The 238,685-nt window shown below is 37.7% G+C and overlaps 8 protein-coding genes and 1 long non-coding RNA gene across 21 annotated transcripts; 4 read left to right on the top strand and 5 right to left on the bottom strand.

Moving 5' to 3' along the window:
• The first annotated feature begins 560 nt into the window (after positions 1 to 560).
• LOC101735725 (myotubularin-related protein 5) lies at positions 561 to 76,867 on the top strand. Of its 2 annotated transcripts, none has more exons than XM_038015237.2 (40): positions 561 to 1,072; positions 7,224 to 7,309; positions 8,310 to 8,465; positions 25,453 to 25,569; positions 25,988 to 26,207; positions 26,792 to 27,033; positions 27,858 to 28,108; positions 28,591 to 28,782; positions 28,878 to 28,986; positions 29,515 to 29,651; positions 30,632 to 30,743; positions 31,451 to 31,635; positions 49,314 to 49,449; positions 49,912 to 50,033; positions 50,542 to 50,639; positions 51,031 to 51,196; positions 51,628 to 51,733; positions 52,831 to 52,965; positions 53,115 to 53,283; positions 53,897 to 54,039; positions 54,585 to 54,742; positions 55,941 to 56,095; positions 56,385 to 56,550; positions 57,351 to 57,482; positions 57,958 to 58,063; positions 58,241 to 58,392; positions 58,837 to 58,985; positions 59,467 to 59,665; positions 60,236 to 60,371; positions 61,021 to 61,203; positions 61,629 to 61,799; positions 62,450 to 62,599; positions 67,574 to 67,725; positions 68,368 to 68,515; positions 69,113 to 69,310; positions 69,727 to 69,856; positions 70,539 to 70,665; positions 70,985 to 71,064; positions 71,940 to 72,022; positions 74,092 to 76,867. In XM_038015237.2, the coding sequence occupies exons 1-40, from the start codon at positions 1,018 to 1,020 to the stop codon at positions 74,182 to 74,184; spliced, it is 5,805 nt and encodes a 1,934-aa protein (XP_037871165.1). In that variant the 5' UTR covers positions 561 to 1,017; the 3' UTR covers positions 74,185 to 76,867. The 2 variants fall into 2 exon arrangements, with proteins under 2 accessions (XP_037871165.1, XP_037871164.1); XM_038015236.2 differs by having other exon boundaries at positions 7,218 to 7,309.
• Positions 9,675 to 11,588, top strand: LOC134200104 (uncharacterized). Its single transcript, XR_009974865.1, has 2 exons — positions 9,675 to 11,109; positions 11,406 to 11,588. It is a non-coding gene; the product is annotated as an uncharacterized LOC134200104 (long non-coding RNA).
• On the bottom strand, positions 32,198 to 36,042 carry LOC119629459 (uncharacterized). Of its 2 annotated transcripts, none has more exons than XM_062672076.1 (3): positions 35,773 to 36,042; positions 34,790 to 34,945; positions 32,198 to 34,289 (listed from the first exon to the last, which is right to left on the bottom strand). In XM_062672076.1, the coding sequence occupies exons 1-3, from the start codon at positions 35,842 to 35,844 to the stop codon at positions 34,194 to 34,196; spliced, it is 324 nt and encodes a 107-aa protein (XP_062528060.1). In that variant the 5' UTR covers positions 35,845 to 36,042; the 3' UTR covers positions 32,198 to 34,193. The 2 variants fall into 2 exon arrangements, with proteins under 2 accessions (XP_062528060.1, XP_037871168.1); XM_038015240.2 differs by having other exon boundaries at positions 32,198 to 32,690.
• LOC105842488 (uncharacterized) lies at positions 62,619 to 64,864 on the top strand. Its single transcript, XM_038015239.2, has 5 exons — positions 62,619 to 63,555; positions 63,656 to 63,788; positions 63,914 to 64,096; positions 64,168 to 64,225; positions 64,384 to 64,864. Exons 1-5 carry the CDS (start codon positions 63,506 to 63,508, stop codon positions 64,734 to 64,736), a joined length of 777 nt encoding a protein of 258 aa, XP_037871167.1. The 5' UTR covers positions 62,619 to 63,505; the 3' UTR covers positions 64,737 to 64,864.
• Positions 64,738 to 67,210, bottom strand: LOC119629458 (putative nuclease HARBI1). Of its 2 annotated transcripts, XM_038015238.2 has the most exons (6): positions 66,688 to 67,210; positions 66,428 to 66,599; positions 66,070 to 66,260; positions 65,568 to 65,703; positions 65,346 to 65,487; positions 64,738 to 65,265 (listed from the first exon to the last, which is right to left on the bottom strand). In XM_038015238.2, the coding sequence occupies exons 1-6, from the start codon at positions 66,780 to 66,782 to the stop codon at positions 64,862 to 64,864; spliced, it is 1,140 nt and encodes a 379-aa protein (XP_037871166.1). In that variant the 5' UTR covers positions 66,783 to 67,210; the 3' UTR covers positions 64,738 to 64,861. The 2 variants fall into 2 exon arrangements, 1 of the variants encoding a protein (XP_037871166.1); XR_005245432.2 differs by lacking the exon at positions 65,568 to 65,703 and having other exon boundaries at positions 66,688 to 66,836.
• A 751-nt stretch (positions 76,868 to 77,618) lies between the features above and the next one.
• LOC101742433 (protein kinase C and casein kinase substrate in neurons protein 1) lies at positions 77,619 to 181,901 on the bottom strand. Of its 8 annotated transcripts, none has more exons than XM_004922611.5 (12): positions 181,623 to 181,901; positions 167,511 to 167,595; positions 137,882 to 138,126; positions 133,336 to 133,484; positions 115,867 to 116,055; positions 90,494 to 90,630; positions 88,124 to 88,213; positions 87,663 to 87,783; positions 83,919 to 84,020; positions 82,568 to 82,719; positions 80,915 to 81,111; positions 77,619 to 79,545 (listed from the first exon to the last, which is right to left on the bottom strand). In XM_004922611.5, the coding sequence occupies exons 3-12, from the start codon at positions 138,096 to 138,098 to the stop codon at positions 79,433 to 79,435; spliced, it is 1,467 nt and encodes a 488-aa protein (XP_004922668.1). In that variant the 5' UTR covers positions 138,099 to 138,126; positions 167,511 to 167,595; positions 181,623 to 181,901; the 3' UTR covers positions 77,619 to 79,432. The 8 variants fall into 8 exon arrangements, with proteins under 8 accessions (XP_004922668.1, XP_021207780.1, XP_062528055.1 ...); XM_021352105.3 differs by lacking the exons at positions 167,511 to 167,595; positions 181,623 to 181,901 and adding exons at positions 149,195 to 149,506; positions 150,582 to 150,654; XM_062672071.1 differs by lacking the exons at positions 167,511 to 167,595; positions 181,623 to 181,901 and adding exons at positions 149,195 to 150,044; positions 150,582 to 150,638.
• Positions 181,902 to 190,045: 8,144 nt separating this feature from the next.
• On the bottom strand, positions 190,046 to 223,242 carry LOC101735586 (bridge-like lipid transfer protein family member 3B). The gene is made up of 21 exons (XM_038015303.2): positions 223,092 to 223,242; positions 222,647 to 222,773; positions 221,908 to 222,013; positions 221,018 to 221,132; positions 219,015 to 219,106; positions 217,764 to 217,899; positions 216,632 to 216,825; positions 213,306 to 213,420; positions 212,398 to 212,532; positions 211,432 to 211,601; positions 210,733 to 210,908; positions 209,376 to 209,512; positions 208,427 to 208,567; positions 206,515 to 206,686; positions 205,867 to 205,981; positions 204,767 to 204,901; positions 200,914 to 201,048; positions 200,101 to 200,244; positions 199,299 to 199,609; positions 197,946 to 198,057; positions 190,046 to 196,090 (listed from the first exon to the last, which is right to left on the bottom strand). The coding sequence occupies exons 2-21, from the start codon at positions 222,709 to 222,711 to the stop codon at positions 196,061 to 196,063; spliced, it is 2,736 nt and encodes a 911-aa protein (XP_037871231.2). The 5' UTR covers positions 222,712 to 222,773; positions 223,092 to 223,242; the 3' UTR covers positions 190,046 to 196,060.
• A 428-nt stretch (positions 223,243 to 223,670) lies between these two features.
• Positions 223,671 to 228,898, bottom strand: LOC134200103 (bridge-like lipid transfer protein family member 3B). Its single transcript, XM_062672069.1, has 7 exons — positions 228,712 to 228,898; positions 228,169 to 228,370; positions 226,902 to 227,012; positions 226,234 to 226,311; positions 225,506 to 225,610; positions 224,813 to 224,939; positions 223,671 to 223,870 (listed from the first exon to the last, which is right to left on the bottom strand). Exons 1-7 carry the CDS (start codon positions 228,753 to 228,755, stop codon positions 223,686 to 223,688), a joined length of 852 nt encoding a protein of 283 aa, XP_062528053.1. The 5' UTR covers positions 228,756 to 228,898; the 3' UTR covers positions 223,671 to 223,685.
• Positions 228,899 to 229,065: 167 nt separating this feature from the next.
• Positions 229,066 to 232,842, top strand: LOC101742085 (uncharacterized). Of its 3 annotated transcripts, none has more exons than XM_004922609.5 (4): positions 229,066 to 229,482; positions 230,034 to 230,500; positions 231,360 to 231,582; positions 232,684 to 232,842. In XM_004922609.5, exons 2-4 carry the CDS (start codon positions 230,061 to 230,063, stop codon positions 232,738 to 232,740), a joined length of 720 nt encoding a protein of 239 aa, XP_004922666.1. In that variant the 5' UTR covers positions 229,066 to 229,482; positions 230,034 to 230,060; the 3' UTR covers positions 232,741 to 232,842. The 3 variants fall into 3 exon arrangements, with proteins under 3 accessions (XP_004922666.1, XP_004922665.1, XP_021207778.1); XM_004922608.5 differs by having other exon boundaries at positions 229,073 to 229,482; positions 230,037 to 230,500; XM_021352103.3 differs by having other exon boundaries at positions 229,481 to 229,668.
• Positions 232,843 to 238,685: the final 5,843 nt, after the last annotated feature.

Below are 238,685 nucleotides of genomic sequence, written 5' to 3'. Positions count from 1 at the left end.
GATGCTTGTAAGATCATCATCATCATAGCTCAATAATAATGTTCTCTTAGTAACAGTTTGAAATCCGGGAAATTTCATATGTATGTAGGGGTAAATGTATTGAAGAAGCTAGTGGTGGATTCTGAGGTTCTTCCAAAAAGTCTGTAACGTTGCAGTAAATTCCCAACATTTTGCTGGAACATTTACTTCATTTCAACTTATCCCTTTTCATATTTTAATTTGATTTATCTCAGTATAAGACATTTTCTTCAAAGATTTTGTAAGTACTACTTTGGCAACAATGTTATCACAAGAAGCCAACTGCCATACAAAAAAGAATATTACGTAAAAATTGCCATACTAAAAAATCATGGACTCACTAATTCGTAACTTTTAAATTGAGTCTTTTGCTTCAATCTTAAAGTAACTTTTCAATTGTATACGCATTGCTGCTTTTGAACGACGATAAAAGCTTGTGCATTCACGCATGTAATAAAGACTATTTTTTAGCGTTTTTTTTTCACAAGTATAACATTTTTTAAAGCAGCAGCACTGACTACGCTAAAATGACAAATGTTGTTATTACTATCAATCAGAAATGTCCGTCGGTCGTTCGGTCGTATGAGTGATAGTCTTCATTGAATGTCATGATTTATTGCGAAACCCGCTATAACTCCTGATCAAAATCAAGAGTATACTTTAATAGCAAAGATATCGATTACTCTGTTTTCTTTTTTAAATGTTATAATTGTGAAAACCGGTTTGAGTTGATGTCATCGGACAACTAACCTCCGCGTTCGGACTATCTCTTATCTTTATTTTAGTTTTCGAATTTCTTGCTACAGTGATAAACAAAGCAGGTGTTTACGTGATTTGCCCTGAATTAAATTAAGCGCGGAAATAGTGTTTACGTTTAGAATGTACCTGAAGAAAATGTGTAATGAAACGGATTTTTGTTTAAAATGTAGATAAACTGTTGTAATTTGATTAAAAAGTGAATTTGTGGTGTTTGTGCGCGAATGTTGTCGTAGGATTGCCATGTCCAGGCTCGTCGACTACTTTGTTATAGTGGGATTCGACCACGAAAAAGAAAGTGAGTATACTATGTACTGCCTTCAGTATTATTCGATTCACAATCAGGCTAATGTAATTTACATATGAACGCGTGAAACTTACCTACCTATTTTTTGTAACAAATTTGACAACATTTTCTTAGCCAGTCTTACGTCAGTTATGAATTTTTATAAAATTTTAATAAATAAATATATGTATATTTATTTAGTAGGATTACTTACAGGATTGTAATGTCAACAGAAATTCTGAGAGGATTTTTTTTAACACATTAATAAACCAATATTTTCGTCATTATGAGTTTTTTTAAATGACTAAACTGATTCATAACTAATCTCAACTAAGTTCCCAAGCAACAGATATATGTTTAAATTTAATTTTCAAATAAAAATGTTTTTAGTTTGTAGCTACAAATGTATGTTAAATCAAAAACAAATGCATATACTAAATTTAGAAGTATACAGTTCTAAAATTGAAATGCTAGTGGTTGAGCAATTGGTCATAGTCACCCATACATCTTTCATACAAACTAAAAAGTGATATTAGTAGTAGGGCATTGAGTCATACAGTCCATTGATCTATCTTAATGGTGGTGGTTCATTATCTTTCCTTTAATAGTTTGTTAAAAAGTTCTATTTTATTTATATACTATGCAAAGTTGCCTCCGTTACTTGCCTGCTGATTCAGTAATTATGATAACCTCATATAGTATGGAGAGGTAACATAGGAGAGATATAAATTTCCTCTAAAAGCTATCAAATGATCAATATATAATGTTTTTACTACATTGGACACTAATCTACAAATAAATAATTTGTAGAAGATGGCCGAACACTTTTTTAAATTGTAGATAGTTATGACCTTCTTTTGTTATTTTAGGAAAGGCTGTTCTAGCGTAACTCCTTTAGAATGCATGTAGACGGTTTTGTTCGTACACATTCAATTGTTACTGCAGTGCTTTTTAAAAAACGTTATTGTATGATGGCTTAACGTGTAATTGGTGTAAATCTAATCTTTACTTGGCCAGAGCATGTCAGTTGTATCATTATGTGGAAATCCAACACATTCCACATGTGTCTTGCATGCATTGCAGGATATTGTCTGTTGTATGTGATTCTGTGAGTAAAATATGACAATATGTTTTTATCAGCTATATGGAATGTAATTCATGTGTGTTTAATACTCATAAAAAAAAGATAAAAAAGGAAAATGCTACAAAAGGAATTATCATCACTGCTATTTAATATGTTGAATCTGTTGTTGAAACTTAGCTTCTATGAATTAGTTTCAATTCATTTAGCCTTGAACAATACAATGTGTCTTGTTTAATAAACAAGATTTTATTGCTGCAAAAATTATTTGTAATGTAGAATTAGCTATGGAGTGGAATGGAGTAAGTAACTCTTGCTGCTATAGTATTATGTCCACTTTTGATTCCTGGTCCGATTAAATACCATTAACATCATTAAGCAAGTTTTTTGCTACTGTTATTTTGGGGCATTTATTCTTGGGTTTACAACCAGAAAATAATGATCTAGGTATTTGATTTCTGTTTTCTTGATAGGCATCCAACATTTGTAGCTTGTTGACAAGTGTACGGAGGAGAGAATTTAACTAAAAGAGTTTTCTGTCACTGAAGACCGATCATCCTGTCTACCTGATTATAAAATTTTACGGTTGATCACAGAAATTACATGTGAAAATCTTGCTTGAAAGAAAATGATTCTCTCAAATACATAACATTTCCTTTTTTGGATTGTCTATTTGAAATTGGTGCGATAGCTTTGTGCCTTTGGTATCCAAAGTTTTACAAATTTTAAACAGTAGCAAATATTCTGTTATTCCTAGTTACTATCTGCTATTATAATTATTTATGTATGAATCAAGTCTCTTCTAAATAAAACAGAAATAGTTGTTTTTGGACCTTAAATGAAAATATCTAAACATATAATTCGTGGTACTCTATCTTTTTATTATATTTCCTGTAGTTCATTTTCATGTTTTATGTTCATGTCATTCAATTGAAGAAGAGCCGAATTTTTTTTGTTCATTACAAGTTTTACTTCAATAAAAAGAGTTTAACTTATTAAAAAAGAACGAAGAGTTTTCCATTTCGTTATAGAACTTAAATTTCTCTCATGTATCGACAATCTTCGCATTAAAACCACAGAGAGATTAATTTGAATAGATTTCGTCCAAAATTAGTCTTGGTAACGAACTGGTCGGTAATTGATGTGATTGACCTATTTCGTCCCTCTGCGTTATCCGCGATTAAAATAGGGACCGCCCTTCGTAAACAACGGGCTTGTATCTACACGTCGGTCAGGTTTTCATGAATAAATATTTTGAAAATCGCCTATCATAAACGGCCTTATGAAGCTAGATCATGCTGTAAATAAGCGTAGTATTATCGAGTATTGTGAACCCGCACGGGCGGGCTTATTGTTTTTATCACTATGAAACCTATTTCTGTCCAAAGCAATTATGCATTCCAGTTTGAAGGTTTGAAGACAGCCGTTTTTCAATGTAACTGAAATTTCGATCTCCCGTCACAAGGTGAGAAAGCTGTGTTGTCTATGGGTTCTGGTAGCCACTTAACATATAAAGATCCCTCAGTTACTCCACCCAACTGATGCAATCACGAGCTCTGATTGGAGCTACTAAAAATACGTGATTGTCATTAGAATCAGGTATTTTTAGCAGTTATAACATGAATAATAAAATTGTTAATTTCAATGGACTGCTGAATTTTAAGAAATCCTTTATTTTAATTAAACTGACAATAGTTTGAAGGTCCTAGCGCAGCATCCTACCAGCTCCATCTTGACCCTTGTTGCTAACCTCAAATGTTTGTATGAAAAATATAAAAGTATAAAAATACCATACATACATACGATCGCTAAGTTTGTCAATAAAAGTCGTAATAGTTCTTTACGATTAGTCTTGTTTATCAATCTGCCACTGAATCTTCGAACTTGACAATAGATCCTATAAGTCGTTGTAACTAACCTTCAACAAAAAAGCATTGTTCATTTCCTTATTTTTGCTTGATGCAATCCAAATCCCACGTTTCATTCAATGTTGTGTTTTTTTTTTGTATAGGTTTCGAATCGACCGCATTACTGACATCATTCAATATTACGTCATGTATGCAATTGAGTGATTAGTGCAATTTGTGAGACGCTTTTTTCATGGAATACTCTTATATCATTGTCAAAATTAGCATTCGAATCACGATAGATGGTGGTAGGACCTCTTGTGAGTCCGCACGGGTAGGTACCACCAACTCGCCTTTTTCTGCCGTGAAGCAGTAATGCGTTTCGGTTTGAAGGGTGGGACAGCCGTTATAACTATACTTGAGACCATAGAACTATATCTCAGGGTGGGTGGCGCATTTACGTCGTAGATGTCTATGGGCTCCAGTAACCACTTAACACCAGGTGGGCTGCGAGCTCGTCCACCCACCTAAAAAAAAAAAAAAGATTGTGGACATTGCGCCAAGTTGACATGGGCTCATACCAAACATGTTTGTTTTGGTTTGCGCCTTCATTATCCTTTTAATGCCAATGGGTTACGGAGTACTCTAAATGCCAGTCGTAAATAACATTGAAGGAAACAAGGTACATAATATTATTTATTTTATGTGGTCTCAATCTTCGTGACTGGTCAATGGATCGACGATTGCAATCGTATATATTAATGATTTAAATACAGACGATTCATCGCTCAAGCATCTTGACCGCGTCCCTTGAATCCTGATATTACGCTAAGTTAAGAAGTATACGTGCTCGTGGCCAAACGCCATGTGGACCTATTTCCTGTTCGATATTTAGCAGCTACTGTGTTTTAGTTGGTCAAAGATTGTGCTTAAAGACACACATGCTTGTGTTTCACAGTAAGCTTTTTTAAAACGTAGCGCCTCAGGAGATGGACTTACTCGATCCTTTTGAAGTAACGTTGGGTGTTGCAGCAAATTCTGGTATATGTAAGGAAGTCAGTGCTGTACGTCTCAAATCGAGATCCTATCTCCTCTAAAGAAGGAGGAAATTTCAGTTACGTTTGCAGGTTCGATAAGAGACTTTCGTTAAATAGCCAAATAGGAGCATCAAGGTTGGCGAGAGATTAAAATTTTACCCTTATAGAGAGTCACGATAGTTGGTTGCTGTCCATGGCGGCAAAGGGTAAATGTTGCTAGTCTAGTCTCCTACAGAGAACAAAATTCTTAATGCATTGGCCATAGTACAATAGACAAGGTTGGCCTAATCAAACTTTTAACCGACGTTTAATCAATATCGGTACTATTTTGTTTATTGTCCAAACGAACAATCAGAAGCAATAAATAAAGTTATTTGCAATAAAACTAAATTTAATGGAACTAAATACAAAAATGCTAAAACTTGTTTGTTGTAATATTTAATATGCTACGTCCGTGTTATGTCACTCTTCGGTAATATTATATAAGCGATTTATAGATACTAGAGGTCCCGCAGTAGTCGAAATTCTACTATAGTTAATTGGAATTGTAAGTTTGTACACTATTATGATTGTATTTTATACTTCTATAATCACAAATTTCGCCAAGACTACACTATAAAACATATTAACAAAGACAAACAATATTTAATCTATTCTCAATTTGACCACAAACGTCAAGAACCAAGTGTATAATCTATGTCAAGAACAAAAGTTTGACAATAAATAGTATGCATTCGTGTGTGCGTCAAATACATGGTATGTAGTGTGTGTAATGTTTTCTTTATTGATTTAATGTATCCTTTGTGCATTATTTTAAAAAAATATTAGCATTGTGCACTTCTTCTCTATATTCTCTATAACTGTGGAAAATTTCATACTTCTCCGTCTGCGCAATTTTCGTAAAAATGGATACAAAGTTTTTACTTCACGTATTAATATAGTAGATATTACGATAGAGGGTTACTTGGATTGCCTTTTAAACCAGTAAGAGCACAAGGCCCCTCTGATGGCTAGGGGTGACCGTCGCTAATGGGCATCAGCAATGTCGAATGCTGTCTACCGATTACGAATTTTGCACTTGTAAAAATTAAGTTCATGATTTTGTAGTATGTGTCGTTTTTTAACTAGACCGTTAATGTTTAAAATAATCAAAATTCCAGCACGGGTCGGAACGTGACCGGGAATATGCATGGTTGTGTCCTCGAATCAGGCCGTCTCTACTGAATACGCAATGAGAGGATGTTTTGTTTTTAACTTTACCTTTTTAATTATGAAAAGAAAAAAAATACTGTTAATAATGGTAAACTCGGTTATTTTTCGCCGATAAGATATCCTATATTAATTTTGTATTTTTTTTTATTGCTTAGATGGGTGGACGAGCTCACAGCTCACCTGGTGTTAAGTGGTTACTGGAGCCCATAGACATTTACAACGTAAATGCGCCACCCACCTTGAGATATAAATTGTAAGGTCTCAGTATAGTTACAACGGCTACCTCACCCTTCAAGCCGAAACGTATTACTGCTTCACGGCAGAAATAGGCGCGGTGGTGGTACCTACCCGTGCGGACTCACATGAGGTCCTACCACCAGTAACATACTTGTCGTCTCTGTTTTCATAGCAAAACCATTCGCCATCGGTGACGGTTGATTTTCACCAAGTTCCTCCAACTTTTATTTTTAACACCAATGTCACCAAATGCCACTTTAGTTGCATTCCTAGTCTCTAGAATTAATTCCTCTCTGTTGTGCTTATTCAGTGCTCTGACTTATCCTTCATCTAGCCAAGTTAATAAAATAGTGCTCGGTAATACAGTGACATGGCACTACATATGTCCAAGGGTGAGAATCTCTTTGGATTATATGTATATACACATATTAGTATGCTTTTGATCACATTAAAATTAAATGTTAAATTAATACCGGTGGCAGGGCGCCTTATTAGAGTGGTAGGGCGTATTATGAGATGGCACGGGTGGTATCACAACCCTGCCTATTTCTGCCATGAAGCAAGCAGTATTGCGCAAAAAGTTGAGATTTTGAACTCATGTCTCAAGGTGGGTGGAGGCATTTACGTAGTTGATGTCTATGTACTCCGGTGATCACTTAACACCAGGTTAGCCATGAGCTATTTCACCCACCGTTAACAAAAAAAGTTAGGAACAGTAAATAAAGTTTATTTTCCGTATATTGTTCCAGGAGGCGGCCTGAACAGCGGCGTTGTCCTCCAGCGATTTCCCGAAACAAACTGGGACGACGTACCATTTCACGACGGCATAGGATGGGTAAATATTTAATGAAATAAAATAATAAAACAAAATTTATTAATTCAGCCATCAAACGGGATATGAATGGGCCCCTAGCCACAAGCAGTAGCTGTTAAAACTATGCACAGTTGTTTGCAGCTTAGTGTACAGGTAGCGTGTAATTCGTATCAACAAATAGGTTTGTATTTCATGCTACATTTTCCATAAGCCGCAGCAATACAGCGGTTAATCATAAGCTCTTAAAAATTAAAAGAAAAATAACGAGGCTTGGCAGCACCTGCGGAGGGATGTGCATACCAGCATCAGACCGACCAATCGTTATCTGAGCTTAGAATAACAACAATAACTGCAACAACAACAATAAAAACAATGAAATACATATATTAAATTATAAAAAATTACAATTGCAATGCACAATTACAGCACGGAATAGTTAAAATTGATATTTTCGAATTTAATTTGCATATTCAGAAGATAATTAAGAAGATAAGATTTAAATTTGCTTTAAAAGAACTTGGTGTTCTCTGGTGCCGGATAGGTGGAGGAATGTTGTTCGAACATTTAGAGGCCAAGTAACGGAAGCTACCTCCAAACGCAGCAGAGCAGTGTCTAGGAGTCGCTAACACTTGCGAGCGTTGACGCGATTGCCTATCGCCATCTCCTAAATAATTAAGCTTAAGATGCAAATAATTCGGTATTTACTGGTGGTAGGACATCTTGAGTCCGCGCGGGCACCGCCCTGCCTATTTCTGCCGTGAAGCAGTAATGCGTTTCGGTTTGAAGGGTGGGGCAGCCGTTGTAACTGTACTTGAGACCTTTTAGAACTTCTGTCTCAAGGTGTGTGGCGCATTTACGTTGTAGATGTCTATGGGCTCCAGTAACCACTTAATATCAGGTGGGCTGTGAGCTCGTCCACCCATATAAGCAATAAAAAAAAATTGCAATTGCTCTTGAACAAAATTTTTTATTTTATTTTAGTTCGTTTTTTTTAATTTTAAATTCGTTTTCTTTCGACTAGTTTTGTCAGCCGCAAGGATGGGCTCTATCGACGGAACGAACGGAGCCGCGGTTCTACGTGTCTGTGCTGACGGACGTGGACGCGAACCGTCATTACTGCGCTTGTTTGTGCTTCAACGAAACTGTTGCCATCACGCCAACGAAACCCGCAGACGAGGTAAGTGACGTAGCGTCCTTTTGTGGTAGAGAAGCTTTAACAAATAGTCTCTTTCTATACGTTCAATGATAATCAAAGAGGAACGTTTCACTACTAATAATTTCATCATCATCATAATCGGTTGCTCTTGGCAGAGCAATCGTGGTCATGTGGAATTCTTACTTATTAAAGCCTTGACAGATGTTTTCCATATTTTGCGAATCGAGGACTGGCGCGTAATATAAATAGTTTTAAAACAAAAAAATACTCTTAAATATAAAACCAAACTAACAATTCATGATTTCTGATTTATCCAGTGGATAATTAGAACGAAAGAAGAAGTGCGTAATTAGAACGAAAAAAAATTCTTGTATTGTCATCGGTCCTTGATGCGTGTGCGAATTTAAAAGTTAATCGCACGTCTTGAACTCTTGAAGTCTTGAAGTACAATCCAAGCTAATAAAAGCGTATTAAGTAAGGATTCAGCATAATATTCTATCAGTCCACAGACGCTGCTAGACACAGACCTCCCCTAAGCTTCGCCACAAAGATTGGCATAATCAAAAAAGTATAATAAATAATGTAAAATTTTCAAACTAAAATGATACCTGCATAGCGGTGTTACAGAAAAAATTAAGATTAACGAAGTCCTATGTCATAATTAAGGATCCTTGAACGTTGACCTAACTGCGTAGATGTCATGATTACAGTCATTCAATGGCACAGTGACATTATCGCTAACGCTTTTTGCTTCCGTTGTTGTATCTGAACGCGTGGAAGTCCTTTGTGATGTCAAGGATACATCTCATGTGTGAAGTACCTACCTCCTATGTCCTACAATAAACAGCATCAATATAAAGTTTTTTTTTGAAACTCGGGAAATCCGGTTACTCTCCTCTGTTACTATTGATGGATGTATGTTTTGTTTATTTCTACCTAACCACTGGTAGCCTATAGGGCTATTCCAGCTACTCCCGGACGGGTGCTTATATAAAAAATACTATTTTGTATAATAAAAGTACCTACTGGCTTGCCGCGTATCGTACGTTGCTAGTAATATTATTTATGACAGAAAGATTCCTTTGGAATGACATAAACAGCATTTCAACGATTCTAGAATGTTCTAAATTCACTTCTTTTCAATTTTACTTTCATTCAATTCATTCTTTTTATGGAAAAAAAAACATTAAAACGGTCCGGATTGGTACAAGCTTTTCAAAAAAGTTTCTGTTTTAAGTCGTAAGAATTTACGTAGGTATATAAAGAGAAGATACATAACGTGGTGCATTTCACTGCCTTTAGCTGAGATATTGTTCTTTTGTTATGGATACAGAAATGCACACGGGACAAGGAATCATCCAGACCTCGATGCCCAATAACTTTAATAAAGATAAGTTACAGTAATCAACCAAAAATAACGATATAGGCAGGTACAAAATACGATAATTGCGTTTTATTTTAAATTTAAATCCGGAAGATCGTTAGCGTGCCAGTATTTGAAACTGTTTAACATTAAGATATATTCGTATGAAAACAGATTGAATCAAACAAAGACAGGAAACACACCATAAAATAAACTTAGACGCATACAAAGAAAGCGCGCATTCTTAAAAAAAAATTACAACATGGTAGCAAAGAGGTTCATAATTATTTACCATCACTCAGCGTTATCGATAAAACCTATTAAATTGTTTTGGAATTTGAATAAAGATATGAGAGAAAAATATAAACGGAACTAACTTAAATCGGGCTAAGTATTGTAAAGCAAAATGTTTAATTAAATTGTCAAGTTTCGATTTAGGAGAATAAGTGGATATTAGAAGTCGGTTCTTTTTTAAAGTTCAAAAAATCTTGGATTTTACTGGCGTGGCGTTGGGGCGCTATACATATTGATGCTATAGTGTTCAAATAAGAGGTTTCATTTCGATAAATAAAGAACATTTTTGTTTAATTAAATCAATTGGATTAATTGTGAAGAGGAAGGGATTTCATTAACAGAATGGAAAACGATGTCAACTAATATTTCTCGGTAGGCCGTCAGTCTCAATGTTCGTAGCTTCAATATATTTATTATTAGGCAAACTTATCTGGAAAAATTCATCAAAACGATTTAGGTACTTGTCAAATATCTTGTTTTTTGAAAGCTACCGCTACACGTGGTACCCGACATAAATAGGCAGATCGGCGATCCTTGCAGGCTCACAATATACCTTACTACGAATAACACACCAGTTAGGTAAGAAAACCACGCGAGCCGTCTAATAATTATAAAAAAAAAACGATACATATTAATTTAAATACTTTGCAAACTCTAAATCACGATTCTCTACAGCAACTCAATAATGACAAAACAACTAACAAGATCTCCGTGTTTTGTTCGAGAGTAAAATTCGCATGCCTCTCAAGAGTCGAAACGATTATAATTTATCACAAACCGTAACATTCAATGACATTAAGCTTCGATCAACAATAGTAACTAGATTTCGGGTCGGCGCAAAAATCCGTCTCGTTAAATAACAGCGCACTTGAAATGTGAGCTCTTATTTTGTTTAGTTCACTCCAGACACAGCCAATGTCAACCCGTCTCACAATGCCGCAGTGTGTATTCAAAAATTGCAAAAAATGCCCGAAAAAGCAATTTAACGGCCGGAGTATCTTACTTTCGGTAAGTACATGAAGTATACGTTATATTTTAAGCTTTAAACTAATAAATAATATTAAATTTTAAACAAAATTACCGATTTTTAACCACCGCTACAAATGTTGGCCAAGGCTCGCCAACACTTGGACAAAATTTTTGTTTAACAGAAAAGTAAATGCATGGAGTAGATTTGTGTTGTAATAATTTTTAAAAATTTGTTAGCAGTACTTCAAAATTGGTTAGTTAAAATTGGTTAATTCTGCTTTTGTGTCTGTTTGTTGGATTCTCATTGGATACTTAGCTTTCCTTTTTTAGTTTAGCTTTCCTAGCAATCACGTGTGCAGAATGGATCTCGAGTGTCGCCAGAGAAAGAAGAGATTACTTTTATAAGCCAGCTAAGAACTCCACTCATTGACACTGGACATCTTTGCCTTCCGTGTTCACGGCTACTGAAACGTGGCCGAAGCATTGTAATAAAAATATCGCGCTTAAAACCGTTTAAACGTTGTTTTATCATATGTACTAGTCGCGAAAACATAAAAATATACTATAAAAATATCTATTACACAAAACGTAACGCTAATAAAATAATAAGTAATGTATAGATACCAACAAACATAAATCCTCAAAACATAAAAAGTAAACAACTAAACACCTTTTTCACTGGTGGTAGGACCTCTTGGGAGTCCGCACGGGTAGGTACCACTACCCCGCCTATTTCCGCCGTGAAGCAGTAATGCGTTTCGGTTCGAATGGTGGGGTAGCCGTTGTAACTATACTGAGATCTTAGAACTTATATCTCGAGGTGAGTGGCGCATTTACGTTGTAGATGTCTATGGGCTCCAGTAACCACTTAACACCAGGTGGGCTGTTAGCTCGTCCATCCATATAATCAATAAAAAAAAAAACTTACTTTTATTCATATAATAAATTATTTTAGTGTTCAACGCGACTCCGTTACCTCCTGTAGTAAATAGAAATAGAAATTTCAAGCAAAAATAAATAAAACAAAACGATGTTAGTTCTCAAAGCTATAACGGAAAAAATTACTTTATTTGTTGCGTCATAAGGTTCATTTAACATTAAAGGTTGTTTAACATATGCCTTTTCGTTTGTAAGTGACAGGAGTAATTTATTGCTTTGTGACGAATGATCGTAAGTATTAGATAATGTTTTGGAGATTTGGAACTTTATTACTAGGTGGCATAGTTGTAATTAGTTTGAACTTAAAACTGTTTCAAAACTTTTTTCTCCGTTTGTTGTAAACCAACGTAGATATGTATGTGTATATTCACGCGGACAGTTTTTGCTTCGATTTTGTACGTGTCCCTTTATCTAGTTACTATTGTTGATCGAAGACATTAAGTAATACGAGTGACAACGGTTTCGTTTCACCGACCACGCTCTGTGGTTAACCTAGCTATGTCATTACAGATTCAGTAAATGATTCTAAGAGAAAAACACTAGTGGTACACACATGAAAGAACTGTCCAGGTAATACCTATAGATTTAAGGCCCCGCGATGACAGTTCTGCAAAACAGTTTTGAAATAAAGCAATTATAAACAAATAACTTCAGTCTTTGACACGTATGATATGTCTATATATGAGTCGTCTATTATCAAAGGTGGCAATCTGTGCATTTGGACAAAAAATGTTATTGATATGTCAATACAGATTGATTTGAATATAATCGTCTCCTTCAAAGAATACGGTTCAAAACCTGCATTAAATAAAGGTTAATACTTAACCTGTTATTTATCTAAGATGTCGTTCAGAAGAGTTTTGTGACTGCCAATGGAATACAAAGTCAATAATTCGTTTTTCTGATTTACCAATAATTGTTCAAAAGTCACATTGCCGGCTTTGATAATAGTCGACTCATATTAATACCTGAAGCAAAAACTTTGTATCCCTTTTTACGAAAATTGCGCGGACGGAGGAGTATGAAATTTTCCACACTTATAGAGAATATAGAGAAGAAGTGCACAACCCTAATATTTTTTTAAATTATGCATTATTAAAACATTAAATTAATAAAAATAAAAACATCACACACTCTACCATATATTTGACACACACGTATATACTCTTACATACACACATACTATTTGTTTACTGTCAAACTTTTGTTATTGCTTAGAGTCTGTGGTCAAATTGAGAATAGGTTACTTAATATTGTTTATCTTTAATTTTATTTGTATATGTAGTCTTGGCGAAATCTGTGATTATAGAAATATAGTAAATAGTCTTTGTCTCGTTGGCGATAGAACCATAATAATGTTCGAACTTAAAATTTCAATTAATTATAGTCGAATTTCGACTACTGCGGGACCATTAGTTCAAGTTAATCAGACATCTTGAAGTTGGTGAAAATTACGTCGGAAGATTCCCTAACATAGATAAATAGATATAGATCAACACAATAAAAACTTGTTTGAATACGTACATAGTTCTAAGCATAATATCAAATTGAAATGATTTAAATTAAAAAGAAAAAACAAATTGAACAGAAATAAGAGTCTGAATTCCATTCGAAGAATCGAGGAAGTGATAGAACTAATAGTGGATCTTATCAAAATAGAAATACAAATATAGGTTAAGTCGGTTCAGGGATTATAACCGTTTATAGCCCTTTCATCGGCTACTCTAAATAGTTTTGCTTACGGACGGTTAGTCGTAAAAATGTCTTATATTTAGACTTTCTTGCTATTCATAAGAATAGAATCTCGGTATTGCCGCTTCATAATTTAAAATTATGTGTAGGTTTAACGTACAATGGGAAGCTTATTATTCCAAAGGTTTTATCATGAGAAGACCATTTTACGTATTACTTGGGTGCCATCCCTATCGGTTCATCCCAAAAAGCTGTACTAATTTTATTGTATGTATTTATGTAATGTATTTTAGGTTATATTACGTAAATTTTCATTCCTTCACTACTTTCAGTATTACAATTTATTTGAAATTGAACCATTGTAGAAATAACAGGCCCATTCTTATTGGTCTTGCTGAAATAATGTTTAGCGACTTTTTTACCATAATCCGGTTTGTATTCCTAGTTGGAGTCAGAGTTTTTGTTAAAGGTCTTAGGAATTTATGGTTTGGACCTACTCATTCATGTCCAGTACATTTTGTATTTCCAGTAGCCAGTAGGAAAAATTCCTGATTAGGGCCGCCATGTATATCTAACGCTTGATTGTCAATTTCGTGCCCAGAGACTTTTATTGATATGTCATGGATTATTATTTACTTTATTAATGTCGCTCACCTGTCCTGGTGAAACTGGAAAGGTCTCCGGGCCACCAGTAATCCTTCAATCATAAAAAAAACATTATTAATAAACTGGTTTTTCATTCTTTGAAATATCTGGTATAAATTGACACATTCACTAGCTATCCACCTTGCGACAAATGTAAACAATTGACGGCACACAGCAAATCTCTTCAAATATAAAGCCGAATTCCCGGCACCATTTTCAATGAAGCGAATATCCATTTTGCAAATCCGATAGGAGGACGTGGTTTTGCGGTAGCACTACGCGTGGCATAATTAAAATTAGCATTCTTCATTAATTCACATTTCGTAATATTTGTGAATGTAGTTAGCGTGTCTATACCCGTCGTGTAAGTCCCAATGGTTCCAGTTTAACGACTGTTTCTCTTTTCAAACCGGAAGGCATTACTGCTTCGCAGCAGGCAGTGTGTTGGTTCCTATCCATGAGGACTCATAAGATATTTTACCATAAATAATATAAATTTATTACCTGTTGTATATACCATATACATACTTTACAGGAAAATAGTTCGGGAAAACGTAACCTACGTTTATTTTCCCTTGTTGTTTAATATGAATACTATATCTACTTAAGAGACAAACCACGGCTAAGTAAATTTAGTAAAACAAATGGGAAAATAAAATTTTAATAATTTTCATGGTTATTCTGTAGAAGGCCAAGCATTTTGACACACCAATCCAAGTATGATGAAAAGTTTTAGTACTTACAAATTTTTACAAATTTACGCGAAAGAAGCATGTCTGTTGTTACAAAGTTTTGTTATCAGCTAAAAAAATCTGACGTTGCGTCGAAATTCATCCTACAAACAGGTGAGAGGGAAGCAACAGAATATCTTGATAGCTTTCGGTCACGCTTAATGCACGTGTATGCAGGGAACGTCGTTACATGTGCATTTACAATACTGCCTGGTATTGGGGCGGAAACCACTAATCAAATCAAGCAGGTGCACTTGGGGATAGAAGGGAAACTGTTTTTGTCCGGTCGTTATTGTGGGACGAGTGTGTGTGAATTTCGATTTGACATCCACATACACATTTTATCTCTGTTAACTTTCACAAAAATACCCAATAATTTTTACACGAACAAGAATTCTCGTTAAGATCAATGGGTCCTTTAAAAATACAACATAATATGGAATGGTAATGTTACACACAAAAGCTTTCGTTCACAGAAATGTAATAAAACCTTTTTTCGTTTTAGCGTTACGCTCGCAAAGGTCGAATTCAGAGTACAAATCGACCAATGAAGTTGAGTTTCCGAAAATCGATGTCCCCGTAATATATAGTGTTAAATGTAATATGTTGGAGGTGAATTCGTGAGCGAATAAGAAACACGGTACGACCCTATACTTAAATGTTCACAGTTATAGAAAGTCAACGTGACTGCGAATTGTGATGTGGTATTTATCATTTCATTTATATCAAGGACGGATTTAAGGATATGGCCTTATACAGAAGAAATAAATAGAAGGTCTGCCAAATGGTGTACAATTAGTTCGCCAATCATGATGTACCATATAATATGAAGTAATGTCATTTTAAATTTTAAGACAAGGTTGCCTAAATTTGGGCTAAGTAAATTTGGGAATGATTTGGCGTTAGTATTGAATTTGAGTTTAAATAATGGGCTTTATTCTATCCTTTGATATAAGGAGGTACCCGAAGAATGTTTTGCCCAATAGGGGACCTTCGACGTCATTATTTAAGATTGGTACTGGTAGTCCCTATTGAGATGGGATGGCAGATATGAGCTCAGCTTCCCGTTTGCTTCGAATGCTGCTACGCAGCAGAAATAAACAAGACTGATACGGAACGATCCCTGAGGCCCCATTGCTTTAATACAAATACGTGACTGGCCATCTCGTTGAGCTAGTTAGTCTTGCGTTTGTACAGTGAGTTTGTATAACATAGACTTCAATCCTTGTTTGTAAACAAGCTTAGTCGCTAGGCGATTATGCAGGCAAATAGACTTCATTAATTTCGAGTGAGCGGAGCGTGTCGCCGGTCCTCATTCGCTGAGGAAATACGACTTGATCGATAGCATTTGAATGACGTCATCAGTGCCTTCTAATTGCCACTTGTGGTTAGTTTATGTTAAGAATTACAACAGCTAAGATTGACGATTGACCCATGTTACTGTATAATATGTTAGTTATATGTGACTTTTTTCATAATAAATGGCATTTTCGGATTATCCTCCTATATTTTGTTTACCGGAAAACGTACGAGACACAAAGTATACCCAAACTCTGATTACTTAACATGTTTCGACAAGGAAAGTGATCAAAATGAGAAAAAGAAAAACTGCTTTCAATGACACAAGTGATCATGGAAGAGTGTTTGAGGAGACACACGCAGATGACATTATTGAAGGACTGGAAACAGGAATGATTCGCAAGGAATTATAGATTTAAAAATCGTATATTTTCACAATACAAAACCGCGTATAGAGCTTAATTAGGTATATGTAATTCTGTTTGAGAAATATTTTTTTTTTTTTTTTTTTTTATTGCTTAGCTGTGTGGACGAGCTCACAGCCCACCTGATGTTAAGTGGTTACTGGAGCCCATAGACATCTACAACGTAAATGCGCCACACACCTTGAGATATAGTTCTAAGGTCTCAGTATAGTCACAACGGCTGCCCCACCCTTCAAACCGAAACGCATTACTGCTTCACGGCAGAAATAGGCGGGGCGGTGGTACCTACCCGTGCGGACTCACAAGAGGTCCTACCACCAGTAATTACGCAAATTATAATTTTGCGGGTTTCATTTTTATTACACGATGTTATTCCTTCACCGTGGAAGTCAATGGTGAACATTTGTTGAGTACGTATTTCATAAGAAAAATTGGTACCCGCCTGCGGGATTCGAACACCGGTGCATCGCTTCAACACGAATGCACCGGACGTCTTATCCGTTAGGCCACGACGACTTCAAATATTCGGTACGAGCGGGATATTTGTATCAGTAACTGTACATTTTGTACGAACATTTAACGTTACGCCTCGAGGATATGTCGATCTCAACCATCAAATGAACAGGGCCTCAATAGAACAGTCCAATTAAATCTATGAGCAAAAACATTAAGTTCATTACCCGTTCGTTTATGAACGAGGTGAACTTAGTATCTTCGTACTGGGAATTTTTTTGTTTGGTTTATTTTCAAATCTGTTTACGTTGTAAGCTAAGTCTATTTTACACGTGGCGATTGCATTATAATTATTATGTTCGCTTTAGTATTTTATCATATTGGTTGAAGTAGTTTTTTGGGGAGGTCCTTGAACTTCAGAATCTATCACATATCGTTGAGTTATTTATAAGATTTAAAAAAAATATATAATTAAAGTAAAACCTAGAGAAAAATATATATTATTATTAAAGTAAAACCCATAGTAGGTAGTTCATCGCATCACTTCTAATTTCTCAAGAATTTTTGCCATCTACATAGGTTTTTTAAATTTATTTTCGTTTTTAAGTTTGACCAATTAAAATATATTTGTAACTAATATGTAGTTAGTAAAAAAAAAATCTATAAACACCATTTAATTTCTGAAACAAAGTCGTATGTCGTCTAATGTACTAAATGGATCTAAAAAGGTTGGATTTTAAAATGGAATATAAGAATGTGCAAAATAAGAAATTAATTCGTCTGATTTGATCTTTGTGGCGAGGCTTGGGAGAGGCCTCTATATGTAGCAGTGGACGTCTGTGGGCTGAATAGATCTGTAATTATTTGTATACATAAATTCCCGTGAAACTTTGTTGATTGTTGGAAACGATGGATAGGTTACACATGCTAAACAGTTAATGCTGCTCATAGATTCTATACCGTGTTTACATAGACAAAATAGTGAAGATCCAATTGTAAAACCAAAACGGATGTCCTTCCCTTCAAACTTGAGGCAAAATTCACTTTCGGCAAACGCAGGAAGGAAAGTGTAGTCTACCCGGTTGAGCTTGTACTGTACTCTACCACGAATGCGTTCGAATTTGAAAGATAGGATATCCGTTATCCGTTCGTTGATATGACAGATGTGAATCACATATTACAGTAACCACTGGTGGAAAATATATGCAATAATTAAAAAGTTCGAATACCTACTTAAAGTAATTTAAAACGGATATAAAAGTATATTTACGGCCACGATATTAAAACCGTTGCAGAAAAGTCCATACCATCTCTATATCCGTATATAAAGTTTTATATAAGGAGATCGTTGTTTTGAAATTTTCACTAACAACTCTGTCTCGGACCCACAAGGCCGACGACCTCATCTCGACGAAACTAACCACACTACGTGTTTCTCTGTAACAGATGCGTCGACACATTTATCGTTATGCACACAACCGAACATCGAACTATTAAACATTTACAAGCAACACCAGTCCAGATGTTAGCCGGATATGCTGCAGAGGCGAGACACAACTAAAATAAATAAAAATATTTTGTCCGACTATTTTCATTTTATAATTCAATTTGCGAAATAACATTATATAATTTACTAGCGACCCGCCCTCGCTTCGCTTCCGAAACTGTAATTTATTATTGATTTCTCCACTATTTAATGGATGGTATTATACATATGAACCTTCTTCTTCAATCACTCTATCTATTAAAAAAAACCGCATCAAAGTCCGTTGCGTAGTTTTAAAGATTTAAGCATACATAGGGATATAGGGACAGAGAAAGCGACTTTATTTTATACTATGTAGTGATATTGAACCCTCAGATGGCATGACAGACGTGGTAGATAGTGTATGTGAAGTGTTGTAAAATTAAACCACCCGAAAAGTTTCAATTAGCATATTTACGCAGCACAAGAAGCACAGCCACAAAAAGGGCGAAGAGAGTGAAGATATATTTCGATGATACAAAGCGACAATAAATAAAATAAAAAATACTTTATATATTTTAATTATTATTCTAAACAAAAGCTATGATAAAAGCCCAAGTGTGTCGCATTAACTCGACCAGTTAACTGATGATGTAGTAATAAAAGCTGCTACAAATGGAAGATCTCAACCGAGCGGGAGAAATTGCTCGGTTGACTTTCCGAATCTTATTGTTCGGACCTTCTTCTATATATCCAAACTTAATTTGAAATTGTCGTTAGCGAGATGCAAGGATCTGTCAAATATTTTATGTCCTAGCCTAGCTAACCGCTACGTATGGACACTTCCGCAACTTTAAATATCTTGTAAGTCGGATTATCTGTTGTCATTGTAAGTCTTCAATGTTCACATTAAGTAATTATTGAAAATATTATATCTTTATTGTTGGTAGGTATTTATGTTCTTGAATGTATTGGGTTGCTTCTGTTGTCTTATTTGAAATTCTTATTTACACATACTATGTAAATGTATAAAATTTGATATGTATGTAAGTATGTGTATGGATGTTCTTTATAGACTCTGAAACGATTGGTTTTTTTTCCTACCTATGCTTGATAGCCTTAAGATGCTATTTCAGCTTCGCCCTAACGCGTGTGTAGGTGATCTCACGGGGCTCAAACCGGAGTGTTGCTAACACTGACTCTAGCAAGAGCAGTGCTTCGCAGAATCTACCACCGGATCGGAAACGTGACCCACTGAGAAGATCCGGCGAGAAACTCAGTGGGCTGTGTCTGTGGGTTAATTCGCTCGTCGCGCCCTTCGTCGCCAGCGACGGGTTCGACGAGAACGGTGACCGGTGCTTGTGGTGCCTAAAAACCCCGTTAATGGATCAGGAGGATCCGTAATGACGTCCTTTGGGCGACGTCGACGGCTTACCATTCGGTCTACAGGATCGGGTATGTAGTTTCCAGCGGCCACGACAAGACGGTTCTCATGTCGTGCCGCCTTCTCAAAGTGGCGCAGCGATGCCGACTGTAGATACTTACTGACAGAGTCGAGATCCAGGTCATCGTGGAGATCCACGTTCCTCAGGAACCATGGTGCTCCGACGGCTATCTGCAGAATCGGGATTGAATAACCTGAAGGGGCTTCAAGTTAGTGCGGGCCGCGTGAGCGAACACTACGCTTGTATCCGTCATGAGGGGCGTATGCAAGTTTTGTAGAGAGTTAAAACGATTCGACCGATTACGATGAAATAAATGTTCAGGAAATACTCAAAAGTGGCCTAGCGCGTGCTTTTAGTTTAGTAGCGATCGGATCAAAATTAAGTCAAAGATACGACCAGCAAACCTGGCCGAATTTGATTAGTAAGTCATAAAATTTGAATGTGTGCCTTCCACCTACATGTACGTTTTAGTCAGTAGGGGGGAGAGATGTATCATATCATATCATCATCATCATATCAATATGTATCATAAATTGGCTTATAAACCCTACCGGACAAACACTTAAGATAATTGGATGAATTATGACCAGAAATATACAACAAAAATACGCCTCAAATTGTCATTTTTATCAAGTTAATCATTTTACTTGACTATGATACTGTTATTATATTGTACTTACATATTTAATTATATAAATTACTTCAAAAGGTCTCATCACTTCCATTGACATAAACTGAAAATGGCCTTAAAAGCTAATGCTGATTAAACCTAATTAAACTTTGGGATTGTCCCGCGTTCCTTAACGAAGGGAACTAAAAATAGACTAGGTCGTCTGTCGGCCTAATTGGTGAGACTATAAACCAGTACCTAACACATTATTTTCATTAAAAAAATGTTTTATTGATAGACTAAGTCTATAAGATATTTTTTCTTGATCTGCAGACACTGCAGAAAAAATGCTGTTTCTTTTTGTGCCACGGTATGTATATTGCGTGCCACAGTAGTGTATTCCGAAAGTAAAATGAAGAAATGCTAAAGTTTATAAACTTACCGTCTCTATGAATTTTCTAACTTAGTAAATCAGCGAAATGTTTTGAAAAAATTGCTGTGCTGACGCATTGTATTCTTTTGTAACATTTGAGACATCGCCTAATCGGGAGTATAAGGATGGACTATAGTATTGGATGTCTGGTGAAATAGCAAACCATGAAACTCAATGTAGAGTTGCTTTTAGTTCGCAGCACTAAAAACTACTGATAAAATTAAAGTACGTAATACCTATACAATATGTTGTTGATTCTCGGTATTAAAGGTATCGATAACATAATATTATAATCCTGTAAAAGTACAGATAACCTTTATACCGATATCATACATACACCTATCTCATGTCAGCTTCGGGTAATTTTGAATCCGCCCAACGGTCAAATTGATAAATCTCAAAATAATCGTCCGTAACGAATTGTAAAGGCTCTGAGACGAGTAGGTATTCTATAAACTTTGTGTTCGTATTACGGCACCGTTTTACCCGAACCTGCTAAAATACCGCGAGATTGTGGAAATATCTTCCTCTTGCGAAGATACTATGGTGGATTATTTGTCGATATTATCTCAATTAAATACTTAATTCCTTCAGACGAATATTTAATATCGTTTACGTCTATTACATTTTTTTGTTCAGCAAATGTTCTATTTTAATCTCTTTGTAGGTGTAGCTATATCTAGCTGACCAATGATGCTTATTAGATTTGAGCGCCATTAGAAGTGAGAAATGATTCCTCTGGTTTTATTAAAAAACAAAAACATTAACATTAAGCTTGAAAATGTCCTATATGTAGATCGATTTCACCAGTGAGATCTTAATTTAATTTTACGGAGGGAAATATATATTTGCTTCGGAATGTCTATATTAGGTGCGCCAAAAAAAGAATATTTCTTATAACAAAAACAATTAGCCAGTATCTCATTGTTGAAATCTCTTTTCCCAAAACTGTATTCTTTGCAATGCTCTCTATTCTACTACTTGTAAATTATGCAGCCGAAATGATTATCTTGTGCAGAAATAACTATGCAGGTATTGCATAATGAATCGTTGCTACAGTTGACAAGGTCTCAAATGTTTTGCACAAATAGATGACATATGATTTGAGCATCATTTTTGTTGTAGCGGACAGTTTGCAGTTTGTTTTTCTAATCCATTCAAAATTTCGAGATGTACTAACAATCAGATTTCCTTATGTTTGTCATTATAAGTTTTCATCATTTGGCATATTACGATTCAGTTCAGATGTTGGGCGATAACTGGGGCTTGTTGATGGTGCATGGTGATGGTTACGCCATGATGCGTTCCGGTTTGAAGGGTTGAATAGTGCATTGTTGCAATGCGATTCAGCCTTCAACTTCATGTGTCCAAGTGGGCAGCGGAATTCACGTTATGGTGTCTGTAGGTACCTGATTGGCCGTCTCGTCTGCCCATTGACATTAACAAATGTCCAGAAAGTACTCAAACTTGGTTAATGTTTCGTTGTCGCATTGACTAATTTTGCTAAATAACACTTCAAATTTTAGAAAAAAAAAAACAAATAAAATTGGTTTCGGACGTACCACTCCATAACTCGTTATTATGCTAATAGCTGTCGCGTTGTTAAGGAAGACACAAAAAAAAGTCTACCAAAAATTATTTTGCAACAAAACGTGTGTAAAATTATGAGTTTCACTCTATAATAATGTTATTTCTCGAGCTGTGTGGCAAGCGATTGGTAATTAGCGCCGAATTGCACGTACCAGCTTAATGTATTATTCATCAAATTATGGACGATAATATCAAACAAAATGTACAAGTCGGAGTTTCGTTTTTATAAAACAAAACAGTGGATGACGTTCTTTTAACATATCATCTTTTCGCGTAGATCGGTGAATGAGCTCACGGCTTACCCGGTGTTAAGTGGTTACCGTAAATCCAATGACATTGTAAGGCGAATGTAGTCACCGACCTACACAGAGAGACATAAAGTGTAAGTCTTAATTGTGGAGTTTAACTGCTATTTCATTCCCCAAACTACTATTTCACGGCTGAAATAAACAAGTTGATGGTATATACCTGTATGTACTCATTAAACGCTCTACCACCATTATGTTATATTAGTAGTATAGAATAATAGCTGCTCTAACTAAAAACCTCAGCAATGAGGAAACGACAGAGAAGAAGAAGAAGAACTAAAAACCGGAACGCATCTAGATTTACGGAAATGTTTAATTAATTTGACGAGGAAAGGGATATCCGTGAAAGACGTCAATACATGTATACATATTACAGATCGATTACCTTTGTTACAAAATAATCGTTTATGTTTTATGACGTTAGTGCTATCTATGTTTTTCTCTACCCTGATATTGTAAATGTTTATTTCAAGGCCTCGTGACGAAAGAAGAAACTTTCCAAAGTCCAATTAAATTTCACGCAAAAGTGAAAATAAACCATTACGAGATAATAACGCAACTCTTGTACAAGAATTACCTACATTATATGTGTGTACAAAGAATAAAGGACAATTATTTCTGTTTAGTCCCAAATCTTTAAAAGAAAAAAGGAATAATCCCCCAAATCTATATGTATAAAAATGAATTGTTGTTCGTTAGTCTCGTTAAAACGTTAAAACGTAAAAACTTTAAAAGGTAGTTAAATATGAAAATGCTCGTAATTAAATAAAAAAACAATTTTCGTCGGGCGGATTCTTTTTGTTTGTTTTATGTTTATTTTATACAAAAGCTTAGGTCTTTTATCTATCGATTGAGGCACTACGAAGTCTGCCGGGTCAGCTAGTAATACAATATATTACTATCTTTCGTACAAGCTAAACACACAAAAGTCTTACTAAAATTTACTTTGTTATTTATATGATTATGAGGTTGGTTTTCTAAATGCGGAAGTTAAAGATCCCCCGGGTATATTCTTCGTCGATGACCCGGCCCGATCCAACGCGTATGATGTTCAAATTTCGAATAAGCATTACAAAATTACAATACACTATTTTTCGGTTAATGAATATGTACTTGCAAAACGAAAAACGTTCTTTATTATTAATTAAAATTCAAAAGGATTAACGGTGTTTTGTATAATTTAATATTCGGTTATTATGTCAACGTTTACATGCAGGCGCACGTGTTCAAACAATTTATATTGTAAGTACAGAAACTACTAAAAACGTGCGGACATATTTCATTACTTTTCAATAACGATAATCAAACAGAATTCGAAGATTATCGTGAAATATGGCGTTTAATATAAAATTATAAAATTAATATAATATTAACAGGCGTCAACAATGGATTGAATTAAAATATTGTTTTATTAGTCTACGTTTTGAAATAGTATATTCGTTTTTGATGTAATTGTTTCCCGAGTCATCAGCAGCAATTGTTTTAATTAATACATTGCATAGAAGCGTTCAACCGCGGGCACCACAATTTTACGTCGGTAATGTAAAACGTTTTTCCCGCTGCGTATTTTAGTATGGAAAAATAAATAAATTTGAAATTTGTTGCCGCTTTAGAGGTAGACTCAACGTAAACCTAATAACGATGTCATTTCCTAAGACGCCGCCGGAAGCTACCTTGCCTCGGTATTTCTATAAGTCGGATTTTATAGCTGGGAAGATATCATAATACGTAACGTAAACGTTCGTCGTCAGATTTCATATAAAACCTTTTCTCTAATGTACTTATTTATAGTAAACTAGCGACCCGCCCTCGCTTCGCTTCTGAAACTGTAATTTATTATTGATTTCTCCACTATTTAATGGATGTTATTATACATATAAACCTTCCTCTTCAATCACTCTATCTATTATTAAAAAAACCGCATCAAAATCCGTTGCGTAGTTTTAAAGATTAAGCATACATACAGGGATATAGGGATAACGAAAACGACTTTGTTTTATACTATGTAGTGGTTGGGCAGTAAAAGAAAAATAATGTAAACATTACTAAGGTACTAGGGCTTTTTATTTAATTAAAACTATAATTCAATTACTTGTTATATATGTATGCATAGTTAGTAATTCTAATCTATGATAGTAAAATATTTAAACGATAAAAATATACTGGTAATTTATAAGTAGAGAGTGTTGATCTGATACGCATATGTTTCTCAGTATCCTGCCGCAAACAGCAGCGGTGAGCTTAGTTTAAAGCTTAGGTATCTCGTCCTATATTCTCAACATTTTTCTTTTTTTGCCTAATTGATAATTTATTAATCAATTAATGAATATATTATGTTTTGTTCCAGGACGAAGAGTCCCTAGATTCCTCAAGACCCGTAGCAAACATCACACATCACAGCATTATGTACGCGCCGAAATGTCTTGTTATAGTTTCACGTCAGGACTACATAGATACCTTCAGGGTAAGTGACATAGATTACTATAACTTGCGCTCGCATTTTGACACTATTTATTATTCGCTCAATTTGTAAGTGTGATCAACGAATTATACTAATACTATTCTGACATAATATATTATGTTTAATTTTAAAAGGATTTCAAGATGAAATCACTGATGCAGATTTAGCCAATGACAACGGCCCACTCACTAATACAATAAATGTGTCAAGTGGAATCCTTGTTTAATATAGCCTTGACAGCTGTTCTCCATAATTCGCGAACTGAGGCTTTCCACACGCACTCGTTAAGTGGGTATTCGGTAAGGTTTTTCACTTGATCAGTCCAGCGCATGGGGCTTCGTCCACGAGGTCTTTTACCGTTGACCCTACCCTGAACAACAAGTTCCTATTTAGAATTACATATATTTTTATTTATTTTCAGAACTGCTTAGGCATAATATACACTGTCTGGGTAGAGAATCTGGGCGTGCCTCTCGAGACGCTTGTCGGTAATCTGGTGGGTGGCGTGTTAGTACCTGAACCAGGGGGACCGCAGGTGCGCTTCAGTATCGGTGCCGGGGACCGACAGGCTCTACAGCCGCCCGCTGCACCGCCCATGCCGGTTACACACACCTCCGTTTACATGCTGCTTCGGCTGTTAGGCAAGTTCATTTTACTCTTTTAATTGGTAAGGCTTATTGTGTGCTCACACGGGTAGGTACCACCGCCTTGCCTATTTCTGATGTGAAGTAATAATACGTTTGAAGGGTGAGGGAACCTTTGTGCTGTATATCTGGTCATCGTTCTCGTCTAACCCGTCGCATGCGACGAAGAGCTCGACGAGTAAATTAACCCCCAGACACAGGCCACTGAGTTTCTCGCCGGATCTTCTCAGTGGGTCGCGTTTGCGATCCGGTGGTAGATTCTGCGAAGCACGGCTCTTGCTAGGGTTCGTGTTAGCAACGTCGTCAGGTTTGAGCCCCGTGAGCTCACCTACTAGTTAAGGTTACGCTGTAATAGCCTCCCAAGGCTCTCAGCTTAGGTAAGAAAAATATAAGAAAAAAAAGCCGTAAAAATGGGGACATTAGAACTCAGATGTCAAGGTGGCATTTACTTTGTTGATGTCTATGACCTCCGGTAACCACTCAAAACTAGGTGGGCCATGAGTTCGTCCACTCATCTAAGCGATAAATAAATATGTAATCCAGTATTTTAGTTATAATTTAGCAGTACTGTCCTATTTCAGGTATACACAACGCAGTGACGCTGTGGTGTGCAGTAATGAGCGAGCACAAGGTGTTGCTCGTGTCGCTGGCGGCGGCCCGGCTCGCCGGCGTGTGTCGGGCGCTGGCGGCCCTCATGTTCCCGTTCCGATACGCGCACGTGTACATACCGCTGCTGCCCGCCGGCCTGGCCGAAGTCCTGGCGACGCCGACGCCCTTCCTCATTGGCGTACATTCTAATTTAAAAGAGGATGTTTCCGAATTGGTAAGTTCTTGTATAAATTATCAGTCTGTCTAAAAACTTTAACAGATCGGAAATATAAAAAAAAAAAATGTTGCCTAGATGGGTGGACGAACTAACAGCCCACCTGGTGTTCAGTGGTTACTGGAGCCCATAGACATCTACAACGTAAATGCGCCACCCAACTTGAGATATAAGTTCTAAGAGTTACAACGGTTCTAAGTTACAACAGCTGCCCTACCCTTCAGACTGAAACGCAAGAATTCACTATCGAAGAATTGTATTTAGGTGTTCCTTGACTATTATATACATGTTTATCTGTATGTTAAGCTTGTATGTGTTAGGACTTTTTTGATCAGAATTTTTATTATCAAGTTAATGTTTAAAATTCACATAAAAAAACTTCATTTATTGTAATGGGTAAATTTTCATATCAATACATATCAAGTAAATTTTAATTTTTTCAAATAATTTACATAACTTGGAAAGCACTATTCTTCTTGGTCGGACACTCTTGTCAGAGTGGTCGTGGTTGCGTTGACGATGTATATGCAGAAGTACTTGTAAGGTCGCCCGTGTTCCCGAGGATTGCCCACCTGGCGATCCAGAACGCTTAAAAGCTTTTCGAGTATATTGGACCATGGTGGAGTTAGTTGCCTTCTTTATTAGGTCAGTTCAACGGGTTGGTGATCGATCCCGTGATCTCTTTCTTGCCTTCCGCCCGGCTTTGGACTACCAGTCTCTCCATCGAGTCCTTTTCTGGAGATGTTACCAAAGAACTTTAAAACTCTGTTGGAAAGCACTATTGCCTTTAGGAAATTATTAATTTCGTAACTGTTCTATTTCAGCTAGACGTCATAGTAGCGGACTTAGACGTCGGCTCTCTCCACATTCCAGCGGGTGTGAACATTCCACGACCGGAAGGCAAGCTGTTGTCGTCGCTGCAGAACGCGTTAGCTCTGGTGTTGCAGCCGGAACTGCGTTCGGCGGATTCGGCCTTCGCCCCGCCGCCGCCCTCCGCCTCGCCGCCGCACATGCTAGACAAGGAAATCAGGGCGGTGTTCATGAGGACCTTGGCGAAACTGTTACAAGGCTACAGGTACATAATCTATCCCTAATCCGACTAGTTTTCGTTGGCACAACACTATTCATTTCGTGTTTAGATTACCGGTGGTGGGGCTCAATGTGAACGGAAGGTGGTCATGCGTTCAGGTCTGAAGGATGTGATAGCTGAAACATACAATTGAAAATTGAACCTATCATTAAGACAGCCTTACTGTCATATCAAATGGAACTACTTAATAAAAAATCGCTGTGCCCCTGGCATTGATGGTGTCCATGCTTGACATGCAATGTAACACCCATTTTATAATAATTCCAGTAATTTTCAATTGCTAATTAACACTAAAATATATCTCAAAAGTTAATATTTTAAATTTTACACGGCTTTAGAAAATAATCAATTTTTTTCATTTCCTGAAAATTTTACATTTTCAGAGATGTGCGCTTTTCGAAATTGCATATTCAAATAATTCTAAGAGTATCCTGTTGTTGTTATCGATTGGTGTGTGTCGGTTACAGACACTGCCTGACGCTGGTCCGCATCCACCCGGCCCCGGTGCTGACGTTCCACAAGCTGGGGTTCGTGGGGGCGCGCGGGCTGGCGCAGTGCGAGTTCACGGCGCGACTGCTCGACTCCATGTTCTTCTCCGGACTCGTAGCTGAACGAGGCCCTCCATGGAGACCGGTCGACCTCTTCGACGACTTGCTACAGTAAGTCGTGCACGATATCGTAGACTGGGCGGAATCGGCGACCCTAACCAAATCCAACACAAATTTTCAATGGGCCAACTTTTCCTCGTTCTTAGAAATCTCCCGGAACAACTAAGACTAGAATCTCTGAATCCCGAATTGGAACTACAACATATACAGGATCTCGCGATGCAGTTACATCTCAACGAAAATCCTAATCCGCAGGTACCATACGTCATATTATTTAAACAATCAAATCTGAATTTTTCATAAATCTCTTAACACAGTCAAGGTAATTAAGAACATATTTGCTTGAACGACCCTGACTGCTATTAATGTATCATAAAATAATTAAGCATAATATGACGCTTCAAACAAAACAGCGTGTGCGTGAACACGTGTAAAAAGTGAAACTGATGCGGATAATTAAACGAATAATGAATTCGCATGCACAATCATGCGCAACTAGTTACGTGTGAGTAGCAGACAATTACTGGTGGTAGGTGAATCCGCACGGGTAGGTACCACCACCCTGCCCATTTCTGCCGTGAAGCAGTAATGCGTTTCGGTTTGAAGAGCGGGGTAGCCGTTGCAACTATACTGAGACCTTGGAACTTATATCTCAAGGTGGGTGGCGCATTTACGTTGTAGATGTCTATGGGCTCCAGTAACCACTTAACACCAGGTGGGCTGTGAGCTCGTCCCCCAATCTAAGCAGTAAAAAAAATAATTATACATTGCGTTGTTGTGCAGCCGTTTCAGCAAAGAATACTCCGTCCGCCAGAGGGCGCGTCCTCCCGCATCCACCAGCCCCCCCTCCCCGCCATCGACGCGCGGAAGGTGCGTGACGTCATGGACGAGGTCTCGGCCAGAAGTGCCAATAATCCCAAGTGAGATTTATTTTGTAAATACAAAAGGCATAAAAATAACAAAAAAAAAATTTAATATAATATGCGATGACTTTCTTGTAACTGTTACTATTATTTTGTTTTTATACGAATGTTTGGTTAGTAAACTAATCACAGATATCTAGTCCAAACCTTGAAATCTCCAAAAAGCGTGCGTAGCAGATATTGATTCGATGACGAATAAAATAATTGCGTCGACAAATTAAAAGGTAACCAATCAAGATTTGGTCACGCATACGAATCCCTATTCAAGTAAACAAAAGAGTACTGCTTTATATTTATTAACAAGTGAATTATGATTTGTTGTGGTTTACATTTAAAATAATTTGAAGTTCCTCCTCCTCCTTGAGTCGTTCTCCTCATTATTGAGGGTCGTGACTCCCTCACTGCATCAATGTCTCTTGAAGTATCTGTTGAATTTACTCGTGCGTTATAGGATGGGGCCTAAAACATACTCAGAAATGCCAACAATAGCTGTAATGTCCCATCTTATTCGAACAACCAAACGGATTGGTACCGAACGAATAAATACAGTCTTTTATATTCATACTAGCTTTTGCCCGCGACTCCGTCTGCGTGGAATAGTTACTTTGGCATAACGCTAAATTTTACCCCCACTTCATTTACGTAGAAAGTGAAGATATTTTTGAATGATAGAATGTTAAGGAGCTAATTAAACCCCCTTTTCGAAACATTATTTATTGGTGCTCCACTTGGATGGGTCTTACCGTGATATTATATAGCCTATAGCCTTCCTCGATAAATGGGCTATCTAATACTTAAATAATTTTTCAAATCGGACCAGTAATTTCTGAGATTAGCACGTTCAAACAAACAAACTCACTCTTCTCTTTATAATATTTGTATAGATTAGTAAACCCTGTCATTCCAAATAAATTCGTAAACAATGGCTTAGTAAACTTCTGTATTAATTTTAAATGTGTACCCATTTTTTATATCAGGTTAACAGCACTCCGGCCGCCTCAGCCCAGGATAGTTTCGCTGTCAGCCCCTCCGACGGGAGCCGTGGAGCACAACCAGCTGCCGCCCACTAATTCGGCCAGGAGACTCGAGGTGCATAGTTTATCCAATCGCTTGAACTTTTTTTTTAAATAACATTTGTGGGACAGTAACAGCGCGAGTAGTCTTTCCAAAAGCCGAATACATAACCTGTTGTATGTCGATGAATATGATGGACCATGTAGATCCAGTTGTTGTTGCGATGCGATTTGGAGGGTTGATGACGACGTATATTGAAGTGAAACTTCTTTCAACAAGGTTGCGTTTAACGTTACCATACTAGAAAGAGACAGAGCGAGAGTGAACGCGTGGCACTCAAACGTATGTGCGTAGTATAGCTGTTACAGGCCAGCGCGAGCGTTAGCAAGACTAGCGTCCAATATTTTAATGAAGTATTTAAAAAAAAATATATATTTTATTTTTCTATTTATAATTTAAAATACATATAATATAAATGTTGAAAATGTCGCATCTCTTATACACAGCATTCCCTATAACAAGAGCAATCTGATTTAATGATGAAAAACGAAGAAAACCACAATACTACTACTACATCAAAAAAGAAGTTTCACTTCATTCACGTGTACCAAGCTGTACGCGCACCGTTTTTTTTGTATTGCATATATTATTTGCTGGAGACTCAAATAAATAAACGCCAAATGACTTGCGTGTTGTGTGTGTTTATTTGTCGATAATTTTGGGAAATTTTTAAGTACAAAAAGCTTGAGTTGCAACGGGCTGATAGGTGTGGTCGGATGCAGGTGCTGAGCGCGTGCGTGGCGGCCATATTCGAGTGCCGGTACGCAGATGGGCGCAAGTCGGTGGCGGGCGTGGTGCGCGCGCTGCGTGCGCCGGCCGCGCGCGCTGCGCTCGTGCGGGACCTCGCCGCCCGCCTGCCCACCAACAAGCACCTGCTGCACCACCACCAGTTCGAGCTCGTCGTCAGGTACGCGCACACGCGACGCAACGACTAGCTAATATTCACACATATGCTTATATTTTGAGAATATATTTATACGTATAAATAAAATTGGAGTGTCTGTTTGTATTATTGAAATAACCGCTTTTTACTACATGCATATGAATATATACATACACCAAAATAACATTTTTTACAATTTTTGTCTGTCTGTCTGTTTGTTCCGGCTAATCCCTGGAACGGCTGGACCGATTTTACAGACTTTCACTGATAGATAGCTGATGATATAAGGAGTAACTTAGGCTACTTTTTTAAGACTAGCTTCGCCCCGCGGCGTCGCCCGCGGTACGACAATAAACGCGGGTAGGTAACATCGCGGGACTCGGCTATCAATAATAAAATTTAATGTTTCCGAAGCGAAGCGAGGGCGGGTCGCTATCAATAATAAAATTTAATATTTCCGAAGCGAAATTGTATTAAAATATTGGGTCGCTAGTCATGAATATATTTTGAGAGTATATCAGAAGAAGCGTGAAAGTGGCACCGGTTAATTAAAAAATTACAGATAGGACGGTTAGCGTGGTATAGACATGTTGTGCGTAGAGAGGAAATGCATGTGACTAGGAAATGTATGGAAATGGTAGTACAAGGTAGAGGGGGAAGAGGTCGACCGAAGAAGACATGGATGGAGGGTGTGAATGACGATATGAGAGAAAGAGGAGTGAGTGTTGAGATGACGGCTGATAGAAGAGAACGGTAGAAATATATTGCTGTGCCGACCCTACCTAGTGGGATAAGGTGGAGAAAAATAAGAAGGGTCAGCATTTTTTTACATATAATTTTAATTTTCACGTAAAATACACCAAAAGCAACAACGAAAGATAAAAATAATGCATCTATATAAAATTTTATTAATCATCATCAGAGCCGAATCTATCGAATTCCAGGTTCATTTTGAGACCGCCTAATCTGTTTTCGGTCGTCCGGTTCGTGACGTACGTCATAGCTAAAAACATACCGTACACGCCCGTCTTCTCTAACTCGCTATAGTCGAACACGAAATCCTTGATAATGTACGAACCCTGAAAACAAACGGTGCCCTGATTAACTTCAGGCCTTTCTTATTCTTCTTATTATATCTTATATTTTGTTTCTGGTACCGATATATCACGGATGATATTAGTACAACCAAGAAACTGTTCAATGTGGACACAACGATATTTTAATATTAAAAAAGCAACAGTCGCGTTATCTATTGACTGACTTGGTGGCGAATTAGTTAGCGCCCCTGACTGTCGCGGCGAGGGTCGTGGGTTCGATTTCCACATCGGGAAAACATTTGTTTGATGAATTTTTGAAGTTATATGAAGTTAGTTAGTTAGTTATAGAAGTTATATGGCGCGTTATGAAAAATTGATGAGAGTGAAATTTTACGATGCGCGCGCACCGTGACACAAAATTAACAGAATGAAGTTGCCCACTAAATTGCTCATTGCAATACGACCGACGTAACTTGGCGAGTCTGAATATAGCCGCAGGTGAACTTTCCGAACCGTACCGAGAATTACCGAATTTATACGATGTCAAGAAAAGGGATGTCCAATATGCGTATTTGAGGATGTTGTTTAATCGATTTTTTTTCAAATTGATTAATATTAAAAAAAATAATGAAATAAATTTAATAAAAATAAAGTATAACTTCTTACGCGCGTACATAAGTACACGCACCCTTTTTTTTTGTTAGCTCTTTGTATTTGTGTTTAATGTCTGTACATGCATTTATTTAAACACATTTATCTAAGTATATACATATATCAGTCTTTGGTCCCCATAGTACAGAGAATCCTAGTTTTACGATTGTGTGTAATTAATCCTCTATTTATTTGTTTTGTTTATTTGTTCTTACCAACTCGGTTCATTTGCTCTTTCTCTGGGTGTTTATTATCTATATATGTATATATTTAAACGTATGTAAGATCGTATGTCAGTTTCTGGTACCCATCATAAAACAGGGTATCCTAATTTAGGGCCGGTTGATAGTTCGTTATTTGTTTGTTGTGCATTATTTATATCTCCCTCTATCATCAATGATGCCAGTCATGAAAGTTTTTAATAATGCACATATGTAATAAGAAACCAATAAAAAGAGTAGTAGTGCTTACTTAAATTAACATTACACAACATTGACTAAATGTTATAGCACACTATAAGAGCTTCTAGTAGTGAGTAAGGAACAATTGAAATCGATAACCAATTACAATAATTACGAAATGGAATTTGAATAATGAAAAATGATACTTTCCGGCTTAGGAATGAACTCCCCTCCACGTGTTTTTCTGAGCGCTATGACATGTCCTTCTTCAAACGAGGCTTGCGGAGAGTACTTAATGGTAGGCAGCGGCTTGGCTCTGTCTCTAGCATTGCTGACGTCCATGAGCGACGGTGACCACTTACCAAGGTGGACCGTATGCTCGTCTGCCTACAAAGGCAATGAAATAAAAAATGATATCATGAAGGTACTTTCGGTATGGGACAGTCTGGTGGGTCGATTTCGGCCAACGTTAACGCTTTTTCAAAGTTATCCTTCATCTTCTCTTTGAGTAAACAACATAACATTCGTATTCCATCTTCATGTACGGCTTATAACCGCCGTCAACTTTTTTTTCTACATCTATGTAAAGCTGAAATTAAACGATTCTCAAAATAAGATCCGGAAGAAGTTCCGGTCATATTTGAAGAGCAAATATTAATCTATACTTAATATTATAAAGCTGAAGAGTTTGTTTGTTTGTTTGAACGCGCTAATCTCAGGAAGTACTGGTCCGATTTGAAAAATTATTTCAGTGTTAAATAGCCCATTTATTGAGGAAGGCTATAAGTTATATAACATCACGGTAAGACCAATACAAGGGGAGCCACCAATAAATAATGCTTCAAAATAGGGTTTTAAATAGCTCTTCTATAATTAAAAAATATTTTCATTTTCTACGTAAATGAAGTGGTAGGTAAAATTTAGCGTTATGCTAAAGTAACTATTCCACGCGGACGGAGTCGCGCGCAAAAACTAGTGAGTAATATAAATTAATTAAAATCTCGAAGTTCGTTAACCACATGCCAAATTTGAGAAGGATCTCACATTAACAACATAAACATTTTGTTTTCAATAAATATTCACGCCTACCCCGTAACTGTTGTCGATGTCAAATTCTAGATCCAGTTCGCAACGAAAGCAGTCGTGGGTTCTATTTAACTTGTTCCTGCGGCATTTAGGTCTGAACATGTATTGTTCGTTATCAGGAAGATCCTCAATGTTGTGCACCATCCATTTTCCGGTACCCTGTATGTATTAAGGCATATTATTGTCAATGTTCATTAATGGATCATGAGATCCTAAGTCTATTGAAACAATAATAATGAAAACACAATTTCAGTAAATTTTTTATGTTTCATTTCTAAATATTTGATTCGGAAACGTGGAGACACGTGAAATCAAATGGGAGATAAAATGGTTAGCACAATGCAGGGTAGCCATCTATAAGATGTATACAAGTTATGACGTCACAATATAAATGTAAATTTCTGAATGTTATCAGTGGTGTATTTAGTAGACACGTGAAATCAAATGAAATATAAAAAGGGTTAGCACAATGTAGGGTTGCCATCCATAAGATGTATACAAGTTACGACGTCACAATAGTAATGTAAATTTCTGAATGTTATCAGTAGTGTATTTAGTAAGTCTAAAATAGCTCCGTCTTTAGTGGATATTGTTGGGGCCGTGTGATTTTTCTCAATCGTGTCATTCTTGACAGAGTGGTTGTGATCGTCATGTAGTGTTGGAGGGGGCAGACTCGATCCGTCTCAGGATGTCCCCATCTCTGCTTGCTTAAGGCCATTCTGCTGCATTCATTTAGGAGACCTCCCGCTGTAGTTTTAATTTGGTCGGTCCACCGCATTGATGACCGTACAAGACCGCGCGGGAGCGCGGTCTTGTACCGTCCACCCTTCCCTACACAAGGATGCCTTCTATGGACAACCGCTCGTCATCTCATCACGAAACGTGTCCGAAGGCCATGTGATATTATAACCGCTTTAATGAGACTTAGATTCTAATTTTGAAAAGTATAAGTTTTTTTTTCTTCGTGTTTATTGAAATTGACTTACAATAGCTTCGCCGAAGCAAGTCACTAATGCAAAACTGGCGGCTAAAATTGAAGCGTATAAAAATAATATCATGTTTAATACAATAAAACAGTGTACTCGCGACTTTCAACGTGGAATATATTTCCACTGACACACGTTTCTCGTTTATATCGCAAATGTGACTGGAATATCGTGTTAACTACAACACGATAGCGATCTATTTCTGTTATCAACGTAATCGAACACGGCAAACCAACGAAGCGTGGATTTCAAATAGGTTTAACTTAACTAACCAGCATAGCTGAAGGGTCTCCTATTATTAGTTGTCGTTACGAGCTCTATAAAGATTTTCAAATACCGTCTAGAAATCCTCGTCAAATTAGTGAAACGAGTTTGGTTCGCTTTCGTTTTTGGACCATGGAAACGTGCTTGCTTGCGTGCTGCAAAAACGAGCGTAGCTGTTCTCCGATACTAGTCAGCCGTCTTTACTATCGTCCTTGTCGTTAGGTTTAAGCCCCGCGAGCTCATCTACTAGTTAAGGTTACGCTGAAATAGCCTCTCAAGGCTATCAGCTTAGGCAGGAAAAAAAAAACTATCTTCCGCGAGTTTTTCTGTGCCATTGCACATAATAATTCAAAGTATGGTTCAAAAAATGAAACCTTAGCATCATCATCATCAACAGCCCACAGTCGTCCACTGCTGGACATAGGCCTCTCCCAATCCACACCACTGAGCCTGGTCTACGGCTCTCCTCATCCACTTCTTGCTGGCCACCGTTCGAAGGTCATCGCACCACCTAGCCATCATTTAATTTCGTGATACCGTTTTTAAAAATCATTTTATAAATAAAAATTATGAAGATACAAATGTAATAAAAAATGTATCGCGTGGCAGTTTATCATGCTAAGGCATCTGTGCCCAAAGACAATGTCACATTCTCTAAGTTTAGAAAACATTTGGGTATGGTTATAATAATACCACGACAAAAATGATAGACAAGAGTACTGAATTACTGAGCCCTATCGCGCCGAATTACAGAAAATTGTCGCTGGCTGTGAAGTTTAATAACATCTTATTGAATGCAGCTTCTACATCCTTGACCACTCGACATTTAATTTGGGCCTGACCCATATTTTTTTATTGCTTATGTGTGGCTTATGTGAGCTTACAGCCCACCTGGTGTTAAGTGATTACTGGAGCCCATAGACATCTATGACGTAAAAGCGCCACCCACCTTGAGATATAAGTTCTAAAATCTCAGTATAGTTACAACGGCTGGCCTACCCTTCAAACCGAAACGCATTAACGACTTCACGGCAGAAATAGGCAGGGCGGTGGTACCTACCCGCGCGAACTCACAAGAGGTTGATTATATTAATTATCATAAATAAAAGGAGCATTAAATTAAATTTACGATACAATTATTGAGCACGGAATAAGAACGTTTATAAAAACGGTATTACGTTACACTCAAATTATGCAGAAGAAAAGTTGATGTTTCTTATTTTATAGGGAATCCAAGTTTTTTTTTTAATGTATGTACTACTTATTCTCTTAACCGGTTGGAATTTCCACGTAAAGGTTATGGCTTTCTCTGTGGTTAAAAATCACTGTAGTTCAAATAATAACAAATGCAAAACCAAAGGACAAAGAAATGTACACTTGCGATTTATACCTAACTTAGTTTCCACTAACACTCGTACTCGTTCATTAGAAATTTTGGCACCACCAAACTGCCTACATAGAGCTCCCCCACTCATAAAAAAAACAATTTAACTGGTTTTTTTTAATAAACTACTACTAATTGAATAACAACTGTCTGATGAACTCATCTTTGTTTAATACTTCACTATTAAATTTTATTGCCTTTTGTTTATTTCACTTTTACACTAAACACAATATTGCAAATTACCCGAGCACACACAATGGCGGAGAATTTTATGTGTGTGAGAGCAGACGTAGACACTAACGCACATGCGCACTTGTCAGTACCCAGGGAGGAAAAGTTAGACTTTCTTCCCTGTACAGCGGGACGAAAATCGAACTTTCGGCGTAGGTAGGAGAAAAAATATTTATAGAATTAATAAATGGAACAGTCTAGCCATTATTATTTTTACTCGTATAGTTTTTGTATGCGAATTTTTAGAAGTTCTACGTTTAGGTCAGACCTTTGTTTTTTATTGTGGCTGTTGTGTAAAATATCTACTGCAGCCTTAAATGACGTGGGTAATCAAGAGAAAAACAAATTTATATTATATACACAAATGGAGGTAAATGGTAAATAAATAAATTGGTATAACATAAACTAAGGTAACAACGATGTCTTTATTGGAAATTATTTCTCTAAATTCAACAATAGCAGATGACAATTCCATTGTCTTCCGAACACCATTGTGAAAAAATTTATCATTAATAACTAATTGCTATGTTACAAAAATAAATTCACATAAATATAACAAAAAAGTTAGAAAAACTGTGCCCTAAAAATAAATGTAGAACTTCAATAATTATTTAGTTTTATGCTTTAGTTATTCGTCTTCGTCGTCTTCGCATTTGTTGAATTCTGAATTGAGGATTATACAGCCAAGGACCTCGGTGTCGGGTTTGTTTAAGGCCTTGCCGACTAACTCGACTCGGGCCATGAATCTCCCGTAAATCGAGTTATTTGGAAGCTCGTCGTAGTCTATGACGAAGTCTTTTATTTCGTAGCTACCCTGTATGAAATTTTTTTATATATAATTAAAATACTAACTTTTCCTCGTGATAATGGAGGCAAATCAGCTTTGACTTTTGAGGATGCATCATCTTTTTTTTTATTGGTTAGGTGGGTGGACGAGCTCACCTGGTTTTAAGTTACTGGAGCCCATAGACATCTACAATGTAAATGCGCCACCCACGTTGAGATATAATTTAAGTTCTAAGGTCTCAGTGTAGTTGCAACGGCTGCCTCACCCTTCAAACCGAGACGCATTACTGCTGCACGGCAGAAATAGGCGGGGTGGTGGTAACTACCCCTGCGGACTCACAAGAGGTCCTACCACCAGTAAATAATCTCACTATCAGTTGTATTTGTCTTCAAGATACGTTCTAAAGATAGATTTGAGAGCAGAAATAGATTCGATCTAACTTGTTAATTGAAGGAGCTTCATCAAATTTTGTTTAAAGATTTTAGAATTGTTTTTTAAAAAGGTACGAGCGTACGTACTCGTCTCGAATAATGCGATTATGATTTTATTCAAGTTCTTATACTGTACCAAATTTTTGTTAATTAATAAGTGCATAATACGCGTTGTCGAATCATCTCAAGGACGAGGCATTACCCGGATAATCGTATAGATTTTTTTTATTGCTTAGATGGATGGAAGAGCCCACAGCCCACCTGGTGTTAAGTGGTTACTGGAGCCCATAGACATCTACAACGTAAATGCGCCACCCACCTTGAGATATAAGTTCTAAGGTCTCAAGTTTAGTTACATCGTATAGATATAACAATAACACAATAGTAAGGACGTGAAGTAGCATCGAAGCTGTAAAATTAGTATTTTAATGAATTATTTACTTAGTGGAAAGGGCGTGGAAAGCTAATTGTTAGCTAACACGGGTGGGTATCACCATGTAACGCGTCTTTATCATTTAATACGTCTTAATTTAACAAGGTCATACAGGATTCTGCCTATCCCTCGGTTTCATTTCCGTAGCACCGGATCAATTATTATATAACGCACCGAATAAACGCGGTTATGTTTTGATGTATGTCGCTAATTGTAAGAAAAACCATCAATTTATAATTAGTCGCACAACCCTCTTGCCTCGTCATTTCCACAGAGTGCCAATTACAACAATACCAAATTTCACACAGTCATAGTTGGATTAATAATTTAGGAACTCTCATAGGGCAATCATACATACAAACATAGATTTTTATTATATAGGATTTTATAGATATAGGCAGTAAGGATGTCAGAAAAATCCATTAAAAATTTCTTCTGTTTACCGTTATACAATACCTGTTTTATAGGACAGTCAGGCGGGTCGATGCCGGCCAATGTGAGTCCTCTCTCTAAGTTATCCTTGGCGTATTTCCTTGCGAAGCAACATAGGCAGTCATCCTGTAAAACCTGTATCTGCTTGCAGCCCCCGTCCACGTATTTGCAGATATCTATGTTGATCTATAAGAAAAGGCTCGTTTCTTGTAACTTGTTATTTTTATTGCTTGGATGGGTTGACGAGCTGACAGCCCGCCTGGTGTTAAGTGGTTACTGGAGCCCATAGAGATCTACAACGTAAATGCGCCACCCACCTTGAGATATAAGTTTTAAGATCTGAAGTATAGTTACAACGGCTGCCCCACCCTTAAAACCGAAACGCATTACTGCTTCATGGCAGAAATAGGCAGGGTGGTCGTACCTGCCCGCGTGGAGTTACAAGAGGTCCTACCATCAGTAAAAACTATTTTATAGATATAAACATTTATTTATATCTATAAAAAATCTAGACTTGACACGTGATCCTTTAATCCGTTAACACTAACAGCTACGACTTACCCCAAACTCATCGTCCAGAGCTTGATTAAGGACCATGCTGCCATGGAATCCATCATGAGTTCGATTCACCTTTTTCTTTGCTATCTCGAAATTTATTGGATAAGTTTCGTCCTCGGGACATTTCTCTACGCTTATGATAAGCCATCTTCCGGGACCCTATAAAATCGAATTAAATAAGCAGGGGTAAATCTGAATAATCTTAGTTAGATTGTTTACGTGATATCCGCTTTTGCACCAATGTGTGTCCGAAGTGTGTGTGTCCTGTAAGGGGAAACTGTACAAAAATTATTTTTCTTACGATGTATTCATCGGCAGCACTTAAAGCCAAGATCCCGCTCAAAATCCAAAACCAAATCATATTGGAATACGAACTAAATAGCCTTTGCCCAACGAACAAATTAAAATGTTTAGAAATATTCTGTTATTTTATAACCAATTTCTGATACCGTGTCAAACGGTAATAATGATTTAATCAATTGGCAAATAATGTATTTGTTTGTTAAATTTTAATTATTCGTAAAGTTATTAAAACGTATTTATTAAATAGTTTAGATGAAAAGATTGCATTGTAATGAACAATTATAATTTTCATATTCCAACATTTAATGTGATTTTATGTCCGTTTTGATTTATGTCTTCATTACATGTACACATTTATATGCACACTTCCAGAAGGTATAAACTGCAATTGAGTTCTTAGTATAAAAAGTTTAACGTGCTTGCTTATAGGGATAAGTTTATTCGTTTACAATGTTCATAACAAAGAAATTTCGCCGTTACGTAAGTGAGTCAAAATTTTATACGAACATTTGTCGAACAATTGTTCTATAAGAAAAATTATAGTTCAACAATATTTGGTTAAATTAATCCTTGGTTTATAAATTCAAAGTTTTAAAAGAGAAACACAGATAAAAAAAGAAAAGCAAAAAAATCATTTATTTTTTAGATATCTTGCGCGCACTTGAAGAATTTTAAAGATTGTGTGATTTGATATAGTTAAAATTTTATGGTACGTGCGATGTTCGTAATCATAATTCTTAACTAGAGAGGCTAACCTATGAAGTTTCCATTTTACAATATTGACGATTTGGAACATAATTATGTAATATTATATAAATTCTAGTATTAGTAATAAATTGAAATGAATTTTATTAAAAAAATATGAGTTTCTATTTTGAAATTCAGTCGTTTGTTTATTCATTAGTTCATGCTGAAAATTACTACTAAGGCAAGCTGCGAAGATCAGGTTTCCGAATTGTTTCTGCACGCATCTTTACATAGAGTTATTTATAATATAATTTCAAATATATATTTTTTCGGATTCTAAATTCGATTCGTTATTCATAAACTAAATCAGTTTTTTGTCTTCCAAAAAGTAGTTTTGTCTTCTAAATAAACTACTTTAATTAAAAAAGAAAAACTATATCATGTACATATCGTCAGCCCTTTCCCGTGCATAGGCCGCTCTTTTTTATGCCACAATTAGAGATGAATCGGCTTTATTAGAGCAAACGCGAGTATTAGGTATTTTACGAGATTAGGCTACACCTAATCCCATTTTGTCAATGTGTATAATCCACCCGTTCCATCTAATCTTTATATTCTTAAAACATAAAATCGAATGTTCAGTATACTCTCCCACCTGTTCCTGCGCTATCTCACTCACGTTGCAACGTATCTCACAATCTCTAAATGCCTAATAGCCCGAGAGCCCGTGGGATCTACCTGTATGTATTTGACCAGACCTGAATTTTCGTACATTGAGACCCCTATACCTACCATGCATGAGGTGGGGACTCACTAAGCTCTAAAGTGGTCGACGCGCCGAGCGCTCAGGTAGGACAGGTACCGATTTTGACGGATTTTAAATCCATTTGATCACGTCTGCCGTTTTGAAATTTTGAAAATATATGATTATTATTATCGGAAAATAAGAATGGCAGACCATTATCGCGCATTTTACTTTGTGGCAGACCACTTTGAAAATGCTAAAAAAATAAAATTTTGAAAGTAATTGACCAGATCTGCCATTGATATATATAATAATATATGCTGTTTATTATAGTCTTAAAAACTTATATTGATCACGGCAGACCTCTACATTGCGTACACACATCAACATATAATAAAATCTGAGCTACTACCCGGCCAGATGTATATTATGTTTTCCGTTCACTGTTTTAGAGGAATATAATTTACTTGCGATTTACTTTAGCAATGTATTTACCGAAATTAATATTTTTTTATATTATATATACTAAACTTCATTAGTTAGACAATTAAGAAGTGAATTTTTTATGGAATAATTATAAATAATACGGTACAATGCTGATCAATAGCCTAGCTGTGTTCCGGCGTGTGGGTTGGAGAGCCAGTTCTATCCCTTCCCTTTCCCTTTCCTTGTTGGGGGTAAGTCTTGGTGACGCCTGGAACTTGCGGAGCAGACGTGCGTGCGAACTCACGGGGCGTGAGTGTTTGACGGGGGTATAGGGAGACCCAGTGAAACGGTACCCGCTGCCGCCCGCCGGTCAGTAGGGGACCTGAACCCGGGTGTCTCTACTAAACTCCGCCCCGGGAAGCTGTCCCGCCAACCGGTGTAAAATCCTGTCGTGCGGTCGTCGTGCCGGAGTCGGAGACCGGAGTGGATCCCGGCGATCGCATGCAGAGTGGACTGGGGGCCCTTCCATGCCCTGCGTCGGTCTCTCACGCAATCCGTGGTCGAGCACGTACTATGTTCCGCGCTTCATTCAGGTGTTGCCTCGGTCTCACCTCCAACATCCTACCTCTCCTAATCCTACTCTCCGAAAATTGAACAACTATGAAGTCGACAAAAAAAAAAGAAAAGGGTTTCACAGGCGGTTCCCCATTCCACATATAATGTGGATTTCAGCAATGTCAGGGGCCTACATAGCAACCTTGACGCCGTACACCACCACCTTGAGACGGCGCAGCCTGCCCTGCTTTTTTTAACGGAGACACAGATATCTGCTCCGGATGACACCTCATACCTTGAGTACCCCGGCTACGTATTGGAGCACAACTTCCTGCGTAAAGCCGGGGTGTGCGTATTCGTCCGGGCTGATGTCTGTTGTCGCCGTCTTCGGGGCCTCGAACAACGGGACCTGTCCCTCTTGTGGCTGCGCGTAGATCACGGGGGCCGTAGCCGAATCTACGCGTGCCTGTACAGGTCCCACAGCAGTGATGCAGGTTCAGCTCTGTTTGAGCATGTGCAAGAGGGGACTAACCGCGTGCTTGAGCAGTACCCATCTGCGGAGGTGGTGGTTCTTGGAGACTTTAACGCTCACCACCAAGAGTGGTTGGGGTCCAGAACCACTGACCTCCCGGGTCGGACTGCCTACGATTTCGCCTTGGCCTACGGCTTCTCCCAGCTGGTGACACAGCCCACCCGTGTCCCAGATATCGAGGGGCACGAGCCTTCTTTGTTGGACCTTCTGCTGACCACAGATCCGGCCGGATACAGTGTGGTGGTCGACGCTCCGCTTGGATCGTCTGATCACTGCCTTATTCGTGCTGCCGTACCACTCTCTCGTCCTGATCGTCGAACGACGACCGGGTATCGAAGAGTTTGGCGGTATATGTCAGCAGATTGGGATGGATTGCGTGAATTTTACGCATCCTACCCATGGGGGCGGTTCTGCTTTTCCTCTGCTGATCCTGACGTCTGTGCGGACCGTCTTAAAGACGTGGTGCTCCAGGGGATGGAATTGTTTATTCCCTCCTCTGAAGTGCCCGTTGGGGGTCGCAGCAGACCCTGGTATAACAATGCCAGCAGGGATGCTGCACGCCTCAAGCGGTCCGCATACGTGGCATGGGATAATGCCAGGAGACGTCGGGATCCTAACATCTCAGGGGAAAGGCGGAAATATAACGCCGCTTCCAGGTCCTACAAGAAGGTAATTGCCAAGGCGAAGTCGGAGCACGTTGCTAGAGTTGGCGAGCGATTGAAGAGCTATCCCTCCGGGAGCCGTGCTTTTTGGTCGCTCGCCAAAGCTGCAGAAGGAAACTTTTGCAGGTCTGGTCTCCCACCACTGCGCAAGTCCGATGACAGTCTGGCCCACAGCGCGAAAGAGAAGGCTGACCTTCTGGTCAAACTCTTCGCCTCGAACTCGACTGTGGACGACGGGGGTGCCACACCACCGAACATCCCCCGGTGTGATAGCTCCCTGCCGGATATCTGCTTCACACAGTGTGCAGTCAGGCGGGAGCTCCGACTCCTGGACGTCCATAAGTCGAGTGGGCCAGACGGCATCCCCGCAGTGGTTTTGAAAACGTGCGCCCCTGAGCTGACACCTGCGCTAACGCGTTTGTATCGCCTCTCTTATTGCACTAACAGGGTTCCGTCTTCATGGAAGACCGCCCACGTCCACCCTATCCCCAAGAAGGGTGACCGGTCGGACCCATCGAGCTACAGGCCTATCGCGATAACTTCCTTGCTTTCCAAGGTGATGGAGCGAATTATAAACACACAACTCCTGAAGTATCTTGAGGATCGCCAGCTGATCAGTGACCGACAGTACGGTTTCCGTCACGGTCGCTCAGCTGGCGATCTTCTTGTATACCTTAGTCACAGGTGGGCTGAAGCCTTGGAGAGCAAGGGCGAGGCTCTTGCTGTGAGCCTTGATATCGCGAAGGCCTTCGACAGGGTCTGGCATAGGGCACTTCTATCGAAGTTACCATCTTACGGAATCCCCGAGGGTCTCTGCAAGTGGATCGCTAGCTTTTTGGATGGGCGGAGCATCACGGTCGTTGTAGACGGTGACTGTTCTGATACCATGACCATTAACGCTGGCGTTCCACAAGGTTCGGTGCTCTCCCCCACGCTTTTCATCCTGTATATCAATGACATGCTGTCTATTGATGGCATGCATTGCTATGCAGATGATAGCACGGGGGATGCGCGATATATCGGCCATCAGAGTCTCTCTCGGAGCGTGGTGCAAGAGAGACGATCAAAACTTGTGTCTGAAGTGGAGAACTCTCTGGGGCGAGTCTCCGAATGGGGTGAATTGAACTTGGTTCAATTCAACCCGATAAAGACACAAGTTTGCGCGTTCACTGCGAAGAAGGACCCCTTTGTCATGGCGCCGCAATTCCAAGGAGTATCCCTGCAACCTTCCGAGAGTATCGGGATACTTGGGGTCGACGTTTCGAGCGATGTCCAGTTTCGGAGTCATTTGGAAGGCAAAGCCAAGTTGGCGTCCAAAATGCTGGGAGTCCTTAACAGAGCGAAGCGGTACTTCACGCCTGGACAAAGACTTTTGCTTTATAAAGCACAAGTCCGGCCTCGCATGGAGTACTGCTCCCATCTCTGGGCCGGGGCTCCCAAATACCAGCTTCTTCCATTTGACTCCATACAGAGGAGGGCCGTTCGGATTGTCGATAATCCCATTCTCTCGGATCGTTTGGAGCCTCTGGGTCTGCGGAGGGACTTCGGTTCCCTCTGTATTTTATACCGTATGTTCCATGGGGAGTGCTCTGAGGAATTGTTCGAGATGATACCAACATCTCGTTTTTACCATCGCACCGCCCGCCACCGGAGTAGAGTTCATCCATACTACCTGGAGCCACTGCGGTCATCCACAGTGCGTTTCCAGAGATCTTTTTTGCCACGTACCATCCGGCTATGGAATGAGCTCCCCTCCTCGGTGTTTCCCGAGCGCTATGACATGTCCTTCTTCAAACGAGGCTTGTGGAGAGTATTAAGCGGTAGGCAGCGGCTTGGCTCTGCCCCTGGCATTGCTGAAGTCCATGGGCGACGGTAACCACTCACCATCAGGTGGGCCGTATGCCCGTCTGCCTACAAAGGCAATAAAAAAAAAAAAAAAAAAAAAAAAAAAAAAGATCAAAAAATAATTCAATTCCTCATTTTTATTTCGTCAAGACAAAATTTAAAAGTGTTAAATCAGTTAAAAAAATATATCATGCATGCATTACATATTATATATATCAATCTTCATTCATCATCATCATCATCGGAGTCATCTTTATCGTTAGGCGACTCGTCTTCATCAACCATTGAATCGAATACTGCAAAAATAAAGCATAAATTGTAAAATGAACGTAAATTCATCTGAACATGTTCGAGAAAGAATTGTTATCAACTTACCAGGAACATTGGTGATTAAGTCACTCACAAAATATGGAAGTTGGTCACCTTCGAACCCTTTGAAGGCATATATGTTGTCCTGCTCAATCCAACCATACTCCAATGGGTCTAAAGTTGTGAGTTGCTTTTTGTAAGCATTTCTCCAAATAGAAGAAATATAGTGGGCCCTCAAAAGTTGTTGATAAAGCTCACTCTTATGCGGTGGTATTGAGCTTGCCTCAAATTTTTGAATTTTTGTTCTATAATTTTCATTGATGTCTGAATCTTTATAGTTGCTAACGAATAGCTGGAACCTTCCATCATCTACATAACTAGATTTTTTGGCATTGTATAGCTGGCAAGTTAAATGTTGAATGATAAAAATGAGGAATTGAATTATTTTTTGATCAGCATTATACCGTATTATTTATAATTATTCCATAAAAAATTAACTTCTTAATTGTCTAACTAATGAAGTTTAGTATATATAATATAAAAAAATATTAATTTCGGTAAATACATTGCTAAAGTAAATCGCAAGTACATTATATTCCTCTAAAACAGTGAACGGAAAACATAATATACATCTGGCCGGGTAGTAGCTCAGATTTTATTATATGTTGATGTGTGTACGCAATTTAGAGGTCTGCCGTGATCAATATAAGTTTTTAAGACTATAATAAACAGCATATATTATTATATCAATGGCAGATCTGGTCAATTACTTTCAAAATTTTATTTTTTTAGCATTTTCAAAGTGGTCTGCCACAAAGTAAAATGCGCGATAATGGTCTGCCATTCTTATTTTCCGATAATAGAAATCATATATTTTCAAAATTTCAAAACGGCAGACGTGGTCAAATGGATTTAAAATCCGTCAAAATCGGTACCTGTCCTACCTGAGCGCTCGGCGCGTCGACCACTTTGAGCTTAGTGAGTCCCCACCTCATGCATGGTAGGTATAGGGGTCTCAATGTACGAAAATTCAGGTCTGGTCAAATACATACAGGTAGATCCCACGGGCTCTCGGGCTATAATCCTAATCATTCAAATAACGATCCAACGATCATATTAATCAAATCCTAATAACGAACTCAGAACTTGAGATTAGGAATAGGCAGGTTGAAATTGCTTGCTAAGTAAAGTATTGGTTGTGAATGAGATTAGGAAGATTAGATTAGAAGGATAGGATTAAGTATTTGGATAAGGTATTTCTTGAGATTAGGAACAGGTGGACCTATTAGATTTACCTAATACGACCCATCTCTAGCCACAATGTTCGATCGCCCGCTGTTCTCCTCATCTGTCTCATCTCAATACATGATCGATATAAACTTTAATACCATTGAACCATACTAATCATATCATTGCATTCGTACGAACAAATGAAAAACAAAATAAGTACATAAATACAAATCAGTGTATATACACATTTTGTTGTCATTTGAACTGTTCAAATGTAATATTGAATGATGGACGTTGTATTCGAAAATAAAATATTTTATTATTATTATAATAAAACGTGGCGTGTTAAAAGGTCGTAATGATTGTATCTACACAATAATGGTATTATTGTAAATGTTAATTATCGTTTGAAAACGTACATATATAGAAAAATCTGTCGTAATTATTTTAAGCTTCCGGGCTCTTTATAATAATATAATTTTACAATAAGTAAGCATTTATAAATTTGAGCTAAACTAAAGCAAACAACCATGTATGTAGTTTGAATTACATTATATTGTCACATATGTTTTATAACATATGTACCTAACTGAAGAATAATATTGAATTTATTTGAAGATCTCTTGAAAATTTAGTTAATATAAATCAACGGGTAAAAGTTTTTCGTTAGATTTTAAAATAGACACCACTATATCGTCAAATAGTTTTAAGCTACAATATACCAATGACACCTTGTTTGCCAAAGTAACATAAATAAATACAGTAATCCTCTCTAGAACACTGTAGGTTCGAAACGCAAAAACCAGGAACACATTAATTTAACTTAATTCAACTTAATTTTATAACAACACTATTGGTCTAAAAAATGGTCAAATCTACGCAAAATACTCGCGTTGTATGGGGGAATAATCGTGTTATACGAGGAACTGAAATCGCGTAATATGAAAATGCATTCTAAGAGTACCGTGCTATAAGCGGGATTAGTGTACATCAGAAATTACGAAGCAACAGATTCAACAGCACATATCAAACAAAAAAATCCACACGTAAATAAAAAGCTGAAATTATAACCCTCCTTTGGTATAAGTCGTTTCAATCATAAATGTAAGATGTAAAGTAACATGAATGATAAATTTTTAATAACTGGGTACGAATCACGCACGTTCATCCGACCCCAATTTAGGGTTCCGTGTTTTTTTTTTTTTTAATTGCTTATATCGGTGGACGAGCTCACAGCCCACCTGATGTTAAGTGGTTACTGGAGCCCATAGACATCTACAACGTAAATGTGCCACCCACCTTGAGATATAAGTTGTAAGGTCTCAGTATAGTTACAACGGCTGCCCCCCCCCTTCAAACCGAAACGCATTACTGCTTCACGGCAGAAATAGACAAGGGCGGTGGTACCTACCCGCGCGGACTCACAACAGGTCCTACCACCAGTGACAACAGGTCCTACCACCAGTACATATTTCCACCACCAGTTATGGGTACATACATACATACTTATATACAGAGTACAGAGGCTGACATACATACTTATATACATTTAAATATATACATATATGTATAGATAATTGACACCCAGACGAAACCAAACAAACCTGTTCATCACACGAATGTTTGCCCGATGCGGGTATCGAACCCGCGACCCTCGGCGCAACAGTCAGGGCCGCTAACTACCGCACCACCGAGTCAGTCAAATGACCAGTTGATAAATATTACAGATTAATGAACTGCGCCTTGCAATCGACAACGGCCATAGACGAGCACTCGATAGCGGCGGCCATGTTGCCGCTCGCGACCGCCTACTGCAGGAAACTCTGCACCGGAGTCATTCAGTACGCGTACATGTGCATACAGGTAAAAATAATTTTGATTATTATTATTATTATAGCAATGCTACATTTTACTTACAACGCTGCACTGTGATGCGCTCACACACACAACGATAACCATGAGTACGCATCATCAGCACACTACGACGTCAACGATCACTATATAAGAGGACGCAGCGCGCCTACCCGTGTGGGCTTACAACACGCCACCAGTAAAAATACTTAAATCAAAAATGTCCTTGCTATCCTGAAGAGAATATTTGGTCAAAGCCATAAGATTATTTTATCGTTATCGGGAATTTTTGATAAATTTTTAAGTTTGGAGTTGTTGAAAATTACACTCAAAGTTTCCGTTACATAAATATATACAGGTCAACTTAAGAAAAACTTACTAAAAATTATAGGGTCAATATTTCATAATATCAGATTAAATTCGTTTCTCTGAAATTAATACATTTTGGCTAAATTGTAAATATTTATTAACAAGGAACATCCGGTATGGACGAGTCAACAGTTTTGGGAGGCGGCTTTCTATCAAGACGTGCAGAAGGATATAAAAGCGTTGTACTTACCCAGTCCTACACATCACCCAAGAGTCCCTACTCCAAGGTGAGTTTGTTAGTCTACAAAATATTTTCAAGAAAATAAGTGTAAATTTGAGTAGTTTAATATAGTAGTAGTGTAGGTATACGACGGAGAGAAGATCTTCCACCGAGCGCGTGATATTGCTCGGTGGACTGACGGTCCCAATATTGTTTTTCCGAACTTGTATATATGCAAGCTTATCTTGAAAATGTCGTAAGCGAGATTCAGGCACCTGTCAAATATCTTGCGTTGTATGATGGCTACCGCCACAGTAGTATGATATAAAATTTATTGATCGAAGTATAAAATAGTAAAATAAGTGTAAGTAAGAAATAAGTTTGAAGGGTGGGGCAGCGGTTGTACTGTAAATACTGAGGCCTTAGAACTCATATCTCAAGGTGGGTGGCAGCATTGATGTTGTAGATGTCTATGGGCTCTGGTAACCACTTAACACCGGGTGGGTCGTCCACCCATCTAATCAATAAAAATAATATTACATAGATTATTTTAACGTAGCTTACTGTCATTCTAGGGACGACGAAGATTACATATCTTTACTGAAAGCTCAAGAGCCGAGCGCTTTAGAGATAGCAGCTGAACAGATGAGATTATGGCCGAGTTTGTCACCAGGTAAATTAATTTATACCCTTAAAATATCGTAATGCAAAATTTACGTTTTATTGTAAGTATACTATGTTTTTGTTTTTGAGGTAAGCGATTACCGTCGCTCAAGCACAGTAGGAATCTCAATGACATAGTCAAAATGTTGCCAGCCTCTGAGGACTCCTTTTAAAATATGGTTGGAAGATAGAAATGTCATAGCGCTTGGGGAAAACCGTGATTCACCTCAACTGAATCGCAAGTGACAAAAATCCTTAGAACGTATTGTCACTGAATGTGATTCCAGTGGTGGTGTGAATATATTTCTTTGGGGAAATGTAAAAACGTGTGGACGACGCTAGAAGTATTTCCAAGACAATATAATCGTATTCTGGTAATAACATATTTTTCTTTTTTTCAGAGAAACAAAAAGAACTAATAGCAAGCGAGGAATCGACTTTATACAGTCAAGCGATACACTATGCGAACAGAATGGTTTACTTGTTACTGCCGCTAGAGGGCGCCGGGAGGAGAGCCGATGTCCGAGGCGACGATGTCGACAGAGCCAGCAATAGTATCACCAACAGGTAGAAAATACCTCCAGATTTGATCATCGCTCTCGACGAACCCGTCGCTTGCGACGAAGGGCTCGACAAGTAAATTAACCCACAGACACAGCCCACTGAGTTTCTCGCCGGATCTTTTCAGTGGGTCGCGTTTCCGATCCGGTGGTAGATTCTGCGAAGCACGGCTCTAGCTAGGGTTCGTGTTAGCAACGTCGTCAGCTTTGAGCCCCGTGAGCTCACCTACTAGTTAAGGTTACGCTGAAATAGCCTCTCAAGGCTCTCAGCTTAGGTAGGAAAAAAACCTCCAGATATCTGATCTACAGTGCTAATATGTATGAAAACAATTTATTGCAATTTATAGTTATTGGTACCAATTCTAAGGCGACACAACTATGATTAAAAATGTAGTAGTAAAAATCAATTGCGTGACGTCACAATTTCGTATTTTCTAGTGTCGCAGAATCAGACAGCGTGGACGCCGAATCAGGCTTCGAGGAGGCCGACCCGGGGGAGGCAGGCAATAACGTTATCAAAATGGTCTCGAGATTCGTTGATAAGGTTAATATTAAAAGTATTTCGTATTATTAATTTAACACTGTTACGCGCTGGGGTTCGGTTTAAATAAATGTTCCATCAAAGTACAACTTAAAACTGTATTTATCACTTAGAACATTCACAGGAAACTTTAAAATTATTAATTCACTTCTTCCGCTTCGGTTCAGGTGATCCGTTCGCTGTTTCGCTTCGAGTAGTTGCGATTACTAAGTGACTGCGTGCCATCTCTGCAACGCTTTTATAGTCGATACGACATCTCTAGATTTATTGAGTACATTCTGGTCAATTCGATTAGCTTCGATGTGTGTTTCTACTATTTGACAATAGATAGCGCTGTACCTCTCGATTTTACCAGTACTATCGATATTCGTTCGGCTTTTCGGCGATAGACGGCGTTAATGTACCGGCGTAACAACACTAAGATTGTTGTAATGTTCACATAGAAGCAGAAATAAATTTAAAATTGTTTGGCGGTTTCTTAAAAGTTTCAAACTTCACATTAATAAATAAATCATAAGAGTGAACTGTATCTTTTGTAGCGATGTTTCAATCGCAATACTACATTTTATGTCAATATTGTACCGAGAGAAAAATTAAGAATCGTTAGTGGAGTTGCAAAAATCGGATTATTCTTTTTCTTTATATTTTGGCTCCGGCACGGTTTGTGCATTAGCCAGCGTCAAGTAATAAGATATTTATAATTCGCCGTTTTAATTATTTACCGTTTATGAATAAAAAAAAGGAAGGTAACTCAAATTAAACAACTGAGATGAAATTATATGAGATGAGATGAAATGAGATGAAATATAATCTCAGTAAAATTGTGGTCATTTACTGACACTTTTTCATGGCAGAAATAGGCGGGGTGGTGGTACCTACCCGCGCGGACTCAAGAGGTTCTACCACCAGTCAAGTGTATTGTATCATTCGTAGCGGTGTTTTAATAGCAAAACTACTCATATTGAACAGAGTGAGGAATTAAGAAACGTCAGTGGAGTTGCAAAAATCGAATTATTAACTGCCCTAATATTGATCTAAAGTGAGATCACTGGACTACGCAAACAAAAAAGCAGATTGTAAAATTAGTGTGTTTGCTTCAGGTGTGCACCGAGGGCGGCGTGACGGCGGAGCACGTGCGCTGCCTGCACCAGATGATCCCGGGCGTGGTGCACATGCACCTGGAGACGCTGGACGCCGTGGCGCGCGAGAGCCGCCGCCTGCCCCCCGTGCAGAAGGTAACGCGCCACCAACTACACCAGCGGTCGAGGAACCGGGGTAGGAAGTAGGCTGTGTCTGTGGGTTAATTTACTCGCCGAGCCCTTCGTCGCAAGCGACGGATTCGACGAGAACGATGACCGGGAGAATGATGATGATGATGTTGCAGCCGCGCATCGTGTCTCCGGTACTGGTGGGCGGCGAGGCGGTGTCGGGCCCGGCCCTGCGCGCCTACCTGGTGTGCGACGGCCGGCCCTCCTCGCTGCTGCCGGCGGAGGGCGCGCTCTTCCTCACCAACTACAGACTCATTTTCAAGGGAACGCCCACCGACCCTTTCGGTAACTTGGTCTAGATGTCACTTGGAACTTCGGTTCTCTTTGTGTTGTGTACCGCATGGTCCATGGGGAGTGCTCTGAGGAATTACTTGAGATGATCCATACTACCAGGAGCCCTGCGTTCTCCAGTGATTTTTTGCCACTTACCATCCGGCTTTCGAATGAGCTCTCTTTGTCATGTCATAACATATCCTTCTTTAAACATGGATTATGGAGAGTAATTAACAGTAGACTGCGGATTGGCTCTGCCCTTGGCATTGCTGAAGTCCATGAGCGACGGCGGGCCGTATGCTCGTCTGCCCATAAGGGCAATAAAATAAAAAAGTCACGGGCTACATTTATCTTGCGTCAAATTTATTTGGTAGCATAGAATGTCAGATCAAAAAAGGAATTTAAGCCTTTTAATGCTATTTAGATACATACATATTACAGATTCAATAAAGCGAAAATGTACTATTTTGAAGATTATCGCATGAAGCAAAAAATGTAGCAACAAATTACCAATATTTCCATCGTTTCTTGACTTTAAACATATTAAATTTTTAAGTATTATGTCAACATACTGCTCCACAGACAGGAGGGTCATTCCATCAGTGTAGATAAAATAAATTTTCAGCTTGCGAGCAAACAGTAGTTCGTTCGTTCCCTTTGTGCTCGCTGACGAGGGAGAAGGCGATACGGACGCACTACATACCGCATCTAGAACAATCGCTGCAAGACGGCCTGCAGCTCAGATCCGCAACATTCCAACTCATTAAGGTAATTGTTGTGTAGAAGATATTAATGAAGAGCATTTTTTTATTTATTGCTTATATGAGTGGACGAGCTCACAGCCCCGCTGGTGTTAAGTGGTTACTGAAGCCCATAGATATCTACAACGTAAATGCGCCACACACCTTCACGTATAAGTTCTAAGTTCTCAGTATAGTTACAACGGCTGCCCCACCCTTCAAACCGAAACGCATTACTGCTTCACGAAAGAAATAGGCGGGGCGGTGGTGCCGACCCATGCGGACTCACAAGAGGCCCTACCACCAGTAATTACGCAAATTATAATTTTGCGGGTTTAATTTTTATTACACGATGTTATTCCTTCACCGTGGAAGTCGATCACGAACATTTGTTAAGTACGTATTTCATTAGAAAAATTTGTACTCGCCTGCGGGATTCGAACACCGGTGCATCACTAGATAAGAATGCACCTGACGTTTTATCATTTAGGCCACGACGATTTCAAACGTGTTGCGCCGTAAATACACCCGACCGTACATGCAAACAAAAATCTGTTGTGCCCCATCTATCAGGTAGCTCTAGACGAGGAGGTGAGCAGCGAGCTGACGGAGAGCTTCCGCAAGCAGCTGGCGCGGCTGCGGCACCCGGAGCACCCGCTGCTGCACTTCGCGCTGACGCCGCGCCCCGTGCCGCCGCCCGCGCACCACCAAGCCAAGCACAACACTTTAAAGTTAGTTGTTTCTCGAAACCTCCCTCGTTACAAGCCTGAATATATATAACCGACGGTATATACAAATCTACATCATTATTATAAACATGCTTGTTTTGCAAACGTTACATTATCAATACTAATCTCACCGCCAAGCCAAAAATAATACTTTAAAGTTAGTCGTTTCGAAACCTCCCTCGTTACAAGCCTGAATATATATAAGCGACGGTCTAACACACTTCAAACATTATTCAATTGCTTTTTTAAATGTTTGTCTTATGACTAAGATCATATTATTATCAATTGATTACATGCTTGTTTTGCAAACGTTACATTATCAATACTAGTGGTCCCTCTGTAGTCGAAATTCGATTATAATTTATTGAAATTATAAGTTTGATCATTATTATGGTTTAAATTGTCAAACACAGATTTCGCTAAGACTACACCATAGACTAATAATATTAAAGACGAACAATATTAATCCATCTCATTATTTTTTTTCATTCTCATTTGACCACAGACTTTCAAAAATAACAAAAGTTTGACAAGACAGAGAGTATATGTGAGTCGTCTATTATCAAAGGTGGCAATCTGTGCATTCGGACAAAAAATTTTTATTGATATGTCAATACAGATTGATTTGAATATAATCGTCTCCTTCAAAGAATACGGTTTAAAACCTGCATAAATAAAGGTTAATAGTTAACCTGTTATTTATCTAAGATGTCGTTCCGAAGAGTTTTGTGTCTGCCGATGGAATACAAAGTCAATAATTCGTTTTTCTGATTTACCAATCATTGTCCAAAAGTCAGATTGCCGCCTTTGATAATAGTCGACTCATGTGTATGTATATAAATGGTAGCGTATGCAATGTTTTCTTTATCGATTTAATGACTTTTTTATGAATAATTAAAAAAAAATGTTAACATTCAGCACTCTTCTGTATTCACTATAACTATGAGAAATTTCATACTCCTCCGTCCGCGCATATTTCCGTAAAAAGGGGTACAAAGTTTCCGCTTCACGTATTAATAAAAACCCCCAAAACCGTGTTTGTTGACTTTGTAAATAATTCAATCACGCCAAAGGAGTATAATTGTTTGAAATAAGTTGAAATTCGAAGATAAGTACACACCATCGAATACTCACTGTATAGTTTGCAGATTAATAATAAAAAATGTAATCGAAAAGTTTAAGTTAAAGCTTTAAAATGCAGAGGTTTCGCGAAGAAGACCTTATTGAAGACAGCAAGGAAGGCCGGCTTGAAACCCAAACCTTCGAAACGGCAGAAGTACGTGTTGCCTTCGGCGGACGCGAGGTCACTCACCTCTCCCCCACTCATGTCTTCGTTATCCGCTGACACTCTATCGTGTAAGTGTATTCAACTCCAAAAGCTAATTTTTAAAAATAACTGGATGTTTGTGTTTTTTTTTTCTTGGATGGTTGGACGAGCTCACAGCCCACCTGGTGTTAAGTGGCTACTGGAGCCATCTTAACACATCTACAACGTAAATGCGCCACCCACCTTGAGATATAAGTTCTAGACATTGCTGCTTCACGGCAGAAATAGGCAGGGTGGTGGTACCTACCCGTGCGGACTCAAAAGAGGTCCTACTACCAGTAGATGGATGGATAATAATTATCTTGCCATTGTCTACAGTGGAAGAGTTAGATCTTGGTAGCAGTGAACCGACGGAAGCTCCCGCAGCCCGGACGCTGGAGAGGGTTCGGGAACGTATCTACGCTAAAGATTGGGCCAGACTGGGGTTGGCCTCACCGCCCTTCAGACTCGCGCATGCTAATGCTGTGTACACTCTTTGTAGAAGGTTAGTGGGAATCTTAGAGTGCTTTTTTCTATTAACTTTAACAATCTCTGAGTTTTCGTATAAGCTATTTGATATTATAGTTCGTCACCTATGCTTCAATACTTTGTAAAGGAACAGAGCGACCTTGAAAAGTTTAAGGTTACGATATTAGTACAATATAAATACAAACGGCAAAAGCGCTGAAGAAACAGTCTTACTGTTTTAACGACACTGGTCAGTCTTACAATGGCGTACAGCTCTCCACGAGTTGGAGGTTGCAGCCTTCAGCCTTCAACAATAGACTAGAAGAATAATCTTTACATAAGCACAAATACATTGTCGTTTATAATTGTATATAAAAAACATGGATTTCTTGGAACTATTCCTGCGCCATCTGTCGTCCGTTGACGGTACTATGACCTATATACCAACCATAACTAAACTAAATGTCTTTAGATCCGGATGAATGATTTAGGAACGCAGACATTTTTTTCATAGAAGACCAACTGACCCGGCAGACTTCGTAGCGCCTCAATCGATAAATAAAATACCTAAACTTTTGTATAAAATAAACTTGAAACAAACAAAAGGAATCCGTCCGATGGGGGACACATCAAAGGAAAAAACAAAATTGTTATTTTCATTTAATTCCGAACATTTCCATATTTATCTACCTTTTAAACCTTCTCTGGACCACGAATAATTCAAGACCAAAATTAGCCAAATCGGTCCAGTCGTTCTCGAGTTTTAGCGAGACTAACGAACAGCAATTAATTTTTTTTTTCATAGAAGATGTATAATAATCGTGAATGATTGTGCAGTTACCCGGCAGTGATCCCGGTCCCGGAGAGCATCGGCGACGAGTCGCTGCGGCGCGTGGCGCGCTGCTACCGACAGGGCCGCCTGCCGCTCGTCACGTGGCGACACCCGCGCACGCACGCGCTGCTCGCCAGGTGCGGGCGCATCCGTAATTCGCTGCTCGTTGCTGTCGGGATTGTTGATTTGACAATCAGATTTATGTTATAACTAGCCTTACCCGTCCGCTTCGATGGGCATTTAAAATTAACATTATTATTTCTCACCCCCCCAAAGATCATCATCATTAACGCCCCCGCAACTAGTGTAGGGAGTCCAACACTCATAATATAAATATTAGCGTATCCATTAAGTACAAGTATTTTCTACATGGATACCAAGTTTCAAGTCAATCGGATGCGTGGTTCAGTAGTATAACGAAACATCCGTAAAAACCACTGTAGATTTATATATTAGTATAGAAGAAAGAATTAAACTACATATAAATACAGTAATCACTTAAAATCCTAGACTTTTTAATGCAATAGTAATTTTTTTATTGAATAATAATTGAATTTTCGTGACTTCAATTCGATTATAAAACTATGGTCTAATTGTGTAATTGATTGTCAGGTCTTCGGCGTCACATCACAAAGGAGTGATGGGTATGCTGAAGGCTACCCATCAAACCCAGGGTACCACCCAAAGTGGAACGGAGACTACATCCAGCTTAGAACAGGTCTAGATCTAATCCATATTTACGATTTAATCTAGCGTTTTTTATTTTCATTATACTATTTTCAATGTTTCGAATACTTTACAGTTTTCGTCCTTATATACTGTATACAAAACGTAATCTACCCTCATATAAGTAATTTAACTAAGGTATATTCTATTAACGTTTTGTGTTTGACAGGAGCGGTACATAGCAACCCTAGTGGCGTGCACTCCGGCGTCGCGAGGCGACCTCGAGGACTCCAGCCTGAGCTTAGACTCGCTCCTGTTGTGCTGCGATGAACAGCAGCCTACCCACACGCCTTTGTTGACCAAGGCCGCCGGGACGCTGAGGTACTTGGACTTAACAAATATGACACAGGCTCTTTATTTATAATTGACCCGGTGGCTCAGTAGGTAGCGCACTGTAACTGTAACTGTGAGCCGAGGGTCATACAATATTTCCTCTATTTATTTTTTCTTATCGTATTGAATGTTTTAACCTTATTTGAAAGGGCACAGAAAAGAACGTATTACTTTTGTATAAGTTAAAGAAATTCCCAAACTTTGTTGTGCCTAATTTGGTTTGGTTGGAAATATTTACTATTCGTATGGTCATCGGCTAATGCCAGCCCGCGGTTGCTTGTAGTTTATTTTTGAATGCTTAAAATTGAAAAGAAACACCTCATAAATCTCAGAAAATCGAAAACACAGTAAAATGGTATTTGAAACAGACTTGTAGATAAAGGTAGGGTTTACAAGCAATGAACTCATAGAGCGGTGTGTGCATGTTTGTAGCGTGCTACGTAACAGCGGAGGGAAGGGCGGCGGCACCAGCGGAGGCCGAGCCTTCGGTCGCTGGGGCTCGCTCAAGGACCGGAGACAACCCTCGCACCTCGAGCTGTACGCGCCCAGACAGAGACTCTCCACGGCGGACCTCGACTCCAGTGAGTATACCGTGCTCTAGGAACGTCAAGCGGGCTTGTTTAGTGCTTGAAGTCCTCGTGGCCTAAAGGATAACACGTCCGGTGCATTCGTATGTAGCGATGCAACGGTGTTCGAATCCCGCGGGGGGGGGGGGGGGTACCAGTTTTTCTAATGAAATACGTACTTAACAATTGTTCACGATTGACTTCCATGATGAAGGAATAACATTATGTAATAAAAATGAAACCCGCAAAATTATAATTTTCGTAATCACTGGTGGTCGGACTTCTTGTCAGTCCGCACGGGTAAATACCACCACCTAGCCTATTTCTGCCGTGAAGCAGTAATGCGTTTCGGTTTGAAGGGTGGGGCAGCCGTTGTAACTATACTGAGAGCTCAGAACTTATATCTCAAGGTGGGTGGCGCATTTGCATTGTAGATGTCTATGGGCTATGAGCTCGCAACCCAATTAAGCAATAAAAAAAGTGTTTGCGTGCGTAGTGTCGGCCGAGGGCGGCGTGACGCGGCGCGCGGCGCTGTACGTGGTGGGCGAGAAGGGGGCGGGCGCGGGGTGCGCGGCGGGCGCGGAGGCGGTGCCGGCCGACTACCCGGAGACGCGACACACGCGGCACGCCTTCAAGAAGCTCATGCGGTGCGCCGTGCCCTCCGCGCCCGCACTCGACCCCACCACCTTCCTCAGGTATTGTATTTTTTTTTTTTTGTATTTAAATAAATGGCCTGGATTCTAGTCTTTTAAGCCAAATCTTTAAAATCGCGGTGGTAGCATTGAATACAATTCACATTACGTGTATATTTCGAAGCACCACAATAAAATAAATAAAACTCTTTTATTTGAAGACACCATAGTGTGTTAGTATTACAAAAAACTTAAGAACTATGTTAGTATTTAAATAAATCTGTCAACTGCGTCCCAGGGTCAGGCCATCCAGTCTTTCTGCTAAAAGCCTCAAGACGTTGTTGGTGCTTCCACCTATTCTTCGAATAATGAATACCACCTTTTTACGAATTATCGCGAAATAGTTATCAGTGTGTGCATCGGCGAACATGCCTGATGCACTACAATACGGTGGAAGTCTCAACAACGCCCTGAAGATATTATTATATTATATTTTCAGGGCCTTATCTGCTTTTTGGGTATGAGTAGCCCAAAGACTGCTTGTGTAAAAGGCAGTAAGCCGAGTAAAAAAATAATGGATAATGCTTTTAAATTTTTTTGAACAATGAAACGGTTATTTTTTTTTCATTATAGACAAGTGGAAGAGTCTGGCTGGTTGTGGCAGCTCCGACAATTGTTTCAACTGTCTGGTGCTGTGGTAGACTTGTTAGATGTGCAAGGTTCATCTGTGCTGTTGTCCCTGGAAGACGGATGGGATGTCACTGCACAGGTACTATATAAAACTTACCGTTATCGGCATTCAGTGATAAATACATGTAAACTTAACGATGAGCTTAAATAAAAAGGTTATATATGGACCGTTTATTTTGAAAGTGGTGTAAGTCCATTTTTGAGGAAAATGAGCTATCACGTAATTCATGCTTAATTTAATGTAAATTTTTTATATATAACTAGTCCGTGTTTAATTTCTCAAAAAAATCCCATGTTTTGTACAACTTAAAATCGGTCGGTAAATGAAATTGCATAATCATCGATTATGAAAGTGGTGTAAGTCCAATTGACAGAGGTAGGTGGCATAGCCAGACCTCATATGATTTTCCTGTATTTTTAAATCAACAAATATAGTAACCTTTAATTTTCTCGAAACAAAAGAAAATGGACTTACACCACTTTCAAAATAAACGGTCCATATCTGTATTCTCTTATATAGTCACATGGTAGATGACTTTTATTACTTATTATAGAATATCATGTTTATTATGGTACTAATCAGACTTGGATAACTTAATACCGTTGTTTTTAATATTTCGAAAACATCCATGAACGTTTACTGCGTTTATATAGTTGTCTGCGGTCGAAAGCGTTCCGTGAAAGTGATGAACAATTTCATTTTTTTAATTAACACTTTTTCGTTTCAGATATCATCGTTAGCTCAGATCTGCCTGGAGCCCTACTACAGGACGCTGGAGGGGTTCCGGATCATCGTCGAGAAGGAGTGGCTGGCCCTGGGGCACAAGTTCCAGCAGCGGTGTAACATCGGAGCCACACCGCAACAAGGCTTCACACCCACATTCCTCATGTTCTTGGATGCCGTACATCAGGTGGGCAGACTGATCCTTAATTATTTGGACTCCTTTGCCTTTTGTAACACGAATAGCTGGAACAGGTTTTTTTTATTGCTTAGCTGGGTGGCCCATAACATCTACAAAGTAAATGCTGCCACCCAGCTTGAGATATGAGTTCTAAGGTCTCAGTATAGTTACAACGGCTGCCCCACCCTTCAAACCGAAACGAATTACTGCTTCCCGCATATTATAATTTTGCGAGTTTTGATTTTTATTCCACAATGTTATTCCTTCACGGTGGAAGTCAATCGTGAACATTTGTTAATTACATATTTTATTAGAATTTGTATCCGCCTGCGGGATTCGAACACCGGTGCATCGCTACATACGAATGCACCGGACGTCTTATCCTTTAGGCCACGACGACTTCGAAAGTAACACGTGCAGTAACTCGTCCGCAGCTACAGAAACAGTTCCCGCTGGCGTTCGAGTTCAACGAGTACTACCTGCGGTTCGTCGCGTACCACAGCGTGTCCTGCCGCTTCCGGACCTTCCTGCTGGACAGCGAGGCGCAGCGCGCGGAGCTCGGCATCACCGCGGCCGACGACAAGCGCGCCGACACCAACCGACTCGTGAGTGCCGCGCATGCACCAACATTACCTTCTCCTTGCCTTCTTCGTGTATAGGCAAAATAAACAGAAACTAAATTTAAATTTGGTAACTCAAGGTTTTTAGTTATCTTTTGATAGTTTAAGGTTTATCTGGTAAGGTAAGTGTTAGATACGAGAGACACGCGAGTGAAACACTGGCTCGCTATTAACACACTGTCCAATACTTGCTGTATAAAGCCCCGTATGCGGAGGCACACGCACACATATTTAACGGTAAAGTAATTGGACTATCATTACCCCGGTAACCATACTCGTACTCGACAAAGAGTTTATTCACGAAGCAGATGCTCTTGAGTTGTCAGGTCTCCTTCGGAGGCGCTCGGGCAGCTGGTAGCAAATCCCACCTCTTCTGGCTGAGCCTTTGCTCACCCACCTGTCCTGGTGAAACTGGAAAGGCCACCAGTAATACTTCAATCCTTAAAAAAAACTATAGTGACAGCGTGCTGCGATCGCCAATCGGCATTTACTGGTGGTATTAACACTGTAACATTTGGTTGCTATTGCATTTCTATATTAAATTACATCCGGCAATGTCTAGTTCGTAGTACGGATTGTGTTTTATGTTATTGCTGTTTTAAGGTTATAATTGTGGTATGTACTGATTGCGGCAGGGCGTGGAGACGGGTGCGGGGGTGGAGGAGGAGGCGGGCGGGGGGCGCGGGCCGCCGCTCGGCCACTCGCTGTTCGACTACATCGACAAGCAGCACCAGAAGTCGCCCGTCTTCTACAACTTCCTCTACACGCCCGACCTTGACAATCCCGTAACTATCTGCTTACTATCTTAAGGGACGCGTCCATTGGCCCGCGTAAGACGCACCGTACGGTAACGGTAGGCAGCGGCTTGTTTTTGCCCCTAGCATTGTTGAAGTCCATGGGCGACGGTAACCACTTACCATCAGGTGGGCCGTATGCTCGTCTGCCTACAAAGGCAATAAAAAATAAATCATTGGTCTCTATATTATCATTTCTTATAAAAATTAAGAATATAAATTAAACTAAGACAATGACATGACTTAAAGGTCTTAGTTGCCAGGTCATAAAACCCTTTAAAAAAAGCAAAATAAAACCCGTTACGCACGATGCGTCCGGCGCGGGCCAATGGACGCGTGCCTTTACTGTGAGTTGCGTAGATAATTATAAATTATTATCAGTAGCCCAAGCACGAAAATTTTACGAATTCGTAACGTTAATGTATCGAGCCCTCGATACATTAACGTTACTCCGCAGCACGAACAACATTTTGCCAACTATCGTAAGCTCGATTCGAATACGTTAGTGACGTCATCCTAACGTAAGTAGGGACGGTCCTTGTGGAATGAAATGATTATCATATGGAATTAATGATTCGTTCGGAAACTTAACCAAGTTGTCATTTTATTTTAAACTTTTGAATTTACGGTTTATTTAATTAAAAAATAATTAACTAGTGCATACAAAGTGAAGTACATATGACGAAAGATATTTAAGAACATGCTATGACATTAAAATCGAAGGAATAAAATAGTGTCTTGGATATCAAAACAAAAAAATTCGGATTCCGAACGTATCCACTTGATATCGGCCAAGGCTAAGTTTGTTTATGTTTGCTTTAGTTCTTGTGAAGAGCGAAAGTGTTTCATTGTTTTTATTAATTTAGTACTTATTTTTCAAGATTTACCTATTTAAATATGAGAACTAGCCACTCACAGTATTTAACAATGGTGGAATTTATGGAAGCGTAAGTACTTATAAAGTTCTAATTTATTAGAAAAGTTTTATTAACTCAAGTGTTTCAGTCAATATTATTTATGTAATGTGCCATACAATTTATATTCCAGAAATGGAGATTTATCAAAACCATCAGGCGGTCCACGAGGTCGCAATTTTATACAGATGAAGTGGAAAGAGTTAACGGGATTACTAAATAGCGATTCTTCTGGAGATCCTAAGAGTGAGGACAAATGGCGTAAGGTATGTCAAGTGTTAACTCAAGGGACGCTATTTTTTTCTGCTGAAGCACTTGACTGAATCTACTAACTTTATTATTAATCTTTCTTGTTTAGAAATTCTAATTTAACGTTTGTTTGTTAATGAAGGTGTGGAGTGATTATAAGAATAATTGCAAGAAAAAGTGTGCTAAAATTAATAGAGCTGCTAGTGGCACTGGTGGCGGACCAGCGCTCCATTTATTATTGACTGACCAAGAACAAAGGGTCATGCAGATAATTGGAGTGCAGGCAGCTACTGGCATGGAGATAAAAGAAGCTGGGTTTCCACAAGTTAGCTATACTTTACATTTCAATTGTGCAATAAATATTGCATGTAGTAAGTAATCTTTTTTTTATTTCAGGAAGAAATTTCAACTGAGAGGCCAAATACTCAAATTATTTTAAAGGAACCGGAAATAGGTTCGTAGCCCTTTTAATTTTTATTTATTGAAGTTCATTGTTTCTTAATACTGTATCTTTATACATAAAATAAGAATGATATCACAGCTATGATATCTATGAACCTAAATGAGACTAATTGTATAAACTGGCTTATTACATATTGGAATAATTTATAGATTGGAATACTCCTAGCACAAGCAGCCAACCAACAGTGGCTCCACCACCACCAACTGAGGCTCCCCCTCCAGTTATTGACGAGGAAGAGGAGTGGAACCCTCCGCCACAGAAAAAAAGAAAGAACAATTTAACAAAAATGTTTTTAGATATAGACCGAAAGGCAAGGGAGTATGCTTCAGAGCGTGATAGGGTATATGAGGAATTAGAAAGAGATCGGTTGAGAGTTAGAGAATTTGAGGTACGTGAAAGAGTAAGACAGAGAGATGAAGAGCTACGGATGCAGGGTCAATGGCTCGAATTTATGAAAGAGGCAATGGAAGCTTTTGTGAGGTTTATGGAGAGAAAGTCTTAAGTTAAGCTTAATTACTATATTTTTTTACCAATTACTTAATTATTTTATTTTATTTTATTTTACCAATTACTTAATTATAATTACCAATTACTATATTTTTACAAAATTAATAAACAAAAGTAAAATTATGTATGAAGTCTATTAATTTTATCCACTAAAATACTTCTTATAGCTCTACCCCTAATTAACCCATCTCCTGTAGTATTCTCTTGAAAAATATGTTCAGAGATTGTCATAGTCAAATTGGGGTTTTCAATCTCTGCTGGTTCTGGTTCAGGTATGTTGAACTCAATGGCTAAGTTGTGCAATACACAGCATGCTGTTATGATTTTTGCACATTTTACTGGAGCATAGTGTAATGTGCGATCCTTACACAAACAACGCCATCGGTTTTTTAGTCGCCCAAAAGTATTTTCAATAGCTACCCTGGTCCTTCCATGAACTGCTGTATATTTATAAGCTGGAGTTCCCTCAACAGCATCTAAAATTGGTGTCATTAACCAGGGTCGCTGTGGATAACCAGAATCACCTGGAAATAATAAAAAAAACCTAGTTAAAATAAATTAAACTTAGTCTGAATATTTGTAAAGGTTATTAATAAAATATTACCTAACAACCACACTTGCTCGTTATTTCGATGTAAGCTCTGCATATAATTGTTGACCACGCTATTTTCCCAAATAAAAGCGTCGTGGGTGGCTCCTCCGTATTTCGCATTTACGTTTAAAATACGACAATCACTATCACAAATCTAAAATTGAAGAAAAATCATTACATCAGTTTAATTTTCTATTTTACTTCATTTGGACACGCCGGCGGAGCTGCGCTTACCATTTGCACATTTAATGAATGGAAATGCTTTCTACTATAATACAAATGTTCGACTTCTTTTTTGGGTGTGAAAATATGGAAATGACATCCATCAATGCATCCTATAACTCCTGGGAAACCATACTTTGCAAAAAATCTGTAAGGTAAAAACAAACAATTGGTACTGGTGGTAGGACCTCTTGTGAGTCCGCACGGGTAGGTACCACCGCCCCGCCTATATTTGCCGTGAAGCAGTAATGCGTTTCGGTTTGAAGGGTGGGGCAGCCGTTGTAACTATACTGAGACCTTAGAACTTATATCTCAAGGTGGGTGGCGCATTTACGTTGTAGATGTCTATGGGCTCCAGTAACCACTTAACAGCAGGTGGTCTGTGAACTCGTCCACCCATCTAAGCAATAAAAAAAATAAAAATAACAATACTACTTTTTAGTCATAAGTTTACGCCAAATCGTGATAATATAAAAATGAATGTTTGTAATAAAATTATATAGTTCACACTTACTTGTTTCTTATTACATCTCTATCAGCTCTGGCATAAGGAAATTTTATGAAAGTATTTAAAATTGCAGGAGTTACAAGAGCATCTGTTACTTCCTTCACACATTTGCTTACAGTCGTTTGGCCCAAATATTTAGCCATTCCCACTAAGCGTTGGTAAGATCCAGTGGCATAAAAAGATAGCGCGCAAAGAACCTGAAATGTTTGAATTTTATGTTACATTTAAGCTTTTCTCACAATAGAGACTTGGCACTGCCCTTAGCATTGCTAACATACATGAGCGAGCGAGCGAGTGAGTTACCACTTACCATCACGTGGGCCGTATGCTCGGCTACCTACTGAGATAATAAAAACAAACTTACCTTAAGTTCCAAACTTATCCTGGAACTTGCTTTTAAAGATGTTTTTTGCTTAAGTTGATTACAAAGAAACTTGAATGATTCTTTATTCAACCGGTATCTATTTTTGAATTCCGCGTCATTTATGTCCACAGGATTATTTTTCTTTCTCAGAGCAACTCTGCGTGTAATTTCTCTATAAGTAATAAAACCAATTGATTCTCAATTAATTTATGTTTAAAAAATATTAGAATATAACACGATTGACTGAAGTAGGTACTTACCTAACTTCTCTTGATGAATATTCTTCATTTTCAAGTAAACTTGCAGCAACAAAATAATATAAAGGACTACGCTCGTACAACGGTGGTCTTTGCATTTTGAGCAATTTATTAAAATTAATTGTATATAAGAACTAACTAAAGTGATAAGAAAACACTATTATTTATAAAAAAATACTTAAAAAATAAAAACATGGAGAAAATTATATTTAAACACGTTACGAAACCTTTCTCACCAACAAATCTTAAGTGAATAAAGTTTCGACAATACTCGATAGTCAGTCGATACCCAGCCTTCGAAATTTACATTACCGTACGTCAAAACAGTGTTCGTGCTCGCAATTATAGCGTTTCATTGTTTATAAGGTTCAAGTATCGTTTACGTGACGATACGATTGCGATACGAAATTTGTTCGTGCTACCAAAATTAGTTCCTTTTACGTACGATAGGGGCGCTGTACAAATCTCATACAAATATAATTCGATAACGTTACGAATACATTTTCGCAAGTTATTCGTGCTAGGGCTACAGGAAACATAAAGCAAAATGTGTTGTCGAAATCTATGAGTACATTACGGTTCTGCATAAAGTAAAGATGATGCAATACTTATATTGAAATTTATAAACTCTTAAGTTACCAATTAGATATTTGAATATTGAGTAAAATCGTTCACTTCACTCAAAATTGTAGAACAATTATTATACCAATCTAATAAAGACTTCAATTTACATAAGGTTTAAGATGGTCAGTAACACCATGGTGTCTATAAGTCGGATAATCGCTTTCCTGATAATAAGCTCTCCTTACAGTGAACACATCAGTAAATTTGGAGAAACATATTAACTCATTTATGAGCCTCTGGAGTGAATTGAAAAATATTTTGTCAGGTCCTTCGTCCTGTTTCGTCTATATGCGCATTTGAAGTATGGGGCTACTACACCAGCGAGGAATTGTCCCACGGAGCTCCCTACGACTTGGAAGTGTTGTCGTCCTGCGAACAGGACGTGAAACAACCGCAGAGGAGGGTCGTCACTGCTGGGTAAATTTTTCACGAAAATTTTATCTCAAGTATTTTTGCTGTAGTTGGTTTTAGCCAATAAATATTATTTCAGCTTTAGCTCGTATATTATTTCAGTTTGCTGATCGTCTGGTTTACGAGAAAAAATATTATTAAAATTATTAATTTCTTAAAGCACCCATAGATTAAAAAAGAAATTGTTTATCACACACACACTGCTAAGTGTGAACTGGCGCAACCGATTGGAACTGTCCATCAATAAACTAGTTCTTCGTTGAAGCTTATAAAGTGCCGACAGTACTTGTTTCTATTCTATGACACTGCGGTATTCGAAGCGGTTACAATTCATTGCTCCTACAAATTAACATCTTTGTTAATCTCATTAAAATGATAAAGGTTGACACACATTAACCTTAATTTGCGTCTGACCCATATTATTTATGAATAACCTTAACAAAAACAAACGAAATATAATTCTTTTTATTTTTTTAAAAAGTACATTTTATTATCCGCAACACGCTTCGTCAGATTACAGAAATAAAGTTATCAGCAACATGCTTCGTCAAAAAGTATAACACTTACTTTCAGCTACAAGTGTCGTCATACTTTGTTACTTGTCTTAACAGTTAATGGATCTCGTCTTTAAGAATTTTATTCGCTCAGGTACGACAGTATAAGTCGTTGCATGCCGGACTCGTTTACCGGTCTGCTGGAGAGGATCCGGCAGCTAGAACTGGAGCTGGGTCACCTACCTCAGAAGTGGAAGGTCAGATGGGATCAGCTCGAACTACCCAACACTGTGGAGCTTCAGGTATTTGAATTCTAAACGAACGAACTTACAGCCCAGTCGATGTCAAGCGGTCACTGGAGCCCATAAGCATCATAGCATGTTGATGCTGTCATCAATTTTGAAACATGAAAATTATTTACTGCATGTTAATCCATCATCTTGTTAATTTGTGAGTGATAAGTATTTTAAGAAATAATAATATGTAGTTAGTTTTATAAAAATGCTTTATATATTATGAGAAATGCTTTCAATATGAGAATTCAACATATCGTCTGTGAACCTCTGACACCTTCTAACTAACATTTTAGCCAAAAAATAATTTATTATACATTATCTTTTGACGATGCTTAGAACCAATCGAATGCACTAAAGTCCTAATCGAAATAGTCAATAGCATCGACGATATTCTTTCGGAGAAATATCTCCTAAATTTGGTAGGCCTATATTTGGCGGCTAAATAAACCAGTTTATTGTTTCTCTTGTAAAATTTGTGTAGTCAGATAGGAGGTGTCAGAAGTTCACGAACGATATGCCACTTACCCGACTGGAAGTATTATTTGGCAGTATGTACATATATTTGGTGTTTACATGTAATAAATATATGAAACGTATGTGCAGCGCGCGGGCTCCGTGTGCGGGTCGGCGGCGCGCGCGGCGGCCGCGTGTGCGCACCGGCGGGACACGCTGGAGGTGCTGGTGCGGGGCCGCCTCGCCGCCGCGCCGCCCCCCGACCCCGCGCACCGCTTCCTGCCCGCCGCCGCCGCCGCGCCCGCGCGCTGCGACCACTGCCACCACCTGCTCTGGGGACCGCTCAAGGTGCGCATCCGACCACAACGTACTAACGAACATTACTTATTGTTGAAGATTTTATTTTACTGGTGGTAAGACCTCTTGTGAATCCGCACGGGTAAGTACCACCACCCCGCCTATTTCTGCCGTGAAGCAGTAATGCGTTTCGGTTTGAAGATTGGGGCAGCCGTTGTAACTATACTGAGACCTTGGAACTTATATCTCAAAGTGGATGGCGCATTTACATTGTAGATGTCTATGGGCTCCAGTAACCACTTAACACAAGTAAGTGGCTGTGACCTCGTCCACCAATATAGGCAATAAAAAATAAAAATAACAAAATACCCTATGGGTGATCAATTAGCGAAAGTACATTTAGTTTATTAACATTTAATACTATTAGAACAATTCGTATCAAAACTCATATTATTTGCTGTTTCCAGACGGGCGTTCGTTGCGTGGACTGCGGCGCCGCGTGTCACGAGCGATGCGCGGAGACGTTCGCGCCGCCCTGCACCAAGTACAAGGCGCCCGCGCCCCCCGACCGCGACCTGCGCCCCGCCCTGCACGACAGTACGACACACGCTCATACCCTGCACTCTCTATACATTCAGTGCTAAACAAAGACGCATGCGAAGCACGGCTGTTGCTAGAGCCCCGTGAGCTCATCTACATGTTAGGGCGAAGCTGAAATAGCCTCCCAAACCTCCCATAAGTAGGAAAAAAAATGAAAAAAAAGACGCATCACTGCGAGAAAGAGACAAAGCATTCCTTCCCAATCCCTACTAACTTCAAATGCTTTTATCTCTCAAATTTGTCACAATAATTATGACATATTGAATGTATCTGTTGATTTACCAAAATGAACTGTATTGAACGGTATTAAAGCGCCCGATGCTTAAATCGTAAAGCTGGTATATCTTTGTTTACGTAATACAAATACAGCACGATAGATTACCACATCTCTCAAGATTAGTATTATGGTTTTTTTCTCTACCTATGAGTTGGTAGACTAAGGGCTATTCCAGCTACGCCCGGACGGGTAGGTCATGGGCTCAATCAGAGAGAACTTGTTAACACTAGCTCCAGCAATAGGTGTGCTTCGCTGAATCTACCACCGGATCGGAATCGCCACACTAGATCCGACAAGAAACTCAAATCACTACTCAACACCAGCAAGAACTTGGAAAGAACTAAATGTAAAGTTTATTTTGTTTTTTAAAGCTGACTCTAATAATATGTTTGTCTCGTTCAGGTGTCGGCACGCTACAGTCTTCCTCTCAACAATACTATGAACAGTTCTCGTCGAACGTCGCCGAGAACAGAACGCACGAAGGGCATCTCTACAAGCGAGGCGCTCTACTCAAGGGATGGAAACAAAGGCAAGTTTTTCTCGATAGAGTCAACTAGTATCTTTAACACTATATAGACCGCTTTACCAAGGTCAATTTGAATTCTATCTTTGAATTAAGAGGTTGTTTGTGGCCATTATTTGATTTCATAACCCAGTCTTTGTTCTGTCAAGATAATTAACCCAGCTGTTACAATAGATTTCCTAAAAAGCAGTGCAAGCATTTTTGTTTCATTAAACTTTCAAGAGAGCTCAATTAAGTTATTATGGAGTACTTACAATAAAACTTTTACACTATATGGCTTATAAATAGAACAGTATGACAAATTTTCTGTATTTTAAATGAACAGATGGTTCGTGTTGGACTCGATAAAACATCAGCTACGATACTACGATGCGATGGAAGACTCGCACTGTAAAGGATTCATTGGTAATCTTTATATTTTTACCCTAATTGAATAGAGAGCCGGTCATAAAAGCACAAGCTTTACAAAATTGGCTTCTATGGAACTTCATCACGTGTGACGTCATTTGGGGCTAAAATAAACGATGAGCTAAGCATAGAACAGACAATGTTTAGCAACATATGACCTCATACGTCGTGCTTGATATTTAGCTAGATGTTAAAAAATATATAATTACTAGCGGACCCGGCCACACGTCGCTGTGGCTGTGGCTTAGGTTTTTGTTTCTAAATAACTCGCGGCCGCCTATGCTAATACCAAAAATTGACAACGTAAGAACAATTGGATTTCACTGTATTGCGTTTACTACGAAATAAATTTCACTTATACTTTAGCCTCGGAAACACGTGGTGCTTATGCCATTAAATTGTAGCTTATGTGAAACGTTGGTATTTTTAGCACAGCGCCATCTATGAGATATTAAAGTCACAGTATAACAATTGTCTGTAAAAACTGATTTAAGGCGCCATCTGTTTTAGACTTATGAAACTTACAATTAATAACAAAAATCAACATAAGAAATCATTTTATTGTTAATTAATAAATATTGCGACCATTCATCGAAATAAAAACCATCCTATCTCTCAAGTTGGATCGAACTGCACATGGTGTGCGAATTTTATTATAATCGGTTAAGTGGTTTAGGAGTCCATTGAGGACAAACATTGTGACACGAGATTTATATATATTAAGATAGAATTTCATAAAGGCATATTAAATAAAAATCAGTACGTTTTCATAAAAATAGTAATTGAATGTTCGTTTTAATTTGCCCAAGAATTACTTCATTAAAGCAGCATTATTGAAAATACTTATCAAAAACACAAAATTCACATTGCAGATTTAGCGGAAGTGATAGCAGTGACGCAGGCCACTCCGGCTCCCGGACCGCCCAAGAAATGTGATGACAGATCATTCTTTGACGTGAGTGTGAACTAGAAAATTCAGCTTTATTATTTTGTCAATTTATTTCTAAAATCTTTCTTGATATTTAATAACGTAAGGGAAATTACCTAATGGGGGCTTCGCGGCTTCTTACAAAAAGTTATTTGAATTACTACTACCATTTTGATGACAATTTATTTCACTACAATAAAATTTTTAATACTTCAACTTTCTTAATACTTTAATGGTCACTTTTCATGTAAAAACATGATTTCGGTATCAATTAAAAAAGTTTTGGCTGTATGTACTGTTTTCATTGCCTGTTAATGTAGAAATTATTGGGTTTTTTGGCGGGAACACAAGGAGCGAAGTCATCTCATTTCATTTAATGAACTCTGCTCCGATGGCGGGAGGTGCGATGATAAAAAGGAGATGAGGGAATCATCTCGAATAATTCCTCAGAGCATTCCCCATGGACCATGCGGTATAAAACACAGAGAGAACCGAAGTCCCTCCGTAGACCCAAAGGTTCCAAGCGATCCGCGAGAGCAGGACTATCGACCATCCGAACAGCCCGTTTCTGTATGGAGTCAAATGGAAGTAGCTGGTATTTGGGAGCCCCGGCCCAGAGGTGAGAGCAGTACTCCACGCGAGGTCGGACCTGCGCCTTATAAAGCGCAAGTCTCTGTCCAGGCGTCAAATACCGCTTCGCTCTGTTGAGAACTCCCAACATTTTAGAGGCCAATTTGGCTTTACCTTCCAAATGACTCCGAAACTGGACATCGCTCGAAATATCGACCCCCAGAATCCCGATACTCGCGGAAAGCTGCAGGGATACTCCTTGGAATTCCGGCGCCATGACAAAAGGGTCCTTCTTCGCAGTGAACGCGCAAACCTGTGTCTTCAATGGGTTAAACTGAACTGAATTCAGTTCACCCCACTTGGAGACCCGCCCCAGAGAGTTCTCCACTTCAGACACAAGTTTTAATCGCCTCTCGTGTACAACGCTTCGAGAGAGACTCTGATGGCCGATATATCGCGCATCCCCCGTGCTATCATCCGCATAGCAATGCATGCCATCAATAGACAGCATGTCATTGATATGCAGTATGAAAAGCGTGGGGGAGAGCACCGAACCTTGTGGAACACCAGCGTTGATGGTCATGGTATCGGAGCAGCAGCCGTCGACGACAACTGTGATGCTCCGTCCATCCAAAAAGCTAGCGATCCACTTGCAGAGTCCCTCAGGGATCCCGTATCGGAGCAGAGTTCATCCATATTATCTGGAACCGCTGCGTTCATCGACAGTGCGTTTCCAAAGATCTTTTTTGCCACGTACCATCCGGCTTTGGAATGAACTCCCCTCCACGGTGTTTTCCGAGCGCTATGACATGTCCTTCTTCAAACGAGGCTTGCGGAGAGTACTTTATGGTAGGCAGCGGCTTAGCTCTGCCCCTGGCATTGCTGACGTCCATGAGCGACGGTGACCACTTACCATCAGGTGGGCCGTATGCTCGTCTGCCTACAAAGGCAATAAAAAAAAAAAAAAAAAAAAAATATTTCATGTCAGTTGATTAATGTTCCAAATTAATCACCTTCATTTAATTTCAGTTCATATTATCATTTTTTCATATTAAAAAAATGTGAAAAATTACGCTATATAGTAACATACTTTTGCCAGTTGGAAAAATAGAACTACTAAAATATTAGTTACATTACATTAACACACATTGTCATCACACCAATATTTGGAGTAATAACACCAAATATTGTGTTGCAAATGATGTGACAATAAAAACCAGCAGCGTAACGACAAGTTCTTTTATTTGTGCGAGAATGCAGAAAGCAGCTAGAAATGGCTGGCACGGCTTGTTTTATTAACACTATCCCCCCTTCGTTGGCTTTGGCTGGCGGCGGTGGCGGTGGCTGTGGCGGAAGGGGGCGTGTTAATATGGCTTGGCGGCTTGGCTGGCGGCAGGGCATGACAGCTGACGTCACGTCCGTTACAATTGATTATATTGATGATATTGGAGTAATAGCTCCAAATATTGATAATGATAACAGTGTCAATGTCTAAATTTATTGAATATGTTATCGTTTTGTTCCAGTTACGCACAAGTCGACGAACGTACAATTTCTGCGCGAGCGACGCCAACGCCGCGCAGGAGTGGATCGAGAAGCTACAAGCTTGTCTGCAGTGAACACGTGACGATAGATTATATTTTTAATATATTTTAATTGTCGATCGATACGGACTGGGCTCAATGATAAACTAAATTAAAATAAAAACAACTAAAAGGACAACAAAACTTTATTCTGAATTATTTATATCGATGCGCAACCGTCCTAATATGTTTAATGGAATGTAATAAGGTGTGATGGCGGTCATACGTATAGTTCACGTTATTAAAACTACTGCTATGGTATAATGTCGCGTTTATTTGTTGTCATTATATTATTCCTGATCTTTCGAATTTTCAATAATTTACAGTTTCCCACGTTCAAATGTTTTAAGACGGTGACACTTATAGTTGATGTATGATGATGCGACCCATGGGATACGATAGCATAATTATCGACATAACGCTTTCAACTAGTTTAATCCATCGTTTTATATTGATGTTTAATTTAAATAATTCAATATTTTACAAAGTACATATACATTTAAAATAAGAACTATAAATGTTTAACGTTCGACGGCCATTTCGTGCAATTAAATGTGTCCAAAATGGCGTCTAGGATTTTTCAGTTTAAAAATAAATTAAATATACAATTTCTCGCGATACCATTCCTGCGCTGCGGTCAATCCCGTAAATAAATTTGGCCGAAAAGGTTTGAAGTGCAAACTAACTAAATTTGAAGACATATCCTATTGTAACGAAGAAAAAAAATCCTTTACTGTAGAGACGATAGATGTTTATAAAATTATAAGTTGTTAGAGCGTATTGCGAGACCTGTCCGTTTCTACCTCGTGACCATAATGCGGTTCGCTTTAAAGGTGAGGACAGTCGTTATTGGTAAATAGATAAAACTTTGGTCTCGCGTTTCGAACTAAGCACAGTGTGCTCAGTGCGAGTTTCTTAACGTTCTCGATAGCGTAAAAGTTAAGCCAAATTTGTATGCAGTTGGAACAGCGCCCCTAGTGGCAAACGTACGCAATCGATCGCATTACATACAAATATGAGTTAACTTTTACGCTATCGAGAACGTTAAAAAACTCGCACTAAGCACACTGCTCGCTCAGTCGACTGCACGTCTAGCACCTTACGCCGCAATAAATAAATAAAACTATTGAAATTATATATAGGCTTGAACATAATATATTAATGGATGTTGTAAATGCTTCGTGTATCGTGTGCCGCGACTGACTGTAGTGTTTATGACTGCTTGAACATTTTGCGAGTGTACAGCGCATGTACCAACCAATAACACACTAAAGGAATTGTTAAGGAATTTGTCACAATTATATTTTGACGTCTATTTTATTTTTCAATACATACATAAAACAACATGTTCTAACTTGAACTAGGCCCAGTTGAGATGGGACATTCGTTTGTTACAGATTGTGTTGTAATGTGATTGGTTAAGTTGACAATGCGCTTTGTTATCGATATTTCTGTTCACATCTGTATGTCTGTTTGTGTGTCCCGTACCTGTACGCCGTAGACTGTAGTGACGCTTCAACTACATTATATATATATAGTTAAAGTTCTGTTACGTTTAATGTATTGTAAATAATTTAATTATTGTTATGTAAAGATTTTCCACTTTGTTTTATGATTCTCATTTAATATAATATGTTTCATAGTTGAGTTAGTACGATTTGAAGATTGGTTCTCATCAGCAGATAGAACTGCCTGACCACTTTAATGAATAAACAATTAAAATGTCCTCTAAAATATGTACTTCTTGTTCTGTTATGACGTTATTGTGTTAAATTTATTATTAACGTTTTATATTAAGATGACATTGTGAATCTCATTAGTGAAACCATTTTAGATTATTAGAATGAGCGTGCGACGCGCGAGTGCTAACTCGTCAAGTTACGAACTAAATGAACTTTAATATTGATTTAATAAATAAGAACTTGGCAGATCACAAGAAGCACCCCGAGCCGCCGCTGGAGTTATATACTCATTTGTTCTGTAAATATATTTTTTTTGTTCTGTAGTTAACACCAATATGTTTCGTTTAATTCAGAATTAAACTAACGGAAATTACTTTGTGAATGCTTGTTAAATTGTACGATATGATTCGTCGTTTTTTTAAATTAAATTCTTTAGTTGTTCAGTCTGTTATGTAAATACAAGTTATTTTATATCCTGAGTGTTCTAAAAGTATACTATTATTTGTGTTTTTAACAAAACAAAATAATACAGTGTGATGCAATACATAATTGAAATATTTGTATTTGTAATTCTGCATTTATAAAATATTTTGGGTTTGGATTTCTAAATATGACTATGTTAATTAAATCTTTTATTTTATAGATCCAGTGTTTGTTGTACACTGAAAAAAAGGCTCTCTGTAAATGTAATTTTGTTAAGTTGTTTGGTAAGACATAAACAGATTTTCAGTAAAATTGAAGTATTAAGTGTCACAATGATTTCGAAAAGAATGAAAAGTTTTCCTTTCATTTCATTATACCGATTAACAGCGCAGAGCTCGTAACCATCATCAGTACATATTTTAAAAGTTTTATGATTTTTATGTTATTATATGCAATTCAAATAGGTACATTGAGATTAGTATGAAATTTGGAATCTTATGTTGATTTTTATTGAAATTTTCCAAAATATCGGAAAGTATAAGCTAAATCTGTATTGTGACGAGTGTACGGCACAACGTGCCGAGGCGAATATTTTAATAAATCAGTTTAAAATACTTATCTTTTTCATTTCAGTCAGTGTTTGGTAAATTTTATATTACATAATAATGATATTTAAAACTTCATTATGGTTTAATGTCGAGGTTTATAAAGTCCTTATATTTGAGTCGACTATTATCAAAGCCGGCAATCTGACTTTTGGATAATTATTGGTAAATCAGAAAAACGAATTATTGACTTTGTATTCCATTGGCAGTCACAAAACTCTTCGGAACGACATCTTAGATAAATAACAGGTTAACTATTAACCTTTATTTAATGCAGTTTTTGAACCGTATTCTTTGAAGGAGACGATTATATTCAAATCAATATGTATTGACATATCAATAACATTTTTTTGTCCAAATTCACAGATTGCCACCTTTGATAATAGACGACTCTTTTATTATCTTACTTTTGGAACATTTTACTGTTTTCGTGGTCACGGACACCTGCGGGTTAGTTTTAATAATAATGACGCCTACGACTGCAGAAAATACGCCTTCAAAATATAAAATTGATATCTAATTACAGTGGAATACTTTTAATGATATTCCTAGATGCGTTTTTTAATCGGCATTTAATTTGACATTGGCAACCAATGCAGTCAATTGTTAATTTTCAAGCAATAGCTTAACTTAACGAACATAGTAGTCATTTTCTTAAATATTATTCAAGTTATTAAATATTAAATGACGATGCAATGTGTGGGAGTAGAGGCGGGTAGTTAATTTCGATAATAAAAAAATGAAAATAAAACTCCTCGTATCACATATGTAACAATTTAATTACCAATATTATTAATATATTAACATAAGTGGTCCAGAACCACCTCTCTGATAATAATAATATAATACAAATAATTTTCACAAAAGGTTGCTGAACCTATAACAATGTTATTTAATATAAACAAGTCGCTACTAACGCGATACAAGTAGTCTAGGAGGTGTTCGGATTCAGCCTCGTGACTATGTATGACTCCCCGTCATAATCACATTACAACAATATAACGAGGTACAAAAGGAAAAAGAAAAATAAAGGTAAACATCTTCGTAATATATTAATGATATTTTTTAAAACTAATGACGAGAGGGCGCTTGCGTCGTGCAAAACTTCTTTTCGTAAATGCTCTATTTGGCAATTTCATATTTGCGTCAAATGTAGCCTAAAATGCGGTAGTGGCATATTTAGTTGGGATACAGTGCACATGTCTGCGCTGGTGCGGGAGACGTGGGAGTAGCACCTTAGAATGAGAACCGGCAGCCAAAATGGAAGCTTAAATCGAGCCGTCAAAAACCACTAGGCCAATAATCAGTCATTAATGTTTTATGCGCCCTATCGTAATATTATTAATACTAGAGTTGATTTATATCGATAGCTATCGAGCCACGAATAAAAATTGCTTTAAAACATTTTCCTTTGTTAAAACAACGCATCTTTATAACGTTGCGTCCATAAAAAGCTTTAACTAAAAAAAAAAAACTACGATATATTCCAATCAACACTATCGATATTAACCAAATTTAAATTCTCACATAAATTACACATTATATACAATGGGAAATAAATACTCTATACATTCACGACAAGTATTACATCATTAAAAGCGTGTATGTACACAACCACACCTACAGACAACGACACCCACCGACAGGAGCTTATATCACAAAATATATATATGTATAATCCCATTGCCATCTAAACGTTTGGTTTGCCTATTACGATATATTTATATATTGGCCTACAATTTTTGGCTTAGCTAAATTGAATGTGCCCGACAAAGGCAGTGGTGTCCAACTAGTTATTCTCAAGCTTTGTTCGACAATGTTATTCAGTTAACAAAGTTCATAGAAACAATAATACAATGTCACTAACACAAATAAACATTTTTTTTGGTTTACGTGCAAATTGTAGCTAACAATTTTTATCCAAAAATATACGTTCTAAGTCAATTAATTATTCATAAATCGAAAACGAAGCCGAGTAACCCGCTTCGCTACCTTAAAAAATTATTTCACATATTTCATTTTATACGCATCATCGATTTGAATCTACTCAAACCACATCGATATAACACACTACAAGAATACGGCACGTCACTAAAAATTATTGAAAATTGTATAAATATCCTACAATAGCGAGGAATATCTTGTATTGAAACAATATATTTTTTATCGATTGGTAAATTTTATAGAAATATTTCGCTGCACATTTACATTTCAAATATATCACAAATGGATGATATATGATTCGACGAAGCGTAGAGTCGCTCGTACTAGACTGCTCATACAAATGTCCTCCTGTACTTTAATGACTAATTCGCGACTCGCTAATAAATTAATTATGTACTCGTGTATGTATGTATTCGTGAATCCAAATGTTGCTATGAATAATAATAGACAATACGACGCGCTGTTCTCGATAAATATAAATAAAATTTAATGTAAACGATTCCAATTGAAGATTTTCTCTTAAAAAAAATCTACAAGTAATTCAGTTTACGATGTTGATGAAAATTCTGATATATTTATAATATTTAGATAATATATTCAGTCGTGCTGGGACTCGTGCGGGCGGCGGCGCTAGTGGCCCACGGGCTCCACGTAGTTGGCCGGGTAGAGCCCCACGCGCCCGTCCTTGCGTCCCTTGCACCAGCCCTGCTCGTCTTCATCCTCCAACTTCTCAAACAGGTCTCCTGGAATCGACCAATAATAACGATGTTGAGAGTGTTTTGGTAGAATAATTTAGGGTTGACAACGCGTGTAGCTAAAAGTAAGTGTTGTACTTTTTGACGATGCATGTTGCTGATAACTCTATTTCTGTAATCAGACGGAGCGTGTTGCGGATAATAACATGTACTTTTAGGTTATTAAAATAATATTTTGTGTATTAATAAAAATTAAATGCATTTTAAATTTAGGGTTTTAATCTTTAATTAACTATTTTCTATTATTTTTTCAAGTATATTTGCTGTTCTAGCGATTGTATTGTATCGTGTTTTACAATTAGTACTGTAACATTTGGACATGTCTATTTATATAGTTGAACAAATTTAATAGGTGCATGTCATAGGTGCTCTCTTTCCCTCTCACCACTTTTACTTTTAACAAGTAGCGTGTTTGTAGTCAACGTTTCCACTCCCATTCGATCTACAATTTTATATCCCTTACATAATTAAATATTACTATAGTTATTTTTAACCTTTTGTTACAATTTAACTTATAATCGATTGAAACATTGTCCATGTAAATATAAATAGTACATTGAAACCATTAAAAGACTACATAGCTCGATAGAAATTGACAGACAATAGCACGTTCGTGTCGATGGTTAGGTTGCGATACATGCAAATTATCGGTGCGGTTAGTTCGAGTTTTTTTAACGTTCTCGATAGCGTAAAAGTTATCCCAATTTTGTATGCAGTTCGAACAGCGCCCCTAGCGGCAAACGTAGGCAAACCATCCCATTCTATACAAATTTGAGTTAACTTTTACGCTATCGAGAACGTTAAGAAACTCGCACCAAGCACACAGGTGAGGGGCTTCTGCTCATAGAGTAAGATGGGCCACCAGACGTCACGTATTTCCTGACGAACGAAATGTGGCCGATTGCGTAGTGTTAGTATAAGAACGCATGCCTACCTGCTAGATTGCTTAGACGGCCAATTTTCAGGTATCAGGTAATCGAGGTACTATTACTGGTGGTAGGACCTCTTGTGAGTCCGCGCGGGTGGGTACCACCACTCTGCCTATTTCTGCCGTGCAGCAGTAATGCGTTTCGGTTTGAAGGGTGGGGCAGCCGTTGTAACTATACTGAGACCTTAGAACTTATATCTCAGGGTGGGTGACACATTTACGTTGTAGATGTCTATGGGCTCCAGTAACCGCTTAAAACCAGGTGGGCTGTGAGTTCATCGACCCATCTAAGCAATAAAAATAAAACATAGAATCATTACGAACTTTACGTAAATTTTAAAAGCTGATTTCTAAATTCTGAAATACGATACGTATATGCTTATACGTAAATGTCTGGTGGCCCTGGGATCTTGGAGTATCAGTACTTACCCTGCCGGAAGGAGAGCTCGTCGCTCTCTGCGCCGGTGTAGTCGTAGAGCGCGCGCACGGGCAGGCCGGGCTCGCCGGAGTCCGTGAGCGCGCCCCCCTCCCCGTCCCCGTCCCACTCCTCCTCCTCGAACGGGTTGTCGGCGCCCTCCCGCGCGGGCGACGACTTGTTCGACTTCGGGCCGCCCGCCGTGCCGTTACTGTCAATGTCAATGACAAATGATTATACTTTAACGAAGAGATAATATCGTGACTTGTAAACCTTCTAATAGTAATTAATTTAATATATATAAGTAAATTAATATACAGAAATCGTTAATTTAATTTATATGAGATTAGCATGTAAACAAAATATGTACTAAATGTTATTGTTAAACTTGTTTTTAAATTCTAGCTTGATTCTAGCGGGTTTGATTTTTATTACACGATGTTATTCCTTCACCGTGAAAGTCAATCGTGAACATTTGTTGAGTACATATTTCATAAAAAAAATTGGTACCCGCCTGAGATTTGAACACCGGTGCATCGCTCAACACGTATGTGCACTGGACCTCTTATCCTTTAGGCCACCACGACTACTAATTCTGCCGTGAAGCAGTAATGCGTTTCGGTTTGAAGGGTGGGGCAGTCGCTGTAACTATACTTAAGACCTTAGAATTTATATCTCAAGGTGGATGGCGCATTTACGTTCTAGATGTCTATGGGCTCCAGTAACCACTTAACACCGGGTGGGCTGTAAACTGGTCCACCCATCTGAGCAATAAAAAAAAGATGGAAATGAGACAATGTTGTACATTAATAAATAGTGTCTTCATTAATGATTCCCAACACATTTGAACACAACTAACATGTATTCGCGGCATGAGTTCCCGTGGTCCCCCGGGGGTAGTGCCAGGCGCACCGGGTCCCCGCCGAGCGAGTGCCAGGCGTGGGACACGAGAGACCCACACGCGTATATTTCCAGACGTTCAATACTAGGGAAGGAAGCGCAGGGAAGGTGTTAAGGAAGGAACATAGATAGGGATTAGGTGTGATTGCGATGGATAGGTTCCCGATTGTTGAGGGATTTTAAGGTACTATGGGTGAACCGGCTAATACACATTACAAGTTTATTTATTGGTAATATTTAATTAGCAATTCACTTTATTTTATAATGATCAGTCTCACAACCGTTCCATTATGATTTTTTTATTCTGAAAAAATTAGTACTTATTTTTTATTCTTTACGTATTTATTGTGTAGGAGGGATAAAACTGATAATACCTACAATTTCTATCTTTGATTTTTACATTTATAAAATTAAAATTGATACAAGGATTCTTATTTTTTTAATGTTTTTTTTTCCTGCCTGTTCTAGTAACCTCTAGGGGTTATTCTAGATTCGCCGAGCTTGTAGGGGGCTCAAACCTGACGACGTTGCTAACACGAACCCTAGCAAGAGCAGTGCTTCGCAGAATCTACCACCGGATCGGAAACGCGACCCACTGAGAAGATCCGGCGAGAAACTCAGTGGGCTGTGTCTGAGGGTTAATTTACTAATTATGAGACCGATGACCAGTGCTTAGGGTACCTAAAAACTGGATCGGGAGGATCCGAAATGACGTTTTTTTTTTGTTATAATATTTAGCAAACAATCGACTTGACTGTTGTACTCACGTGACGGCGATGGGGGCGCTGATAGTCTTCTTGTCTATGGTGTTGTTGGCGGTGGTGTTGTTGGAGAGGGGTGGGGCAGCGGGCGCGGGCGCGGGGGGCTCCGAGTGATTGTTACTTTTGTTCGTCTTGTTATTCGTTATTGGCGGTAACTCCTGTTCCCATCACAAACGCATTTTTTTAATACTCATGTGTGCTAAATCTACCTATATGGTCAAGGTAAATGATGAGTATTTACTTTACTAAATGAATTAAGATTAGTTACTAAATTAAATTTTATAATATTTAATTAGTGATTGTTAAATTGTAATAAATTATTATACTCATCATTTAAGGTATTTTTAATAAATATTTCTGATTTTAATAAAAATAATAATTCAAAAGAAAAATTTGAGCGTTTTTTAATTCATTTCTTTTAGTTTGTATTAAGAGAGATTTAATAAAATAATTACATAAATATTATAAAAAATAAATAACTAATACACATATCTGCTGTCAGGGGATGACATGCCAAATGCTTTCTATTCAAAGCAACATCCATCATGCAACATCTATTAAGACAAAATATATTTTATTATGAAAATAAATAAATAAAAAAAGCTTATTTCTAAAGAAGATCGAAATGAGAATGACCTCAACACCAATAGACTACGACTACAGGAAACTAGACCCGATTCTTTCAACAACATGCTTTAGAAAATTATATTAAGGAGAACTATCAACCGATATTAGTTAACTCATATATTCATTCTCATTTAAATCCTACATATTATGTTTGATCGCAGTTTGTATTTAATATTAAAATTTTATTTTTTAATATTATTTTTTTATTAAATACAAACTGCGCTCAAACGTTTTAGGATTAGGACTGTGCACCGACGACGACGCATAAGCACGTGTATTTGTGGGATTTTGTGTTGACACTATATCTAGTGTTGCCAGTTCGGCGAATAGAATATTAAAATCTGGTGTTGCCATTTTTTATAGATCCCTCTTTATTGACACAGTATAGTGTAATTATTTTTTTATTGCTTAGATGGGTGGACGGGCTCAAGCCCAGCTGATGTTAAGTAAATGCGCCACCCACCTTGAGATATAAGTTCTAATTTCTCAGTTACAACGGCTGCCCCGCCCTTCAAACCGAAACGCATTTACTGCTTCAGAAATAGGCGGGGCGGTGGTACCTACCCGTGCGGACTCACAAGAGGTCCTACCACCAGTAATCACAAGAGGTTTATACAAGAGGTGTTCACTGTTTATCAGTCAGTCGGTACATTCGATGGCAGTTAGTTAGTCGCGATTTCGTTAACATGCTTATGCGACGTGTTAGCGACGTAGCGTGTGTGAAACGTACATCCTCGCTGACTGGCCGCTGATTGAGCAACGTAATCGGTCCGGTGGGCAGGCTCTCCTTGGACTTGCCCTTGGCGATGTCCCGGAACTCCTCGGTGTACTCCTGAGTCACCGACACACCCGATCACAAGCGGTCACAGGTATTAACGAAACGAAACTTTGGACTGTTCACTCAATTTATTTAAAGTTTAGTTTCTTGCAGTACGATTCTCGTTAGTTCGTCCAAACTTTCGATTCGTTTTATGCGAACTCAACATAATGTAAAAAAAAAACAAATAAAAATAATAATAAATTAGAAACAATCCACAACACGTCCATCCAAAGCTAGTGAACGTTAATAGTGTAAGCTAAATGAAGAGAAGATTTCTAATAGGTAGAAGAATTCTAATAGGGATCTGTGACTACTAATCATGCGTAGGAACTAACATACCTAACTAAAAGGGTTGAATTTAAAATCATAAAATATTAAATTTTGTTTTAATCAAAGTAAATATTGCAATTTCGAATAATTTTCTATTTAGTAGTTTTATTCATCATTCATCACGGGATCTCTCTCCTAAGCTATCCGTCCGATAGATTTAACGACAAAAATGTAAATGAAAATTGAAAACGTAACGTCGATATGACTAAAAAAGACGAAAAGAAACCCTAACAGTAGCCCTAATTGTGTCTTCGCGTCGCGAATACCGAATGAAAAAATAAGATAACCTTTTCGCGCTCGTTGCAAGCTGATTTTAGATAATTCCAATCCAGAACTGATCTGCCATCGCATACAGGCAACGCACGTGCTTGGACCGGTACTTAATAAGCTTGAGATTTTTTCTTTACTTATTCGCTGGTAACCTAAGAAGTTATTCCAGATATGCGCGGACGGGTAAATGAGCTCACGGGCTCAACCTGAGAAAATCTTCAAACACTAGCCCCAGCAGTGCTTCGCAGAATCTACCACTCCATCGATATTGTGACCCACTGAGAAGATCCGGCGAGAATAATACAAGCAACTCCTTATTCCGAAAAAAAAATGTGCCTTCATTTTTTCTGAATTTAACGCGAGTGAATCCGCGTGTTACGTAAAGTATTATTCTAAAATACATTCAACAAATTTTATCAAAGTTCCAACTGTTTTTTGAACTATGGTTCCACAATGGCGTATTTTCAATGATCGCTATTCTATTCTATTCACCGTAAGTACTACACACAACCGCCTTACTGCCGTGGAACACCTCGGAGGAGGGGTGCTGTGATTTCGCTATGTGTTGCAACTATTGTATATAACGCGCCATCCATCCACGGTGTATACTCTTGTGCCTCCACAAAACCATTTCGTGCGTTTCCAATTCTTAACGTTCGTTTGCGAGTTTTGTGCTATTGCCTCTGACCACCGCTGTACTTACCTAGCCTCTACATTGTTCACATCAACGCACACATTAACAACAATGATCCCGTACGTTTGATTTAAGCTGGTGTGTGCGTGCGGTCGGCGGTGTCGTTTCGTACCATTAGCGGGTTGGTATAGAAGAACGCCGTGGGGCGATACGAGCCGGCTAGGGATGGAGCCACGCGGACGGCGCGCAGACAACGCGTCCACAAGTCGGACGACAGCACGCGTCCTATCGCCGCTGACGCCCGCAACGAGTACACTTCGTAAAACGAGCCTGGCGTGTCCGGTTCGTCCTTATTGCGGAATTACGTTCATGAAACTATACCTTTGGCCTCATACGAATAAGTGCCATATGTATGTACGATGCTTCGTATCTTCGTGACATTGACAGTGATTTTCTCTTTATTAATACATATAATCTTCGAATCGTATTTATAAATGTTATTTGTGTAGTTTTTTTCGTATAGTTTCGTTTTTATTTATAATCCTTTATCTAAATTAGCACTCAAAACCTTCGATAAAATTTAATTCGATTAAATGTGTTTATTAAAATTGAAATACGCCTGCACGAAATTTGAATTTCTCACGATTATTAAAACCGTAGGTATCTTAATTTATATATTATCCACTAAATTGATTATATATTCCTAATGCTTCTTTAATCGTGTTTTTAATTAAATCATTAACGGGTTTTCCTACGCGAGGTGACAGGAAACCAATTCTATCAAAATCAATGCACGAATTTGAACAATTCACCTAGATAACGACGAATGAAAATCTATCTAAATAGAAGTATCTAAAGTTTGGCGTTTGAAAGGCATGCTTTTGTAAAAAATGAATTCTTGTAGACTGTAGTTGTTAAACCAATTTTAACGGTAATATAAAGCCTTCGTCAAACAGAACGCGTACTTAGCGCCGCGTACTTAACGTCGCGCTCTTCAAATTGACTAGATGAGTCTAACGCTTCTTGACGCAACGCATTCGCTAAATCATAGTGCCTTTCGATAGCAGTGTGAAAATTTAAAAGTATTAAGAAATCGAGTGATTCAGATGTGGCATTGTATGTATATGCATGGGTATTTTCTAACTATTTATATAATTTTTTCGGGCATTATCTAGTATTTTAATACACATTCACTCGGACGCTAAAATAAAATTTGTAAAAAATTACAACGCCTTACGTCAAAGCGTCCTAACGCCGCGACATAGCGCTGCGTACTTATAGCGCTGGGGCTCCGTTTGACGGTATGTTACTATATTAGTACAACACATCTCGGCGTCGTAGCGCGGCGTCAGTTTAGCGCTCTGACGCGCGCTAATTACGCGTTCTGTTTGACGAAGGCTTTATTATACTCGTATAATCGGTTTGAGTTGTTGAGTTGTAAAATAAATATTTGTAATAAATGTTTTAAATAGAGTATTTGTATTAAGTATTTCGTATGATTGTTTTATATTTTTTTTATTCTATAATAATAGATTAATAGTACACGCGATAGGAAGTGGTGTCATGGGATTTTTTACTACTAAGTGGTTACATTCCGGATTATTCTCTAGCCCTTCTTTGAACAGTGATCTATCACTGCGTTTCGACAGTTACAAAGGGGGTTCATTTTATAGCTAGAGGAAAAAGTGATATCTGAAAACGAACCCTAGACAATCGTAGTGATTTCATACAAAAATTACGAACTACCTTCCGTTAACTGACGTGTAACTTGATGCATTGGAACTATTTATTACGTTTTTCTGTTTGAGAAATGGCGTAAATCGATTTTCTTTATTATCTCCACGATTGTGATTGTTGAAAAATGTTTTCAATTTATATGTTTGTGAAGCCAATTATAATTTGATTACCTTATTATTCAGAGCAAATTTATGAGACTAGAAATACGCTAATCTACACAACGAGAACTATCACTACCTTTAATATACCATGTTCTGTATTCAATGATAGTGTATTAATAATAGTATCTCAAATGCACTACCTAACTATAAGCATTAACAATTTAGTAAAATGCACTCGACACGGAGGAAACTAGAGCAAATCAGATCAGATCAAAGAGACACAGTTATCCAATGAGGGTAGACAAACATTTTTTAACACTAATAAACACGCTATTTATGAACCAACTTCGAGGATCAAAAAGGAGTGGCTTCTGTATTTATAAAGTATCGTTTTTTTCCCTCCATAATATTAAAATTCTCCTCTATTATTTATTTATTCTTAAATGGCTTTAATTGTTCCGAAATCCTTTAAAAATAATGTGTTATTTTTATTAGATAAAAATCTTTCTGCTGATGACTGTGTCTCAGTGCGGTTAGAGATAACTGATGCAGGCTGAGGATAGTAGCAGATGACGTCCATACCTCGAACTGCGGCCAGGCCATCGCCATATTGACCCCGTGGTTGTTGGCCCACCACTTGAGGTCCTTCTGGCTGTCTGCGTTGTTGATCGTGTGGTGGAACTCTTCGTAGATTTGCGGTAAGCTGAAAACGCATTATCATTTCTCTCTATAGTTTAATACATTTAAGTTTTGACACGTCAATTATATTGCCAGTTATCTCAGTGTACATTTTTGATATACATCTTTATTGTATAAATAGCTGTACTCTCCGTATTTATTGTCATTATTATTAAGGAGTCCAACACTCTTATAAATATTAGCTTATCCATTAAGTACATGTATTTTCTACATGGATACGAAGTTTCAAGTCAATCGAACGCATGGTTCAGTAGTTATAACGGAACATCCGTAAAAACCACTGTAGATTATAGTCGATAGATATAGTCGATATTAGTCTTTACTGTATAAAGAAATATTCTGACCTCGGTTCTTGACTTATGTTGAGGCATTTGTGGAAGCTAAACAGCACATCTTTGAAGAATTTCAATCGCTGCGCTTCCATCTGTTGGCACCTGTAAAAGGATAAAAGAAATGACAACCAATTTTTATTTATTTATCCTTGTAGTTAGACGAGCATACGGCCCGCCTGATGGTGAAGGGTTAGCGTTGTTCATGGACGTCAGCAGGGGCAGACCCAAGTCTGCTGCTTAGCGAGCATACAAATAAAGTTTACAAACTGATAGATTAGCGTTTTACCAAGATTTATAAAGGCGATGATACCTTTAGTAAAATTTTGATTGAGCCTACCACACCTTTCGTGTTAAGGAGTTAACGGAACCAAAAGACGTCACAGCGTCATTGCCGTCACTCACTTAATTTTAATAATTTGTTTTACCTAAGCTGGTAGCATTGAGAGGCTATGCCGGCGTAACCTAAGTGTACGTGAGCTCTCGAGGCTCTAACCTGGGGGCGTTGCTAACAAAGCCCTAGCAAGAGCAGTGCTTCGCAGATTCTACCGGTAAGATCCGGTGAGAAACTCAGTGGGTTCGTCACTCACACTGAAACATGTCGTCGAAGTCTCAATGAAATTGTAGAAAGAGTGTCCTACTCTTCATAAACCAGAGCACAGAGATGCTTTTCGCAGAATGTTGGTGCCTACTCGTGCGGACTTTACAACTTTTTTTTACCTATAGCCTGGTAACATAAGGGGCTATTCCAGCTACGCGAGGGGGGAACACTTCGCAAATTTCAAATGGCGCTCGCAAAATGGCGGCAGCGTTCTGTCTGTATTGTACTATCGCACAACAATTGCCATTAGTCATTTATTACTGCGCGCGTATTTTAAGCACGCAAGAGTAAGTTTATCGTCTGGTCTCCATCCTATCTATTTCTGCCGTAAGCTATAATGCGATTTAAAGGATGGAATTACCATTATACTATTGAGTCTACAACCTCATGTCTCAAGGTTTGCGGTGGCATCCGCGTTTTTTATGAGTGTCTAATACACCGAGTGTAAGATTGGTACCGGACCAATCTTACACTCGGTGAGTTGTGAGTTGGTTCAGCCACATATGTACGTAATGTATCATAAAGCCGCTTTCAGACTACGCTATAATATAATAGCATATAGTATATAGCTCATAGCACACCATACGTTATTATGGACACGTTCACGCTGTACTGTACTATATATTATTGGCTAAGTATACTATATGGCACTAAAAGCAGCTTGAGTCCCGTTGCCGAAATGTGCAATATTGCGAATAAGTAGGATCTCGAACGTATTAATTTTAAGGCGATAATCGCGATACATTTGTCTAAGCATTGTAGACGTTTAGCGACGATACCTGATAACGATGATGACATCAAACCCCGTCCCGACGGCCTCAAGGTAAACATGTAATTACACAATTACAATCACGATCACATCGCGACGTCAAAGTTATGATCGGTTACGAGCAATCAGTGTACTACGTGATGCAAACTAATCGAAATTTAAATTTGTATAACCGAAAATCCTTTGAAGCTATTGAAGATTACCTACACGATTGATGTTTAGTTTTGGCGGTAAATTTAGAAATTATATACAAACGTATGGATGCTAGAAAAAAACAAATATGCGCGAAAAAACCACATGACAGTAGATTTATAGAAGATTAGTTGTATCCGACCGCTTCACTGGGCATTTGAAATTAAATTATTATTTCTCACCCCCACAAAGATTCTCATCATTAACGTCCCCGCAACTGGTGTAGGGAATCCAACACTCATATTAATAATATTAAAACGTGAAGCAAAAACTTTGTATCCCTTTTTACGAAAATTTCGCGGACGGAGGAGTATGAAAATTTCCACACTTATAGAGAATATAGAGAAGAAGTGCAAAATGCTAATATTTTTTTAAAATAATGCATAAAAGATACATTAAATCAATAAAGAAAACATTATACACACTACATACCATGTATTTGACGCACACACGCATGCATACTATTTATTGTCAAACTTTTGTTCTTGACGTCTGTTGTCAAATTGAGAATAGATTAAATATTGTTTGTCTTTATTAATATTTTTTATAGTGTAGCCTTGGCGAAATTTGTGATTATAGAAGTATAAAATACAATCATAACTTACAATTCCAATTAATTATAGTCGAATTTCGACTACTGCGGGACCTCTAGTATTAATAATAGCCTATCCATTAAGTACGTGTATTTTCTACATGGATACCAAGTTTCAAGTCAATCGGATGCATGGTTCAGTAGTTATAACGGAACATCCGTTAAAACCACTTTAGATTTATATATTAGTATAGATCATAAAGACGATTTCATAGACGTGGTATTTCTTACCTATCGAATACTGAAGTCATGTCCTCTATGTATCGAGGGTTGTACGCCGTGATCTCGGCTAGAGCTGTCTGGTATTTTTCTCGGTTCTTTGACACTTCGTCGCGACATTTCGATACACGATCTGCCATTTTCTTGACCTACGAAAAAAAAAAACGTATTTATTTTTGTAAACCCTGAACTTTATCAATAAGAAATATTACATTAATGCTTGCTGTAAAACACGTTAATTCTACGATCAACGGTTTCAAGAAATATGCAACAGATTTCATATGTAGTCTCAGTTAGGAACAATTAGAGCTTATTAATATTGTCGAGAATTATTTACTTTATTATAAATAACATGTAATATACATTAGAGAGGGAACGCTGAAGATATATTTTCTCAACATCTAACGGCATAACGAGACATAACTATAACGAAGTAAACTAGTTAGCAGGTGTAGGGGGCGACGCAAATTGTCGCGTCCGCCGGCGTCGCACAGTCTACACGCCGCGCCGCTGCTATAGACTGACAGGGCTGTGCACGTGATTACTATTTGTCACAGCAATATTAATAAAGTTTTATCTTTAAATTATCCTTATTCTATATACTAAGTTGAAAATATGCCAACTAAAAACGGTATTATATCGTTTAAGAATAATTTTTAAATCCGGTACACGAATCTAAACACTCGGACATACATATAACTCAAACGCCGAATTGAAATTTTATAATAATAATAGCTTGTTGGCCTTGGTAAAAAATAAAAAATATATAACAGAATTTGCAAGAAATTACCATGAGGTTTTTTTATAAATGGCACATACAAAAATCGACAATAGAAACAAATTAAAACTTAAACGAGTGAATATTCTTACATAGCTAATTTTCATCCATTTTAAAATCATAAACCTGTTCTTTCTTATATTTAATATCACAACTAAATTTCAGTATTTTGAATGACATAAATATTATGTAGCTATTCTCGTTCTATTAAAAAAATTGAAGTTTTTTTTTTTTAATTGATTAGACAAGGGACAGCCCTGCATACATATATGTATAAAATTACGCACCACATTTCTAACAGGGTTAGACATTGAATCGTGCACGTATGTGTGTATATAATATACATTTCTCTCAGTATAGAAATGTCAGACAGTAAAATTGAATTATATTTTTATCTGTACTGTATGTTTTATAGGCACTGTATCAGATGCATATATCGAATGGATATTGGTTTTAGGGTTGATATTTTTGAAGAGTTTTTTAAATTCATATTGAATTCATTTTGTGAATTTAAAATTTAAGTAAAACATGAAATATCGATCGAATATTGTATTTTAATTTTACTTCGAATATTATGTTTAATTTACATTATCTTAATTACATATTTTGTATTGAAATACGTGACTAAAGCAAAATCGAAAAGTTGACCATAAAATATCATAAAGAGGTAATACGTCCAATTATTTAATGTTGAGTTAACTTACCGTCATGGCTTTCTGTTAGCAAAAACAAAAATAACAAAAGCATGAGTATCTGTGTCGAATATAATAAATAATAAAATTTAAAAAGAAAGTATTAGTTTCGTTACGTTGGTTCACGTTGCATTTTGAGCTATACGTTCAATGGGTAGTGAGGTTGGGGGTAGGGTAAGTAATAGGACGATAGGATAGATCTAAGGATTTGCTTCAGATAGTCGTTATTATAACCGGGAACAGAATTAATCCCTGTATTAAGAAATTACTGCATTCCATATAATACAATGTATGTCAAGACATCACTTTTGCCATACACTATCCGATATTGAATGATTTTCCCAACTCGATGTGCCTCAAGCGCCATAGACTTGTCCTTTTTCGAACTAGGCTTAAGAAGAATCTTATTTAAAAAAAAAAACTCTTGCAAAATTGGTGATATTTTGAATACCATTTTTTTACAACTTAAAATTATAGGTTTGCTCTTTCACGAGGTTTGACGTAGCCTTCAGTCCTCAATTCCTCCTTCATTCAGACCGCTTTGAACTTTTTAAGATCTTCAGAAATTCAGAAATTTCAGCGTTACCAACTGGTGGATATCATAAAGTTGTCTCGGTAGCGAAACCTATTGTATTTTTATTTTCCAAGTATCGTTTTGCAGCATCAGTTGTAGAATTTGTAGCCTCCAAACAGGCTACAATGTAATTTATGTATTCCCTCAACTATTAGATTATGACTCAAATTTAGACTAAGGGATGATCTATGAATACAATCGCGCTAATCTATGTTTTTCTTCTATGCCTTAAACATTAGACTAAAAAATGAGCTATGAATACAATCATGCTAATGTAGGTTTTTCTATGCCTTAGACTTCATTAAAGCCTTTTATCTATAGTTGTTTATTTATGAGGTTTTTAAGATATAATATAAAAATTTGGAAAGAGAGACTGAAGAAGGGTTATATCACAATTAATCATCACATATTATCACATTCTTTTTAAAATAAACGAAATAGTGTTAGAGTATAATGTTTGTATGAGCTCTTATAATAACAATATAAACCTCTTTGTAATCCGTGATAAAGTGCGTCATTTATCAGTATGAAAAGCGACAGCAACTTGTCTGTGAACCCTGAACAGCGCACAAGTGTCATCAATAACAGCGCCAGTCAGCTCTATTTTTCAAGGATGTTTTTTTTTGTGATAACATTTTACATAAAATTTGTATTCGACAATAACCATAATTCGCCTTAAAAGTGTACAATTTCCAAAAATATTCGAAATTGAGTTAATATGCGGAATGATTTAGTATCATCAGTATTTTTCTCATAAATACTGTCAAAAGAGCGTAGTTCAGCTTTAGTTTTTTTTTAGTTTACCTACGTTTTGAGTTTTTGACTACTATTAACAAAATTAATACATAATTTTATCTTACTTTAAAGGCAGATCTTGTAACTGGTAAAAATTAAAAAATAAATGTTGCAAAGATTATTAATATTAAAAATATCACATGTTTAACCTTTAAAACATTCTCCTGTAAAATTAGTAAGTTTTGAGATTATACAGTTTTAATGCGAGAAGACGAATTGTCTAATTTGGAAAGAGTGAATAATCGAATAATCAAGTTACCTTTTTAACTTATTTCCTGTTTGTACTCAATCAACTCATGAACCGATGTTTGCCATATGAAATAACATAAAACATGGATTTTCATCAAACTTCAAACCCGTAACCGTTTGATGAAATGTATCCACAAATTGTACTAGAAAAATCGATTATAAAAATGTGTGAGAGAAGCTTGTACCTTTTCAGATATGTATATGAGAAGTAAGCTAATATGTGTAATTGTATTCGTTATTTCATTCTCATGTTTTAATAAAAAAAGAAATATGTATTTATGAATTTAGTTAACTAAGACTAGATAAAGTTAACCTTGTCCTTAATGTCGATATTGTTGGTTAATCAACAGCAATACTGACGTCATCACTTTAGAAACACCATAGAAATAGCCACTTCGTCATATATAATTATATGTGAATGTTATATTTATAGTATCTTCTTCGGTTTTCGTCAGTCGTCGCTATAATTAAAAATAATGTTAATATCGCATGTATTATGTAATTTCCTAATGACGAAACGCGTAAGTTCTTTGTCAGCCCTGCTATAATTCTACCCGAGCCACTCGGCGTGATAGGGGCGGATTCAATCATCCGACAAAAGTGCCTCTGCCTACCACTTCATTACCTGCTGCCTTAACATGATTTGAGCCCGGGCGTGCCGTATATAAGAAAATATCCACATAGCTACGTTTATAATGGAACATCAGCCGTTACGTTAACGTTTGACTCAACATAATGACAGTAAATTCGAGACGAAGACGACGTGTCAGTTTGATGTCTTTATCCGTTTAACAAAACTATTATAATATAATTAACAAATCTTCGTTTAAATTTAATTTCGATCGACATCAATTATAAGTCTTAGCAAAAGTAACACGAGAAACTTATCGCCTTGTATAATTTGAACACGCATTAAACATAAACATCCTTCTAACAAACATCTCAATTTTCAAACTCACCGCCTTCATAATTAGTTTATTGGCAAACTAAAATACTTGGAAATTCGTGAGCAAACAAAGCAATCTCTATCAATGACCTCTAAAACTCGTCGTCGTCGTAACGGATCCCTCGAGTAATTTGTGGTCAAAATCGCTCCCGCACGGCTTGTGCCAACAACGCCTTCATCCCAAAAGAATAATAGTATTTAATTTCCTTTTAATCAAAATTATCTGGATGGAGCATTTTATGTTCTATTTTAGACATTTCTTCTTTCAGCAATAAGGATGGAATAAATGAAATCGATACAAGGCGGAAGAAGATGACAGATAATAGACGAATCGGCCAAATATTGGAACAAGCAGTGGCGATGTTTGACAATGGCGATACTGCAAACACAGTTGATTGTTGTAAACAAAGCTGGACCTCAAATTATAAGTAAGCGTCAAAAAATAACATGGAAATTGAAAGATTCTTGACCGATATCAGAAGGAATAGACAACAAATAAATAATAGTTTAAAAAAACTAAAAAACACGCTTTATATAAAATTCAATTAAAAAATAGAAAATAAATTTTAATAAATTTAAATTGAAAATAGTGTAAAAAAATTAATTTTTTATTGTTAAAAAAGCTTCATTTTTTAGTGAATTTCAATTTTTTCAATATTTTTTTAAATATTGAATTTTCATCGGTCCTCGATAAATCTACACAGTTTGAATGAAATCTGGCCGTTTAAAGTGGGTCAAAATCGCGTCTAAAGGAGTCAGTTACAAACATACATACAAGTGAAGCTAATATAAAGCGTGTAAAAATATGTGAAGAATTAGAAATTAAAACAGTTGTTTAGACGTAAATATATTTATATCTCCGTTGTAATGTTTAACATTCTGAAAAGAAAACTAATAACACCCAGCCCAGGGACATTTTATGTTGCACTAGTTCAAACATTTACATTTTAATGTTATATGAAAACCGGTTACAGTTTCGGGAAAAAAAACGGTCTTTCCCCGACCGAACCGTTTTCCGGTAATCAACGTTCAAGATAAATGGAAAATTTTCAACGGTACATGAAATATTTTTTCTGTGTAAATAACATTCCTTAGAACCGGCGTCCGGATACTGAAGTACGGTAATTTGATGTACCGCTAAAAATGGTGGTATTGCAATTTCTCGTGCTTTTTGTCGAATTATGGCGGGTTTTTTTATCAGATTCACCATTGCCTTATTTTCTATGCATTGATTTTATTCTTAAAGCTCAAAACTGTAATCTTGTCCAAGAGAAACGAAACTACGTTAAACACGAACAAAGGCTTAATAAATTGGTTATCCTGCGAAAGAAGGAACAACTTTCTAATCGACATTTGTTTCATTCGGAGTAGGGATGTTGATTACACGTTCTTTACCAAAGATATTTAGAAATTCAAGTTAAAACAGAAAAAAATATTATCACATGGAAGTGGCATTGTGATTAATGTAAATAAATCGTAGAAAGTAAATTCTGGTTTGATGTCAGTTACGCCATTATAGTGTACTGCGTGTGAGAGAGATATAGAGACGTTCTAATCAAAACCAGAAAGAGAGAGAGAGTATACTTTATTGCACTCTAAAATAAAATTAACATTGGAAATCAGTCAACAGGTTCATATACTGTGTACAATAAGAGGTCTTATCGCTAAACGCGATCTAAGACAACCGTTTTCATCTAGAAAAATTCTGAAAAAGTTACGGTAAGTATGTTGCGGTTCCACACCCGGTTGCGGTATAGGTATATTTGTTGGAGTATTTCCACTTTCGGGTAGCGACATGGTAAGCGGGTGGTCTTCGTAAATCAATAAAACCAGAAATGTTAACTCAGAGCGTATATTACGCAGGAGCGTTCTGTCTGATACGGTGACTCGCTCGCTTCCGAGCTAAGGATTGTACAGCAGCTCTTTTTATAGTCAGCCAGTGTGCCGGCAACTCGCGCCATCAAAGGGTGCCGCTGCGGTATGTGATCCAAGCCGCCCGCCGCGAACGTTGAAGTGTGCCGGCGACCCGCACCATCAAAGGGTGCCGCTGCGGTGTGTGTTCCAAGCCGACCGCCACGAACGTTGCAAGTGTACCGGTGACCGGAGCCGTCAAAGGGTGCCGGTGCGCTCTGTGATTCAAGCCGCCTGCCGTTGATCGTTGCAAATATGCCGGTGACCCGAGCCATCAAAGGGTGCCGACGCCCTCTGTGATCCAAGCCGCCTGCCGTCGACCGTTGCAGGTGTGCCGGCGGCGCTCGCTGACAAAGGGTGCGGATGCGCTTTGTGATCTAAGCCGCGCGCCGACACGGCTATTCTGCAATTGACGCGTCTCTGCGGCATTAGTCCTGTAATGATAAATTACTTGAATCTTGGTAGTGGTACTTAAGTTGGGTATCGACACCATACATTGTAACAACTAAGCCTGCACGCTAGTGTTCAAAGTATGGCCTCAACACCATTGATAATTTTGCAACAACCAAGCCTCCACGCTGGTGTTCAAAGTTAGGCCTACACGCCATTACTCATATTGCAACAACCAAGCCTCCACGCTGGTGTTCAAACTTAGGCCTACACGCCATTACTCATATTGCAACAACCAAGCCTCCACGCTGGTGTTCAAACTTAGGCCTACACGCCATTACTCATATTGTAACAACCAAGCCCACGCGCTGGTGTTCAAGGTCTGGCCTACACGGCATCAACAACCAAGCCCAAGTGCTGGTGTTCAGACTTAGGCCTACACGCCATTACTTATATTGCAACAACCAAGCCTACACGCTGGTGTTCAAACTCTGGCCTACACGCCATCAACAACCAAGCCTCCACGCTGGTGTTCAAACTTAGGCCTACACGCCATTACTCATATTGCAACATCCAGGCCTACACGCTGATGTTTAAAGTCTGGCCTATATGGCATCAACAACCAAGCCCAAGCGCTGGTGTTCAGACTTAGGCCTACACGCCATTACTAATATTGCAACAACCAAGCCTACGCGCTCGTGTTCAAAGTCTGGGTTACATGTCATCAATAATATTGGAACAACCAAGCCTCTTCGCTGGCGTTCAAAGTTAGGGATACAAAGAGAAGCCTCATTCCAAAAATTGTATCTCATTGATCTCTTCTAATGGAAATTCATACGCCGACACGGCAATCTCATTCTGTTTTCCATAGTTTGGAGCTGCTTGTAATTTTCATGGGTTACTTTTGGGTCCACGTTCTGTGATTTTCTTGACCTCGTATCGGTCATTAGGAAGGACCTTCTTTATCTCGTAACCCCCGAACTTTTTGACTTACTTTGGTTCCCAACCAGAAGGGTTAAATCGTATTGACCCTAGTCAATTCCTTTCATTTTTGCTTTAGTGCTATCAAATTTAGCTTTAGTTTTCTCTGCCCGTTCGGTCATCCTTTCAGACACTATTTTACAGAAAATTTAGGATTAGCTCTCATTTTCTTCATCAATAATTGAAATTAGCTCCATTCCATAGGTGCTTTCCCAGTTGCTTTGGATAGGTACTGTACAGTTAATAGCAAGTTGTGTTCCCAGTGATCCTGCTGAATATTACTAATGACAGTGAGTCCATCTTTAACGATGCGGAAAATTCTTTTGGCCTGGCCGTTTGATCTATTCGTGTATGCTACGATGTGGTGCAGTTCAATGCCATACTGTTTACAGTATTGTTTATATTAGGACACGAATGCACCATCACCATCAACGATTATCCTCTTGAGAGTTCCAAAAAGAAATACAAGTGTTGCAAGGCCGATTCTTGACTTTTCTTAGTAGCATGCTTTAATAAAACAATTTGGAAAAGGCATCAACCGTACAAAGACGTATTCTTTTTCAGGTCCACTCAATTTCCCAGAGATATCTACGTGAATTGTCTGTGCTGTGCCTGAAGTACTTTTCATAGTTTTACAAACCACGCAATTGTCTATGAAGCTGCGAACTTTTGAGCTCAATTTGTCAGACCAAAAGTGTTCTTTGAGCTTTTCGAGTGCTTTCTCCCAGCCAAAGTGTTTTAAAACTTTGTGGTAATTATTTATGATACTCCATTGGTAGCATTGTGGTACCGCTTTTAGAGTCTTGGTTCTTCCATTCTCCAGCTTAACTTTTTGGCACAAAACTTCGTCTCTGATTAAGTATTCAGTGTTTTTATTACCATTGTTCTTGATATCATTGATTAGGCTACTTAAAAAGGATCTCTGTACTGTTTCATTACTAACCAGTCTTTATCCAAAGTCAAGTTAAGGGTTTTCTGGGTAATATGGTTCTTACTAAAACAATTGACGTGTTTTAGTCTTTCTCTTTTACGATACTCGACATCAAAGTTAACATTTTGCAGAAAAGGCCACCACCGATGCACACGTGGCAGTAGTTCTTGCATATATCGAAAGGTTTTCAAAGCATTGCAGTCTGTGACAACAGTGAGCTTTCTGTCGTATAAAAAGTTACATAAAGGTTTTATGGATCTTACAACAGCCACAGTCTCCAATTCATATGAGTGATAGTTGGATCAGCATCACTTGCATCTGTATGAAGTTCAATTGGTACGCCCTCATTGAACATGGTATGAAGCAGCGCGCAGGTACGGTAATCGATTATGTTTAATCTTGTTGCTTCGTGAGAGGCAGTCCATATCCATTTCGTTCCTGATTTTTTCAATTCCCGTAGTGGTGCCATTCGGCCCAAAGTACTTAGTACAATCTTTGTAAAGTTTCTTCTACCAATCTTCCAAGCATAAGGAGGCTATCCAAGTAAATCCGAGTCGCTTCTTCTATCAGTACTTTTAGTGTATTTCTGGTATACGAACGGGGCATTATGTAGAAGTAGAGTATTTTTATTTCTACTAGTTCATTTTGTAGGGCCGCTGTTCCACAACATTATTTAAATGAAATATTCAGTTCCCCAGAGGTCACTTTGTTTGTCGAAAGCCTTTCTCTGATGATTTCACTGAATCAGATTAATTAATTGTGCGTGAGAGTAAGTCGGGACTGGACAGATTCCTTTCAAACACTTCGATGTATTCTTTCTTTGTCCCGAAAGCCACAATACAGATTTCTATGGCAGAAAAATCTGCCTCGCTCTTCCAATTCGTTTTGTTCAGTCTTTATCATGAAGGCATTAATATGTGCCTTAGTCTCAGTACTCCGTCATAGATTCACTCTTTAATGTGTTGTTCGTCAGCAATTCTTTTAAAACATCTTTCTGTAGTGTGTCGAGTCCCTTTACAGTAGGAACACTCCTTAATGGATGGTACAGGCGAATCTCTTGATGAGAAAGAAGCTCCTGATCCTGATGCTGAAAACGTTCCACGTCGAATTGCATTTTCCGGGCAATATCCAGCAAAATGACCTGTTTTTCCACAAACATGACAAGTCAAGTTGGATCTATCACGATTAAAGTTCAAACGAGGTTGCTTACTGAACTCAGTCGGTTTAGTTGGTATATTCTTTCGTTTGCGAAACGTTTTGGCTATAGCAATTAACTCCGGAACAGTATTTGACTTGCTATTGAGCAGTTCTGTCCGAATCCGTTCATCTCCAATGCTCCCAATGACAAATTCTACTGCATCCTGTTCCGTTGGATGAGGTTTTACTATCCTTTTGAACATACGCCACACGTTTGAAATAAAATCTTGAATGTTTTCTGCCTCGTCAATGGTGTAATTTCTATAACTCAGAATATCTGCAAAGTACCTGGATTCGGGTTCGAAAGTTTGCAACATGTCATCCCGCATTTCCGTCCAGGTTGTTGTCCTTAGGAGGCTACTATCTGCCCATGTCTTTGCACGACCTTTTAATACACTTGCTGCTTTTAATCGTACCTCATGATCTCGAAGTCCATATTCTGCTTGAGTACGTGTAATAAGATCTACCCAATCGTGTACATCGGTACTAGAATCGGGGTCATATGTAGGAAAATAAACGTCGGCAATGCGCACTCGCGTATTTTCTTCTGATTTCATGGTGCCGATCATTTCAGTCAAGGTTACGCGATGATCGTAAGACAGTTGAGTCATCATATCGTTCATCGTGGTTTTAAATGCGTCTGCCATAGCTTGAATTACGTCATTAGGCCGTTGTTCGTCACGTGGTGTTCCCTCTTCTGATGTTGGAGTATTTCCACTTTCGGGTAGCGACATGGTAAGCGGGTGGTCTTCGTAAATCAATAAAACCAGAAATGTTAACTCAGAGCGTATATTACGCAGGAGCGTTCTGTCTGATACGGTGACTCGCTCGCTTCCGAGCTAAGGATTGTACAGCAGCTCTTTTTATAGTCAGCCAGTGTGCCGGCAACTCGCGCCATCAAAGGGTGCCGCTGCGGTATGTGATCCAAGCCGCCCGCCGCGAACGTTGAAGTGTGCCGGCGACCCGCACCATCAAAGGGTGCCGCTGCGGTGTGTGTTCCAAGCCGACCGCCACGAACGTTGCAAGTGTACCGGTGACCGGAGCCGTCAAAGGGTGCCGGTGCGCTCTGTGATTCAAGCCGCCTGCCGTTGATCGTTGCAAATATGCCGGTGACCCGAGCCATCAAAGGGTGCCGACGCCCTCTGTGATCCAAGCCGCCTGCCGTCGACCGTTGCAGGTGTGCCGGCGGCGCTCGCTGACAAAGGGTGCGGATGCGCTTTGTGATCTAAGCCGCGCGCCGACATATTTATTATTTGGTAAGTAATTTTAAAACTAATTTCGAATCTCATTTTACAAAAGTATAATTTTTGTTTTATAATATTAGTGTTTGTTTACTTTAATTAAAACTGTTTTTACGATTATCGAGTCCGTGACCAAATCAGTCGGACCATGAAAACTGTAAAGTTATTGAAACGTCGTTAATAATATAGTGGCGAGATTAAAACCGTAAAAGTAGTTTTAATTATGTTTACCATTTGCGAAAACCAAACAAAATACTATAGTATACTTTACTCTACAGAACCAAACATAGGAAGCGTCCCTATTTGTTTATCACAGTTATAAATTCATGAAACAATCTACCGAGATACTAGATCGACTGTTTTAATTATATTTTCTTAAATTTTATGATCAATTAAAATATAAAAGATGCTCCATTGATAAAATAGAATCTCTTCCAATTACCAAGACAGGTTTTTTAACAAACAATTTTGATTGGTTAAAATAATGTTCTTGATATTTTTGAAGGCGAAAATATACGGTTTTTTAATTTAGGTGTCTTCTTGCTGTCTTTCTAGTGAAATTTCTTTAACGATATTTTTAGGATTTTATTATTAATTACTAATAAACTGCTAATTTTAATTATATTTTTAATTATAATCAATTATCTTCCACAAATCGGAGCGGAATAAATTAAGCAAATGCATTCGTGGCGTAATGCGGGCTGCTTATCTAACACTATACAAGTCGATCTATGTTATGTATGAATTAACTCTCAAAATTCACATAGTATCGAATTGTTGTTAGGTCTCCTTCGGAGGCGCTCGGGCAGTTGTTAGCAAATCCCACCCCTCTTGGCTGAGCCTTTGCTCGCCCACCTGTCCTGGTGAAACTGGAAAGGCCTTCGGGCCACCAGTAAACTTTCAACCATAAAAAAAAAAAAAAGTATCGAATTGTACCGTAAATAGTGTGACGGATTATGATCTCGACGCATATCTTTCAATTAGACGAACGACAAAATCCAGTCTTGCGTTGGACATCTTGACGAGGGACAAAATGAACTTCATGTTCGACCTCTGAGCTTGACAGTTTATTGACCTTTATAAATATAACAACGGGCAGCCGTTGTAACTATACTTGAGACCTAAGAACTTATATCTCAAGGTGGGTGGCGCATTTACGTTGTAGATATCTATGGGCTCCAGTAACCACTTAACATCAGGCGGACTGTGAGCTTGTCCACCCATCTAAGCAATAAAAAATATATATATAAACACAAAAAAAATTGTCACTATTTATTTCGATCAAATTTACTTCATGCTGAAATTATTTTCAATTTAATTGACATATTTCAACGCGAAACATTATTTTAAATCCACGAACACGAAAATTATAGTCTAATTATGAATTTGAAACTAGCCGTAATAGTAATTTTAGTAATTTATTACAAAATACAATATTTAATAATGTAACAGTTTTGAGTATACTGAGTATACAATTTTTATTACTGTAATTTTACATTCAGATTACCGTATAATAAAAAGATTAAAGAAATCGAAATGAAAAATTGCATTCAGAACGACGGTCCAACAACAACTATAATGTGTCGAATTGCTGCAATTACCCGTCGAGTTTCTCCGCGTGCGGTCGTATCAGAATAACACGAGAAAAATAATAATAATATAATAAAAAAAAAACAGTTTCACATAATTACGAGCGTATGTGAATGAGGCATGAGATATCGCAGGTGCCGATGTAGGTTGTCCCAGATGTGTGGAGGTTACATAATGCTCCGGTGTAACGCGACACGGTTCCGATAGCGTGCCGCGTGGACATACTATTATATCGATGAGTTTTTTCCATTAAATGCCAAACGCGTGTTTCGTGAATATGATTTTAGATAAAAATAAAATGGCGGTAGTGCATATTGCGAGCCCGTACTGTTTTCTACTGGTGGTAGGACCTCTTGTGAGTCCGCGCGGGTGGGTACCACCACCCTGTCTATTTCTGCCGTGAAGCAGTAATGCGTTTCGGTTTGAAGGGTGGGGCAGCCGTTGTAACTATACTTGAGACCTTAAAACTTATATCTCAACGTGGGTGGCGCATTTACGTGGTCTATGAGCTCCAGTAACAACTTAACACCAGGTGGACTGTGAGCTCGTCCATCCATCTAAGCAATAAAAAAAAATTAAAAAAGTACGAAAGTATAGTAGCTTGCAACTCCGGCCTAAATTTTCAAGTTTTTCCAAATACATTCTTCTGTAGCCGCCTTACGTCAATTAGACAGTAAACTTCAAGACGACGCTTGAAAGGCAAACGTGACTAAGCGACAATAACTGCTTTGTACATTAATGATAGGCAATAACCATATTCGATGCGCAAAAAATATATATTTCTAGGTCTATTAAAATAATTTCAATCCTACAGATACTAGCTAGATTCTACTACAGCTAGATTCGTTAAAATAAATTTTGTTATCAGGTATTTCAACTTTAAATTAGTCTACTGTAAAGTTCACGCATTGTCGCTTAGTCACGTTTGCCTTTCGAGCGTCGAAGAGCAATAAACATACAATATATAATCTCTCTCAATGTTTCGACATATTATTTACTTTCATTTAAAACAAGCGCGCAAAAAAACGGTAAAATAACTCTTAATCGCTTTAATACACATTACATTTGAATTACAAACATTGAAACCTCAAATTCTATGTAACGGCAGTTGTTTTTACGAGCGGAGTCGAACGTATAGTCACTGTATACACGATAGTATAAGATTACCGCTGACCATTCACAATTGGAGATTTGGTATTTTAATTCGACTACGTGAAAGTTATTGCTTAACTTGACAGGAATGTTTCATACATTTTAGATTATCTATATATACATATATAAAAATGAATTGCTGTTCGCTAAAACTCGAGAACGGCTGGACCGATTTGGCTAATTTTGATCTTGAATTATTTGTAAAAGTCCAGAGAAGGTTTAAAAGGTAAATAAATATGAAAATGCTCGGAATTAAATAAAAATAACAATTTTGTTTTTCCTTTAATGTGTTCCCCGTCGGACGAATTCCTTTTGTTTGTTTTAAGTTTATTTTATACAAAAGTCAGGTCTTTTATTTATCGATTGAGGCACTACGAAGTACCGGGTCAGCTAGTATTATAATAAATTTATAGATGTGTTAATTATCTGTCTATGATAACATTATCTAATGTGAATTGTATTTGAGTTTAATTCACTTTTAAATAATTGAACGTATTAGAAAATTCGAAACCTTTTACTTTTATTAAAAGTGTATAGTATCACATTTTGTCTTTTCTATTCATTCGTAGTCAAAATGAGATCAGGGACCAAGCGTGTTTCGTGTTTTGGTAGATAAAGTTTTTTTTTTTCTCGTTTGTAAATCGATTCAAACCAAATAGTAGTCCAATGCGTAGTTTCTTTTGAGCGTTCAAAATAATTTTAAATTGACACTAAATCTACCCTCCGACTCTCATTATTAATCAAACACTCATAAGAAACTCTTATTTACAAATACATAGTATAATCTCAAGAGAGTCGATTAACTATTAAGTTCGTATTCGTAATAAAGGACCTACGAAAATTTCCAGTAATTCAAAAAATTTCAAACAGGTTTTTTTTTTCTCTTACCTCAGCTGATAGCCTTGAGAGGCTATTTCAGCGTAACCTTAACTAGTAGGTGAGCTCACGGGGCTCAAACCGGAGTGATGCTAGCACTGACCCTAGCAAGAGCAGTGCTTCGCAAAATCTACCACCGGATCGGAAACGCGACCCACTGAGAAGATCCGGCGAGAAACTCAGTGGGCTGTGTCTATGGGTTAATTCGCTCGTCGAGTCCTTCGTCGCAAGCGACGGGTTCGACGAAGACGGTGACCGGGTCAAATAGGAGTCCAACGCTTGAAGAATTCAGAACCGACTAGCTATAGTTTCCCAAAGCATAGCTAACTCTAAATGGCTTAGACACACTTAGTAAGGTCACAAATAATTTATAAAATTACTTTATTATATAGAATGTAAAAGGAGACGTGATGCGGAGCAAAATTGACGATAAGAACCGATAAAACATAATCACACTTTACGATTGTGTCAAACGTGACATCTTTATCATATCGCATTCGTGTTGCGAAGAAAACATTTTTGACGCACTCAACAAATTACAGAAATATCTTCGGAGTACACTTTTTTTTTGATCTTCGTATATTTATTTTTGGCTCTGTATAATTTAATGCAAAACTCTTTCTGAATAAACACGGTTTCTTTGTGTATTGGTTATTTTTAGAAAGATCTTAAAGATGTTAAGATAAAAAAAGTGTAGGAAAATTTTGTTGAATTTAAAATGTTAACATAGTGTTGGCTTTTGTTTCAACGTTGTTTGAAATACATTAACATAAACTTTTATAAGGTATCCGTGTACTTAGTGGAAACAATGCACGAATAAACTAAGAAAATTTTATCTCCCGCCAACTTATAAATATATAAAGGATTTTTTAAGAGACAAGATTGCTCATCATTTGAGTGATATTTTAAATGAATTTACGACTCATACATGATAATTACGATAGTTGCGTTGGGACAAAGGTCCATAAAGGCGCTCTTTAACAGGTTTCATAAAAATTATAACTATAAACTGTAACTGAAATGTTGAAATTATTTATACTTAACTTTGATAATTCTTTTTTAATCTAATCATACTTACATACAAATTTAAACAATAGAATAGATTACAAAAAAATAACAAGAAATTATGTTTCCACAGCGACAGTATTTAATTATAATAGTATCACATTTCCAATATAATAAATTAAAAAAGAAAATAAAATAATTCCAGTGTTCGAGTATAAAAAAAATACAAAATATTTGTCATTCCATTTCATGTTTATTTATTTATTGAATAGATGGATGGACGCGCTCACAGCCCACCTGGTGTTAAGTGGTTACTGGAGGCCACAGACATATACAACTTAAATGCCAACTTAAATCTGAGCAGAAATAGGCAGGGTGGCGGTACCTACCATGCGGACTCAGAAGTCGTCCTACGACCAGTAAAAATTTCCATTACAGCCAGTATAGTAGCCGCGTTCCATCTTATAAAGATCACGAGAGTAAACATGTAACGCAAGGCGCAATTCAATTTATTATTATTATTATTTACATATGTTTCCCCTTTCTCAGTTCAGTCTGTCGACAGAGCCGGTGGAACTGTATATACGGGCTTTTGGCCAAGTAATATACATTAGTTATGAGTTAATAATTATGCTAGTTTTTATTGCGTGTAGTAAGTTTGGTTTTCTTCAAGCTGCATAAACTTTCTCACTATTCTGCATGTATTTAGGATAGCTGCCTTTTGTAGTGAAATAAATATGTTATCTTTTAAATCTAGAAGCTTTAAGCTGTTGTGGATGTGGTTTGGGACAACTCCAGTGGTTGAGATTATTATTGGGACTATGTATGCTTTTTTCTGTTTCCAAATTCTAACTATTTCTTCTTTAAGTTCTGTGTATTTTGTCATCTTTTCTGTAAACGTTTTTTGAATGTTGTGGGTATTCGGGACTGCAATGTCAATAATGTAGGTGACTTTATTGTTTTTATCTTGTAAAGTGATATCCGGTCTATTGTAGTGAATCGTCCTATCGGTAAGAATAGCGCGATCATAATAAAGTTTACAGGAGTCATTTTCAAGAACGGTTTGTGGTTTATAATTGTAGTACGGTGTGTTTATATTTTGTATCAATTTATGTTTGAGAGCCAGTTGTTGATGGATAATATTAGCAAGTTGGTTGTGTCTGTGAGTGTAATCTGTCTGTGTAAGGGTTGAACATGCTCCAGTTATGTGCTGTATTGTTTCTGGCTGGGTGTTGCATTTGCGGCATTTATCGTCTCTAATAGTGGGATCTTTAATAATATATTTTCTGTAATTTTTTGTGTTTATTACTTGGTCCTGTATGGCAATTAAAAATCCTTCCGTTTCGGGGAACAGACTTCCTGTTTTGAGCCACATGTTTGATGCCTTGCTGTCTATGTGAGATTGGCTTAGGTCATGAGGGTGTCGTCCATGTAGCGCTTTTTTCTTCCAGTTTTCTTCCATGTCTTTTTGTGGGTTTCTATTTCTTAGGTTTTCTGTATTATCTATTAGTTCTTTTTGTTTGAGATTTAGCGGTGTGTAGTTGTTATCATTTTGTGCTATGGCTCTGTGAATTTCACTTAAATCTGATTTTATGTAGAAAAATGTTTTTAAGCTGTGTATTTGTTTACGCCATAGATGCCAAATATCTATCATGCCTCTACCCCCGTCTTGTCTTTTAATTGTCAATCTTTCTATTGCAGATTTTGGATGAAGATTATTGTGTTTTGTTAATGTAGTCCTTGTTATGCGTTCTATTTGTTCTATGTCAGTTTTGCTCCATTTTATTATTCCAAATGAGTAGGTTAGAATGGGTATTGCATAGGTGTTCAGTGCTTTTATAAGATGTTTTCCAGATAATTTCGTTTTGCAAATGGCATTGATACGTTTTTTGTACTCTGAAGTTAATGATTGCTTTATTGTTATATGATCGAGTCCTTTGAGCTGCTGAAAGCCCAGATATTTATAAAGGTCACTTGGTTCCATCGCCGTTATTGTGTTTGTGTCATCTATTGTATAATCACCGGGTTGGACTTTTCCTTTTATTATATGTACGGTTTTACATTTATCAAGTCCAAATTGCATACTGATGTCGTTGCTGAATATCGTGGTAGTATCTATTAACTTTTTCATTTCTTTGTCATTTTTTGCGTATAATTTAATGTCGTCCATATAAATCAGGTGTGATATTATTGTTTCGGTGTTATCTTGTTGTTTAATGCGGTATCCCGCCCGGTCATTATGCAATTGATGGGATAGTGGGTTCAAGGCGAGGCAAAACCACAAAGGGCTGAGAGAATCACCTTGGTAAATACCCTTTTTTATGGCTATTTGTCGTGTTGTTACAAAATTAGGAGGGTTTTTTAATTTAAGTGTGGTTTGCCAATGTGTCATGATATTGCGTAGGAAGCTTATTATTATAGGGTTAATTTTGTAGATTTCTAGGACTTGGATCAGCCATGAATGTGGGATGCTATCAAAAGCTTTTTTGTAGTCAATATATGTACAGTGTAAATTTCTATTTTTTGTGGTGGCGTGTTTCATGATGGTTGAGTCTATAATTAGCTGTTCCTTGCAGCCCATGTGGCCTCGTCTACACCCTTTCTGTTCTTCAGCTAAGATATTATTGCGTTCTATATGTGAATTTATTTTCTTTGTAATAATTGTTGTTAAAATTTTGTAAATAGTCGGAAGGCATGTAATTGGTCGATATTGGGATGCTTCTATAGAGAAGTCAACTTTTGGTATCATATAAGTGATTCCTGTCGCTATGAATTCGGGAATACTTTGATTTCCAGAGATAATATCTGTTAGATTTTTGGCTATTGTTTTGTGTAAGCAAATTAGTTTTTTAAACCAAAAATTATGGATTTTATCTATACCTGGGGATTTCCAGTTATGTAGTCTAGCTGTTATAGTAGTTATTTCTTCCTCTGTCACGTCATCAAATTGCATTTCTTCTATTGTATCCCATCTTTCTTTTTCTTCAGTAATCCAATTTGCTTTGTCATTATGTTTTGCACTATTTTCCCATAACCTAGCCCAATACATTTCCAATTGTTCTGCTGTTGGTATATCTATATTACTATTGTCTCGATCAGTTTTCGGCTTTATTAGGTTTCTGTAGAATAGTTTTTCATTTGTTAGAAATATAGTGTTCTCATTCTTTCGTTTCTGTGAGTTGTTATATCTTTTTAGTCTGTGGGCTTTTAGAGCTAATTTTTGTTTCAGTGTGTCTAAAAATTCTTGAGATTTTTTATTGCCATTTTCGTGTGATGTGTGTATTTTAGTGTTTTTAAATATTTGTTCAACGCTTTGGACTACTTTTTTAGATCTATTATTATTTATGTATTGGGTCAGTTTACCAATATCTGCTCTCAATTTTGCTATATCCTTCTCCAATCTTTGTTGCCACGGTGGTTTGAAGTTTTTTTTATGTCTCGCGTTTCCTTCTATTGCTATAATTTTATATTTTAGTTGTTCCGAAATAGTTACGGCGGTGCAATATGTTAATGTATGTACATCTGATAGTTGTGTGTCTGGTGAGATGTAATCTACAAGTATGTCATTATTAAATAGACGTATCAGTTCATTTAGCTTAGAGCTATATTTAAGTTTAGGCAATGGCGGCCTTGCTTTAGGGTCCATGCCTGAGTACATTGTTAAATTCGTTTCAAATTTATCTTTAACTTCTTGTGTCTGTGTTGCCCCTTCTGTGGGGTTAGTATTTAAAATATCGACTTCATTTTCTAACAGCAGAGTTATTGATTCGGTTTGAGTGGATGAATGAGAGGTCTGCGTGCTAGAGATAATATTTGTATGTTGCTGTGTTTTCTTCGTTAAAATAGTTTGTGGAGTAAGTGTCGTATATTCGTGTGAATATGTTTCTGAATTTAATTTTTCATTTTCAACATTATTGGTTTGTTCGTCTTCGAGCTGTTTTCTCACTTCCTCTTTTAGTCGGTCTAGGGTTTCTTGAGATAGTAGTTTATTTCTTTCTATTGCCCTTTTTTGGTCAGATATTCTTTGCTGTGAAATTATTACATTAGGGTATTTTAGTGAAAAATGTTCATGCAGCTTTTTTCTGTAAATAGTCAGATCAGTTTCTAATTTAGTGACGTAGTAGTAGGTGCGCATGATAAATAGGTTTACTTCTCTGCTCCATTTCATGCGCACCCTTGTTTTGCCAGTTTTGGTGGACGCAGGTAAAAAGGCATTCGCCCCCTGCGCAACATCCATAGTCGACGTTGGTGAGCCTCTATGACCCGAGGATGATGGTGATGATTGTACCGAGGGGTTGTATGAACCGGTACTCGGGCTGTAAGGTTCACATGGGCTATTGCTCCTACTTTCTACATCGTGATTTCTGTTGGCGGCTGTAGCATTTTCGGGTTGTAAATCCCCGGCGAGAGCCCGCCTGCTCAACTCTCCGCCGCTGACGGATCCTATGCTGGAACACCCAGCGCCAGCTCCAGGTGTGCCCCGGCGATCGCCCCCGGGAAGCGGCCCTCTCAATTTTCTTTTTAGTCTTGTCTCCATATTAATGGGTTACCTTTACCTTGTTAGCCGCGTAAGTTTCGATAGTACGCGTTTCCGCTCCCCACGTGGACAGATGTTCGCCTCGGACGTAAGGTAGGATTTTAGGGAGCTTATTATTATTATTATTATTATTATTATTATTATTATTATTCAATACAAAGTTACATTATTAATTATTCTTTGTCCTTATTTTTGTTGGGTTTCAGTCACAGTGAAGTCTTTAGAGTGTAACAAACCGCCTCGAGCAATTATCAAATTCAGCACGAACCGATGTTCTACAAAGAGTCGAGGGCATACGGTTGGTCGCACTCCAGACGAGTGAGTACGTTTAAAGTACCAATGGGGCGTTCTCTTTGTAGGAACGACAATCACTTTATGATCTTTTTTTTTTTTTTTATTGCTTCGATGGGTGGACGAGCTCAGAGCCTATTTGGTGTTAGGTGGTTACTGGAGCCCATAGACATCTACGACGTAAATGCGCCACCCACCTTGAGATATAGTTCTAAGGTCTCAAGTATAGTTATAACGGCTGCCCCGCCTTTCAAACCGAAACGCATTACTGCTTCACGGCAGAAATAGGGCAGGGCGGTGGTACCTACCCACGCGGACTCACAGAGTCCTACCACCAGTAATTATGCAAATTATAATTTTGCGGGTTTGATTTTTATTACACGATGTTGTTCCTTCACCGTGGAAGTCAATCGTGAACATTTGTTGAATATGTATTTCATTAGAAAAATTGGTGAAAAATTGGCCTGGGACTCGAACACTGGTGCATCGCTCAACACGAATGCACTGGACGTCTTATCCTTTAGGCCACGACGACTTAGTACTGTTTAGTAAAAGAAGCTTCGTTTATTATGGCAATTGTTATTCTCAAGAATACTCAAAGCTATAATAGGGCAATGCATCCAATTCCGAAAACTCTCATTGCTATTTAACGAACGACAATTTAATTCAATCATTTACATTTTTCAATAATTTCATGACAATGACTTGTTCTGTTTTGTTTTGACATGTCTTGGACAGCAATTAGTTACGGTTGTGGATACATAGAGAAGCTCATACAAATGTATCTGTTTATGAATGGCCTTTTGAGTTGCGGTCACAGTTTGTGTCACGGCTGTACTGACAGAGCACGCGAAGGCAACGCTCAGATCAATACGAACGCTAGCCATTCCAATTGGAATGTAAATAACAAAGTCCGGGAAATGTTTTCTGAACAATTCATTTGCCGTTTCGAAGATCGAGTATTATATCACGTTAATTCGAACGCTTTTAACCTATAAGTTATGCAGCCGGAATGCCGCAAGCGTGATCGAAAAACCGTATAAATGATCTGTCGATTATCAGAAGTTTTCTGCATTTTCAGTCATTTTCGGTTCGGCCTGTGAGATTGGGAGCGTATTTCAACTCTAACTAGACTTCATTACCGTTTTACCGTGTCGCTAATGAAGACGTAGTGTGTTTATTTCCTGATTCGTCCGGCGTTAAACACCTGGACTGTGTAATTAATTGCAAAGGGCGATTTTTATCGAACAGAATTTCTTACATTACACTAGACTTTAATGTTTAGCATCCTCATATATCGTTGCGTTAACACGATTGATTCCGGTCACCGTCCTCGTCGAACCCGTTGCTTGCTACGAAGGGCTCAACGAGCGAATTAACCCATAGGCACAGCCCACTGAGTTTCTTGCCGGATCTTCTCAGTGGGTCGCGTTTCCGATCCGGTGGTAGATTCTGTGAAGCACTGCTCTTGCTAGGGTCAGTGTTAGCATCACTCCGGTTTGAGCCCCGTGAGCTCACCTACTAGTTAAGGTTACGCTGAAATAGCCTCTCAAGGCTACCAGCTTAGGTAGGAGAAAAAAAAACGATTGAAAGATTCAAGGATTGATGTAATGGAATATTGTCCATTTATTTATATCACGTGAGACTGTAGAGGTGTTGACTAAATCAATATTTGAACTACTACAATTATCGTTGTTTGTTGGCTAATTGTTTTTTTAATTTTTTTTTTAATTATCATTGTAGACGTGCATAAGACGCATTTGTTGCTGAGTGGTCATGGACATCTGCAATATCAGAGGAAAAACCACGCCGCTATATACTGACTACTCGCCTGTTCTTGATACAACAAAAGAACAATGAATTTAACAGTTGTGTAGCAAGGTCACAGTAGGTCACCATAGCAATGGTGACCTACTGTGACCTTTCAATATATTCATTTAAATTAAATTATATTTAAATTACATTACACGGTATTACAAAAGTAATTTGTAACTATGCATTTCTCGACGTCAAATTTACGGCATAAAAGAAAAAATTGTACTGTATAATTATCTAGTGTTGTGAATTCCAGTTAGGAGAATTTTAATGTTGACCTTGAACTTTCTTGAGAATGTGCTCTCTGTGATCTTTGTTTAAGATAATATTGTTTGAAATGGTCACAATGTAAGCACGTGAGTGCATGAGCACTAGCGATATCATAGACGTCTCCAATTGTGAAATGTCCCAAACTCGAGACGTAATCAATAGTTTGAATTTCAAAATTATAATTTAATATGACAATGTATGTTATCGTGATATAATAAATTTGAAATAATCATAATCATAAATCATATATTTTTCTTTTATAACCGGTTGTCTGGAAGAGATTGCTAAAGATAACGATACACAGCCAATTGTTCTGTTTCGTTTTATTGCATGTTTTAAATAATTGAAGTTTAGTAAGTCACTGAAAGACGTAAAAATCAAGACGCATAACCTTTATTCGGCTATGGAGATAATTGTTTTGAACAAGATTTAGAGAGTAACTTTAATCCTTGTGACATTAGGGGAAAGTTAAAGAAATTAATTTATCAAACAGTTAAAATACTTATCTTCCGGTAAAAGATCTTTTTGTTTTAAGAGAGGTCACAGAGCTATGAAAATGTGAAACACATTTAGAATATAAAACGGAAATAGCGTGGGTCGACTGTGTCCCATTGAGAAAATCGTTTTGGATAAGATTCCGAAAATATCTTTGAATGCTATGACGTCAATGCTCTACAAAAGGGAAGGGCAGGTCTGTATTAAGACTATATACGTGGGATAACAGTACAAAAAAAAACAAATTTGACAATGACAAAAATATCAATCCAAAAAACTGCAAAGCTGACGAGAAACATAAAACTATTTGTATTTTTACACTTATATTTATTCTCTAAAGCGATATTATAGTATAATAATGTGCTTTTAAGCAGATGTTTGTCTGCTCGTTTGTGTAGTTTCTTTACACCGGCTAAACAAAATTCCACATGTTTTTCAGATGTATTTAGATGAGATTGGATTAACATTTAGTCTTTGTTCCATCGAATTAGATCGACGAATAAATACATTATTCGTATATTAAATTACAGGCTTATTTATTATTATTTTAAAAAATTGCGTACCTGCTTAAATGAGTGTAGCTATTAAGAGCGTAGGTTAAACAGATGCTCCGATCTATTTATTTACGTAGCACGGTTTTGGTGAAAACAATTTTTACACGAGAGGAAAGAAATAAACTTGATTTCGCTCTTCGTGAAATAGTTTCAAGAGTTCAATAGCGATTCGGGAATTTAGTGGAATTTCTTCTAAGAAGAGATAGAAAGATCAGATACGGTTAGTCATTCAAATTTTAACATCAAATATTTAAACAACCGGAATGTGAGTCAGTATTTCAAAACGTAAATAATTTAATGATATGCTCAGATTTCATGTTTATATGGTTCAACAAGATGTGACAAAGTCATTAGCGTATTTTATTTTAAAGAAAACGAATAAATTTAAAAAGCTGTTCTTTAAAGGCATTCATTTATGAACAAACGTGCCTGATAAAATCAGTTAAAACTGTACTGATATTTTCATAATTTTATGAACATATAATTGCAAACAAAACAGTTGAAGTTTCAGTACGTGTAAATAATTAGTGTCATCGATTTAGCCTCCAGCTGGAAACTGTAAAGTCAAAGAACTCTGTAGGGCCAAAGGATCGATAGCAGACGAGACGGTAAATTTCTTACAATATACGTTTCACAAATTATTATGTGTTTAAAAAAGATCAATTTTTTTTTATTTTATTAAGAAAATATTCGGGAACAAACTACATAGGGTCGGGTCTTAGGGCCCCAACTCAAGATTCTCTACATCATGGAAAGTAGACGTTGAAACATACTCATTTACCTGTGTATATTTATTTAGTCATGTATATATAAACTGGGTGTTGTGTAAATTTCATAAGTAGGTACGCGAATTCTGGAAATTCTCTGCGTTTTTTTTTTAAATCATGACACGGAGCTGACCTAAACAGACGATCGCGTCATGAACGCGTTTCTTTGAAACATCGATAAGTCATCAAAACCGTAACTTTCGTTTTCAACATCAGCACTTACTGTCTGTGGAATTCTAAGTAATATTTCTGTTAGTTTTAATTACGTAATACAATTATCTTTATAAGAAGAAGAAGATTGATTACAAAACGAAAACCTTCATCTCTTCAAATCGTAATTGTTCTAAATGTGATTATAAATATTTATGTGATGACTAATTATGAGATGAAATAAGCTATTTTTTATTATTGCTGGAAAATTTTCATAGCTCAAGTAAATGATAAAAACACAAACAATAATTATTATAATGACACGAATGACCGAGACCAATTGTCTGGTTTTAAATGTTTTAATTACATTAATGAAAAAGAAAGTGGATATATATTTTATGTTATTCAATCCGAAGTAGGTATTCATTTTATCTAAGGAGTTTTTTGTCGATATTCGTTCCCTCGCGCATGTTACACATGCAACTTTATCACTCAAATCGAAGCACCGATAACTCAGTCAAGTGATACAAAAATCGATAAGCAAATACATACTTCACATACAAACATCATATACATTCATAGAAAGAATTGATATGGACCATTATTATTGAATTTAATAAGCATTGGGCCAAAATAGCATAAAAATAAATAATCGTTGAAAAAGAAATAAGAAAAAATGACTTTATTGTAAAAAAGCGTGGGGTGCTTTCAGGATATTATCAAATTAACCCTTCTACTCATATCTGTTCATAAAATATTTATAACTCCTGATACCATGCACCCCACGCTTTTTATTATTTATCAAATTTATTAAAATTTATTTTCTATTTTTTAGTTGAATTTTCTATAAAAGCATATTTTGTTAGTTTTTTTAAACTATTATTTATTTTTCATTTTTTAGTTGAATTTCAATTGTTTTTTAAATATTGAATTGCCATCGATCCTTAACAGGTATACCAAATTTCGAGTTAATCCGACGTTTTGAAGTGGGTCAAAATCATGTTCAAAGATTCCGTTACATACTAACACACATATTTTTATTGCTTAGATGTGTGGACGAGCTCACAGCCCACCTGGTGTTAAGTGGTTACTGGAGCCCATAGACATCTACAACGTAAATGCGCCACACACCTTGAGATATAGTTCTAAGGTCTCAGTATAGTCACAAGTCTGAAGCGTATTAAAAATAGGCACCCACTTGATCTGGACTAAAAGAGCTGTCTCCGCTGGCGTTTCTTTCCTGATTCTGCGCTGTTCTTTCTTGTTTGCAAGCCGTGTGGTACTCTAGCCTGGCGCGTTCAACCTTCTGAAGTAATTTCGACCATGGTTTCTGGGCCTTCTTGAATGCTTCATCCATTTCCTTGCGTTCTTTTAGTTGAATCATTGACTGTGGACAAATGAAAAAAAAAATTACGATGTTATGTAATGTACAGATAACACATGGACCACCTGGTTTTAAAAGGTCATTACGGAAGCCCATTGATATAATATTGTCGCCGAAGTCTCAATTATTTTGTCAAAGACGGCTGAGGTACCCTTTGACCGCGACGTATGATTGCTTTGAGACAGAAATGGAATGATTATGTTTTTTTTAAATATTTTCCTGCCTAAGCTGATGGTCTAGAGAGACCATATCAGCGTCACCGGGCTGGTAGGTGAGCTCACGGGCCCAAACCTGACGATGTTGTTAACATGAACCCCAGCAGAGCAAGAGCAGTGCTTCGCAGAACCTACCACCGCATCGGAAACGCGACCTACTGAGAAGATCCGGCGAATGAAACTACAACCAGATCGGAATCGTGAACGTGTATTAACACTAGAACAGAAGTAGCTTCGGATATATGAAGGTAATAAACATTCATAGCGGCGAAATAATTTAATTTTAAAATTGTAATAGTATTGAAATGCAAAAATATATCCATTATATAAAATTCGTGAACACGAACCGATCACGTTAACCGTGGAACGGCAGTATATACTTAGCACATTTCGCGAATTTCTAAACAAGATAAGACACGAATAATCTTGTTTGACTATACTTCAACGGCTAAGAACTTACACGACATTCCATATTCAAAATTCATTATTCCGACATTCCTTCGTTATCGAATGATCATTAGAATACTATGCAAAGCCCAAAAGAGGACTATGACTTGACCTGCTGGAGGAAAACGAATAGAATCTAATTTGGAGATATACTTGACCAGGCCAAGGTACATCCGCGGCTGACAAGCCTTAAATGATGATAATGATGATGACATCATTAAATAACAACAGAAATATAATTGAAGAAAGACGAATAACATAAATAAAATTACTTACCATAATACCATTCATTTATGTAGGTAATTAAATAAAGGTATGTGAAAGTTAATGTATATGGCATATAAAATGAACCAAATAATGTAAAGATATATCTAATGAAGTAACATGTAGTATTTTCCATATAGTTACCATATCAAAAGTATAAGTCGTCTTAGAAATAACACGTTCAAACAGTGTTTAACTTATAACTAGATTCCGATTGAATGATGTCGTTTGCATTGACGTAATATCTATAATACATGCTATGTCACGCCCGCTTGCTTCCCAAGTCATGCATGTTGACTTGTGCAATACTGCATAGTACTATTCATTAGCAGTTTATCTTTTATAATGTGCTAGTTTTTATTCTCCACAGTCCACAGTCTAAATATAAGTAGTAGTGAAATCGTCAACTTTAAGAAAATAATTATTATTGATAAATTTGTCTACGTGAATTTATGATATGTGCGTGTGTGTGTGTGTGTGTAAGTAAATGAAGTTGCATAAACTTCTAGGTCGTTTTTATTGAATGGTCCAAAGTCGGAGTGTGTAACAAGCTTTTTTTTTATGGAAAAAATACACAACCAGACATGATAATATAAATCCTGTATACTTAGAATTAAATCGGTAGGTACGTATGTTATTTCAGATCAGAAACTTTGTAATCCGAGAACGAGATACTCAATAATTCAAATTATCCTAATATTTTGTTCGTTTAAAAACACAACTTAATACATCATCGTGTAGTTGTCTCCGTCTAAAGAATAAAAAATTAGATACTTAATAAAAGTGATTTTATTAATATATTTTCTAACCAGTGGATATTTCCGCTTGTTTTTTATTTTTGTATTAGCACAAAACCGCTATATTAAAAAAAAAACAATAGAACATAAAATTCGTTTCTAAATTTAAATTTTAAATAAATATTAATATTTAAATTCAACTTACAATGCGTTTATATAAATAGTTTACGTTTAATTAAGCACGTACACCAACATTATCAATGATTATCCACAAAATAAAATAATTATGACAAATACTGTAGATACCGTATTACGGCATCGTATAGGAATTCAAGATATATTATTATTCAGGGCACTAATGTTTTGAATTTTTTCGAATAATTTGAATTTTTTTTTACTGCTTAGATGGATGGACGAGCTCACAGCCCACCTGGTGTTAAGTGGTTACTGGAGCCTATAGACATCTACAACGTAAATGGGCCACCCACCTTGAGATATAAGTTCTAAGATCTCAGTATAGTTAAAACGGCTGCCCTACCCTTCAGACCGAAACGCATTACTGCTTCACGGCAGAAATAGGCAGAGCGGTGGTACCTACCCGTGCGGACTCCCAGAGGTCCTACCACCAGTGTGAGATCCTTTACAATTGATTAAGAACAATTAAGATTGATCGTTATTAAAATTATAATTCAAACCATTACAATGGTAACACAAATAAACAAGAAGAGTTATATCTACATCCGGCGTCCCTCAACTCGAGCACAGCTGATGATTATACATATAATATTTTATTGGAAAAACTACAACGAACACTAAGTAATATTATAATCACTGCCCTATGGATAATACTAAATCTAACTGCATCGGGATTAGACGTCTTAGCATCAGGAGCAGGCTTAGGGCCTCCGGTAACCGTACTCTTTGCCGAGTTCGACGTGAAACCTAACCCATACGTTAGCCCGCTGAATTTCTCGCCGAATCTTCTCAGCGGCTCGCCATTCCGATCGGGTAGTAGATTCATTTGCGAAGCAGCTGCCCTCGAGTTGTAAGGTCTCCAGAAGCGCTCAGGCAGCTGTTAGCAAATACCTTCCCTCCTGGCTAAGCCTTTGCTCTCCCACCTGTCCTAGGGAAAGGCCTTAGTGCCACCAGTAATCCTTCATTTATTAAAAAAAAAAAAAAACTAATATGACATAACTAAAACTACTTTTACGGTGTAATCGCAGATTTACATCATCTTTTTATTATTTCTGACGTTTTGAATATTTCAGTTTTCATTATCACAGACTAATGTTTATTGATCGGTAAGGTATATTCGCCAATATTTTACAGCTCATTACGATGGGAGTTTTCAGAAAAAAAAGAAGCCTAATTTTAAGCCGTATTTACGAATCATCTCATCTCATAATAATTAAAAAATATTTTCTAATAGATACAGACGTCGAATTACAACAATGAAGTACATTGTTATAAAATGATAATGATATTATCAGGAAAAAACGCTCACGCGTTGTTTTAGTACCTAAGTAATAATAATATAAGTACGGTGATCTACGTTAAAGAGTTTCGATAACAGAGGACCGACGTTACATCACGATTATATTTATACAACGATACGTAGGTAATGAGACTAAAAGGTGGTTTACAAAAGATTTTAACAGTATAAAATCATGAAGTATTGTTTATGTAAGTACCAAAAAGGACGCTTCTTTAGAATTATATGCTGAGGCTCCCCTTACAAGCGACTTGGAGCTAGTCGTTGCCGTTGGCATTTTCTTAATGCCCTTGTAGACAGACGAGCGCATTATTAATAAGGACGCTTCTTTAGGATTATATGCTGAGGCTCCCCTTACAAGCGACTTGGAGCTAGTCGTTGCCGTTGGCATATTTTTAATGCCCTTGTAGACAGACGAGCGCATTATTAATAAGGACGCTTCTTTAGGATTATATGCTGAGGCTCCCCTTACAAGCGACTTGGAGCTAGTCGTTGCCGTTGGCATATTTTTAATGCCCTTGTAGACAGACGAGCGCATTATTAATAAGGACGCTTCTTTAGGATTATATGCTGAGGCTCCCCTTACAAGCGACTTGGAGCTAGTCGTTGCCGTTGGCATATTTTTAATGCCCTTGTAGACAGACGAGCGCATTATTAATAAGGACGCTTCTTTAGGATTATATGCTGAGGCTCCCCTTACAAGCGACTTGGAGCTAGTCGTTGCCGTTGGCATATTTTTAATGCCCTTGTAGACAGACGAGCGCATTATTAATAAGGACGCTTCTTTAGGATTATATGCTGAGGCTCCCCTTACAAGCGACTTGGAGCTAGTCGTTGCCGTTGGCATATTTTTAATGCCCTTGTAGACAGACGAGCGCATTATTAATAAGGACGCTTCTTTAGGATTATATGCTGAGGCTCCCCTTACAAGCGACTTGGAGCTAGTCGTTGCCGTTGGCATATTTTTAATGCCCTTGTAGACAGACGAGCGCATTATTAATAAGGACGCTTCTTTAGGATTATATGCTGAGGCTCCCCTTACAAGCGACTTGGAGCTAGTCGTTGCCGTTGGCATATTTTTAATGCCCTTGTAGACAGACGAGCGCATTATTGATAACGACGCTTCTTTAGAATTATAGCCCGAGGGTCCCCTTACAAGCAACTTGGAGCTAGTCGATGCCGTTGGCAATTTTTTAAATGCCCTTATAGACAGACGAGCGTACAACATACAAGTGGTTACAATCGCTCATCGACGTCAGCATTGCCAGGGGAAGAGTCAAGCCAGTACCGACAGCTGGTATTAAAATTGTTGCCAAGCTTCATGTTAAATGGGCCGCCTTGATTATTGTGCAAACCAGGTATTTTAAGGTTCTGAGAGCTTTCGATACACAAAGATCTTCTTGTTCCTTCTCTGTTCTTGGAATTTGGTACTTCTCTTGAATTATTAGCTGAAACAGTTCGTATTATTTGATGATCAAACCCTCTAGCTACCATTTTATGTACGGTATTTAAGCCTCAGTGCTTTTTGGCATTCAAGGCAGTTTTTGACCGATCGCTTGCAGATTCGCGAAAGCGCCACGCGTCACTTATTATTCACAATATTGTCATTCTAGACTCTAGGTGATTAGGTCGTAGCCGAGGTGCTTATTCCCAAATAATCTTTGGACAACATAGTTTCTTAGATCAGCTGGTTTTCCTGATTTAAAATTAGGTTCGCGTTGAAACAAACTCTACAGGTTGTTAAAAAATACGGCAAGATCGTTTGTACATCTTATATTGAATAAACTTTTTCTCTTCTTCATTACTGATGTCATTGTATTGTCTCCGCATGAATTAATGCTTGCAATCACTCCTGCAAAGTACTTTCTTCATCCATTCTTCTTCTATTCTTGCAACATAATCGTGTCCATATTTTCAATCCGTTTTTTTTCTGCGTCTTGTAACTTTGTATGCTGCTGTCAATTGATAATTTCGATATATCTTAGATATTACAATCGAGGTTAATCTGATAAGGTTGTCATGCTTATAAATTTGAAACGTGAAATTGAAATATTCCAAAATGTCGGAATAGCGCTGCTCAATGCGTGATCGTCTTTTAGAGTTGTACTCGTTATTATTAAATACTAGCTGACCCGGCAGACTTCGTAGTGCCTCAATCGATAAATAAAAGAAGTAAACTTTTGTATAAAATAAACTTAAAACAAACAAAAGGAATCCGAATACGTCCGACGGGGGACACATCGAAGGAAAAACAAAATTGTTATTTTTATTTAATTCCGAGCATTTTCACATTTATCTACCTTTTAAACCTTCTCTGGACTTCCACAAATAATTCAAGACCAAAATTATCCAAATCGGTCCAGCCGTTCTCGAGTTTTAGCGAGACTAACGAACAGCAATTCATTTTTATATATATAAATTGGGTTTAGTTATCGATGTCTGTGACGGTTAAGTCACTGAATAATTAGCACTTACTTATGTAGCGACATATATGTATATCGCAACATGTTACGTTTAAACTTCGATTAGATATTCCAGATTATCTACATGAAATTGGTATCAGTGCCATTGATATCTGGATTAAACATTTTATGATAAGACATGCCAAGTTATAACGAGCAATATGCCAAACACGCTCATCTGGACACACATACTGGAATGCTATTATATTTTAAATTTGGATTTTCTCTGATTGCGCAAAGGAATGTTTATTATTTTAATTATATATATTTAAGTCTTCTTCATTTTCTATTATCATAGATGAAATGTTAATGAAATTTTCTGTTCAATAAATATATCAAATTAAATACTTTCACATATTAAATTATTAATAGTCAAACGCAAAGCTTCTGCAATTCGTCAAAAGAAACGACATTTGAACAGCATAGTAACAAATTTTAAAAGTTTTGCTAATTATGATGCTAAATCCATACCATATATTTTTTTATTTGAACGCGCGTTTAGCATTGTTTGCATTTCGACGTAAAATACGTTCTGTACACACGACAGCGTTTCCGCATATCTGATGTTACGTTATCGAATATTACGCGCGAATGCTGGAATTCTGTTAATAATGCCAAAACTAGATTGCCAGAATTATCTACGTGATTACGCACTCGGTAAATATAGGTACTCCGGTTGATTACATTGGAAAATTAGTCTCGTTTAACATTTTATAAGCTTTTTTTTGTATTCCACTCCGGTCACCGTCCTCGTCGAACCCGTCGCTTGCAGGGCTCGACTAGCGAATCAATCCATAGACACAGCCCACTGAGTTTCTCGCCGGATCTCCTCAGTGGGCCGCGTTTCCGATCCGGCGGTAGATTCTGCGAAGCACTGCTCTTGCTAGGGCCAGTGTTAGCATCACTCCGGTTTGAGCCCCGTGAGCTCACCTACTAGTTAAGGTTACGCTGAAATAGCCTCTCCAGGCTATCAGCTTAGGTAAGGAAAATAAAAAATAACAACTAACTTAGTCTGCTGTAAATATAGTTTTCTAATAAATTACTTTATGAAGTCACTTTATGAGTAAATTCACATATTCGAGTCGTTACGATCGAGACCACGTTCCTTTGTGGCGTAAAAGTAAAGCCGGCTCGGTAAAGGTCAGCCGGGTTATTTTCACTCTTTCCCTCGGAAACACTTGGACCCGTGCCAGCTACTACTCCGGCAAGAAGTCTTGATAAATAATGTATAAAAAAAAAAAGTAACCAGTACACACGTATATACGTAATTATTTAGTATACAACTCACCGTGAATCGGTAGTTTTATAGGATTTAGTTGTTCAAACGGTCGATGCCCTGTTTTTACGTTCGTTCCAGTAATAAAATAGCGCAGGATGTTTTTCTTTACATAGCCAAATATGTGAAGTGGCTTAAGTGTCGTGGAATGTGTGATCTCAGTACCTTACGGTAATTTCAAATTTGTGTATCGAATACAGACACTATTATAATATACTAGTGGTCCCGCAGTAGTCGAAATTCGACTATAATTAATTGAAATTATAAGTTTCAACATTATTATGGTCCTATTGTTACAGATTTTGCCAAGACTACACTATAGGTAAATATTCGTAATATTAAAGAGCAACAATACTAACCTATTTTCAATTTGACTACAGACTTTAAGCAATAACAAAAGTTTGACAATACTTCAGTGCAATAAACAAAGAGTATAAGTGTGTGTGTCAAATACATGGTAGTGTGTAATGTTTTCTTTATTGATTTAATGTATCTTTTAAGCATAATTTAAAAAAAATATTAGCATTGTGCACTTCTTCTCTATATTCTCTATAAGTGTCGAAAATTTCATACTCCTCCGTCCGCGCAATTTTCGTAAAAAGGGATGCAAAGTTTTTGCTTCACGTATTAATATATAGATACTGTTGCGCATCAAAGTTTCTATATAGTTAGCAAAACTAATCATATTTACCACCGCAATTTAAATGATAACCAATATTTCTATTACTCATTAAACTAATTGATCCAAGGTAAATTATCCCCTTATTCGCTTTATTTCAAGGTCGATTTTAGTCTTCGACATGCGTTAAAGAAACGTTAATTTTAATTGCTAATGATCTTTAAGCTTATCATATTATTATGAATTCAAATATTTTTTTATTAGAATCAAATAAAATTATGTTAATAATTTCAAATGGTAAATCAGGTTTTACTGTAAATCGAGGCACTAATCCAGCGGGTCAGATGGCCTACTAAGCTTATGACATATTAATTATAGCTATACATCAGAATGAATTTATTCAATATTACATATAGATTCAATGGAAAGTTGTGATGTTTTTAATTTGTTGTTTATTTATTGTTATTACTCGATGAACTAACATTCAAATTTGATTTATTTTCAGACAACGAAATGTTTCCATAGTTGTTTTATTGTAGAGGCGCGAATTGATCTAATAGTTTTTTTGCTTTTAGAAATTTGAAGTTTTATTCCACTGCTATATTGCTAGATCAATTGAATGCCTCGTCCAAGGTTCGTTATAATATCCGCAGCTGCACTGCCGCATCTAGTGGAATTCCGCGATCTCTTTAATCACTAGTAGGTATTCGAAACCAATCTGTGGGTTATTGAGTTTTTACAACACGGGTCGGGTTTGTCGATGCCTTCGCGACTTTAGATCTATCGCTTCTGCTTGCTTCTAGAACGAGATGGTACCCTCATGTGCGACGGTTTTCCATTATCACTTTTTCCTTATCCATCCTCGACCTAAAGCCTTCCCCCTAAGTGACCCGGCGTGATTCGACATAATCATCGGTTCCGGTGAGTGATTCGACAATATTTTTTTAAAAAAGTACATACGGCGCCGCGGATCGCGACACGTGTTCGACGGGCACCTCGTGCTGGTTTCCGGAGACCTAGGCTGCCACGAGGGCGCTGGGTTCGCATCGAACAACTAGTTTAGATTTAAACTTTAAAAGTTTTTAATTTAAAATTACCTTCATTAAAAAACTTATTATAGAGTCACCGTCTATGTTAAAAACGAAAGCTTCAAAAACTTTTCACAAACAGAACGACGATTACATATTTAGATATACATACAAATGTATGTCCGTAAGTGTTGGTACAGCCGCTCCGCCTCTGCGGTAAAGCAATCACGCGTACTAATTCGAAGGGTTGAATAATCATTGCGTTGTGGTTGTTGTTTCTATGGGTACAGTGGCCGCTCGGCTTAGTGTGGATTGAATGCCAAATTGTTCTCTTCCCAGTAACGTACAACATTCCATCCAAGGATTATGTCGATGAAATCGTTTGAAAATATTTATTTAAGCCAGAGTAGAATATGTTTAAAAGACAAACGTGTTAATTGTCTCTTATGGCCCTATATTAGTTAATAATTTATGTAATATGGACTTTTAATCGGGAAATACTATGTATATTCGTTCGTATTAAAAAAGAGTGTTATTAATGTATTGACATTATGGACAATGGGTTCGCTTGAACATATTGCTTATCGCGACAGATTTAATATTATATAATACTGAATATAATATACAAAAAATCTTGTTGAAATTTGAACAGGTATTTATTAGTAAAAAAAATCATATTATAGGAAGTGTATAAAAAGCACGAATTATATATCTACGCACTATACTCGCATATACTAGCACGGTACATATCTATCTAATCTAAAATAAACGTTACCTAAAAGAAAAGTCTCCGTGATAATAATTTATCACATCCTACTTATCACATCTAGTGTATACGACGTAGTTGATAAAATTTCAGCATGTCTAATAAACATAGAAAATTAAAATTTGTAGCTTGGCTTGCTTTATTATTTATTTAATACTAGTTGACCCGGCAGACTTCATAGTGCCTCAATCGATAAATAAAAAACCTAAACTTTTGTATAAAATAAACTTTAAACAAACAAAAGGAATCCGTCCGATGGGGGAAACATCATAGGGAAAACAAAATTGTTATTTTTATTTAATTCCGAGCATTTTCATATTTATCTACCTTTTCAACCTTCTCTGGACTTCCACAAATAATTCAAGACAAAAATTAGCCAAATCGGTTCAGCCGCTGTATACATATACATATAGGTTATTATATTCCGTTCAGTCTTTTTTTTTTTAACCGACAAAAAAAATATCAATGTTTTTATTCATTATGAAAAAAAAACATACGTTACGACATAACGGTTTCAATTATTATTTGCTAAGAACAATTCGTAAATGGACGACCCGTACGTGTTTTACTGTTTTTTACCATTTTCATTTGTAATTTATTTACCATTTGCGAGAGGCGTAGGAGGCGCCACCCAATTATAAGGCAATTTTTGTCAACGTAAAAAATTTGAAGTATCTTCAATCTCTATTTTTTAATTACTCACGAAGAGCACAGCTGTGCTCTTCAAAAAGGGTCGATCTACCGACAACGCTGCAAGTATCTCCTTCCGTATTAGGCTTGGTAGCTACATTCCTGCCAGCCAGCCCATACATTGGGTCGCGAAGGTCAAGTATCTCGACAGAAGGATGACATTCCGCACGCACATTAAAACTATCCGGGACCAAGCCGCATTAGCACACGGTCGTCTCTACCCCATGGCCTGCAAGCGAAGTAAATTGTCCCTTCGTAACATAATGACACATTAGAAAAACTGTATACGTTCCGTCATAACCTATGCGAGTGTAATGTTCACTCAGGCGGGCTCCACCCACGGTGGCATGTGAGGAATGTAGATCTTCACAACGACCTCCAACTAGAATCGATACGTAACTATATGAAGTCAGCGTCAGAACGCTTCTTCAAAAAAGCGACGCGACACGATAATATTCTTATCGTGGCCGCCGCTAATTACATATCCGATCCAGACGATGGGGCAAGCAAAGCCGCCGTCACCCATAACCGTTTTGTTCTCGAAGCATTTAGGCTCTTCAATTCTAGCCCATAGAAACAACCAATTGAGCTTCTCGCTGGATCTTCTCAGTGAGTTCGATCCTGATCCGGTTGTAGATTCAGCGAAGTGCTGCTCTTGCTAGTGTCATTGTTAAAAATTCTCTCAGGTTGAGCCCGTGAGTTCACCTACATCGTTCGAGCGTTTTTTTTTTTCTTTTTTATTGCCTTTGTAGGCAGACGGGCATACGGCCCACCTGATGGTGAGTGGTTACCGTCGCCCATGGACTTCAGCAATGCCAGGGGCAGAGCCAAGCCGCTGCCTACCGCTTAATACTCTCCATAAGCCTCGTTTGAAGAAGGACATGTCATAGCGCTCGGGAAACACCGTGGAGGGGAGCTCATTCCATAGCCGGATGGTATGTGGCAAAAAAGATCTCTGGAAACGCACTGTGGATGACCGCAGTGGCTCCAGGTAGTATGGATGAACTCTACTCCGGTGGCGGGCGGTGCGATGGTAAAAACGAGATGCTGGTATCATCTCGAACAATTCCTCAGAGCACTCCCCATGGAACATACGGTACAAAATACAGAGGGAACCGAAGTCCCTCCGCAGACCCAGAGGCTCCAAACGATCCGAGAGAATGGGATTATCGACAATCCGAACGGCCCTCCTCTGTATGGAGTCAAATGGAAGAAGCTGGTATTTGGGAGCCCCGGCCCAGAGATGGGAGCAGTACTCCACGCGAGGCCGGACTTGTGCTTTATAAAGCAAAAGTCTTTGTCCAGGCGTGAAGTACCGCTTCGCTCTGTTGAGGACTCCCAGCATTTTGGACGCCAACTTGGCTTTGCCTTCCAAATGACTCCGAAACTGGACATCGCTCGAAATGTCGACCCCAAGTATCACCACACCGTCGACCACAAGTAGCTGGAATAACCCCTTAGGCTATTAGGGACTATGTAGATACAGAACAGAATAGAATAGAATAGAAGTAAAATACGAGAAAAAGACACAAACTAAAGCTTTATTATAATCGCTTCTTCTTGAGGAGGTCAAAGATTCTCTGGACTTGGTACACGACACTATTCTATTAATACAGTTATATGAATATGACGAGAACTACGTTTAAGGATTGGCTGTTAAGGATATGTTAACTTTGTTGAGTTCTTAGTCTACTTACATACTGACTTTAAAATTTATATAAATAGCGAATATTAATAGAAGTTTACAAATATCAAAATTTCGAATAATTTACTATCTTCGTGGTCGCGGATGACTACAGAATTGCAATAAGAATAGGTGAACAGTAGTTTCAATTTCATTATTTTCAAACCGGTTTTAGTGCACACAAATTACATTCCATACAAGAATGTCTAGAGGAGATCGTTTTCAGCGATAAAGCAGCCCATTGTTACATTCATTTATTGCTTTGGCATTGTTATGTTTCAATGAAAACTATACGGAAAAATGTAGTTTATTCTGAACTTGACATATCTTCGTTTTCAATGTACAAAAAACATAACTTTTCGTTCTTTTATATAATAAGAGTTAAAATGTATTATAGAAAACTCTAAAGGTGCACACAGCAGCGGATATTGGTTTGAAAACCGTTGTTGAATTTTAAACAATGCGAAATCGTCGTAAAAAAATCTCGATTGTGGTCACTACTTAAAAAGAAGTTGGACAAAAAATTACATACTTAATTTTTTCAAAATTACCTGATCAAGTAATAATATAGCTTTTTTTTTCCAGCACACCGTTTTTTACAATATATTCGTATTAATAGTTGAAATTTTCTCCTGTGTAGTGTAGAGTGCCGAACGATACAGACTACAAGGAATAAGGAAGACAAAGAACTCAGCTTATTACTCAGCTTTCATGACTATTAGTAAAGATGCTGACACGGACCGGGAAACGACTCTAGACCATACTGCGTTGCCAGTAGTCACGGTTGCCAACCTAACTAACCATTTTTGAAGGCAACGAGTAGTGTTTGTTTTGCAAACAACAGCAATGTATTGATCAAAAATTATTGGACAATGGATAAACCTCAGTTCACACTTTTGGAAGATTATTTAACATTAAATATTACGAGTAAATAATTTACACTGTACATTATTTATGAAAATTGCAAATTTTTATTATCTTGTCGCAGGTCGGTGAAAATAGAGCGTATTTTATCGTCATAAGAGAGAATCCTTGAAAGCGATGTTCACACTCACGGCTCTCAATTTTGAGGCTTCCGATTTAAGAAATATCGCGGGTCTTCTGAAGTTTTTCTTTCTTTGGCACTCATATTTCCTACCACGCCACGGTAATGACAGCATCCTTAGGCAGTGGCCATCACTTATCATTAAAATCGGTCGTTTGTGTTCTATCGACGACATTGAAACACTATTTGGATATCGGTAACTATTATGTAAATAACATAGAGGAATTCATTATGAAAAAAAATTGAGAAAAAAGTGGAATGGTGGGTGGTGAACTAAGTACAGTGTCTCTAAAAAAACCGTGGGTATTATGATTTTTATACTACTTTTTTTTTTTTTTATTGCCTTTGTAGGCAGACGGGCATGCGGCCCACCTGATGGTGAGTGGTTACCGTCGCCCATGGACTTCAGCAATGCCAGGGGCAGAGCCAAGCCGCTGCCTACTTCGACGATCTTTGCTCATTAACCAGAAGTACGTACTAAATGAAAAGTTTATCAATCATTTAACGTAGACGCGTCTTGACAATCTTAAAACATGAATAATGTACCTACGTCTTGACACTCTAAAAACATGAATAATGTAAATAATCGATGTCATCACTCACCCTTGGCACATTCAATATTAATTTTATGTGATCCATAAAGGAGCGACGCCGTTAATATTTGCATTCGATTAGAGTATTGCGTATTAACATCGAGTCAATTCTATTGGAAGAAAAATTTCAATAACATCGTACACTCGTAAATGCGTTATACCCACCTTATAATATAATTAAATGCTTTTTTATTGTGGTTTAGTAATCAATTCGATGTAAGAAAAAAACATCGGCTTACATTAGCAGATATTGACATATTAAAAGCAGATTTTTTTAACTATGCGTTCATTTTTTAGATCTACCGTACCTTTGTCGTAAAACATTCATATTATTAAAAGTAGCTATAGAAGGGTGGGGACAATGGCTATTAAATTAAATAGAACCTTGAACCGCTAGTTTCAAGATGGGTGACAGCATTCTCATTATGTGGGGATTTGGTAATTTATTTTTATGTGTTACAATATCTCTTCTCACGTAATCAGCTCAACTTAGCAAAACATAACGATTAGTATTTTAATAGTGCGCAACCCTAATTAAAAAAATAAGGATGGCAGAATCATCATAATCAAAACTATTTATTCATCTAGTTCCAAAGTCGAGATAGGTTGAATGCAAATAAAATTTATTATTAGAGTACGTCTTACAGCGACGAAGTTGGGACTTAGGTCACGTTTCCGCCTGTCTACCTGCGATGGACCGTAGTTCGAGACGTGTATTATTCATGAGATACCATGTTTGTGCTGAATATATCGCACGTGTTTCAATTCTATACTGCTTCTGTATATAAATAAACTATAGAGGGTACATACGACATCTTACATTTTTGTCTTCAAGGCCTTTTAGCAGAATCTATCATGGCACTACAAAAAATTATTATAAAAGCATTGCGGATGAAATGTGATTTAAGTTTGAGTTAAAATTACGATACTGTAAAATCTACAGCAAGTATACATTTTAATATTTTAAATAGCAGGACGAGTAATGTGCGATGGATAAGTGTCGAATATCTACTAATTTTCATGGGATGGACAACATAATCCCTGTTCTGGTGAAGTTGGACAGGTCTTTGGGCCGCAAAAAAGGGTATTATTTCGGCAAACAGCGAAAAAGCTATTTACGGACCCTTATATTATAATGAGCATGTTTCAAGAAAATTTACATAGAACGGAGCAAACAGTAGAAACACAGAGAAAACGTCAGAAAAATAATTACGAGAAATTCTATAAAGGTAGCCTCTCATAAAATACTATTAACGGCACCGTAATCACTGTGTTAGACAGATTTTAAACTTTTTTATTAGATGAACTGGCTGACCCGGCAGACTTCGTAGTGCCTCAATCAATAAATAAAAGACCTAAACTTTTGTATAAAATAAACTTAAAACACATCAAAGGTAAAACAAAAGTGTTATTTTTATTTAATTCCGAACATTTTCATTGATTTATCTACCTTTTAAACCTTCTCTGGACTTCCACAAATAATTCAAGACCAAAATTAGCCAAATCGGTCCAGCTGTTTTCGAGTTTTAGCGAGACTAACGAACAGCAATTCATTTTTATATATATAGAAGAAGATAGATAAACGTAAATAGAAACAAATATTTCTGAATTATTCTGCGTAAATTAACTTTGATTAATTTTTTATCGTAATGACGACAATCAAATTTAAACTGCAAATTGGACTACGAAAACGATATTCTGTATAAAGAAGACGTTTCTGGGTAGAGGGCAATTTAATTTGAATACTTCCCCAATTATGTTCTCCGATATTGTTTAATTTTCTATACAGTTTTGGATACTTAGGATAATCGGTCAGGCAGGACGTGCGATCGAATATTGGCGATCACTAACTACTACACAACATAAACTAGTTCCATTTATTTCATGTCTGTAGTAAGCAAATTATCACTATGACATTTTTTTCTTTACACTGTCCCAATCTGTTTTCATGTTATCTTGTTTCTATCAATTTTCACCTATTAAGCAATCTTTAGTTCTTGTTTACAGCGAAAGAGGGAAAACAAATTACATCACGAGAAGGTCTGTTATACAAGACAAAGAAATAATTTCTTTGAGAAAATATTCAAGATATTAAAATTTTATATAAAATAATAAAACTATTTTTTCACGTCACATAGTTAATTAGAAATGTTGCAGTGAATTTATTAATAAGTTCACTCTTTAGTTTATATAATACGTATTTATTCTGTCCAGCGTAATTTTATTATCGTAGTGATTATAATTTTAAATAGTTGTCTTAGAAAGGTATTTTCTCTTTGTGTATCGTATGCATGTAAAGTTCAAATGTTTACATAATGTATTAGAAGAGAGTTTATATTTTCTGTGTATGCCAAAAGTTTGCACAATGAATGAACGTCTGGTTTAAATTTGAATAGCAATTTGTTTGCACTTTAAGCGAACAATAGGTGACCATTAGCAAATAAAAATGCGAATTGTTAAGATAGAAATATGTAGTTGAAATCTTAAAGGAAACGTTTACAATAAAAAAGATTGCATTATCTCTGACCGTTGAAGAAATGTCATTTATATCAATCCATGTGTGCTCATAACAACCAAAAGACGTTAAATGCATACCATAAAAAAAACCTGAAAATATACTTTCGCAATTCAAGTTTTTTATCATTTACCACATCGCATCTATCAGTCTCTCAATATTTGACAGAACATTATATTAACAGTAATTATCGCAGTAAACATTTGGCAACGATCCAAGCGACAGAGCTGTAACCGTATATTGTGATATTCGTTACATTACCGGCCCTGGTACACTCCCTGATAAGTACATTTTACGTATTTTTAGTGACAGCTGCTGATATGTGTGTAACCCATTGAGCGAATCGGCAGTTGTTTAGATGTAAAGTGGGTAAGTGGTAGCTTTGTAGCAAAGCTCGTCTCCTGTGACAGCTAAGCAGCACTATAAGATAGACTTTTGCAATTCAGATATTTACAGATGTACTGAGAATCTCTTTTCTTGTTTCCGTCACGTGGATGGTGGTGTGATTGCCTGCCACATTCTGCCAGAAGGCGTTACAATGCAGTTGAGGGCTTTTTTTTCCTACCTAAGCTGATAGCCTTGAGAGGCTATTTCAGCGTAATCTTAACTAGTAGGTGAGCTCACGGGACTCAAACCTGATGACGTTGCCAACACGAACCCTAGGAAGAGCCGTGCTTCGCAGAATCTATCACTGGATCCGAAACGCGACTCACTGAGAAGATACGGCGAGAAACTCAGTGGGCTCTGTCTGTGGGTTAATTTACTCGTCGAGCCCTTCGTCGCAAGCGACGGGTTCGACGAGAACGATGACCGATGCTTGAGGTCCTAAAAGCACCGTTAGTGGGCCGGGAGGATCCGAAATGAAGTGTTTTGGGCGACGTCGACTGCTTTCCATTCTGTCCGCAGGATAATTGATCTCCTATTGATGATATACCATTTAGGTTCCGGTGGACAATGAGCTCCACACCTACACTAATCAACCCTAATTTGTACTGTGTTTTTTTTCCTCTATGACATTTAGAGCTGACTGTCAATGCAAAAGACATTCGATTAATAATACTACCAGCTAGAGTTTTAAAAATGTTTATTGACAAGATTTTTATTAAAGAACAGCGTTGATGTAAATGAATACCTCGCTGTAAATTTGAGCTAAAATTCATCTGCATTGCGAAATGTAATCTAATCAGACTCTACTAACATACAGTGAAAAGTAAACAAGTTGTACTCATAAATTAAACAAGTATCTTTTTAATACTCGCATATATATTTTTTCCTACTTATTCTAGTGACCTCGAGGGGTCATGCTAGATTCATCGAACGAGGGTTTTTAATTTATGCAGATTTATATGCGCTTGTGGCGCAGTGGCATCATGCATTTCGCTGATTCAACAGGTCAATGATTCGATAATGAAATTCTTAATGTCTTAATTCTATGTACACTATAACTCACCTTATGATAAGTTTCCTTCTGCCAGTTCTTTATCTGTGCCATAACGTCGTTCACCAGCCTATCCCTGACGCTGAGGTGGAGGTCTGAAAGTCGTTCCGCTTCCACCATGCTACCCTTCCAAGCAGCTTCCATTGTGCCGTATTCTGGTCCTGCAGAAAAATTACGTTTTAACAACTGACTCATCATTATTATTATTATTATTAGTATTTTACAAACTAAAAGCTTTTGTCACAATACTATTAACTACACTACGAACTAATAATGAGTTGGGACAGCTTGTGTGTGAACGCATGAAGAAAATTTACACACACACATGATGAGTTCTGGTAATTGTAGCAGAATTTAAATCTCCATAACGTTGTTCGGGAAAACTACTATTAACAATAAAACAGACAGGATCGCGTACATCATGTATGATTGGATTCATCTTACATCCTATCACTAGTAACCAGTCAAATCTTCACAGTCCAAGTTAACGGAAAGTGAACGATGTCGCCCAACTTGAGACGTTAAGGTACAAATATCCATTGAAGTGTAGCGACTGTCCCACCTTTTAAACCTGAATACTTCGTGACCGGATGGTGCTACGTATACTACTTCACGTCACTATAACTACGCCTTAAATTACCAGTTGGAAAATTTCAAGATATAAATTTTACTATTTCATTATTATTTTTACTACTAAATTCTTCATTACTACTACATTTAGTAACCTAAGGGGCTAGCCAAACTAGCCACTGTGGTTATTGTATCACGGGAAGTGGTCGAGTTATGTAAATTGAATCAGGTGTATTCAAAATCGATTCTTAAATTCAGGCGCGTTCAGTCTAAAATATAAAACTTTACTGAAAATTAATGGCTGCTGGAGTAATTAAATGCTGAACGGCCGCACTGGGGACTCCGCAAGTAATTTTCTCTAAAGTTCGTAAATATTACGGAGAGGAGGCGGATAGCGAATCGAAGAAAAATGTAATGTATATATTGTAACATTTTGATGACTTTATTGCAGTTCATTTAGAGACTATTAAACTGCATATTCCAAAACATATAATTATTTTTAAAAAAAAAACATATTTAAATAATGTTAACCTTGTTTCCATCTGAATTAGTAATTAAACTATTTGTTAAATAATTTTTAAATTGAATTGCAAAACCCAGACAAAATAAACTTAGCTTAAGATAAGTTAAACATATAACAATGCTTTTAATTGCCACAAAATTGTAACAGCAAACTATTTACCCTATAAAGCCTCAGAAGATATTTTAAGACCCGCACGGGTAAGTCTATTTCACTCGCAAACAAAAAACAAATCCAAGTACTAGTTTCAAGGCATGACAAGATACTTTATTCTATTGTAATTAAATTTTGACCTTATTTGTGAAGGTGCTTTGCGTGGCGATTCACAATATGGTGGCCATGGGGTATAGTGATTGCTCATCATCTGGCGACGCACCAGCTTGTTTACTTAGACAATTCATAATTTCTGAATCTCCCATGCTAGCGGTGTTTCGGACTAAAACACCCTAACGTGTTCATAATTTTATGCACAATTTCACATGATCACACGTTCTGTCAACTTAATTTTACGCAATCTGACACACTTTTAAACCTCACATTTTCCATTGAAATTTTGTCACCCTTCTTTATTTGCTTTACTAGATTTTCAGTTCCCTTATTCATTAAGTAACCACTAACATTATAAGTATATCATCTCGGGTGCCTGTTTGATATTTGTTTCTGTCAAAAAAAGATAGTTCCGTAACGTATTTCAAATACAAAACAAACCGGTCTCATCAAGAAGCCTGAAGGCCGGGCCATTTTCGCAAGTGATCATTTCATAACCAATTACACTTATACGACTCGTATTCGTATACTGTTACTTAATCCGGTTGAAAAAGGATGACCAATTACCATACCGCCCATTTTAAATTCCGTAAGCACCAATCGGGACACTTTCAGTTTTTTAACTACCAATGCTAAAGCGAAAAACTTGCTTTCAGACACGTACTCATTGCCCGGTTGCCGATATAACGATTCGTAAGACGAATTCGATTCCGTGTATCGAATACGAGACGATCGATTATAGAAAAGTTACGATCCTTGGAATTCTTAATTGACTTTCCATTTCATTGTGACTTTTTATTCAGGATTCGTTTTGTTATGCAACAATTGAAAAATGGTAATTTAAAAAGTGAATGTAACTGATTCCTATTATGAATCTTCCAAAATTAAGCAACTGATGGTTAGACAAAATTGTTATATCTATAATTTCATTACGAAATTGTTGCAGCAACGCTTGGTGCTTCTGCGTTTTGATTAACTGTTTATGTTCCTTCGAAATAGTTTATCAATGGCATGCATAATCACGCGAATTGATTATAATTTTTATCGTTATATTCGATCACAATCGATTCTAAAATCAGCCCGTGAATTGGGTAACCCAGTTAAAGCAAGGTTGCACGTTTATCGCCTTTGGCATCGATTTGAGTTTGTGGTAAAATACAGGTGATAATTGTTGTTTTACAATTTGTCGCGTGTTCACGCAATTATTTACGGCCTAATGTATTGTAATCGTTTCACGGCAAATATTATTGTAGTTAATTTTAATAAGTAATTTGAGACTTGCTCTCACCGCATTACAACTATGGTTGTGCAGTGAGACAAGGCGAGGCGTTTACATCACATATATCCAACAAGACGGTCGTAAATCGTCTAGAGAATGTGTCCAAAAACGGTAAAGTAACGATATCTTACTCATTTAAATGGATGTATTAAATATTTTTGGAGCAGTGATAGTCCAATTGGAATTTGTCATATAATGAAAATTTTAAATGGAAACCTAGCTGATTGATTTTTGCATAAAAAGATTAAGATTAAATTTGAAAAAAAAAAATTAACTTTACTGGTCTAATAGGAATGAGGAAAAAAATTATTAGTATATTTATTGTGTTTTGTAATATTAAAAACAAATTGGTTAACTTTTCCAGTTTTTCGCAACTCTAACGTAGTTTTTTACTTCTTCGCTATGACCGCCGATAGCTTTACGATTATAATCGTAACGGTTCGGGAAATGGAGACGGTATTTGAGATGTCGAGGTATGCGGTCAGGCTGGTCGTGCCACTTCTTGTTGGGAATAAACATACGCTTCCTAGTATTGAACTGGTATTGGTTTGGGATGCGATGGGAAAGTGCTGTAAGTAAATACTAAGACGCGTTTTTTTATATTGACATATTATTCAACGTGTAATAAAAAATAAAAACTTTGATTTGTAGAGCTAAATTAAATCTTCCATTATAACTGTAACGTAGAGGAAGAGGTAGATATAAGAAAAAAATGATGGATTGTGTAAAAGACGATATGTGTAAGAGGGTATGTAATGCCATGCCATAGTACATTTCATACAATTTTTTTTACACATCATATTGAAGTTGATTAAAAGTTAAAATATTCTAAAATTTCAAGAAATAGATTGTTTATTTTATTTTTATATTAAAAACTACGAATATTTTGGTCCTATTTGGAACTGCAATTAATAGTTATGTTACTTATAATAGGTAGCTAATACAAAGAAATGTGGACATATGTTCACATTTGTAGCGGTAGGCAGCGGCTTGGCTCTGCCCCTGGCATTGCTGAAGTCCATGGGCGACGGTAACCACTCACCATCAGGTGGGCCGTATGCTCGTCTGCCTACAAGGGCAATAAAAAAAAATTGTAGCCACTGTACGTAATCATAGGGTATAGGGTATCACATTACAACATTAAAAAAAAAATTATGTAACTTTGAAAAAAAAAAGACCTGGTTTTTTTTTCCATGTGTAGTTATTGATCCGACCATACACCGGTACCGGCTTATCGTTCAATTTTGAGACACGTTGTATAGTCTTCGTTTTTTATAGAAAACGTATAACGATAAAGAGAACACCAAAGAGGAGAAAATCGAAATGTGGAGCGTGAATACTTATATAACAAGTTTCCTTTGATTTGTTTCTTAAAGCATTCATCTTCAATCGATTCTGGCGTACTCAGAGATCCATTTATCAATAAAGCACGGAGTATTCTGTCTATTACAAGTATGAGAATTTCATAACATTCTATTTTTGGTTTTTGTTTAATATTATTGTTCACATTTTTGGTTGTGCAAAGCGATTTTACTGTTTACCACCTGGTCGGCTTTTGTTCTTGTATTCGTTTAAATTGAATATGCAATTTCGAAAAGGGCACATGTCGCATATTTTGTCAAAGACGTTTTTTCATATCTGTACATGTAGTTTTGAGGCTTACCTACACTCATTTTATAATAATTCCAGTAATTTTCAATTGCTAATTAACACTAAAATATATCTCAAAAGTTAATATTTTAAATTTTACACTGCTTTAGAAAATAAACAGTTTTTTTTTCATTTCCTGAACATTTTACATTTTCAGAAATGTGGCCTTTTCGAAATTGCATATTCAATTAAATTTAAGTGTTTTTAGGACTAGAATTTTTTATTGAAATCAACCTGTTTAAGAATTGTATTAGCCACTAACGAATACGTACCCTTTTCGATCAAATCATTCCATTTCTTAGCCCATCCTCTGAGGCTTTTCGCGTACGCTTTCTCGATATCGGCACGCTCTTGGACCAGGGTTTGAAGTTCGCTGCACAGTCGATGTCCATCGTCTACTCTCTTGGTGGTCCTCTTGTAGTTACCAGGCTCCCAGAACGAGTCGGAAGTGGTTGTGAGCAACGCATGCTCGTCGCTGTGGTGCGACATGGCGGTGCGACACTCACACACCGCCCCTCTGGAACAAAAGAGAAGTTTTTTTAACAAATGTTTTTTCTATAAAGATGTAGTTATGTATATAAATGGTACGTATGAACATCTTCTTTTTCTTTTTCTTTTACTAGTCATAAATATTATTAAACGAAACTGTTGTTTTACAAAATATTCTTTAGTTTATTTTCCAAATAAGTGGTTATCGGAATCTATGAACTTTGAGACATGAGGATTGAATCTAAATTGTGTTGTATAACGGCTGTGCTAGCCCTTCAAATGACTGTTTGTGACAAAAAATAAACGGAAATAAAATAGTCCACCTAGTCCAACGATATCGACTGCTACCATAGAGATATGTTTTTCATTAAATTTTATCATCTAATCAATTTACGTCCTTTTTCAACTATTAATATTGTTAGTTTCCTTTAATTCAAAATTTGAATTTAAAAACATCTGACTACCCAGACTAAGTCATGTACATTTAAAAAAAATATTTGAACAAATTCCCGAGGCTTCAAGCAAATGAGTAGGGGGAAAACTCTTTCAAAACACAAATAAAACATCTGTTTTTTCAAATACTAAAAAAGTAAATTTAAAACTAGTTGAAGCTATATAAGACACATTATATTATTATCATTTAAATGGTGAAAAGTAGAATTGAAATCTTAATTACAAAAATTCGATTTTAGTCAATTCACAGAATCAATTATAAATTCGTCAATTCGTAATAATCGATTATCAATAGAAATAGTTTATTATTACACAAATAAACGGATACATGTTTAGATTTAAATTAAGAATTTTTCTTTATTCGGGTATAACACAAATTATAATGATTGAAATGTATTTATGGTGACATTGCAGCCTTCTCAGCTATTGTCCGTTAGACAGGACAATGAATCAGCCGGGTGACACGAGACAAACATTAATTCAATTTTAAATACTAAAATATTATCTACCAACTACCTATGTGTATGCAATGTATACTTATATGTTATAAACGTTAACTGGGTTTACCCAGATAGTACCAGTAATAGTAATATTTTATCTTTACTTATTTTAATAAGTACCTATTATTACCTATTTATATATATACATAACTACATAGGTACCTATTATTTCCTTTCATTTTCCTTTTATTTCACGGTCGATGATTAATTTGATAGGTATTAAAATTAATATATTTTTTATTATCTCATACGAGTGGTGAGGTGGAACACGCTGGTGTTTAGAATAAAGTTGAGAGAGTGCTGTACATGTCACTAAATTTTCCGAATATATGTTTATTATATCATGTGTGATTATTGAAAAAATACGTAGACTATTTCTTCCACGAATACGTACTCAAAAAATGTTCACGATTGACTTCCGCGGTGAAGGAATAACATCGTGTAATAAAAATCAAACCCGCAAATTTTAGTTTGCGTAATTACTGGTGATAGGTAGGACCTCTTGTGAGTCCGCACTGGTAGGTACCACCACCGTGTCTATTTCTGCCGTGAAGCAGTAATGCGTTTCGGTTTGAAGGGTGGGGCAGCCGTTGTAACTATACTTGTAACCTTAGAACTTATATCTCAAGGTGGGTAGCGCATTTACGTCGAAGATGTCTATGGGCTCCAGTAACCACTTAACAACCAGGTGGGCTATGAGCTCGTCCACCTATCTAAGCAATAAAAAAAACCAAGTACATAGTTTAGTTAGTAAATTGGATCATTTCATCATGCAGTTCGGTTCTGGTTTCCCAATCAAAATCAGTATTTTTGGTAAACGTATTTAATTTTGTTGTACTTCGGTGCATAATACTAAACTAAAATCCTATCCTATAAGTTGAATATGTTTGAAATTGAAAATAGTATTAAGACCTCTTTAAGTAAAGTCCTTCACAATTATAAGAGTAAATAAAACAAATACAGAACTTACAAAATTATTTCTATAACGCAGTTATACAAAAATAAATTAACATTTTTGCTTCATCGCATTTATTAATATTGATTTAAAATTATAATTCTACCAGCTATGTTACGAATAAGAATTAAGTAATATTTGTAATAAAAATTCTTAAGCATGATTCAAATGTATAATAATTAAAACAAAGGTGACGAAACCAACGCGCTGTACAAATTTAAATAATGACATTATCGTCTACACGCAGATAATCCCGTGTTGATCCAGTTCATTCAAGGTGAGATTAAAACTTAGGTCTATAGTATTTGACGTCATCGGTATTTCATTCGCACATCGGGTCCAAGCGATATTATGTATAATAAATACATAGTGAAACCGCGGTTCGGAAGGTTAATGATTTAAAAGTAAGTTATTATGACATAATCACGACATTAATGCTTCGTAAAAGGAATTGTATTTTATTTTTTTAATAATAATAACTTAAGCGATTTGAATTTTGAAATTTTACGATATTTTTTCTCAGAAACTTGCACTCTTATTCCGTTTCAATAAAAATCTGAGATTTATTTCAACCAATCCCTATAAACAAGATGAGGATTATGATAAAAAAAGTAGCCAACACTAACTTGAGGCATTATGGTATCTAACATCCAAACGTTTATAATAGTAATTTTAATAGTGAAGCGGCTGTTAAAGTTTCTCTACTTCAAAATATCACGTTTATTATGAATGCGAGTCATCTATACTTCTATACTAATATTATAAAGAGGAAAGATTTGTTTGTTTGTATTGAATAGGCTCCGAAGGCACTGAACGGATTTGAAAAATTCTTTCACTGTTTGGAAGCTACACTATTCCCGAGTGACATAGGCTTTCTTTTTAGAATAAAATCAGGGATCCTTACTAAAACTCCAATAATGTAATCCAAGGTGTAAAAAATTACCTAAAATATTCCATACATCGCGTGCGAAAACTGCAAAAACTATATAGATGTGATAAAATAATGTACTACGACTTTGTAGAATACATTATTATTTACAAAAAGTGTCGCGACAGCACATGTCTAACTATAACAGTTATGCCGCAACAAGTGTTCTTTTATTTAAAAAAATAAAACAACGTCAAATATCGTTGAAATTTTTGTTAAATACTCGAGCGGAGCCGGAGCGGGCCGCTAGTCAATACTATATAGTAGCATACGGGATGTTTACGACGTTGGATCGTCGACTTGTATCGTAGTAAACAAATGAATTTTTAGGACCATGTTAAAAATATATTTTACGAGGCTAACGCTTTTTATGAATGATTTCACAATCGATTCATGAGTAACGATTGAAAGGAATTTGAGAACACATCATACACGCTCTTGTACCGAACTCTGACAATTGTTGTAAGCACGGCTTATCAACTGGCTGGTTGAGGTGAGATATTTACATGTCGTGGATAACGACTTTTAGTAATATTAAGACGGTGGTTTTGATTATTATTTTAAATGATGAAATGTTGTTTTGATAAATATCACAAAACGAAGGGTAGACTCCGTAACGCCACAGTATAAAATGGCGGTACGTGGACAGAGTCGTGGCATTCCGTGTCAGACAGTAATTCCGTCCGTCTCAGTCAGTGAGTCTCTGTCAGTCAGTCAGTCGGTCAGTCGGTCTGTCGGTATATGCAACGAAACTGTCGGTTTACCCTGTCATTGTGAAAGTTGTGTGTGTTGAGTTTCAATAATTATTATTCAAAAGGTTTTATTGACTAAACTGAGTTCAATCGGATACGAGCGATGACGGAACCTACCGCTCAGCCATCCCTGACGTGTGCCGACATCAGAAGTGGGATCAGGACTCTACTCTCACTGGCGTGACGTGTTTGAACATGTTCGAAGTACAGCAAAAAAAAAACATGATGCAGATCAGAATACTAGTAGTGGTACGCCACAAGAGCGTGAATGCAGCATACGTAAGTCATGTAATAACGTCTCTGTTACCTCGATGGAAGATCTGAGCCACGAAGAAATCGTCACATCTTACGTTCTGGCTCATGTTGCCCAGTTTGACCGTCGACTTCATCACATGGCATTTACTAGCGGAAATACAACACGTAACAAGCTATTGCAAGAAATTAAGGCAAGTGCAAATCTCAAGTGAAATTTCGATCGCAATAATGGATCTGTCATGACGAGTGGGTAGTTCCGACAAGAATTATTTTAAGCGGCTGACTTCTGCTAGAGTTACATGGCACTAGTGCAGTAAACCAGGACATGAGACTGTGAATAGTCGCTGAAATTTTTAGAGTCTACTAGATTCAATACCAATAACACTACACGTTCGATGACTTCGGGCTCCAGCAAGCAAGCAAACAAGAAAGCAAGCAAGTTTCCGTGGGGAAGAAAAATTGACACATCTGAAGTCATCGTGACCTGTAAGATAAGACGTCCGGTGCGTTCGTGTCTGGCGATGCGGCGGTGTTCGGGTTCCGCTGGCGGATGCAGGTTTTTCCGGTGAAGTGCGTGCTTGTGCGTGCTTGACAAGTGTTCGCGGTTGGCTTCCTCAGTGTGGGAGTAACATCGTGTAGGAGAGGTGGAACCCGTAAAATTGTAGTTTGCGTGGTGGCTGGTAAGATTTGTTGCAGTAAGAAGTTTGCATGGTGGTAAAATGTCTTGTGAGTCTGCACAGGTAGCCGGAGGTGAGACTTCCGCGGTCGCGGCCCACCCAGTCCGCGAGAACCGGGCAGATCGCCTCGACGGTACGGAGGCCGGCCGACGGGTCCGCCAAACGACGGGACCACGCCTCCAGCACGGACTGCCGAGATTGGAGCCTCCGCGCTCCGGCTGCACTTGCGCTAGGGCGCGCCGCCTCGTAGGAGACTGTGAGGTATCCTTGAATAACTTTGACTGCGATCGCGCGCTGCCGGCGTCGCAGCACGGCGTCGTTCTCGTGGGTAAGGACGTGGCACCAGACGGGTGCTCCGTATAGTGCCATCGACCGCACGGGTACCATCACCCTGCCTATTTCTGCCGTGAAGCAGTGGTGTATTTCGGTTTGAAGGGTGGGGCAGCGGTTGTAACTATACTGAGACCTTAGAACTTCTATCTCAAGGTGTGTGGTGCGTTTACGCTGTGGATGTCTATGGGTTCCAGTAACCACTTAACAAAAGGTGGGCTGTGAGCTCGTCCACACATTAAATCGAAGAGCGTAATCAAACGAAATTAGATACGAAGTTTAAAGGGCCGTTTAAAGTAGTTGAAGTATTGGATGGTGACCGTTACACATTGAAAGCTTTAAATTCAAAACGTACTTACAAATACCCACATGATAGGCTAAGAAAAATGCCAGCATGACACATACCAGTCGAGGTTGATGTAAATGATGATGATGAAGAGCAAGCTTAAATTGTGGTGAAAACTCGAGTAAGGATAGTCTATCGGCCGTATTGTGTTCGACCGTACCAGTAGCTATTACGTAGTCGTAGCCCGGTAGAAATCGGTGTCTCTTGAGGCAACTCAAGTAGTCCGTGGGTGCGCGGTGCGCGTTTGGCTCTGGCGGAGGTCGGGGTCTGTAAAGACCATCGTGTGTAGTCAGCGGGTGATGCACACGGGCGATCCACGCTGTGGATGCGCATCATGAGGGCAATTGCGATTGCTGGTCGGCTGGAGAGCCGTGGCGTTAGATATTTTTACTCGGAAGTTTTCTTTGATCTGAGTTTCTGTAAGCTATGCCTGATTTGTACAGAGTAAATTTGAAGTTTGATGAACGACTGTGGTACGTGCTCTGGCTGCTGAATAGTGAACTTTGTATACCCTATTGTTTGATTTGGTTAAAATGGTATTAAACAGTTTAAAGCTTTGATGACTTTAAAGTTTCCGATAAGTCGTAAAGTGTAGTCAGGAGTGATCGAGCGGAACAAGTGTTCTCGTGGATGTTTTTGATTGTAGGTTAACCATCACACGAGGATATGTACAATCAGGAAGACCATGTCGCAATCAACACGTGATTGCTGCAGCCAATACGAGATATGGGACGCAAGCACAGTCTGTCGGCGCTCGATGGGTCAACTATTCACCGACCGAGCGGAGCGACGTGCCGGTAGCTGCGTAATATCGGTATTTTTGGTAAATAAGAACAATCTGGTGAGTCGTATTATTTTTATTTGGATTCTGGTGCCGAATGCTCTCTTGTCAAGAAATCTATTAGTAGTAGCTTCATAATTCAGCAATTTTATACGATTGTTCTCATAAAAGGTTTCTGTTGTTTTGACTCAAAACTGTACGGAACAAATCCTATGCGATGGTTTATTGCTTACCTATTGTATGTAATGTACTACCTGATAGTTGTTTTAATCGGTTCAGTGAGATTGAGCATTCAACGAAATAGAACTCTTAAATCTAGTGTCCTTATTCGAAGCCCAGACTTGCGTTATTGATGACCAAGATCGCGATGAGCTCATGGAATTGTTCTTGACAAGAAGTGCTAGAAGCCGTACATCTTTTGAAGTGAAAACTTCTTTAGAATCGTTGTGATTTCAAATCGGATGCAACGAAAAAAAAAACGACTGGTAACAAATACAAAAATGTGTAGGATGAAGCCAGCAAAGAATGAGACAGAAATATACAACATACTATTTAATACAGCGCCATCTGTGAGATTTTTAATACTAACGTGTGTATGAAAGCTCTTGTAGTGAATTTTAATTTAGGATTATACGTGAAATTAAAATATGAATTCACAGAGGGCGCTACCTTATAATTATTTACTAATGACAAAATTTTACATTTACTTAAGACGTTTAGGATAATTGTATTTTAATTTTGGAAGGTTTCACTTCTACCACGTGTGAATTGCACACATTTTGTTTTTTTTTAAATTGTTCTACCATAAGAATAACAGAGGCGAGCCCATTCGAATTCTTTATAGTTCGCGTGCCATATCCCAAAAGGTTTTTACTTAAAATGATACTGAAAGTAAGAGATTAACTTTGACGAGACCAGAACATTGGAAATTTAGTAAAATTCGATGTTGAATTTTGTTGAAATGAAGACAGATTGCTTTAACTGGTAATAGAACCTATGATTACATAAGGTTGCCTCTAAGTAGTGCTACTGACGAGACTGATCAGTGAGGTATCTCCATCGATTGGTACAGCGGAGACCTGGGTCTCAATGGAGACTATTGTTGTGTTGGTCTACTAATGACCTTGACTCTATATTGTGAAGTGATGTGTATTGGTTTTATCATTTGTTTTAATGATAATGTGGGTGGCAATGTTACTAGCTGCGCCGGCAGCCAGGCCAGGAGCGTTCTATACGAATTTGTTGACACTAGTGATGTAGAAGATGTAGGATCAAATGACCACGATACAACTGACTGATTAAAGTAAGGATTTTGTTGTCCTATTTTGTGTGATTAGTAAAGAACAGTATTCAGTGTTATTTATGACTGGTAATTGAACACCTCGCTCGATTTAGGTGATATGTTCGTTTTATTGCCGGATGGAGGCATTAGTGTTTTGTGTTGAAGTTGGGTACCGGATGGAGGTCCCACTTATTTGCCGGATGGAGGCAATAAATAGTCAAGAGCTACTCGATGGAGGTGGCACTTGAATTTGGTTATCGTCACTCGATATAGGTGGCATGAGTTACTCTCACTAGATGGAAGTAATTGTAACGATAGTTTGTGGTTGATACATAATACTGATGAAATACTGCTCAGATTGAGTTGTTTTGTAATAACTCGGGTTTCTAATGCTTATTGAGCATTAATGAAATTTTTCAGTTGTATAGTGTATCACTAATAGTTGGGTAATTAAGTTATCTACTCACACAGGTTATCATAGTCTGTTAAAGATCTTGTTGAAAGCTAACGTTATGGTTTGTAATGAAACGAATCCCAATCCTCAATCGTGAATGAATCAGGAGTGGCCGAGACGAAACCTGTTAGATATTGCAGAAGGTTGTTTTCCTTGCAGGAGCGTCACACAGGGACGTGTGACATGTCAGAATGGCCGTGTCGTGGATAACGACATTTAGTTGTCGTGGATAACGACTTTTAGTAATATTAAGACGGTGGTTTTGATTATTATTTTAAATGATGAAATGTTGTTTTGATAAATATCACAAAACGAAGGGTAGACTCCGTAACGCCACAGTATAAAATGGCGGTACGTGGACAGAGTCGTGGCATTCCGTGTCAGACAGTAATTCCGTCCGTCTCAGTCAGTTAGTCTCTGTCAGTCAGTCAGTCGGTCAGTCGGTCTGTCGGTATATGCAACGAAACTGTCGGTTTACCCTGTCATTGTGAAAGTTGTGTGTGTTGAGTTTCAATAATTATTATTCAAAAGGTTTTATTGACTAAACTGAGTTCAATCGGATACGAGCGATGACGGAACCTACCGCTCAGCCATCCCTGACGTGTGCCGACATACATAATAATTTGCGACAAGTTTAATTTAAATTTGTTTGGATTTTGTTTGGAATGACATGTTGTGACACGCCCCTGCTGTTGTAGACCTTCCCACAGACCAGATTCGAAATAGGTTTACGGGACTATAAATTTTAATATGAGTTAATACATAGATTTGCAAACGAATACTGATTTTTTGATTAGGTAATGAGTAAAATACATAATCCCTTTTTCTTATAGACGCTTCTGATCTTAGTTTTTTTTTATTGCCCTTGTAGGCAGACGAGCATACGACCCACCTGATGGGGAGTGGTTACCGTCGCCCATGGACTTCAGCAATGCCAGGGGCAGAGCCAAGCCGCTGCCTAATTAATTGTAATAACGGATTTCCAATTGATAGAAATTCTATTATTCTGTAGAAGCGAAAAAGCAACATCGTCATTGATTTTATATTCTATTATGTTATGTTTTATGTCGTATTTACGACGATACTATTGGTGTTTATGCTGTAGGTATGCGTCATGAATCACATAATTGCTTTAACCAAATTAGCTACTTGTAAATACTCAAGGTATTTCCGTTTTCAACACAAAAACGCTTTTTACTAGATTTGACTGGCAGATGGACGAGTCTTTTGTGTGTTTTATATTTGCTAGCACCCTGTTCAACTTGATACTATATTATGTACACACTGCGTTTCCTTCGTTTTCTCAAAACTCACAATTTTAATTGGCTCTCTTCGTAGGTGATACTGCAGAGATACTAATTCTAGGGTTGTCGTCGGGTCTACGCTATATTTTTCAAGGTATTTCTTTATTATAATATTTTTACTGGTGGTAGGACCTCTTGTGAGTCCGCATTGGTAGGTACCACCGCCCAGCCTATTTCCCCCGTGAAGCAGTAATGCGTTTCGGTTTGAAGGTTGGGGCAACCGTTGTAACTATACTGAGACCTTAGAACTTATATCTCAAGGTGGGTGGCGCGTTTACGTTGTAGATGTCTATGGGCTTCAGTAACCACTTAACACCAGGTGGGCTGTGAGCTCGTCCATCCATCTAAGCAATAAAATAAAATTAAAAATTTATTATTTCAGAAATTTTAATTTATTATTCTAGAAAACATTATTAAATATCAATAACTAGCTTCCCGTTCGGAGTTTCGCCTGCGTGAATCACACTTAACATTGCGTTGTCGGAGACCCGTCCTCAGGGGTGGGATGAAAGGCATATTTTCTTTCCTAGGGTTCAAACTACTTCCGTACCGAATTTCGTCAAAATCTGTTCAGAGATTTGGACGTCATAACGTAACAGAGCTACGTTAGATTATTTGGTATCTGGATTCAATACTCGATTAAACCATAATTTATTATATGAATAAACCCACCCAGAGTTTATTGAGGGTAGGCGTTGCAAGAAACGATCGTTTTGTTGATACATTTTTTATCTTACAGTGATGCACTAGCTGTTTTTGTTTTTCTTCGGAATCGTTCTCGAAGCGACAACTAATGACAAGTGCCATCGTGTAATAATTTACTAACTCCTCCATTGTAACCTTATTCTTAAATAATGATTCAACAATTTGAGTGCGAAACAATGATAACTGTCGCTTGTGACCTTTTTCCCGCAATCAGCCCTTATTTCCAACTAGCGACCCGCCCTTGCTTCGCTTCGGAAACATTAAATTTTATTATTGAATAGCTGAGTCTCGCGATGTTACCCGCGGGGCAAAGCCAGTCTAAAAAAAAAGTAGCCTAAGTTACTCCTTATATCATCAGCTACCTATCAGTGAAAGTCTCTTCAAAATCGGTCCAGCCGTTCCAGAGATTAGCCGGAACAAACAGACAGACAGACAGACAAAAATTGTAAATGTTATTTTGGTGTATGTACCGTATATATATTCATATGAATGTAGTAAAAAGCGGTTATTTCAATATTACAAACAGACACTCCAATTTTATTTATATGTATAGATATGTATAGATTAGTTTAGAATTAGGTGGTTTTATGATTATCGCTAAAATCGAAGGACAACTCAAAACTTAGAAATTACGTTAACGGATTGTCACTTGTATTCTTAGCGCAAATAATAATAACAAAGATTTATAAATATTCGTTTCAAATCGCATGCCTACTTACATCCGTAGCCTTGATCTCGACATTAACTTAACATTCTCATCACGAGGTCTAGCAAAATTACCGTCTAGTGTGATCATCTTAATTACATGTTCATACACGCAGCGACTTCAACAATGTTACGAATCTAAGCTATTTATATTAAATCATTTTATCACGTTTTTAGTCGAGACTTAGGCATGTCAAACAATAAATCTGTTTTTTTTTTTTCATTTTCTAAAACAATTTGATTTATGTTATGTTTAAATTAATAATGAAGTCAATGCAAAAGATGAAATATTAATTTGTAGGATTAAAATGTTTATCAAAAAATTAATGAGAAACGGATGGGGTTCAAATAATAATTTACGAGACAGGAAATGAATGAAAATAAAACTATGAAACGGCCGTCTGGTGTAGTGGTAAGTGACATGGTCACTACACAAGGGGGTCGCGGGTTCGAATACCGCCAAGGGAAGATATTTGTATGATAAATATAAAATGTCTTTTCCAGGGTTATGGATGTATATTAAATATGTGTATGTGTATAATAAAAATCTTACATTTATTTCCGTTATCTGATAGCTGTAACACAAGTTTTTTACGAACTTAACACGGGACCAGTTAACGTGGCGTGATCGTTAGTAAATATAAATATAAAAAACATAGAATATATTACCTTAAACTTCGACAAAAATGATGAAATTTTCCTTTGCACTTCGTCCGTCTGTACTTCACTTTGGTCATATTCGCGCGGATCGTTTATCGATGTTTCTATGAGCGCGCCCGGTGGCACATGAATCACATATGTTCAGAAACCGTCGGATTCCTCCCACGGCCGTCGTCTCAAGTAAACGCGATAACAAGTGGTAAACAAACAACGCACTTCTATTCATAGACATGTATCGCGTGGTTGTAATTTTATTGACTGAGATTTTTTATTGACCATCCGGCTTGCTCAAAGCGCTGCTGCGTGTTCGTTCCTTGATTTCTTAGCAGAATATTAATTCAGATATTGTTCGTAATCGTGATTATGATGCATTATCCAAATGTCATTTTTTATTTATTTTCCTACCTATGCTGATATCCTTGAGAGGCTATTTCAGCTTCTCCTTGATGTGTAGGTGAGCTCACGGGTCTCAAACTGGGAGTGTTGCTAACACTGGCCCTAGCAAGAGTAATGCTTCGCAGAATCTACCACCGGATCGGAAACGCGACCCACTGAGAAGATCCGGCGAGAAATTCAGTGGGCTTAAATGTCATAATGTCACAACGGTTAATTTCCAATCAGCCAAGGTTGAATTGTGACAGGATAAGCAAATTTCGCTACTTATGATGTTAAAAATAATTTGGCATTAAGAATTCCACTAACGCTGTGTCACATTGTGTCGATTAGCATCTTTTCTGTGTTGCAATTGAACACGTAAGGCCCATTAGCGATGTATTATTATAATTCGTATCTGAGGAAATATATGCAGACTTCCAAAATATTCGCAATTCTGTGGTTTCTATTTTAACAACAGAAACGTCTGCAACGATTGATATATTGTTTTACATGTAAATTAGTTTATAAGCTTCTTGTGCTGTCAATTTGAGGGGCACACGAATAAAACAGTACGTGATCACTTGACGACAACTTTGAAAAAGCGTAAATTAAATATATGAACCTATGATATGAGATGAGAGGTTCGTATGATGCTACCATACTTCTGCACTACAAGGTCAATGAATAATACATCACAGTTTATCATCTGTCGTAATCTTTACGACGTAAAACCTGAACAAACTGAAAATTTAGTCGAAAACTAATCTTGGTAAGACTCCTTCAGCCCTTCAACTACAGAATTAAGCATGACACGGGCGAATTAACTAAAAACAAACACATCACAAGACACTATTAGGCTTTGCTGACATATTAAAAAAAAAACACAACTCGAAGCGCAATTCCAATGATAGCCTACATTTTTTTATTTACACAACTTGTAAGAATAAAACGTTAAATATTAAATGACGTGCCAAGAGAACAAATAGAGGACAAAGCGACATTATTGTTACGATAAAACTACCTGAGATTTCACTGTGAAAACGATTGTCTACGAGAAACAAAACACGACTGAACGCGAACACCAAAAATGTCAGAAATTAGTCTAGAATGATACAGGCAAATAAAATGCTGACGTTGAGAACGATCCGATTGAATTTTAGACTTTAATGACATGAGAATTGGTGGAAAATCCAATGTTTTCGATTGTCACAGGCGACCTTGTAGTGTGAGCCGAGTCAAAGGCGTTGGTACCGTGTGTTTCACACAGACTGTATTGTGTCAGCAATTGCGGAATATCAAATGAAAAAACGACCAAGTTATGTATGTGAAACGTTTTGCCAAAATTATGAGATGAAATTATTCTAGACACTAGCAATTAACAGTCTACTAGGGGATTTCATTTTGGACAAATGCATTTTTTTACTAAGTGGTGAATGGTAGCGTTTTGTTTTGTTATTTTATTATGTTCTACACAGTAAATTATTACTATTATTACTGAGATTCTTCTGTTACGGAATTATCGAATACTAAAGTTGTATAACGTTATACGAGAGAATAATGAAATGAATGAATTAAAGAATGCAAGAGTTGACAAAATTTCAAAGATCTAATTATAAACATTTATGAGAATCATACTAAATTACCTGGTTGCTGATAATCATGGACAAGTTACCTACCGCTCAGGCCTCTTATTAAAACTTCTTTAAACTAAACTAACCACAAGCATGTATATATATAATGTATTTATTTATTTATATCAAAATACAGTTTAGCTTCGTAAAACTATAGCACAAATTGAGTTGCTCTTATAAAGAGAAACAACATTTAAAGCTATTGCTTCACCACTATTTTTATATCTATACTAATATTATAAAGAGGAAAGATTTGTTTGTTTGTTTGTTTCGAATAGGCTCCGAAACTACTGGACCGATTTGAAAAATTCTTTTTCCATTAGAAGCCGACATTATCCCTGATGAACATAGGTTACTTTTTTTTATTTTTATTTATTTATTTTTTTGGGTTTCATATGTGTTTTAATGTTTCCGAAGCGAAGCGAGGGCGGGTCGATAGTCTTTTTATATTTTAATATTGCAAAAATGCTTTTTATATGTCTAATGTTCTTTCTAATGCTTTTTATGTTTCAATATTCGAAATTCTATTTATGTCATCTTTATATCATATTAACCTCTTTTAAGATTAATCGTATAGAGGTTACATATATTCACGAATTTTCACGATAGGTGGCCAGTGACATCATTTAAGATGGCAATTGTGTTTCAGTCATGTTCCTCTGCTATCGTAAGCATATAGAAAAGTCTATCTGGTTCTGAATTAGAAGAAACGGACACGACCTCCGCTTCTATAAATATTTTAATACTATTGCTGTCTTTCAATATTTTCTAAAGTCCTCACTAAATTCCTTTCTGAATCCTCACCTCACTATCCTATTAAAATCTTCCCGTCAACACTGGTAGCATTTATAGTATATCCGCTATTTTAATTCAATGGAATTTCAAAACCTCTGAGGGTAGGCGATCACATTTACAATTTGCTATAGATGTCAAGTCAAGTACGTTGCACATTAGCTTTTCCGTTTGAGAAACGTCTACAAAATACAAAAAAATCGAGTAGAGCCGTTTTTAAGTTTAGTATATTTGGATATTTATTGGTTACTTGAGCAATGATGTTGTGCAATGCTTTAACAAAATTTATTTAACTGCACTCAGCGCTCGTGACGAAAACACATAAACATCCATGTGTTAAAGTCATAAAACATATTCTCATGGGCCTCAACTTTCCGATGAACAGTGTTTAGATATACCTTATTCTCTTTCATCTTCAGTTTTGTACTGTGTATGAAAGGGATAGTGCTATGGTCTGAGCTGTTATGGATTGTCTAGAGTGAGCATTAGATTTATGTAATGAAAGCTGTTTGGTATCAGTTGAACTATTATTCCGTCGTGTTGTGAGAATATAATGAACATTTCTTATAGCAACCAATTTATAATTGAAGTAATGTTAACATAACATTTAAACCCGAAGAAACACTAAATAGACAAAATAAAACAAATTATACAACTTCACTCCTCGCTTTCCCGCCAAAAAGTCCGCATTATTCAGTAAATTTAAATTGGCTGTAAGAATGAAAAAAAAACTTTTATTGTTTTTGCTGTTACATACAAAACTATTCAGAAATAATATAAAATCTTGAAACACGCAAATCTCATCGACTATTAACCGATTAGTCAGAAAGAAAATAGTCATAATGAAATCACTTCATGAGTCTTACAAGATGTGTCTAAAGGTTAAATTAGATTATGCAAATTTTTACCGATTTTTAACGATTAACAACAACACTACTGTAAAAAAACAGAATCACATCGTAACACCTTTTTCTTAAATTACATATTTTGCTTGTTTTAAATTAGTTTTACTAAATTCAACTCTGAAATTTGACTGTATTGTACACGTACAGAATATTACACGTATTGATAAATGTGTAAATAGCTTTATAATTCTTTGAAATTTTAGAATCTACAGTTTTTAGTCATGAGTACATGATCTAACAAGGTTATTGCGTAATGAAAAAGATGCAATAAGACTGCTTACGTGTAACATATGCATTTACTGACAGAACCTGCCTAATTCTACCATGAAGCGGTGCGTTTTGGCCGAAATGACCACTTAACAGCAGGTGGGCCGCGAGCTTGTCCATCCATCCATGCAATAAAATAAATAAAAACATGCAACCAGCATCCGATGTTACGCGATTCAATTCTATTTTTTTCCACGTTATTAAAATGGACACGCTCTCAAATTCTCAATTACATATCAGCTCCGTGGGTTGCCGGGTGGTGTGTCCGAAACGGCTGTCTGTGGATATGACATAAAACATGTGGGACGCGAGCCTGCTGCCCGGCTGTCCACACAAAATAACATTTACGTCACACAATTCAAACACAAATCGAACGTCTATATTTTTTTATTTTTTTTATGGTTTAGATGGGTGGACGAGCCGCAGCCCACCTGGTGTTAAGTGGTTACTGGAGCCCATAGACATCTACGACGTAAATGCGCCACCCACCTTGAGATTTAAGTTCTAAGGTCTCATGTATAGGTACAACGGTTGCCCCACCCTTGAAACCGAAATGCATTACTGCTTCACGGCAGAAAGAGGCGGGGTGGTGGTCCTACCACCAGTCAAAAGTAGTAGTACGAACTAATAATTTCAGAATATTTGTAGTTTTGATTAATGAACACGAGAAGCCGGATTTGGTAAAACGATAAAACAAATGCTTGGCCACTAAACAAAGAGCCTACTGTTTAGGTATTAAGCTAATTTGGCTTTGAAGATATATGGTTATCAGAGAGGTATATCTTAAGCGGTCACGCTGGCTGGGTATGAGGCGCTTAGGAAGCTACGGGCCAAGGTTTCGTTAGGAACTTCAAACAGCTAACTTCCACGCATTGTTCTTGACCTCCGACTATATCTCTCTCATTTTATCTGAATTTTTGGGCGCCGCATATATTTATTGATAATCACGCTGCCTATATTTAAATTATGTCTAGATGTCATCTTAGATGATCTGATGTCATCCTTGTGACTGTCACCATCGCAGCAAGGTCAACTAAGCTATCAAAACAGTCGAGCCGAAATCTAAAAATTTCATTACAACGTTTGAAATTATTTATTGACAAAAACCGACAACAGTTTTTACAGTAATTCTTTCCATTTCAAAGACAACTGGGATAATAGTGGTTACAGAATATTGCAACACTCGTCAATAGACTTTATTGATTTTACTGTTTAATATATAATAGGTATATCATAATGAGTCATGTTAATATGTTTAAGTTGAGTAATAATAAGTTTTCATTCAATAAAACGTAATTATGTCACGGTGGAAGCCAAACAAAGTACGCGGCTTAAAGTAATTGAAACTCCGAGATTCGATAGTGAAATTAGAGATCGGAACGGTTACGCCTATGTGGTCACGCTGAAACCGCCGCGCGGATACGCATCGGAAGTAAAGTTGGGAACTACAAAAAAAAAACATTCGACTTCATTGATTGATAAACGATAATGAAATAAATAATTTAATTTTTGGCTAGTGTTCGAATGAAGTTGCTTGATACTGAATAATATCGTATGAGGTTGCATTAGCTTTATAAGATGGAGGGTCGGAGGAGGGCGTTCGTCGAGCTCCGGCCCCTATGAGAAAGCAGTCTCCTCCCGGTGATGGTCACGGGGAGATCGGACGTCGGGTGTAAGAGTGCAGGGGAGTCGTTTAGTGTGGTAGGGCCCTAAAATTCCTTGGGCCCGCGGTCTGCTCCCAACACCTTGCAGACCGTCAAGTCCCACATACCCCGCGCGCCACCTAGACGCGGGAACCTCGCAGGAAGTTCGGCCACTGGCCCGAAAAAAAAAAACTATATAAGATGATGGTGAAAATTTTCTAATAATAAAAAAAAGGATGCAAATTATGATATGATATTAAGGATGGATGACGTCATCGTCATTGCAGCGCGGGCGTACAAGAGATATAGCGAGGTGTATCCGCTACACATCCACTCATCCAGATATTTCCATGTTCAAACTAACTATACATATTGTCATTTACCATAATTTTAAATTTGTATAACAAGGTTTATTTTAAATGGTATTGTTTTATGATTTTGTTCCAAATAAGTCATTATTTCTGGTCCTAAGTGTCTGGTTATTAAAACTAGTGAGCAATGCAGTTAATAACCTACAGCTAATCGTGAAGTATTTTTAAGAGAACTTTGATCTATTTTTATGGCTTATTAAGACGTTTTCTAAACGTCTTTCGTTTGAGACGGCTTTGAATGTGATTAAGTTACTGATAAGTAAGTAACTTAATCAAATTTAAAGTCGCGGTAAGAGCCGGTTAAATCAAAGTATTTGTAATTATTTGTATATTATAGATTACCGCCAAGGTTAAAAAAAGGTAGTGACTTTGTTCTTATTTTAAAATAGCATTCTTCTTGTGGAAAAGTTTGAAGAATATTCACGCCATTATTACAATTATTGTATATTTAAATATTTTTGCAATTATTGTGGTACGTATTAACGAGTTCTAAGGTAGGTCATTGTTAACAAAGCTAATTATATTAATCTCATTGTTTACTTTATGCGAGGTTTACACAGTCTCATAGGTCTCTATATCTACCCATCTCGACCGGGTATCCGTAAATGGATTCCCCAGCGATAAAAAAAAAAAAAGGTCACTATCAAAAATAATATAAATTTATATCAAACAGATTTAAAGTTATGAAAAGAAAGTCTGAAGGTCGTTTTGTTTTTTTTTTCCGGTGGTATTCGCAATTCGTACAATTAATTAAGACAGGTCAGGTCAAACTCTTTTAATTAGCGTCCCGACTAATTGGAAGGTATTGTCATTATACATCAGGATGATCCGCTAATTAGATCGCTGTCGACAATCCTATCAAATGTTTTATGAATCTGGAGGGCTCCAGAAATTTGATACACAGCTAGTATATTTGAACTTAAATATTAATTACTGATTTCAAAAGTCGATTCGTAAATATCTTATTGAATTTTATAATTAAGTAATTTAAAGTTTGAATACTACTCTTAGGCTCTTAGACAACTTGATCAAATCAAATCAAATCAAAAAAAATTTATTCAACATAAATGAAAGTACATACTTGTTGAACGTCAAAAGAACTACCGCCAATTCACAAAAACTAGCCTCCGTCCTGAGAAGAATTGGCAAGAAACTCAGCGGGCATGTCTTTTTTTTTTAAATATCAGTTTTTTTTTTTTAATATTAGGTCATTTATTGCCAATAATGACATTTTGCAGAAAAATTCAAAACTTAGCCATGTCAAACAATATTAAGTACGTTCTGTTGATCCAAACATTTTAATTTTAAATATTATTAATTCGTAGAACCGTCTGCATTAAGTTTTAGTCTATGACGTGGAATGTAGTTCCGACCTGCCTCAAGGAGTGCGAGACGATCGCTCAACTCCTACCGTGTCTCATGCCCTCCCGCTAAGTTCACCTTAATTTATCGTACAATACCTTCTTATGGTATCCATTCGTGTTTGTTAGAAGCTGCAGGGGGGTTCGATCAACGCAATAAAAGCTTCAATGTATAACAAAGTGAATGTGTACTCGGCAGCGGTACTGGTTCTAGTAGATTTATGTTTATTTTTATGTTTCCTTGAAGGCTTTTTCACTTGTAATTTATTGCGACTGTTCCATTCCGATACGTAGCGTTAGGCTTATAAGCAAGACGCGTCGCATACATTTAAATATAATGTAAATGAATTCCATAAAAACATAACAAATTATATGAAACGAGTTTCAATAAAAAGTGAGGTTTATTGGTCCGGTTGTTCGGTTCCCTGGTCTCAGCAACGGAATCCGACCGGTTCTCGAGACCGAAATAAACAACAAGAAATATACTATTATATGAAATTTTCTATTATAAAGATTACCGGTTCCTTAAATGTTACTGGTGGTAGGACCTCTTGTAAATCCGCACGGATAGGTACCACCATCCTGCCTATTTCTGCCGTAAAGCAGTAGGTAATGGGTTTCGGTTTGAAGAGTGAGGCAGCCGTTGTAACTATACTGAGACCTTAGAACTGATATCTCAAGGTGGGTGGCGCATTTACGTTGTAGATGTCTATGGGCTCCAGTAACCACTTAACACCAGGTGGGCTGTGAGATCGTCTACTTATCTAAGCAATAAAAAAAAAATGCCTTCGCGGGCTTAGAGGTATCATGACGTCTCTCACAAAGCGGCAGGATCGGATCTTAGTGCGAAAAGTGCATGTTTTCAGAACATGAAATGCGGCCAAAGTGTATGTATTTTTGCATTTTTATTAGTACAGGTGGCAGACTTAAGATCTCTGCTCATCTTTTAGAGTAGGCTATAAACAGCGTAAGTAAAAAATAAACAAAAGTAATAACGATTATACAACGGTTGCACACTCGATAATCGTTCTTCAAGTGCTACTCGAGGAGCAAGTGTGTAGTGTATATAATGAAATTACTTTTGTGTCGGCGAGACACTTTTGTTCGTGAATAGAATAGGCATTGTTGGGTTAGACGCGTGCGCACTATACTGCCACGCTTATTATCTGCTAACTAGCCTGTACCCGTCCGCTTCGCTGGGCATTTAAAATTAACATTATTATATCTCACCCCCATAGAGATTCTCATGATTAACGTCCCCGCAACTGGTGTAAGGAGTCCAACAATTATATAAATATTACCCCATCCATTAAGTACATGTATTTTCAACATGGATACCAACTGTCAAGTCAATCGGATGGATGATTCAGTAGTTATAACGGAACATCCGTGAAAACAGGATTTATCAGGAGAAAACATTACACATTACTTAACAAATGTTAACGATTCGTTCCACGGTGAAGGAATAACATCGTGTAATAAAAATTAAACCCGGACAATTATAATTTGCGTAGTTACTGGTGTTAGGAGGTCTTGTACTCCCGCACGGGTAGGCGCCATCACCCTGCCTATTTTCTAACGTCAAGCAGTAATGCGTTTCGGTTTGAAGGGTAGGGCAGCCGTTGTACTTACTGTAAAAACTGAGACCTTAGAATTCATATCAATGTGGGTGGCGGCATTTACGTTGTAGATGTTTATGAGCTTCGGTAACCACTGAACATCAGGTGGGCCGTGAGTTCGTCCATCCACGTAAGCAATAAAAAGTATTCATGTATTTGTTGAGGGAAGCAAAAAAATATATATACTTGACAAATTCATTTAGTACTGATTAATGATAGGTACAAAAAGTCTATTTTAGTATAAGACCATTTGTTTTATCAGAACACAGCCAACGTAATGAGTACCCATGTCAACAAATGTTAAAAGAATCGTGTTTTTTTTATTCCCATGTACCTGCTCGCTGTTAGCCTCAGGCGCTATTCCGGCTACTTGCGGACGGGAAAATAGTTCTAGGCTTCTAAGGAGATAGAAATTTTCTGTACAACTCAATTTACAGCTTTGATTGTTAAGGCTATTTTTTTGAGCTCATTTTCTCGTTTGTACTATAAACAACAAATTAGCTCACATTATGTGACTGGTCGATAATTTTTTGGTAAAAAATTTTTGGAGTTTACTCCTTTAGAATCGATTTACATATATAGGCCCGGGGTATGAAAATTATGGGGACCAAAATCGTACTAGCATGTCACACGAAATGCGTTATGCGCCTGATTGGCTCCTGATTGCGTGATGCGTGCGCGCGCCAATCAAAATCGTACTAGCATGTCACACGAAATGCGTTATGCGCCTGATTGGCTCCTGATTGCGTGATGCGTGCGCGCGCCAATCAAAATCGTACTAGCATGTCACACGAAATGCGTTATGCGCCTGATTGGCTCCTGATTGCGTGATGCGTGCGCGCGCCAATCAGGAGCCAACGCGCGGCCGCGTTATTGCAGGTGACGCCGGGCTGCTGCGCCGGCAGTCCGCCACAAAGCCTCGTACTGATCGCGCGTTTCTCTCATTATTGTATTTTCATATATTTGTTAGTCGTTTGTTTTGTGTCTCGTTAATTTGTTAATAATCTGTAGTGTATCGTGTTGTCGTAATATAGAACTATTTCTCGTATTGTTTCGTTTAATTTTTTATATCCAGTAAACTCCAGTCGTGCGTCGGAGCGGACACACACACTTTTTAATATTTTTTTTTTCTTCATTCTATTTTAATTTAAAATAAATTGTATGTTGTAGAGATTAAATCAAATTTCGGCTTGAACTGAAAAGCGGATAGAATCCTGAGAGTAAAGATGCGAAAAAATCTACTTTTTTGGTATATTTTGAGAAATAACCGTTAAAACAATCGTAACAACAATCGCTTAACTTAAATTTCTTCTGAATAATAAAAGCATGATTCATATCCATATCAATATTCGATCAATGTAAAAGTGAATTCCAACAGAAATATGTACTGTGTTACACGGATCATAAAGCGAATTCTGTTTTAGAATTGTTTTATATTCATGTGAAACCTATAGAATACATTCACGTTGAAGTGTTATACAATTAATATTTTATTACTTTGAATTTGATCAGAGATTCAATACACATAGAGGTTTTCGGGGGGTTGAAGACAAGCAATATAAAATACAACGGCTTTATTTCGCCGTAACATATTTGAAAAATAAAATTTTGAATGCATGTGTGTACCCTCTAAGTGTCCATTTGATAGTATTCGATAGTTTTTGCTGGCCGAAAGAAATCTAAGTAATATAATAATATAATCCACACATAATCTTAAGCATTTCACGTGAACAGTAGGGAAAATCGAATTCATAAATAAATGCTCAAATAATCATGTGAAATAACTTTATTCAAATACAATTTTGTTTACTATTCTCTTCGGTTTTAGCGAGTCGTAGTCACAATTGAAAGTTTACTTTTACATCTCAATTTTCTATTTTTTTATTGTCATTATATTATATTATTTTTCAAGTTTTTAAAACTTTACAGTTTTCGTTGTCTCACACACGACTAAGGTGTTATTGGTTAATGAATTTTTATTTCGTTATGACATTTATCTTTCAACGTATACGTAATGTATCTTTGCATGTTAAATAAAAAAACTGCACGATGCCCTTGGTTTTGTACAATGGCGCGTGACTTCTGTCCACAATTAAATAATACTTTAATAGGTGAAAAATTATATTAGACTAATTTAGTTTTTAAGTTCAATTATGGGGGGTTAAGGCACAAAGTGGTCGAAATTTGAATCAAATATTGAGTAGCAAACTTATTGACATTAGAAGAAAAACAACATACCGTAAATGCTTTCAAACAAAAAAGCACAAAAGTTACATCGTTCTATTCCTCTAATAACAAAGCTGATTTTATTCAAATGTTATTGTATGCTTGCGTAATCTCTAGATGCGTATCTTTTGAATGTTATGTTATCTTACATAACGTTCAAAGGTCACGGCCGAAGATCGATTCATTGCATTAAAAACGTTATTAATCAACCATAGCATACAAGTTATTTATGTTTACAGCCCGTAATTGTAACTAGTTATCGTTATAACGATTAGTTCAAAAGCAATATGCGGATTAGTTAAACGAGTATGATTTTGAAAATAATTTCGTGAATCAAGACGATTGTTTAATTGTTCATGTTTTTTTTTGTATAAGGTGATGATGAAGTTTCGCGATTGTTATTTTTACTGTCGGTTGTCGCCGGCGGCTATTCAGGCTTCACCGAAGGTCCAGGCGAGCTCACGAGGTCTTTGTTTCGTTTTTCCGTGTTATTTAATTAGAATGTTCATGGTGGAAAGTGGTAATTATTTTTAGGGACTTACTTTTTCATACAATTATCAATTTGTTTTGTAGGGTTCAGCGTAGGGATAATGGGTCCGAATACTTGAATTAGAATGTATTACGTGGGCGAAAAGGTGTCAAACAATTTACACGAAATTTGTTCCTGAATCAATAAAGTTAGAAAGGCTACCTGTAGCAAGCGAGCAGTACGGAACGTTTCAGAGAGCTGGGCTGAGCTGCCACTTTACATACTGACGACAGCTCGTCATACTCATACTCATTGTACAGTTAAGTAAGGCCCTACCCCTAACGTGTAAAGTAGGAGATTAAGAATCAGGTGACTAGATAAAGCCTATAAATCATAATTTGACGAAGCCGAAATCGTATCTATTGATCTGATTCTGATCACAGTCGAACATAAAACTATCATTAGGTCCTTTAACCCTCTGGAGATTAACTAACTACATTTTTAGGTGGTAACTACACTAATCGATTTCAATATTCTGTCTGAAACAACAACTTACCTATTTAAACGTATTAATGTTCGTCTTAGATTAAAATAATGATAGAATGTAATTTATACCGGTTGGTTTATGAAATAATTCTCGTTTAAGGCAGTGGCGCAATTGCAACTTTCACAACGCACTGGCCAATAGTTTAATTCACTCTTGAACATCGACATTACGAATTGCTCAGCCGACATTTGAACTAACATAATGAATTGGTGTTGACATATTAAACTTTAATATTATTGAGCTTCTTGCTCAGTGTCGTAAAGTTACGGGTTTGAACTGTTGGTACTGGTTACTGGTGGTAGGACCTCTTGTGAGTCCGCACGGGTAGGTACCACCGTCCCGCCTATTTCTGCCGTGAAGCAGTAATGCGTTTCGGTTTGAAGGGTGGGGCAGCCGTTGTGACTATACTGAGACCTTACAACTTATATCTCAAGGTGTGTGGCGCATTTACGTTGTAGATGTCTATGGGCTCCAGTAACCACTTAACACCAGGTGGGCTGTGAGCTCGTCCACACATCTAAGCAATAAAAAAAAAACTGTTAGAAGTTACTGAATTTAACATCGAAAATGTATAAATTTAAGCATTTTAAGTCTATTAAAATTATTTATAGAATAGGTAACGGTTTCACTTAATACGAAGTATCCGGTCCACTTAATGCTCTAGCAATCACTAAATACACTATAAAGCAAATAGTGGATAGTTTTTGATTAATTAAGGCCACATTTTAACGAAAATATCTCTTTAATTAGAACGTTACTCAATTATAAAGACGCGAACACACTGTTTGAATACAAAATGAATTATGTAGGAAAGTCGAATGAGCACGATACGTGACAAACGATGCACACGAGGTGTGTGCACAAGCATTAAATACGTGAGCGTGTGTATACGACGTGGTCACGTAACCGAAACGCACGCTTAACACGTCACATTAGGGCTGATAAAATAACCAGAACGCTTAAACGAGATAGTCAAACTGTAGAATAATAATAACGGGAAGATCGAATGGGAAGGGAATCGGATTATAAGCGTTTCAACGTGAGACGCTATGAGTGGACCTTAAGAATAATTTTGGAACCGCGATTGACCGGTCCGGTTCAAAGTGGACGCACACTCTTATAAAATAACTAACTTTACGAATTGTACGTAGGGGTAGCCGTATTATGTTTTTTTTTATTGCTTAGATGGGTGGACGAGCTCACAGCCCACCTGGTGTTAAGTGGTTACTGGAGTCCATAGACATCTACAACGTAAATGCGCCACCCGCCTTGAGATATAAGTTCTAAGATCTCAGTATAGTTACAACGGCTACGCTACCCTTTAAAAGACCGAAACGCATTACTGCTTCACGGCAGAAATAGGAAGGGCGGTGGTACCTACCCGTGCGGACTCACAAGAGGTCCTACCACCAGTAAGTATTTTAATAAAGCCTAATCGTATATACAGACCGCGCAGCAGATCCCTCGTAATGTGGTCTGACTAAGTTAAGACTGCAACGAATTGCAATTTGCTCGTAAGCACCGGGCATGTGGCGGAAAGCCAGGAGTGGGGGTGAAAAACTCGTCACCAAGCACACGACGACCACGACCACTCTGCCACGAGTCTAGCAACGAAGAAGAAAAGCACTGTATTTGTCTTCGACCTCACATCTGAAACTGGGTTCACGTCAATATTTGAGGATTCTAGTGACCGCCCAACAACAAACAAGTCATGTGCCTGACAATAAGACAGCGAATATAGATATAAAAAGTTCGCAAGTTAGTCGTGGATTCAGTACAATTAAATTTTGCGTTCAATTTTAATGCAAAGTAAAAGAATGCACAAACGTAGTCATTAAATGATGTTGCCAACCCTAATGTTTCAATTTATCTAGTGTGATAATAGTATCGCGTAAAACACTTATTAAACGCTACACGGACCGCAATCTGCAATTGAGTTGTGCGATTGCCAATTGACGCTTGTTGTTTAACAATAAAGCTAATCAACAAATTTTGCATGTTTCAATGAAGTTTATAATACACGATATGATTATATAAAGCGTAACTAATTAATTCGGGTCGTAATTAACAATCACCGAAAATAAAAAATAAGGTTTCATTTTTCAACAAATTCCGAATGTTTAACGTACGAGTATTAATATTCTAAAAAAATAATATTTAATTCATATTATGAAACAACAGTCCTTTGATTGATTCTAACAATATACCGAATTCAAAAGTCTACGCGATAATTAATAACCTCCATTTTACAAACCTTCAAGGTTTATAAAATAAAAATAAAATACTATAATAAGGTTTATAATTAATATGTTTCACTGGCATAAGTGACCAGGATAAACTCATCGATGACTAATTACATTAGCACTCAGTATTCATACGTAGTCGTGATAGTGTCTCACGGCACCTTTTTTTATCGAGCACTAGCAGGTCCGAGTTAAGGTAATAAATATTCTTCTTTTTCGGTTGGATTTTTTTTCAGTTATTTTAGTATTATATTGTCAGTTGGTTTGGTGGGTTTTATAAATCAGGCTATGGACTGATGAGAACATACTTTAAATGACGCATAACTAAAACTAAATGAATAGTTGTAATCTTTTTTCAAGACAAGACCGAAATTATTTGACATAAAGCATGAATCATTCATCAATAATTTGACATAAAGCATCAATCATTTGACATGAAAATAGGTTTGCTTCGATACAAGCAACCCAGATGGTAAAAGAAACAATTAGAGCAGTCAATTTTGCAAAAATGCTCGCAGCTAACTCGTAAATTTGAATGGTAATAATAAAGTTACACACCATAAAAAGTACACGTAAGTTTGGAAGGTACAAACCGTGATAAATTATACGGTTAGTTGGCAACATACATACTTGATGTTCTTATTTTTTGCGTTAATTTAAATTATACAATCCTTTTTAATACTGTAGAAATTTAATTGCAAAGACTGTAAATTATTTAAGCTTTTAAATCATTAAGATTAACTATTAAAAATACACAGATATATATATGATGAATATGTTTTTGTCAAATAATTCTGACCATATTCGCTAAAGCCTCAAGATAAAAAATACATATTTTAAAAAAAACTATTTCTAAACAATCACATTGACAACGTTGTAGTACGTTATTGGCAAGTAAGAAAAACAAAAAAACGATTGTAGTTTGGCAAATATAATAACTACGATTTCTGCAGAATCGTGATCACTGATTAGAGTAAACGAATTGAAAGGCAAAATACCATACAGCATAATCTCTTTCGAACTGTTGATGAATCAAAACAGTCTTGACGACACTTTCATCGCGTTGTCACAGTAAAAATTACGAACAGATTGGTATGCGTGTTATACTCATAATATCGGCTGCGTGTCCTCGCTCTAGAAAAACGGCAGAATCATACTAACGAGGCTCACGATTGCGCAGGTCATTCGTGACTATTTAAGACAAACAGTGTTCTATTATTGTCTACTAATAAAAAAATACAATAACTTTATTTTCACCTCCTCGTACCGATCACAGTTTAAAGAAGACCGACTAATGACTACACAAGTTTCAGGTTAATCCGTCCTCAATCTAAATACAGAATTAGGCCTCTGTAAGCCAAAACGGTTTTAACGCCTCCTAAGTAGGCAATATAGGCGATTTATACACGTTTACTTATAGGTAGTTGGACTGCAAAAGCATTTAGAAGCCCGCAACCGAAATTCCATACAAAACGTTAATGATTCCTAAACTGCTAAAATAATGGTTTATTGTTGAGAAAAATACATTAGCGTCGGTAACGAGAAATCTCTATTGCTTGTTTCCGAATGCGTTTCTAACTTCAAGCCAAGACTAAAGGTGAAACTTTTTATTTTGATTTCACATAACTTTTTTTACTGGTGGTAGGACCTCTTGTGAGTCCGCGCGGGTGGGTACCACCACCCTGCTTAATTCTGCCGTGAAGCAGTAATGCGTTTCGGTTTGAATGATGGGGCAGCCGTTGTAACTATACTTGAGACCTTAGAACTTATATCTCAAGGCGGGTGGCGCATTTACGTTGTAGATGTCTATGGGCTCTAGTAACCACTTAACACCAGGTGGGCTGTGTGTGAAGTATACTCGGTCACATTTGAGAAATATTTAAAGTTTTATAGGAACATATCTACTGACGTTTAATTTCCCGATCACCGTAATTCTAATAACTTCGAGCTCAATTCATTCGATTCAGACTATGGTAGCATGATCCTCATCCCTAAACCACTGACACGAGGTTGACAATATCCGGCACACTTGGCAAGCGTGTCCATCCAAGACGGACACAATGCCGTGCTCGAGATGGCTTTGCGACGTACGCGACTTCAGGTGCAATGGCCCTGTTAATTGAATGATTGCTCTTATCGTATCGGCCAAGCTTAATATTCAATTTAGTTGTTACACATTCACATTTTAGTGCCGGTGTTTGAAATTTGTGATGGATTTCAATCTGTGCAGTAAAATTTTGTATCTGTATTCTAATAGTTGATAAGATGTCCAGTATATCTCCGGTGGTCATGCGATTATGCCGTGGCTTGATCCTCGAACAAGTTACATTTTTCCTTTAAATATGTCGTAGACAACAGGACACCAATTACAAAAAATATTTCAAAAGTAGAAATAATGGTTACGTCATTTATACAGTAAACGTCATTTATTAAACTTGACCAGCAATCCCAATATAATATGATATTATGTTATGTAGCGTATTACCAATACATTTTATATTATTACTGTATTTTAATCTTTGGTTACCTCGTCATATTCTTTGCCTCAAAGTGACGTGCCACGTAATGAAGTTTCGTTCCGCGGAAGAATTTTTAATTGTGCGGTAATTAAAGTCCTTTGAAATTTCTGAATGTTTTTTTGTGATTAAACGTTCACTGGTGGCCCGGGGGCCTTTCCAGTTTCACCAGGACAGGTGGGCGAGCAAACGCTTAGCCAGGAGGGGTGGGATTAGTTAACAACTGCCCGAGCGCCTCCGTAAGAGATCTAACAACTCAGAGAGCACCTGCTTCGCGGATGAATCTACTGTCGAATCGGAATCGCGACCCGTCGAGAAGATCCGGCGAGAAACTCAGCGGGCTGATGCATGGGTTAGGTCGAACTCTTTGTTGAGCTGAAGGCGTCTAATGCAAGTGTTATTAGATCTGATGGATCCATAAGGACGTGGTCTATTAAAACATTGTGAGCACAAACGACTTCTATAATAAATGATGTGTCGCGTTTCGTGAGCCCGCGAGTATTGTTGCCTTGGCTATTTTCTGTCGCTAAGAAGTTATGTATTCCGAAGTTATGTATTCAAACTGGGGTTTTATGACACTTCGATTTTAATTTTACATGCATTTAACTCTAGGAAAACTGTGAGTACGACTGCCCCCCTGTAACGTTAAATACATTTTTCTTATGGACCATTTTGATCGACATATCTTTTCAAACACTTTTGAATGTGTCATTCACAAGTGTCTCTATGATAAAGTTATAAGTGCCAAAATATATTACATGAGCCGAAAGAGGTTATCGATTATTCAACCTTGGTAAATGTTGCAAAGTTGTACATTAACGTTGCAAGCGTTCCAACAGCAACTCACAGACCAGTTGCTTCATTAACCCGCTGTTAATCATTAAGGTTTTTACACTGCGCATAATTTGCAATTACAATTAGTTTTCTTTTATGATAGACGAAACACGCTTCCTGCGTCTGTCTGTCTACCTAGTGATGAAATCATAAATAAAAACAAGGCAAACTACACTAAAAGTACAACATTCGGAAGCTACATTTTATTCCTGGCATATGGGTCGGCCCGGTAGTAAATGATTATCGGTGGACATTACAATATCTTTATCAAATTCGAAAGAAGTCTCACTTGTATTGTGATAAGAGGGTACCTTTAAAGCTTTAACTCACGATTATTTCGCATTTCTCTGATCCTCACAAAAGCCCTACCAGTATTTATGAAAAAATATAAATTTTGGACAGATGTGTATTTGTTACCATAGGATAGGGTATAGTCACATTACTTGTTATAAATAAAGCATCAAACTTTTTAGGCAACAGGCGATTCGTAGGAATGGTATGAACAACATTTAATACCAATACTTACAACTAAGCGAACCGAACAGTGTGGCGATGCCTTTACTCGTTCGAGAATCAACGTCTCATTGACGCACTTTCCAGTTTCTCACGATCTGTGGACAAAAGCAAATGTTTCGTTATGTATTTACAATCACACCCTTTGATAATTAGAAATAATGACCCATATCGTTTTCTTAGGGATTCCAAGAATCGTAGTCAATGGAATGAATGAATAATAAATACCCATCAGGTGGGTAGAAGGCTCGTCTACGGACTATAGCAGTAAGTTTTTACGGTGCAATCCTGTATTAATTTAAATTTAAACTTTCTGAAAAAATAGACTACAAATAGACACGTTAGTCCATTAAACAGAATAATCGTAAAGTAAATATAGTACCTCAGAAATAATAAAATGAAAATAATAAACGCAGCATTGAAATGTAAAGGAAGTTTTAATTATTTAGCAATGGTAGAGGTGTATCAAAATAGTTTTATCTCCTACTTATTTTAATAATTTAATCTTATTCGAGCGTTTGTTATGAAATTACTTTGGTTACGCGTTAAATCTTTCTTTGGATCCTCAATAAGGTGTGCAACATGCCAATATTGGTTGGGAAGTTGGCCTCTGTGTCGTAAGCATTATGAACTACCGTTGCGATATATACGAGTATTATTTCATACTAGTGAGACCCGGCCATGCTCCGCTGTGACTATCACCAGATGTAAGTACAATTATTTGAAATAGCACACGCACGAACTGTGGATTGTACTGTGACCGAAACACCTTTCCTGAACTGTGAATATACCTGGGGTAAATGGTTTAGGCATGTCTAAAATACCAACATACACAGCAAATACAATTTTATTTGTATTAAGTAAAGATTGACATTTGATTACGTTCTAGATTTAAAAAAAAATTAATATTCCTTCTTATTTAAAATCATCATGCCGATAATACGAACTCTCCCGTTCGCGAGAAGCTGGAATAGTCCATTAGGATATCAGCGAATAGGTAGTGGAAAAAACGAACTCATTACATGGTTCACAATTAATAATTGACTGAAGATACAGCATTACTTCTGCTAATGGCTAATCTGGTTATAAGTGGTTGTTATATCAAATTACACATAGTTACGATGTGAATGAGGCAGTGTATCTCTAAACGATGGTCTTACTAGTCTCCGACTCAAACAGAAAAGACAGTTTTTTTTTAATGAATACCCTGATTTTTAATACGCTTTTATTAGCTTCAGACGTATGTATGTTTGTAACGGAATCTTTGAACATGATTTTGACCCCCTTCAAAACGTCAGATTAACTCGAAATTTGGTATACTTATTAAGGAGCGATGACATTTCAATATTTAAAAAAATATTGAAAAAATTTAAATTCAACTAAAAATGAAAAATAAATAATAGTTTAAAAAAAAAACAAAAAAAAACGCTTTTATAGAAAATCCAACTAAAAAATAGACAATAAATTTTAGTAAATTTGAATTAAAAATAGTGTGAGAAAAAATGATTTTATTGTAAAAAAAGCTGGGGTGCTTTTCAGGATATTATTAAAATAACCCTTCTACTCATGTCTGTTCATAAAATATTTATAACTACTTTAACGGTAGGCAGCGGCTTGGCTCTGCCCCTGGCATTGCTGAAGTCCATGGGCGATGGTAACCACTCACCATCAGGTGGGCCGTATGCTCGTCTGCCTACAAGGGCAATAAAAAAAAAAAAAACATAAAATTTATTTTCTATTTTTTAGTTGTATTTTCTATAAAAGCGTGTTTGTTAATTTTTTTAAACTATTATTTATTCAGTATTATAAACTAACGGTGGTTTTGACTGCGTTTCATAAACTCATTTCTCATTAAATATCGCATCAACTACAAAATAATGTATATCATAATTATGTATATTATTAATATTTGCAACGTTGCATCCTCACCCGTAAACCGCGATCAGCTCATTCGGTCCTCGACATCGCCTTGGCTCAGTAATACTCAGACACTGGCCTCTAATACAATTAAGTGAAATGCGGCCGGTTGCGGATTACGTCTATTCTTAGATCACCTTACAATTAGCGTGTGCTTTTTAATAACGTTTTAACTGGTTTTTTTTTGCAGGATTTGCGTTGTTGGAATGATGGATATGACTCGAATTGTTTCCATAAAACTTTAATCTTTTGCTTGTCTTGTTATTTAATATTTTATTCTAACCCTTTTTCTATTACACTATTACATGTACGGATACTGGCATAGCATTCAAAACGATTTCTCTAGGTCGTGAGCGACACATCAGTGATTTCATTTAATTGGATTATCTTATTAGATGAAAGTCCAAACTTGTATTCGTAATTTGAAATAAACATTTCTAGAGTATTCCTCAAAATAGATCTATTCCCTCATATCTCCCCTAATCATTAATCTAGCTACGGTCTAATTTGAAATAGTCGTAAGTCCACACTGACACTCGGCAACAGCAATTCTAAAGCAATGTATTAAAGTACAGTTTTCATTGCAATTTTACGAGAAGGTAAAGCGTCGTCATAAGTGGATGCACAGTCGAGGGTTGGCCAAGGACGTTTATTGTGAAGATCCGGCTCCGATGAGCCACTGGCTGCTTCAAGAGGTACTGTGTGGATGATTACGTGAATATTCTCTATTGTGTTCATTCATTCTGCGTAAATTTTGAAGTATAAGGCAATTTTTAGGCGTATTTATACTTGAGACCTTAGAACTTATATCTCAAGGTGGGTGGTGCATTAACGTTGTGGATGTCTATGGGCTCCAGTAACCACTTAACACCAGGTGGGCTGTGAGCTCGTCCACCCTCTAAGCAAAAAAAAAAGTATAAATGGTGTCAGTAAAAATTTAAGGTGCTAAAAATTTTTGCTAAATATTTTCTTTAAGAGTGGTATCTCGTACAATAAGTTGTACGCGCGGTTATATTGCGTTAAAATTTAAATAATAATTACCATGTTCTCACGACCTCTTTGTCTAAATCCCAATTGGTATAGAAAAAACGTCACTTCACATTACTATAATAAATCGAACCCCAACATCAAAGCCAGCCAGCGATAGCAATATTCAGATGAGTATCACTTTTATATTTGATTGTAGGATTTGAAAAACAAAAATATCCCTATGATAGCTTTTGGATTGTCCAATCGAAGAGATTTACAAACAATTAATTATACATAATTTTTCGTGCGAAATACCGTTACAAATTAAGCACGTAGTTCTTAGCATACCGGTAGCATCATGCAAATTGCTGAGTGCTATTAATTCTTGTAGTAGAAATAACTCGTGTTTACAATCGCGTTTAATATTTAATAGGAAATCGGGCCACTAACGGTTTTCGAAATTGCTGCAAATTCTCGGCTAAGCTTGGTTGCGTGTGACGTCACAAGGGCCAAAAATAAATGACAACCTTATCAAAAAATACATTAAGTATTACACGATTAGTCAGTCATATTTGACACCAAGCGTTGTAATTGGTGTTGAACTTGACGTTAAAAATGATGGATAGATTTTTAGGTTTAAATAGATTTATTTTAATGATTTGGAACACCGATCATTAATATATCACAAAAATCATGATTGAGTGATCGTTTGAAATTAATTATAATCCTTAAAACTACTTTTTGGACTATTTATTGGAGACAATGGTTGTCTATAAAGAAAAGTTTTTTCGGGGATAATTATAGTATTTTTCACATTACGGCCCATAAGTTTTACGAAAAATATGTAGATTCTTTGTAAGTGTCCGTAAGAAACATAAACCACCAAACACTCATTCAGGTTTATAACATTGTTATTAATACTATTGATTCCTCTTCTACAGCTTATGCATGAAGATAATTTAAAGGACTAATATTCATAGCATTGTTATGATGTAATTGAATCTTTAAATAGAGCATGGCAGTCATCTATAATGTGTGAGATATAATAACAATTATAATAACAATATCCAAGAAATCGTATCGTAATTGTTTCGAATGAAACTAAAATAAAAACATACCGATTATCTAACTGAAATGTTACTACAACTTCCTGAGGCAATTCGGAGCAAAGTAATTTCTTTATGTAGTTTAAACCGTGTCTTCGCGTGTCTGGCGCGATGTCCATCGCATGCGGGTCACAACGATTACGAACCGAATTCAGGACAAACCTGTTCACTTCACACATCAGTCATCATTCTAAAGCAATATCGGATATGAAATAAAACTAATCTGACTTGTTCTAAAACAACAGCTATAGTTTGACTGGTGGTAAATAATAACTTTAGCAAATGAACGCTGCAATATAAATACCGTTATCCATGTTTAAATAGCGGCCGTCTGGTGTAGTGGTAAGTGACATGGTCACTACACAAGGGGGTCGCGGGTTCGAATCCCGCCAAGGGAAGATATTTGTATGATAAATATAAATGTCTTTTCCAGGGTTATGGATGTATATTAAATATATGTATGTGTATAATAAAAAATCTTACATTTATATCCGTTATCTGGGACCTGTAACACAAGTTCTTTACGAACTTATCACGGGACCAGTTAACGTGGCGTGATTGTTAGTAAATATTATTATATTATTATTATTTATTTACGTACATCTTCATAGACGCTTCCAAATAGTGATCAGTTTACCACAACGGACCGAAGACATGGGGAGAGAGTTGAGCGCATTAGAAATGCTCGATATATGTAATAGTAGCATAGCAATATTTGCTGTCTCAGTGCCACTAAAAATAAATAGGAATAGGAGGACTTACTACAAACAGCATTTTAAATTATTATCAAGCGTGTTGATTACACAGTGTAGTGGATTTAAGTGGACGGGTCGTCTGGTCTTTAATATAACGAACGTTTTATGAGTGCGTTGCTTCAGTTTTAACTTCTTACACAGTAACAACAAACAATAGCGTTCACTATTTGACTTTCACTGATTCACATTGTACATATATTTCGTAATTTGTCATTTTCTATGTAAGTCAAGATAATAATATTGAAAAGGTATAACAATATTACTAAGTAAAAATATCTATTCTCTCTATTATATCTATCTATCTATCTATTATTGAAATTTCATACCCTATATATAAACAGAAGACTTACATAACGGCCGTCTGGTGTAGTGGTAAGTGACATGGTCACTACACAAAGGGGTCGCGAGTTCGAATCCCGCCAAGGGAGGATATTTGTATGATAAATATAAAAATGTCTTTTCCAGGGTTATGGATGTATATTAAATATGTGTATGTGTATAATAAAAATATTACATTTATTTCCGTTATCTGGTACCTGTAACACAAGTTCTTTACGAACTTACCACGGGACCAGTTAACGTGCCGTGATTGTTAGCAAATATTTATTTATTATTTATTCATAAGAACTAATCAGTCAAGTAGTTTTCGTGACGACTTATCAATAATAAAGTGATCCTTTCCTGGGATGTGCTTAATATTTACTCGTATTAAAAACTTAAGTTGTGAGACAGTTGTAAGCACTTGTGTAGATAGGAAGGACACATTCAATAAAACTAAACGACCTTGCAGTAACAGCCAAACTAAAACGGTTCACAAGCGGATTTAACGCAGCTGGATATCTGTGTCCCATGAGAAGGGCAAGCCCACTCAGCAGATAGCCATCTAATCGGTGGAATGTTGGTAAAAGGCGCCTGATGTTTGTTCACGATAGAGAAATTCGCATTTGTAAAGGTATGTGACCGTCAGTGAAGGCGTGATGGTTTTCTAATTCATTCATATTCAATACTTCTTGTTTAGTGAACGTAAAGGTGTTTCGATTACTCGGGACCTGTTCTCTAAGAAATTGTACAAGATAATCGATTTAACCACCATCGGAGTATAGAATTTGAAGCAGCCGTGATTATCCACTATTTTTTTTTCTTTATTGCTTAGATGGGTGGACGAGCTCACAGCCCACCTGGTGTTAAGTGGTTACTGGGGCCCATAGACATCTACAACGTAAAGGGCCACCCACCTTGAGATATAAGTTCTAAGGTCTCAAGTATAGTTACAACGGCTACCCCACCCTTCAAACCGAAACGCATTACTGCTTCACGGCAGAAATAGGCGGGGTGGTGGTACCTACCCGTGCGGACTCACAAGAGGTCCTACCACCAGTAATTACGCAAATCATAATTTTGCGGATTTGATTTTTATTACACGATGTTATTCCTTCACCATGGAAGTCAATCGTGAACATTTGTTAAGTACGTATTTCATTAGAAAAATTGGTACCCGCCTGCGGGATCCGAACACCGGTGCATCGCTACATACGAATGCACCGGACGTCTTATCCTTTAGGCCACGATGACTTCAAATTGATTTGTTTATGGTTTGCAACCTTGTTCTGTTCCATCAGACTTTTTACCCTTCTGGAGTGTTTTTTGAACATATGGCCTTCCTAAAAAGAGGTATAGAAAATTCTCTAGTGCTAGACATCGGCTTGGCTGCACCTCTAGCTTTCTCAACATCCATATACAATAACAAGGAAGGCTGTATGGTTGTCAGTAGGCAAACAAAAATGGTTTTTATTCAGCCTCTGCATTTTATTACGTTATGATTTTAAACCCGTTAGGCAGGACATTATTACGAAAAAAATACAACGGTACAAGTTTGGTTACAAAATATATTATATATTTTTAAATAAGAATTTCAGTAATGTACCATAATATAATTAATTTATTATCTATGATGTAACATTCCAATATATAATTTACATGTTTTTATGACCATGTTTGACATTGAGTTTTATGTTGAGTATTGGGCATGTTTAAAACTACTTATACTGTTAAATTTTGTGTTTATTATAATCATTTAGCAAATGTTCAAGTTTCGAATACTTTACCGTGACCAAAACATTTTTTTTAAATCTTACACTAAAGTACGTAGGTAGTAAAGACCCCGAATCCTGATCACGCAGGAGCAAGTCACCGTCGTCGCCCTAGACACGTCCTTACGGATCCATCAGATCCAATCACTCTTGCATTAGATACCTTCAGCTCTAACACTAGGAGCAAGCTGAGGAACCCCGGTAACCGTACTCGTCGAATTCGACAAAGAGGTCGACGGGCAACCTAACCCATGCATCAGCCCGCTGAGTTTCTCGCCGGATCTTCTCAGTGGGTCGCGATTCCGATCCGGTAGTAGATTCATTCGCGAAGCAATTGCTCTTGAGTTGTTAGGTCTCCTTCGGAGGCGCTCAGGCAGTTGTTAGCAAATCCCACTCCTCCTGGCTGAGCCTTTGCTCGCCCACCTGTCCTGGTGAAGCTGGAAAGGCCTTCGGGCCACCAGTAATCTTTCAATCATAAAAAAAAGGTAGTAAAGTAGTAGTACTAAAGTAGTAGATTAAGGAATTAAGGATATTAAATTATTAAAGTTTCTTGTTCTTAGGATTTGTGTCACAAGAAACGGTTTTATTTTAAAATAATATTATTGAAACCGACCATAATCCAATTAAAATACCGGAGGCCCACGATTGTTTTTCATAGCACAATCTGAAATGGAAATTATTTTGATGGTCAAAAAGATTATTATTGTTTGGAATTATCTCGGATCGTCGAACACAGATTACGAACGAAACAAGTTTGTGCAGATACTGTTAAAAGCGATTCGCGGAGAGTTGTTTTTATAGTATGCAAGGCTTTGGATTACATCCTTAATGAAAGTCAAGTCGTTTTCAAACCAGTACTTAATGATGTTTATAATAATATAATCTAAAAATTTGAATAAGAATCCGTGATATTTGATAAAAACACGTTTCTTCATATGGGCTAATGAATAAATAAATGAAAATATGTATATACTATCAAAATAGATACATATGTGCTGTATACAAAGCATTTCTAGTATGCCAAAATTATTGTACTTTGTAAGCGTCTTTTACAAAATTTTAAGTACATAATAATGGTTATATCCATTTCTTTATAAAACAGTAAAGAGGAGTGGCCAAAGTTCGAACGCCCCGTAATCTGTAACATAGTACTAGATGACCATGGGATCGATAACTAATCATCATAATTAAAAGTGACAGTGCTGGCGGACTACGCCTATGTAACAGGAAATTTAGAAAACGTTACTAACACAATAAATTACCAATACAATCTTTTATCATTATTAAAGCTGATCTAGACTGGAACATTTCGTAGGACGAGATTTTTGTATGAGGTTTCTACTATTAAATCTATGGAAAAAATGAAACTGCTAAAAATCTGATAATTATGATATTAAGACGTGAGAGAGTACTTGCAAAATTTGCAGTTTGTTTAAGAACAAATATATGTCTAGCGAAATATGTCCTTCTTAGATTTTGTTTCCTGCTCGTATTCAAAAATTGTTGTGTAAATTTTGCTAAACATTTTTCGGATCTCATCAACGTGTTTGCTGCCACCCATCTACAGGCATGAAGCATACCGGATGACTAACTGGCACGATGACAGCTTAGCTACATATAAGTATAGGCAATACCATCTTGCCTATGTTGTAGCTAAACTTACCTTACCCCTGAGGATTTACAATTATGACCAATGATTACGCTAATCTTATTACTACGGAGTTTTCCTTCATCAGGAAACTCTTGATGTTTGTCGTAAAATTTAAACAATAATGGTATAAACGGACCCTAAACACCGCCTCAAGAAAAAATGCGGGGAGGAACTCAGTGATTTGTGTCTATGGGTCAGATTGTATATAGAACTCATCTCATATTCGACGAGTCCGACAAGAACAGCGACTGGTGTTGGTGATCATCATGGTGATAAGTTAACAAGAAATTGTTAAACTAGTTACAATAATCCCTATCGAGCCCACTGAGTTTCTCGCCGGATCTTCTCAGTGGATCGCGTTTCCGATCCGGTGGTAGATACTGCGAAGCACGGCTCTTGCTAGGGTTCGTGTTAGCAACGTCATCAGGTTTGAGCCCCGTGAGCTCACCTACTAGTTAAGGCGACGCTGATATAGCCTCTCAAGACAGCCTTAGGATAGCTTAGGTAGAAAAAAAAATCCTATCGAAACTGAAATCGTAAACGGCAAGGACTATTGCCTAAATAAGACCGGACGCCGGACGGACGAGCGTACGGTCCAATTTCTAAACGTTTCCGGATATAACCGGGGTGGGGTAACGCGGGCGGTCGAGCGTGCTTCCACTGTCATTACCTTCAGTTCGTATTCGCCGGAATTCGTTGTTGTAGCTGCGTTGCGAAAATATATTATATCGACAAGGTTCATGTACATTATGATGTTAGTAAATCAACCATGATGAATTTCAGAATCAGAAATCGACATTAAAATTTTTTTAAACATTATTATGGAAAATTGGTTTTTTGATAAAACCGATGAAAATGTTTCCAAATTGCGTTTGAGGTATTTTTGTAGCAAGATCGGACTTCTTTGCAGTGCGTATGAGACATGATAAGCGTCACAAAGGACCGTTTTTTATAATGACTCATGCCCATAGAAATCTGGATATAGTCACCTCCTGTGTCGAGCGAAAGAACACGGGTATGACTGCACCATCAGAGGACAATCGCATATGGGGCATTTTAAACCACACAACACAGTCAACGTCTTAAATTCGCAAGTTCAAAATGATGTCTTGTCTTTCGCACGACTATCACTTGACGTGTCGATAATTAGGAAGCGTATAGTTAGCTTCGCCTCGAGGCGGCCAGTCATCGACATAAAACGGGCGTATAAAATGAACGAACACAATGAATCAATGACGTTGAAGCTTGAAACAAGACGTCATTAGAATTCCATCGGTCAAAAACGACACTTCAAAAGAGGAATAATAGAATTTAGTTACATAATGTTACTTTTATTTAATTCTTTTTTTTTTCTGTCAGTGATATATTTATTGCGTTTTAGCAGTTTGTTTTAAAAAAAAGATGGGTTTGTGTTTATAAGAAAATGATATCTTAGTGAATGCTTCGAAAAAGAAAACGCCACCTGAATAAAGCCTTAAAAAAAAAACATTTGTTTTGTCGTGAAAATTACTGCGCATTAAAAATATTTATAAAAACGAAGTAAATAACAAAGTAGCCTATCAGGTTTACAAAAACTATGTCAACCTGTATCTTCGACGTCCTTGCTCGAAAACAACGAACGGTCAATAAAATCGCTATGTTCACGACAGGTTTACGTTTCTCTAACAGTTGCTCAATAGGCTACGTGTCTATCTATGTATTAAATAACTTTGGAACGAGAGAACTTATTAAGTTCATGTTGTAAGCAATGTGATGGCAATGATTTGATTTTGTCACGTATAATAAATAGCTCGGTACTCCCAAAAGTGTCGTAGGCGTTATTCATTTATAGCGAATTTAGGTCGGTACCGTTTCGTAAATGAATTAAAAAAACAATTATAGAATCTTTTTGATGTTCGTCGAATTACTTTACTTTTCGTAAGCGTTCAATTAATTAAACATGAAATATTAAAACCATTTCTCTCCTCTCTCGATTGTATTTTCAACTCTGAAATTATAAACGGGAAACATTTAATTTATCCCACAAAGGTTTATTTAGTTATCTTAGAAAATTATGAGAAAGGAAGATTACCATTTTTTATCCGGAAAACCATCGCAAACGAGCTTTGCCTACCCTTATGTAAATTTATTTTTGTGTCGCTGTTTGATTATTGTATTGACCCACAGCAAACAAATAAGTTTTAGGATCACACGATCCTTAATCCTACCAATTCCTTTCTCATTTTATTATTTGTCATCCTTAAGTTCAACAATCTTAAATAGGGTGAACATGAGACAACTGGCTGAACGTAGTAATTTCAAATCAACCTACATTCCTGCAAAATTAACTTGTTCAAAAAGGGCGCGAAGTATCTCAGATTTTCATATATTTTTTTATGCGGTTGTATTCCAATAAATATACTAATTGCAAATTTACATAGTTATTTATGTAGTTATATATCTAAGTAACGGAATATTTCAAAATAATATTGAACTGTTTTAAGACGGGTCGATTAATTTGTAAATATGCATACGTATTAAGGAACGATGACTATGAAATTGTACAACTTTGGCTTAAAATTTTAACGACCATCGTATTTATTTTTATTTTTATTAAAGCGTGTTTTATTTTTGTTTTGCACCGAAAATATACGATATCATTTTTATAATTTGTTTTTTACTTGTCTTTAGGTAATAGGTATATTAATAGAACGGTGTTTTGTTATTAGGTACCTAATATTAAAGTGTACATTACGCATACTAAGCATACAAGTAAGCGAACAAGTGACAGGCAGCCAGCGACCTTGCAAAGTCCGTTCCACGCGAATCGGTCCAATTTCCGATTCCAAAATTCCTGTAATACCTTAATCTCAGATGGATTAATGGCGAAGCTATCGCCTACGGTACGCTGTTGGCATAAATGACCCAACTTATAACAGGGATTCGAGTTTATCGAGAACTGAACATTATGCTTCAATTTAATTTTGCTCGTGATAAAAACTATCTGGTTTGATTTGATTTAATTTTTTTAACTATTTTATTAAAGTTTATTTATCGACTTTATTTGGGAATCCTGAGATAACGAAAAATCTATAGTTTTTCACAGCCAAGGGCAGTCGTTTTTAAGTAAGCAGATAACTTAGGAGTTCTTAAGATCTTATAATTACTACTCAAAGAACACAGGTACTTAAATGACACTGGCCACCTGCAGTAATGTACTATTACCAGTACATTTTATGAATTAGGTTTTGTGCTAGTGCATTTAAACCTCACCAATATGAGGGGCATAATTTTATTAATCATACTTTAATGAATATTAATGAGCAGAGCAATTTTTTTTAAATCATAATTATTGAAATTTCTATGATTATCTCACAATTTCACTTACTTTTTAAGAAGTTGAAAAATAAATAAGTTTATTATTTTAGTAGGCGAAAGGTTTATTTGCGTATTTATATATAGGCAAAGATACATAGTTGTTTTTTTTTATATTAGCAGCATATCCTTCAATATATTTCAAAATGTTTTCTATAGTCATATCTCTAGTAAATTTACGTTATTGTATTATCGCGATCTTATGAATAATTACAAAATTAATAAAACAGTAAAAACAATATCAACGACTTAGACATTTTAAGTTACACGTTTATCTTTAATTTTAGTTGCAATTAATGTTATTGGTATACTCTACTCAGTCATGTTTCCTTAAACTTTTCCAAACCGTAACTAATGCTTGGCTAAACACACAAATTAATATGCAAACATTACAGAGAATTAACATCCAGATGGTTACAAGGTTGCTACTTAAGTAATGTTGCGTTGAGCTCTTTGCAACATGTGATAAGATTTTTTTTTATTTCCCTTTGTATATCCATTATCAATAGGATTCCCACATATTTCTGGAATTTTAAACTTTTGTTAAGTAGGTTACATATTCTTATGTCCTATATGTGTTGGGTTGAATAATTCACATATTCAACACTTTTATTAGCTAAAATTACTAAAATTACACTTAAATATCTTTTTACAATTTCTTAACAATTTTATGCTTTTTTTATTTATTTTCTAGGTTGGCAGACGGGCATATGGCCCACCTGATGATGAATAGTCACCGTCGCTAATGGCAGTCAGCAATACCGGGAGCACAGCTAATCTGTTGCCTTCCTCTAAAATAAGGCTGTTGATTAAATGTTACTAACAGTTATTTTTTCTTGCCACTGCTTACAAGGTACTAATTTTACTTTCCATAGGGTTGATCTCGTACTGGTAAAAAATAGCAGTATATTTAAATTATTATGCACATTCATTTAGAAATGGACATAACAGTATGCTCACCAGGGATCATTTTTATCACACTTGAATAATTTCACATTTATTTTACAAATATGAGATGGTATATGTAGTTATGATAATGCATAAGTTGTATTACTTCAACTGCAACTAACTGCAACTAGCACTTAATAAATAAAAAGTATGGTTTTATTTACAAAACAATTAATCTGCAAACCAAAATTTTATATTTATTGGAAACAATCACAAAAACGATATGTAGTCTTTTTTTATTATAATATTTTTTATTTTATTAATTCAGTACTTAGAGGTATTGATTGTTTGACTTCATTTTTTTAACTATTAAAGTTTATTTATCGACTTTATCTGGGAATCCTGAGATAACAAAAAATCTATAGTTTTTCACAGCCAAGGGCAATCATTTTTAAGTAAGCAATCAACTTAAGAGTTCTTAAGATCTTATAATTACTACTCAAAGAACACAGGTAAGTGACACTGGCCACCTGCAGTAATGTACTAGTACCAGTACATTTTCTTTAATCCTTAGGATCAGTATTCTCAACTTTTTTTATTCAACTGAATTATGTGTTGTTGTGTTGGTAGCCTGCAGATGGATAACATCATACTACCTATTTGTTCTGGGAAGAAATAATGCATTTCAGTTTACTCAGGAGAGAGTTCCTGTGTGCAATATCAATGAGACTGTAATGTTATATTTCAATATGGTTAGCACTATTCATATTCATATAATTTTGAATAAAGACCCAGATTGATTATTTAGAAATTCAATGAGTACAATTGTCTTTCCTGGTGGAAATTAATAAAGCCCATTAACATTGATATGTCTAATATTTTCCAATAAGAACTCTAGACATACACTATTATAGTTTTAGTATTAAACCTAAAGTTATTTCTGTTTAAAAATAACAATGCTTTTTTGAATATAAAAAAAAGAAAATTAAGTGCATTTGTTGTATAACTGTTAGAATATTCCACTATGGAATTTTTATTCATCAGAACTGTAATGGAATGTGAGGTAGCGAGTACGTAAATACCTCTCACTACGGTTTCTCAATTTATATCAAACTTTTCAGTGGGAAATAGAGCATGGAACATTCTTAGACATTGAGATTAGTAACTCCAGTGTTAATGTCAATAGTGTAAAATGAATTTTATTATAAAACTATGATAACATAATTTTGTTCGTGAGGCGCTAAACGTTATCAAAATTCATCGCAATCTACAGTATTTGCCGTTATCTCTGTACAGGTAGTTTTGCAGTAACGTTCAGCTTTCGTGGCATCAAATACCGGTGATTTTCGTCCGATAAAACTAATGTGACTATGAAAAAGTAGTTTATGTACTTACCGATAATTCAGAACGATCAATTAAACCCTGATCAGTAATCCAATATTTTATTTTACACCGATCCTATTACAGCGACACAACAAACATTCTACATCGAACAACACTTACAATTTAGTCACCAATAAATTCACAAATTTGAATATAATGTTTCAATGATAATTATTCAACACTTCAAAGGTAACGAATTTAACTAAATTTGTGAATTAACACAAATTTGGCAAAGCTTTATTCACTCCGCACAACTTGAAACATCGGCCATCACTGAATAAAATGTTGCCAGATTGCTATAGTCGGAAAGTCACACTTTTCTGACGTATGTTGATTTTCTTGCCAATAAAAAAGTAAAAATTGTCTTAATGTATCTTAGGTCTTAGTGGTATGATGTTAGTCTTGAATGATTACAATTTTTTGTCACTTTGGTGTCACTTAATATAGTGTGTAACGAAATTGTTTTTGAAACTGAAGTTGTTTAAACTATTTTTCTATCTTAAACAAAAAACATTTCAGTTATTAAATCAAGCATAAATTTAAATAAATGTGATTTTAAAGTAAATTTAAATTTATAAAACCCAGAATTTTATAGATGAAAGCGACAGTTGCCCCTCTCGAGACTATCATGTTCTTACGTGCGCTGATTTTCATTCAGAGTACATTTTGTACAATTCAAACCGATTGAGGGAGTGCATATAGAGTCCCTTCTTTATTTCGCCTGGTCGTGTTTTATGTAATTAACACCACAGTTGGAACAATATAAATTTTATTGTTGTAGCGGCATAAAGTAATTACATTAAATTAGTTATTTAACTCATTATAAATTATTTTTATGTTTTTCATATTTGGCGGTCAAAAGGTATGGTGGCACAGACTATATTCTGTCTCCCACATCTCGTGCGTTCCGGATTACGCATAATAAAACGCCACACCACCCCCCTACGGAGAAGGAGAATCCGCAGAAAAAGAGAAAAATTATCATAGGTCGAAAGGTTTGGAGAAGTGGACTCTGCGACCTGACCGGGTGGTATATTGAGGTGTATGTGTAGGAGTAGCAGTTAGAGGTGCCGAAGGCACGAGTGGACATGAAGGGACATTAGTAGCATCCGGTTGCGCTGGTTGAGGCACAGAAACCCGCGGTGCTGATGCTGGAACGAGATCTACTAAAGAATGCTCGACGAAAGCTGGCTTAATTCTGTCGACACTGACTGTCACCTGTTTCCCTTTTACATCAATCGACCACGTTTTTCCGTCCTCGGCTCTAGATATAACTCTATGAGGACCAGAGTAAGGTGGTTGCATTGAACGTCTAACCGAATCCTCCCTGAGCATTACATGAGAGGCGGTGGAAAGATTTTTAAATATGAAAGGTGATGGTTTAGTGTGTGAGGAACATGGAGTGGGACGCAATTTAGACATACGCTGTCTTAACTTTACGACAAAATCCGTCGGGTCCTCGAAGCCAGAAGGACCGGGAGGTACTAACAGTTCCCCTGGAAGCGTTAATGTTTCTCCGTAAAGCAATTCCGCTACTGTTGCTTGTAGATCTTCTTTAAAAGCCGAACGCATTCCTAATAAGACCAAAGGTAATGCATTCAACCACGAATCATCATAACACATCAGAGAGGCCTTTAATTGTCTATGCATGCGCTCCACGAGCCCATTGGCACAAGGGTGGTAACTAGTAGTGCGTATACGTTTAGTACCACATAAATTAGTAAGGCGTCTGAAAAGGTCCGACTCGAACTGTCGTCCCTGGTCGGTAGTGATGACAGCAGGTACTCCGAATCGAGCAATCCAACCGGCTACAAAGGTGCTCGCCACTTCTTCTGCTGTTATTCCGTGCATAGGCCAAACTTCGGGCCATCGAGTGTAGCGATCCACAGCAGTCAGGCAGTATTGGAAGTCAGAACAAGATGGAAGAGGGCCTATGATGTCAATATGGACATGCTTCAGTCGAGACGTAGGACTGGAGAAGTGTCCAAGTGGAGATTTTATATGCCGCGTCACCTTACTTCGCTGGCAAGCAACGCAGGTTTGGCACCAATAACGGCAATCTTTGGCAATGCCAGGCCACACGAAACGGTCTGAGATCAATCGAATGGTTGATCTAGTACCAGGATGGCTAAGATTATGTAGCTGAGCAAAAATCTTCTTTCGCATAGGTTCCGATACAAATGGGCGTGGTCGCCCTGTTGACATGTCGCAGACCAAAACAGTGTTTGTGCCAGGAACTACGACGTTCTCTAGTTTTAGAGAAGAATTCGCATCGTTACGATACTTTTTCAATTCGTCGTCAAGTTTTTGGCAAGCGGAGAGAGCAGAATGGTCAGTTTCAAAACTAACAGCTTCGATGCGGGACATGGCGTCCGCCACCGTATTGTCCTCCCCTTTTATATGGACAATGTCCGTGGTAAACTGCGAAATAAAAGACAGTTGATTTAACTGTACCGGAGGAAGCCTTTCGCGACGTTGCGAGAACGCATAAACTAATGGCTTATGGTCCGAATAAATCGTTACGTGCTGTGCGGCTAGGAAGTGTCGATAATGTTGCACACTCTCATATACCGCAAAAAGTTCTCGGTAGTATGCTGGCCACTGGCACTGTCGGGGATTCAGCTTTTTACTAAAGAAACCCAGGGGTTGCCAAGCATCACCGACTTTCTGTTGAAGGCAGGCACCAACGTGAGAACTGGAAGCGTCGGTGAAAAGCCCTAGTTCAGCGTTAGGCAAAGGGTGTGCCAACAGAGCTGCAGATGACAAGCTATCTTTACAGGCATTAAAGCATTCTTCGAGCTCAGGTGTCCAAGTGATCGGTGTGAGACCTTTACCTCCAGTGGCCACGATCGCGTTGACTAGCGGTGCTTGTAACTTGGCCGCATTGCGCAGAAATCGGCGATAATAATTAACCATCCCAATGAAACGACGGAGTCCTTGTACAGTCTGTGGTAGAGGAAAATCTTTTAGAGCTTGAATGCGCTCTGATGGTGGTTGTGTTCCGTCGGCGGATATTCTGTTTCCGAGAAAAGTAACCTCAGGAGCACCAAACACGCATTTTGCTGGATTAATAACGATTCCGTAATCTTCAAATCGCTTGAAAAGAGTACGAAGGTGTGCAGCATGTTGAAGAGCATCACGGGAATACACTAATATGACGTCAACGTACGCAAAGCAAAAATCGAGACCTTGGACAACTTCGTCTATAAATCTTTGAAACGTTTGGCCTGCGTTGCGCAGACCAAAAGTCATGTAATTAAATTCGTAGAGTCCGAAGGGTGTTATGATGGCGGTTTTACAGATATCCTCAGGCGCAACAGGAATTTGCTGATATGCCTTAACGAGGTCGATGGTACTAAATATACTACACCCAGATATGTTATGGCCAACGTCACCGATATGGCGAACTGGGTACCTGTCAGGTATGGTACGTGAATTCAACGCACGATAATCGCCGCAGGGTCGCCAGGTGCCGTCGCGCTTAGGGACCATATGAAGTGGAGAAGACCACGAACTTTTCGAAGGTCTGGCTGTCCCACACTGTACCATATCATCAAAAACCTTTTTGGCCTCTTGAAGTTTTTGAGGTGCCAGACGTCTAGGACGACAAGAGACTGGGGCGCCCTCAGTGGTTAGAATATAATGAACTGTGTTATGCTTCGGCTCACGAATAAGTCCTGGTGGCTTCGTAATGGACGGAAATTCCGCAAGAAGTGCACTAAATTGGGATGACGGAGCGCAGACAACTTTGACGCTGGTCTGGTCTAAAACAGCGACGGCCGCAACGCATGACAACCCGGTAATGCTATCGACGAGTCTCTTGCTGGCACAATCTGGCAACAACCGATAGTGCGCCAGAAAATCGGAGCCGATGATGGCGGTGTTGACGTCAGCGATAATAAATCGCCATTGAAATGTGCGGCGTAGCCCCAAATTAAGCGCCATTTCTATGTGACCAAAAGTGCGTATCTCACTACCATTGGCAGCCGCTAACGTATAGTTTGAACGTGCCGGCTTATTTGCTAACCACTGGTATGGGTAACAGGAGAGGTCGGAGCCTGTGTCTATTAAAAAACGGCGCTTGGTTGCGCTTTCGGTGACAAATAATCGGCGACTCTCCTTTAAGCAGTCAGACGTCGCCATCATTGACTGCTTTTGTCGTTTTCCGAAGATGGCGGCGGCGTCCAGGTACATGGTTGAATACACTTAACAGCTTTAGTATCAAATTTCCTATGGTAAAAGCACATTTGAAGCTTACCAGGCGTTTGTGAGCGTCGTCGCTGGTTTGAGAAATCCCGGGTCCTATTTCTACCGCGCTCTGCAGTAAGCACAGCAAGCTGACGCGTGACCTCATCCAGACGCCGTGTGATATCTTCTAACGAAGGGGGTGAGACAGCAGACGTGCTTGCTGAGAAAACAGCAGATGAATGAGGTGCGACCATACCAGGCGAAACTTCCAAAATTTTGTCCGCTAGCTCAGCGACTTTGTCCAGCGAGAGTTCTGACTGGGCGGCCAAAATTGCTTGGAGATGTTGTGGGAGGCGACGCATCCATAGCTGGCGAAGCAAATTTTCATCTGTGAGGGTTTTTCCTGCCAATGATCTAAGATAACGTAAAAACTGCGAAGGACGGCGGTCACCCAACTCAACATCACTGACAAGTTGCCTGACACGTTGCTCCTCAGACGTGGACAACCTACGGATCAACTCGGATTTGAGGCGACCATATTTGTCCTCAGGTGGTGGTTGGAGAATAATGTCCTCTACCTCCCCAATAACTCGGGTATCTAACTGAGCAATCACGTAGTTAAATTTAGTCAGGTCAGCGGAGATGCCTGAAAACGAGAATTGTGCCTCTACCTGAGCAAACCAAATTGCAGGCCGATCAGGCCAGAAGGGAGGAAGTTTTATGGCTACTCTGCATACTGAGGTAGGTTGAGGAAATAATGGGTCTGTGGGGGGTGGGTCCGTTTTATCGATGCCTTGCATTTTAAGTTTTTGTAATTCAGCCTTTAGGATGGCATTTTGTTGTTGTAACAGTGTATTTTCTTCTCTTACTAATTGTTCGTTTGCCTCCATTACAGAACTTTACGTTTACAATTGTAATAAATAAATAAATAAAACTAAGCACTTACACAATGTAACAACTTAAAAATAATAATAATAAGTAAACAGGAAATTGAAAATTAATGATTATGGTAAAAGATGGCAAAATACTGACAATAAGAGACACAGTAAAACAATGAAATAAAATTATAGTATACAAGAAAATAGAAATTAGTCAAATACAGATGTGATGTATAAGACCTAAAACTGTAATTATTTTGCCTCGTAAAAACAAATATTCCCTTACTACTAATCGTACAATAATACCTTATTATTATTATTAATTACAATGTTATACCATGAATTGGTGGAGCAATGAAGGCCCGTTAACAAAATATGATTAACTATGGTTACAAAAGGAACCTTTAAATTAAATAAAAATTTTGTTTTTCTTGTTTTTTTTATGTCGACAAAGACCAAGCTGTTATATATGCAATTATGTAACAAAATTAAAGTTACAGTATAGGCGGAGAATATGAAGAAGTTTTAAGATTAAAATAAAATAAAAAATATAAAACACTTCACTGAGTTAATCAGAAAACACAAAAAAAAAGAAAATAAGTTCCATGTTGTGGAATGCCGCACCAGGTGTTTAACCGCTTGTACATGATCACTCTGCTGTGCGCGGCGATGCTGCGCCAAGTGTATATGGTTTGTAGACGATCTTGCCTGAATGCTGTGCCAGGTGTATATAGTTTGTACTCGACCTTGTCTGGATGCTGCGCCAGGTGTATATGGTTTCTACTCGATCTCTATTTGTAACGATCGATCACGTCGGGGTCACCAATGAGGGAGTGCATATAGAGTCCCTTCTTTATTTCGCCTGGTCGTGTTTTATGTAATTAACACCACAGTTGGAACAATATAAATTTTATTGTTGTAGCGGCATAAAGTAATTACATTAAATTAGTTATTTAACTCATTATAAATTATTTTTATGTTTTTCATATTTGGCGGTCAAAAGGTATGGTGGCACAGACTATATTCTGTCTCCCACATCTCGTGCGTTCCGGATTACGCATAATAAAACGCCACACGATTATTATTTTACGAACGCATTTTTCTCAATGATATTTTAATATGAGTCAAGTTAGTTATTCTATCAGCTATCTCCGTTTTTGTGGAATATTATTTTGTGTTTTGGTTCATACAAACAATTCATTTTCATGAAATTTAATTTTCTGAACCTGTGTGTAGGTGGACACATAAGATGACTTCTCCACTGGTATTGGCTAGTTGCTAGTGTTCAAGATATTATTACTATAGTTCATATGATTCATCATTACTTAGCGGACAAGAAAGAAGTTATGGTCATTGTGTATATAAAAGGAATAGTTTTAGGGCTATGTAAGTGTAACTAGTTTTTGCTGAGTGATGCTAAGCGTCAAAGCTCGTGAGTTAATTAACTAGACTTGGTCCGTGGAAGGTTTGCCTCAAAGAGATCAACAATTCTTACTCCACTTTGAATAGGACAGTTCAAACTAGATTTAAATTTCAGCTGTAATTTTGCCAAAGTTTATCGTAAGAAGCGGGGGAATTTAAATTTTAGGCAACACTTGTTCATGGCTCTCAATGTACTTTCCGTTTCGCATAGAATTTAAGAAAGAGCCAGTTTTTAATGAAATCTCTTTTTAAGATTATTTATTTTGTTTTAATCATGTTTTAATGCCTTTAATGTTTACTGTTATCTATAATATTATCCAATGAATGTCAAATTGTTGCTTTTTCTATAGCTGATCAAATTTTAGTGATCCCAATGATTGAATAGTTTTAACAAAGTTACAAAAGCATTGAATGCAGCGTAATACTTGATTAATATGTTGAACTTTATGAAACTGTTAGGCTATCTACTGTTACTTCGCCGTCATACATAGCAGTACCATCAACAGCAATTACACGTTCTATCAGAGATTATCCACTAACAAATAAGATAATCAATCCAGTCGCATCCTTGTTGCTTCTCAAAATCTCTTGTTTTTTTCTCACCCTTGATCTGATGGGTTTTACTGCATAGATGGATGAACGAGTTCAAAACTCACCTGGTGTTGAGTGGTTATCGAAGCTCTTAAATATCCAAAACGTAAATGCCATCACGCACCTTCAGATACCTATAAGTTTTAAGTCTCAATTTTAATGTACCAAGACTGCCCGACCCTTTAAACCGAAACGGATTACTTCTTCACGGCAGAAATAGGCAGGATAGTGGTAGCTACCAGTGCGGGATCTCAAGACGTCCTGCCTTCAGTAATTGCTCTAATTATATTTTTTTGGGTTTTATTTTCATTGAACGATTTTATTAATTTATCGTGAAAGTCATTCGTGAACACTTGTTACGTACGCATTTCATTATAAAAATTGATACCAGCCTGCGGGATTCGAACATTGGCATAGTTGCGTCGCTGGATACGATACGAGTGCACTGGGAGTTTTATTCTTTAGGCCGCGATTCTGGTAGATGGTAAGGCGCACAACTAGCACAGCCTTCTAGATTTTTTACAGCAAAGAACTTAGGCGCTCCGGTCTGAAAGGATAGCCGTTTAAATACCACTGAGACTTCTCCATCTCATGTCTTATGGCGTTCAATTTAACAATAAACTTTGGGAATCACATAACACATAAGGAAAAACGATGGTGTTAATATTTTATTACGAGGCCTATAAATTCAAAGGCAGCTAAATCCAATTCTGTCAAATATTGAGGTAAACTACAAAAATCGGCCCTAAACACGTCATTACGAATCCTCCTGATCCATTGAATCATCGAAGTACTGCTCTTGCTAAATAAGTGTAAGCAACACTCCCGGCTTGAGAAACTGAAATAGCTTTGTTCAGGTAGCTACGATATTCTTTATTTTAAAGCAGATTTATAAAGAATGAGAATATTACTAATTATAATCTGAATTTTAAAAGATAAAACTTCGTTTATATTGAATACAGAGTAAAAATTAAATTTTTGAACTGAATTTGCTAGAGATATAGCTAGCTGCATATGTTATAACATGAAAATACTAAAGCAAGTCCAACTAACTAAACAAGATAGCGCCATAGTTAATCCATTTTACTACACTACGGCGTTTAGCTGCCTTTGATTTTATAGGCCTCATATCACAGTCGTGTAAATGTTGAAATAAATAAAAATAATGATTATCGTTGGTTAATTAAAAACTACATTCTATTTTGTATTTAATATAAAAAAAATCACAACTTTGATAAACAAATTGTAAAAATATGTATTTTCTATGCTATCTGCTGTAAAATAAACTTCAATATGAAAATAAATAAATAAACATATTCTTATACAATTAATAACATTCCAAATAATAAACGTATGTGATGAAGAAATATGTTTTATTTAATTTTAAGTATAAAAGTCACAGAAGTGTGTAATGTAAATTACAACCTTCAAAATGATATCAGTAAGAAAGATTAACACAAAATGGATTACTTTTACATTTCTAGTTATTTTAGGCACAATGAAATGAAACAATGCGATTAGTATAAAAGGGGACAACAACAGCGATAATTATCATATTTAGGTTCACTTTCCAACACTAACATTACACAGTGAAACGTATTTAAGCAGATATGCATCTTAATAAAATACAGGCACAATTTCTTTTTAATCCTAACTAATATACAATAGGATAATAACAATATATGTCAGTAGATTACACGTAGATAAATGATTTTAATTTATTCGTTTTTATGAATTAGGGACATATTTTTATATACACATATAGGTGAAAGGGCGTTTTGCGAGTCCGGCGGTATCTACCGCACTTTTTTGCCGCCAAACAGTAATGCGTTTTGAGTTCCCGAGGATAATTTACTATATAATTGAAACTTAGAATTCATGTCTCAGGGTGGGTAGCGACAGTTACGTTATTGATTCGTCTGAGCACTAAACAAAACGCCGAATAACACATATTCTTTTTCGAATGGATTATCTACTTTTACTTGGATATATATATTGGTAAATTATATTTTTGGCTTGGAAAAATGCAGGCCGCCTGGTGTGTTAAGTGTATTCAAATATAGCTACCGTAAAATCTATTATCCGGTTCGCGGCAGGGAGAGTTTTTTAACGTTCTCGATAGCGTAAAAGTTAAGTCAAATTTGTACGGAGTTGGAACGTTTGACTGTTTGTCGCTAGGGGCACTGTTCCAGCTGCATACAAATTTCAGGTAACTTTTACGCTATCGATAACGTTAAAAAACTCGCACTAAGCCAGCGGTCGGGGACTTTTTTAAATTATTACCCCAAAATATTTTTGTGTAAGTTGATATTACCCCATGGCGAAAAACAAAAAAAAAACGAAATCGCTTCTTTTCAGCATCTTTCATATAATAGCCCCCATGATAATTTGGAAAAAAAAATAATTATTTTTTCGTTTCATTTCATTTCGTTTCATCCAGTTTGAAATCAAAACGATTCTAAAGAAGTTTCACTTCAAATTATAAAATTCTTTTTACTGACAAAAATTTCATATTACCCCATTTGGGGTAATTTACCCCGGTTCCCCGACCGCTGCACTAAGCACACTGTTCGGACGCTGCGTCCGTACGGACAAGGACTGCCGGTAAGCCCACGGCGTTTCCCGTAGGATTTTCCGATTCCGTTCCGGTGGTAGTGTTAATAAATTCTCTCAGGTTAAGCCCGTCAGCTCACCTACCGGTCCGGGCGTAGCTGGAATAGCCTTTTAGACAATTGGAGTTGATAGATATAAAAACAACTTATAAAAAAAAAGAAAACATATATCTATCTCTTAGGTTTATGGCGAAGAAAACATATACATAGACAACAGTGACAGTAGGTGTCTTAAAAAAAAAAGTGAAAAAATGTCTGTCGGTTCGTGAAGTAAAACAAAATAACAAAACTGTAATTTCGATCTAAAAAAAATATCCAAAACGCTCCGCGTAATTAATTCTAATTTATAAAAGTGTGTTAATTATTTTGTAACTGCCTGCACTCTGCGGTTAGGTAGAGACAAATAAAACTACCGGTAATATAAACAATTTACAAATGTTCCGTATTAAACATTATATTATTCCACGACGCTGTCCGTTCATCGTGGAAGACGTTCGCGAACATAATTACGTATTCATATGAAAACTTACATTTACAATTTAAAAACTTTTATGTTAATACAAAAATAAATCGTAAAAACTAGTTTTTGTACATTTTCCAGAAAAATACAACGAATATTTGTTTTGAATTATTTACAGCCTCGTCGAAACAAATTTCTTAATTTAATTAAAAATCACTTTCAATTATTTGGCACCAAAACAACTTTTGTTAAAACTTAAAATAAAAATAAAAATGGATATTTAACTATTAGTGAATTTAAGAAAATAGTTTACAGATTGTTTTAAAGATTCTGGCTAATTTTCATTTTCTGTTCAGAGGAATACTTATCGAACTGAGCTTATAGTCGACTTTGAATACGGACATGACGAAGCAAATTTTTAGATACAATGAATTTTTAATTTACATTATCTATCTTTCCATTCATACATAATTCATTTAAATGCCAAAAATACAGGATTTATCCGTCTTTCGACATTAATATTTAATATGTAAATATATTATAAAAATATTTCACGAAAACCCGATTAACATAACTACATATATCGATAGCTGCATTAACTGATATCTTTTTTGTCTCATAAAATCAAAGAGTACAAAATTAAAAACCGATTTAAAAAAAAAGAGTTAAAATCATTTTCATTTCATTCTAGACAGAGCACACTATACTGAAACATGACATCAATGTATAATATCTGCCATACATACATACATATATAATACTATATAGAAAAAAGGCGTTTTAATTTTAAAGAATTCCTTTGATATCATTTGCTACTTCCAAGTTGTATTCGCCAATGTAGAATATTTCGTTCGGTTTTCGCAAGCTACAGACATAACTAAAAATACTGTTAAGGTTTAAATATCAGCTTTTTTTTATCGTTATTTTATCGAAAAGTCAAATGCTATTTCGTATAGGCGTCATTTTTGCAATCTTGCACGAGAGTTATTTAAAGTTTAAAATTTGGAAAAAATTATAATACTAATTGTATAATGCGAATCAGTGAAAGTCAAATAGTGAACGCTATTGTTTGTTGTTGCTGTGTAAGAAGTTAAATTTGAGGCAACGCACTCATAAAACTCGTCCGTCGTTATAATATATCATAACAAAAAATCTTCCTCAGTTATTTGAATGCGGTAAACATAATTGAAGTTCAATTAAAAACATCGTATTGTTGATGCTAATACCAAATAAAACGCATCTTTATTTATAAAGATAACTGTCGTGTGTTAAGCGAAATGTCGCTTAAATCGAATAGCCTTTCACCCCTCGATATTGTTTCCGACGTCGAATATTGCATTATTTTTTTATAAGTGATTTTATGACCTGGTAACTACGACCTTTAGGTCATGTCTTATTTTAATTTATATTCTTATTTTTATGAAAAGTGAAGCGGCTTTTTTTCATTTTCCCACATTATATTAAACAGTTAATAATACACCGATATTACATATTTAAACCTGAAGAAACACTAAATAGACAAAATAAAACAAATCACACAACTTCAATCCTCGCGTTCTCGCCAAATAGTCCATATTTGCATTACAATTTTCGTGGTCACAAACGATTAAACTGTCACATTATGCTAACTACCCTCTATTTTTGTCTATGAAACCATTTCTAGACTTTTACGTTTTATTCAAATTCGAACACAATATAATGTATAAACAATAAAAAAAAGCGAAATTAAACCGTAAAAGCTATTTTTATTTATGATACTTCCTCTGATTCAGAATTAAAATTGTTTTGTGCTAATCTTTGTTTCCAATCTTTATAGACGTAAACTTCCTTGAGCACTGTTCGATTCGCTTTAAGGTTCATTTTGGACTGTCTTTTTTTACAATACAGTCTAGGTCCTGTTTCAATTCATTAATTTATAATATAGTATATTATTCAGCTATCACGATAACAATAAGCAAGATAAACATATAGAGTAAAAACCTTAGTTGGTATACTATGCCAGTTGAACATATTGTTTTAATATATTCGAAGAAGACTTTTAAACATCTACCTACAATATCATATCTGATTAAATTATATAATACATATTAAATTGATAAACAATGTGGATAAACTTTAAAAAATTAATAATAAAAATAGCGAAAACAACCAATAAAGCTATGTTTACACTAAAATTTCATGTCCCAAAAAAAAAATTGTATTTTAAAACATCATATATAAAACATAAAAAAAGAACGCATTATAGCTGAATGTATTACGATTTTAAAAAAAATCAAACATTAACTTAGTTCTACACATGCACTCAGTAAGTACTTTGATAATGTTAAAATCACTTGGGACCTACTTACAGACAACCGCATTATAATATTACACATAAATGCGTTTAATTATTGCTTTGTCATTTTAGAATAAAACATTTTTTTGTATAATTTTTGTTTCACAATGTGCGAATTAGCTCACGGCCCATCCGACGCGAAGTGGTTACCGTGGCCCATGGGCATCGCAGCGTGGATGTCACAGCCCACCTTGAAACGTACGGCCGAAGTCTCAGCTGTACATATAATGATTGTCCATCGGAACGTATGGGGGCGCTTATAGTAAATATAGGGAGCGATCCTCTGTGGACCTATATTACGTCCACTAATAAAATCACTTTGCAGTTTTATTTTTTAATACACTTTTTTTTCAAACAGTTTGCCTACGTTTGCTGGTAGGGGCGCTGTTCCAACTGCATACAAATTTGAGTTAACTTTTACGCTATCGAGAACGTTAAAAAACTCGCACTAAGCACACAGTCGCCTTATCCTCTAGGCCAGGGGTGGGCAAATACTTTAAAGCGCGGGCCAAAATGAAATTTTCAAAATGTCTCCCGGGCCGGAGGACTATACCGCATATGCTTTTTTACCGCATATGCTTTTTTAATGCTGATGTCAACAAAATCTCATAAAAGAGTTTAAAAAAATTTATGTGCGGAATTTTTCAACGGGCCGGATAGAATTAGCAAAAGGGCCGGATCCGGCCCGCGGGCCGGCTTTTGCCCACCCCTGCTCTAGGCCATGACGACTTCACACATCACGTCCGTATCTCGTGTTAGTCGATAAACATATTCAAAATAAACTCACGTTTATCTACTAAGGTCATAACTTTAACATCGGCTTCGATAACAAACGTGCATTATGTTAATTTGTTCACAGTTAAATGGATGGATTGAATTTCAACTGAGAGATTCAGTTAAATCACTATAACATTCCAACAACCATCACATTACGTATTGTCGATAATAAAACGGACGTTATTAGATGCTTTTGTATCGTCTCTGTTTATGATATTTTAATAGCAACATAATTAGAATTACGTACTCTTTTTCGTTTTTTTTTTATATAAATAAAATCAATATGCAATATTGTTTATAGCAAACGTAAATATTTATCATTGAAGTATCAGCCACAGACACAGCAAAATTTTCTACGATTTCCTACGCATTATCCAGAAAATAGTTCAGGTAATTTTCAATAAAGACAATGACAATTTATCAATTTATTCGGGGATGTTGCTGCTAATCAAACTTTTGCGGGCGTATTATAAAGACTCATTCGATGACGTCATCGTTAGCAAATCCATTCGTTCATTATAACAGGGTTTAGTGTATCAATCCCTAGGTGTGGAGCTGTTTGATGACGTCATCGTTAGTAAATCCATTCGTTCATTACAACAGGGTTCAGTGTATCAATCTCTAGGTGTGGAGCTGCATTATGAGGAAGGGACCTTGCCGCTCATTTTGTCTGGAATGGAAATACGCTAATAAAAGCCCATTAAAGGAGTCTGAAATAAACTCCACGTAATAATATAAATTAGTGGACTATAAGTTTGAACATTATTAAGGAGTCTATTGTCAAAGACTATCATAGCCCTCTATAATAACAAATTTCGCCAAGGCTTCACTATAGATAAATAGCATTGAAGACAAACAATAGGTATCAATGTATTCTGAATTTGACCACATACTATAAAGAATAAACAAAAGAGTATATAATTATGCTTTTTAAATTGATTTAAAGTATGTTTTAAGTGTAATTTTGAACAATTATTAGTATTCTGTATTCCTTCCTGTATTCTCTGTAAGTGTAGGCAATTTCCTACGTCCACGCAATTTTCGTAAAAAGGGGTACAAAGTTTTTTCTTCACGTATTAATATATAGGTAGCAAAGTAATGTTTGTTGGTGTGTGTCGGCGCTAGGGGTCGTGTCCGCAGCACGCGGTGCAGTCGAGGCAGCCGTGCGGCGCCCCGCCGGGGGACCGCTACCTCTTGCCGCGACAACCCGCCTGCTCCTGGAATATAGACAGACTGAATAATCCTGACTCATATGACCCAACGAGTTTCTCGCCGGATCTTCTCAGTGGGTCGCGTTTCCGATCCAGTGGTAGATTCTGCGAATTCTCTTGCTAGGGTCAGTGTTAGAAACGCGTCCTGGTTTGAGCCCCCAAGAGCTCACCTACACACTAGGGTATCGCTGACATAGACTCTCAAGGCTATCAGCTTAAGTAGGAAAATGACTCATATGGGCGGTAGGGCTTGTGAGCCCGCACGGGTAGGTACCACTATTGAAAGAAAGAACCCACCACCACCCCGCCTATTTCTGCCGTGAAGCAGTAATGCGTTTCGGTTTGAAGGGCGGGGCAGCCGTTGTAACTATACAGAGACCTTAGAATTTACATCTCAAGGTGGGAGGCGGCATTTACATTGAAAATGTCTATGAGCTCCAGTAACCACTTAACACCAGGTGGGCTGTGAGCTCGTCAACCCATCTAACCAATAAAATAAAATAAAGGTATAGTTTTTTTTTCCCTTCTACTTTAAAGCCTGCGGTCAGTCGCCAAGACTATAATCAGGTTCAGAGTGGTCATGGTTTGGAGGGGCAAAGCCAATGCTCCGTCTCGTTTTAGTAGGATAGTATAGTCGGCTCTCTCGAGTCTTCTAATCGGATTTGGCTGCGAGACCATACCGGATAAAGGGTTTGGGTCAGCTACTAGCTGTACCCGTCCGCTTTGTTGGGCATTTAAAATTAACATTATAAATGTTATGTTAGGCTTATGTTTTTTACATCAAGTTATGAGCGGTACTGTCGACTCCCAATTCATCCTCAATAAATTCTCTTTGAAGGTGCCTTCTAGGTTACCTCGTCGCCCCGTTGCTCTTTTCAGCACCCGCTTTAGCAGAACCAATCTAGGCAAGCACTCACCTACTCCTCGTCTAACTAACCTTTATAATAATCTTGTTAGAAAAGTTGAAAACCTTGACATATTTAAGAACAAAATTATAAAAAGTTGTTGTTGAACCTCAGCCTCAGTCTCGGTCTGAGTACTCGGGTATTACTGCCCTTGTTGTCTTTCTTTTTTTTTTTTTAATTTTTTATTATTATTAATAGTATAATTAAATCTCTATTAATATATTAATGTAATGCATGCTGTGATTGCCTATAATTAGAGTTGCAGTTATCAATTGCTCTATACATATCAATGTTATTTTATGTCTTACTGTAAACCCTGTCGGTAATCCTTAAATAAATAAATTATTTCTCACCCCCACAAAGATTCCCATCATTAACGCCCCCGCATCTGGTGTAGGGAGTCCAACACTCATATAAATATTAGCCTATCCATTAAGTACATGTATTTTCTACATGGATACCAAGTTTCAAGTCGATCGTATGCATGGTTCAGTAGTTATATCGGAACATCCGTAAAAACCACTGTAGATTTATATATTAGTACTAGCTGACTCGGCAGATTTCGTAGTGCCTCAATCGATTAATAAGACCTAAAACTTTTGTATAAAATAAACTTAAAACAAACAAAAGGAATCCGTCCGACGGGGGACATATCAAAAGAAAAACAAAATTGTTATTTTTATTTAATTCCGAGCATCTTCATATTTATCTATCTTTTAAACCTTCTCTGGACTTCCACGAATAATTCAAGACCAAAATTTGCCAAATCGGTCCAGCCGCTCTCGAGTTTTAGCGGGACTAACGAACAACAATTCATTTTTATATATATGGATAGATTTTCGAAATACTTCATCAATTATGCAGTTTTTTAACTGTACTCTCAGTTCAGTGTAATTGATTACGGAGCTGCAAACGTATGTATTCGCGATGCCGATACTAGAGTACGGCCTGTTCACCTGCAGGGCGCGGACGGTCTCCAGCAGCTCCTGCTTGTCGGCCAGCAAGCTGACGGCCTCCTGCTGCGCCTTGTGGACGCACTGACGCAGCGCGGCGGCCTCTTCTACTTTCCTGCACAATTGACAACAACCTGTTTTTATATTGTTACGCCGGTAAGAGTAACGCCATCTATCTCCGAATAGTCGAACGAATATCGGAGGATCTAGTATCACCTAGAACGTTCGAGAAGTACAACGCCATTTATTCTCAGATAGCGGAAACTACTACTAGAGGTGTGTGGAATATTCTCGAACGAATATCGAAGGACCCAGAAGCACCTAGTACGCTCGAGAAGTACAACGCCATCTATTGTCAGATAGCGGAAACTACTACTAGAGATGTGTGGAATATTCTCGATAATCCTAGCTATGATAGTCTTTGACAATAGACTCCTTAATAATGTTCAAACTTATAGTCCACTAATTTATATTATTACGTGGAGTTTATTTCAGACTCCTTTAATGGGCTTTTATTAGCGTATTTCCATTCCAGACAAAATGAGCGGCAAGGTCCCTTCCTCATAATGCAGCTCCACACCTAGAGATTGATACACTGAACCCTGTTGTAATGAACGAATGGATTTACTAACGATGACGTCATCAAACAGCTCCACACCTAGGGATTGATACACTAAACCCTGTTATAATGAACGAATGGATTTACTAACGATGACGTCATCGAATGAGTCTTTATAATACGCTTTTATAGCCGATAGGCTATAAAAGCGCTGTAGAGATGGCACGCAGTCAGTCAGTAATCGGAACTACTCGAAGCGAAACAGCGAACGGATCACCTGAAGCCAAACGGTACAAGCGAGTTGAAAGTTTTAAAGTGTTTGTTGAGTGTTTTAAAGTGTTTGTGAAGTGTTTAAGTGTTCTAAGTGTTGAATACAGTGTTAACTTGTAATTCAGTATAATTTTATTTATCCCGAATTCCAGCGCGTAACAATATGCATAGTTCTGTGAGCCTTATTATCGTGTAATAAAAAAAAACCCACAAAACTTATTTGTGTTACTACTGGTGGTATTGTGGGTCAATATGGGTGGTAAGTACCACCGGTTCCGTCTGTTTCTGTCGTGAAGGCTTCAATGGTTCAAGGGTGGGGGGCGATCTGATATAAATAAAACTCTGATGTGTTCAAGGTACGTGACGGCAATAGCTTTGTGATTCCATTATCCATTTAACACTAGATGATCAGTGAGCTAGATCGGCCATATAAGAAAATAGAACGAATCGACTTTAACTTACTACTTGGAGACTAATATAAAGTAAATGTCATCGGCTGCATCAGTTTATAAGGACATTGTACTCACGCTCGCAATTCCCTATTGTCATCAGCGATCCTCGACAGAGTGAGCAGTCTTTTCCTCAACTCCTCGTTTTCCTTGTTCAAGCTGTCTATTGCGGCCCTGGCTTCGTCCAGTTCGGGGTTCGGTTGTGGAGTGCTGGGCGAGGCCACCGTGGAGGGCGTGGAGAGCGGCGGCCCGAGCCTCAGCACGCCGTCTGAGGCCCTCGTGACGCGGAGGGTGGTCAGGTCGATGTCCAGGGGCTGCGGCGGCGGCGACAGTATCGAACGGACCGGGCGGTCTTCCACGAGATGTACCTTCACGTTTTCTATTAAAACCTGGAATATTATAAATAGTGTTTTATTAATAATTTATCGAACTACTATTGACACTTAACGTGTTTTGTTTACAGCTCAGTATACTCGACACTTCAATCCTATCTTTCTTTCGTGTCAACGAACATGGCATCGTTATCTAATATAATGTTACAGGTTATTTGAAGTGAAACTTCTTTAGGCGCGTTGAGAGTAAAATTTAACTCGCGACAGATTTGTTATGGCTAGAGAGAAAAGATACAATTTAGGAGGAGCGAGAGTGAGAAAACAGACAGAGCGTCTTGCGAACCACTCGACCGTGGAGAGAGGGAAAGGGAAAAAGCGAGCTAGGTCGTTTCTCTTATACACAGCATTCCCTATTACAAGAGAAATTTGATTTAAGAATGAAAAATAAAGAAAAAAACCACAATACCGCAAAAGAAGTTTCACTTCTTTCACGTGCACCATATTCTTTAGCGTAACCATTTGTATATTCATTCAAGGCCGATACAAACTTCTAGAGGCATGGGCGGTGCGATGACCTCGTCTTCTATGAACTCCGAGAGAGCGAGCGCCGTGCTCATGTTCAGCGCGAGGCTGAGGTCCCGCACGCGAGCCTCCAGTAGCTCTTCGTATGGAGCCAGGCCGGTTGCTTCGCCCTGTTCCAATGTTAAAATAAACTTTGAATAGTTTCTTTTTCTTTACAAATATTTTTGAAAAGGGAGTTTTTTTTCCGTTCTTTTACACAAATATCCAAATTCGTTATAAGTAGAGGTCGGAGTAGGTAGATTGATTTAAGGTCGTTGACGTCAAACGTAGAGGATAATATGGATATGCCTCCAAAATACCGCAACTTTATATTTATTGTGATACTTGTATTTGTGTTTAAGGTGAAAAACGCATTAATAATATTAATCTACGCTACCAGTGCTAGCTAATGGTGACCAGTATTTTATTTTATACAAAAACACCTTGGAATAGTTACACCGTATTTTGTCCCTTTCGTTGAATTAGAAATGACGCTTGTCAGTATGAGACAAAACATAGACAGGGCTTTTTGTTACTTTATCTCATAAATATAGAAATTGTATTAAAAAAAAAATTTATCAATTTAAAAAAATAATCATTATGGATAAAATGACATGTCCGTCCATATTATAATATCTTGACGCAAGTATATAAAATCTATGTACCTACTCCGACCACTGGTTATAAAAGTACAACGAGATAAGTGTGTACAGAGGCGAGCTTAATTTTGCTTCCAAATTTAATATTAATAAAAACTGAAAGACATTATTTACATGAATGTTTAAATAAAAATAGTTTACGTTTTCGTTTAAAGTTCTCGATAGTTCTGTCCTGGTCAATCTAGCTGCTACGTTCGGTGTTTCTCGGGGTTTGAGTTCGCTGTCCTCGTCTATAGCAGGTTCGGTCCAAGCACGGGCGCGCATTGAAAATTTGTTCTAGAGTTAACAAAAAAAATGCATCAGTGAGCAACCTCAATGAGATCTTCTAACGTACATAGTATAAAGGCACACAAAAAGTTTTTTAGCCGCAAAAAACGCTAACCATATGTATGAATCGTCCGTAATCATTATGAAATTAATAGAAAAGATCATGAAATCCGAGAGATAGAAGAAGTGAATTCACATATTTTTGAGCAAATTTAAAATTGTCTGTCTCACTGAAAAATGAATTTGGACAAAACGTTTACAAGTAATAATAATTTTATACCATTTCAAATTTAAACTAATAGCAGTAACTTAGGTGGTTCTGAAGACTTCAAGAAAAGTTCAAGATAATGTTTAATATTAAATCTATATAAATAGATGCTTTAATTAATGTAAGCGAAATTGCCCAGTAATGACTCTGACGTATGTCACAAATAAATGCATTCTGCGTGTGAACATTCTATTAATAGAAATTACATTTATAGAGAAAGCATATTTTGCGTTCAAAGCACGCAATGAACACGCAACAAGGAATACCAGAGCGCAGAACAGTCATACTTGAAGGAAATTCGAACGAAAGGCAGTATTCCCCAAAAATGAAGGAAAATATTCATCGCTGGAAAATGAGCAGATTGTGAAGACGATAGAGAAATATATAGAGGTCGATGCATAGTTATAAATAAAAAAGTAGGTGGTAACACTGTAGTTTAGAACCTGTAGTTCCTTTTTACTTTCAGAAAAACTTTTTGAGTGCCTCGTGGAATTTAAAATCAAATAGCACTAATACATGTAACAGACGCAAGCGTTATTTATTTCGTTAAAAGCTAAAACGTAAATGCTTAATAAATCCTAAAATAAAATTATTTCCATCACTACTAAATTGTGACATGCACTAAGTGCGTTAGGAAGGATTTTTATTTTATTATAATCATACAATGGCAATGGCTGAAATGAAGAGATGCAGGTAATGTAAAAATTATTCTTAATTTTAGATGCATGTATTTAATTCTGATTTTTTTTTACATTAGGGAATTAGGGATGTCATTCTAGAGGGAAGGTGGGGTCAAGCTCTCATGCGATATGTCTTATAATAAATTAAAATTTTACCGTTAATTCAATAATAATATCGTCATAGACGATCTTTTAAGCAATAATGAATTTCTAAGGGTCACGTGCCCCAAGTTTGACCTACTCAAGGTGGATTTGTAGCGAGAGCGGTAGCTTGATCGGTCTAGGTAAACTTCTTTTTTTTTATTGTTTAGACAGGTAGACGAGCTCACAGTCCACCTGGTGTTAAGTGGTTACTGGAGCCCATAGACATCTACAACGTAAATGCGCCACCCACCTTGAGATATAAGTTCTTAGGTCTCAGTATAGTTACAACGGCTACCCCACCCTTCAAGTCGAAACGCATTACTGCTTCACGGCAGAAATAGGCGGGGTGGTGGTACCTACCCGTGCGGACTCACAAGAGGTCCTACCACCAGTAATTACGCAAATTATAATTTTGCGGGTTTGATTTTTATCACACGATGCTATTCCTTCACCGTGGAAATCAATCGTGAGCACTCGTTAAGTACGTATTTCATTAGAAAAGTTGGTACCCGCCTGCGGGATTCGAACACCAGTGCATCGCTCGATACGAATGCACCGGACGTCTTATCCTTTAGGCCACGACGACTTCATTGGAAAAGGTTTATTGACGAAAGATTTCTGATTGTATTACTCGTGTGTATATTGTAATTGTCCTGCTGGTACGCAACGATGACTCGCTCATATTGACCTAAAGCAGTCAAGCGTTACGGCAGCCAGGGCAGCCGTTATTATAATTTCGTTTAAATTTCGACCTCACATCTCAACCTCAAAGATTCTACTTATGTCTATAGACTTCTATAACCACATTGCATTGAGTGTTGAGACAATTGAGATGTATTTTCACTGGATTTAGTCTCATTAAGCAATGAAATGTATATTACTCGTGCTAACGAGAGATTGAGATAGTATTGCTATGTTAAAAGTTCAAAATGGCGATTAGAAAATAGCAAAGAAGCGTTATGTTGAAAATGTTTCCGTCAATAAAAAAGTAAATAACATAACATTTAATTGATGGCATTTCCATTTTGTTTTGTAAATTGATTAGAGAGAACATGAAAAAATACAATTTAACATTATAACGAAGATACATGTGTTTCAATTAGCATGATGGCAACATTTTCTGTCTCATTCACTCGTACTCAAACAGACCCCCTTGGCTACGACACAAAACCTCTACAAACTAAATCGGCACTCAACATAATGATATCACTACATCGTGTTTATTACAAAATTTAAGGCGATCGACCGCCAAATACCTTGATTCGGGTCTTTCGTCGAGATAGCCGAGCGGGCGGATATTGCCATAGAGAAAAAAACACACATAGACACGTAATTATTAGAGTAAAGGATGCAATCTTCTTTGTAGGGTCAAGCTGACACAACTTGGCATAGACAAAAAATTAAATCAACAATGTGTTTCGTAAATATAAGTTAAAAAAAATTGTTAGTTCCAGTTATAGTAAAAATAACATTTTTATAGTTAATCTCTATTCACAGATTAAATAAATATTTTGAATTTTTGAAACCGATAACAATTTTAACGGGTTACATCAGCTTAACCTCTATAATAATCATACAAAAATATTAAATTAGAAATTATTGAAACAGCATTTAAACTTTACGGGGAACGAGATACGATGATCAATGGTGTGACATGATGATGGATGCATGCGTATTATGGGGGTCTTGATCTTACAATGCGTTCCTGGGAGATCTCACATAAGCAAAATATATTTTTATATACCTACTGTAAGTCAGGAAGGAAAGGTATTAAACAAAGTTAACAGTTTTATTTTTGTATAGATATTGAATAAATAACATTTCAAGATTTACGATAATAAAATTGAAATTAAACTTGTGAGGTATAATGCTTGAGTTTTGTAAGTTAGGTTATGTTCTGTCGTGCTGATATGTAACGTGTTAATGATTATTTTGTAAAATATCGTATAATGGGAGTTTTTGCGTTTGAAAATGAACATTAAAATGTTTGTTAAATATAAAAATTTTTTTTTATATCTTATAGCACGTGTCATTCTTTAGACATAATACATAGTGTACAACGTTGTATCAGTAAGCTAACTATGAAGCATCACTTTGAAAAAAATTACACAATCGGTTGTCGAGTGTAAAGACAAACCAACAAATGTATTATTAAATATTTTTTATGTTGATCTACATTAGCTGTAGACTGTTAGATTGCATATATTAAAAAAAACCTCATTTTGTTGGACGTTAGCAAAATACAATCACATAATACGACTTGCCGTACTCGCCCGCTTCGCTGGGCATTTAAAATTAACATTATTATTTATTGTCATTAATTATTATTAGGGAGTCCAACACTCCTATAAATATTAGCCTATCCATTAAGTACATGTATTTTCTAATGGATACCAAGTATCAAGTCTATCTGATGCATGGTTCAGTAGTTATAGCGGAACATCCGTAAAAAACTACTGTAGAGTATAGATAGATTATTGATTCACACTAATTATAATATAACTGGAAAACGCAACAACTCTCATCAAATAATATTAACAATCAACAACAGAATAGGAATTCAGTTTTTGAGTAGTCGATAAAGTGGAGACGAATCTGAGTATAGAGTAGACGTTCAGAGTAGTTGCACGCTCACCTGGAACTCGTCCCAGGGTATGGCGGTGCACTCGTCGGAGACCAGGTCGTCGGCGGCGAGCCGCAGTCTAGAGCTGCCGTTGGCGCTCTGGTGAACGACGTGTATGTTGTTCAGGCGCCACGTCGACGTCGATATCTGTTTCATAAAACTTTAGTCATCAATTTTTTTTAAGGGATTTTAGAACCTGGTAACTAAGACCTTTTGGGTCAAGACTTATTTTAATGAAAATAATTTTATATGAAAAATGATGTTATGAAATGAAGTTGATTAATATGAAACATGGCATGAAATGAAATGAGATGATATGGGATGAAATATAATTTCAGTAAAATGGTGGTAATTTACTGAGACTTTTTCAGTGGACTTTTTGGAGGATCCCGAGTAGTTACGTTCAGCGGCTTTGTTTCATTTTCCCACATTTGTGCACTTTCATAGATACTAAACAGTTACCACCGTATAAACCACCGTTATTACACATTTAAACCTAAAGAAACACTAAATAGACCAAATAAAACAAATCACACAACTTCACTCGTCGTGTTTCCGCCAAAGAGCCCTTTATTCATCAACAAACTCATTTTACTTTATAGAGGTTCGTTATCGATACACCCAATTGTCGTCACAAGACGATATACGTTTATTTGAATAGAGCTTCGTATAGAATCTTAACATAGTTTTCCCGTGCATTGTCGATATTCTTACGTTCAATCGATAGGTAGACTAAAATTCATAGATTTATTTATAATAGAAATTCGGGAAAACATTATGTTTAATTCAGATTGGCCCTTATGACAATCGGAACTCGAAGAGTGGTCACAACGTGAAGATATAAAACTGAAGTCCCAATAGCTTTTGTACTACTATTGCTGTTACAATTACAGGCGATAGAGAAGCAGTAACAGCAGCTTGAGTAGACCGGAACTTTACACCTTATTAACAGTTGCAAAATAATGTTATCATTAAGACGTTCTTCTACAAAATTCATTAACAATTCCATTTTAAATTTTATTTATTAATTAAAAATAATGTTATTTTTATGGTGACTGTACAGTTGTTTTAAAAGAACGACAGTTGAAAGCTTTTCTAAACGTTCGACTTACAACGTCACGTCTCCGACACGAGCTGGTGACGGAGTGGTCGCTCGGCGACGAGGACCGTTCTACCACCTCGGCGGCCACCTCCACGGCGCTGGACGCACGACCGTGTTCGAATTCTCTGATGGAGAGGTAAATTTGGAAAACATTAATTAATGAAATTAAGGATTATAAATATTAAAACAAAAAAAAACAATTAGGGCTTAGGAAAGGCAATAGGGTATTGGCAAACGTAGTGCAGGTCATGCTCAGAGTCGGCAAAGTGATGATCTATACAAAGAAGAGAGGAGAAAGAGAAGCGAGCCAATCAGAGAGGTCTATGTTCAGCAGTTGTACTGCTGAAGGCTACTAATATGAAATTATACAAGCAATAGAATAAGATAATTGCTTCGGTGTTTGAACGAGCTCACGGCCCACCTTGTGTTAAGAAGTAGTTACCGGAGCCCATTCACATCTACAACGTAAATGTCGCCACCCACCTTGAGATATAAGTTCTAAGATTTCAGTATAGTTACAACGACTGCCCCACTCTTCAAACCGGAACGCATTACTGCTTCACGGCAGGAATAGGCAGGGCGGTGGTACCTACCCACGCGGACTCATAAGAGGTCCTACCACCAGTAAAATGTGTACCAAATTTGTGTGCTCGGTTACCTGAAGGCGAGGTCTGCGTCGTCGGGCGACTCCGCGGCCAGCCCCACGACCACGTAGCGGTCGCTGTCCGAGCTGGCGGTGGAGGCGGCGTCGCTGCGCGTGTCGTCTCGTGTGAGGGCGCTGTCTATTGAAGTCACTAGCGAATTGAAACCGCGTCGCATCGTTGAGAAACCTGTGCGAAAACGCGAAAACGTTTTTATTTATTGTATGGGTGGGCGGACGAGCTCACGCCTTGCTCGGCGGAGCACATGGACATCATATCACGACATGCACGCCACCCATTCCGCGACGAGTGTCGAAATTTGAATTATTATAGACACAATATCGCCGACAATCGGAGCCCATAGTTGCATCGCGACAGACGTAGATGGCGTTACCTATCCGTGCGAGTTTACACTACCCCTTAAACTATAAATGCCGAATGGCGTATACAAAAATAAGTTTAAAAAGTTCAGTACTTCTTTTAAGGTTTCAATTCAAATCAAGTACCTATTTATACATACATCTGGAACGTTTGCAATACTACTTGGCCACTTTCATCAGTAGGTATGTACCGAACTATTGAGTAAGGTGAACAGAAATTCTTCAATAGAATTCAACTTAACATCACAATGTATACAATTATAAATTCACAGGTGACTAATACATTTTTAGGAAGACCGAGACAAGGCTTACTTCTCAGGACTTCTTTCTAGCTGGATTTGAAAGCTACGTTTGTGTATGCAAGTATCACCTACAATAAGTGTAGAATATACCTATAGTAAGTGTTGAAAGAAGATACCAAGATTATGTTTATTGGCACTCGTCATAGTTCAAGAACTTGAATTGAACTTCAATGGGGTTTGGATCTGAATAACTTTAGCTCACCAAACTATACTGTGATCAAAATACAAAATTTTGAAACATGTGCATAACATGATAGTCAATAATGTTGGTTAATAATGCCAATTACAATGGTTACAGGGAATTATGTCCCTGGGCGTTACCCTGGATGCATCGATGACATTCCGCCCGCATATAAATTCAGTCCGTGACCGTGCCGCGTTTATTCTCGGTAGACTCTACCTCATGATCTGTAAGCGGAGAAAAATGTCCCTTCGGAACAAGGTGACACTTTACAAAACTTGCATAAGGCCCGTCATGACTTACGCGAGTGTGGTGTTCGCTCACGCGGCCCGCACACACATAGACACCCTCCAATCTCTACAATCCCGTTTTTGCAGGTTAGCTATCGGGGCTCCGTGGTTCGTGAGGAACGTTGACCTACACGACGACCTGGGCCTCGAATCAATTCGGAAATACATGAAGTCAGCGTCGGAACGATACTTCGATAAGGCTATGCGTCATGATAATCGCCTTATCGTTGCCGCCGCTGACTACTCCCCGAATCCTGATCATGCAGGAGCCAGTCACCGTCGACGCCCTAGACACGTCCTTACGGATCCATCAGATCCAATAACCTTTGCATTAGATGCCTTCAGCTCTAATACTAGGGGCAGGCTTAGGGACCCCGGTAACCGTACTCGTCGAACTCGACAAAGAGGTCGACGTGCAACCAAACCCATGCATCAGCCCGCTGAGTTTCTCGCCGGATCTTCTCAGCGGGTCGCGATTCCGATCCGGTAGTAGATTCATTCGCGAAACAATTGCTCTTGAGTTGTTAGGTCTCCTTCGGAGGCGCTTGGGCAGTTGTTAGCAAATCCCACCCCTCTTGGCTGAGCCTTTGCTCGCCCACCTGTCCTGGTGAAACTGGAAAGGCCTTCGGGCCACCAGTAAACTTTCAATCATAAAAAAAAAAGGAATTATGTCGCACACGCTTGGTGACGATGTATATTTAAAAAATATATAAAAAAAGAATAATTTTTGGAACCCTTCTTATGTTAATCTCGTAGTCTACCGGTGTATTGGTTACCTCCGAAGTTAAGTCCCGGACTCGCGGGAGGAGGGACCTCCTCTGCGGGCAGGGACTGCGCTAACAGCACGTCCACACTGCTCGCCGGGGGCACGCCGCTGTCTCTGTCTTGAATAGAGGGCGCCATGGTCGCTTCGGATCCTGTGCAACGTTGAATCTATATTTATTAAATTATACGATATGTATCCACGTTAATAGATGAACAACAAAAGTATGTTTTATTATAATTTTTTTTAGCCCTTGTAGGCAGACGATCATACGGCCCCCCTGATGGTGAGTGGTTACCGTCGCCCGTAGACTTCAGCAATGCCAGGGGCAGAGCCAAGCTACTGTCTCTCGTTAAGTAGTATCCACCACGTCCTTACGGATCCATCAGATCCAATAACCTTTGCATTAGACGCCTTCAGCCGTAACACTAGGAGTAGGCTTAGGGACCCCGGTAACCGTACTCGTCGAACTCGACAAAGTGCAACCTAACCCATGCATCAGCCCGCTGAGTTTCTCGCCGGATCTTCTCAGCGGGTCGCGATTCCGATCCGGTAGTAGATTCATTCGCGAAGCAATTGTTCTTGAGTTGTTAGGTCTCCTTCGGAGGCGCTCGGGCAGTTGTTAGCAAATCCCACCCCTCCTGGCTGAGCATTTGTTCGCCCACTTGTTCTGGTGAAACTGGAAAGGCCTTCGGGCCACCAGTAATCTTTCAATCATAAAAAAAGTACTATCCACAAGCCTCGTTTGAACAAGGACGTGTCATAGTGCTCGGGAAACATCATAGAGGGGAGCTCACTCTAAAGCCGGATTGTACGTGGCAAAAAGATCTCTAGAAACGCACTATGGATGAACGCAGTGGCTCCTGGTGGTATAACATATGGAGATCCAATAAACTAAGCCCTAACAATAACGCTAAACGCTCTATTTGCGCGAGTTTAGCAATCAATAGTTTTGTATTTACCCATTTTCAAATCTTGCAAGCTGGACGAATCCAAAGGAACACTGTCCAAATCTCGAGAAGACTCCTGACCGGGACAGTTCGATGGAAGCACGAATGTTAGTTCCACTGCTGGAACCACAAGTCCTACAACGATTGACCTGAAAGAAAAAAAAGAATTTTGGTATTTTTAATATCGATGTTGCTTAGCTTACTTAGTAATACCGGATCCTATAGATTACATTGTACGTTGCTAACTTTTCATTTAAGTCTATTATCTTTAAGTGAATGCCAGAACCCACCTTGAGACATAATACATATACTTAAATACATTATTTGAGTCGACTATTATCAAAGCCGGCAATGTGACTTTTGGACAATTATTGGTAAATCAGAAAAACGAATTATTGACTTTGTATTCCATTGGCAGTCACAAAACTCTTCTGAACGACATCTTAGATAAATAACAGGTTAAGTATTAACCTTTATTTAATGCAGGTTTTGAACCGTATTCTTTGAAGGAGACGATTATATTCAAATTAATCTGTATTGACATATCAATAACATTTTTTTGTCCAAATGCACAGATTGCCACCTTTGACAATAGACGACCCATTTCAAGATTGTTTTCCACGGTGAAGGAATAACGTCGTATAGTAAAAATCAAACCCGCAAAATTATAATTTACATAATTACTGGTGGTAGAACATCTTGTGAGCCCGCGCGGGTGGGTACTACCACCCTGCCTATTTCTACCGTGAAGCAGTAATGCGTTTCGGTTTGAAGGGTGGGGCAGCCGTAGTAGCTAACTATACTTGATACACACCAGGTGGGCCGTGAGCTCGTCCACCCATATAAGCAATAAAAAAAAACATGAATATTGTACTTTTACAAACTCTTATGTTCTCGTTCTAGTTCTAGTTACATTTATTGTTTTCTTATTGTGCGATTTGGTTATGATCGATATAATGTAATAAATAGGCTTCTATACCTGTATTTTGAATTACAGTGTACAGTTCACCTTTGTTCTTTAACTTCTTTTCAATATTACAGAAACCTCACATCTCGTAGAACTTTGTGTGGATCCACTTGGCAAGTTCTTTTTTTTATTGCTTAGATGGGTGGACGAGCTCACAGCCCACCTGGTGTTAAGTGGTTACTGGATCCCATAGACATCTACAACGTAAATGCGCCACCCACCTTAAGATATAAGTTCTAAGGTCTCACGTATAGTTACAACCGCTGCCCCATCCTCCAAACGGAAACGCATTACTGCTTGACGGCAGAAATAGGCAGGGTGGTGGTATCTACCCGCGCGGACTCACAAGAGGTACTACCACCAGCAAGCCGTTTAATATCGAAGCCTTATTAAGTAGCTCACCCCTCTTCTGCGTCAGGCTGTCTGCTCGCGTCGTGCGCCAGCCACGCCATCATCTCGGAGACGCGTTCCAGCTGCCGCAGCAGGAACAGCAGCTGGTAGTGGTTCACTTGTAGTCCGGCCAGACCGCACGTCCGACCCACCACCCATATGCGAGAAAGGTCATCATTGAAGCATAACTGAAAATTAAGGTCATATTGTTAATGTTGGGTTGTCTAAGAAACTGTGGTAAGCATAGAAATATATTTAGTATACTTTTCAGGTGACCGTCCTAAATAAACACATCTTTTTTTTTCCTACCTAAGCTGATAGCCTTGAGAGGTTATGTCAGCATTACCCTAGCGCGCAGGTGAGCTCACGGGGCTCAAACCGGAGGCGTTGCTAACACTGGCCCTAGGAAGAGCAGTGCTACGCAGAATCTACCACGGGATTGGAAACGCGACCCACTGAGAAGATACGGCGAGAAACTCAGTGAACTGTGTCCATGGGTTAATTTACTCGTCGCAGGCGACGGGTTCGGCGAGGACGGTAACCGGAAACATATCAATGGCGCGGGTAATTCTTTCCATTAATAAAGGTTACTTCAAAGTTATTTTTCTCAATTTATTTAATAATCTCTGATCAGCCGTGAATGTCTTTATGTTGATAATAGTAATTGTAATACAGAAGTAAGTGATCTGATTAGTCGCCATTAGTACTGACCCAGGCGGTGAGTGGCGTGGCGTCGAGCAGGGGCGCGGGCTTGTAGTTAGTGGCCCTGGCGCCACAGAAGTCCGCCCACAGGGGCTCCACGCGCGCGCACCACACCGAGCGGTTCTCGCGCCACAGCAGCTCCGGACTTATGGCTGTGCCACGATCCACGTCGTCCAGGTCTGGATTCAAGTCAAACACGGGTTAACAGCATGCAGCAACATGCTTTTTTTTATTGCCTTTGTAGGCAGACGAGTATACGGCCCACCTGATGGTAAGTGGTCACCGTCGCTCACGAACGTCAGAAAGTCCAGGGGCAGAGCCAAGCCGCTGCCTACCATTGATTTATGATTGAACCATTTCTGGTGGCCCGGAGGCCTATCCAGTTTCACCAGGACAAGTGGGCGAGCAGTCTCAAACAAGAGGGGTGGGATTAGCCAACAACTGCCCGAGCGCCTCCGAAGGAGACCTAACAACTCATGAGCAGCTGCTTCGCGAATGAATCTACTTACGGATCGGAATCGCGACCCGCTGAGAAGATCCGGCGAGAAACTTAGCGGACTGATGCATGGGTTAAGTTGGCAACATGCATGGTCGCCAACTTATGTGGTACAGCGTATCGAGAGCCCGCACAGGTAGCACCGCCATCTTCTCTATTTTTGTTAGGGGGCAATCATGCGTTCCAGTTTGAAAGGTGAGAGTTTGATACCATTTAAATTTGGGTTTCGCATTTAAATTTTTTTACTGCTTAAAAGCGTAAAAGAGCTCACGACTCACGAGATGGGAGTCTAAGTCTGAGTTCTATACTACAACGGGTGTCCCACCTTTCAAATAGGACGCAAGGGGTGGTACCTACCAGTGCGGTCTCCAAAGACGCCCTACCACCATCAACCTGAGACGACGTCTACAAGTTGCTATTGCCTGTCTATGGGCCCCGATTCAAATTTACTCTGTTCACGAAACAAATTTTGTACTTACTGTCCGCATGTAAAACAAATTGTTCGTGTATAGGATCCAGATCTTCAGTCGACGCTGGGAATTCTCCTCTGGGCGGAGTCGCCCTCCTTAGGGCTGACAGTATGGCAGCTAAATCAGCTCTCGTACCGGCCGTGTCTGAACGTAATAACGTATAATTTATACTACTGAAACTACAATCTTAAGACCCTAAATTTAAGTGTCAATATGTTTCTGGAAGGTGGTGTATTGTAAGCTTTTTGGAATTCTCACGTGTATACCATTGAATACTAATGCAGCCTATCCACGTTTTAACGTCAGATGTGAACCAGATACTATTTTTTTATATGTTTCATTTTACTACAACAAAGTTTTGTGAATTGTAGTTTAAATTTCACAGGTATTTTTTTTTTAGGAAATTGCTCCAGCCTCATTATGCCACTGATGTATTTATATCACCTTAAAAAACGATGATTTTTTCAATTAGGTAATTACAAAAATTATCGCTACAGTGAATGTTTAAATTACTTTCTTAAATTGATCTATATTTTATAATTTTATTAAATCAATAACTATAACGTAAAGCGCAGTTTATTTTTTAGATTTACAAATGTATTAGCTGTCGCCGTCCGCTTCTCTGGGCATTTAAAATTAACATTATTATTTCTCACCCTCGCAAAGATTCTCATCATTAACGCCCCCGCAGCTGGTGTAGGGAGTCCAAAACTCATATAAATATAGGCCTATCCATTAAGTAGATTGGCTTTTTTTACATGGATACCAATTTTCAAGTCTATCGGATGCATGGTTCAGTAGTTATAACGGAACATCTGTAAAAACCACTAGATTTATATATTAGTATAGATTTAGCAAATGGATACCCGTTTAGATACGCCTACGTGTTTTCGTTCGATTGATTTTCCTGGACTTACTGGCTCTGGGCGATTCTCGCACGTTCGTGAGCATGGCGCGCGCGGTGCACACGTGCAGCTCCTTGGGCCGGTCCCGCTGCTGGGACACGTGCTCGGAGCCCGCCTCCAGCACTATCTGTTACATGAATTTCATTATAAATGTAGGAGAATGATACCCTATCCGCCCCGCTCAGCTTTCTATGCAGTTATAGTAATGAGCAATAGAGGTTAGTCAGTCAGTGGTTAACGTGCAGCGATCCACTGCGGTCGCTGACGCGAATAAACGTGTCATTATACGTAGTGTTTTATTGACCGCTCCGATGAACTTTCCGGAGGACAACGCGCAACGGACAACCAACTCACACATTCCTCTTTCTTCTCTAAAAACCTAACATAAACAAAAAATGTGTGCGTGTACTAGTGTACACACGTAAGAAGTGAAACTTGTTTATGGCCTTATTTTTCGAAAAATGATCTACATGCAACTTTCTAGAAATTGGTTAAATAAAGTTAAATTAGATAAAGTTTAAACAAAAGGATTTTATTATCATAGACATGAATACAAATAATACAATTATTTCACTTTACCTTTTTGCTACTAAGATTATTACAGCATTTTAATAATACATCTCTTTGATATCATAATACCCTGGTACTTTTCTTCCTATAAATTAATAATAATAGCACGGTCCACGTGGTGTTAAATGGGGTTCCTGAGGTTCGTGAAGTTTGACCCACCTTGAGACATGAGGTCGATTTCTCAAATCCGAAACCATGCTTCAGAACATACCGCCGTTAATTATTAATAAATCTCTTTGCTATCATAATACCCTGGTACTTTTCTTCCTATTATTTTACGTAATAACAGTAATAAATAGCACGGTCCACGTGATATTATTAAGTGGGCTCCCTGAGATTATTGGAATTACAAAATGATTTCCGTAATCCACCTGGAGACATGAGGTCAATTTCTCAAATCGGAATCCATACTTCAGAACATACAGCCGTTAATTAATAAAGAAGGCTGTACGTCAGAGTAAAGTTATAATAATACATCTCTTTGATATCATAATACCCTGGTACTTTTCTTCCTATTATTTTACGTAATAACAATAATAGCACGGTCCACGTGATATTAAGTGGGTTACCTGGGATTATTGCAATTACAAAATGTATTCCGTGACCCACCTTGAGACATGAGGTCGGTTTCTCAAATGCGTATCCATACTTCAGAACATACAGCCGTTAATTAAAAGATGGCGCGTAACGGAAAAATGTGACGCGTAACCGAAAAATGTGACGGTAAATTTTTTTCCAACGCCGATAAGGAAGTTTCACTTCAAAAACTTGATTTTCTAATACATTTACTAATAAGGCTACTATAATATTCGAACCGTAAAATGGAGGGGAATCAGGACCCTTGTTAAGTTCGACATAGATTTTTATCGTTTTTTTTGTAGTTATAGGGATAAAACGGAGATCATAATGGTTTCGGTAGTTTAAATTTTCATTTATAATGCATTTAGATGTAGTTTATTAAAGAATAATCATAAAAAGTTACAAAAACTCAATAGTTCTTATTCACCCAGGCGGTGGGGGTGATTCGGGTTACGTATGGGGACAATAGAGTTTTGCGATAGGGCTTTTTTTTTTTTTTTTTTTTTTCCACAGGAGAAAATCGCCGGATCCCCACCCGCACGGCAGGTGGGGTATGTGGGAGTCGAACCTCACTAAAAACTCCTGCCGCTCACAGCCGGCGCCCTACCCCGGACCGGGTGGGAACCCAGTCGGAGTTATTGAGACGGCGGGACAGGGTTTACGCAAAGCACATTACATCCATCCCGCCGTCCCCCAGACGCCGGACCGGCGGCCGCCAGCAACATGACCGCCGGTTCCCTCGGTCGACGGGCCAAGAGCCCGATTGATAGCGCCGCGCTACACCTTCCCCCGGAGCGGTCGGGGGAACGCGACCTACCACGCTGCCCCACGCCTAAGCTCCTCCCCGCACAAAGCGGGTGGAGCCCGAAGCTCTTAGGGGGCTGGGTTACGGACGGGACCCCGGTCCCGACCCCCTGCTCGGCGGCGGCGGGTTTCTGCGTAGTGAGGAGAGCTTTGCCTCACTCGCCCCGCCGCCTCCTTCTGCGAGATGGTGCACTCGCAGAAGTCGAGCATAGCCTTCCAAGACTCGTCGCCGCCAAGCATCGACGCCACGACGCCAGGCAGCGACAAGTCTGGTCCTATCTTTGCGACAAGGACACGGCGCTGCACCTCCCAAGCGGGGCAGACAGCGAGCGTATGCTCCGCCGTGTCCAGGTCGTGTCCACAATGGTGGCACCTCGTCGTCGGCTCAGCTCCTATCCGGTGCAGGTACTTTCCAAAGCATCCGTGCCCAGTCAGCACCTGCACCAGACGGAAGGTGAGGCGTCCTCGGCCACGATTCACCCAGTCATAAAAGACCGGGTAAACCGCCTCGACGGTCCGTAGACCCCACGTGGGGTTGGCCAATCGCCTCGACCACGATTCGAGCACGGACCGCCGAGAATTTGCGATAGGGCTGGCACTATTTAGTTGATAGGTAGGTACCTACCTAACTTTAGGTAAATAAATTTTTAACATTCTTAATGAGTTGCAAAACTTTGATGAAGAAATTAAACTATTTAATATTCTTAAACACTAAATAAAAGTAATTTCATTTCAACAAAATTAAATCTCTAACAATCCGACAAACGTATTGTGACATTCCAGATTTGTCCCTATTCCCCCCAATCAAATGAACCGTATATTTGGTGGCGCGATTCGCAGAACACGAGAAACATCTAATCAATACTGGTAGTGAAATTATTGTCGTTAATGTCATTGGGTCTCTAATTTGATGGATAAAACTTTGTACAGCTGCTGTCAGCACTTTATTTTTATTATATTACTAGCGACCCGCCCTCGCTTCGCTTCGGAATCATTAAAACACACATGAAACCAAAAAATAAAAAATAAAAAAATAATTAAAAAAAGTAGCCTATGTTCATCAGAGACAATGTCGGCTTCTAATGGAAAAAGAATTTTTCAAATCGGTCCAGTAGTTTCGGAGCCTATTCGAAACAAACAAACAAACAAATCTTTCCTCTTTATAATATTAGTATAGACTAGTAAATTAAAATAGGCTAATGTCATAAAATTGGCGATAAATAAATCTAAGAATCTATTAATTGTGCTACAATGTTCCAATAAAATAATAAATCTAATATTTTAGAAATTAGGGTATGCTGCATTAAATGCAAAATGTAAGAGCGATCTCTTTTATTATTCATCCATAGCAAGAGATTGCGTAAACAATAATGCATCCTGGTCACCTTTGGCATAATGGCTTCCATCCTGACGTCCATGTAGGGGGCCGGCGGGGGCGTGTCGGGGTCCGCGGCCCCCCGGCGCGGCGGGGCGAGCGCGCCCGCCACGTGCGGCAGGAACGCGCCCAGCCACACCGCGCTGTTCACGTCCAGCGACACGCGCACCGGACTCAGCTGGACGTACAGCTTCGGAGCCGGGACTGGAACGGTAGCAAGTGGCAGTGGATTCTGCGAAGCACTCAGCTCCTGCTAGGACTAGTGTTTTCAAATTATAATATATATATTTTTTTATTGCTTAGATGGGTGAACGAGCTCACAGCGCACCTGGCGTTAAGTGGTTACTGGAGCCCATAGACATCTGCAACGTAAATGCGCCACCCAGCTTGAGATATAAGTTCTAAGGTCTCAAGTATAGTTACAACGGCTTCCCCGCCCTTCAAACCGAAACGCATTACTGCTTTACGGCAGAAATAAGCAGGGTGGTGGTACCTACCAGTGCGGACGCACAAGAGGTCCAACCACCAGTAAGAAATTTTCTCAGATTGAGGCCGTGAGTTCGCCTACATGTCCGCGCGTAGCTGGAACAGTCTTAGGCTACCAGCGAGTAGGTAAGTAAAAAAAAGAATAACTAGTGTGGCTAATGCGAGTTTATAACGTTCTCGATAGCGTAAAAGTTAACTCCAATTTGTATGCAGTTGAAACAGCGCCCCTAGCGGCAAACGCAGGCAATTAAAAACTCGCACTAAGCACAAAGATAAAGCTAACCATTTTGGGAGACTTAACCGACGAAGGGAAGATCTTCCATCGAGCGGGTGATATTGCTCTGTAGTCCGACGGTCCGAATGTTGTTATTCGGAACTTGTATATATTATGCAAGTTTATCTTGAAAATGTCGTAAGCGAGATTCAGGCATCTGTCAAATATCTTGTGTTGTATGATGGCTACCCGCCACACAATAGTGGTAAAGAAACAATTGCATCCTTTTGATGCAACAAAACAAGCTGCACGAAGAAATTAGTTTTTTGGTTTATAAGGTACTTCGTGATTTTTCGTCGACCCTATTTTCCCTTTAGACATGACTGAGGATGCGTCTGACGCCTCCGTGTGTGCTCAGTTGACAGTGACAGTTGACAGGTACCTGGGAAGCAGTCGTCTCCGGGGTAGTAGAAGAACGTGAGTTCAGCGTGCAGGAGGCCGGCGTCTCCGGGTAGAGTCGCCTTCTCTGCGTTGACCAGAGGCCTCAAGGCTTCGTAAGTTTTCGAACCAGTTGATACCTGTGACAACAGTTTACTAATTAACACTTTGCCATCGCGAAATAACTCTCCGCTACTATTCAATTTGGTGTAGTAATGGGTTCTTGATTAAAAATATATTTTTTTATTGATTAGATGGGTGGACGAGCTCACAGCACACCTGGTGTTAAGCGGTTACTGGAGTCCATAGACATCTACAACGTAAATGCGCCACACACCTTGAGATATGAGTTTTAAGGTCTCAGTATAGCTACAACGGCTGAACCGCCCTTCAAATCGAAACACATTACTGCTTCACGGCAGAAATAGGCAGGGTGGTGGTACCTACCTGCGCGGACTCACCAGTAATTACGTAAATTATATTTTTGCAGGTTTGATTTTTATTACACGATGTTATTCCTTTACCGTGGAAGTCAATCGTGAATATTGTTAGGTACGTATTTCATTAGAAAAATTGGTACCCGCCTGCGAGATTCGAACACCGGTGCATCGCTAGATACGAATGCTCGGGATGTCATATTCTTTAGGCCACGACGACTTCTTTTAATAACTAACAATTAATTTAATAATAAGTTTGTTTTGAATCTGTTCTGTAGCATTGTCACGGTTACACTTGTGAGCGGCGGGGACCGTCCATCGGAGGGCCCATCCTTGTCATAATATGATCGTTTGCCCATAAAGGCAAAGAAATGTAGCTTATGAATTTCTGGTTTAGCAATAATATCAATTTGGTTGTGTGACTTGAAATTACACATACGTTATTTCAGTTAGAATTGTTTGTCACAGTGAACAGACTGCAACTATAATGACGATAACATTTTATTTTTATTGCATAGACGAGTCAGATAGACGGATATATCATCATCCGGTATTAAGCGATTACCGGAGCCCATAAACATCTCAACGTGAATTTCCCAAACCATTTTGAGATATGAGGCCGAAGTTCCTAGCGGATGCCCCACACGTCAAACCTGAACACGTCTACTTCGCAACTCAAAAGAGTATACCTTATTGTACCAAATTGTAATGTAATGACACGTCTTCTTTTAATATTAAAAACAATTATTTTGAAATTTTAAATTAACATTTTTTTTTTGTCTCGAAATTTTATGTACACAATGTTTTTTGTATATTACCTTATATACCGTGAAATTGTCTATCCTCAGCACCAGACATGTCGTCATCAGTTTTCCTAGTCGTTGAAGGATACGAGTTCTTGTTGGTGACGCTAGAAAATTGCATTTCAATGAGTGATCATAATCTAACACTCAAAGTTTACTGAGAACTAGGTAATCCAGAGCAAAAAACATAGAAGAACTTAGGCTGACTGAGCTCCCTCTGGATCTCAATCTGAAAACCTCATTTACTTTATGAACCTTACAAAATTATTTTTACAATATCTTTTTAAAAAAAGTGAAAACCAAAACAGTACTCATTTTTTTTTTTCAAATGTACACAACAGAACAAAAGAGAAACTGTTTAAAAAAATTAAGTTGAATCTTATGGTATCGGTCATTATGGTCCAATTACGATTACTAGGTGAACTCCAGTAGCTTTTTTGGTATTTAAAGATCAAAATTTTTGTGGAAAATATTATATTATATTTTTTTTTATTGCTTAGATGAGTGGACGAGCTCACAGCCCACATGGTGTTAAGTGGTTACTGGAGCCCATAGACATCCACAACGTAAATGCGCCACCCACCTTGAGATATAAGTTTTAAGGTCTCAGTATAGTTACAACGGCTGCCTCACCCTTCAAGCCGAAACGTATTACTGCTTCACGGCAGAAATAGGCAGGGTGGTGGTACCCACCCGCGCGGACTCACAAGAGGTCCTACCACCAGTATATTATTTCATTTATTCATTTTGTTTTTATTATTTAGTCATCACTGTCAAATCTCATGTGCGAACAGTAGGCAACCCGCCCCCTCAGCCCTGTCGCCACCTAAGTAAGACGCGGCCAACTAGTTCCGCGCGCACTATAGCTACTATACATGGCCTATGGTTGTCACATCCGAAAAAGTAAGTATAGATCAAGACAGCATATTTGTCATTTAAATAAGTTGTTATGCAATCCCCGCGACATTGTGGTCATTGAACCTGTTCTTCAGTTGTAATTTTTTCAATGTTTAAACAGGTGAACGATCTCACGTTTCTTTTGGTGTTAAATGGTTACCGGAGTCTATAGGCATCAGCAACGTGAATGCGTCACCCACATTGAGACATGAGTTCTAAGTCTTAGTTCTACAGTATAGCGTTTGCGTCGTTTTTCAAATTTTTTTATTTTTTATTGCTTAGATGGATGGACGAGCTCACAGCCTGCCTGGTGTTAAGTGGTTACTGGAGCCCATAGACATCTACAACGTAAATGCGCCACCCACCTCGAGATACAAGTTCTAAGATCTCAGTATAGTTACAACGGCTACCCCACCCTTCGAACCGAAACGCATTACTGCACCAGCGAGAATGCATTACTGCTTCGGGGCAAACAATTACGCAAATTATAATTTTTGCAGGTATGATTTCGATTACACGAACTTATTCGTGAATTTAAGCTTAGTACATTTTCATTCGTCATAATTAGAGCAAAATTGCTAAATTGCTCTAAGACAACAAAAGTGTTTTACGCACTCACTATTTCTCTTAACTCGATAGCCCTAGCTATTCGCCCCTATGATGTCTGACGATGGTATCGATAATGCGGTCGCCCCGACATAACGCACGTATGGTGCTATAACATCACTTATATGCAATTTTTGATAAAACTGAACTGAGTATGAGAAAATCCACTTTTATAATAGTTATTATTAGTGAGAATGTTTGCTTTTACTGACGAAGTTTAAAGTTGTAGTTTAAATATTATCATTTTATTTCTTTAGTCGAGAAGAACTATATAATAATTGTAATAAGATGTTGAGTTTCCAACGCTTCTTCTGAAAAAATTAATTATTTAAATTAATTATTATTATTAGCATAAGTGACGCGATATGTGCGATATATAATATATATCTCTAATCTAAAATGGTTTCATTGCGATTTTTTTTTATGTACAGACGTTAGGAATGACCAGTACGAGCGGTCCTCGTCTTCTTAAGCTACACAGGACGCGTGTGAGTGAGTAATGTATGAGTAATTACGTTGTGACGTAGTCGTAGCGGGCGGGACGCTGGAGGCGCTGCGCTGCGGGGCCTCCGCCGCCGGCTTCTGACTTGTACCGTTCGACGCGGTCTCTTCACCTCTCGCGACCTGGTTCTAAAACACAAATTGTCTTGTTGTTAGTATACGTTGACTGACAATAACAAGCACAGTGTCGAATGTGAAGCGTCCGCCGCCTGATGGATACGACGACCGGTGTATATTGATTTTTACAAGAATTGCATGTACAACAAAGATCGAATCCGCATATCGTTTGCGTAATTGTCAACTATAGGATTTGGAGTCGATCATCAGATAATGGATGCTTCATAAGTTTACTAGTGCTGGTTACTAGGCTGCAAGGTTCCAAATATATATTTTTTGTTTCTATTCGATACGGTCATTTATCATAGTAGCTGACATTGACATTTCAGTCAAGATTTCTGGCATAGTTTTTATTTTTTATTGACGTATTGCCATACGAGTATACAGCCCATCTGATGGTGAGTGGTTACCGTCAGACATGGACGTCAGCAATGCCAGGGGCAGAGCCAAGAGGCTGTCTAAACAGACCGCAGACTCATTAGTACGGGTATATCGGTCATCGTACTCGTCGAACTCGTCGCTTGCGATGAAAAATTCGGCGAGTAAATGAACCCACAGACACAGCCCACTGTGTTTCTCGCCGGATCTTCTCAGTGGGTCGCGTTTCCGATCCGGTGGTAGATCTACGAAGCACGGCTCTTGCTAGGGTTCGTGTTAGCAACATCGTCAGGTTTGAGCCCCGTGAGCTCACCTACAAACCCGGCGAATCTAGAATAACCCCTCGAGGTTACTAGAATAGGTAGGAAAAAAAAACGGGTATACAATTGAAAACATAAATCATTATGACCTTATTGTTAGTAGAGAGTGGCCTCGGATCGAGTGTTTCCAGCAAATTCGTGCAGAACGATGATAGCGCCTGAGACAGCCACTGACTGTGTGGCGTTGCTGATTCTCTACAACAAAAACAAAATTTTAACAATTACTTTTATTATTCAAGTCAGTAGATACACTCTCTGTTTATCAGGAGACAAGGGTACGCGACCGCGGACAGATTTGGCGGGTGCCATTACGTAACAATTCGTCTGTAGTAGTATTCCCCCCACTCCTAATTTTACTGGTGGTAGAGAGTATTGTGGGTCTAGTGTGTCGTATTGCGAAGTGTAGAATGTCTGTATTAAGACGACGGGTAACATTCAGTTTGTCGTGTTTTAGTTGGTGCAGATGGTCACAATAATAACCGAGAGCATTTGGATTAGTACACTTCATGTGAGTTCACACTCACCCCATTCAATTGCATAGAATATCTTTCGTTTTTTTAAATATTTTTTTATTGTTTTTGTAGGCAGACGAGCATACGGCTGATGGTAAGTGGTCACTGTCGCTCATGGATGTCAGCAATGCCAGGGGTAGAGCCAAGCCGCCGCCTACCATAAAGTACTCTCCGCAAGCCTCGTTTGAAGAAGGACATGTTATAGCGCTCGGGAAACACCGTGGAGGAGAGTTCATTCTGTCTGTCCGACTGTCGTCTGGCTTTTATCACTATATTAAGTTAAGGTTCAGTTTGAATTTTATTCTACGGAGTATACCTGTAGCCTTTCCAGTGCCTCCTGTCGTTAGACGCCTTGTGGTATGGGAATAAGTCAGCTTGCATGCTGATCAGCGTAACTTGAAGAGCACCACCTTTCGATAGAGACGGCTTTTCTGAACGACCCACTGCAAAACATTAAAAATACATTTCATTGTAATGTAACCGAAGTCATTAGAGCCTAAAGACGCTCGTTGTAACTGTGCACAATAAAATTGTGTGTCCGCACGGGTAGGTACAATCACCCTGCCTATTTCTGTCGTGAAGCAGTAATGCTTTTCGGTTTGAACGGTAGGGCAGCCGTTGTAACCATACTGAGACCTTAGAACTTATATCTCAAAGTAGATGTCTATGGGCTCCAGTAACCACTTAACACCAGGTGGGCTGTGAGCTCGTTCACCCATCTAAGTAATAAAAAAAAAAGAGTACAGTGTAGTGGTACTAACATCCCGGGTCGTCGCATAGATGCAAGTCGATCCTGGGCGCGAGCAGATGGTACGAGGTCTCCCGCACGTCGTGCTTAGCGAACACGCGCGCCAGGATGTCGCGCTCGCCCGCCGCGCCGCTCGGTCGGCTCTGTATCTGCTCCCGGGGCTCTTCTATCTGAAACATTTCATTTTATAACTTTAATGGACAGTCTGAAGTCGTCGTGGCCTACAGGATAAGACGTCCGGTACATTCGTAACTAGCGATGCAACGGTGTTCGAATCCCGCAGGCGTAGATACCAACTTTTCTAATAAAATACATACTTAACAAATGTTTACGATTGACTTCCGCAGTGAAGGAATAACATTCTGTAGTAAAAATCAAACCCTCAATATTATAATTTGCATGGACCTCTTGTGTGTCCGCACGGGTAGGTGCAACCACCTTGCCTATTTCTGTTATGAAGCAGTAATGCGTTTCGGTTTTAAGAATTCGGCAGCTGTTGTAACTATACTGATATCTTACAACTTATATCTCAAGGTAGGTGGCGACATTTACACCGTAGATGTCTATTTGCTTCGGTAACCACTTAACACCAGGTGGGCCATGAGCTTTATATTAGTAGATGTGAACTTGCCTTCCTAAGCGCCTTAGCCCTGGTGGCGGCGGCGGTGGCCCGGCGCACGGGCTGCGCGAGGGCGGCGGCGCAGGCCAGCGCGGCGCGGAGCTGCCCGTCTGTGAGCGCCCACGCCACGGGCTCCGGGCAGATGGCCAGTCGGGATGCTATCACCGCACAATCTGAACAGTTGAAGGTCGCTCTCTCAGTCTATGTCCAAGGTTCGATTTTTTGTTTTAAGGTATTAGCATGATATTGTTTATTTGCGGTTAAGGGAGATATTGTTTTTCGCATCGAAGAAAAATCTTATTGTATCAATTAGGTAGTTACAGGAATTCATATTCAATTCAATTCAATTCATATTCAATACATTCAATCATTATATTAATATATTATCTGTGGTCTGCGAATAGTGTTTCAATATTCACGCGTCTAATACCATGACATGGGGTAAATTGGGACGGCCATTATTTTACCGATTTTTTTTTTTAAATGAATAATTAAAATAATGTAACGGTTTTTATCACCTAGGTACGTTCAAGACTCAACTTATTTCTTTGGTTGAGCAGTGACTATTTAATTGGAACTATTTTAAAATTCAATCTGAAGTTTGATTTTGTCCCTATTTACCCCATTTTACGGTAATTTAGTTTAGTTGGTACAAAATTATACTATACGGACTTTTTGGCGGGAACGCGAGGAGTGATGTTCTGTGATTTGTTTTATTTTGCCTAATTAGTGTTTCTTCAGGTTTAAATGTGTAATAACGGTGGTTTATTAACTATTTAGTATCTGTGAAAGTGCACAAATAAAATAAAGCCGCTGGACGTAGCTTCTCGGGATTTTCCAAAAAGTCCACTGAAAAAGTCTCAATAAATTACCACCATTTTACTGAGATTATACTTCATCCCATATCATCTCATCTCATTTCATTTCATGCCATGTTTCATAATAATCAACTTCATTTCATTTCATAATATCATTTTTCAAATAAAGAGTTATCATTAAAATTAAAATAAGACTTGACCTAAATGTCTTAGTTACCAGGTCATAAAATCCCTTAAAAAAGTTATACTATACTCTTTGTAATTAAACTATTTTTACAATAGGTTAGTACTTTTTACCTGATAGCCTCTTCTTTATAACAATACGACAGTGTGTATTCCCTAACAAGAGTCGCAAGGGAGGTAAATTAGCCGAAGCCGCGCCGTGGGCTTTGGCTTCTATGCGAGCGCTCTGCCATTCCAGCTCCTGAAAGAACATTCACAACTTCTCAATATTTTTAAAACATCCCAAAATAATATTACGCAGCGATTTCTTGACTACTCGCGCTGCATTTGTGATGGTACTTAGCTGCAAATAGGTTATAATGAAGAGTCCTGTGTTACACATTTAAAAAAACACGTGTAGCACTCGGGGACTGCCGCGGTAGAGCTATTGCATAGCATTTTTTATCAACTTATGCAATTATAATTAGACAGTAATAATTTAATATTAAAACAATAATAAAATACGACCACGCTATATTTATAAACATTAACAAAAGCAAAACATCAACTGTCCCCTTCACACTCATAAGCTAGACAGCGTGAGAGAGAGTTGGGCAGAATTTTCATAATGCGCATGCAGTGCGACGTCACGCCGCGCAGTTATTCACACACACAAGAGCAACATGTGAATGTGTTGAACGCGAGCTACATGGTAGGCGGAGTGGGGGTGTTACGTTTTATTTTCGTTACGGAATTTCTTGATTCGGTCGCCGCGCTCAAAGCCCGCGATAAAAGCGATGCAATAGCTTGAAACATGATCTATAATACCTTAAAAATAAGTAGTTGTCCCGTATCAGTACATTTGATTCTAGTCAGTCTTAGATCCCCTTTCCGACCGTCTGGAGTGCGTGACTCAACGGTCACCCTTGAAATCTGTAATAGCGAATGGCTGTTTAATATTCTACCCACGGATAACGGAACACCTAATTCAGAAGATATGATTCAACGACCAGAATATCGAACCGCAGCAATGTCTTTCTTTAATTCCCTTTATTCACTGATGTAGTTTAGATAGGGTTTTCTTTACTTCCCGGTCAGCTGTGTATCGCGTTTCGACCCAGCAGGCTGGTAGGGCTGCCGTACTGCGGAGACCGGCGTCGTTGGTCGTCGACTATCGCCTCGACGACCCGTCGGTCGGGCGTCCTCGGGGTGGCGCCGCGTGTCTGGTTGTAGTGTTGACCGCGGGAACCCCCTTACTCTGACCGGGCTATGACCCGAGACGAAGATCGAATGTCGGGTGTAAGAGTGCAGGGGAGTCGTTTAGGGCGGTAGGGCCCTAAAACTCCTTGGGCCCGCGATCTGCTCCTAACATTAACAGATCGTCAATCCCACATACCCCGCGCGTCCCCTAGGCGCAGGGCCCTCGTAGGAGTTTCGGCCCCGGCCCGAAAATAAAAAGGGTTTTCTTTACTTTCGTTAACCATTTGGAACTGTCATCCCGCTACATATCATTGGAGTTAAATAAATGATTTAATGTAATTATTGTATTAACGTACTTGAACACTACTGGTGAACGCATCACAGTTGAAGTCTATTTGTACATGATTCACAGCCACTGAGATTCCGTCTATCACCTGAAAGGAACCAAAACAAAATACATAGTTTTAGGATATGTCATATTTATCTATGCTTTATTTTATCTTTTCAGTATTTCAATATACAACTATTTATTGTAAGCCATTTAAAAAATAGCCATTTTCAAGTTAATGAGAATTTCACCTTCCACATTGAAGGAATAACATTGCGTAATAAAAAAGGAAACCTGCAAACTCTGTAGGTAGGTGAAAGGTAATTACCACCATTCAGCGTATGTGAGTTCCATTGTTATTTTACAATAAAAACTGAGACTTGAGATAACATGGCCCTGATTAGTGCAATATATTGATACCCGTTTTGATAAACTATTATACCCCATCGTTTCACTTGTCTTAAATTTAAAATTAAGGCTGAGATAGTTTTACTTCAATGAACGAGATAAATAATGCAAAATGTATTTCTCAATACAAAGTAATAATGTAGAGAAACTATGAACACATTCAAATTTCTTTGTAATATTTGTGTAGATAATATTTTATCTAAATAGTTTATCGTTCAAATATTTAAGCTCTAGATTATCTAATTTTATATTTGTTCCAATATTTATCTAAAATAATTCATATGTTACCTTGTGTATATAACTATATTTTCCTGGAACAGGTAAAGCACCGGCCGCACTCGGATTCATAACCCGAGGTTCTGAACATACCTCCAAAGCTATATGGACTTCGTCTAGATTCTGAAAAACAACAAACACTTGTCTATTTGACCTTGAAGTTTACTAACAAAACATTTTACGTGTTCTGGCAATTTGTTGTACACAAAAACTCTGTAATACTAAGGTTGAGCACATAAAAAAAGGACTTAACATGTAACACAGTTTTTTTGTAATATTGATGTCGCTAACTTAATACTTATTTTGTAATGAATCATGATTTGTAATATATTTTTTTATTGTCGTATGCAGTGTAATAGTAAAAACGAGATGACCTGATCATCGCAAGCAATTCTTCACAGCACATGTCATGACACATAATATGTTAAAAGACAGTGATTTTAAAAAAAGAGTACATCTATACTTTTTATTGTTGCTGTGCTGTGTTGGTGTGTACTTTGACCAACTATGATTATAAATCAAAAACTTTTCATTTTCATAATAGAGAATATTGCATACTAACAAACACTAAATTTGAAGAGTTGAAGGCTAACACTATGTTGCTAACTAATTCAGTAGACTGTAACTCTGATATGCATTATTCATTACTTGTCAGTATTTATGCATGAATCTACCTGCATGTTTTTAATGAATTAGTCTTGTTGTGTTATGTCCTTGATAGTTTGTTTTTGTTATAATTTAAGAATGCCATCTGTCTGTGTATTAGAGTTTTAGTCAGATAATAATAACACAGAACTACAATATTTGACACATCAGTACATATAGAATCATAGCATACCTTCCATATTTATTAAAATAACAAAAATATGAACAATGAATAAATATATATATCATATTGGCTAGGTGATGACTTCTGAAGAGTGGCCAGCGAGAGGTGTAAGAGAGTTGAAGACTGGGCTCAGTGGTGTGAATTGGGAGTGTTCTATGTCCAGTAGTGAGCGACTGTGGGCTGATGATGATCATATATATTACATTATACTTAAAATATTATTTGGGAATAACTAAAGAATATGTTGCAAATAGTTGTTATGTGTTTTTGTTAGTTTCTAAATAATTTTAATGCTAAATACAAATTATAAAATGTAGTTATTCATAAACAAATTCTAATATTTGGGTACTAAAGATTTCACTGGGAGTGATCCGTTTTATTAACGCACTACCAAATCAAGTCTAGAGGGTAAAGATGCCCTTAATTATTACTCATTGAAATGACTTTTACCAGTACAATGGGCACAGTCTTCAGTTTGGTCCATTGTATTCTGAAAGATGCTCGATTGCATTTAGCAGATGTGAGCCGCAGCCATCCTGGTAGTTCTAGGAGATCAGTAAGTAAATCTTCATCGAGGGTCAAGTCTTGGAGTTCACCGGAACCTCGAAGTGCCGATAGTGAGATTTGCTCCGGTGATAAGTTTTTTGTGAACCTAATCACATTGAATTCTTCATATTATCATTTTTATCGAAATTCGTATAAGGTATAAAAGTAAGCTAGTTTTGTTTACTTTCAGGTTTGCAGAATATTGCAACCTGGTTCATAACTATGGATTTTAAATTTTGTATGGTTTCTGACAAGAGAATCTGAAGAAACAAAGGAAATGAAAATATGTCAGTTGAATTTTAAAACTACTCATATTAAGTGAGTTTATAGTTAAGTTAAATTATTATCATGTAATGAGATTAAAATCATAGTTTAATTAGAAAATTTGTTTAATGTGTGCCTATTTAGTTAATTGCATATTTTTCTGGTTTAGTTTCTGACACATACCTGGATAGATGTTTTAATAACTGGTTTTTTATTATAGTCACCATTTTTTTTAAGCAGAAAGTAATAATAAATGAAATTCATAGAAACATTATTTTCCAAAAGAATAATAAGGTCCTATTCAATGATAAGAACCTGAGATTGAATGAATGATTAAAAGTGAAATTTTACTGAATGAGTTACGGTAACTAATCAAATTGTGATTTGAAAATGTCAAACTCAAATATCAAGGGATGAGCTAAACAGTGAGACTACGAAACAGAAAAGTCGATTTCTATGATAAAGTCGATTGAAAGCCATTAAATTTGCCTAAATATACCATAACCATTTTTTTGGAACAACATCTTATTAATCCTGTTATTCTTCACAAAATTAACACTGCTAAAGCTCTCGGTCGTGACTCATTATGAACAACATCGTTATTGTGTTATTTAGGTTTGGTTGCTAGGGACTTTATCGATTTTAAAAACAAAGGACACTGAAGATATGTATGTTACTTTTACGCTAATAATATAAAAATCACAATGTTTTTCATTAATGACTGGCTGTATGATAAGGAAAATTATCAGTGACAGTCGAAATTTAAATATTAGCAATGTGTCAAAACTTTTATGTCCATCAATGAAACAATTCAATTTTTATAAGTATTTGTAAATTGTAAATTTTGTGAGATTTTTTGCGAAGTGAATAGATTAGTGAGGAACTGGCTTAATTTGAGCAAATATTTAAATGTATAATTGCTACAAGTAAACTGACAGGAGCTTCCGTTTTTAGGTAAGTTTATTTCTACTTTACGTTGTGATACATTTTAGAAGTGAGTGATAGAGATACAGCTTAGATAAATTGTCATTATAAAATTTAGTAGATTTAAAAGTATGGTTATTGTTAACAATTTGAAATTTGTTTCTTAACAAAGATTACCGCGTATACTTCAAAATTTGACGCGATGATTCTTTGCTCGTAAGTTAATTTATTTTTGCGTCTATCTTAAAATATTTTATCACATTGGATTTCCGTTGAACGGTTGTAATTTTCGCCGTCACCGTATCTACTATCAAATGCTATGTTCACGCTTTAAATATATTAATTAATTATATCGAGGGGTGAAAAGCTATTTGGTTTAAGCGGCATTTTTGCAAATTTACAGGAGAGCCATTGAATGTTTTGTATTTAGAAAAAATATCATAATAATAAAAACTTCCTCAGCTATTTCAATGGCTATTTCAGCTCTTTTACGTATTAAGCGAAATATCTCTTAAACCAAATGGTCTTTAATTCATCGATAGGTATATACAAACATGTACCCACGAATTTAAAATTTTTAGCAGCCGTTAGATAGCACGCTTCCCACAATGTCACGCCGAGAGAGTACTATAGAAGTCAAAGATTATATCGACACAAAAAATTCATCGGGCGATTCTAAAGCTGTAAAAACTAAAATACAGGAAGAGAACAATAACGAAATAGATGAACTGTCGAAAGAATTCACGGAAATGGGATGCATAGTCGACGCCGTGAAACGACCTCCGAACGTTTGCGTTGAGACTTGTGTTTACGAATCAAAAGATGATGAGAAAACCGAAAGATATTACACGGATGACGAAGACGCTTATTCAGATGAGTTCGAAGATGATAAGAGTGAAGAGGAAGTGTCTATTGAAACAGTAGAGAGAGTGACTAAAAGCGAAACAAGCCGTGGACCCAGTCAGATATGTGTGAACTTGACAAAAAGCCAGTCTTTAATGTCCACTAATAAACCCAATTCGATTTCTGGAAGATCTACTAACTATGGGTAAGGACAAAATTAGAAAATTGCAAAAAAAATTAGAAACGATATTTAGATTTTATATCAACAGGCTAGTTTTCAATTCGTATGAATTTTTTCACACCTCAATATACACTAAGCCTACAGACGTCCACTGCTGAACATAAGTCCCGGCAAAGTTTGTCCCAAGATGCTCCGATCCTGCTCGGATCCTAATCAGGTCGTCGGCAAATATCAGTATATGTAATTTAAAATGTAGATTACATTCTCGGATAAGTTAAGATGACGCAAGGCTAAAATAATATTTTCATACTTTGTGACTTAATTAAGCTATTGCTATTCTATCGCGGGCTTTGAGCGCGGCGACTGATTCAAGAAATTCCGTAACGAAAATAACCTGACACCCCCACTACGCCTACTATATAGCTTGCGTTCAACACATTCACACGTTGCGCAGGTGTAGTGTTTGTGAATAAGCGCGCGGCGTGACGTCGCACTGCATGAGCATCATGAAAAGTCTGCCCATCTCTCTCTCACGCGGTCTAGCTTAAGAGTGTGAAGGGGACAGTTAATGTTTTGCTTTTGTTAATGTTTATAAATATAGCGTGGTCTTATTTTTATTATTGTTTTAATATTAAATTATTATTGTCTAATTGTAATTGCATAAGTTGATAAAAAATACTTTGCAATAGCTTTACCGCGGCAGTCCCCGAGTGCCACACGTCTTTTTTTTTCTTGATAGTGGCAGTTATGAGAACCTTTTTTATGTAACTTGAAACTGTATTACGGGTACTTCAATTTTCGGATACAGAATTATATTATTCAACTTGTAGCAACCCTACGATGCAGTTTTTTATGCCATAATCGGTTCAATGTTTTTTTACAGCTCTATTTCAGCGCCTCAAACGCGGCGTATTAACATGTCTTTCTCTAACGAGAGACTACGAGAGATTGAGAGGCACAATCACATTTTGCTAACTAAAATACTAAGCGCTAGGAATTCGAAGAAGTCTTCAGTTCCAGCAAGAGATCCGCCGACAAGGAGGCCGGTTCCTCCTGCTGCGGTTTTAAGGAAAAACCAACAAAGAAAGATCGATCATGACAACCTGGTGAGTTTTGTAAAAGGAACGAAAATTATTTAAAGGAATGTAATAGTGCGCACAGTTAGATTTTTAGCTCAAGCAGAAGTCGTCGTGGTCTAAAGGATAAGATGAAGTCGTCGTGGCCTAAAGACGTCTGGTGCATTCGTGTTGAAGCGATGCACCGGTGTTCGAATCCCGCAGGCGGGTACCAATTTTTCTAATGAAATACGTACTCAACAAATGTTCACGATTGACTTCCACGGTGAAGGAATAACATCGTGTAATAAAAATCAAACCCGCAAAATTATAATTTGCGTAATTACTGGTGGTAGGACCACTTGTGAGTCCGTGCGGATAGGTACTACCGCCCTGCCTATTTCTGCCGTGAAGCAGTAATGCGTTTCGGTTTGAAGGATATGGCAGCCGTTGTAACTATACTGAGACTTTAGAACTTGTATCTCAAGGTGGGTGGCGCATTTACGTTGTAGATGTCTATGGGCTCCAGTAACCATTTAACGGAAATTCATAATTTTTTCATTCATAATTTCAATCTTTTTCTTTTTTTTAAATTGGTCTGTCTTCTTTTTAATGCGAACCATGTTGCCTAATTGAAGTTTTTAGTGACACAAACTCATTTAAGGTAGATAAAATAAGACAGAAAATAAGATAACTAATAAAGAATGGCCGGTTGTAACTAATGCGTATTTGAAATGATCGATTCGTAGAAGTAGTATATTAGCGTCTTGAATGGTCAGATACCTTAAGGTAATTTAAATTCGAACTCAGGAGGGGTTACTTTATAAAGAATCCAAAATGAAAGATTTTGGAAATTCATAAATTTTTCAAAAAAATTCTGTCTTCATCTTAATGCGACCATGTCAATTAAAGTTTAGCCCACTGAGTTTCTCGCCGGATCTTCTCAGTGGGTCGCGTTTCAGATCCGCTTTAGATTCTGCGAAGCACTGCTCTTGCTAGGGTCAGTGTTAGCAGCAGTCTGGTTTGAGCCCCGTGAGCTCACCTACACACGTTAGGGTGAAGCTGAAATAGCCTCTCAAGGCTATCAGCATAGGTACGAAAAAAAAAAGGAGTTTTTAGTAACAAAAACTCATTTGTGTTGTGTTTTGACAGATCCTTTTGAAAAAAATTCAGCGCGCCAAATCGTCTGCCTGCAGCATCCGTCGTTGATATTCAGAAAGCGTCCGATGTGCGGGCGCATTTATTATTAATTTATTTTTATTAAAAACGAAACGTGTGATATTGTTAATAAATTTACTATATGACTTTCCATTCATTGTTTTTTAACTTTTCCCATAGTAACATTGTGCTGGGTGAGTTTTTCTATTATTTTTGAAGTTGATGAGATGTCTTTAACCTCAGACTAGAGCCTCTACTATTTTATTTTTATTTTCACACAGCATGGATTCGCTAATCAAGTCAATTATTATTTTTTTTAGGTCTGAAGGATTACTGGTGGCCCGGAGGCCTTTCCAGTTTCACTAGGACAGGTGGGCGAACAAACGTTCAGGCCAGGAGGGGTGGGATTTGCAAACAGCTGCCCGAGCGCCGCCGAAGGAGACCTAACAACTCAAGAGCAATTGCTTCGCGAACGAATCTACTACCGGATCGGAATCGCGCGACCCGCTGAGAAGATCCGGCGTGAGACTCAGCGGACTGATGCATGGGTTAGGTTGCACGTCGAGCTCTTTGTCGAGTTCGACGAGTACGGTTACCGGGGTCCCTAAGCCTGCTCCTAGTGTTAGAACTGAAGGCGTCTAATGCAAAGGCTTTTGAATCTGATGGATCCGGAAAGACGTAAATTATTGGAGTTTAATGTTGATTGTATTGTTTAATAATAACAAGAAGAAGAAGGAGAAGAAGGTTGTTAGAAGGTCGTCGTGGCCTAACGGATAGGACGTCCGGTGCATTCGTGTTGAAGCGATGCACTGGTGTTCGAATCCCGCAGGCGGGTACCAATTTTTCTAATGAAATATGTACTCAACAAATGTTCACGATTGACTTCCACGGTGAAGGAATAACATCGTGTAATAAAAATGAAACCCGCAAAATTATAATTTGCGTAATTACTGGTGGTAGGACCTCTTGTGAGTCCGCGCGGGTGGGTACCACCACCCTGCCTATTTCTGCCGTGAAGCAGTAATGCGTTTCGGTTTGAAGGGTGGGGCAGCCGTTGTAACTATACATGAGACCTTAGAACTTGTATCTCAAGGTGGGTGGCGCATTTACGTTGTGGATGTCTATGGGCTCCAGTAACCACTTAACACCAGGTGGGCTGTGAGCTCGTCCACCCATCTAAGCAATAAAAAAAAAAAAAAAAAAAAAATAATCCAAGTACCGGGCGTCCACTTCTAAAGTACACGTAAATGCTATATACATTGCGGGTTTGATTTTTACACGATGTTGTTTCTTCACATCTGGAGATAACAGGACAAACTAGATCTATCTATTGAAGCAATAGATAAATCATATACGGCCATGAGTGGTGGAACGTCAAAAAGTGCCTTCAAATCGAAAAAAGTTGGTTGGAAATTCCGGAATTAAATTTATAACTACGGTCATATGAAGTTTTCCACCTACCGCTGTTTTTATTACACATTAAAGTATCTTTAAACTTGTTTACGAATGAGTCAGTTTTTTAAGCTGAATGAAGAAATGTTATAGTAGTTTTTATTGATATAGTAATAAAATGTAAAGATGTTTTGAATGTTTACACATTTTTTAAAAGTGAAAATCGTATGATACGTCTTTTTGTTCGGTTTTCGCGATTCGTGGATAAAATTTAAACTATTACGGTTCAATCTCGGTTTTTATTGACATTTTTTTATAGCGGACGTTTCAAATACTCCACAGTTTTTGTGGTCACGGACGATTAAGATATCATTTAGTCGACATTTGAAAACAACGTGCTAAGCTTGAGAGATGTATAAAATTACGCTCCTTTCTTAGCTTATGTGTACTTTACAGTTTTCATGGTCACGAAGGTTTTATTTATTTTTTATTGCTTAAATGGGTGGACGAGCTCACAGCCCACCTGGTGTTAAGTGGTTACTGGAGCCCATAGACATCTACAACGTAAATGCGCCACCCACCTTGAGATATAAGTTCGAAGGTCTCAAGTATAGTTACAACGGCTGCCCCGCCCTTCAAACCGAAACGCATTACTGATTCACGGCAGAAATAGGCAGGGTGGTGGTACCTACCCGCGCGGACTCACAAGAGGTCCTACCACCAGTAACATGGTGAGCTAGTTATTTTACAATTTTGGTACTCACAGCCGGTAGTAGTATAATTTTGTCGTATCATTAAGCGGTAATCACTCATTATAATATTGTGCCAGAGTTATTAACTTATTTTCTAGAGCTATAAATGTAGTGATGACTTTTTGCCCTTATTGAAAAGACAGCTTCTTTGATTTATGAATACATAAATTCCATTTTAAATAATTACTTTATTGTAAACACGTCCGCTTTATCAGAAGAATCACTGGTGGTACAATGCGATCTTTGACATTGTATCTCTCACATTCCTATCGTATTTCTCTTTGATGTTAACATACCTACTAGTAATTATAAAGGATTCTTTATTAATTTATTGCGTAAGATGGGTAGTCGAACTCAAAGACGGGTATGGCACTGAAGAACATTGAATCGCTAAAAATGCGCACTGCTTCGTCAGTGGCGCATCTATTCCCGTGTAAATATGTCTTATCTATAGGGTTAAAGAAGATAAAGTTTGTTTTAATCGCACAGAGTTTGTCGTAAACATAGTCGTTTATTATAATATCATTTTTTTATTATATAACTAGCTGACCCGGCAGACTTCGTAGTGCCTTAATCGATAAATAAAAGACCTAAAGTTTTTTATAAAATAAATTCAAAACAAACAAAAGAAATTCGTCCGATGGGGGACACATAAAAGGAAAAACAAAATTGTTATTTTTATTTAATTCCGAGCATTCTCATATTTATCTACCTTTTAAACCTTCTCTGGACTTCCATAAATAATTCAAGACCAAAATTAGCCAAATCTGTCCAGCCGTTCTCGAGTTTTAGCGAGACTAACGAACAGCAATTCATTTTTATATATGAGTCGTCTATTATCAAAGGTGGCAATCTGTGCATTTGGACAAAAAAATGTTATTGATATGTCAATACAGATTGATTTGAATATAATCGTCTCCTTCAAAGAATACGGTTCAAAACCTGCATTAAATAAAGGTTAATAGTTAACCTGTTATTTATCTAAGATGTCGTTCCGAAGAGTTTTGTGACTGCCAATGGAATACAAAGTCAATAATTCGTTTTTCTGATTTACCAATAATTGTCCAAAAGTCAGATTGCCGGCTTTGATAATAGTCGACTAATATAGAAATTTTGTAGATATAGGCGTAGAGCAGTGATTATCAAACTTATTTCTTTTACCGCCCCCTTTGAAAATCAATTATTTTTCAGCGCCCCCCATTTTTTATACACCCCTAAAACTTTAAAACCACAATTTCATTAATTTAATTAATAAATGTTGTATTAATTTTAGTAAATGTAGTACCACGTAGTACATATATATTTGTAGATGCTATTATTGTTTCTTCATATTATTATATGTCCGTACATTGCTACAGAGCCTGTATTTACAAATTTGCAAAGAAAAAATGAATTCTTCTCATCAATATGTTTGTTTAAATTCAGAATTACCAAAATAAATTGCTAGTTCACTGCACTATTACTATGCTAATTTATTAGAAAGAAACTATTTTTGTTGAATATTTTTCTCATTAATATAAGATTCTCATCATAAGATAATTAAAAATTTATATTTCGACTAGTAAATAATACTACTAACAATAATAACTTATTAAAGTACGAATAAGCTAAACCTGGAAGTCGTAGAGGATTTCATTTATCTGGGCTCCGTCATAGCTAGTAATGGATCCTCCGAAAAGGACCTCAGAAGGCGAATCAGTATGGTAAAGAGAGCTATGTCCCAAATGGACCGTGTTTGGGTGGCATTTTTCTCTACGGCGCAGAGACTTGGACCCTCAAGAAAGCCGACCGCCAACGCATCGACGCGTTTGAGATGTGGTGCTGGTGGTTATTAGAGGAGGCCACGACCCTCAGCACTGAGGATTATCGACGCAAGAAGGAAGGAAACTACGAAAAATAAATTAATATCATTTCGTATTATAGATAAATATGGGTAATTTTTCATAGAATTTTAGTTTATAATTTAGAACTGGTTCAAATAAAAACCGCCGCCTAAGTCAGCGTTTGTAATAGTTAATATCTATACTAATATTATAAAGAGGAAAGATTTGTTTGTTTGTATTCAATAGGCTCCGAAACTACTAAACCGATTTGAAAAATTCTTTCACTATTTGGAAGCTTCACTATTCCCGAGTGACATAGGCTATATTCTTTTTTGAAAAAAATTAGGTATCCTTACTAAAACTCCAATAACCCAAGGCGTAAAAAAAATTTACCTAAAATATTATTTACGTCGCGTGCCCTACGAAAACTATTGATTATAGAATAAAATAATGTACTACGACTTTGTAAAAAACATTATTATTTACAAAAAGTGTCGCGACAGCATATGTCTAACTATTATAGTTATGCCGCAATAAGTATTATTTTATTTTAAAAAATGCCTTTTCCTACTTGGAGGACAGATCGGTCACGTGTACTGAGCACGGTGGGATCGTGCACAGGTTCCCGGTCGTGCGCGGTGTTCCACAGGGGTCGGTGTTCAGCCCTCTTTTGTGGAATATCGGGTATGACTGGGTAGTGAGAGGTGCCCTCCTCCCGGGCCTAAGCGTAATCTGTTACGCAGACGACACGCTGGGCATGTCCCGGGGGGGAGTTTTGCTGAGTTTGCTCGTCTTGCCACCGCTGGGGTGGCGCATGTCATTGGCAAAATCAGGAGATTAGGCCTCGACGTGACACTCAGTAAAACCGAGGCCATGTGGTTCCACAGGCCGCGGAGAGTGCCACCTGTCGATGCCCATATCGTGGTTGGAGGCGTCCGTATCGGGTCGGGGTGCAGTTGAAGTACCTCGGCCTCATTCTGGACAGTCGTTGGACCTTCCGTGTTCACTTTCAGAACCTGGTCCCTCGTTTGTTGGGGGTGGCCGGCGTGTTAAGCCGGCTTCTTCCCAACAGGGGGGGGCCTGACCAGGTGACGCGCCTTATACGAGGCGCCCGCGTGGGGCCAGTCACTGGCCGTGGGGGTAGCGAAGTTGCTGCAACGGCCGCAACGCACCATCGCGGTCAGGATCATCCGTGGTCGTGATCGGAGGCGTCCGCGTCGGGGTTGGGGTGACCGGTCTTCGGTACCTCGGCCTCGAACTGGATAGTCGGTGGAACTTCCGCGCTCACTTTGAGAAGTTGGGCCCTCGACTGATGGCGACGGCCGGCTCTCTGAGCCGGCTGCTTCCAAACGTCGGAGGTCCCGATCAGGTGGCGCGCCGCCTCTACATGGCGGTTGGTGGTGCGGTCGATGGCACTATACGGGGCTCCCGTATGCGTAGCGTGGCGTAGCGACCTCCGCTCTAGGGGGGAAGGTCGTCCCGGCGAAGGTGTAGTTCGAGCGCAGAGGCTCCAATCTCGGCGGTCCGTGCTGGAGGCGTGGTCTCGCCGCTTGGCGGACCCGTCGGCCGGCCTCCGTACCGTCGAGGCGGTCCGCCCGGTTCTCGCGGACTGGGTGGGCCGCGACCGCGGATGCCTCACCTTCCGGCTGACGCAGATGCTTACCGGCCATGGGTGTTTTGGCCGGTACCTCTTTAAGATAGCCGGAAGGGAACCGACGGCGCAGTGCCACCACTGCGCGGACCGCGACGAGGATGATACAGCGGAACACACATTGGCGCGTTGCTCTGGATTCGACGAGCAACGCGCCGCCCTCGTCGCGGTCATAGGAGAGGACCTCTCGCTGCCGCGCGTCGTGGCTACGATGCTCGGCAGCGACGCGTCCTGGAAGGCGATGCTCGACTTCTGCGAGTCCACAATCTCGCAGAAAGAGGCGGCGGAGCGAGAGAGGGAGAGCTCTTCCCTTTCCGCACCGATCCGTCACCGTCGAGCCGGGGGCCGGAGGCGGGAACACGCCCGTACGTCCCGGCC

Source organism: Bombyx mori, chromosome 14 (assembly GCF_030269925.1).
Source record: "Bombyx mori chromosome 14, ASM3026992v2".
NCBI classification, from domain to species: Eukaryota; Metazoa; Arthropoda; class Insecta; order Lepidoptera; family Bombycidae; genus Bombyx; species Bombyx mori.
The sequence above is the reverse complement of the archived record's forward strand: the minus strand, read 5'-3'. Positions and strand labels throughout refer to the sequence as shown.

Excerpts from the sequence above, each read along its gene's own strand:
- LOC134200103 (XM_062672069.1), bottom strand. The coding sequence starts at position 228,755 with ATGGTGACTATAATAAAAAACCAGTTATTAAAACATCTATCCAG. Across the intron at positions 228,371-228,711 it reads TTATTAAAACATCTATCCAG|GTTCACAAAAAACTTATCAC; the intron begins GTATGTGTCAGA and ends CAATGTGATTAG. Across the intron at positions 224,940-225,505 it reads GACAACTACTTATTTTTAAG|GAGCTGGAATGGCAGAGCGC; the intron begins GTATTATAGATC and ends ATGTTCTTTCAG.
- LOC119629458 (XM_038015238.2), bottom strand. The coding sequence starts at position 66,782 with ATGCAAAGACCACCGTTGTACGAGCGTAGTCCTTTATATTATTTTGTT. Across the intron at positions 66,261-66,427 it reads GGATAAGTTTGGAACTTAAG|GTTCTTTGCGCGCTATCTTT; the intron begins GTAAGTTTGTTT and ends CAAACATTTCAG. Across the intron at positions 65,266-65,345 it reads CGAGCAAGTGTGGTTGTTAG|GTGATTCTGGTTATCCACAG; the intron begins GTAATATTTTAT and ends TATTATTTCCAG.
- LOC119629459 (XM_038015240.2), bottom strand. The coding sequence starts at position 35,844 with ATGATATTATTTTTATACGCTTCAATTTTAGCCGCCAGTTTTGCATTA. Across the intron at positions 34,946-35,772 it reads CTTGCTTCGGCGAAGCTATT|GGTACCGGAAAATGGATGGT; the intron begins GTAAGTCAATTT and ends TAATACATACAG. Across the intron at positions 32,691-34,789 it reads ACATCGACAACAGTTACGGG|GGTTCGTACATTATCAAGGA; the intron begins GTAGGCGTGAAT and ends GTTTGTTTTCAG.
- LOC105842488 (XM_038015239.2), top strand. The coding sequence starts at position 63,506 with ATGAGAACTAGCCACTCACAGTATTTAACAATGGTGGAATTTATGGAA. Across the intron at positions 64,097-64,167 it reads AAGAAGCTGGGTTTCCACAA|GAAGAAATTTCAACTGAGAG; the intron begins GTTAGCTATACT and ends TTTTTATTTCAG. Across the intron at positions 64,226-64,383 it reads TTTAAAGGAACCGGAAATAG|ATTGGAATACTCCTAGCACA; the intron begins GTTCGTAGCCCT and ends AATAATTTATAG.
- LOC101742433 (XM_021352105.3), bottom strand. The coding sequence starts at position 149,262 with ATGACCAAAGTGAAGTACAGACGGACGAAGTGCAAAGGAAAATTTCAT. Across the intron at positions 116,056-133,335 it reads AGAAGGAAACTTATCATAAG|TCAATGATTCAACTAAAAGA; the intron begins GTGAGTTATAGT and ends ATTTGTCCACAG. Across the intron at positions 90,631-115,866 it reads GCTCTTTTAGTCCAGATCAA|GTCAAGAAAATGGCAGATCG; the intron begins GTGGGTGCCTAT and ends TTTTTTTCGTAG.
- LOC101742085 (XM_004922609.5), top strand. The coding sequence starts at position 230,061 with ATGTCACGCCGAGAGAGTACTATAGAAGTCAAAGATTATATCGACACA. Across the intron at positions 230,501-231,359 it reads GGAAGATCTACTAACTATGG|CTCTATTTCAGCGCCTCAAA; the intron begins GTAAGGACAAAA and ends GTTTTTTTACAG. Across the intron at positions 231,583-232,683 it reads AGATCGATCATGACAACCTG|ATCCTTTTGAAAAAAATTCA; the intron begins GTGAGTTTTGTA and ends GTGTTTTGACAG.
- LOC101735725 (XM_038015236.2), top strand. The coding sequence starts at position 1,018 with ATGTCCAGGCTCGTCGACTACTTTGTTATAGTGGGATTCGACCACGAA. Across the intron at positions 26,208-26,791 it reads CATGCTGCTTCGGCTGTTAG|GTATACACAACGCAGTGACG; the intron begins GCAAGTTCATTT and ends GTCCTATTTCAG. Across the intron at positions 49,450-49,911 it reads ACGCGTACATGTGCATACAG|GAACATCCGGTATGGACGAG; the intron begins GTAAAAATAATT and ends TTTATTAACAAG.
- LOC101735586 (XM_038015303.2), bottom strand. The coding sequence starts at position 222,711 with ATGCAAGCTGACTTATTCCCATACCACAAGGCGTCTAACGACAGGAGG. Across the intron at positions 219,107-221,017 it reads CGCTACGACTACGTCACAAC|CGTCACCAACAAGAACTCGT; the intron begins GTAATTACTCAT and ends GCAATTTTCTAG. Across the intron at positions 212,533-213,305 it reads GCGAGAATCGCCCAGAGCCA|ACACGGCCGGTACGAGAGCT; the intron begins GTAAGTCCAGGA and ends TATTACGTTCAG.